Source organism: Miniopterus schreibersii (assembly GCF_964146895.1).
Source record: "Miniopterus schreibersii genome assembly, chromosome: 3".
Classification (NCBI taxonomy): Eukaryota; Metazoa; Chordata; class Mammalia; order Chiroptera; family Miniopteridae; genus Miniopterus; species Miniopterus schreibersii.
In genome coordinates, this window is record NC_138103.1 from 102,573,447 (window position 1) to 102,859,196 (window position 285,750).

At 50.5% G+C, this 285,750-nt stretch overlaps 4 protein-coding genes and 1 long non-coding RNA gene across 6 annotated transcripts; 3 read left to right on the top strand and 2 right to left on the bottom strand.

The window, feature by feature from the left end:
• Window positions 1-11,462: 11,462 nt before the first annotated feature.
• Window positions 11,463-134,604, top strand: ITGA1 (integrin subunit alpha 1). Its single transcript, XM_081131109.1, has 29 exons — window positions 11,463-11,532; window positions 56,804-56,924; window positions 66,656-66,768; window positions 69,602-69,690; window positions 69,811-69,922; window positions 70,740-70,867; window positions 87,897-88,045; window positions 91,990-92,140; window positions 96,515-96,680; window positions 99,327-99,400; window positions 100,097-100,241; window positions 104,141-104,286; window positions 107,250-107,393; window positions 108,576-108,833; window positions 112,127-112,257; window positions 113,089-113,255; window positions 114,869-115,005; window positions 116,761-116,871; window positions 118,619-118,828; window positions 120,780-120,860; window positions 122,592-122,668; window positions 123,228-123,317; window positions 124,711-124,813; window positions 125,846-125,959; window positions 128,461-128,565; window positions 128,725-128,829; window positions 130,026-130,118; window positions 132,138-132,254; window positions 134,240-134,604. Exons 1-29 carry the CDS (start codon window positions 11,472-11,474, stop codon window positions 134,282-134,284), a joined length of 3,543 nt encoding a protein of 1,180 aa, XP_080987235.1. The 5' UTR covers window positions 11,463-11,471; the 3' UTR covers window positions 134,285-134,604.
• LOC308554188 lies at window positions 12,650-20,629 on the bottom strand. Its single transcript, XR_013998363.1, has 3 exons — window positions 20,540-20,629; window positions 15,976-16,083; window positions 12,650-13,003 (listed from the first exon to the last, which is right to left on the bottom strand). It is a non-coding gene; the product is annotated as an uncharacterized lncRNA (long non-coding RNA).
• On the top strand, window positions 20,696-22,709 carry PELO (pelota mRNA surveillance and ribosome rescue factor). Its single transcript, XM_081131111.1, has 2 exons — window positions 20,696-21,823; window positions 22,103-22,709. Exons 1-2 carry the CDS (start codon window positions 21,098-21,100, stop codon window positions 22,532-22,534), a joined length of 1,158 nt encoding a protein of 385 aa, XP_080987237.1. The 5' UTR covers window positions 20,696-21,097; the 3' UTR covers window positions 22,535-22,709.
• Window positions 134,605-159,383: 24,779 nt separating the features above from the next.
• On the top strand, window positions 159,384-233,843 carry ITGA2 (integrin subunit alpha 2). The gene is made up of 31 exons (XM_081131110.1): window positions 159,384-159,440; window positions 159,584-159,730; window positions 176,209-176,329; window positions 187,207-187,316; window positions 189,856-189,947; window positions 192,896-193,010; window positions 193,165-193,292; window positions 194,618-194,766; window positions 196,009-196,159; window positions 196,554-196,719; window positions 198,532-198,608; window positions 203,061-203,199; window positions 204,132-204,277; window positions 205,902-206,045; window positions 207,657-207,860; window positions 208,580-208,716; window positions 210,953-211,092; window positions 212,750-212,901; window positions 215,413-215,523; window positions 216,061-216,143; window positions 216,674-216,815; window positions 217,852-217,944; window positions 218,525-218,601; window positions 218,680-218,763; window positions 222,215-222,317; window positions 223,695-223,805; window positions 224,723-224,827; window positions 226,127-226,240; window positions 229,995-230,084; window positions 233,121-233,237; window positions 233,683-233,843. The coding sequence occupies exons 2-31, from the start codon at window positions 159,673-159,675 to the stop codon at window positions 233,761-233,763; spliced, it is 3,540 nt and encodes a 1,179-aa protein (XP_080987236.1). The 5' UTR covers window positions 159,384-159,440; window positions 159,584-159,672; the 3' UTR covers window positions 233,764-233,843.
• Window positions 233,844-239,021: 5,178 nt separating this feature from the next.
• Window positions 239,022-249,603, bottom strand: MOCS2 (molybdenum cofactor synthesis 2). Of its 2 annotated transcripts, none has more exons than XM_081131112.1 (7): window positions 249,200-249,603; window positions 248,019-248,140; window positions 246,722-246,875; window positions 243,612-243,739; window positions 242,704-242,854; window positions 241,667-241,790; window positions 239,022-239,806 (listed from the first exon to the last, which is right to left on the bottom strand). In XM_081131112.1, the coding sequence occupies exons 3-7, from the start codon at window positions 246,826-246,828 to the stop codon at window positions 239,735-239,737; spliced, it is 582 nt and encodes a 193-aa protein (XP_080987238.1). In that variant the 5' UTR covers window positions 246,829-246,875; window positions 248,019-248,140; window positions 249,200-249,603; the 3' UTR covers window positions 239,022-239,734. The 2 variants fall into 2 exon arrangements, with proteins under 2 accessions (XP_080987238.1, XP_080987239.1); XM_081131113.1 differs by having other exon boundaries at window positions 239,034-239,806; window positions 243,612-243,736; window positions 249,200-249,307.
• Window positions 249,604-285,750: the final 36,147 nt, after the last annotated feature.

Genomic DNA, 285,750 nt, shown 5'->3' on the forward strand with positions numbered 1-285,750 from the left:
AGAGTTAGTAACACCTGACCAAAATACAGTTATTTAAAAGCTCTGCACCTATTTAGGTAGAAAGCGTGTCCTGGTGCCTCAACCACCTGTGTTATCCCTAAAATGCAAGACAATATGTTTTGCACACTTGCCAACATCAACTTATGACAGCGTGAAATGAACAAAAACAACCTGGGTGAGCATTTAAGAACCGTTAGAATTTTAAAAATCACCGCGTTCATTGTTGAAACTTGTATTTATTTCCCTTAGAGCCCGTATCATTACAAGATTGGTTTCCTAACTGAATGTATTCCAAGGTTGGCTTTATCTTATAAAAGCTTTCGAGATTAATAATCGGTTCTCACATTGCCAACGAGAGCCGACAAACATCATCACTGCCACTATTGTCATTTCTTCAGGTTTTCAAACGCCAGTTTCATTCCCAAAGCTGCTGACCTGATGTGCACCATGAGCAGGAAACAGATGTGTCCTAAAGATAGTTTTCTAATATTTTGTGTATATTTACTACAAACAGACAAAAATTAAAATAAGAGCTTAACATAAAATAAATTCTCTGAAAAATGTTCCCAGATTGTGGGTGTACAGAATTTAACAACAACAACAAAAACAAACCTTCCAGGGTTAGGTTTCAGTCTTTGCAACCCATTTATTGTGTGGCTCTGAGTTTCTGGAAACTAAAGTGAATTAGAAATGCCCACCCAGCCTTTCTGATGGGAAAAATGTGAAATTCAAATGTAATGATAATAAAAAATTCTCCATAATTATAAAATATCATACAAATACAGTCTTCTTCTGTGAATATTTACAAAGTGAAATGAATGTTTAACTCCTCCTAAATTTGGAAAAAGACTGAATCTTTGCCAGTAATGGCAAAAGACAAGGTCACTCTGAAGCCATAATATAAGGGCAATTGAAGACCCAAAAGGGTAAAACACTGCAAAGACCCACCTGTATAACCAGGTAGGTGAACACTCCTAACCCCACCTTGTGTCTCTGCCTAGACCAGTGCCATAGTGTGAATGATGCCTGGGATCCGTGTGTACGTGTGTGCGCGTGTGTGTGTGTGTGTCAGCGTGTGAAGCATGCTCACAGTCCCACCTGCGTTTTAAACGTTAGGAGCCAACCAGACTCAGTTTCCTAACTTGATTAGGCTTTGACTGAAGAATAGTTAAGCCTTCTATTTTTTTTTTTAACAATTGTAATAAAATCTTAAGACTCCCCTGGAATAGTGTCCTTTCAAGTCTCGATGTCATTTTGCCGACTTTGAATTCCATTCAATTGCTTTATAAAGAAGAGTTAGCATAATTCTTAAAATAAGCAACCGGAGTTCATTACAGACCTTGGGAAGTGGCTTACTTGCTGGGATTTATTTCCAGTGTGTCTTCCTGTTTTCAACTTCAGGACATCTACCTTTATTTGCATGTTTATCATCACAGTGAAGGGCAGGGCTGAAGCAAACGGGGGGACCTTTCTTTGCGCACCCACCTGCCCACGTCTCACGCTGCTGTCTGGAGCCTTTCCCACCGAATGTGCCTCTATGTTTTGTTTTCTCAGGTACCTCATGCAAGCGCCTTAAAACTTTGTGATCAACAGAGATATTCTGAGTGAGTTTTATACTATCACTGGTTCTAACCAGTAGATGTTACAGAATCAGTGCCTCAACCAACTGCTATCACCAAACAAACCATATTCGTTTCAAAGAAATCTGGTGGCTGGTTTCTGTTTTATAATTATTGTCAGGGTAGCATTGCAGGTTGCTCTCCAGAATCTTTACACACATCGACTTGAGAACTGAAACAGGACATAGGGTTTTTCACTTGTTCCCTTGTTATTTCTTTTACATAATTTTTAAGTTATTTTCTTTGTAGTTACCCTGGGGGTTACCGTTAACATCTTAAAACAATCTAGTTGGAATTAATTTCAAGAGTATATAAAAATTTGCTCTAATATAGCCCAATTCCTAACCCCTTCCTTTGTACTACTATTGTTATTGCAAATAATGCTTTAATAATGATAAGCTCACCAACATAGTTTTGTAATTATTGCTCTGTGTAGTTACTTTTAAATATGATAAAAGAAAAGAAACAAAATACACATGAATTCTTCAGGTTACATATGTAGTTACTCTCACTGGTGTTCTTTATTTCTTTTTTTTTCTAATCTTCACCCAAGAATATGTTTTTCATCAATTTTTAAAGAGAGAGAAAGAAACATCGATCGGTTCTTCCCATAGGTGCCCCAACTGGGGATCAACCCCACAGCCTATGTATGTGCCCTGACCAGGAATCGAACCCACAACCTTTTGGTGCACGGGATGGATGACATTCCAACCAACTGAGCCATCCAGCCGGGGCTGTTCTTTATTTCTTCAAGTAAATTTGAGTTACTGCCTAGTGTCCTCATTTAAGAATCAAGGACAGCTTTGTTATTTTTTTTGTTGGTTTGTTTTAATATGTCTTTATTGATTTCAAAGAGAGGAAGGGAGAGGGAGAGAAAGACAGAAACATCTTTGATGAGAGAGTCATTGAACGGCTGCCTCTTGCAGGCCCCCTACTGGAGATTGAGCCTGAAACCCAGGCATGGGCCCTGTCCGGGATTCAAACCTTGATCTACTGGATCCTAGGTCCACACTCAACCACTGAGCCACATCAGCCGGGCTGCTTTGGTATTTCCTGTAGGGCTGGTCTGCCAGCAATGACTTAGTATTTCTGTATGTGGGAATGTGGGAATTTGTCTTTCTCTTTTCAAGGTTAGTTTTGCTGGGTATAGTTAATAGCCTTTTTCTGTCAGAAATGTAACTGCTATCCTACTCCATCCTGGTCTTCATGATTTCCAAAAAGAACCCAACAGTCCATCTCATGAAGAATCCCTTGCACACGATGAGAATTTTATCTTATACTTTTATTATTCTCTCCCTTTCTTCAGTGTTTTCAAACACTCAACAGTTTGACTAGATGAGTCCAGGTGTGTCTCTCTTTGGATTTTTTATTTTTTATTTTAGTCATTAAACTTCTTGGATATGAATGTTAATATTATTCACCAAATTTGTACATTTTCATACATTATTTCTTCAAATATGCTTCCTGGCCCATTTTTCCCCCTCTTTTCCTTCTGGGACTTCCATCACTCACAGGTTGGCCCATTTGATGGTGTCCCACGGGTCTCTGAGGCTCTGTGTATTTTTGTTGTTGTTGTTTGTTATTGTTCTATCCTCAGACTGGACAACATCTTCAGGTTCACTGGCTCTTTCTTCTGCTAGTTCACATCTTCTGTTGAGGCCCTTCTAGCAAATTTTTATTTCGGCTGTTGTATTTTCAACATTATAATTCCTATTTTTACTGATATATATTGTTTATTGATATTCTATACTTGGTTTTGCATCATTCTCACACTTTTATTTAATTCTTTGGGTATAATTTCTTTAGTCCTTTGAATATGTTTATTACTGATTTGAAGTGCCCTCCAGCAAGTCCACCACTTAGGATTTCTAAGGGACAGTTTTCATGACTGCTGTGTCCCTGTGTTTAGGCTATACTTTCCTGTTTCTCTACGTGTCCTTTTCTTATTGAAACTGGACATTTAAAATATTGCAATATAGCACTTCTACAATCAGATTCCTCACTCCCTGGGGTTTGTAGTTATAGCTGTCTGGGTTTTTGTTGTTGTTGCTGCTCCTGCTATGTGTGTTTATTGAGTGACTTCCCTGGACTAATTCTGTAAAGTCTTCATTCTTTGTTTTTTTATGGCTGCTGAAGTCTCTCAATGATTAGCTTAATGGTCACTTAATGATTAAACAGATATTTTTTTTAAATGCCTTGGAACATTAAGTCTCCCAGCCTTTGCTAAGGGCTCTCTCCGCATGGGAGGGCACCTCTTCAATGCTCCAGCAGGCAGCTTAAACTCTGCCTTAGCCTTGACTTCTTGACTCCTTCAAGGTCAGCCAGAGGTGAGAGATGGGGGTCTTCTCAGAGAATGCACACAGCCCTGCACATGCACATGTTTTTCTAGATTCTCAGGAATATGTGGAACCTTTTCAAGTCCCTTATGGACATCTGATTGTCCAGTTTTTTCCTTTTGTGAGTTTTTGGTAAGCTTGTTGTTAGCTTCACTGGTATTGCTACCTCTGGCTATTAAACAATGGCCATTGATTTAATTTTTTCTTTACAAATGCTCTTGAAACAGGGCTACTTTCACAGTGCTAGCTCTGACTCAGCCCAAATGAAGACAAATCTTGAGAATGGAGCTTTTTAGGGAGATGCCAATCAGGACAAATAGTGATGAGGCCCTTGGTTTGAGGATTTAGGGAGGTCAAAGACTTCTGCCCTCTACAGAGGCTGCTGGACGGCCCACTTGCAGTTACTCTAGTGATGAGGCTGTTTGCTTGCAAGGTAGCACAGAGTTAAGAGGAAGGGGATTGAAATAGAGCAAATTAAAATGCCAGTTTGTTGTGATCCAGCTGGTTTTCTTGATTTTTACAATTTTTGCAAGTCTTTGTTTAATCCCAGAGTTGTGAAAGAGTTGATTTTGGCAAACTTTTGCCAATGTCCTCATGGCTTTTATGGAGCAGCAGATTTCTGCAGGTACTTACTCTGTAGTCCCAGAAATCCTTCCCCCCTCCCCTGTTTATTTTAATATTCCATGAATATGTCTATTACTATCATCTATACAAAATGAGTCTTTCATTAACACATTTTCACAAAATAAAAATACCATATTTACTCAGAAGAGTTAACTTTGATCACCACAAAGTAGAAAATTCTAATTCACTTGCCCTAGCTTTTGGTAATATAAAATATAAAACAATCTGAGCACTAAGTATTGTTGAGATGATAGGAAAAATCTAAATATTGCTACTCTAGATAGATTGAATTTATGTCAAAAATTTTTACTCTACTTGTATGTGTGTGTTTAGGCAGGGTGGTCATTGTAAAAATGAGTTATAAGATTTTGTAAGATAGAAACATAAATATCCAGTTATGATATAGTCAGGTGCCAGATATATGTAGTTTGCAATTTCCCAGGCCTGTTTTCTAAGCACTTTTTAATTGAATTTATTGGAGTAACACATTGGTTAATAAAATTACATGGGTTTTAGGGGTACAGTTCTACAACACATCATCTGTATATTGTATTGTGTGGTCACCACTCCAAGCCAAGTCTCTTCAGTCACCACCTATCTCCCTTTTACCTCCTATACCCCCTCCCACCCTCCTTGCCCTCTGGAAATCGTCACACTGTTGTCTGTGGCTAAGACTTTTGTTTGTTTGTTTTTGCTTAATCCTTTTATCTTCTACGCACTTTAGTGTCTAGTTTTGCTAAGCACTGATCATGATTCCTAGACTAATTTAATATAATTTATTTTTTATAAATGTATAAGGGATGAATTTTTTATGTCCTAACTCAAATAAAAATTTTAATCTGGTTCCAGTCAGCCCCCTGTAAGCACAGGTGTGCTGGGCGGGAGTGGCTATTTTCCTTTCCACATTAGCACTGTCCTCCAGGTACCCAGAGCCCACCTTCGGGTGTTATAAGTGGCCTAGATGGTTGACAGTTATGGGTGGAGTGACCCCGGCCACACCCAGGACAGGACAGCAGCTGGGATAGCTGGTGGGGGACTTTTAAGTCACTGAGTCCTGATAGGTGCTCCGCTCTGCTTACTGGTCGACCTGTGAAAAAAGGGCAGGCACTGAACTGGCTCTGGTCCAGCTGCGAGGCGCCGGCAAGTGCTGGTTTGCTTTAAGAATGAACTGGGCCATGTCTGGATGCTCTCCGCCTCTAAACTGCAGTCACTCTAGGTCCAGATCCACCCCATCGTAGGATCCCCCAATTTCTCTCCACTCTTATCACTTTTATGATTCTTTTCCATCCATGGAGTTCAACAACTTTCTGTAGCTCTTTGGAAAGGAAAACGCATTCCTTTGGTTATATATCCTTCCATTTTCCTTTTGTTCTCAGCAGTATTTAAATTGGGAGGGTGCGGGGAATAAAAATAAAGTCAACCCCAAGAAAAAGACAAAGGAAAGAGGAGCCCCTGGCTCTAGCCTCCGGGCCGCCTACACATTCCATTCCAGGAGCGGGAGCAGCTAGTCAGGGCCTCGTTTCATGAAAAGTCCAAGATCTCCTCTGTTCGTGGTCTTCGCCCCACACGACAGACTTGGATGACTGTGAATTCATGGCTTCCTTCATACCAGGAATCAACTTGGGGACCGAAATGCTTAGAATGTCCAATATTGACAGTATATCTTTACTAATTTTTTAATATATATTTTTTTTATTTTAGAGAGAGAGGGAGGGAGAGAGAGAAACATCATCGGCCACCTCCTGCACACCCCCTCCTGGAGACGGAGCCCCCAACCCGGGTATGTGCCCTGACTGGTGATCTCCTGGTTCATGGGATGACATTCAACCACTGAGCCACACAGGCCAGGGCTTTATTAATTTTTAAATATCTATTGTATGGTGTCCAATGGGAGTATCTAAAACTTCTTTAGGCATCACACTAAGTGTCTTTATTTTCATCTTTTTTTAATTTTAAAAGAATCACCAAGTATTATTTTTCTAGACTATTTATGCTGTTTTGTCCGAGACAAATGTCCAATCTCCCACCTTTATTCTGGTAGTGGATGTATTGTACCTACTGATAATAAATAGTAATAAACTTCCTTACAGAAGCCATTGCACAGACATTTGGGGGGCAGAAGTTTCACGGTGTCTTCACGGGTGTCATACATTTCGTTTCCTCTGCTACAAAAACCAGCTGAAATCCAGCCACTGCAGGAAATGGGGAAGAGCAAATATTAAAAGCAGAGTAGAAAACGTTTTGAACATGTCCATCAGAACTGTGAAAATAGCCTGTGCTTGTGAGGAGTCCACATTCCCCGGCACCCTTCTAAGAGCCTCTCAAGTCTGGTCCGGGCCCCACGTGCCTGACGTGCCTTGGATTCCATCCCACTGGGCCTGTCTCAGCGCCTCTGCCAGCGCGCCTGTCCCCGTGTTCTCTGCCTGTGAACTCGGTGCCACCCTCCTGCGGAGCGAAGGTCCAGCCGCCGTCTCTATGAACCCCGCCGTTCCCTTCCTGTTAACTCAGTCCTTCGGCCCAGGGGTCATCAGGTGCCATTTGAAAGGCCTCCCAGGTAGCCTGTCATTTCCTGGAGGAGAGGGCCAAGCCCGGTAACATCCCTGAGTCCCCGGGAGGTGCGCGGCTTCCCCTGTACAGAAGAAACGCCGGAGCCAAATGAATGAACTACGTGGGGCCCATGCTGCGGGAATGAAAGTGAGCAACGGGCTGTCTTGGGATTGCTTATGGTCTGGTGGAGCGATGAAAAAAGCCACATAATTGTAAGACAAGCTATTTAGTGTCATTGTTTTAGCACCAAATTATAGACACGCTTTCTCTTTATGTATTTGCTTCTTATTAAATACTAAAGAGTATTTCCCCACATACATATTTAGTCACTCAGTCCTCTTCCAAGAAATACCAGTCTTTTCAGTTTGAGTACTAACTAATAATTTATTTGTTGCAATCCTACTTGATTTAGAGCCTGCCTGCTTGATAAATTGGTTAAAGAAAAATAACTAAACCTGTTCAAATAATCCCAGAATTTCCTAACGGCTAAAGTAGGATGAATTCACATTTCAAATCAGGGGATCTAGCGACCCAGCTAACGGGCTGCTGCTCCTCAGCAGCTCCTGTGAGTCAGATGCCACGGAGGGAAGGCTCCTGCCAGGGCACCACCCTGGACTCGCTCCCCACCGGAGCCGAGTGTGTCACCCACGCCAAAGCCTGCCAGTAAGTTTAGGGAAGTTTCCTGCAGTACTAATGACTGAACTTCACCAGGATGCTAAAAGTTAAATTTTTTTCATTAGTACCCGTTGCCCAAATGTCTTTGGACCAGGTTTCTGGCACTGACGCATTCAGGAAATAGGGCGGGAGGAACACCTATTTTATATTTTAAGTGAAAAAACACTCACAAGAACATTACGCAATAACCAAAAAAAAAAAAGTTGGTTGGTGGTGAAGCTCAATCACATCTTGTGACTCTGTTTTGGTTATGGGAGAAGCAATCTCAGGTTCTAGCCCTGCAAGTAATATGGTACTTTCACCAGACTGCTTAATGTGACAGGTTTAAAATGATGTCACATGTCAATGTTAGACATGAGGACACAACCGCTTGTTTTCTGCTCCTAATTACAAGTGGAAGAAATTTATGGACAGAAGATTTCAGTAGGAAATCAACTACCCTACTCATTTTTGCCCTGGAGCCCCGCACACAGCAGGAGTTTACATATTATGTAACTAGACTAAGCTACCCCCATGGGTTTGCCCTGTGAGTTACTGTCACAGTCCTTGGAATGCATTCCCCTGAATACGTACATAGTAACATTTAGAAATCTGAATCTTTACGAAATCTTTCTAAAAACAGAAGCCGCTCCAGACAGTACCACTTACATTTAATACCTTAGAGTCGGGAGGGGGGATGAAACACACTTTTTAAAAAATATGTTTTTATTGATTTTTGGAGAGAGAGGGAGAGGGGAAGATAGATATGAGAGCCGAACACTGATCAGCTGCCTCCTGCACGGCCCCTACCGGGGATCGAGCCTGCAACCCGGCATGTGCCCTGACTGGGAGTGGAACCAGTGACCCTTCGGTGTACAGGACAACACTCCTACCAACCGAGCCATACTGGCCAGGGCAACGAGCACTTATTTTAAATGTTTTTTTAATTGATTTTTTTAGAGACAGAGGAAAGGAGAGGGAGAGAAAAACATCCATGTGAGAGAGAAACATCAATTGGCTGCCTCCTGCACGCCCCCTACTGGGGCTCTAGCCAGCAACCTGGGTATAACCGGGAATTGGACCTGTGGCCTTTTGGTGCATGAGACAATGCTCAGCCAACTCAGCCACACTGGCCAGTGCATGGGACAATGCTCAGCCAACTCAGCCACACTGGCCAGTGCATGGGACAATGCTCAGCCAACTCAGCCACACTGGCCAGGGCTGCACGTATTTTAAAGGTAATTCTCCAGCAACAGCTGTTTTCTCCATCTCCACATGGTCTCGATTTGATATGAAGATCAATAAAAATTGCCGTAAGATTCATAACACATATGAAAATTAACATTCACTTTAGCCACAGTAGTGGTGGTCATCACCATTAGTTTGTAAGTCCTAGAGGAGATCAAATGCTTATTAACCCCCCAAAAGACAGGGAAAGTTCCCAGCAATTAAAACCTTGGTCATATTATAAGTATGTTTTAACCCTACTTTATTTCAATAAGATATAACTTTACAATTTCTCTTTCATTTCTTTCCTTCAATATATTGCCATTTCCTAGAAGTCCATATATGTATACACATATGTATGTGTAAATATATACATATACATATACACACAGATATATGCACACTATTATCTGGTCTTGAAAACTGAGCAATTTAGAGAAATTTCTCTGCAATAAAAAACAATATTTTAGGATTAAATATTTATTGCAGTTTTAAATATCTGAGCATTAATCCATTAGTCAGTATTTATTAATTATTGTGCAAACCCTGAGGGCCATGCTGAGAAGCACCAAACATAAGTGAGACTACAGACAGGCAGGTGGGATGCGCCCTCGAAAGGGATCCCAGCAGAGCTGCCCCAGGAAGGCGCAGCAGGAGGCCGGCTGGGGACACCTGGTTACAGAAGGTGGGAGAGAGCCCCGAAAGCCAGACTGGGGCCGGAGAGCACTGAATGCCGGCGAAGAATCCACAGGTAACGACACTGAACTACGAGCCACTTTCCTAGAGGTCCATTTGGGCAGTTTTGAAACTAACGCTGAGAAATGAAAAACGAATGAAAGCTGGAACCAAGGAAAAGAGAATTTTCAACATACAGGGCGCCCCCCCCCCCAAATGTACACGCCCTTTAACAGCTGACAGCTCAGCTTTGAAAACGAGATGCATTTTAATAAACTGCCTTTATAGTCGGTCCAGGCGTGTGCGCCTTTGGGGGAACCTGCGTGTACCAGGCAGCGAGTCACCTCCGGCAGGTGAGCGAGGAGAGCGATTCCTTGGCTGGCGGCCTTGGCACCTCTCGGCGTGGCCCCCCCGCTGCCGATCCACATCAAGCTTCTCCCACACGTGTCCTCTGTGGGTCACGCCCGTGGGCTTCTCCCCTCCCTTCCCGGGGGCGCCGGGACCGCGCGCGGCACCTGCGCTTCGCGCTGGGCAGCCAGGGCTCCTTTGGGTGGCGCTCGCGCCCTGCTGGCCCCGTCCCGCCGGAGAGACTCGAGTGGGCCTGACGGGCGGGGCCCCGCGCCCTCAGCGCGCTCCTTCCAGCCTCGGAAACGCTCGAAGCGAAAGGGCTCGGGGCCTCGGGGCCTCGGAGGGGCCCGCGCTCGGCGGCGCCGGCGCGCGGACCTGGCTCCAGACTCGGGAAGTTGCACAACTCAGCAGACGAGGCCCCGGGGCCCCAGGGGTGGCCCCAGACCGGCCGTGGCGGAGCCAACTCGGCCCCGCGGCGCAGGGGGGAGGGGAGCAGTGCCCTGACTTGGGGCGCTGCTGACGACAGCCCGCTGCGAGCAGGGGAGACGAGGCGGCGCCCCGCGTCCGCAGGAGCGCCCGTGGCCGGGGCACAGACACCCCAACTCCGCCGGGACAGGCGGCCCAGCGCACCCCGCCTCCCGGGGGCGCTCCTGCCGCCCCGCACGAGCTCCGCCTCCCTGCCCCGCGGCCCGCGCCCCGCTCCCTCGGGCTCAGCGCGCCCGGGGTCCCGGGGGGGGGGTCTCTGCGGACACCCCCGTCCTCCCGGGGCGCTGCGAAGGCCGCGCTCGCGCCTAATCGGAAGCAGAGCCCTGGGGGCGTGTCCAGGGGGTGCGCCCCCTCCCCGGCCCGCCCCGCGCGGTGCGCCACGGCCGCCGCCAAGTCCCGGCGCGCGCAGGACACGGGCCGAGTGGGAACCCGCCGCCCCGCGCAGCCTCGGCCGCCCGCGCCGTGGGACCCGCCACGCGCCGCCCCTGGGGCCCGGGAGCCCCGCGCTTTCCAGGTGCCCTCCCTGCCCGAGCCGGGGCGCGCGCGGGGTGCGAAGGCGGAGCCTCGGGGCTGCGACGTCCTCCCCAAGGTCCAGCCCGAGCCCATCCTCCCAGCACCTTCGGGAGCCCGCACGGCCGGGGATCGCCTCTCCGTGGAAGGCAGATGTCCCTTTAAGGTTTGCTCCCAGCGGGCGGACTTTAGCCTAAACACCGGCCGCGAACTTGGCTTTATTTGTCCATGTCTCCGACCGAGCCTGGGAGGCTGCCAGGCGCTCCAGGGAGCAAACGCGCGAGGGGGCGGGCGGCGTGGCGCTGCCCGGGGATGTGACCGGCGCGCCGCGGACCTAGAGGCGCCCGCGGACGACTCGGGAGACCCCTCGGCGGCGGCTGCGCGCCCGGCCCGCGGGGCAGCGCCTGAGACCCGCGCGGATCCAGCCGTCCCCGGCGCTGCGGACATGGCCCCCCGGCGTCCCGCCCGCCCGGGGCTCGCCGTCGCCTGCTGCTGGCTCCTCACCGGTGAGCGACCCCAAGGTCCCGGAGCATCCCCGGCGCGGGGCGCGGGGCGCGGGGCGCGGGGCTGGGGAGCGAGGGGCGCGGGGCGCAGGGCCGGGGAGGGAGGGGCGCGGGACGCGGGGCCGGGGAGGGAGGGGCGCGGGGCCGGGGAGCGAGGGGCGCGGGGCCGGGGAGCGAGGGGCGCGGGGCCGGGGAGCGAGGGGCGCGGGGCCGGGGAGCAAGGGGCGCGGGGCCGTGGCCCAAGCAGCCGGGCGCAGCCGAATCCACTGCGCGGCGCCCGGGGCGTCCGGCAGGTCCCGGGACGCGGAGGAGTCTCGCTTGCTTTGGGCAGGAATTAGTTTTGCGGTCGTTTCACAACCCTGCGCCCCGGCGGCGCCGAAGCTCCCGAGGTGGACGGACTGTCCGGGTTGGGGCTGTTCGGACGGCGCGCCGCGTTGCAGGGCTCGGCCGCGGGCTCCCCTCCTTCCTCCTGGAGGGAGGTGCCCGGAGGGCGCCGGGCCCAGGGCGACGTCCGGCCCTCGGGTCGCTGCAGGGTGGGCAGCCCCGGCCCCGCCGCCCAGCTTTCGGACCTTCCCGCTGCGCCCGGGACGCGGCGCCTCGGCCGGGACGTGCGGGTGTCGGCGCCCGGGGGCGGGGGCCCTGAAACTGAGGAAGGAACCGTGGGCATCTGCTCCTGGGTGACGGCAGGGCTGGCTCTCCGGGAAGGCAGGACAGAGCACGGTTACCTGCCTAGAAGGAGGTGTTTCTGAGGAGGGGCTTTAAAAGCGCAGCGGAGGCGCAGAGTTCATGCGTTTTAAGAAAGGCTGGAGCCTGGTGCTCTGGACACCCCGAGGCTTCCCGGGTGGCTGGCGGCGGAGGGAAAACTGCCCTGGGGCGGCAGGGAGGCAAGTGGGGCGGCTCTGTGCTCTTCAAAAAGCGACCGGATCCGTGGTGTGATGAACGGGTGGCTTCCGCGTGTATCATCAGAATCGGGTGGTTCGGCGCCCTCGGGGCCGCGTGCCTGTTGGTGCGGGTTCGTTCAGCATTCTGCTCCCTAAAGCAGGGGCGATCCGGCCGGGACGCCTGGCCCCGACGGCCAGCCTCGTCCGCTTCTATGAAGGTCACTTAGACATGGATTATTAGCAAGCAGAGCTTTATTTTTTTTCAGAGTGAGATGGAATAAAGGGAGTTCATTACGAGCTAGTGTCTCTTCATCCAGACATTTCCCACTTCTCAGGAAATGTCCAAGAGCCTGAACAGCGGTGCCTTCCCAACCGCTCAGAGCGGGCGAATGGTTTAATTTATCAGCTGCTGTCCTGCCCTTTCTGCATCTGGCCTACAGTGCTTTCTCAGGCTCGCATTTTTTGGAGGTCACTTGCCTGTTTCTGTCGTACAAAACCTGAGCAGCTTACAAACTATTCAGACGGTGTCTTCTTCATTCCACCGGACGAGCCGTCGGTGGCGCAGAAACGATCCAATGATATCTGCACGGCCTCTGGAAAGACAAGGGCCGGACCGAAAACACATTGGTTTCACTACTGGTTACAACAGTGAAGTTACAATTTCACACAGATTAGTTACGTATAGTTTTGTTATTTATCCAGGTAGTTATTTATATACCGATATATATATAGAAGCATTTTTAGGTTCCACTACCCTCTCTCTCCACGCCGACAGCTGTCACAAGTTGCGCACCGTGGGTTTGCGGCAGCTGCTGGGATAAAATGTTTTGCTGGACCCAGGAAGGGACGTACAGGAACATGGTGCATAGATATTTTGAAATTATAATATTCATTCCTTTTGTGTGTGTGTGTGTGTATCTGTATTTTACTCAACCCTATTGAAAGTTCGAACTTAAAGGGTAGCTGAGCAGCATCGGCAGTTTCCTCATCTGTGCTATATTTATGCCTGTTTCACAATGAGAGGATCTGAAATTTGGCTATTCGTTCTTCTCTTTGCCGGTTTCCAGTCAGTCACCACGTTGTCAGCTTCTTGGAAACTCCTCACCCCTACATCGCGTCCACACCCGGGCTGGGGTCTCGTCGGGAGCCCCCCCACGCTCCTGCAGAGAGCTCTTCCCTCCAGCCGAGCCCGGCCTCCCGTCTGTCCTGCTCACAGCAGCGCTCATGACTCCGTAGTCTTTAGTCAGAAAGCTCTGGTGGCTCTTTGTCATCCTCAGATAAAATCCAGAATTCCCGCCTGACCACTCAGGGCTTGTCCTGACCGCCCTTTCTCTCCCACGACCCTCCTGTCAGTTTGCTGTTGCTGATGTAACAAACTGCCTTGGGTTTGCTGGTTTAAAACAAGACAGATTTCCTACCTTCCAGCTCTGCGGGGCAGGAGCCTCTCTGGGCTGAAATCAGGGTGTCGGCACAGCTGTGTCTCCTCGGGAGGTTCTAGGGCAGAATCTGCTTCCAGCTTCCAGAGGCCGCCTGCATGCCAAGGCTTGTGGCCCCATCTGCCACCTTCTAAGTCAGCAGAGTGGCATCTACAAATCTTTCCTCTGACTCTGACTCTGATGCCCACTTCTTACAGGAGCCTTCTCATCACCTGAGGCCCACCTGAGTAATCCAGGATAGTCTCCCTGTCTCAGGATCCTTAATTTAGTCACATATGCCAAGTCCCTTTGCCATATAAGCTAACATATTCACAGGGTCCAGGGGTCGGGGCACGGCCATCTCTGGGGACCATTGCTCTGCATATTAAAACCCCTAAGCAGCCGGGCCGGAGAGGCCCAGCTGGCGGAGCATGATCCTGTGCACCAGAGGTTGCTGGTCGGACTTCTGGTGGGGGCACACACCTGGGCTGCAGATCCCGTCCCCACTGGGGCGCCTACAGGAGGCAACTGGTCTATGTTTCTCTCTCTCTCTTCTTTCCTCTCTCTAAAAATCAATTTTTTAAAAGTTTTTAAAGAAAAAAACCCTGACATAAACGTCCCATGACAGCAGTCACACTTCTACTTCACCCATATTCCTCTTGCTGGTGTTGCTACGGTGGATACGGCCTCGACGTTGTACCCATCTAGAAGGGATCTCCACCCTGCCTTCCCACCTCCACTGGCATCTCAACAAACCTTCTCCGGCCTTCAAAACCAGGTTCGCATCACGACTACAAACCGCCACCTTCCCAGTGAGCTCGCCTTAGGTTTAGGACTGTCTTGTCTTGGTGCTTTCCAACATTTAAAAATGATTCCTTAGGAAAGATATCCTCCCTTATGTCCAGATAAAGCCTTCGTTGTTATTGTCTCTATGCCAAAGTCCCAGCAAAAAAACTAGTGGCACTTATAAAGGATCTAACTGGAGAAAGTTTAATAAAGGGACTGTTTGCAGAGGAGCTGAGGAGACGGGAGCCCAGACAGCAGTGGAAGAAAAGCCATTACTGTCCCTGGCCCGAGGAGGGTGCCCTGCCGGCTTGACCTAGAGCTCTAGCTATGGGAGGGGGGCCTTGGGCAGGAGCTGTGGCCCCTGGAGGAGGAATGAAGCGAGTGGCCGAAACTGAAGCCCAACAGGGAGGGAGCAGGGGAAAGAAATACCCCTTTCCCCCCATTCTCTAGTGTTGAATCCAGTCCTCCCACTGGCCATGTCCAAATGGCAGACTTCAACCTCCCAGGAGACAACGGTCAAACATACAACAGAGTAAAACTAACACAACTTAATGATGAAAGGCACATTTCTGTTGGCAACATATTACGCACGAGCCCCTGGGCCAAGAACTTTGCATGTATTACTTCATTTCAACCTTAGAAAAAGGGAAAACTTTGGAACTATTATCCATATCATATTTTAGAGATGAAGGAACCAAACAAGGCGAAATTAATTTATCCAAAGTCGCACAACTGGTAAATGGCAAATCCTGTGCTCAGCTCGGATCTCTGACCTCAGCCCTCATGCTCTGAAATAATATGTCATCTAGGCTGTCTAAATGGAAGTCCATTTCCTGCTCGCTCAGCCCTCCCAATGTTAAATCCAAGAACTGTCTAAGACTCTGATAAGGCTCTAGTTAGTGATGCAAGTGAGTCTGTTATTTTCATGACTTTAGGGATATAGTGGAATTAATGACGTCTTACCCTACATTAAGTATAACTCAAATGGGAGCCCTGCTTCTGGTTATTAAGAATATAAATATAGAATGGCCCCTACTAAAGTGACAGTCTCTCCTTCCTAGAAACATTTTAGCCAGCCTAGAAGTAAGGGTCTTCTCCTGTGACCTTCTCATGACCTTCCTCATGGCCAAGATCTATTCCAAACGAAGCCCAGTGAGGCCACGGCTGAACATGGGAGGAAGTCGGCCACTTACCTGGAACAAAAATGTGACCTCCAATGGCGTACAACGGATGGTCAGGAATCACTCAAGATGGTGAAACCCTTTGGTCATTATAACATCTGTAAACACAGCAATAAACTCACAGGGCTCTTGTTAGTTTGCTGTTTAGTAAATAGGCAGGGAAAGTACCGATGACATACTTACGCTTAACTAGGTCGCCTGGCTCTCTTCCCTGATGCTACCTTGGACCACAGCTGGAAACTGTTGGTCTGACTTCCGTAGCTGGATGACCCTCTGCCTGCGTTTCTCCACCTGAAACCCAACAGACTTCCCATTAGGTTTTGAACTTGATGAATTTTCATACGGCCCTTAAAACATCTCATAGGATAAAGCAGCTCAAGTTCAAAATACAGGGCGAGGCAAACGTAGGTTTACAGTTGTGAAGAAGAGAAACAGAGTTGATTTTTGTGTTATATTATTTTCCGTAGGAACAACTGGAAACCCACTTTTGCCTCACCTTGTATATTCAGAAAATTAGGGATTAAACAGCTTTTCTTTTCTTTTTTTCTTTTTTTTACCTATACTGTTCATCTGTATGAAACACAAAATAGGGTGTTTGAATTCATGTTAAAAACTTGAGAAGAGAGATGCTTGGGGTTGTGCCACTGTGCTCGAGGAGAACGCTCTCCCATTCCGAGTGGTCTGGGACTGAAGACCTGTGATTGCTCTCAAAGCAGGTACAGCGTCCAGACGTGGGAATGAGCCGAACATGTCCCTGTCTGCGAGCCTATTGAGCTCCTCTCAGCTCCTGTGTTATGCCAGCTTCTCTGAGGTCCCTGGGCCTCTGCCTAAGTTGCTCACATTGCTACTGACCCTCAAGTCCCCCCACAAATGTCATTTCCGAGAAACCCATTGGACTAAACTGGACCCTCCTCCCCATGAGACCCAAGGACCTTTGCTTCTATAACATACCACATGGTATTATAATTAAAGACCTAGATGTCTTCCCAGCTTGAGGTACATTCTGTGAAGCCAGGCTTTGTCTGTTAATTCTCCTTAGCATCTAAGAGTAAATTATTGAATGATTCATGAAAGAATAGACTATAGACAACTCGTAAAATACCTAAGGGATCAGATTGTCTCCATTAATTATATCCCCACCTGGAATATATATATATCTTCCCATATTTATACCTAATTGAATGGAAGCTACCATCAATTGAATGATGCACCATAATTTAATCACTACTAAGAAAGGAAAGCGCTGCCAATCCAATTATAACTGCAAGACCATTAGATGCCTCCCATTCCAGAGATGTTGCAACGCAGGAAAACATGCATCTGATCGTTACCATCAATAGCATACAGTCCACCTACATGGCCACTTTCTATCACATTTCTTTGTATCTTTAGAAACGGCATCATAAGATTCGAAACACACTCCTTCTGGGTGCAAGTGGCATTGAGTCTGGATACAAAGACTCAAGCACTGTCCCTCTTAGCTCTTGTCCAGAGCCACGCTTGTATCTGCTTCGGGGGCTAACTGCTCCTCTGGCTCCAGCAGCCTCACCAGATCCCAAGAACAGAGTTTCCTCTAAGTCCCTTTAAAAGGAGCCTCAGGGGAAAGGAGACAATAAGCAAGAGACGGTGCCAGCTGCGCAGGATGATGACTGGCTTTGGCGAGCCCTGGCTCTGGCGAGCCCTGGCTCTCTGTCGTGGTGGTGGGTCACGCAGGGCTGCGTGTGTCCGAAGGGACCTAATGCTCATCTAAAGTCTTCTGTACTTTGAAAGGAAGAGTCAACATCAACTATGTCTTAAAAGGAGATTAACACGTATATGCTGGTTGGTGTTAACAATTCGCTTTAGCGCTAAAACATGAACATTGTTTTATCTAAAGAGTAGATCTCTGTCTGCAGAACAAGTCAGAAATCTGAATTGAAAAATCGCTGTAATTCTGATATGGAAAGGAATGGAGACACTTGCTTTGTTTGTGTGAATTAGCTGAGATCTGCTACAGTAAATGCAAATACTTTAATTTCAATAGGGCAGCTAAATCACATTAGAAGGTCAAATGATAAAGATGACTGAACTCTGCATATTTTACTGTAAATCCTATTATCTAAATACAAATTACAATGTACTCTCAAAATTATTTTATTAGGTATAATTTTAGTTTGCCAAATTTGAAAACACCTGGGACTTGACCAGTCCTTAAATTTATATATTTTGTCATCTTTTTGGTAAAATGGCCCTGTAATATACAGGGATGCATCCAAACGGAGACACACCCACACCCACACCCCACACACACACTTTTGTGGATAAGATTTTGTTTATTTGGTAGGAGGTTTTGTATTGTTTGGTGACAATTGCAAGTAGGTATTTTTAATCACAGGAAATTTAGTGAGTACAATTCCTTAAAGAGAAAAAACACGGAAACTTTCCCTTTAGCTGAATAATCCTCCCATCGTCCCCGTAGCTTGACTTGTGGAGGTCACAGGGGCATCTTTTTACAGTGTGAGGTTAGCACATTCTCTCTAAATCAACAGCTGCCTTTCCTGCTAGATATTCATAACTAGAGCTCTGGCTGCTTATTCCATAAAGACCATTTCCCAAACCATGTATGATACCAGCCGCCCTTATTCAGGCCTCAGTGTGTTGACCTCTGAGCAGCATCTGACACGAGGATCGCTGCCTTCCCAGGACTCCCCACTTTCATAGTCTCCCCTCCACCAGACCACCTGTTCCCTCATTTTCCTTTGACAGTTTCTCCTTAGCTACTCAGCTTTGAATTCCAGCGATGTGTTGGTGACCTCTGTGCGTAGCCCCCATGAACTCTGGGCCCCTGGGCCATGCCCAGCATCCGGTGCCACGGCCACAGCTCTACTTCAATGTCCTGCGGTCACCGCTCACGTCGCATTGCAGACCGATTCTATCTACCACACCCTCCCCGCGCCCCACCCCGCGCATCCCCACGCCACACCCATCTCTGTGAACTCTAATCCCGTCCTTCCAGTCTCTGCTACAAAATATTGGTCTTAACATTTTAGAAACATTTTCTCTCGTATTCCACAATACGTCCGATCTGTTAGCAAGTCTGGATTAGCTCTGCCATCATAAAAGTGCTAGGCGACATCCTCTCTCCTTCAAATTCTACCACCCAGGCCCAAACCACCATCTCCCGTCTAGGTCACCCACACGCTTTCGACGTGGAAATATAGGCGTATTTTCCTAAAGTGGAATATTGGGTTTTTCTCAAGGGTTATAATGGCGACCTAGGCTGGGCAAAAGGAAAACTGCTGAAAAGGAAAATATAAAGACTTTTAAAACGCGATAAAAGAGGGAGGAAGGCCGCGGTGCCTCAAATCCTCTGGGATGGTTTTGTTCAGATCCAGACCTGAAAGGAGACAGTTAAGGGAAGTGGCCTTGGCAGCAGGGCAGGCCTGTGGTTTGGAGGTGATTTCAAGTGCCCACGTGTGCCCTGCAGGCCTGGGAAGAGGAGAGGGTGTGCCCTCAGGCAGCTCCGAATTTTAATGCTGGTCATGTGATTTTCAACTACATTTCTTAGCTTCTCTGCAACCCCTCTTCTTAAATCTATAAAATGAGAAAGACAAATATTGACCTTGCAGATAAGGGTTGGAAAGAACATAGGACTATTCAGTGAGCGGGAGCTCTTCAGCGAAAACCCAGCATTTATTAAGCTCCTACTGTGTGCTGCCCCTGGGATTCTGTGGGCTTTAACCCTCGGCTGACTTTGGAGGGAGGCGCACTGTATTCAGAAAGGTGACCAAGGGGAGCCTCAAAGGACCTCTTCTCCCTGCCTCCCTCTGCCAGGCAGGAGTTCTTCTCGGTTAATGGGCACCTGTTAGAAAGATGCGGTGGCCTTTGGAGAGGCACGGGGGCTTCACACACTGGCGAGGTCAGGTCCCTGCGCAGTGAGAGCGGCTGGACCCCTGGCCGTGGCCGGGGAGGCGGGTGCGTGGGACTCGCTGAGGGCGCCCTGCGGGCCGGGAAGGCGGGGGGCACGGAGCAAACGGGCCCTCATTTGCACTAGACCTTCAGAGGGGACCACTCTGTCCCCCGACAGCCTCTGAGGACGACCCCTGAGGCCTGAGCCCAGGATTTGTGCGGAAGGCAGGTTCCTCCCCATCCCGGCCTCCCCGGGTCAGGGTGACGAGCCTTCCGTCCACGCCACGCACCGTCAGCCCGGAAAGGCGACGGCAGGGGTGTGTGCGGGGACTCCTGCGCCCTCCACCCCGTCGGGACTCTCCAGAAAACTCTGCGGGGCTTCTTCAGTCCGCCGGTCTTTTAAGGAGCAACCCCCGCCTCTCAAACCGCCCCACCACCAACGCGGGTCACTGGACTCCGGGATTTTCTTTAAAATCAATTCTGCAGCGGTCAGACCGCGGGATCCTAGGGGATCCGTCCCCACCCCCCCACCCCCGCCCCAAACCTCGGCTCTCAGCGGGGCCCCGACAGTCCCGCCCGAGCTGCGGCCGCCAAGCCCCCAACCTCAGCCTCCCGCCCGCGCCCAGCTGCGGGGCTGCGGCCGCCCAGCCTGGGCTCCGGGACCCCGGCGCGTGGGGCGAGCGCCTGCCCCGTGCACCCAGGGACCGGGTGCACCGGGGTCCCCTCCGTGCAGCGCCCCCGGCGCGCAGCCTCCCAGGGCGCGCGAGGCGCGAGCAAAGCCTCTCGCGCAACTTTGGGGTCAAGTCAGCACTTTTGAGAATTTCTTTTCGTTTAGGTTTAGGGCTGAGATTAAACTGACCCGAAGGGAGGAGGCGCAGAGCGGCAGCCGCGCGCAGCTTGGAGAAACCTGCGCATTTCCACGGACAGGGAAACTTTAGCGAGCGCCGCTGTAGCGCTAACAGACCCGAGGACTCGCGGCCGGGACGCGCGGCTCGCTTAGGAGGCTCACGGTCCCCAGCGCCTCCCCGTGTACTGCGCCTGCGCACGCGCCAGCTGAGGCCCCGCCTCCTCGCTCGACGTCAGACGTGCGCCGGGGGGCGGGGCGGGGGACGCGGCTGCGCATGCGCCCTCATTGCGTCAGCCGCCGGGTCGGTGCTGCGGCGGGAGCCGGGGAGCGGACCGCGTCCCGCCAGGTGTTCCTGGCGCCCTTGGGTCGCGGCGCGCCCGAGGCTGGGAAAGGTAGGACTGCAGCGAGGGTGCCCCTGGCTCCTGGGGCGGCGCTGGCCCTGCCTTCCCTCCACCCGGCGCCTGTAGGAGCCTCGCGGACAGGCCCCGCCCCTTCCCGGCGGGACTCCGGGTCCCCTCCCCGCCCCCGCCCCGTGGGGACCCCGCGGGGCCCGGAGCCCCCGCCGGGACCATGAAGCTCCTGAGGAAGGACATCGAGAAGGACAACGCGGGCCAGGTGACCCTGGTGCCCGAGGAGCCCGAGGACATGTGGCACACCTACAATCTGGTGCAGGTGGGCGACAGCCTGCGCGCCTCCACCATCCGCAAGGTGCAGACCGAGTCCTCCACGGGCAGCGTGGGCAGCAGCCGCGTGCGCACCACGCTCACCCTGTGCGTGGAGGCCATCGACTTCGACTCGCAGGCCTGCCAGCTGCGGGTGAAGGGCACCAACATCCAGGAGAACGAGTACGTGAAGATGGGCGCCTACCACACCATCGAGCTGGAGCCCAACCGCCAGTTCACGCTGGCCAAGAAGCAGTGGGACAGCGTGGTGCTGGAGCGCATCGAGCAGGCCTGCGACCCCGCCTGGAGCGCCGACGTGGCGGCCGTGGTCATGCAGGAGGGCCTGGCGCACGTCTGCCTGGTCACGCCCAGCATGACCCTCACGCGCGCCAAGGTGGAGGTGAACATCCCGCGGAAGCGCAGGGGCAACTGCGCGCAGCACGACCGCGCCCTGGAGCGCTTCTACGAGCAGGTGGTGCAGGCCATCCAGCGCCACATCCACTTCGACGTGGTCAAGTGCATCCTGGTGGCCAGCCCGGGCTTCGTGCGGGAGCAGTTCTGCGACTACATGTTCCAGCAGGCCGTGAAGACGGACAACAAGGTGCTCCTGGAAAACCGGCCCAAGTTCCTGCAGGTAAAACGCCTCCCCCACGGCCCCACCACGGTGAGGGCTAAGGATGGGCAGAGGGGGTTGCAGAGACGGTTCCCGAAGGGGAGAGAGGCCTCATGGGACTGGGAGTGTTACTGAGAGCGTGAGATTGTTACATAGTAGCAGGTTCATACAGTAACTGTGGCTCCAGCCCTTCAGCACAGGAAGCCTCTAGTGCTTTCGGCTGTAGGTCCTTGGGGGCTGATTAACAGTAACGGGAGCTTTAAGAGGTTCCTCCACCTAACCTTTGTGTTGTGGTTCCAGGTGCACGCCTCGTCCGGACACAAGTACTCCCTGAAGGAGGCCCTTTGCGACCCAACGGTGGCCAGCCGCCTTTCGGACACGAAAGCCGCCGGGGAGGTGAAAGCCTTGGACGACTTCTATAAAATGTTACAACACGAACCCGACCGAGCCTTCTATGGGCTCAAGCAGGTGGAGAAGGCCAACGAGGCCATGGCCATCGACACGCTGCTCATCAGCGACGAGCTCTTCCGGCATCAGGACGTGGCCACCCGGAGCCGGTACGTGCGGCTGGTGGACAGCGTGAAGGAGAATGCGGGCACCGTCAGGATATTCTCCAGCCTGCACGTCTCCGGGGAACAGCTCAGCCAGCTCACCGGAGTGGCTGCCATTCTCCGCTTCCCGGTGCCCGAACTCTCCGACCAAGAGGATGACTCCAGTTCTGAAGAAGATTAGCCACGGGAGCTTACAACTGAGACAGCCGTGTGCCTCCTTGATTGCTACCTTTCCTCAGCATCCGTGTGGCGGAGAGAGCAGCACGTTGTGATTCTTACAGGGACCGGTCACACTAGGTAGTCTGTGGCTGGCAGGACGTGTTTAAAACTAAACAATAAATTAAAGGGAAATAATGCCCATGTGCTACCATTTTTATTAATTAGGATAATTTTATCTAGAAATTATGAGTTGTTTGCAGTACTTAGAAACATTCTGTGTATTTAATAAGAATCCCTAGATCTATTTTGGGGGCTAGATCATAAAATCCCATAGTTCATGCTTTCAAGTAGTTTTCCTTAGGAAAAGCATTTACTGTTTCACCATCCTCGGTTTACATTGTTTGATTTCTGCATAGTGTTCTTGCACTGTGTTTATGATTCCTTTCTCCCCGCTTGCCTTACACTCCTTTAAAAAAAAAAAAATTGCTATTTTAAATGATAGCCAAATAGCAGACTTTTTTTGGAGACAAGCTTAAAATGTTTTTTTCCTTAAGAGACTTGTTAAACCAATCATGTAAAAATGAAACTCTTGGGTTTCCTTGAATTAATCATATTTGCATCAGAGGACCTCTTAACTAGTTCTTTTTAGATCATAGATCTTTGATCTGCTTGGGATTGTCAAGGTCATCTATCTGTGGTGCCCTTATTTTTACAATGAGACTACCGTGTGTGATTTGCTGTTAGAGGGCTAATTAGTGGCAAAGCTGGAAGGAGTCCCCAGGCTGGACCCTTTCTTTGCACTGCCACACTGTGTATTTATTTTTTGGCCTGTCATAGTTACTCTTAATGCTGTTTCTGTGTGTTTTCATGTTGTTACTGGACTTTCTCTACAGCCTATTTTATGAAGTTTTTTTGAGCATTAAGGAGGGACCCTTGGAATGGAAATGCAGCTCGATTGCAGCTTGACCTTTTATAATCCACATCTTAGCAATAATTAGGAAAAGCCTTATGAAGAAAGAGTGATAGTTCGTTTGTAACTCCAGGATCAGGGGCAGTGGTGCCTACTTCAAGTACAGATGGATACTAAGTAAACTTTTGATTATCAGAGGCTGGGTCTTTCTGCTGGTGTGAGTAACAGGTTTTGGGGATTATTTTTTATAAACTTCCCAACTAATCAGAACATTTTATTTGTAATTAGGAATAGATATCTCCAAATGCTTTAAAATCACATATTTACATGTCTACATCCTAATATAAAAATAAGTCAGATTATCATTTCATTGTAATTCCATTAATATTTAACTTTAAAATGTATTAAAAGTATGTTATTAAATAACTTGGTAGGAGTGTATAAACAAAGCCACCAAGGTTATTAACTTTAGAACTCAATTGACAATGAACCCTATTCTCAGAAAGAATCTGGAGATTTGGGGCATCTGTTGCTCTATATGTGCAGTACTGGTCCTTCTTAGCTCTGTAATCTCCAGTCACAGAACCCAAGGGGAAGAAAGCCTAGGATAATCTGACCAATTCACTTTAGGCCATAGGTTCTCAAATTTAGTTGCTTGGGAGTTTTGAAAACTCAATAACCAGACTGGACCTTGGACTCTATAGCCTTTCACCCCTAGAAATGCTGTTTTGGTTTTTTAAAAGCTCTCCAGGTGATTCCAGTAGGCGTCGAGGCCGAGAACCACTGATTCAGGCCTTGCTATTCAGGTGTGATCCTCCTGAGAGACTTCCAGAAATTGGAATCCAGGTCTACCCCACCCGACCTGCTGAGCTGCAATCTATTTTAGGACATCTCCACTTGATTGCTATGCATAACGGTCTATAAAACTTTAAAAGAAAGCATGTTTTTATGTCTATAAAGTATTTAAACTAGCTTTAAGAATTCCTATTTTTAAAAAGATACATTTTATACCATTACCAAGAATTTAAACCTTCCTAGATGCATAGGTAGAAATGTCAAAATAGTGATAGGAGCGTATAAAATAAAAATTAATTCTAGTAATTATTTGTTACTCTTCTCTAAAGAGCAAAATGAACCCAAATTGTTTGGAAATTGTGCTCATCAGTCTAATTCCAGCTGCTGTTCCTGAGTAAGGAAAGATCATGTGGTGACAAATGGAAACACCAGCAGTAACACACCTCAGAATAATGCAGTGTTGTACTGTAACTTTCCACTTACCGTCAGGTCCTTGTAGAGAAAGATTTGATACCCCCACTGGGCACAGTAAATGAGAAGCTTGCAAATTTGTTTCCTCTTACCCTAGATGTGATACATATCAAATTACGTTTTGCTGTTCCTGGTCAGCCATTTATATGTTAAACATTTTACTAATGTGATGTCTGGAGTCTTGATTCTGGATTTCACTTTCATTGCTTCTTTATATACAAACTGGACCTTGTTCCTCCCAGATGCCACGAGAGTAGCTTTGTAAAGTTGATTTTTCTTTATCTGTACTTACTTTCTGTCACTAACCAGAGTTTTCTTTTCTAAACCTTATGGCCAGTTCTGTCAACCTCAAATGATCTTTAACAGAAGTGAGTCATGATTTCTGAAGTTTATATATTCCAGAGCTGAAATTCTCTTCGTTGCTAACAATAAAAGGACACAGATGAAATGGTGTATATGATAATTCTCTAAAGTAGAAGCTGTTACTTGGGAAAGGAGTGTTGTGCTTTTAAATCAGGTTGTTTTCCAAGCAAGTAAGGCTGGGTTTATGTGTTCAGGGTCAGAATCTGTTGAATTGCATATTGCAGAGGGATGTCTGAGGTGATTCTGAGGTTTGCAGGAGAGAGGAAACCTGTTGCCTATGGTTGGGGTTTATAGATGGGTTGTCCATATTTATATTACATCAGTCGTTAAGGTAATGCATTTAATTTCATCCATTTTTTTAGCGCTTATGAACCAAGCACTGAGCTGGGTTTCAAAAAGACAAACATGAACAATCACCGTTATGAAAGAAACTACAGAAGTGTGTAAGAGGGCGCAGTGTTGTAAGGAGTCACTTTTGAGAGGAACTGTGGCTCGAGTCAGTAAATTTACTGAAAATAGTAAAAAGAAACCTGGAGAGTTCATGGCCCAGCGGAGGAGGGCAGGGCAGGTGTGCTAATCACTTGAGACCCTCCTCCCGCAATAAAAGGTGTGGGTTTGACCCTAGTGAGAAACCTCGGAAATGGTGAAGCTGGAGAACGGCATGAGACAATGCATTTCATAAGTATCAATGTCTGGCAGCGTCGGTGGGCTGGAGGGGGCAGTAAGACTGGCTCAGAGAATGCCCACTGGAGAAATCCAGGGGAGTGACAATAGTCCTCTCAGCAGGAGTGAATAGGAGGTATTGGGGGCTAAGATCAAAGGGACCTGGGCTGCAGGTGGTTGGTAGAGGTATGGAAAGAGTGGAGTCCAGGGAGGAATCTCAGGTTTATTTATGTATTTTTTTAATGCTGGGGGAGATGGTGGCCCAGTTCAGAGACAGGACGTATAGGAAGAGAGGCTGGCTTGCAAGGAAAGCTGCATCCAGTGCTGGGTCTTTGGTTTGAAGGGCTCTCCCCCCAGACTTCTGTACACTCACTGCCTGCTCCCTCCAGGTTTGTGCTCAAATGTCTTCTCAGTGCCATCTTCCCAAACCAGCCTTTTAAAAACGTATAACTTCTCCAAGATTCCTGCTGTCCGTTTTTAATCTGAAATGCTTAGTTGTTTGGCTAATCATCTCTCTGTAACATAAGCTCCATGGGGATGGAGATGATGGTCTGTTAGCTCCATTGCTGTATCTCCAACACTAAGAGCTAATTCCTGGCACAGAATCACGGAGGAGAAAGGAAGGGTCTACCAGGAATTAGTCCCTCTAGAGGAAGAGAGCCAGGCACAGCACATGGGGAAAGCGCAGTGTGTAATCTGTAAATACAGCTCGACCCCATTAGCTGTTATAATCATGCAGCTCAGGTGTTTATATAGCTCAGCAACTGGTATGGCTGGATACTAATTTCCCTCCTGCAGACCTCTCCGATGTACTAGACATATACATGTAGAATAGTAAAGTATTGATTTCATAGAAGTTGAGTTTTTTTTAAAAGTTCTTAAGATAAAAAATGTCTAAGTTTTGGATCGAAAGCCAAATTTCTCTTGTATATGGCTTTTAAAGTGGGTCTTAATATATGTATACATTTACCAATTTAGTGTATGAAAAGTTCCAGTTTAAATATATATATATATATATATATATATATTAGGGATGATGGTTGAATGTCTTAGGACACACTCAGCATCCCCGTAGCCCAGGAATGGTTAGCAAAAGCTCCATCTCATCCAGGCCCAAGAGTTCCTGGCACTGGAGCCTCAGGCCTCATGCTCCCTGTCCCTTGAGGGCCCCCCCCTCTCCCTCCCCACTTCCTCTTTCACTCCCCGAAGGAACACGCGTCTCAGAATCGAGGCATAAATCCTGCAAAGCTTTATTTATAGTCATCTGCAAAATTGATTTTGATCAGCCCATAGCTTTGTTGATGCACATTTTTCAGTAAATGAGTTCCCGGGTAGTGAAGGGCAACTAAAAAAGAACGGTGATTTCAGATCAAATTTTAAAACCCTAGATAAAATGCTTTTCTTCCTCTTGATGTGAACCTGCTTCAGCTCTGTGCTGTGGCTCAGTTTATGTATTTTGATACAGTAAACAGTATTTTGGAAGGAGATACAGTGTTTTGGAAAAGGGCTACTCTGGATTTTCTTATGCACTGTGCAGGTTGCTGATGGATGTCAGTTTAGAACTTCAATGTGCAACTGTTACCGAGCAGCCTAAAGGCTTCTCAAGGAGCTGAGATACAAGTATATACTATTTTGTGTATCAAGGATGCCTTACTTAGAAAAGATTCAGAAGTCAACAGTGCAGCCAGCTAGGAGGCTGGACGATCAGATAGATCTATCGAATGGTCTTGGAATTTAGCAGGGAAAACAGTCTGAGGAGTTACCCGGTGTAGGCATCAAGTAGCTGGTAAACTCAACTAGGACTAAAAAGACATTGTCCGAGTTCAGTAAGAAGATTGTTAGATTAGAGAGACCATGAGGAAAACATTGGCAAAGGGTATTCGTTAAGGGAAAGCAGAGGTGATAAAATCTCGTTCAGTGTGTTCTTGACGTAGCAGGAATTCTTCCTTTTTAGGGAGAGCTTGGCAGAGCACCCCCTTGTCTCCATCCACATTCTAGAATGTTCTTTATAGATTTCCAAGTGTAACTACCTGTAAGATAGCCCATTTATTTTGCAGTATTTATTTTCTCTATAGTATTAAGAAACATGTTAGTATATTTTGTTGTGAAAACACTGAGAAAGAAGCTGGGATATTGTGAATTTATATATTTAAATTGAGAATTTAATGTGTTTCCTCAAGTAAAATCCACTTTTGTGGGTAATCCATTAGTTGCATACAAATTTGAGGCTCTCATTTTTGTTTTTGACAGTGACTGTTTTAATTCTGTGATAACTGGCATTGATACGAGAAGGTCTCACCTTTGCAGCTGCAGTTACCGACACTTAGGACAGATTGTGAGGACTTGGGTTGTCAGCCGCCTTTAGGTCCCGTTTCCTTCCTCCCTTACTCTGCCCACGTGGAAGTCCCGTTCTTGGGGGTGCTAGTGGGATGGGTGTGCCCATCTCTGTAAGGCAGAGACTGGGGGGCTTAGACCCTATTCCCACAGAAGTGCCACCGTTGGTTCTACAGGACCAGCCCTGAGGCTGAGTGGCATCTGCCAGGCAGCAGACACCAGAGAGAAAGCCTGTGGCCCTGTGGCCTGGCCCTGCACGGGGTGGGCGCCACGGTCCCAGCTCCAGGCACGGATGGTGTCTTACAGAACAGTAGCCCTGTGCTCATTAAGGTCGGGCCTGGGGTGAGCGCTTTAAAAATGAATAATTTCATTGTTTGAAGAGCCCTGTCCTTCCTGTTTTCAAATAGGAAAACTGAAATTGAAAGGGCTTCAGTAATTCCCCCGAGACCCACAGGCCCGATCGAGCCGCTCCCTAAAAGACGGGAGGGTGCCAGCCACCCCTCGGTCTTCAGGCGAGTAGGTCAGCGTGCCAGAAACAAAATGACTTGATGGCGCTAAATTGTACATAACGGGCCAATGATGGAACCGCTCTGTGTGGGTTTGTTTGCCTGCCTCTGTTATCTTTCGCCTCCCGTGAAAGGCCAGAGCGCATCCGGCGGCGGGGGACTGTCCCTGGAGCCGCTGAGGTCAGAATGGGCGCAGAGACTCGTGCAAACCTGCGTCCCGGGCGCAGCCCTCGGGCCCGCGCCCGGCGCCTGTGTCATCGCTTCAGCCTCGCCTTTCGCAGGCTCGTCTCCTGTTAATTCTCGCGTTATTTCCACAAACACGCGTTTGCTGAGCACCTCAAGTGGCAGGGCCTGTGCTTCCCTTGGGTTTGCCGTGACAAATGAAGAAAACGTCCCCTGCCTTTACTCGGCCAAGTAGATACCACAGAGAGATGGTCACAAGTGGCCGCACTGACAGGGAGGTGACAGCAGTGAGAAGTGACAGCTCTGGATCCCTGACCGCCAGGGGCGAAGTCAGGGCTTGGAGCACCTCCCCAGGGCCGGAGGCCCGGACGGTGTCACAGTGACAGGTGTTCACACCGAGGAAAGGCTGAGTTACGTTCGCTGTGTTCTGGGGAAAAGTCAGGGAAATACGATGTCTTTCAAAATAATTTTCCTCCAAAATTATTCAAAGATAGTGCTGCTTTGCCCTGGCCGGCGTGGCCCAGTGATTAGAGTGTCAGGACCGAAGGGTGTCGGGTTCGATTCCCGGTCAAGCGCACATACCTGGGTTGCAGGTTAGAGCCCCGGCCCCGCGGGGCCACGTGCGGGAGGCACCCAGCTGATGTGTCTGTCTCACAGCGGTCCTGCTGTCTCTGGCCCCCCCCTTCTACTCTCTCTAGAAATCGAAGGAAAGAATATCCTCAGGTGAGAGTTAACGACAAAAAAGGTGGTGCTGCTTCAGGAAACCTTCACCCAGCATGGCGTTCAGGCGGCCAGGGGCTCACTGGGCCGCAGCTCCGCTGGGGGGCTCGGCTCCCTGCCGCCACGGGCGTTCTTGCTAAGGAAGGAGCCCTTGCAGCCTGTTCGGGGGGGAGGTCCCCTGAGTTCAAGCCTAAGTTCCAGAAGCTTCATGTCTGGAATTTCTCGGCGAGGCCCAGTGTAAACACCGACGGGGACTTTCTGTCTGACACCGCTGTGAAAAATTGCCCTTTGGATATAAAACATTTTAATCTTGTGCTGCAGCTCATTGATCTTGTGACCGTAATATTGTTGACAGTGGTAGGAATCGCTTTTTTTGGTTTTGGATGAGGCGGAGGAGAGGAAGTTTGGAAACACTGCAGCGCGGCTCGGGGTCGCTAAGAATCATGAAGGGCGTCGCTGTCGGGGACCCTGCGGACCGCCTGGCCGCCGCTCCACCGGGGGAGGTGAACTGAGGCCCGGCGAGCGGGGACCTCACTCGGAGTCCCACAAATGGGGGTTTTCCACGCGTCCGCATCCTGCTGGACCCCCCCATTACCATTCCTTACCCGTTTTCCTGTCACCGAGGCTCGTTGGGAGGGGTTGGGATAGGGAAGTGGGACCGAGATGGGAACTTAAAGTGCCCCAAGCCCTCCGTGTTTACCCGCTAATTCTTCCTCTTGGGGTAAGACGGGTCCTCGGCAGCACCGCGGAGACCCACGCCCAGCGCTGCGGGCGGCGTCCATGCCTTAGGGCGGGTTTGCCCTCGGCTGGAGAAGGCCTCTGCCTCTGCCTTCATTCTCCCCACAGCCGTTCACTTAGCTGCCTGCGCTGTGCCGGGCGCTGTGCCAGCCCCAGCGATCACAGACCCTTCCTCCCAGGGCCACCCAGTCCAGGGTGGCAGCAGACGACCAGCATGGGACCCGGCCGAGGCTGTGCCGGCAGAGGGAGCGGGACTGTGGGGCGCACAGGGGCTCCTGACCCCGCCTGGCTTCGCGGCGGGGGGTGCTGTCCGAGCCGAGGGTGACGGTCGATCCCAGCCCCACACACCTTTTCCTGCTTTCAGAGAGGTCAGGCAGAGGGACCTGAGAGCATTCCTCTTTCAATGCTCCTCAAAATACTTGGTAACATTTTTTTTTCTGCGTCACAGTCCCTGTAACCCCTGAGCTCTCTAGATGCTCAGTATTTACAGTAAAGAGTCAACAACCCTGAGAAGAGACATCAGGGAGAAAGGAGGTTACATCTCTTACCCTCCAAAGTAAGTGAAAAAAAAGCGCAAGTGGAACCAGAAACGTGGACCAGGGACCATGACCGAAATGACTTAGGAAGACTCTGGAACCTTCCTATTTCTCACGTTTTGGTTATCTTCAGTGTCTCTCTCACAACAAACTCCTAAACCAGAGAAGAGAGCTTGGTTGCCTCCCTGAGGACAGCAAGGAAGGGCCCAGTGAGGGCCAGGGTTATGGACACGGTGTCCCACTCCACAGCCATCACCCGGGGGGGGGCAGCCACCTTGGGGGCAGGAAGCAGGTCCCGGGCCCGCTGCCAGGGGAAGGAAGTGACAGGCAGCTGGCCGGGCCGGGCAGCCCGAGGCTGGGCCGACTGGGAAGCCACCCTTAGACGGGGAAAACCCTTAGACAGGGACCCGTCCTCTCGAGGGGTGCGTTTCAGTTAGGGGCCGGCGTGCCCCGGGCTGGTGGGAGGAAGGGCCTTTTCCACCGAAGGGGCAAGAGAACAATACCTTTCCTCAGGAGAATGCGCCCGGGGAGCAGCACTCTCACCCTGTCGTGGGGTACCCTCAGCCGAGTGAAAGGGAGTGGAAAGGCACGTGGAATGTGGGCAGGTGGGGCGCACTGAGACTAAGTTAGTTGTCAGTCAAAGAGTTTATGTTGCTTTTCAAATGAATCTGTTAACTATATGCCTAGATCTTCATGTTAGCATTTTCCCTGTCTTTCTGGGAATTATTTTCCCCCTTATCTCTGGCTCCTACGCTCTCCCTCTGTTGCAGCAAAATATAGTGGGAAATGGAGCGAGTAGACAGGAAACGGAGAAAGACCAAACCTTTTTACAGTGGTTTGCGGTGGGTCTAACGCGCTTCGGTTTGCATTTGGTGCAGGGATTCACGTGCGTCCTAGATGCACCGGAAACGCTCATTGTCAGCATCGGGAGCGAGAGGCAGCCGAGCGTGATGTTTGAGCCCATGGAACAGATGTTGCACACCCAGAGTTACAATGTAACTCTCGCAGGCCACTCAGCACAGTTACTGAAGATGGTATATCTATAAGCATTTGCACAGCCGGATAGGAACCACGGCAGGCTGAGGCCAGGCCCCTCTGCGGGTTCTGTGGCGGCGGCCGTGGCAGGCCCACGTGAGGACCTGCCCGAGCCGGGAGAGCAGGGTGCGCCAGGCCGCGGCGAGGGCGGGGAGCCAGGGCAGCCCCCAGCCCGCGTTTCCTCCTCAGAAGGACAAGGAAAGATGTGGCCTTGACTCACGGTCCCTCTGGCAGCTCTCTGACTCCACGTGGCGCAGCAGCAACAATCGCCTGTTATTTAAAGTTGTATCTTTCCTGCAAAATAAATCATCAGTGACTCTCAGGTTTTAAAAGGAATCTGCCCTGTGCCGCGTTCCACGAGCTGCCAGGTTTTTGGTTTGGCTGAGCTGCCTGCTAAAGAGCAGACTGCTCGGAAGGGGCGAATTCCACAGCCGCGGGTCATTTATCTGGAATGCTTGGCCAAACGCTGCCGTGTTTTAAAGTTGCTGGGGACCTTTAAGCTGGGGCCGCAGGGGAGAGACAGTCGTTGAAAGCACTCTGGCGGGAGGTGCACAGAAACCCCGAGGTCTGCGTGTGTTTGTGACAAGTTCGCCACATTCCAGCCGCATGCCAGGCTGCCGGCCCGGCCACTTCCTCCCTGGTATGCGCCTGCCCTATCGACCTCGCTTGCCGTCCCAAAGAACCAGGCGAGGAGACAACACCCGTCTTTATTTTTTCTGGAATGTTCTTTCAGTTCACTCAGTGGTTCTCAACCCAGGCAACACATTAAAATCAACTAGGGAGTTTTAAAATCACAGGGATGACTGGGCCCACCTCCAAGTAAGCCAGCATCCTGGGGGAGGGGCCCAGGCATCTGTGCCTTTGGAAAGGTGGACTTAGCTGCAGCCAGGTGAGACCCTGGGCGTCATCACCGAGAGGGCAGTGGCTCTAATATGTTCCGTGGCCACAATACCGGTCAGCTGTCTGGGGAAGAAAAAGCAATAGGCATAGGAAAAAAGTGTGAAACTGTAGATTAATTGATTTCCACTACTTTTAAAAGGCAACTTTAAAAGTTCATGAGGGGAATGTACTTTTTTAAATTGAGTTTGTTGGTGTGACATTGGTTCACAAAACCATATGGGTTTCAAGTGTACAACTCAGCAAAACATCATGTGCACACTGCATTGTGCACCCATCGCCCCAAGTGAAGTCTCTTTCGGTCCCCATTTCCCCTCCTCTGCCCACCTCCCGCTAGCCCTCACCCCCTTTCCCTCGGACTGTCACCACACTGTGGTCTGTGTCTGTGCATTATGTACATATGTTTTTTGTTTAATTCCTTCACCTTCTTTTATCCAGCCCAGCTCCCCTCCCCTCTGACAGCTGCCAGTCTGTTCCACGCATCCAGGCCTCTGGTTCTGTTTTGTTTGTCAGTTTATTTCATTCATTAGATTCCACATATAAGTGAGATCATGGGGTACTTGTCTTTCTCTGACTGGCATAATAATCTCCAAGTCCATCCACGCTGCCACAAAAGGTAAGATTTCCTTTTTGGCCGAGTAGTATTCCTTGGTGTGAATGTCCCACAGCTTTTTATCTACTCATCTGATGGGCACTTGGGCTGTTTCCAGATCTCAGCTGTTGTAAATTGTGCTGCTGTGAACATCGGGGGGCATATACTCTTTCTGATTAATGTTTCAGGATTCTTAGGATATATCCCCAGAAGCAAGATCACTGGGTCAAAAGGCAGCTCCATTTTTAATCTTTTGAGGACCCTCCACACTGTTTCCCACAGTGGCTGCCCCCGTCTGCACTCCCCCCAGCAGGGCACTAGGTGTCCTTTCCCCACACCCCTGTCAACATTTGTTGCTCATTGACTTGTTGATGGAGCCATTCTGACAGGTGTGAGGTGACCCCTCATTGTGGTTTTCATCTGCATCTCTGATGATTAGCCACGTTGAGCATTTTTTCATGTGTCTCTTGGCATCTGCATGTCCTCTTTGGAGAAGTGTCTACTCAGGTCCTTTGCCTGTTTTTTAATTGGATTGTTTGCCTTCCTCTTGTTAAGTTGTATGAGTTCCTTATATCGTTTGGGTATTAACCCTTTATCAGATGTGTCGTTGGCAGATATGTTCTCTCACACAGTGGGCTCCGTTTTCCTTTTGTTGATGGTTTCTTTGCTGTGCAGAAGCTTTTTACTTTGATGCAGTCCCATGTGTTTATTTTCTCCTTTGTTCCTCTTGCCCTAGGAGATGTATCGGCAAACATATTGCTCTGAGAGATGTCTGAGATTTTGCTGCCTGTGTTTTCTTCTAGGATTTTTGCGGTTTCATGACTTACATTTTGTGGTTTCATGTCTTTAATCCATTTTGAGTTTATTCTTGTGTATGCTGTAAGTTGGTGGTCTAGTTTCATTTTTTTGCATGTATCTGTCCAATTTTCCCAGCACCAGTGACCCCATTGTATGTTCTTTCCTCCTTTGTCCAACATTAATTGATCATAAAGGCGTGGGTTGATTTCTGGGCTCTCTATTCTGTTCCATTGACTAATATGCCTGTCCTCATGCCAGTACCAGGCTGTTTTGATTCAAGTGGGTTTGGAGTATAGTTTAATATCTGGTAGTGTGATCCCCCAACTTTGTTTTTCTTTCTCAAGATTGCTGAGGCTGCTCAGGGTCTTTTGTGGTTCCATGTATATTTTTGGAATATTTGCTCTAGTTCTGGGAGATATGTCACTGGTATTTTAATAGGAATTGTGTTGAGTCTGTAGATTGCTTTGGGAGGAGTGTCCTTCTTTAGCTTTCATTTCTCAGTGTGGGATTCATCTATACCTCATGTATCTTCGACTCGCTGTAATAAATTTACAATTAAGCCTGATCTTGACCAATTGGCGAATGTTTATTGATGCCTTTTGCATGCAGATACATTGCTGGATAAGGCAGGGTGGGGGTAAAAAAAAAGCAGAGAAACTGGTTCCCACTCCTCGGAGGATGGGACTTATAAGTTTTGGATGCAAGAATTACGTAAAACCGAACAAGGCGACAAAATCATTATTTTCACGGTCACCATTCAAACCCCAGCTTGGCCCCCGGCTGGGAGAAGCAAGGGGTGGTTGTGAGCCCGGGACCCCTGTCGGCCCGACTGCAGGGCTGGACGTCCCATCGCTGGTTCACTCACCGGTGGGACTGTTCCTATCTTACATTTCTCGTCGGAGCGGAGATGCCAGTTAGGAAAACCTTAAACTGCATCTTTTTTAGGCTTCATATCTGCTGGGGGGGGGAAATTACCTAATCATATAAATTTGATAAATAACTGCCATTTTATTTTTCCTTTCACTTGACCTTTTTCTGACTACTACTCCCCTTAACTCTTAACCTCCGCTTGCTCATGGCTCCTGAGATGTCTCCCTCGCCACTGAGAGCTTAAGGGCCGTCCTAGTGTCAGATTTAAAGCGGTGGCTCATTTAAATACTCAGCTCTCTCAACGGTCAGCCTGGGAAGTTCCTGGCGAGAGGTCGGGGCTGGTGCTGGAGCCCGATGGAAGGGCAGGGCCCGGGCCTTCCTGAGGCCGCCTCAGGCCTCCTGTGTCTCTCAGCTCCCATCTCCGCAGCCGACGCTTGCTTCTGGAAGGAAGGAGAAGCCGGGAGAGGAAGGTGATCCTGCAACTGCTCATCCCCAGCGCACGACTGTCCTTGGCCTGAACGTTGTTTCTCAAGGCAGCTGTCAGGCGTCAAGCGCGAGGGGAGAAGCTGGCAGGTACACGCAGATTTCCTGTTGGGCAGGCCACGCGGGGAGGCCGCGGACATTTAGAAGATCAGGGCCCACTGGGGTTTTTCCTCTCCCGCCGTTAGATCTAAATGTGGACGTACGTCGCAGTTCCAGCTGTACGACGCACGGCACATGCTCCTCTCGGCCTTCCCGAGGTTGCCGGTTTTAGGGGTGGGGGTGGGCAGGGTGGATGGAACATACGTATTCTAAAGAAATAATTTACCGTTTATCAAATGCAAGTTTAAGTGGCACCGAGCAACCCCGCAGCCTCGTGGGCACCTTCGCGCCGCCGGCCGTGACTGGCTGCGGGGAGATCTTCGCTTGCCTGGGGGTTGGGAGCGTCACCAGCGAGTGGATTCCTGCGCAGGGCTGGTCTTGCCCCAAGTTTTGGAGCCTTTGTTGGAAAAATGGAGAAGGGCCAGTCTCTTCTCCTGTGTTTGGAAAACACTTATCCAAGCCTTTCAGCAACAGCCTTGAATGTAAATGACCGTCTGTCTACCTAGCAATCCTCTTTCCCAGATGACTTTTATATCCTGAAGTCCTGAGGCCGTCACCCTTCTCAGTTCAGTCACCTGACTGTTACCCTAAGAAGGTGCCTAACTCTACCTGCAGGACCTCTTTGGAGCAGCAGCAACGGTTACGATGCAATTTTTAAACCTACTCCTTTATTTTTAGTTTCTAAATTAACAGTTGATGTAGAATATTATATTATTTTCAGGGTTACAACCTCGTGATTGGCCGTTTATATAACTTACAAAGGGATCACCCCAGTAAGTCCAGTGCACATCTGTCACCACTCATAGTCATGAGGATGTGATTGACTGTTCCCTGTGCTGTTTCACATCCCCAGAGTATTCTGTACTTCTGAATTCCCTCGCCTTTTTAATCCACCCCCCAACGCCCCTCCCCTCTGGCAATCTTCAAATTGTTCTCTGTATTTGTGGGTCTGTTTCTCTTCTGCTTGTTCATGTATTGTGTTTGTGTATTTCTTAGATTCCACATGTAAGTGAAATCACCTGGCTTTTGTCTTTCTCTGACTTATTTCACTTAGCATAACGCGCTCTAGGCCCATCCATGCTCTCGCAGATGCCAAGGTTTTATTGGTTTTTTTTTAAATAATATTCTACTGTGTGTATGTGAAACTTCTTCTCTACCCATTCGTCTACTGATGGACACGTGGCTGCTTATAAATAATGCTGCACCGAACATACGGATGTACATGTCTCCTCGGATCGGGGTTTTGAGTTTCTGTGCCTGTTGCAGCCTTGCAGAGAAACCAAACGCGTCCTCAGCACCCGCCGATGCACTTCACAGGTAGACAAAGTATGGGGAACGTGCTCTGCGCCCCAGTTAGACGGTAGGTCAGATGCTGGCAGAGCTGTGGCTTGAAGAAAATGTCCCCTAACTTAAGAGCGCTGTGTTTGTTTTATAGTCTCCTACTCTGCGGTCTGTGGCTTAATTCCTTTCAGCCCTGACCGTGTTCTACAGGTTAAAATATATATATATACACACACACATATCATTTACCAAAATTCATTTACGTAGGTACGTGACTCGTCCAGATTTCAGTATCTATCCTTATTGTGTTTTCTTCTGTCTCCCCTGAAAGAGAAAACACCTGGGAGGTTTGCTGTCTCTCCGTGGGCGGATAAGTAGCCAAGAAAACATATTGTCCTCTTACCCAGTGGCAGTGGCAGGACGCCCAGTGTGTGGAATGCCCATTGCACAAGCCTGCGGTACCCACCAAGGAGAAGGTGTTTGTGAATTTTTTATTTTATTGTTTTAAGTAGGAAGAATAAAGACTGCATGCAAATCTACAGTTATCTCAGAAAAAGAAGTTTAATTTTTAAAAAGCTTTGGTCATTTGATTAGACCGAGTAGTTAAGCTGCTTTGTGTTTTTTCACGTGGCAAAACACACATGAAAACTTTACCATTTAACCACCTAACGCTGCTATTCGGCGGCATTCAGCACATTCGCAGTGTTGTGCCACCACTGGGATTATCTAGTTGGACACCTCCTTTTTCACTCCCCCCGATTGAAACCCCACACCGCGAAGCAGTCACTTCCATTCCTCTCACCCCACAGACCCTGGAGACCACAGGCCTGCTTTCTGTTTCTCTGAGTACGCCGGTCCTTTCGGTCACGCCCCTGGAATCGCGCGTCGGTCACGGTCACCTTTGTGACCGGCTTCTTTTCCTTGGCTTCCGAGGTCCGTTCATGTCGTAGCCTGTGTCAGGATTACCCACCGGCATTTTTTAGAGCTGAGTAATATTCCCCTATATGGATATATTCCCCTATATGGATATGTCATGTTCTGTTCATCCGTTCATCAGCTGATGGACATCTGGGCTCTGGTGACAGTGCTGAGATGAACTCCCACGCACAAACGGCCTTGACTGGGTCCCGGGATCGAGCCCGCAGCCCAGGTACCGGCCCTTGACTGGGAATCAAACCTGGGGGCCTGTGGTCTAACCACTGAGCGCGCCGGCCGGGGCTGTGTTTCACTTTTGAGGAACCGCCACCTGGTCTCCACAGTGGCTGCACCTTTCACATCCCCACCAGCAACGTGTGAGGGTTGCAGTGACCACAGACCCTTGCCAAAATTTATATTCTATTTTGTACTTTTCTGTTGTATCCATCCTAGTGGGTATGAGGTGGTATCTCACTGTGGCTCTGACTCGCTGTGTCCTGGTAATTAGTGATGTTGAGCATCTTTGTACGTGTTTTTTTTGGCCACTTGTGTAACTTATCCGGAGAAATGTCTATTCAAGTCCTTTGCCCGGTTTTATTTGGGTTGAGTTTCTTCTTATTTTAAAAGGAAATGTGCCCACGGGGGCTTCAGGTTGATGGAAACGTCCTCTTTTCAGACCTGAGTGGCCGTTGCCTTGGCGCCTTCACCATGTACCCTTGTGTACCTTTGTCAAAAATCAGGATGTGTGCCCTTTTCTGAATTTATTCATTTCCTGGGGCTGCCATATTAAATTACCACCCACATAGTGGCTTAAAACAACAGAAACTTTGGCCAGTGTCCCAAATCCAAGAGGTTACACACACTGGCAGGAATGTCGAGAAAAGGGAACCCTTGTGCGCTGTTGGTGGGATCGTAAATTGGCCCAGCCGCTGCGGAAAACAGTCAGAGGTTCCTCGAGAAACTAAACGCAGGATTAACAATCATCCGGCCACTCCACTTCCGGCAGTATATCCAAAGAAAATGAAAACATTGCGTCGAAAAGATGTCTACAGCTCCATCTTCATTGCAGCGTCACGTGTATTTACAACAGCCCCAGAGTCCGTCAACGGGGGATACGGGCCACAGAAAAAGAGGCGATCTTGCCATTCGTGACAACGCGGATGGGCCTGGAGGGTATTGCGCTAAGTGAAACAAGTCAGAGAAAGACAAATCCTGTACGACCTCGCTTATATGTCCAATCTTTAAAAACAAACAAAACGCCCTAACTCACAGAAGAAGAGATCCCAGTTGTGGTTACCAGAGGTGAGGGTGTGGGGAGGGGAAATCGGAGGAACGTGGTCAGAAGGTACAAACTTCCATTTATACGATAGATAAGTACTAAGGATGTAATGTTGAGCATGGTGACGATAGTTATCACTGCTGTGTGATATAGATCATGTGGTTGAGAGTAGATCCTAGGAGTTCTCATTGCAAGGAGAAATTTTTTTGTGTGTGTATACAGGGTGTCGCCCAAAAATGTATACACATTTTAACAGCTGGTAGCTCAATTTTGAAAATGAAAAGTATTTTAATAAACACTGCCTTTATAATTATTCAAAGTGTGTGTCTACACACTTTGGGACACCATATATATATATATATATATATATATATATATATATATATATACACACACACACACACACACACATACATATATATATGTGTATATATATATATATATATATATATGAGATGATAGATGTTAACTAACTTACTGTATTAATCATTTCAGGATTTCTGTGTCAAGTCATTATGCTCTATACCTTACACATACACAGTGTTCAATGTCAGTGATATCTCTATGAAGCTGGAAAAAATAAAAACCCTGAAATTTATTCTTTCCCAGTTCCGAAAGCCAGAAGCCCCAGTTCGAGATGTTGACGGAGCTGGGCTTCCCCTGAAGGCCCCAGGGGAGAACTTTGCTCACCGTTGCCGGGTGTGGTAGTTCCCGGATTTCCTTGGCAGCCCGCGGCACCTACGGAGCCACCTCTCCAGTCTCGGCCTGTGTCCGCGGCACCCTCCCCTTGTGTTTCTGGTTCTAGCCGTCTTATCTCTTTCCTTTATCTTACAATTGTTGGCCACCTTAACTGCAGGACAATCTCGTCTTGAGACCCTTAACTTAATTGCACCTGCAAAGATCTCTTTCCAAATGAGGTCACATTCGCAGATACCGGGGTTGAGATTTGGACATCTTTTTGAGGAGACACAGTTCATCCCACTACACTGAATACAGTGCATGTCATGTTTTATTTTTTATTATTTATTATTTGTTTATTTTAATCATCACGCGAGGATGTTTTTCCCATTGCTTTTTAGAGAGAGCGGACAGGGGGAGGGAGGGAGAGAGAGACATCGATGTGAGAGAGACACATCGATTGGTTGCCTGCCGCTCTCACACCGACCGGGCCCAGGGATGGACCCTGCAACCAGGTCCGTGCCCTTGGCCAGAACTGAACCCAGGACCCTTCAGTCCGTGGGCCGATGCTCTAACCACTGAGCAAACTGGCTAGGGCCATGCTTTGTATTTTAAATAAAAGTTTTCGAGTGTGGTAACCTGAGTTTCCGAGTCTAAAGATCTGTGTGTTAAGGGGAAATTTCTTCCTATACAGGAGAAATTCTCAATCACTGTTTGAAAAAAGACCTCACTAATTATGACACTGAAAATAACTTTTCAAGTAAGATTTTCAAAGGACACGGATGTGTTTTTCTCTTTGTTTGAGAGGACGTTAATGGGAACAGTACCATATTTGCATATAGAGAGAATACCTTTTAGGAGACTAAAGAGTTTAGTGGGGTTTTTTGTTTTTGTTTTTGTTTTGTTTTGCCAAAAAGGGGACTCTATTAAAATGTCCAGAAAGCAGTTTTTTTGTGTGTTCACAGAGTTACCCATGGTGAACTCTTGTTTTTTTTTACTTTTACCCTTAAGTCATCTATAAGGTTGAGATTTCGATCTTTTGACTTGTGATCCTAACTTTGGCCTGGTGTACCCCTGGCTCGGGATTTGGGTCATAAAGAGAATATTATGCCCCACGTAGCCCAGCAGCTCCGTGTTTTAGTGCAACATGTAGCTCATGATTAATTTTGCCGGGATGTCATTTCGTGCATTAGTTAAATAAACATGTAAGTGAAGGAATCCTTTCTTCTCAGATGACATTTGATTCAATATGTTAAAAGTTATTTGGGTTCCTAAATATGGAAACTCCAGCAGGGTGTAGCAGTTCTGTGAAAAGCTGCCTCAGTACCAGAACGTACAAACTTAGGAGCACGGACAATGGCCTCATTCAGGAGACCGAGGGCTTAGAAGCCGGTTCTCTAGACCCGGCGCTATTCTGGAATCTTCTTTTATTTTTCCTTCCTCTTGGGTCGGACTGAAGCAATAGATGAAAGGCTTCGATTCACCGCGTTCTCAAATCGTCCCCACTCTAAGACAAGTCTTTAGAGGTAGATTTGGGAAGCTTTCAGACGCAGGATTGAACGGAGGTTTAAAATAAGTCCTAATTATTCCCCAGAGAGTATATCTTTAAAAAAGTTTATTTTTCCTTATTTGAAGGGTATTTTTAAAAATAATCTAATGGTCATTTTTAAGTCGATCAGAGTTTATCCAGAAAATCATGACTTGTTGGTAAAGGTTAAAAATGAAGGAAATCCAGTTTTTGAAATTTCTCACAAAGCTCTTTTTGTACCTTTAAAATAAAGTGTCCGCGCAAGTTATATTCCTGATCTTTCATCATCAAAAGGACGGAACAGAGTCGCACTGAGACATGAAGGAAACACGCATTGGGGTCGGGTTATGAAATCACGCGGGGCACAGCCCAGCCCAGGTGCCCCAGGCGGGGGCACCGTGGTGGACGCAGGGGCACCGTAGCGGACGGCGGGCTGGGGCGGGTTCAGCCCTGCTGTCCTCATAAGACCAGCCCGACACAAAGCTGCAGTTGTCCCGAGGGGACAGCATCGCCGTCCTGCCCTTGGCTCTCAGTCACACGACTGCTTCGGACGTTGCCTGGTGGGAGGTGTCAGCCGAGGGCCTGGCCCGGCGATGACGGTCAGTGTGCAGTCTGTGTCCTGCTCTGTTTTTCCGTCTGGTGGTCCTTCTAACAGCCATCGAATTCGGAAGGCTTTTTCCCACTTGGAATGCACAGCCCTCGCAGGAAGATTTTTTAAAAATATTTACTCACCTGCCTAACCAACTAAAAGAGGGGTCCTGCTTTTGCCTAGTGCAAGTTAAGTCCCAAGATGCCTATTCCCAGGTTTCTTTTAGCTAACGCAGCTTTTCAGCAATTAAACAGGAAAGAAAAACAAACAAACTGAGGTTGTTTGGGTTTATAAAATTGGCATCCAAATTATAATAGTCAAAATTACCGTAATCGGTTACGGCCCTGGGGAATTTTTCTTTCTTTTTAAATCTCCGAGTAGTTATTTGTTGTGCCTGCTTCTCACAGGGACTAACGCCCTTGGAGGTCAGGGCTAATGCTTATTTCCCCTTTCAATCCCCGTGGCTCTTCCACGTTTGCTGGCACGTGGTGGGTTCTTTAGTCTGTGCTGGAAGAATAGAACATATTCATAATGTTGCCACATATTGTCGCCACATTGTTGCCACAGACAGACACTCATCTACAACCTGGTCATCTATCTACACAGCAGGCCCGCCCGTTTTTTCTTTCTTACTCTGTGTCTTTCTCAACTTTTTAATAGCTTTGGGGGGACAAAAGTAAGAAGGGAGCATTGAGCCACGTCATTGTAGCCACTGGTTTTTTGTAGCTTTCCTGCCTCAGTGGCTGGGTCGCTTAAAATCATGGCAGCGCCTTCTGAGCCCTCAGTTAGAGTCAGACAGGTGCCAAAAGGAGGGAGCGGCCGGCCCCAGGTGAAATGGGAGGGGCAACTGAACCAGGGGCGGGTGCCCCAGACCTTCCAGCTCTGAGTTCCTGCGACTTATCATGAAGCCCGTCAAATGCTGGGAAGTAATAATTAATTAAATGCAGCTTCTTTTGAACTCAATAGTTTGACCTAGATAATTCAAGTGGATTTCTCTTACAGAAATTACAATATATGACCAAAAATTATAGGCACTAAATTAGAATGAAGCAGATTTAAATTCTGAAACATAGTCTAAATAATAAGACCTTTTCTATTCTAACAGAAATGTCTGTCTCTTATCATAATCTATAGCTATATTGTCTTCTCCTGACCCCACTGCCCTAAAGAGACTAGTTTTATTGGGTTGTTTGGTTTGGGTAAGCTGTCAAAGGCTTGAGAGTTGGAGTGCTGCCGTGTGTGATTCCAACAGACAGAAGAGACCGTGGTCTTTGAGAAAAGCAGTGAAAGGGCATCTCAGTCGGATGAGCTGCTGCGCCGACCTCGGGGGCCTGACGGCTGCCTCGTAACACAGTGCCCCCCGTCGAAGGCCACCTGCCCGTCCCGGCGTTTTCATCAGAGCCTCTAAGTTCCTATGACTCTTCCTATAACTTCGCTGGTCTTGGAAGAAAACGCGTAACATTACGTGACGTATGATGGGCTCCCGAAAGCACTGTGGCCGCGTATTTTCTGGGAAAATGTTTCCTAGTGAACACGCTCATCCCAGACGCTTTATCTTTCCTGAGACTTTCCCGTCTGACTTTACCACCTTGATGCTGGCCAGAGATGAGTCTTCCGCAAGCTCATTCAGTAGCAACTCACAGTTCTTGGGGAGGCCATTGCGGAAGGAGGTTTGTTCTGTGTGTGATCAGAGTTACAGGTTAGAGCCAGCGTGTTTCGTTGCAAGGATATGCTTACAAGTAATATTCCTTTAAGTAAATCGAAGCTGTTCTTCTGATAAATGCTTATATAAATTAAAATATAAGTTAAATCTGTGACTTGGCCATTGAAAAGGGAGGTGTGTTAGTGTAGTTGAACTGCACCGTTAAAGCAAAATAAATAAATAAGCAGACAATGTCTGGGTAAAGGAGCATGGAATTGCACATTCCATGAGGAGGTAATTAGACCGCCTAAGAAACCTTTTGTGAAATGAGTATTATTCGTATCATATTTTCATTCATTCAACAAGGTCTCCTGAACACGGGCTACATCTCGATGACTCTGTGGAGGGTAGGCTTCCCCGAACCTGACAACTGTGACTCAGTGACTGCAGCCCCCTAACAGGACGCAGAGGAGCGTGCGACTGACAGGAGCCGGTGGAGGGGTTCCGCGGGTGACACAGGGGAGCGTGTGGAGGGGTTCCGCGGGTGACACAGGGGAGCGTGTGGAGGGGTTCCGCGGGTGACACAGGGGAGCGTGTGGAGGGGTTCCGCGGGTGACACTGGGGAGCGTGTGGAGGGGTTCCGCGGGTGACACAGGGGAGCGTGTGGAGGGGTTCCGCGGGTGACACAGGGGAGCGGGTGGAGGGGTTCCGCGGGTGACACAGGGGAGCGTGTGGAGGGGTTCCGCGGGTGACACTGGGGAGCGTGTGGAGGGGTTCCGCGGGTGACACAGGGGAGCGTGTGGAGGGGTTCCGCGGGTGACACCGGGGAGCGGGTGGAGGGGTTCCGCGGGTGACACCGGGGAGCCGGTGGAGGGGTTCCGCGGGTGACACAGGGGAGCGTGTGGAGGGGTTCCGCGGGTGACACAGGGGAGCGGGTGGAGGGGTTCCGCTGGTGACACAGGGGAGCAGGTGGAGGGGTTCCGCGGGTGACACAGGGGAGCGGGTGGAGGGGTTCCGCTGGTGACACAGGGGAGCGGGTGGAGGGGTTCCGCGCGTGACACCGGGGAGCGGGTGGAGGGGTTCCGCGGGTGACACAGGGGAGCGTGTGGAGGGGTTCCGCGGGTGACACAGGGGAGCGGGTGGAGGGGTTCCGCGGGTGACACAGGGGAGCGTGTGGAGGGGTTCCGCGGGTGACACACGGGAGCGTGTGGAGGGGTTCCGCGGGTGACACAGGGGAGCGGGTGGAGGGGTTCCGCTGGTGACACAGGGGAGCGGGTGGAGGGGTTCCGCGGGTGACACAGGGGAGCGTGTGGAGGGGTTCCGCGGGTGACACGGGAGCGTGTGGAGGGGTTCCGCGGGTGACACAGGGGAGCGTGTGGAGGGGTTCCGCGGGTGACACAGGGGAGCGTGTGGAGGGGTTCCGCGGGTGACACAGGGGAGCGTGTGGAGGGGTTCCGCGGGTGACACGGGAGCGTGTGGAGGGGTTCCGCGGGTGACACGGGAGCGTGTGGAGGGGTTCCGCGGGTGACACGGGAGCGTGTGGAGGGGTTCCGCGGGTGACACAGGGGAGCGTGTGGAGGGGTTCCGCGGGTGACACAGGGGAGCGTGTGGAGGGGTTCCGCGGGTGACACAGGGGAGCGTGTGGAGGGGTTCCGCGGGTGACATTCAGGAGCAGGTGGAGGAGGTTCCACAGGTGACATGCGGAGAGCGTGGAGGGGGTTCTGCAGGTGACATGCAGGAGCGTGTCGGGGGAGTCTGGTGGGCATGGCAGCTCTGCTGTCCCTACGGTCCCCGCTGCTTCTGTCTTTCTGCCCCCCCTTTATCCCATCACTTCCATTCGGGTCACCTCGTAACCTAGCCCGGCAGCTGGAGCTCATATTGGTCCACTCTGTCGCCGTGATGGGCTACCACTGACTGGGTGGCTTAAACAACAAAATCTAATTTCCTCACAGTCTGGAGGCTGGAATCCCAAGATCAAGGTGCCGCGGGGTTGGTTCCAGGCGGTGCCCCCTCGATGGCTCGTAGACAGCTGGCTTCCCCCCCGTCCTCGCCTGGCCCGTCCTCGGCGTGTGCGCCTGCAGAGTCTCTGGGGTGTCCTCCTCTTGGGTCAGGACACTGTCCTGTTGGATTAGGGCCTCACTCCTGGGACCCTGTTTCACCCAATCGCCTGAATCCACGCGGTCGCGTCGGGTGCCAGGGCTGCGGCCTTGGGCCCGGGAGAGAGCTCTGCCTGCGGCGTAGGGTTCACAGCTGAGGGCCGGGGCGGGAGGCGGACAAGGAGCTGGAAGGGCGGGAGCAAACCTTCCGGGCGTCAGCTCTGCCTGAGGTCTCCCCGGGCGTCTCCGGTAAACCTCCCCTTGCTTTTCACTCAGCGCTGTAGCCACAGAACCACACGTAGCCACACGCTGCCTTCCAGCCGCGGGACCTGCTGCCCTGGGCAGAGTAGAGATTTTATTGCCAAAGACAAGGAAGGGATGGGCAGGAGATCCGGCAGCCGGCCTCGTCCTACCCGGAGCTGCGTGAGGCCTCGGAGCTGAGCTGATGAGGCCCTGGCGCTGGGCAGTTTCCCGTCCAGCGCGGGGATGGAGCGTGTAGCCAGTCCCTGGGCTGTGAGGCCACATGGCCTGTGGGGTAGCCGGGCGCCGGTCCTGCGGGAACGGAGACGGGATGGCGATGGGTAGGGGCGGCTGGGCCGCGTGGCCACGGGGTGGACTTTGAAGGACGTTCGGAAGCTCTTCAGGCGAAGGAGTGATCCCGGCGGGGACGGAGCCGCACCGGGGACCCGCAGGCACGGAGGGGGGGCCACGGGACTGGGAAGGTGAGTGAGGCCCGGCTGGGATGGGGTGAAATGGGATTTGGGGAGCGGGACTGTTCCCCGGGCTCTGGAGAGCCCCCAGGAATAAGACGGTGTTATAACCAGATGCGTGTTTTTTAAAATACACTTTTGGCAACAGAAAGGAAAGTAAATGGATGAATTCATAGACAGGTTGTGTGAAGCTTTCCGAGGGATTAGACCCCGCTGATGTCGCAGGCGAGGTCTTTGTTGTTATTTTGGACTCCGTTGCGCTAATTCCTGCCCCTTCAAAGACCCAGATAATAATTAAGAAGCAGGGAGCTGGGAGAATGCGTGGACGGTGAGGAATGGTGGGGGCCGCGCTTCCCCGAGTCGCGGCGCTTGAGGGGCGCTGTCCAGGCCACACGGCCACTCGCCTGCCATCATCCCGCCGTATCCTGCTAACGTCGCCGACGACTGCAGGGCTCCGCGGCGTTGTCCCGTCGTCTTTATACGTTTATACTCTCGGAAGCAGGTGTTGAGCCCACCTCCAGCGCGCTGACACTTCTAAATTGAGCGTTGACCTGTTGTTGTTGTTTACATCTCCCCTGAGTGCCTCGTATTTTAAAATAAAGATGGCCAGTGGCAAGCCAGCTAGTTAGCTGACTTACTTCCATATTTCTTAGTTATAATTCCGAGGAAGTAATTATGAGTTCCTTTCTTAGGGTAACTCTGGTTCCATGCCTTGGGGGTCTGCACTTCTCCACAGAGACAACGGACCAACCGTATGACTAGCACGGCCCTAGGGCCTGAAATAAGAAATCAGAATGTGGACAAGTGCGGAGGAAATTACAGAAAGGGGCTGGTGGGAATTCTAGCAGTCAGTTCATTTTCAGACCAGTGTATCTGTTTAAGCAAATTGTGAACTTTGGCCAATCATGGTGTTGATCTTATTTCCAAAATCCGTGACGTTTTGCCCTTCCCGGTTCATCCGAGTGCAGGTAGGAGACTGCAGGCCCGCAGCAAACTGCCCTTGGCCAGGCCCCACCAGGCTGTGGGCCTGGCCTGCCCCTGACGTCATCATATCTTAGTCAGGCGTCCTTATATCCCCTGCTGCCCCCTCCCCTGATCTCAGTGTCAGTGCAAGTCGAGGGGTTGTAGTAAATAGGAAATGGGTAAAGATAAGTAAGGCCCTTCGTGCAAGCTCTTTTATTTTGTGCCTCCTGGCAGCTCTAAGAAACAAGCGTGGCATTGCGTTTGCTCTGATCTGTTTGTTAAAAGTTATAAAATTTATAGGGCAAGCATTTAATGAAATTAAAAAGAATTATAGAAGCTATAGGGTGTCAATACATTTTCAAACACATAATAATCACATAGAGAACCTTTATAAGCTTTTTTATCATGAAATACTTCAAGCTAATAAGAAAATTAAAGGAATGACAGGACAAGCACCAATGTGCCCGATACTCAGCTTTCTGAAGCCTAAGCGTTTCCCCATGATTGTTCCCTTTTCATAAGAAATAAAACACCATCAGGATTTTTGAGAACACCAAATAGTGAGCAGATCCCTCCCTCTCCTGAGGTCAGAACCTCTTGGGGAATGACCGAGAACCAGCGTGGAGCGCAGCTGCCCCGTGGAAGCCCCACCATTGACCGCTGGGCGAGGCTGCCTCCCCCCGGCCCAGCTCAGAGCCAACACCTGGGACACAGAGCGAAGCTTTTGCTTTTCTGTAAAAGGCTCACTTCCAGGAGACCGTGAATAAGAGAGAAGACTGGGCTCCTGGGCAGCTTCTCCTTCCAAACTCAGGGATCAGATCGGTTCAGTGCGAAAGGAGGGCGGGCAGAGAAAAGACAAGGGGCGTTTACAGCTTGCGATGCTCCCTCCACCTGCAAGGACGCAGCAGGAACGAGAAGGAAGCATTTTCCTCTGAAAACATACAGAGTTCAAGCCACAGTTTTTATCTCCTTCCAGAACCTATTATCCGCCTTCCCTTCCCCCCAGCCCCGAGGTAACCTCTCCCCGAAGGTTAAGACCCTTGTTGCTAGAGTTGGGATGCTAAGTACAAGAAGGCTTCCATTGAAGAAAAATACTGGCTGCCAGGTTGAGGGGATATTAACGCTAACATCTGTATTTACTTCCATTTCAAGATACCCTAGTAGACTAATGGAAAGAATGCGCAAGATGCTGCTGCTAGATAGAAATAAGATTTGGAGCCAAGGACGTTCCTGCTCAGCTTATGTTCTAAGTCCTGAGAGATCATGATGGTCTTAGCAACAATTATAGCTGAGAAAACAAAGTTTAGAGCTATCTCAAAACAGAAGAGAAAGCATCAAGAATTATCTGTTTCCCCTGTAAAGAAAACAAGCATCCTCCTGACCCTTGCCTCCTGAGACATTTCAACATTCCAGGCTACTGAGAATTTCCTTCATCTCTTATAAACAAACCCCACAGTCCTTTAAAATGCTTTCTGATTTATTTCCCTTTTTTTCCCCCTCGTAAATAACAACTCGTATTCACTTAGCTTACACTATTTCCTCTCGATAAACTAGACAAGTTTTAAATGGAACAGGGGTACCAAAAAGCTCTTGAATGAAGAGCACGTTTGGTCCTGAATGACATAATGGAGAAGTTCTATAATAAGTAGCTAGGAAGGGAGAAAAGTCGTTTTTAAGTGGCAGTGTATTATTAGGGGGCAATTCTAAGCCATCCAAAAGAATTAGCCTATTAAACGGTACGGGAGAATCAATAATGACATTTCTTAGTGTCTGGAACTTAAAATGGCCAATTAAAGTCTCGGTTAACTTAGGATGAGCAATTTTCTTAAAGGTTTTGTTTTTGGTTGGGGTTTGCACAGTATTGCATTCTGTTAGCTTCACGACGCCCTTGAGGTATTAGTGTTAATGATTGACCGCTTGCATGACATTAAACCAGAAAGTATTTAGGGAACCGTATTGCATCCAAAAGGAATGTTATAAATCTGTATGCTTTGCCTCCTGCTCCTGAGCAATCTGGCGAACAAAAAACAGAGAGAGAGAGGTGTAGGCAAGGTAAATCGCAGATCCCTTGGGGTCCATGGAAAATGAAATGGAGGTGGACTTTATTTTATGTGTTGACTCTGTTTCTAAAACCTTGCATAAAAATCATAACATTAAAAACATCTAGGCACATCCCTCGTTGGAAAAATACTGTAGCTGACTCAAAATGCCAGGGACTATTTTCAACCTAAATCATCATAACCTGATTGAGCGGATATTTTTTTTTCACTTTTTGGAATTTCACTAAGTGAGGAATGTCTAACATACTTTATAAGTGATATAGTGCAGTACAAATGACCGCATTTTTTAAAAGCTTTAAACTTTTACTCCTCAAATTGTAATAAATAAGTGCTTTCAAATAATGTATATTTGAAACTTTTATGATTTTTTCTATCTCCAGTTTATTTTTATATGTGTGTTTTCACTTAAACAATTTTAACTCCGCACTCCAAATTTTACAATGAGAGTGGCTACTGGCTCCTTTAGTAGCATGTGTGCATTAGGAAGCTAGATAATCCCTTTTCTCTCCATTTTTGAGATATCAGTGGCTCAGCCTGAGTCAAACCTTAGCCAGCTGCCATAGTCACTCTGTCCTTTGATGTCCTGCAATAAAGGACCTGAATAAAAAGTTGCACCTTTATTAACAGGGTCTTGTCAATGAATTTTATAAATTTACATGCAATTTCTTCTCAGTAACATACGTGAGCCAGGAACGCATTGCCCGACCTGAGGTTGTTTCCGCCGGTGAACACAACAGGCAGTTTCGTGGGCCGGGAAAGCAGAGAGGTAGCGTAACCAGAGATACAGTGACGTTCAGCTTCCTAATTTTCACTGCACTTGTTCAACCTAGAACCCAACCCACAAGCGGAAAGGAGGTAGGAAGGTGCACTGCGCCCAGGAAGGCCTGGAAGCGTCTGACGTGGTAACAACGTCTCCTGCACCTGGACACGCGCGTGGCCTTCAAATGCTGACACTTAGACGCCCCAAAAAATAGTTTTATAAATGGTGCAAGAGAATCCTGCCTGGGCCTGGAAATGGCCAGGGAAAGCAGTGGGTGAATCGGGATCATTTCTTTACCTCGCCAGCTGCCTTGGTGGCTTCCCGGCCCTCCTGGTAGCTGTGTGCCTGCTAACAAAGTAACCGTCAACCCGTCAGTGTCCTCCTGTCCCTCTCAGAAGAGAGTACATGTAAATAAATAAAGCTCACTGAAAAATTTCCATTAACAGAGGTGCAGCCTTCCTTTCGAGCCTTCCACGGCCCAGGACTGCATCTCGTGTGCCCGGGCAGACTGGGTGGGACGGCGCCTGCCCGAGCGGGCGCGTCCCTCGCCTTCCCGGGCGCCTCGCTCCCGGCCGCATAGTCGCAGGTCCTCAGGAGCTCAGCTCTCTGGCTGCCAGGCGGCTGGGAGCAGCGGCCTGCGCTCGGGTTGCTTGCACAAACACACCCGGCATGCTTCCTGCGGTGGGACCCGGGACCCCCGACGTTCTCAGCTTTTTCATCCTGTAAAACACGGAGCCAGGATGACGCTGATAGGCCGGAGGCGCTGGGCCCCCAGACGAAGAATTTCAGAGGAAGGGCCAGCCCGAGGGGAGGGGCAGAGCCTGCAGTTATTCACGGTGGGAGTATATGGGAAAGAGCCGACGTCTGCAGATGCTACAAAGGAAAATAAACACTGGGGAACAAACTTGTGCGAAAACTTTAAAGGGGGATTTTTCACAAAGGATGTTTGGGAAACACTCCCTTAGAGTCGAATATTCTGGGCAGCTCTAGCAAGCAGGGGACAAGTTCTTACAGCCAGAGCGACCTTTATACTAGAAGTCTTCGTTTCTCTGTTTATCCCGTCCTGTTCCATCCAGCAAACTTGTATTAAACACCTACTGTGTGCCAAGAATGAGGTCTCCTTGCCTCCTTCCCACCAGCCGTCTACACACACACACTCACTTTCAACTTCAAATGCCACTTGTAAGAACTGGAGGCCCGCAGGCCATTAGCACTGGGAGTCAGAACAATCGGCTGACTCCACCAAGCCGCAGTGGAAACGCAGCTCCTCGGATGGGACTTGGAAAACGCTCGCACACCGAGGGCTTGTTTGGATTGGCTTTGCTGGGCCTGCTGGTGGAGGTAGATATCTTGCTGACATATTACATCATTTCTGATGAAAGAACTCTGAATGGTGAGGGTGATGGAGCCAGACTTTTTCTTACATAACTGCACCGGGAAATTCCAATTGTTTGAAGGAGACACTGAGTTGGATGTGGTACGTTTCCCAGAAAATACAAATTCCTGAATTGGAGATTCTGATGTCATTTCCAAACAGGCGTGTGGACGCCACGCTCTTTGCTCAAGGCTCTCTCTCGGATTGTCTTCTTTCTGTTCTATATTTATTTCCTGGGTCTTCGCCACTGCAGTTCTTTGGCTGCTCCGCCTCGAGGTTGCAATTCTGCAAAAATAATCATCTCAGAATTCAAATAAACAAGAATGGCTGTGGCACTGTAGTGTTTTTGGATAGATTCGGTTACACTTTTTTAAAATGTGTTTTTATTCATTTTTGGAGAGAGAGGAAGGGCAAGGGAGAGAGAAATAGAAACATCAATGAGAGAAACATCATCAATCGGCTGCCTCCTGCTCGCCCCCTACTGGGGATCGAGCCCACAACCTGGGCCTGTGCCCCAATCGGGAATCGAACCCTGACCTCTTGGTTCCTGGGTCAATGCTCAACCACTGAGCCACACCAGCCAAGCTCGGTTACACTTTTGATCAGATTCTATCTTTGAAGGCAACCATGTGCACCAAAATTGAGATCTGACTCACTCAGCCTGTTAAGAATCAGTAAACTAACGAAGATTTCAGACTCACAGCACTGATATTACAAAGCTGTTTCATTGTTTATTACAGAATGAAGGAAAAGGCTTCCAACTTTCACCAGTTTTATCATTAAAATGGTTTCCTTCCAACCCCCTGGAGTGCCTCAAAGTTAAATATATTTCATCTAAATTTTAAAAGAAAACAAATAGTAAACTTGGAGTTATTCAAAATACCTAATGTATCACAAGGTAACTGTAGTGCATGCGTGACGTTAGGAGTTTATGTCCATTCGAGCAGCAGTGGATGGACTCTTCCCCCAGGCGCCCAGGAGGTACCAGTGCCAGGTTTGGGGAGACGAGGCCCCTGCAGCTCCACACCATGGAGGTTGCCCTGCCCAGGTGTGCTCCCTGAGTCTCAGGTGCTGAAGACAGTGGCTGTTAGTGTGGCCTAGATGTGCCAGGAGGGTCACTGCAGGCTGGCTCATCCTGTCCTTGGACTAGAGTTTATAACTCTCAATTGAGACTCTCCCTGCAGTGAGAGAAGCCTGGACTCACTATGACCTGAGGCCTGAGATGGTATCAGAAGTATGCACCCCTCTCCAGGCCCTGAGGTGAGCCTCCAGGGCACCCGGCTGCAGGCTCAGGCACCACCTGCTCCCTCCTGGGCCAGCTCCTCCACCCCGAGGCCTGGCGCCCTCACCTCAGGCCTTTGCCACATGTCATTGCTGCAGGCTGCAGACACAGGAAGCTTGCTGTGGAAATGAATCAGGGAACCCACGTCCTGCCCCACCAGTATCACATGCCTGTGTCACTTTTTAAGATATGAGTGGTCCTCAGAATGGGGGGAAATGCTCTTCCACAATAAAATTCAGCCACATGTGGTGAAGACCTGGATTTTGCCCATGAAACCTGTTTACTCATTTATGGAGCTTTCTCTAGAGGGGCAATGCGTAATTTGTACTTCTCACTGCAACCAGTTCCCGGAGGCATTGTAAACTCACAGTGGAAGGATAAACTGAGGCTTGTGGGGGTGAAGTCACTTGCTGAATTCTTCCCAGCAAGGCTGTGAGAGCTCCTAAAACGGGAGTGCTGCCTTTTTACAACTTTTCAGCACTAGGGTCAGCATATATTCAACTCAGGGTGAAGACTTGATTAACATTTGTGGACTAGTGGGATAAGTATGAATAACTGAATAAATAGGTTTAAGCCCAGATCCATATATCTCTAAAGACCACCATCTTTCTACACTACCAAGGAATTGGCTCTAAAAACCATTAATAAACAACAATAACACAACTATTATTATTTCTAATCTTACTATGGTATCATTTCACTCTATTAAAAATAATAAATATAACGTTAATTTCATGATTTATCCCGTTATTTCTGGGTGGGATAAGCGTGTGGAAGTTGTTGAAGGAAAGCAGTCACATTTAATATGCATCCCTCGTCATCATTTATTGGACACCCTCTCGCCTTGGGCTTGGGATTTAAAATATTCAAGATTCCACTGGCCACTCAGTACTGCAGTCTGGCTATTACTAGGTCAGAATGTCTGGGCCGCCCTGGGAAAGACGGACTATCGTCACTGAGAAACAAACCATCAAACAGGCGGCAGTGACCTTTCTTGGGACTCAGAGGATGTGGAGGAGGGAGGCCTTCCTGGCACCAGCGGGTCAGCACCCCCGGGAGATGCCCAGACTTGGCCCCTCATTCAGCTCTTCCTGCTGGTCCCAGCCTCATACTGCAAAGCCACACGATGACCAGAGCTCTCCTGGGCTCGCTGAGGGGCCTGTTGACCTGGGTTATTTTATTTGTATTAATCTGCCTGACTCAATAGCACTGTAGTCACAGGAAGTCTATGATGTGGCAACAGATGACCAATGCTGACGTCCTGTCTGTGCCTCTACCACAGCCTGGTGCTGGACAAACCACTGAACCCATCTCAGGTCCAGTTTGCTAGCACAGAGAGTAATGACCGCTATCCTGCCCAACCTCCAGTTTATTGACTAGCTCAGAGCCGTTACTGATATGAACTGTTTGCAAGCAGGAAACCCCCCAACTCTGAGCTATTTCTCTCTCTGTCTCTCCCTCTCTCACTTAGATGACTTGCACATCCAGTTCCATCCTGGGGTAAAGAAACGGCACCGAGTGACCTCTTTCCCAAGAGATACCCTCCAATACCACCCGCCTCGCCTTACTCCTCTGTTTCTCGCCCTCAGATCGATAGCAGACGTCTGTGCCCATGTTTGAAGGGGAGCAAGCTTTTTCGTTTCTTTCTGCCTGAGGACACGTTTGAGCTGGTCCCTCGTGCGGCTCTATCTAGAGCTCTGGAGCCAGCACCTCTCCCTTCAGTCCATGTCCCCTGAGTCCAGCATCCTCCAGCCAGGGCGCCTGCAGCCGAGGCTCCCGCCCCCCAAGTCTGCTCCCCAGGAGACGGGGTTACGCGGCCCAGCAGCAGCCTCTCTCCTCAATCCTTCCTCGCGTCGCCTTCCACTAGCCCTTCCCCGGGTGGGGCCGCGTTATAAGAGCTGAATCAATAGGAATGACCTGGGAGCCCTGGGAAGTGGGGGCGGATTTCCCTGCCATCCTGAGCCTCCTGCTCCCCTGCTTGGGGGTGATAGTCACGGTATTAAATTCTTGGAAAATTATATGAGGACTATGTGAAAAGTAGCACATAATAATTCCGCAGTCTTGTCATTATTAAGGAAAATGATCTCTTTTTTGGTGGTACACGTGAAACCAGAATTTGGTTCTGACATATGACTATTGTCTGTGTTTAACTTCTTGTCATTTTCGCCTTCCGTGGCCCCCGAAGCCACCTCGGTTCCGTTTGTTTGTTTTTTGTTTGACTCGATCGAGGATAAGTGTGATTTTCCTTTGCTTCTGGTACATCAAGTTCCAAGACAACTAGTAAATCAAAACGAACATTGAACCCGAGGCCCTGAGAGGTCGCTCTTACTGTTTATGCGTCCTTTACGTCCCGAGAGCACAGTGTAAACCATGTTTTATGTCACCTCCTGTGCTCCAGGCCCCTCGCCGCCTCCCAAACGTGGGCACGGTGCCCGAGAATTCCAAGGACAGGAAGTGACAAAGGGGCGGTCACACCGGACATTCCACAGGGCGCGGGGACTAGACAGAGGGCCCCACCAGGAAACCGAAAGCTCGTGGTCCTCCGTGAGGGGCCTTGGGGAGAACGTGTTCCAGCCAGAATGAGCCTGGAAAATCCCTCCAGAGGCGCCCCGTGGCCCTTGATTAAGGACAGTCCCTTCCCTTGGTGTCTAAAGGGTGCTGAGGACTTTTAGTGCAGGGAAATCCTGTTCCCCACATCAGCATGGGGAGGAGGGGACTGTACTGAGACGTGCGCCTTGCAGCCCTAACAGGACTCAGACCTCTGGGGATGCTGGTGGGTGTAGATACTGACTCAGGAGCTCTGGGGGGGCCTAGACTTTGGAGCCCTCAAGAGCTCCGGGGTGACAGAGATGCTGTTTCCTCAGTTTCCAATCATCATTTTTGACAAAACCTTTGATGGTGGTGTCCTGGTGCTTATCTATAGGACAGTGGTCCCCTGCGCTGGTGACTCTGGTCTTATGGGAACCGGGCACTGTCTGGAGACCTTTCTGATCTTCATGGCTCAGGGGGTTCTCCTGGCATCGGTGGCCGGGGGGCCAGGGATGCTGCTAATACCCCGCAATGCACAGAACAGCCGTCGAACCAAATGCTTTCGTGACCCGAAATGTCATCAGCAGCAAAGTTTAGAAATCCTGCTGGGGAAGTACTATGTTGTGTGTTTCTCATAGCAAAAGCAATTTGTTGAAAGTGTTCAAAAATAGAAATAAAGCTGTGAGGGAATGGTGGGGGCATAGACTGTTCAGCTTGGAGTGGAGAGTGAACGGTGTTTAAAACTGTCTTCAAGCCTACGGAAGGCTCTTGTGCAGAAGATGGCAACCAGCTGCCGGCCATCCCCGTGGAAGGATTCGCAGGAAATGTACATAAACGGGCCTTTCCACCCGCCCGCCCTCTGTCTGCCTCTTCCACGCCAGCCGGGCGAATCTCTCCGAGATCTGCTACCATATTTGTCTTGCGCTCTGTCTTATTACAGGCAGAGACCGTCCCAAATCCTCGGGACGCATTTTCTTCTCTCTGCCAAATCGCACCCCTCCCGCCCCGTAACCGTCTCCCTCGCAAGTTTCCGTCTCCATACAATCTTGCTGAAGTAAAAGGCCGTCCCTGCAGGTTGGCCTCAGCTACAACTGGCACCCCCCCACCCCCCCACCCCACCCCCCCGTCGCCACGCCGCCTTTCGTTCTACCAGCATGTCCTCGCCCATCTGTGCACAGGGAGCTGGGCTGTTCTGAGCGGGAAGAAGGCAGGCCAGCGAGCAAACCCCCACTTTTAAGAATTTTCCAGCCCTAGATACAGAGAACAAATCGATGGTCGCCAGATGGGAGGGCGGGTGGGGAGCTGGGTGAAAAACACTGGCTGGATTCAAAGCACAGATTGTCAGTTATAAAAATAGTCACGGGGGTGTGAAGTCCAGCACAGGGAATGTAGTCAATAATATTTTAATAACTGGGTATGGTGCCAGGTGGCTACTAGATTACGTTATATATATGCATATACGTCTAATCCCTATGTTGTACTCCTGAAGCTAATTAATAGTGTATGTCAACTGTAACGGAAAAATAAAAATAAATTTAAAGAGAATTTTCTAATCTGGGAAACATCTCACGCAGCTAACCTCACTGCGTCACTGGCCTCTTTCCCCTGCAGTTCTCCTCGGCTGCTGCGTGTCCTTCAACGTGGACGTGAAGAACTCGGTGACGTTCAGCGGCCCGGTGGCCGACCTGTTCGGCTACACGGTCCAGCAGTATGAAAACGCCGAAGGGAAATGGTAAGCCGGGCGCTCGCGCCGTTGGCCCTGAGGCCGCTTGCGAGGTCGACAGCCTTGTAAACAGTATCTGGCTACGGTCTGGTTTACGACGCGAGCTCGCTGAACAGAATGAATCGCTCAGAGCGGGAAACGCAGCCCAGTCACTCGGGAATGGGAGCCGAGGGAAAGAGAGAACGCCCGCGGCCGCGCTGAAGGAAGGGCCGGTGCTGTCGGGGGAGGCCTGGCTCGGCGTCCAGGGAGGTCCTGGCCCCAAGCAGCCTGGGCTCCGCCACCCGGCCGTGGCCCGGCCTTGCTGCTCGCACAGGGGCCGGAACGGCGGGCAGGCCTGGGAGGCGGCCCAGGCGCCGTGGGCGGGGGTCACGCCGCTCGCAGCGTGATGTCGGGCTCATGCTTTCAGCGCTCGGCTGAGCTGCGGAGTTTGGTCTAGGACTTACAATGAACCTTCCTGAATTTCTTTACATACCTTTAAACACTATAATATTGGTGAAGTTCCCTTTAGGTACGATTTTTATGACTTTTTAAAATTATAGGACTTTCGGGTGTACAACACTATAATGCTACCTCTGTATATGCTGCAAAGTGACCGCCTGGCTCTGGCTGGTGCCCCGCGGTGGCTGGGCATGGTGCCCTGCACCAGCAGGTTGCCAGTCAATTCCTGGTCGGGGCCCAGGCCAGGTTTCAGGCTCGGTCCCAGTGGAGGGGCCTGTGGGAGGCAGCAGATCGATGTTTTGTTCTCACATCAGTGGTTCTCTCTCTCCCTCTCCCTTCCTCTCACTCTCTAAAAAAAATGACCGCCTCCAAAAGTCTAGTTACTCCCATTGCCATGCAGTTGGCCACCTTCACCCCTGTTGCCCACCCGAGCCCCCTTCCCCTCTAGTAACCACAGACCTGTTCTCCTGTCATGTTCTTATCACAATAATGATCGTGATGATGACAATAATAATAACTACAGAGCAGGAGGAAACCTTTGGAGGCGATGGACATGTTTATGGCATAGACTGTGATGGTTTTATCTCCAAGCTCATTCAGTGGCATACATTAAATACGTACAGCTTTGTATATTCATTCCTATTTCAATAAAATGGCTTTTAAAAAGTTATTCCCCAGGGAAATGTAACCACTTAGGGTAAGAGCTGGAAATAGAACTCAGGTCTCTCCATGCCCAGTCTAGTGCTCTTTCTTTATCAGAACTATATTGAAAAGTAAATGTTGATAATCACTATATTTGCAGTATCACACTTTCCTCATTACTCTCTGTGTGAGACTTTGTCAGTCTTTGAATGTATATGGATGTCAGATACTTTAATCCATTTCGACATTCCACGTGTACAGTGATTTTATGGGGAAAAGGTGTGAAAAATCAGGGCAACGAAAACAACGTGGCCAACTAAATTTAAAAATAAGCAAACGATAAACATCTAAATGTCCAGACCTTTCAGGGTGGCCTGGTAGCATCATATTGTTCCAAAGAGATACAGGCACTGCTAATGCAAAATAAATCCCAGAAACATGCTTGATGTTTGGTAAGTGTTGATGAAGTCTGGTAGGATGTACTTTAAGAAATGGGCTATAGAATAACTGACAGATTTGGGAGAACACGAATTCTGCTTTTTTCCTCCAGAGGTGGGTGCCTTTGTAAATCATATTTACTGCTCATGTTTTGGAAGCTCATCAGCCTCAGATTTTTTAAAAAATCACCCTGCCCAGCCAGTGTGGCTCAGTGGTTAAACAGCAGCCCATGAACCAAGAGGTCACCGGTTTGATTCCGGGTCAGAGCACACGCCCGGGTTGAGGGCTCGATCCCCAGTAGGGGGCGAGCAGGAGGCAGCCGAGCGACGTCTCTCTGATGTTTTCTCTCTCCCTCTCCCTTCCTCTCTCTCTAAACATCAATTTTAAAAAATATGTATTTTAAAAAAATTCATCCTGACCCATCTTGCCTCTTGGCCTAATTAGCCCAAAGGAGTACTCATTGGCCCATTGCAAGCGTAGCCTGTGCACGTGGAAAGCATTGCTCTGATCATTTTGAAAGAGCTCAAAGTTAACCGAGAAGGCAGCCCGATGCCCGTGACCCTGCGGAGGGCTGCCGTGAGGTGGCTCCCTCTGCGTCTCTGGCTCGGAACCCCGTGCTCTCGCCGCGGGATGCGTTGCATCTCTGACGGAGACCAGCTGTTGTTGGTTATGGAGATCACGCGCCAAAGCAACTGAGGAATCACAGTGTGGTTCAGAAAAAAGTCACAAAGAGCATAACTGGTTTCATCATTTTGCTTCAAAGAGGAGAAACTTAAATGTGCTGAGCGCCACCCAGGCCTCCAGATCCAGTGGTAATCACCAGTATGGCAAGGCCTGGGCCAGCTGGGAAACTAGGGGCGCTGGAGCGGGCTCTCCCCTCTGCTGCTCTCTGCTGCCCACCTCCCCGGGAGGTGGACCCACCCTCTGCATTGCCTTTCCCATGACAGTTCTGGGGGTGTCAGTGGCCTCAGTGGGTTCTCACGGTAGATTTTCATGATGCGGACACCTTCAGAGCCAATCTTCAGCCCAGTGTCCATGTCAAACTCTGCTGGCTTCATGCCTTTTCCCTAGAGGACTCTGCTCTATGCCAGGCGAGGGTTACTGGTGGACGCGGGTGATTATGTCCTGTTTCCCATGTATATACAGTCAGACCTTGGTTTTCGAATGTCTCCCATCTCAAACAACTTCGGTACTCGACCAAGTTGTTCACGGGAAAGATGTTTCTGTTGTTGAACAAACTTCGGTTCTCAACCTGACAACCCGTTCAAGCTGATACATCAGCAAGAGAAAAAGCATCTTTCAGGCTACAGACAAAGGAGAGAATGTACCAGAATGAGTCCATTTACTGCTAAACCTTGAGTTGTTAACATCTCAGGAAATTGTGCTACGAATATTTTTTGGGTTTTTTTGTTTTTGTTGCTAGTGAAATGGATGATTAGCACAATTTTAAAACATAAAGAGGCCATCAAGGGTGCTTATGTTGCTAATGGTATGAAAGAAACAATAATCACAGGCGATTGAAGAGGTAGAAAAACTGTTGTTGACCTGGATAAGTAAAAAGCAGTTAGCTGTGACTGCAAATGAAGATGCCTCACGCTGACCTCCGGAGAGACACCCCTGGAACGAGTGCTGAAAATGATTTTTTAAGGTTAGTAGGGAGTGGTTTGAAAACTTAAACAGTATTTGTTTAAAGATTAAACAGTACATTAGACATGAACTGTATGTACGAAAGGTTAAAACAGGGACTCATTTGGGGGTCTGGAGTGAATTAATTCAATTTACATTATTTTTAATGGGAAAAAATGATTTGGTTTTCAAACAAATCACTTCTCCAACAGTCTTCCAGAACAAATTAAGTTTGGGAACTGAGGTTTCACTGTATGTTTTAAATAAAGCCCATTCAAGCTTGGGGTAAAAAGTCTTCTTATTTATTTATTTTTATTTATTTATTTTTTTAACCATCACCCAAGAATATGTTTTCATTGATTTTTAAAGAGAGAGGAAGGGAGGGAGAAAGAGAAACACATCAATGGGTTGCTTCCGATGGAACCTGCAACCTGGGTATGTGCCCTGACCCGGAATTGAACCCTCCACCTTTCAGGGCGCAGGATGAAGCTCCAGCCAACTGAGCCACTTCAGCCAGGGCTAAAAGAACTTTTTAAAGGTTCTGTCAAATTTTCTCCTACATATTTTAGCATAATATTTAGTTTACATTGCTTATGATATCTTTTGAAGTTGAAATTTTCTTTTTGCCAAACTTGTCATTTCTTTGGCTCCCCTCATTCCCACGCTTCTACCTGCCACGACCAAGAGCACAGCAGCTAGTGGGGCCGTCGCAGGGCTTCACCCCCGAAGAGAACCGAGCACTTAATTCACTTTGTAAAACCTGGCAGGCGGGAGGTGCTTGGCGCTCCAACAGTGGCTTGGCTTGGACATCAACGAAGGGTTAGGTGAAAAGAGTGTTCATGGAATAATATAAACACAAGACAACAATCTCCAGGAAGCTATTTTTTACAGAGAAAAAAACATAAACACGAAGGAGTAGTCAGAGGCCAGCTACTCTGCAAATAAACATAATAGTGCTCATCACGACGATGATAATTAGCCAACATTTCTCAGTTTACCCAGTTTTATTATACTTGGAGCTGTTTATGGAGATGCTTTGCTCAATCTCTGGGTTCATCGAGTGTTTCTCTGGAGATCAGTAATGAGATCCAGAACGTTCTTTAATCTCAATCTGCTGACAAATCATTACAATAATTTCAAAATGAAGAGCAAAAATCTAATAGAAATAACATGTAATGAGTTAAAGCAATCTGTATTAAATTTTAAAATAACAATATCCGTAGTTCATGAAGCAATATGCCTCAGGCCTTCAAACTGGCCCCGAGTCTTTGGGTGGATATCACTCTGACCATCTTCATTTTCTAAACAGGAAGCTGTGAATGAATTGCCCTGAAGGTCCTCGTAGCTGGTCGCATGAGTCTAAAAATTCCCAGATCTGCCTTATTTAGATTCTTTCTCTCTCTCTCTGTTTTTTTGTTTTTTGGGGTTTTTTTGAGGAATGCTGATATTTATTTTTTATTATTTTATTTTATCTTCCCATCACCGTTTATCCCCTCTGTGTCCTCTTCCACCCTTGCCCTCGCCACCCGTAGATTCTTAGACTGTTTGACACAGTCATTAATCATTCATTTAATAAATGTTTACTGAATGCCTGTCTTGTCCCTGGCACTGGTATTGGCACCCAGGATACATGAGTGAGTAAAGCATGAAAATTCCTGCTTTCATGGAGCTTATATTCTCTTGGGGAAAGTGGGGAACAAAAAATAAGCAGCAAACTTAAGGAGCAGGTAGGTGCTATCACAGGTCAGAATGTGGTAAGTGCTGTGAGGAAAAAAGAGCAGGATCCTGGGGACTGGGGGACGCTGGAGATGCCTGAGGTCCCAGGAACACTGTGTGATAGTGTTTTAGGGCCTTGCTACTCCCCTGACAGCTCACAGGGCAACCTGGGGATGAAGCAATAAGATAAATGTGCTTCCAGGGCTGCGGGTGGGGTCAGAACAGCCCCAGGGAAACACACAAAATCCCCTCACATGCTCTGCCCGTTACCCCTCTCTCTCCAGCCGGTCCCCACTCCCAGGCCCCGTCTCAGTCCTGGCCTGCGACCCTCCGCCGCGTCCTGAGCTCTCGCACCTCGGTCATTACCCAGGACACACAGCAGGCCGCGGGCTGTTTCCAATGACCCCCACACTCCAGGGGTTTCTGCTGCCCTGGAATCAAACAGAAACTCCAGACCCGCTCCCTTCCGTCCACACGCACCGTGGCCCGTCTCGACCTGCCCGCTTTCGGGGGGAGGCTCACCCCGCGCCCCAGCCGCGCCTCCCCGTCAGCCTCCACTCGCCCCTTCCACGCTCTGCCCCCGCCTCCCGCCTGACCTGTCAATCCGCCGTCACCACGCCGCTCAGGACGCACTTTGGCTGCTGATACGAAATGTTCCCCCAGTGGATGGCCCATGTTTTCCAACTAACCGGCTCTTCTCTGCACGCTTATAATTTGTTCTACTCGGACAAGGGAATCTTAGAATTTGAAGGACCTTTGGAGGCCTGTCTTCCACCTGCTGTAGGAACAGCTTCCCGACACCCCTGACCTCACCTTGGCCTGAGGGGCGGCCTGACCAGGGCCCGGGGAGGGGGAGATGAGGGAGGGAGGGAGGGAGGCAGGGAGGGAGGGAGGGAGGGAAGGAGGGAGGGAGGGGGGAAAGCACCAGATTAAAACTGTTTCCTCCCCGGACACTTAGTGGTTCAGAACCACGATAATTTATCATTCCTCGAGATTTTGAGGATCTCGCAGGCATGCCCTGCTGCCTAGGGGACCACGTGGGTTCATGTTCAAGCAGCCGGTGCCTCGAGTGGGGCTGGAGGGTGTGAGTGCTCTGGCCCCACGCCTGGCGGGGCCTGCGCCAGCTCCCGCTCCCCTGGCCCTCAGCGTGGCCTCTCCTCCACTCGGCTGCCCGGCTTCCTCTCAGCGCCAGGTCTCAGATTTCCAAACCTGGGGACTTGGTCTCTGCAACGCCTTTAGGTCCCAGCATTATTCCTGCTAATTCTATAAATCAGGCAAACCCCAGTTTCAACAGGAGGAGCAACAGACTGCGCCTCAGGGAGGGGTGGGGGACAGCTGACATCAGCAGGGTGCCTCACTCCACACCACCTCCCGCACTTACAAACCTCCGGACAGCGGGCGCCCAGAGCCCCGGGGAGCCCGCGGTCTCCCCTCACTCCCGGCAGCCTGCCTTTCTGCACCCCCCCCCCCCCCCCCCCCCCGCCTGCTCAGGGCCTCCCGGCCTCTCTCCCGGCCCTGGGCCCTCGCACCCTCCTTTGCCCGTTTCCAGGCTGCTCTGCGCTCATTTCCACTCAGCCCAGCCCCCTGGCCGTGTGCCCGATGCAGAGGCTCAGGCTTCACTGCAGGGCCCGTTGCCCCCTTTTTCAGCCGCATTACTAGCGGTGACGTGTGCCCTCCAGCGTGGCTCCCGGGCTCGACATCCTTCCCTTTGGCGGCCCCGTGACACCGCTGGGCCCTGATTCTGCCCCTTCCTCTCGGCCCCTCTGACCCGTCTCCTTCCTTCGTCCATTAAATAGTGTTATTTCCCCAGGTGTCGGCCTTCAGCTCTCCCCCTGCTCTGCTCTCCTGAGGGGTGACGTTTATTCTTGGGGCTTCCATCACCTTCACGTATGTTCCACGTGGTCCGTTAGCTGTTCCCCAGCAAGACCGAGCGCGGCCACCTTCAGAAGTGAGCGCCGTCTGCTCTCCGTGGGCCCCTCTCCCTTCCCCCTCGCTCCTTTCCCGCCTCCACACCCGCCCCTTCTCGGAATTGCCTCCCCGGGGCTCCCTGAACCAAAGTCCCTGCCTGAGGGCTGCCTTGGGAGGAAACCAAACTCCAACACCTTACAGCCCAAATATTTCTAGAACTGGTCACCCCTTCCCCTCCTCTTCCTTAATTCAGGCCCCGTTCTCCTCCGGATAATGTGGGGAACTCCTACCTTCGCTCTCTGAGTCTAAATCCCCCCCGCTCCCCAATTTGTTCGCGGCACTGTAAGCAAGTAAGTTCTATAAATCGCCGTTGGTCATGTCGCATCACCCCCTTTGAAAGCTCCGACGGTTACCAACCTCCCCCCGCATGAAATAAACCCCGAGTTCTGAAAGTAGACGACAGGACTACTCAGGATCAGAGCTGTTTCCCCTCCAGACACGACGTCTGTCCCACTGCAGGGAGCCCCTGGGCCCCTCAAAGGAGCAGTGTTCTTTCTCGCCCCTGAGACGCGCTGAAGCTCAGACCTCTCAGAACTGTCCTAGTGCGTTTACAGTTCTGCTTCCCCTCTGCGTTTAAACAACCTGAAAACTGTGTTTCATCCACTTTATATCCCCAGGGCCTGGCAAGATGCCGAGCCTGTTGAATGGTCTCAATAAACATCAGTCCATCTATCTGGCCTCAACTTAAAGACTTTTCCTTAACAGCAGGCTCACTACCCTCCTCTAAAATGTTTTAACTGTAAAAGTAATGTAATCAGTCACATTATAAAAGGCTTTGAAAATGTCTAAGAGGAAAAAAACTTAACCATAACCTTCTTAGTATGATGTGTTATGTTTTCAGTGTGCTCCCTTTAAATCTTCCATAGATGTAGTGGTTCCATTGTCTGAAAAGGTATCATAAAAATAAAAATAACCAACATTTAGATGGCACGCCCTGTGAGCCAAATACTTTTCTAGGCATTTTATACCCATGAACCTTTCATTTCCATGGTGATCCTGTGAGGTAGCTACTGTTATTATTTCCATTTTTCAGATGAAGGAAACAAGGCGCCAAGAGTAACTGACTTGTCCTAAACCACACAGCTGAGTAAATGGTAAAGCGTGGTCTGAACTCGTGAAGTCTGGCATCAAAGCTCCGGCCGTATTTCCTGGAGAGGATTACATTATGTGGCACATGGGACGCACTTAGAACTGTGTGTGGACAGTGGCATAAAGTCATTAAATGCCAGCTGTGGTCATCATTGCCATTATAATGACCGCACTGAATATAATTTGTTACATTTCACTTTAAGTTATAGGTTATCATTAAATGAGGTGGGTTTGACCTTACATTAGGCCAGAAATAATTTTTTTAATCCTAGCATGATATCTTATTACCTATTATTTTTTATGACTATACAATATCCTCTAGAATAGCCCTGCAATAATTAATTAGTTGTTGCTGTTGATTATATTTCTTTTAATCTTCCATTACTAAACATCGAACTTCGAGCGTTATCTTTATGCATTAATCTTTCCCCCTTAATTTAGGTCCTATTTTTAGGAGAAATCCCCAGAAGTAAGAATTATGTATTAAAAAAGCTTGAACATTTTTATGGTTATTTATTCTTATCACAAATGGCTTTGCAAAGGCCTTATATCATAGCTATGTTTTAGGGAGCCTGTTCAACAATTCAGTATTTACAATTGTTATAAAATGTATTTCCATTAATACGGGCTTCACCCAAAGGACCTTCACAAAATAAATCCCATCCCTTTCCAATATGACAGACTTTCACATATTTAAATTTTTTAAAATGTTTGCCTTACCCACTCTGTATAATCGCTCAACTCCCCTTCTGACATTTTTTGTCCATGCGAAACATCCCATCACTCCCTCGAGCATCTCTGGTCTGACAAAGTTACCAGACGTCACCCTGAGTCACAGTGTCCTCAGTGCATTCCACTGTGCCTCGGCCCCCGAACCTGGAGATTCCCAGCAGGGCCGACAAGCTTTGCACAGAGGGGCTAGCACTTTCCTCCACCCGGGCGTCTGTTTGCAGCCGCGCAGCCTGGCATCCCGTGCGCATTCCTGGCACTAACAGCCACTGTTGGCATTGGGTACTTGCTGCCGACCGAATCCCCTACGATGTTTGCACAAGAACTCCTATTAAGTCGGGCTCCCCACATCCTGGACGGATGTCGATAATAGCGTGCAGTTAAGTGAAGTTATTTAATAGGTTTTCACATAAACGTTAACTAGTTTGTTTAAGTTTCTTTTCCCAGCATGCTGAGATGCTTCCGGATGCCCAAGTGGGCATATCGGTTTCCTTGAGGGGGCCTCTGTGCTCTCTGCCTCTTCCTTCGAGACGTTAGCAAAGATACAGGCTAAGGCATCCCCAGCACAGCCTGGTGGCACAGGATTGGGGCCCTTGGTTACCAGCAGCCAGTGTCTGTGCCTAGAGCTGCTTCACCAGCAGTGGGCCGGCGGCTGGGAAGCCACCCACGTGCCGTAACCATCGGCCACATTCATCCGTCCTATTTCTTCCTTTCTTCTTTCTTTTTTATATGTTTTTATTGATTTCAGAGAGAGGAAGGGAGAGGGAGAGAGAGAGAGAAACATCAATGATGAGAGAGGCAGTGATGGGCTGCCTCCTGCACGCCCCCCGCTGGGGATCGAGCCCGAAACCTGGGCACGTGCCCTGACTGGGAATCAAACCAGTGACCTCCTGGTTCATAGGCTGATGCTCAACCGCTGAGTCACACTGTGTGGGACACTTTGCTTATTTTAGATGATATCAAATTAATAATAGAGGATGACTATCTGATTATGTCTATGGGAACTGTTCTCAATTGTCTTAAAAGTCATAAAATAGCTAAAATAAGATGGTTTTTATTGTTCTAAAGTGTTAATTGAGTTGCTTACCCTCCAGGGTGCTCATTGGGTCTCCTTTGGTTGGCCAGCCCAAGAACAGAACCGGGGACGTCTACAAGTGTCCCGTTGGGAGGGGAGAATCTTTACCTTGCGTAAAGCTGCATCTACCAGGTACGTAAAGTCAAAACATTAAAGTCTGGTCCTAATCTTGCCCGGTGTTCTAACTGAAAATAAATTTCAACCAACTCAAGAAAATAGTAAAAGTATCCTATAAACACTCTTCAGTTCTTATCCTTCAGACTTACATAAAATGACATTTTGCTCCCCTCTGCCCTTCATTTGCTGTAGAAATTCATTGTAGGATAGCCATAGATTTAGAAGGTCTTACTAGGTTTGTAACTTTTAACTGCCCCATTGTTCAGCGCCCTTTGTAAACCAGTGGTAACATGAAACAACTGTTCGAAGTAAACCTGCCCATCACATTTCCTCCACAAACTTTAACTCAGTGTTTGTTTTTTAAAAGAAAATAGGACGAGAGGAATTGTAATAGATAAGTTTTAAAAGAGAAGAAGCATAAGGTACGTTTATATTGAATATAGATATTTGATAAAACGTCACTGTAGTTAGAACATGACTAGAAAATTCCTACTAGAACTATCCAGGAATTAGAAACATCGGTGTTCTTTACAATGTTAAATACCATGGAAATGATTCATAACTTTCAGAGTTATTTTAGATATTGTGCTTTTAGCTCTCTTTTTTAAATTTCCTATTTTTTATTTATTATGAACATTTTTTCCTTTACAGTCATGAGGGTAGTTATAATAACTGCTTTGTTTTTTTTAATTCCTTTTTTAAATACGTTTTTATTGATTTTAGAGAGGAAGGGAGAAAGAGAGAAACATCAATGAGAGAGAGAGAGAAGCATCGATGTGAGAGAGAGACATCAATCGGCTGCCTCCTGCACGCCCCCTACTGGAGATGGGGCCCACACCCCGGGGGGCTTGTGCCCTGACCAGTAATAGAACCCGAGACCTTTTGGTGCGCAGGACAGTGATAGCCATTTCCCATCATTCTAACTTCTGGAACATCTCAACATCACTTTCCATTTGTTATCTTTCTCTTGAGGTTGGGTCACATTTTTCTGTTTTTTATGTTTAGTAATTTGGGATTATCTCCTGGATTATACTTTTGAGTGATAAGTGTGGAGATCTAGCTATTACATGCCTTTGAATAGACTTAACTTTTGTTTTAACAGGCAGTTTATTGGCTGAACTCGGTTTCCACACAGCAGGGGGCAGCTGGGCTGTGGGAAGCTTACCCTGCACACCCACAGTCCAGGCCATTTGGGCATTTGGACAGAATATATGTGCATATGTTGGAACGCCCTTTTGTGGCTCTGCTTCCCACGATACCTCCCCTCGCCCCACAGTTGCTGCCCTGGCCCCAGTTTCTGTCCTCTGTTTTTTCAAGACCGAAACCCCTCTGAGGTTTCGCCACTGACGAGGGCCTTCCTTAGGGGATCACAGACACATGCAAAAGCAGAACACTCGCCACTGCTCTTCTCACAAGTGCAGGCCGCCCTCCGTTTCTGCCTGCTCTGGGTTGCTTCCCACTGCCTGCAGCTGATTGTTTCATACATCATTTTTGCTTTCCCCAGAGGTTGTAGATTTTATTTGTGGAACAGTTCTGATGGGAGCTACTCCTCCATGACTAGAAACTGGGACAGAGTTTCAATAGTGGCTGGAGATTTCAGCTACATCGAGAACAGTAGGGACAGACTGACAAATGTCAGAGGGGAGGGGTGAGGGGACTGGAGGAAAGAAAGTGAAGAGATTAGCTAAAGAACATATGTGCACAGCCCATGGACACACACAGCAGTGTGGTGAAGGCCGGGCGGGGGCTGGGTGGAGGTGGGAAAGGGGGTGGGGGAAATGGGGGGGCATCTGCAATAATGTCAACAATTGAAAAAATGCTCATAATAAAACATTTTAAAAAGAACAGTAGGGACGTATCTGCTGTAGTCCCTGATGTCCCAGGGAGACTCACCCTGGGCCAACCCCAGTATGGAAGCTCTAACCCGGGTTACTCAAGACCAGTTCCAGGGGCTTTCACTGTGAATCCCACTAAGCTCCGGGACAAAGCCCGGCGTTCAGACGCAGCCGGCGCTGTGGCCACTCAGGAAGCTCTGCTCCCACTCCTCTCAGGCTATATATAGATGGTGGGGAGGCAGGAAAGACTTCCAGGCACGCACAGCGGGACGAGTCCTTCAAGCAGGTCCACACTCGGGGAGTCAGGGCCTAGAAGCTTTGCTTTTCCTGCCCAATCTTTTGTTTTGTTTTGTTTTAATGTGAATAAGTAGAATTTCTTGCCAATGTTGGCGGTCAGCATGCTCCAGGACCCAACATTCCTAGCTGGAATGTCAAAGATAGTTCATCATGTCTTTTTATTTTATGTCCGAACTTCCTGACCACTGCTCTAACCTTGCTCGTTTTCTTTGTAACCCCCATGATGTCCCCCCCATGATGTTAAAAAGTAACGGTCAGAAAAACTGCATCTGAGTTTCCTTTCCTGGTCTTCTCTCCACTGTCCCTCTTCTTGCCAGAAGTCATGCTTCATCGTTGGTCCCTTATCACATGTGGATATAATGTGTAAGAAAAGCGTTTGAGTTTACATCATGTCTATAATATTATGAGACTAGAACTTTTATTTGTTTTAATTAGCAAAAATGTGTGAAAGGCAATCCCGCGTGCTGTGCCCTGGCAGCTCTGCATTCTCTCACAGTTCTGCAGAAGTATTTGGGACGATGCCCCAGATAACGTTTCTGGGCCATACGCCATGTTTTCGGCCGCGGCTTGTTCATCGTGTCCCGTGGTCACACGCTGAGGACTGTTTGGTTGAGTGAGAAGGTTGAGGCACGAAATGAGCAGAGCAAACAGAATGTGGTGATGAGAGGACTGTTCCACTTTGTTTTCCACCTCCATAAACTGTGCTCTGTTTTCAGTTAATACATCGATCCCCAGCGTCACAGAAGTGAAGGAGAACATGACATTCGGAGCCACGCTGGTCACCAACCCCAAGGGGGGGTTCCTGGTAAGAAAGCCCAGGGTGGCGATGGTTCGTGAACCAGGGACGCCACCATCGTAAGGCTTTGTCAGGTCCGTTCTACGGTTTTTAATCTTACGGTTTTTAATTGTTTTTGATTTCTCAAAGGCGTGCGGGCCCCTCTATGCCTACAGATGTGGGCACCAGCACTACACGACCGGGATCTGCTCCGACGTCAGCCCCACGTTCCAGGTGGTGAAGTCCATTGCCCCGGTGCAAGGTACAGGCCCCGCTCACCCTCCTTCCTGTGTGACCGCGCGGGGGTGGAGGAGACGTGTATCCACAGGAGCCTGCCAGAAGCCTGGCCCGTTTTCTCAGCTACTAGCATGACCAATTTAGGCAAATGCTTGCTTTGCCAGTATATCACCGAACCTCAGGGCTATTTTTGGAACTGATATTAATGTAAACGGCCTCTACAGAACCATGTGTAAACATCACAGCTGAAGCTGCCACAGTGGTTTTAGTTAAAGGGCTAGGCTCTGGGAGGCTGGTAACCTCACTTGAAACACACACAGAATGAGAACTGTTCTGTCAGATTCATATGGAGAAAATTCCCGAAGATAACTCAATGTTAATAAAGTCAGGTGGAGGGGAGGTTTACTTGGTACGACCTCCAAAACTGTGGGTATGGAATGCAATGAATATCACTTTTACTTTAAAAAAACACACACACAACACACAAAACATTTTATTGATTTCAGAGAGAGGAAGGGAGAGGGAGAGAGAGATAGAAACATCCATGATGAGTCATTGACCGGCTGCCTCCTGCGCGCCCCCTGCTGGGATCGAGCCTGCCACCCGGGCCTGTGCCCTGATTGAACGGGCGACCTCCTGGTTCATAGGTCGACGCTCGGCTAGGGAGCCCCTCCAGCCAGACTCACATTTCCTCTAAAACTGTTTTTTCTGATCGTAAAAGCCATGTGTCCACTTTGTAAACCATCCATTGATGCTTCAACGCGAGCTTCTGTCGGCCGGGAGACACTTCCTGAGGCCTGGAAAGAGGCTCCACGCTTGCTCAGTGGGCTCCTTTCTTGCAGAATGCAGCACACAGCTGGACATTGTCATCGTGCTGGATGGTTCCAACAGCATCTACCCCTGGGACAGCGTCACCGACTTCCTGAACAACCTCCTGGAGAGGATGGACATTGGCCCCAAGCAGACTCAGGTACGCAGCTCTGTGCTAAAAGTGAAAATGTACGAATTTTTAACAAAACAAAATATTCTGAAAATAAATCAATTAGTAAAGCTAAAATATATAGAAGACATAAATTTTGCCAAAAAGATGGTAGTTGGAGATTGCAAATTAGCCTTGACCCAGTGAAATGCCACACGGCTGAGGTCCCAGGCCACGCAGGCCTACAGAGAGCTGGGCAAAGCAGAAGCATGCGGATGTGCTACAGAACAGAGAACGTGAGCCCAGTGTGAGATCACTCCAGGAAAATGGACTTTTTCACATCAAAAAGTGTAAATTTTCCTAAACGCAAGTTTCTTCTCTGCCATTGACCTTCCCCAGTGAACAGCCAGGGGCTGGGAGAAGCTGGTGTCTCCTCCCGCTACGGGAGTCAGGTGGCCTGCGGCCTTTAAAGGCCACTCAGAGCTGTGACTCGCACGGCCTCCTGGTCCACGCAGACCCTGTGTTTTCCCTCCAGGGGACTCGCTCCCTTCCTGTGCTCTCCCTCCCCCTGTCCTTTCTCTCCTTAGTCAATAAGATTCCACAGAGCCATGAAATTAAGGCAGAAGACATCTTAAAGGTCATTTAACCAAGAGTCTGAGTTTGCGGAGGGGCCGTGAGAGGCCAGTGACCAGTTCAAGGTTCATGCTTGCTGACCACAGACCAGCGCACAGGCCCCGACTGCAGCCAGGCCTCCCTCCTCTCTGAGATCTCTGCTTCTGGGGAAGGTCCGGAGCTGTTCCCATTTGCCGGCCTGAAACAGGAGGTCTCTGGTCCCTTCCACCTTGTCAAGAGGTCTTCATGGGCCAGCCACTGGGCTGAGACCAGCCCAGAGCCCCTGGTGCCCCATTTCCTGCAGGACACCCCCAAAATCAGCTGCTGGATCTCAGCTCTTCCCTCTCTTACCCCCCCCCCCCCGCTTTCCTCCCTCCTACTTCATCCACACATGTACCTGCCTGGCCAATTGTTTCCTCCCAAAGCTAAAAACAGTCTTGGAACATTTTTAAATGTCTAGTATTTTATAGTCATCTGAACATTTGATTTTACCTTTAAATTCATTGATCTGTTTTACTATAAAAACTAATCCCTGTGCAGCTCTTTGTAGAAACCTGTGCAGCTCTGACAGTCTTGAAGCTGCTGCACAAATTCAGGGAGAGAACTGGCAAGACTTAGACTTGGGGTCACGGCTTCTGCAGGGCTTGGGGTGGCAGTTCAGCTGCGCAAGGGAATAAATAACCACCAGTTGCTTACCTGCTCAGCCATCCCGCCATGATTTTCCTATATCCAACTGTTAGAACTGCAATTAATTTTACATCTCCACAGCCCGGCTAATAGGGGAGCTATACTTCCTCCCCCCAGAGGAGGTCCAGCTGCCAGGGTGGGCTCCGGGGGCCCTGCCTTTCTGAGAGGAAGCAGTGACTTTATCCAGAGGGATCGGCAGCCTGGGGTCCAGTACTCCGAGTGAGGGGAGGGGCCTGGACTGACTTGCACGCAGAGGGCCAGGTCACACTCTGAGTCCCTGACCCCTTTCTACAGAGAGGGAGACCTTGGGGAGCAACTGTACACAGGTATTTGTAGGATCTACAGAGTTCACCCGAGGGAACCTGCTCCCTGACCAGCAAGGAACTGCTTAGATGTGGGATCTTTTTTTTTCTTTCTATTTATTTATTTATTTATTTTATTATTATTATTTTTAATCTTTATTGTTGAGAGTATTACAGATGTCCCATTTCCCCCCATTAACCCCCTCCACCTTGCTCCCACCCCCGCCCCAGGCCTTCACCCTGTTATTGACTGTGTCCATGGGTTATGCATATATGCATATAACTTCTTTGGTTAATCTCCTCCCACCCTCCACCCCCCTTCCCTCTTCCCTCTGAAATACGATCATCTGCTGCCTGCATCAGTGTCTCTGGATCTATTTAGTTTGTCAGATTCTTTTGTTCATTAGCTTCTTCTTAAAGAAGACCCTTCACCTTTTCCTGTAGTGCTGGTCTGGTGGAGATGAACTCCTTTAGCTTCTCCTTGTCTGAGAAGCTCTTTATCTGACCTTCAATTCTAAGTGATAGCTTTGCTGGGTAGAGCAATCTTGGTTGTAGTTCCATGTTTTTCATCACTTTGAATATTTCTTGCCACCCCTTCTGGCCTGGAAGGTTTCTGTTGAGAAATCAGCTGACAGTCCTATGGGAGCTCCCTTGTAGGTAACTAACTGCTTTTCTCTTCCTGCTTTTAAGATCCTCTCTTTGTCTTTAACCTTTGGCATTTTAATTATGATGTGTCTTGCTGTGGGCCTCTTTGGGTTCCTCTTCTTTGGGACTCTCTGTGCTTCCTGGACTTGTAAGTCTATTTCTTTCCCCAGGTAGGGGAAGTTTTCTGTAATTATTTTTTCAAATAGGTTTTCAATTTCTTGGTCTCTTTCTTCCCCTTCTGACACCCCAATAATATGAATGTTGAGCGTCTAGAGTTGTCCCAGAAGCTCCTTATACTATCTTCATATTTCTGGATTCTCTTTTCTTTTTTCTCTTCTGGTTGGGTGTTTTTTGTTTCTTCATGTTCCAGATTGCTGATTTGATTCTCAGCGTCCTCTACTCTACTGTTGATTCCATGTAAATTATTCTTCATTTCAGTTCCTGTAGCCTTCATTTCAAATTGGTACTTTATTATGTTATCAATTTTCTCAGTTATTTCCCTAACCATCTGCTTAAACATCTTTATAAACAAAATTCTGAACTCTGTATCTATTAGCTTGCCTGGATCTATTTCATTTAGTTCCTCTTCTAGAGATTTCTTCTCTTCTTTCCTTTGTGACATGTTTCTTTGCCTCCACATTTTGGCTGCTTCCAGGTGTTTGTTTCTATGTATTAGGTAGAGCTGCTATGTCTCCTGGAATATGTAGAGTGGCTTTGTGTAGTAGGTGTCCTGTAGGGTCCAGTGGCTCAGCCTCCCCAGTCCCCTGAGCTGGGCCTTCTAGGTGCTCCCCTGTGTGGGCTGTGTGCACTGTCCTGTTGTAGCTGAGCCTTGGTTGCTGTTGGCGTCCCTGGGAGGAATTGACCCCCAGGCCAATCGGCTGTGAGGACCAGCTGCAACTATAGCCAGAGAGCTGCTGTGCTGGAGACACCCCTATGGAGCAGGATTTGATTCAGTGGAGCTTTGGTGTTCACCAAGTGCGCCCCTTGAGTGTCACTCGTGGATGTGGTAGGGTTGTAACCCAGCGTGATCGAGTCTGACCACCAGGTGCACTGTCTCTGGGGCCTCCCGGGAGGTGCAGAGTCAGCCTGTGCCAGTGCCTTGCCCAGGGCCACCCAGCATGAGCTACACAGCAAACCGTAGCTGGCTGCTCCTTGTGCTGGGCTTGGAGGTGCCCAGGAGAGGCCCAGCTATGAGCCAGTGCAGCTGCCGCTAGTGCCAGGCCTGGGGCTGCTTATCAAGCCATATGGGGCAGCTGCTGCTTGTTTGAGAGATTTTAGGAAAGTCCTAAGCATGAGGCTCGAGAGGCCACTTGCACAGAAAAGCCCCTGGAAATGGCCCGGATGAGCTGCAGGTGGGAGGGGCGGGGCCTCCGGGAATCACGGGGCGGGGCCAAAGGTGGGTCAGGTGCTGGCGACTCAAACATGGCGCCTGCCTGCCGGCTGTGCGGGGAGGACTCGCCACAGGAGCCATGGCCTCCGCCAGCCCTTCTGCCTGGGAGGAAGCCGCCCTCCGCCTCCCGCCCGGATCTCAGGCAGGTTAGTTCCTCCCCGAGTGTCCCGGGTCCTTTCAGGCTGCTCCCGGCGCTGGGCTCAGAGGGAGCGTCCGAGTGAGTCCGCGCCGGGCCCTTTAGAGGAGCTGCTGGGGCTCCCGCGGCCTCCGCGACCCTCAGGGACAGTCCCCGCTGGGTTCACAGCCCGAAGGTGTGGGGACGTCTGTTCCCAGCCTGGAGCCCTGGGCTGGGGGCCTGCTGTGGGGCTGGGACCCCTCGCTCCTCCGGGAAACCCCCGCCGCCGAGATGTCCTTCCGGGCTTACCCGCGGCACCGGGTGTGGGCCCACGGCCCCGTCTCTGCAATTCAGCCCCAATCTGTCCACGTCCCCGCCCCTCCTGCCGGTCTCGGTGCTTCCTCAGCTCCCTGGCTGTGGGGCTTCTGTGCAGCCGGATCTCAGGAGGCTCTGATGACGGTGGTTCTGTGATTTAGTTGTGATTCTGATGTGGCTGCGGGAGGCGACGGGGACCAGTTACCTGCACCGCGGCCTTGTTCTGGCTCCCTCTCAGATGCGGGACCTTTATGTCGCACTTCGCTTGCGTCCTTCCGTGCGGAGCTTAGTCCCTCCCAAGTTTCATTTACTCGGCTTTTCCTGCGGGGTCTCGGTGCGGCAGCTCTGAGCTGGGGCGCGGGTTGATCCTGGGGAATGAGTCGCGGCCGCTGCCTCCGTGGGCTTGTGTGTAATGCAGCGTTTCTCCAACCGTGGCTCACGGGACTTCTCAGCCCCCCGGGTGCCGGGACTGTCCCCCGACTCTCAGAGCTGCGATCCCTGAGGCTGGGGCCGTGGAGCCTGCATTCTAAGTAAGCCACCCGCGTAATTCTCAAACAGGCTAAAGCTGGAGAAACACTGGACTAGAGCATTATTATTACACCGGGGGGCGGAGTGTGCGGGCCGTTTTCAATTAAAGCGCCCAGTTCTGCCCTAAGATTGGCAGTAGCTTCTGGAATTTCTCCCCCCGCCTTCCTTCCCCCCCCACCCCCATTTTCCGTTTCCGCAGGGACGCACAGAGAATTGTGGGAGACCCAGAGGGCCTGCAGAGAGAGACCCGGGCAGCGCTGGGTCGAGGGCCTTGGACTCCTCGCTCCCATCAGGGTAGAAAGGCCTTAAGCGTGGCGTGGATGGGCTTGTGGAGAGGATTTCTCTGCGCAAGGAGCCTAGGGAGGGAGGCTTTGTGGGTGTGCAGTGAGCCTGACGCGTGTCTCCTGGAGTTGGGACGCACAGTGACCAGCGCCTGACTCCTGCCTAAAGTACCCGAAGGCGAGCCTGCAGCTGCCCAGCCGCTGGGGACAGGTCAGCCGGAGGCAGCTGTGCTGGGGCCGGGCTGCCTCCCGAGGTTGTCAGCATGAAGAATGCTCATTCCCAGGGTCCGCTGGGTCCTGCCCACAGCGCTCCTGCAGGGGTGGAAAGCAGGAGACAGCCCTGATCGCAGGGGTTGGGGGTGAGGGAGGGGGGGGAGGTCCCCAGAGACCCCACAGACAGGTGTAAACATCTGGGCCCGCGTCCTCCTCAGGAGGGTGCCGGCCAAGTAGGATTTCCGAGAGCCTTGCTTCACCTTCCCGCCCGTCCTGCACAGGTCAGGAGCTAATCCGCGATCGGCAGGCAGAGGAGCAGGGAACAGCCACGGCACCCTTTCGTGCCAGCAGCTTTCCCACCTCCTGACAGGGAAGACTCGGTTAAAAATCAGCACTAACAGCCCAGGTGGTTAGTTTTGTTTTAGTTTAGGTTGCAGCCTATGAAACGGTTGCTATTTGATCATTTGTTGACCTACAAATACAGCAGCTTCACGTGGTACAACCGACATTAAAATATAGGGCTTTTCAATTGACAGATGTTTTAAAACTAAGGATAATTAAGTCATAAGACATGTATCTCTACATCCAGGGATCATAGAACTTTACCCTAAATAAGCTTTGTTTGTTTGTTTGTTTTTAAATATACCTTTATTGATTTCAGAGAGAGGAAAGGAGAGGGAGAGAGAGAGACAGAAATATCAATGATGAGAGAGTCACTGATCGAGCCCACAACCCAGGCATGTGCCCTGACCGGGAATCGAACCCCGATCGCCTGGATCCTAGGTGGATGCTCAACTGCTGAGCCACGCCCGGCCGGGCCTAAATAAGTTTTAAAGGGACACTGGGCCACAAAACATTGTGTTCTTATTACAGTTGGCCCCCCTTATCCACGGGGGTGCGCTCCAAGACCCCCAGTGGATGCCTGAACCACAGAGAGCCCCAACCCTATACATACATAGATACCTGTGATAAAGTTTCATTTATAAATTAGGCATAATAAATGAACAACAATATAAAATAGAACGGTTATAACAGTGAATTGTAATGACGATATGTGACTGTGGTCTCTCTCTCACTGTATGGACTCGCCTTTCACTTAAAGGAGTGCTTTCCGGCGTCTCTCTGGCAGATCTGAATCCCCAGCATCCCTACTCTTGTGCTTCGGGGCTGTTATTTTTAAGTAAAATAAGGGAGACTTGAACTCAAGCACGGAGTTACCAAAACCATCGGCCTGACTACTGAGACAGATATTAAGTGACTCACAGGCGGGGAGCGTGTGGGGGGGCTGTGTGCTCCCCACACAGGGATGACCCTTGTCCTGGGTGGGATGGAGCGGGGGGGGGGGGGGTACAGGGGTATTTCATCACACCACTCAGAACGGCATGCAACTTGAAAGTTAAGAATTGTTTATGTCTGGAGTTTCTCTTTTAATATTTTCAAACCACAGTTGACCAAGGACGCGGGCTGCTGTATTCTTGTTTGTTACATTGGCTACATTTACATTTGTTACATTTACACACTTGGTGCAACAGAAGATGGGCTGTGATGCCTCTTCTCTGCTGTGAAGGACTGTCCCGGAGTGATTGCAGACACCGAAAGGCAGCCTCAGCGACGGGGCCCATTCCCGGAAGTGACTGTCACCTCCGAGAAGACAAGGGGGGCGGCAGGGAGGGAGGGGAGCAAATAGGAAAGCTCCCATTAAAGTTTCCATCTGACAATTCGTGTACATGGCCACATGCAATGCCGGGGACAGGAGCCTTCGTTCTACACACGGAAGTCCCCCCTTATCTGCAGCTTTACTTTCTGTGGTTTCAGTGACCATGGTCCCAAAACATTAAATGGAAAATTCCAGAAATAAACAATCCATAAATTTTAAAGTGGGAGCCGTTATGGGTTAGTGTGATAAAATCTGCCCCCGTCCTGCTCCGTCCCACCCGGACATGAATCATACCTTTGTCCAGCGTCTCCACTCTAAGGGATTTAGAGAGAGAGAGAGAGAGAGAGAGAGACCCCATTCACGTAAATCTTATTACAGTAGATGGTTTTAAGTGTTCTATTTTATTACTAGTTTTGTTGTTAATCTCTTAATGCACCTAATTTATGAATTAAACTTTATCGTAGGTGTGAATGTATCTATAGGGTTCGATACTCTCCACAACACCCACTGGTTCCGCATCCACTGGGGGGTCTTGGGACGTATCCCTCATGGAAAAGGGGAGACAACTGTGGTTACTCAAAGTTTCTTCCATGTGTCTGTGTGGTCCCATTAAGACTTTTGCAAACACAGTCAAGGAATTTTTGTAAAACAATTTTTTTACCGAAGACAGAGTAAAGGCTATAAAACTGCCTTTTAAAAACCTCCTATAAAAGAGGAACCTGAAGCACTCCAAGCTTGTCATAAAAGATACGAGGGCGTAAACATTACAGAGGCCTTATTGATCCCCGATACCCAACCATAACAGTGCCTTCAATAATAAATGAAAATGATGTAAATATGCCGAATCCAAGTGCATCACCCTAAACAAAACCAGTAAACCGTGAGCCTTGACATAAAAGTGAAATATACTAATGGAACAATGTCTAGATTGGTCCCATCAAGAGCGCAGCATAACATTAAACCAGGCAAAACGCAGGAGAGAAATTAATTAAGCTTTAGGAATATTATTTATCTTTCTTTTTACTGTACACTTTACGGTCGTTTCCCAGAAGCCTTAAGTCTGAGCCTGGTTCACTGTTTGAGCTCTGGACAGAAGCCTGGCCGGGCCATGGGGCCGTATCCCAGTCCATCAGGCTGTCGTTCCCGAAAGTGGGCGCCGGTGAGGGGCATCTACACCCCCCCCCCGCTGACCCCCTGGTCTCCATCCCTCCCACCCCCATGCATCACTCACCTGAGCTGCCCTTCCAAGGAGGAGCTCAGATCCTGGCATTTCCCTTGATAAAGACCTACTGTTGTTTTCTGCTGAATAATGTCCCATCTCTCCAGGGGACTAGAGGGCATTTGTCCCCTGGTGCCTGTCATCCCTGGTGCCCACCCGTCTTCTTCCGCAGCCCCTCGCCCTGGCCTTCCCCGAGCGCATCGCCCTGTGCTCACCTGACTCCCTGCCCCCGGTGCCCACTCCAGCCCAGGCCCCAGGTGCTGCGGGAACGTCTTAGACTCAGTTCAGGTGTCACTTTCTGCCATTTGCTATGATTATTCCATCCCCCCGTCCTTCCCAAGGAAACCCCCTCCCCTCCTGTTCCCTGGGTATCTGCACACCCTCCAGGCGTGGCCCCATCGCCCCTGTGCCACTGTCCCGTGCACGTGCCGTCTCCCCAGGCGGCTGTGTGAATCCGCGATGGCGGTGCCCAGCCTCGACCCTTTCATCACGGGATGCAGCCCAGAGTTGCACCTGCCGCCTAGCACAGAGGCGGCCAGCCACTTACGCTGGGAAAATGTCATTTCTGGATGTTTCACTTACGTTAAAAATCGTTATTGGAATGGCCGCCATCTCTCACGCCGCTTCATGAGGTTGCCGAGCTCAAAGGTCCTTGCTTGTGGGCACCACCCCCAGACTCCCCTTGACATTCCGTTTCAGGCTTTTCTTGGCAGGGGTTCACTCCTCGGCCCCGTTCACCTGTGTCCTGGCTTCTCCCACAGTCTCCTTCCCTCCCCACAAACATGACCGTCTCCCCGCTGGCATTTGCGAGCGGGGATGTGTTTCATCGCAGCGTCTTCCTGCCGCTGGCAGGACTGTGTCTGTCACCCGTCGAGTTTACGTACGTTCCCGAGCACACGCTTCACCTGCCCGGGAGCCAGCCCGTTTGTGTCTTTGTTCACAGTGACAGAGGTGAGGCCTGGGTCAGCTGGCAGCCTCAGCAGGGCCTGCGCGGCCACTCGCCCGGCTGGCAGCCTGTCTGGTCCCACACGCACGCCCTGACTTCATTCCCTTAGACGCGCGTTGCGAGGCTGCTGTGCCAGGATTTGGGTAAAAGGAAATATAAATATAAATTGGCGAGACCCAAAGCCTGAGCTCTTGTCGGGTTAAGCGGTTGTGCATCTTAGAAAACCCAGAGATCATCATGGTCTTAGGCCGTCTTTCCTCCCCCAAGGAAGCCACCGATTTGGTAAAGGGAATTGTTGAATGGAAGCCAGAAACGTAGACCGTGCCGGGCATCCGGACACAGGCACGGGATTGATGGTTCGGATTTAACAGGACAGGTGACTGTAATTCTAAAGGAGTGGACAGCTCCATCCCTTTCCCTTTCACTCAGTACGTTTTAGAGCCCGTTTAAGCGCAGTCTGGCCATTCTGCGTGGCTGTGAGTTTCATGAGAGGAAAACAGGGACGCCTTCCCCCCGCGGCTTCTCCCAGGGTCCCCTTCCGAGGCCTCGCCGTCAGCACCCTCCTCTTTCCGCCCGGTCCCCAAAGTGAAGCAGGTAGGTAATTAATTCATGTAAACTCAGCAGATACTTATGAAGCGTTTTACTAAGTATTGTGGTAGGATCTGGGCGGTATAAAACAACAACAAACAAAAACACTCAAACTGTTCTGATCCCCAAAATCTTCCAACTTAGAAATGAGGTAAAATCTTATCTTTGGATCCCTGCACTGCATGGCAGCAAATTAAAAAAAAAAACACAATTAGTTAATCATTACGAGTAGGTGAGTGTTCCTATTGTAAAGCAGTCTTTTCCAAACTGTGTTGCTTGAGGTGTTGGCTGTGTCTTCCACACGCAAAATATCCCCTTAAATGAGAATAAAGTGTGTCTCCCAATGCCTGATCCGTGATGCATGCTCTCACTTTGAAGGCTGAGAACAGTTTCAGGAGAATCTGCCTGTGGCCCAGAGTAGAGCAGCTGGGGCGGGAATAAGGGAAGCCTTGCTCTTTTGCACTATTGCAAATGTTTGGCTTTTTTTTTTTGCTTAATGTAGATAACAGGGGGGAAAAGACAGACCGAACACAGACGGAGACAGGGCAGGGCTCCTGCTGTAAAGACACAGGTTTCGCTCCGTGTTCCCCGTTGCTTTCCGGGACGATTGGGCCGCAGAACCCTTTTTAAATCATACCCAGTAACATTCGGAAGGATGCTTGTTCTCCCTGGGGAGGGGAGGGGACAGTAGCTCGGGTTTAGCTGAGGGACAGTTGAAAATCTTATGTTTAGGTGGACGGGCCCGTGAGTGCGACAGGCCTCTTGTTCGCACAGCAGGACCCTTAGCCAGCCGGGCGCCTGGTTCGCCCTGCCGCCCGGGTCGGTCTGGCCCTCTTTGGCCTCAGATGGTGATTATATACCTGACCTTCGTTCTACTAAATCAGGAAGCTCAAACCCACCTCCCAGGAGGCAGATGCCCCCGGTTCGTTTGTCTCTGAGCAGCGCCTGTTCCTGCTCCTACGTGGGACTCCCGCCCCCTGTGAGTCTGCTGTCACTGACCCGTTCCCCTTTACTGGTGTCATAGCTCCTCTCTTCGTGCTCTCTCGTTTTCAAACATTTTTTAAAATATTGTTTTAGCCCAGTCGGGCGTAGCTCAGCGGTTGAGCGTCTACCTAGGATCCAGGAGGTCATGGTTCGATCCCCAGTCAGGGCACAGGCCCGGGTTTCCGGCTCAACCCTCAGTCGGGGGCGTGCAGGAGGCAGCCGGTCAATGACTCTCATCATTGATGTTTCTCTCTCTCTCTCCCTCTCCCTTCCTCTCTCTGAAATCAATAAAGATATATTTTAAAAATACATCTTTTTAATTTATTGTTTAGAGAGAGAGAGAAACATCAATGATGAGAGTCATTGATCGGCTGCCTCCTGCACGCCCCCGACTGGGGATCGAGCCCGAAACCTGGGCCTGTGCCCTGACCGGGGATCTAACCCTGACCTCCTGGTTTATGGGTCAGTGCTCAACCGCTGAGCCACACCCCATTCCCCCATTTAAGAAAGTCCGCATCTCGCCCGTCGCTTCTCTTCGCTGAACCCTGGCTTACCCATTTCCATGCAGCCTCGAGCCTTCCCACCTCCCTGACTCACCCCAGCTCCCTCCTTAACCCGCCCTCTGCTGTCCAGTTGCTTCACGTCAACTGTGATGATCGCTGGTTGTTTTCTTTTCCACAGTTTCTTTAACAATTTAAATTCTTTTTCGCCCCGACACATTTTTCAGGCTCAAGGCTGCTTTGCTTTCTTCAAATCTGCCTAAACCCCGCCGTCTGTTCTTTATCTGGGTATCGGGAGGCTGGCTCCTCCCCCTCACAGACCTCTCAATGTGCAATGATGACCGTGTTCGTGGTCCCCCCCCGGACGGTGACCGTGTTCGTGGTCCCCCCCCCCAGACGGTGACCGTGTTTGTGGTCCCCCCCCCGGACGGTGACCGTGTTCGTGGTCCCCCCCCGGGATGGTGACCGTGTTCGTGGTCCCCCCCCCGGACGGTGACCGTGTTCGTGGTCCCCCCCCCCGGGATGGTGACCGTGTTCGTGGTCCCCCCCCCCCGGGACGGTGACCGTGTTCGTGGTCCCCCCCGGACGGTGACCGTGTTCATGCCCCCCCCCGCCTCCTCGCAGGGCGTGTCCACCTCTGGCTCGCTTTGTACCTTGTTTATTTCTCACACGGGCCGATTCTGTTGCATGTGCACATACACACATTGCGCTGGTCCAACGCTATGTCATGCGCCTTGAAGGACAGGCTGAGCTGGGCTGAAACTATAGGGTGCCCCACAACAGTGTAGACACGCCCTTTGACTAATTATAAAGGCAGTGTTTATTAAAATACTTCTCATTTTCAAAATTGAGCTACCAGCTGTTGAACTGTGTATACATTTTGGGGGGACGCCCCGTATTTGTATTGAGCTGGGTCTCAGCAAAGCATCGCGTATGTTTGTCTTGTCAGATTACCATTTTCCTGTGATGAAAATTCTTAAACGGGCCCTTTTCTTTGGAGGACACGGGGGCCTCACTCCGTCTGGTTCCCAAGGTCCGGTATCTGCCGGGGACCAACCCTAAATGTCACTTCCCTGAGGTTTGCGTTCCCGCTGCCCACTCTCAGCTTCTGCTTGTCAACCTCCCCCCGTCTCTGTCCCCTGCTGGCTTATGGGAAATGTCACAGTCATGTGGTAAGAATGCGGGGAGGTCAGCTGAGAGCGAAGCACAGCGGTGGGAACAGATAAGAGACTAGCAACAGCGATGACATAGCCTGTGCTCTTTGCCCCTGTAGAGCCTGGTGCAACTGAGGGATGAAGCATGGGCACAAAGCAGCTGGGAGGGGCGCAGTGCCCCGGGCACAGACCCGTCCGTCCGCTTCGGGCTTCAGACGGGAAGATCAGCGGGCCGTCCTGGCAGCTGAGAGGGCAGTGTTCTGTGAAACTGGCATCCTACAGAGAGATGGAACCCGCGTCGATGGGGACGGGAGGGGGGTCTGGTGGGGAGAGAGCGCACAGTGGGGAGTCCTGAGGACGCAGAAGGGTGGAGAAGGGGGGCCAGACTGGTACGTGACTGAGGGTCGGGGAGGAAAGCTGCATTTTAACCAACAGGCCTAGTGTTTCAAGCGGCAGCTTGAGGTCTGATCTATTTTCTATTTTAATTAGAATGAAAATTCTCTTTGAAAGGATATTTCAGAGTCATTGGTGTCAGTCAAGGAGGGGTATTAGAGATTTTCAACAAGGAAGTTAAGTGGTGAAAACAGAATTTCAAGACCGTTAATCTACCGTTGACTGATACGTAGACGGGACAGAGGACTCTGCAGGCGCGTCTGTCTCCTTGAAGCTTTGTGCAGAGCAGCCCTCGCAGTCCAAGGGCATTAGTCTCCGAACTGTGGCAGGTGGAGGCGCTAGAAGCAGCGCCTAAAGCAAGGGTGAGGGAATGGGCCTTATGCGTGCTCTTACGTCGTGATATTTACAAAGAAGAAACTTGTAGACGTGAGATAAATGTTAAGTAGACAGATACATGGATAGATAGACAGACAGATGGGATGTAAAGCAATGGCCTCTGACTTCCAAGGTGTTGTTAAATTTTTTGCTCTTCCTGGGGTAAAAATAATTTGTCCAGATAACCAGTAGTTCACAGCAGGCCCTGTGAGATATAGAAAGAGTGCTGTCCACGTAAAGCATTACGGTGCAGAGCAGCCTTGTTTAGCCGGCGTGGCCCCCACCTCTCCTCACAAGCAAGCCTCTTTTTTCTCATGGCTAGAATTTGATTGAACTCAGTGCATGCGGGCAACGTGCACCTGCTAGTAAGAAGTAGCAGGACTGTTGAGAGGTTCAGGGTCAAGGTTCACGGTTGTCACTTTTTTTTTAATATGATTTTTTATTGATTTTATAGAGAGAGGAAGGGGGAGGGAGAGAAACATCAATGAGAAAGAGTGATCGATCGGCTGCCTCCTGCACACCCCCTACTGGGGATCAAACCCGAAACCCAGGCATGTGCTCTGACCGGGAATCGAACTGGCGATCTCTTGGTGCCAGGCAGATGCCCAACCGCTGAGCCACACGGGCTGGGCCTGCTCCTAACTTGAAGCGAGACAGTCGATAGGCGGTGGGATTCTTGTCTGGCAACAGTCAGTGTCACAGACGCAAACCCAGGGAAGGAGATATTTAGACTTTTAGACAGAGTTGGAAGTTCGCCAGGTAAGTCAATGGAAGGGAAAAAAGGTTGAAGGAGTTAAATGCTTGCAAGTAAATGATTATGGTGACGGACCGTGGAAACTAGGATAGGTCCGGAAAAGAAAAGGTAGAATCTATGAATTAATTGGGAGTCTCGATGCGGTCAAGGAATGAATCGGACACACCAGGCAAATGAGCTGAAGTTAATGGCAGAGGGAAGATCGCTGGAAGCTGAGATTGAGGTGCAGCCGTTTTCCCAGATGACAAAGTCAATGATATGACCTTGGGAGTGGGGAACCCAGGTGAGCTTGAGGAAAAGATCACTGAAGCTGAGGACTTTGTTTTTAATCAAAGAAAAACAAAGGGAAATAGGAACAACGCTGGCTCTGCAAGGCGTCCCGAATGGCTGAGCCATTAACTTCCAGGCGGCGTTTACTTACCTGGGGGCCCAAACAAGGCAGAGTGATTATCTAAGTAACAAGCTCATTTCACATTCATTTATACTGGACGGTGACCTGCACAAAGACAATGCCAAACCTACATGGTTCCCTCGACAGTAATTCGGAGTCTCCCTGGATTGCTGATGAAAAGCTGTCGGGGTCCCTGGGGAAAGAATTTTAATTCTCCCCAGAGAGTCCTAGTGGCATTGAACCATAAGGCAAGGACCAGCCTGAACGGGGGTCTCGGGTGCTCCCATCACGTCGCTTCTGTGTGTTATCAGCAGGTTGTATCCGACCTTGTTTACAAAGGGTCGTCTGCCCATCTTTAGTCCACCCCGCTCTCCCCTCTCACAGTGGGCAATGGGTTTTTTAAACGCAGTTTCCTTATTTATAAAGTATGGATGTAATTTCTGTAACTCTCATATAAATAAATTAGGAAAGAACGTTTTAAAGGTTGTTTTAAATGGGAGGCTCTGGGGTTTGTTTCTGCAGAATAGGCTTTGGTTTCCAGGAAGACCCAGCTTTGCAAATGTATCTGTAAGTCAGACCCCTGGTCGAGCCTGGAGGTTTCCGACCACGGTGGTATCAGCAGGGGCCTCCGGGAGGTCGGACGCAGCGTCAGACTTGGAAGTAAGACCTGCTCTAAAGCCGGCACCCAAGGCGACTTTCCCAGGGGGCACACTGGGCGGCCGCCTTGCAAAGACGGCAGCCGGGTCTCAGCTCACAGGCCCTGCCCAGGAAACACAGCGCCCAGAGTTGCCGCCTGAAAGAGACGCCCGCTTGGGGAAAGGGATTCGCGGAATCCCTGATTTGGGGGTAGGGAGGTTAGAGAAAAAGTGTCGTCGGGCACAATTCATGATGTAGGTCAGTTTTGGGGTCCACACAACCTTCAGAGGGGGGTGGGAAAGAGTAAGGGCCATCTCGGGGTGGGGAGAGAAACGTGGGCCAAGGGCACCTGCATCTGGGAGCTTGTCACCTTACAGTTTTCCTTTAAGGCGGCTCTGCCTGTATCACCCACCCTGTGGGAGAGGGAAGGAAAGGAGGGAGGCATTAGGAGAGGGAAACAGAGAACAGGGGAAGGGGCGGGAGGGGGCTGAGCCCCGCGGAGCCTGCAGCGGTGCGTCCCCTCGGCCCACGATCCCCGCTTGCTCCTCTGGCCGCCTCTAGCTCCGCTCTGCCCTCAGTCTGCTCCAGGCTCACCCACTGTCTTCCCGCTCCTGGGACCACACCTCCCTCTTCCCCATCTCAGCTTCTTACGTCCACAGTTCCCTCCACGGGCCCCACCCTCCCTCCCGGCCACCACCCAGGACAGGCCTCTGCCCTCCTAGCTCCTAGTAAGGTCTCAACTGAAATATCACTTCCCAAAGCCCTTCCCTGAGCCCCCACTTTAAACCACTGCCATAGGTTGTACTTGCCGACACAGCTTTTCCATTGGCATTGAACACGTATTTGAGGGATGGCGTGTGTGCTCTCCGCCCTGTAGCCTAGAAGCCCCGGGAGAACAAAGGCAGGGACCGGGGTGTGACTCCCGTGGCGCCCCCATGGCCCACCCGAGCCTGCAGTGAAAACCGCTGCAGGGACCAACCAGTCGTTTGAATTTAATAACCACACTTCGTGTTTGTTCTCTAGGCTCCGACTGCCCACAAACGGCAATATTATTGCTGTCAAAGTAGAAGGATTTAGGTTCTGGTAGGTTTTTTTAAATTAAATGTATTGGTGGGGTGACATTGGTTAATGGGATCAAAAAGGTTTCAAGTGTAGATTTCTATGCACTGTGTGCCCACCACCCACAGTCCAATCACCTTCCGTCACCGTATATTAGCCGCCTTCACCCCCTTCCCTCGGGCAGCCACCACACGCTTGTGTCCATGAGTTTCAGTTTTATATCCCACATGTGAGTGACACCACGTGGTTCTTAGCTTTTTCTGTCCGACTTATTTCACTTGCATAACCTTCTCAAGGTCCATCCACACCGTCGCACGCAAATGGCAGTGATTCCTCCTTTCTCCTGGCTGAGTAGTATTCCTCCGTGTCCACGCCCCACATCTTCTCTACCCCGTCCTCTATCCCAGGACACCCTGGTTGTCTCCGTGTCCTGGCCGCCATGAATAATGCTGCAGTGAGCACAGGGGTGCACATATCCTTGCGAATGCATGTTCTAGAGATTTTCTGGTGGATGCACCGAGAGGGGTCGCTAGGTCATGGTGTTCTCATAGGTTTTTTTGTTTTGTTTTATTTTTATTTATTTATTTTTAATTTTTTTTTGGTTTAAATTATTACAGATGTCCCTTTTTCTCCCCAATGACCCGTTCCACCCAGTCCCACCCCCTCCCCAGTCCCTCTCCCCACCATTGTCCGTGTCCTTGGGTTGTGCATATGTGCATATAAATTCTTTGGTTACTCTCTCCCCCTCCACCCACCTGCCCCCCTCCATCCCTCTGACATTCGTCAGTCTCATCCATGCTTCCATGTCATTGAATCTATTCTGTTCATCAGTTTATTAAGTTCTTTAGATTCCACGTATGAGCGAGATCATGTGATGTTTGTCTTTCTCTGCCTGGCTTATCTCACTTAGCATAATACTCTCCAGGTCCATCCATACTGTCCCAAAGGGTATGAGATCCTTCTTCTTTACAGCTGCATAGTATTCCATGGTGTGAATGTCCCACAGCTTTGTTATCCACTCAGCTACTGAGGGGCACTTGGTGCAGCCACTGTGGGAAACAGTATGGAAGTTCCTCAAAACATTAGAAATGGAGCTGCCGTTTGACCCGGTGATCCCACTCCTAGGAATGTATCCTAAGAACCTGAAACACTGATCAGAAAGAATATATGCCCCCGATGTTCGTAGCAGTGCAGTTTACAACAGCTAAGATCTCATAGGTTTTTAAACGGATCTGAAAACCTCCAAGGGATCACATCTGAGCTGCAGGTTTAAACTGAAGCAAGTGGACACTGGGCCTGGTGCTGGATGGTAACTAACCGCGGTTTGGTGTTTCAGGTTGGGATTGTACAGTACGGGGAAAACGTGACCCACGAGTTCAACCTCAACACCTACTCATCCACGGAAGACGTTCTCGTGGCCGCGAATAAAATAGTCCAGAGGGGCGGCCGCCAGACGATGACAGCGCTTGGGATAGACACAGCAAGGTACCCAGTTAAAAAGCGGCCAGAGCCGGCGTCTGTACAAGAATAACTGTCCAGGGCCCCGCCGCCGGGAGTGAACGCTTTCCCTGGCGATGTCCAACGCCACCTTGGCTGACGCGGGACTTGGCCGGTCAGCTCATCGTTACGGATTCAGGCTTTGCTCTAATACAGTCTCAACAGTCTTCTTCTCTTTCCTTTCATTCCAAGGGCTTAATTGATGGAAAATTGATCAAAAATCCCAGTAGTCTACTGAACCGTGTCCTTGGGCACTAAGACATAACACGAGTGACCCTCTCCCCTTTACCCTTTGTTCCCAGCCTCTAGGGTTCTCAGTCTAAAAAGAATGTTTTGTGCTCTTCTATTCGATGTATATGTGTATTCTGGTATGTCTGTGATTTTCCGGCGCCCGCTTGGGGCCTATGGAAGCTCTCAAATAGGAGTTTCTAAGAGGCAGAGTCAGCATTGCCTCGTTTGGGATCATTCTCCATGCGAGACTGAAAGAAGTGGAACGGACGTCATGTTCTCCACTCTCTCTCCTCCTTTCTTACTTTCTCCAAATTCCCTGCGGTTTCCATCCCTGCCTCCCCCCCCCCTCCCGCCCGGAGAGCTCGTAACCTGCTCTGGGGCGAACCGCCTTCTGAAGAGCCCACAGAGCCGCCCTTCCTCGCAATGCAGAGCCTTGTCTTTTCTGTATTTTCCCACCTCCTTCCGCTCTCACCTCTCGCTGTTTCTCACCCGAGGCACCCTCTGAGTGCATAAGCTTCTGAACAGTCAGTAAACAGGAGCAAAACCACTGGGAAGCTGACAAGTCGTTAGACGAATGTTAGTTACCTTCTGCCTTCAACTTCTGGGCTCTCCCTGACTCTGCAGAGCTAAGCGCCCCTGCTGTCCCTTTGCCCGGCTGCTAAGATTAGTGTTTAAAGGGGATTAAAAGAGTTACTATGGATACTCCAAAGAATATTGGATATTCAAAAATTTTTAATTTCATGTGCAGCTTTAGACTCACTGATGCTAGAAAAGCATGTGGTTCTAGTTACATGGGGCCCAAGAGAAACTAACCACACACAGCCAGGGAGCCGGTGCGGTTACCTCCCCGACCCGCAGGGCGCAGGCGCAGGGCGTGTGGCTCTGTGTACTGACTGCCCCTCGAAGTGCTGGCCGAGTGTGACCGCACCTGCAAGCCCATCACAGCGCCTTTGAAAGCTCCGGGCCTCTGGGGAGCTGTGCATTTCCCAGAGGCAGCCGCCGGGAGTGAATATGCATCTTTGAAATCTAACTGAAGCACTGTTCTGGCCGGGCTGGCTGCTGCATAAATACCATGTCCCTATATGGGGCTTGCCCGGGTGGCTCGCGGAGGGGAGGGTCCAGCTGCGGGACACAGGGAGCACTGAGTTTTGTATATAAATAGAACTCCACGTGATACGACTAAGTAGTCTTCTTGTCCGTTAGCTTTTCATGTGTAACCATATTTTTAATTGCTATGTATTGCTTTCAGGCAGGGCCAGTTTCAAACACTATTTTTATTTTTTTTAGAATCCTTTACTTCCATGTTCAGTGTCTCCCAGTTCAAAATATGTCTGTTGTCCCCTTCTGCTTGCCCCAAATTTCCTTTCTTTTCGATAAGTTCACACCTTTACTTGTAAGAACTGGATCCTCCTATCCCAATGAGAGGGATTCTCCGGGATGTTTTCATGTTTAAACACACACAGGGAGGTGAACGTTTAATTTAAAGAAAGGATACTGGACGGTGATGTTGGGGGTTAAGGGCAATTCACTGGAGATACTTGAATCAGGAGGGTGTGCCCGGGAGTCGGCCCGAGGCTACTCCACGCTACAGAGGACGAGCGCTGGTCTTAAGCCGCCAGATGTTCGTCCAGGGAGGTCTGCTGGTCATCTCCCTCAGCCGGGGTTAGCTCAGCTACGGCCTGGATCTTCTAGAGAATTAGGAAGTTGGGTGATCCCCGAAGGAATTAGAACTGTAAAGAGGACTGAGTTCCATGATATTTCTATCTGAATACTATTCTATTTAAATACTAGCCTTTCGAATCTCTTTTCACCTTTGCCTGGGCATGTAAAGGAGTCAGAAAGTCTATTTGTATAGTGTGGATGGCGGAGATACACAGGTCCCCAATGGTCAGTCTTTTTTTCATATTATTTTCTTTTGATAATTTTAGGAAAAAATGAAAATGTAAAAATAATGCAGCAAAATGCTATGTATAAATCGAACAAATTTAAGATGGATGTTAATATCTTGGCTTTAAGCCCTTTTTTTTAAAGTCTTTTTTAAAAAAATTGGTTTCAGAGAGAGGAAGGGAGAGGGAGAGAGAGAAACATCAATGATGAGGGAAAATCATCAGGTGGCTGCCTCCCACAGGCCCCCTGCTGGGGATGAGCCCACAACCCCGGCCTGTGCCCTGACCGGGCATCGAACCCTGAGCTCCTGGATCCTAGGTCGATGCTCAGCCACTGAGCCACACTGGCCAGGCAGCTTTAAGCCATTGTAAAGGAAAAATTATCACAAAAACAACCCCGTCTTTATTCCTACGTCCGAGAGCCCCTTTGCGCACATCACCAGGATCCTCTCTCCCTGCTCAGCAAGTACGGCTCCTGTGCATTCTCTGCGCATCTGCCCAGCGCTAGTGTACTTTGTGCAAACCGTTCCGAAGGCTGGCTTTAGGGGGATGTTTATTTGGCATAACCCGGACTCCAGCTGCCCTTCCGCGTGACCAAGTAGAATATGTAAATGGACCATTCAGTGTGATGATCGCTGCCTTTTATACCAAAATATGAGAAATATGGCATAAATCCTTTTATTATTTCAGACCTAAGTAGAATGTACTCGTCTCTTCCAAGACCCGGGAGAGGAAAGTGAGTTGAATAAAAGAAGGTAATAGAGCCTGGCCAGTGTGGCTCAGTGGTTGGGTGTCCACCCCAAGAGGTCACGGGTTTGATCCCCAGTTGGGGCTCATGCCCAGGTTGTGGGTTCGATCCCCAGTCAGGGGCCTGCAGGAGGCAGCCGATCAATGACTCTCATCATTGATGTTTCTGTCTCTCTCTCCTTCTCCCTTCCTCTCTCTGAAATCAATAAACACATTTTTTTTAAAGAAAAGAAAATGACAGAGAGGGGGAATGTGTGTGTAGAAGACACAGAACAAAAGACATTGTCCATTTCCCCATCTTTTATCTCACTCCACAAATGCCTGTTGAATCACATCAAAATCCGTTTCTTTGCCCGTCGGTTAAAGCATTTTCCTTTCTCTCGAGCTACCTTTTCCACCCCACCCCAGCAGCCTGTGTCCTAAGACCCAATTCAGGCCAAATCTTTCACAGCTGCCCCCTCCTTCCCTGGCCCTGCCACTGGGACCACCGCCATCTGCAATTTTTATTCCTACATCCGATTCCACCCCCCACACCCAAGAGCGCCCCCAGGCACAGCCGCCCAGACACCCCTTCCTTCCACCTCCCCCCCAGCCCAGCGCACCTGCCAGCTGTCTAAGCAGGTGGGGCGGGGGCCTAGAGCAAGAGCTTCGGCCAAAAGCCAGGAAGGGGCCTGTGGAGCGAGGGAAGGGGCCTGTGGAGCGAGGGAAGGGGCCTGTGGAGCGAGGGAAGGGGAGTTTATGGAGCAAGGAGAGTGTTTCACACCTGACCTTCTCTAAGTCTGGGGTCTGCTCCCGTCACACCCGCCCTCCGAAGTGTCCACGGGTGAAACAGTGCCGCCTTTTATACCTGGGATGCACGGGGATCAGCAGACGGTGCTCCCCAAGGCCTGGAATAAATCTCAACCTGGTGCAAACACTGGCCACCGTGCCTCCCTCTCGAACAGGGGGCGTCAGCGTGGACCTCGGAGGGAGCACGGGGCTCCCCGGGTGCGTTTCCCCTTTGGTTGTGGCTCTGCCTCACCTTGGGCGGCGTTTCATTCGCTTCTCCTTTGCCTGCGATCCTTTCAGGAAAGAGGCGTTCACAGAGGCCCGGGGCGCCCGGAGGGGCGTCAAGAAGGTGATGGTGATAGTGACCGACGGGGAGTCCCACGACAACCACCGGCTGCAGCAGGTCATCCAGGACTGCGAGGGCGATGGCATCCAGCGGTTTTCCATAGCTGTACGTACCGGCTGGGGGCTCAGGCTCGGGTGGCGGGAGCGCTGTCACCTGGGGTATCCGCTGAAGGTCACGGAAACAAGGGTGAGACAGAAAACTCCACCTGGAGGCGAACCTGTGCAGGCGGGACGGCCGGTCCCTTGTGTCCTCGGTGCCGGCACAGTGCCAGGCCAGAGACTCTGCAGCCGCCGCCGAGGCAGAGGAAGGGGGCCGAGGAGAGGGGGAAGGAGGGAAAACGGAAGGAAGGGGCCTGGCGGCAGGCTGGGCAACGGGTAGGCCCTGCCTGCTCACCGATGATCCTTCCGGTAGCCTGGGAGGGCGGAAAGTCAGGGCCTGACTCTCGTTATCACCTGAAAGTCAGTCCACCGTGATCCGCCCACACCCACAGCCTTTGAGGTGCAGGAAAGAGGCATCACCTAACCCTTGTCTCCCCTGGACGGTGTGCCCGGGGCGTAGGGGAACTGCCCCGCCACGGTCAGGCTTTCTTAGGGGTCCGCAGCTGTGGGTGCTCCTCTGCGCACCCGCCTCTCGGGTGGCTGGGGAATGGGGAGCACTCGGGACATGCGTGTCGTTGCCTGAAGCCTCTGCGCAGAGCCAGGTCCACTCCATTTACCTCCCCGCCCGTGCAGCCAACGTGGAGCCGCAGCAGCTGCGAAGTATGTCTCCCTGCCAGTGCGTTTAAGCTGCACACAAAGAGCAAAGGGCCGGCGAAGGAGCCGTTCCCATCGGCCCCAAGGAGAACCCGAGCCTCTGTAGGCGATGCGAGGAATGCAGCGCGGAGAGCTCCCCGCGCCCTCGTGGGCACCTGCGCCAGCCAGAGCCCTCCACTGTCGGCAAACAGCGCGTCTCTCAGAACGCCGGGGAGAGGCTGTCTCAGTGCTTTCTACCTCTGATGAGTGACTTTTTTCCTAAATCAACTTCTGATCGTTCTGGGGCATCAGTTGACTTTGTCTTCATGGTTCCACCCCATGGAGAGGGACATTCGGGAAAAGAGACTTTCAGACGTGGAGAATCATTTACACCCCTGCTTGCCTAGCGCTCTGTGACTTACAGGGCTCCTTTGTTTGTTTCTGTCTGTCCCGACCTCCCTTGTTCCCCGGGGCTCCCCGAGGAGGGTAGCTTTCCTTCCCCCATCCTCTGAACGAGGAAACCGAGGGGCAGCGGGGCCCATGGCTGTGAGCCAAGTCTAAGGACTCCCCCCACCCGCACCCCCTGACTCATCACATGACCCGCTGCCCCGGCTTCCCTTCCCCAGGCCCCAGTGTCCCTTTGCGGCCGCCCAGCCGTCTGGGTGGAGCTCAGGGTCCTCGCCTGTCTCCACGCACGCCCTCAGCCCCCCAGAGGGCACCCCAGCCTCTCCGCCTCCCCAGGCGTTGTGCCAGAGAGAGGCCAGCGTGGAGACAGGAAGCCTGCGCCAGCCTCACATCGGTCGCGACCTGAGCAACGGAGGGCTCGCGGCGTTTTCAGATGCGCTGAGCGGAAGGGTGGGGTGGGGACAGGCAGAGGGCGCCGTGTTGGAGGCAGAAAGACGCTGGTTCAGATTCAGCCCGCGGCGGTGGTTAGGCATCGCCACTCAGCCCCCGCTTCCAGGCCTGCAGGTCGGGGGACCATTGGTTCTCTCTCCGCCCGTCTCAGGTGAAGAATCAGTGAGGTGAGGCCTGCGAGGGCACCTAGGGCGGCGGCAGGCGGGCAGCGGGCGCTGCGCTTTCTTAAGGACCTTTGTCTCAAGGCCTTTGCAGCCACGAGGTAGTAAAATCGCCGTGTTTGCGAGCTAGAAGGATCTTAGAGATAAGACCAGAAACCTGCAGAGACTCCCCCGCAGGCGGTAAAATCCACTCCCAGGTTGAGAAACCTCAGCAAGCGATCCGCCTTCCTTCTGACCCTTCCCTGGGCTGCAAACAGGGACAACCGTCGGCTGAGACATTTCCCTTTGCATCTGGAGTACGGGATAGAAGCATGAATGCGTCACTGTTTCTCTCTTTGCCTTTGCCGTTACTTCTATCAGTTACCTTCTGCCAGGTATTGATCAGTTCGTTCTAACCTCGGGCGCTGTAACCACCCATCCTCTTGCGTGGCTGAGACTGATTCCACGCGGCCCGGGCTTCCCGCTGTGGGGTACCGTCCGCAGTTAGAGCCCGTGGCTGGTCTCCTGCATGCCAGCCAGGGCGTGCCCACTGCCCCAGACACCTGGGTACCATCGTTCGGCTTCCCGCAGAGGACAGGCTAGCATCCCAGGTGTCAGGGGCAGCCCGTGGCTGAATTAACCATCAGCAGCATTATTAGCACGTTAGGAAGCCGTCACTGGAAAGAAAGTACCTATCAGTGATGACTTCTTAATTAAGCGACCCTTCTATCGCTTTTACATTGTATCTGGCTACATGCCCGGTGTTTCTTGCCCCAAATCACTATGTTTCCCTTCGTTGGGTCCCTAGTTTGTAATTCATACTTTGTCTCCCATCTGGTCACAAAGAGGCCTTATACTTGCATTAATCTCCCTGGAGAACCATGAAATCATGAGTTCCTTTCCCACGTGAATCAGGGAATTACCTTTTATCAAACTCCCCTTCAAAATAGTATAAATAAAAACATATAAGAAAATAGAAAATCTCACTGTAGCAATAACAGCTCGTCGTTTTCCCAGTTCATACTTCCTTCCCCAGTGAATCCCGTACTGTTTCGGTTTGCGGCAAACTAGGAAATAAGACAGCGACGTAGGTGTCCTTCCTCTCTGTGCATCCCCACGGGTTTCTCCAGGTTCACCCGGGCTGCTCGTGGTCAGGTCCACCTGGGGACTGGCCCGATATCCGCTGGAACGCTCCCCTCGCTCCATCTTTTCTGACCCACCATTTGATCCTGAACACCATAGAGATGTGTGTTTTTTTGGCGGAGGAGACAGCACCCAAAAAGGACTGGCTACGAAAATAGAAGCCCTGTGATAAAACCGCAAACATTAATCCCTCAGGTTGGGCGCGGGTCCTGAGCGGGTCCTGAGCGGAGAGCCCCCCATCCCTGGGCTCTGCTCTGCCGCCTGAGGCCATTAGACATCTCTAGCAAGAGCCTGCTTTAGGTTCAGACTCTAGTCTTAACTGATGGATGGGACTCTAACGGCTGTGAAACTATCACCTACAGCATTCAGATGAAAGTTAGAGAAGTTAGAAATATCTTAGAATTCCACTCGTTTGCACTCAAAATGCAGTCACCGTGCTCCGTGTGCGTGAATCGGACGCTGCGCATCTGAGACACCTGCCTGGGGGACCTGCAGTTCTGGCAGCTTTACTCATAATCACTCGAAGCTGAAAACAACCCACATGTCCTCAGCAAATAAATCGTGGTGAAGCCATGCCGGGGAAAGGATTCAGCAATAAAAAGAGCTGAACTTCTGACACAGGAGGCAGCGTGGATGGCGGGCTGTCGAAAGCACTATGCAAAATAAAAGAAGCCAGACACACAAGACTACATACTGTTGATTCCTTAAATGTGACGTCCTGGAAAAGGCAGAGCTGTAAGGACAGAAAAGAGATCCGTGTTTGTGAGGGGTCGGGGGGAGGGGGGTTGGCTACAAAGGAGCAAGAGGGAACTTTGGGGGCGACGGAAATACTCCGTGTCTCGATGCGGCGGCGACACATGGTGTAGGCTTGTCAAAACCCAGAACTGTATGTCTAAAAAGGGTGAACTTTACTCTATATAAATTAAATCTGACTTTAAAAAGGAATCTTACTTTACGATAAACCTTACTTTAAAAAGTAAACTAAGTGTCCAAGAAGACCTTCTAGGACATCTAAATAATTATAGTTAACGATAACAGATCATTCCTCTGTAAAAAAGAATGTCCCTGTCTTGAGCATTTGGTTTCAAACAGGAAGTCTCACTTGTTTAGTTTCCAGGCTGCCAAGTTAGCTTGCTTCTAGGCCAGTATCTGTTTAAAATATATACGGATCGGACGGCCCCTGGGTAAGATTTTCAGGAAGAACTGCCTGGGCAGGATCAAGCATCTCATTAGTTAACTGCTTTGCCAGCAAACGGTGCTGCCACTGGCTAGAATAATACCAGAGACGTTCAGAAACTGCCACATGACTTTTGAGCTGTCAGAATTTCATGTGCACCTGTTAATAACCAGGTACACAGGAGTGCAAGAGAAGAGAGTTTCGCGAGCGTACAGGTTGCCCTTTAAAGTTTCTTACACCGATCATAGTATGAAACAGTTAACGTTAAGGTATCTACGAATCCTGATAACTACTCTCCCGAGAAGGTCCAAGTACATAAAACTGCATTATGCTCAGATACTGAACAATCTCTAGTTTGCCAGCAAGACGCTTGAGATCCTTTTTTGATTCAGAGAATTTAAACTGTATTCTTGCCATTTCCGCTGTGTCTTAGATCCTTGGCAGCTATAACCGAGGAAACTTAAGCACGGAAAAATTTGTGGAGGAGATAAAATCCATCGCCAGCCAGCCCACTGAAAAACACTTCTTCAACGTGTCCGATGAGCTGGCTCTGGTCACGATTGTCAAGGCCCTGGGGGAGAGAATATTCACCCTGGAAGGTAGGCGAGGGGGCTGTGCTCCTGATTCCGCGCGTGCTCTCGGCAACCCAAGCTCGCTGTGGTGGGGTTTCGGTATCCATTCCTGCCACGTGGCTAGTGGATTTCACCATGTGCAGTAGCCAGTGTGGAACAGTGTCCCTTTCTATACCCTGCCGTTGAGTAGACGGCAGTGTCACACAGGCCCTGTCTGCTGGGCGCTGTCTCTCTGGGAGGACAGGCGGTGCTGACCTGAGCGCCGAGAGGACAGCGGTCAGTGGGGACGCACGGGAACAGAACTGTGGCTGTGTGTTCATATCTTTTCTGTGACACATGTTTAGAGAACGGAGACGCTAGCCCAAGTTTTGTTTTTTTCATTTGTTTCATGTTGGGCTTCTGGAGGACTGTTCTTGTGCAGTAACTTCTTTTTTAAAAAAAACAAAACAAAAAACTTCTTTTTTTTAATGCTTCTATTGAGTTTTAGAGAGGAATAGAGAGAGTGAAACGTTGAGGAGAGTCATTGATCAGCTGCCTCCTGCACGCCCCTGACTGGGGATGGAGCCCACAACCCAGACATGTGCCTGACCTGGAATTGATCGGTGACCTCTTGGTTCCTGGGTCAGTGCTCAACCACTGAGCCACACTAACTGGGCTGTGGACAAGCCATTTTTAAGCGGCTTTGGTCTCGCAGCAGCCATCCACTGTCATTTATTCACAGGACGGATCACGAGCTTAGCTCTCCTTAAGAAAATGAGTGAGGTTTCCAAGTCCTTGTGCACTTTTAATTTTTTAATTTTTAACTAACATCGGCCAAGATATGATAGGAGCAATCTGTAAAGACCATGTAAAAGAAAAATTACTGGGTTACATGAGATAGTTAAACACAGTACAGTCCCATTTCTCGTCTCATCTCGTGATGCCAGTAAACGTAACCGAAGACTCGCAGGAATGAAGCCTGGACCGGCTGTTGGGTAGAGAAGGGATCATTTTTCCTTAAGTGACATTTGCAGATGGTTTCTGACCTGGGCACACCGTGAGTTAAAGGCTGCACACTGCAGTGCCCAGACACTCCAAGAGTCTCTACATTTAGGAACGAAATTATTTTACGAGGAACTCCTCGGGTTAAAAGTGTCTCCCACACCTGTGTGGCTACCAAAAGAGGGTTTTGACTAGCCTATGTCTGGCTCTCTTTCCTAATGAGACCAGAAAGGGCTTCATTCCCTTGTTGACTTGGGAAATCTCCGTTTCCCTTCAACACTTACCTTTAGGTAGGAAACAGCAACTGTGAAATTCCTACTTGCCGAGCACAGCGCCACCTGGTGACGGGAGGGTGCCGGCAGCCTGCCCGATAAAATCTGCAACCGGCCTGAGGTCTCCCTTTCCCACCAGACTGGGAGAAAAGCAGAATTCCCTAACCCGAGGCTGCGTGGTGGTGAGAGGGGCTATCTCACACCCTGACGGCCCGGGAGGAGCTGGCGGCCGGAGGCTCAGGGATGGACAAGGGGCTCTTCCCGTAATGCCCCTCCAGCGGGCAGACGGCAGAGCTTCCTGCCCTCTGTTCTCAGCCGCCGGCAGCCCCGGAGGGCGCTGGAGACACGCAGGTCTCTCTGCTGCACTTACAGTTGATGTGGCAGCGATAAACCAGACAGCGCCCTCACGTACTGTGGACTTAAAGGTTTCGGTTAAAGTTAAAGTGCATCTCGGTCAGCTAGATCAGAGGGTAATGCGTGAGATGAAAATGATCATCTGAATTCTTGATTGATTTCCCATTGACTCTGGTCCTGTAAAAAGGCGGCTGCTGATGAACTCGTTAACAAATCTGTGCCAGGAAATAACTAGTAAGGGAGTCTGACTCCAGAAATTTCATTGTTCTCATTCCTCCATGAAGAGGCAAACTGACATTCTTAAAATATGCTCTATTTTTAACTTATCTGCAAGGCCAAGGAAATCAGGAACTCCCCACGGAAAGCCAATAAATCAGCATTTCCTCAGTCCCCTCGGAGGCCGGGGCTGTTTGGGGAGCAGCACATTTCCATGCAGTGCTCAGGATTATCTCTGCACTTTAGTAAAGACCTTCAGAATGGGCACAGGATCGTAAATGTGTGTGTGTGTGTGTGATCGAGTGGCACATGGCCTGGAGCCCTGTCAGAAGGCCCCCTCCTGACCTGCGAGTGATACCCACAGCCGGAAATTAGAGCAAATACGAACCCAGAATCCCCACCCCCTTCATCAAGCAATGGGATTCTGAGAGGGTCTCTAGCCAGACATACAGGTTAAAATGTGAATGACATTTTCACAGCCCTGGAAGTATCAGGTTAGTTCAGCCTGATGTCTCAGCAGAATTCCCGGGGCGACAGGATGAGACAGGGGTTTCCCACTACGGGACTTTCGGCTTTACCCGGTGGGTATAAAGCACGGTGGGACCTGTTGGCAGCTAGTGTGTATGGGCACAGTGTGAATGGAGATTCCCACCAACTGCAGCAAGGCGAGACAGCCCTCCTGCAAATGTGCCCTCTCCCCAGCCCTGCCCAGGAACTTCAGACGGCGAGATGGGGCTCGAAAATGCCTCAAAGGTGTTGAAGTTCTGCTTGGTAAAGACCACAGGCTGCAGGGGTCTCCGTCTTCCGCAGATGGGCAGGGTGCTAACGGGCCTTTCTCTTCCTGTCCCAGCCACAGCCGACCAGTCCTCGGCCTCCTTTGAGATGGAGATGTCACAGACCGGCTTCAGTGCTCACTACTCCCAGGTATGTCGACCACCTGTAAACGAAATGGCTTTTTTTATTTTTCTTTCAAGAAAATAAAAGCTACTTCAAGAATGTGTTTCAAGAATATAAATTTTTTTTGAGGTTTCCTCCCCAAACCAGTCCCCAGCCATCCACATTACAAGTGCGACTTGCGGTTGGTGGCCTGGATGGCCATTCAGACCGTGAGGACGTTTCTAATCCAAACAGGAGGACGGCGTTCACAGCTTCTTATAGGAAAACGCGTGCTCTCCCGCAGCTCACTACATGGTCCTTAATAACTGAATCCGTGCGAGGTCCCCCTTACGTAGTTATACATCCGGCCATGTGAAATACTTAATTTAAAATATTTGCTAAGGAGAAGGAATGTGTCTTTTTGTCAGTGTTGAGATAGTCAGGGTTTTACGAGAATTCCACGCTCGTGACGTAGGGTTCTTGGCACCCATGGCACAGCATCAGGAAATGTATCCTTTGTAGCTGATGGGAGAAAAGGCAGCATGGTCCCCGCACAGCGTGTTGACATTTCAGCGTGCGACTGTGCCGCAGGGAACCTCGGGCAAGCCTGCTGCCCTGAAGATGGAGATGGCGGTGACGGCGGCTGGCCCACGCGGCCGTCGGAGGACCGCGTGGGTTAACGGGTGTACGGCACGTGGAAGAGGGCCCCTCGCGTTGCTAATGTTTTCTCTTTTCCGATGCCAGGACTGGGTCATGCTCGGGGCAGTCGGAGCCTACGACTGGAATGGAACTGTCGTCATGCAGAAGGGGAGTCAGATCCTAATCCCCCAAAACACAACCTTCAACGTGGAGTCCACCACAAAGAACGAGCCCCTCGCTTCCTATTTAGGTAAAGTGGGGATGTAATTAGTAGAAAGTTGCTGGGCTTTGATTCTGTGTTGTTTTAGCTTTAGTATCATTTGCTTAGGTTTATATTGGCTCATTTACAACTATGCAGGGTGGCTTCCAGGGGTCGCTATTTTGCAGGACCTGTGAGAGTCCCCGGTCTCCGAGCAGCCCAACGCGAGGCCGTTCTTTCTCAGAAGGCTGCCCAGCGCAGGCGTGATTGAGCCTCGCGTGTGCACTTTTCGAGGTCTCCTGTGTCTGGTGCTCTCATTAATGTCAAGGAGAGCTTGGGACCCAGCGGACAGGAAACAAGGCTAGGAAAAGAAACCTCGACCCAGCCGATATCCCGAAGACCAGACTCCCGTTTTATTTTATTGTGAGAAAACCACTCAACATAACTACTCTTTTAGCCAATTTTTAGGTGTATATGATTGTTGACTATCCATAGTCTTGTTAGTTTCTTTTTATGATCCCTGATTCTGGAAAAGAAACTTTGGATCTGTTTTGTCATATAGCATCTTCTTTAATAGCTCTACTCAACAAGACAAATATCGAGCTCAAACCCAGTGATGTAACACCATCTCATTCTCCAAAGACCTGCCTGGATGGGTCTGGTATCACCTCATGCTAGATCTGTACCAGGCAGGGGGCTGTCTAGGGGACACCCGGGGACTCTTCTATCACTGACTGATCTCAGTCAACCGCTGGAAGGGCCTAGCAGGAGAAGGAGCCCCCAGGTATGGTTTCCCAGCTCTTTCCTCACTCAGCAAGTATTTTGGAAATACCCTTTTGCCCGAGAACTGGTGCTTGGCTCAGGATGCAGGGTACAGGAAACAGACACCTCGCAGGGCTCGTGGTTGAGCATGTTAGCGCTCCTCTCCGAGATCTTTCTGTCCTGAAGGCATCTTTTTCTCTCTCCTAGCTTCCTCCTGCTTTAAGAGGGGGATAGCAGGTATTTACTGATAGGTCCCTACATCTCCTGTTCCAGGGCACATGTTAAAGCTGTAGAGGAAACGAAACTTTGAAAGAATAAAGGCCCGAGGTTTCTAGAGAAATAAAAATATATGATAAGCAGCAGATATAACATGAGTGCTAAGACCCCGTAAGACGTGTTGAAATGAAAGAATGAAAGTCTGGTCTATTTCTTATTAAAGTCCTATTAGATTCCGCTCCGGCGAGAGAGCAGTTAGGATATTCACGCATTGTTCTAAGGCTCACACTTTATGAAAGAAAGTGCCAAACTGAGATACGTCGATCTAAGATTATCTAAAGGATCTGGAAACGGTCTCCTTCTACCTGTCCCTCTCCCCAAAGAACTTGAAGAAAATGATTGTTAGAAAGCAAAGTGTATGTCTTTTAACTATGTGGAGGGTTGTGATGTAAAATGAAGGCGTTGGGCTTAAAATTCGTATTGAGTTTTAGCATTAAAGGAGATCTTAGCATATGGTGAGCATCTGATTTTCCAAATTAAGAAACTGAAGAATTGAAAAATTATGTCACAACTGCCTATGGCCATCTGAAGCTGGAAGGGAGGCCCCGGTTCCTCCTCCGGGGCCGATGTGGCTGTGCCACGCGCCTGACCGGGCTGGTCAAGGAAGCGCTGATAAGTAATGAGTGCCTGCAACGTGCCCAGCCCCGAGTTAGGAATAGGGGGTGCCAGATAAATAAGGTGTATCTACCCCGTCAGTGAGGAAGCTACATTTTTGGAAGAGAGATGACAGAGGATGAGCCAAACCATCGTGGTTAGTATAGTACATACTGTGGCATAGAGGACCCACGAAGACCACGGGAGGCTAGAGCGGAGAGCTTCTAAAGGTCCTTCACAGCCTAAGATTGTACGGGGCTGTTTTATGGGAAATACTTTACAATCAAGAACCAGGTTAACCTGAGGCTCCTTCCTGTCCCAGCCAGAAGAATCCTGGAACATTTATCCTCATGTATGATGGTGGCATGTAAATTAGTGTGGAATTTTTTAGGAAGGTCATTCGACAGTGTGCATACAGAGCCATAAAAATGTTCACACTGCATTGACCCTGAAAATTTTTTAAAATATGTTTTTATTGATTTCAGAGACAAGAAGGGAGAGGCAGAGAGAGAGAGAGAGAAACATCAATGATGAGAATCATTGATCAGCTGCCTCCTGCACGCCCCCTACTGGGGATCGAGCCTCCAACCCGGGCCTGTGCCCTGACTGGGAATCGAACCATCAACCTCCTGGTTCATGGGTCGGTGCTCAACCGCTGGGCCATGCTGGCCAGGCAAACCTGAAATTTTACTTCTGGGACTCTAACCTAAGGCGAAAAATACAGTTCTTTAAGAATACCAACTGAGCAATGATTTTCCTTTATAGTTATTCATGAAAATGGGTGAAATAGTATATCCTAAATGTCAAAAAATACAGGAATAGTCAAGTAAATGATAAATCCACTTAATGGAACCCAGCAGAGTAAGGACTATAAAGCTGCTGCTCCTGTGGTACCCAGACCTGGAGTGGTGATGTCACCGGGCGCACAGTCAGGCTCCTCTGAGGTCACGGGGACTCGAGTTTGTCTTCTGACTCTGCCCTGAGCTGTGACTTTAGGAAAATTACTTTTTCCTCAAAACCAATTTGCTTATTTCTGATATGGAAATAATTACTGTATGTGTGTGTGTGTAGTAGTAATATATATGTATATATACATATATGTAATTTGGATTAGGAATATTAATTAATTAGGAATATTAATTAGGATTATACCTGACAGGCAGTCAACACTCAAAAGGTGTTGTCTGGTTTTTATTATTATGTAGTGTTATATAATAAACATTCCTCTTACTATTGCGGTAGGCAGCGTAATTGACCCCAAAGATGGCCATGTCCTAATCCCCAGACCCGGACCTCATATGGCAGAAGGAACTTTGCAGATGTGATCAAGTTAAGGATTTTGAGATGAAGACACTCTCCTGGGTTATCTGGCAAGGCCCAGTCTAATCTCAGGAGCTCTTCAGCTCAGAGAGTCTCTTCTGGGCATCGTCACAGGGAGATAGGACTATAGCAAAAAGGTCAGAGAGAGGCAATGCTGTGGGCTTTAAAGATAAATGACCACATGGGTGGTCTCTGGAAGCCGCAAAGAGAAAAGAAATGGATTCTCCCTGGAGCATCCAGAAAGGGACACAGCCCTGCCCAAACCATGGCATTGGCCCAGGGAGACCCTAGGTCAGACTTCTACCTCTGTAAGGTAATAAATCTGGGATGTGTTAAGCCACCAAGTCTGTGGTAATTTGTCACAGCGGCAATAGAAAGCCGATACACGTATATTGTATATAATACTGACAGTAGCTGACCTTAATACTACTACTAAGTGGTACTGAGGGCAGACAAACTTACAGCACTTGCATGAAGTCCATGTGTGTGACACTGTCGCTTGGGAAGCTCACACATTTTAATTAAGAATGTTACAGTATTTTGGTATACTGCGCTATCGTTACCTGATTAAATTCTTTAAAAATAAATATTCCTTAAAAAATCCTCAATTCCCAAAAAGCTTGGGTTCATGGTTGCTTAGAGCAAACTTAGAGAGCTCACAACTTAAAGATATCCCAGACAGCAACAGAAAACTAAGAGAGCCTTCATTCCTGACCAGTGTTCATAATACATGACTCCTCTCTGCCCTAAAAGGGAGCCTGGGGCATGTTGTCTGCGATCTGCTAAGACGACATTTATTCTGTTTCAGAAATCTTCTGTGAGCTTAGTCACAGCTTAGCACTCAAGACGTTATGCCTACATCGAGTTTAATGTATATAAAACGTCTTTCAAAATAGAAAAAAGCATCCAGACGGGGCAGTATTCTAAAATGGATCTTAGCGTATTGGGTGCCGACTGTGAGGGGCGAGAGCGTGTATCTGGCCTCTCTCCTTTGGCAGGTTACACCGTGAACTCTGCCACCACCCCCGGAGGACAGGTGCTGTACCTCGCGGGCCAGCCTCGGTACAACCACACCGGCCAGGTCATCGTCTACAAGATGCAAGGCGGGGCCGTGAGCATCCTCCAGACCCTCCGGGGAGAGCAGGTGAGCTTGGAAGTCATGGTTGTAAATCACTCCGTCCAGACTCTGTGTAGAGTTAACTGCTTGTTGTCCTAACCTTAAAAAATAACAGTAGCCCATATTCAACCTCACCTGAGATCAGGGTGTGCGTTAGGCCCTTGGAGGCATGGGAAGTATCTGTGTCTTTGGCCTCAGGAATATTTCAGTCAGATGGGGTGGAGCTAAGATGTACGAAGATGAAAATACGGGTGCACAAATATTCATACAAGGAAAGAGCAAAACCATTAGGAAGCGAGGCTGACACTGGCACAAGCAGTAATTCAGAAGGTGGAGAGATTGTTTCTAGCTCAGACTGGTGCAGAAAGTCTTCGTGAGAGACAAAACCTGGGCGCGTGCAGAGGGGAAGTGAGAATGCAGACGGGTGGGAAGAGCAGGGGACAGGCCAGGTAAGGAGAACTCGGTCCCTGAGGTGTGAGGCGTCCGGTGACAGACTGAAGGGTTAGGGGTTGTCTCTTGGTTGTAACTGGAAATTGTTCGTAACATGTAAAATCGGAAAATTCTCATTAAACAACATTGAATAGTAAAGGAGTTTAAGAAGTTATACATGCAATATGCAAACATACGTATAGGTAAAAATATTTTTAAAAATATTTTTAAAACAAACACTTTTGCTATTGCTGATTATAACTGAATCGTAATACTTTGGGTCATTTTGATTCCTTTTTTATAGTTTTCTGTATTTTCCAAGTGTTCTATAATGAGAAATTGTTAACTTTACTCTGTAATCCTCATGGGCCAAGGGGGGGTTCTCCCTAGACTGCCCCCCCCATCAGCACCATGCATGCACACACACACACGCACACACACGCACGCACACACACACGCACGCACATGCACACACGCATGCACACACACACATACACGCACGCACGCACACACACATACACGCACACACACACACATACACGCACGCACACACACACACATACACACGCACGCGCACAGCCCTGGGAAGGGAAGGCAGCCTTCCTCCACCAGGGGTCCCCAGCAGCCCCGCAGGAGCTCAGCTCGGGTGCCGGGAGGCAGAGGTCAGGCAGGTGAAGAGCCAGCGTCCGTCAGAGCACCCTGGACGCATGGGCATTGCCGGCAGGTTCCCGCTGAGGGCGTGCAGCTGTGGGAGTCACTGGCCTCCGGGAAGCCCAAAGTATGTCGCCTGTGTCAGATACAAATCCAGTGTTCGAGTCAGAGGTTAATTTTACCAGTCAGTGGCAATCCTACAGGTTTCCAGGGGGCAGAGAGCAAACCAAGGGCAGACTTTCATAGACCAGGTGGGAGGGTTTCATTAGCCCTTTGTCACATGTGCAGTTGGGAAGACACGTCGACAGTAAAAACAGGATATTGCTGGAGCTCAAGGGTGAGGCCGGAGGAGCCTGCAGTGGCATAACCACAGTGAAGTGGCGCAGGGGCCTGGTGGCCTCAGCGAGGAGGGGTTAACGGGGGGGAACGAAGGCATCGTAGGTCCCTTATCACCGTTAATGGTCTACAAGCAGGAAGCGTGCACCTTTGGGAAAGAAATGCTTGTGGAAGCCTGAGGGGAGCATCACAGACGATTTAGATTGTGAATGACTTCATTTCAAGCCTGGAATCTGGGAGAAATACGGCACCAGGATTAGACTGTCAGCAACTCAAGCAGTTCAGATATTTTCACCCACTTGGAAGTTGGTCTTAGGCATGTTTTCTGTAACAGTGAACACAATTCCAATGGCTGCAGGTGCCAGGTGGGCAAAGTCCATGAATCAGCTGCCGAATAGGAATAGGAATCAGCGGGGACCACGGGCCATCTGAAGGCTTAGCTCCCACTCTGCTCCGGGCGGCTGCAGCCATACGGGAACGAAGGCCCCAAGTTGCCAGACTTTACAACATTTTAGTCGTGTTTTTCATGAATTTAACCTTTAAAAAACCCTTTAAACCCTTCATAAGCCTGAGAAAAGGGTATTCAGAAGTCAGTGTCTAGCAATTGTCTAAACGTCTAGCCGTGCCTGGAAGTGTAGACTCGGGGCCTTGAGAGGGAGGAGAGAGCGGAGCTTCAGTTTGTGGCACGGGAAGAGCTGGGAAGGACTGATGGTGTAGGGTGAGAGAAAGGGGCGGAACACAGGTCTGAGCCTAGTGGAGCCAGCACGTCGGGCTGGGGGAAGGGAAGGGAGCCAGCAAAGGTGGGAGGGAGGGGAAGGGCAGTCCGGTACATGGCAGAACCCAAAGGGCAAAAATAAAGTCATGGACACGGAGACAGCAAGTGTGAATAAGGACTTACCAAGAGCGTCAACTATGGGGAAGGCTGGCGCATTTAGATAACGAGGTCTGAGTCCCTGCATTTCCCTAAGATACATCCCTACCTTTAAAGAGATGACACATGGCTGCAAGGGGGTGGTCCCTGCAATCCCATCATAGTTTTCTGTCCCCCATAGCTGCTGGGACAAGACCAAGCCCTTTGGTTACGTAGACAGTCTCTAGGCCTGTGGGGTGAAATATGCACTGCCCCGTATTCCCACACGTTCCGCTCCTCCTGTATTTCAGTGCATATTTTCACATCGCTGCATCTCAGCATACCTGAGGCCTTTCCGAATGCCTTCCATTGTTGAGCTCATTTCGTTTCCTTTGAAAAAAAATAAAAATTATTGCAGTATTACTGACCGTTCCTGATTTGTGGAGAAGGAATAGCTTGGGGGAAACCTAAAAGAAGTCATTTCTCTTAAGCTACGGACTCTAACAGCCGCTCCTCCTCCTAGAGAGACCTGACGGGCCGTTGGTCTCAGGCGAGAGCCGGGAAGAGCTGTCAGGTGGCACCCGCTTCCACAGCTCCCCTCCTCTGCCGGCCGAGTCCCAGACGCCCCTGGGTTGGCGTCGGTAGAAGAAAGGCAGCTTTTAGCTTCCCGGGGAATTCGGAGGTTCACCACACGGCTGTTTGGTTTGGTTCTGTCTTGTCCTAGATCGGGTCCTACTTCGGCAGTGTCCTGACAACAGTGGACATCGATAAAGACTCTAGCACGGACCTGCTTCTGGTGGGAGCCCCCCTGTTCATGGGAGCCGAGAAGGAAGAGCAGGGGAAGGTGTACGTGTACGCCCTGAACCAGGTAACGGGCGCGGGGCTTCGGGGAACCAGGACAGTCTCCTCCGTTCTTCTAATTTCAAAGAGAGGACGTGGCCCTAGGTTTCCACTCACTTTGGAAAAAGGGGCAGAGAGGGTTTCAGGGCCCACTCCCACCTCGGTCTCTAAACGAACGTTTCGGGTTCTAACGCAGACGTTCAAACCGCTAGGGCTTTTCTGCTTTGAAAATGTGAACTATTCTTTTTAAACAGGATAAATATAAGTCTCGCTACACTGCCCAGTGAACTCGCAGGCAGCCAGTCCTGAGCTCTGCCCGGGGTGTGGGGAGCCTCGGCACCCGATGGGGTGGGCTGGGTGAGCCGGGGGTTGGACAGCCGGGGGGCGGGGAACTTCAGGCAAGGACACCGGACATTTCCAGCAAACTCCTGAGGTCTGGGAATACTTCGCTGGGCTGGAGTGAGATTCTGTTTCCCACCCCTGACTTGAGACCTTATTTGTTAGGTGAGATTTCTTCATTAAAATAGGTGTGTTTTGTTTTGTGTGTTTTTTTTTGGTTTTGTTTTGTTTTGTTTTTGCTGCTAACAGCAAAGTCGGTATTCATCTATTTGGTTTTTAAATTTTAAGAGTCTCTCCGCATTAATTATTTAACTCTCGAATGATATGCTTTTCTTTCCATCCTTTTTGGGGGGGTCTTCCTCCTGCCAGCTTTTTGGGTCCCGTACTGTTTTGCCCCCTTTCCCAGGAAAGTGTGTTCCTCGCTGTCCATCGTTGCCAGTACTTTCTGGCCTTCCTGAGTTTTTGGCTTTTTCACTCCGGATAGGTTTGGGAAACGTTTGCTTTCGAACAGAGTAGACCTTCTCTTTAAGGGGAACCTGCAGAGGCTTTTCTGCGAAGCACAGTGCTGGGCGAAGAGAGCACAGCCGCGTGAACTGAGGGTTTCAGATTCCAGTTCTGCTTTAGAAAGAGGCTGTGGCCGCGCCTCGGCCGGTGGCATCAAAAAGGGAGCCCGTTAAAGTCCCGTCCTCTCGCCCACACTCCTGCGCCCGTCCTGTAAAACCCCTGGCCTCGCTCGCAGACAGGCCCGGCCTCCGAGGCATTTCACCCACCGCCCCACCGGTGTGGAAGCGTCGCGCGTGGGCCGGCCTGCGCCCGATTCCGCGCCGCGCGGTCTCACGGAGCCCGGACGCGTCCGCTTGTGTCCCGCCAGACGCGGTTCGAGTACCAGACGAGCCTGGAGCCCGCCCCGCAGACGTGCTGCTCGTCGCGGAAGCACCGCGCGTGCCCCAGGAGGCACCGGCGCGAGCCCTGCGGGGCGCGCTTCGGGACGGCCATCGCCGCCGTGCGGGACCTCAACCTGGACGGGTTCAACGACGTGGTGGTCGGGGCGCCGCTGGAGGACGACCACGCGGGCGCCGTGTACATCTACCACGGGCGGGGCCGGGCGCTCAGGAGGCAGTACGTGCAGGTGAGTCTGCAGGCACAGGGATGCTCCAGCCCGGGCCCGCCCAGGGGTGCTCCAGCCCGGGCCCGCCCAGGGGTGCTCCAGCTCAGCCCCGCCCCAGGGATGCTCCAGCCCGGGCCCGCCCAGGGGTGCTGCAGCCCGGGCCCGCCCAGGGGTGCTCCAGCTCAGCCCCGCCCCAGGGGTGCTGCAGCCCGGGCCCGCCCAGGGGTGCTGCAGCCCGGGCCCGCCCAGGGGTGCTCCAGCTCAGCCCCGCCCAGGGGTGCTGCAGCCCGGGCCCGCCCCAGGGATGCTGCAGCTCAGACCCCGCCCCAGGGATGCTCCAGCCCGGGCCCGCCCCAGGGATGCTCCAGCCCGGGCCCCGCCCCAGGGATGCTGCAGCTCAGACCCCGCCCCAGGGATGCTGCAGCCCGGCCCCGCCCCAGGGATGCTCCAGCCCGGCCCCGCTCCAGGGATGCTGCAGCTCAGGCCCCGCCCCAGGGATGCTCCAGCCCGGCCCCGCCCCAGGGATGCTCCAGCCCGGGCCCCGCCCCAGGGATGCTGCAGCTCAGGCCCCGCCCCAGGGATGCTCCAGCCCGGCCCCGCTCCAGGGGTGCTCCAGCCCGGGCCCGCCCCAGGGATGCTGCAGCTCAGACCCCGCCCCAGGGATGCTCCAGCCCGGCCCCGCCCCAGGGATGCTCCAGCCCGGGCCCCGCTCCAGGGGTGCTCCAGCCCGGGCCCGCCCCAGGGATGCTGCAGCTCAGACCCCGCCCCAGGGATGCTCCAGCCCGGGCCCCGCTCCAGGGGTGCTCCAGCCCGGGCCCACCCCAGGGATGCTCCAGCCCGGGCCCCGCTCCAGGGGTGCTCCAGCCCGGGCCCCGCCCCAGGGGTGCTCCAGCCCGGCCCCGCCCCAGGGATGCTGCAGCTCAGACCCCACCCCAGGGATGTTGCAGCTCAGGCCCCGCCCCAGGGATGCTCCAGCCCGGCTCCGCCCCAGGGATGCTGCAGCTCAGACCCCGCCCCAGGGATGCTGCAGCTCAGACCCCGCCCCAGGGATGCTGCAGCTCAGGCCCCGCCCCAGGGATGCTCCAGCCCGGCCCCGCCCCAGGGATGCTCCTGCTCCAGCCCCTCCCAGGAGGGTTTTGTGGGTCATGACAGGCCCCACTTGTTCTGCCGCCTGAGTTCTTTAACTTCTTCCTTCTGACTCTATTGGGAGACTAGATTTCTATTTCCCATCTAAGTTATCTTTATAGAAGAATGACTTTGCATTTCATCCTTTCATGTAGTTTTTTTCTGTTATTTGCCAGTCTCCATAATCCTCTCTTTTAAAGTGGTACAAAACACACACACACACACACACACACACACCCCGGAAGGGCACTTTGAACACTGCTATTTGACACCTGCAGTGTGCCTGATTCCCAGAGCCACCACTTTTTGAAGGAGAGAACAATAATGATATGATTTTTGCCAATAAAGGAGATGAGATTATTGATTTTATATTCAGTACCCATTTTGTTATAATAAAGCTGCATTACATTTTTATTTATGAATTAAAAATGGTATATTTTATCAAATGAGTTTGGGTTTCCAAAGGTTTATCATTTTCTCACAAGAGATCCCTCTTGGAAAAAAATAACCTGAATAATTAAACTTAACCTACAGGGGATTTCTGTTGTTCTCGCTTTAAATTTATGGTCAGTTAATGGCTCTAATCCACAAATGTAATTTTTTCCTGTTTGAGAAAAATATAAATTTACAATAAGTGTTTAATGCAGTATAAAAACAGCAGCATTTAAAGGAATTCTTCTAACATAATTGTCTGGTTTTAAGTAACGGTAGTCAGGTAGGCATCGGATAATTACTTATAGGTAAAATGGAATTTACTGCGTTCTAGGTTATATAACAAGAAAAGAAAATCGGAACATTAGTTATTTCTTTTTGTGTTTGGTTTACTCTCTTACGCGCTGTCGTGGGGAGAATTCTCAGGATTTATTCACACATTGGGACCTTGTGCTTAACATTTGGTGAGGTCATAACCACAGTAGCGAAACAACAGAATACACCAGATCCGTGTGATAACGCTGTGTTTCTGTTAAACATCACAATACTATTTACTTTACGGGACCTGACGGACTCGGGGTCTACAGGAAGACCCCTTCTTGTGTCCTACCTACCACTTCATTCCTTCAGTATGAATCCTGCGAATTTAATGGAGCGGCCTTTGCAGTAACAATGGGAGGATTTTTAAATCATTGATAAGTGGAAAAGAGTTGTCATAAGCAATTTAGTGTGTTAAATGGTGGTAAATATAGACGCAGTTTTAAACAACAACAAAAGGATATTAGAGTTGAGCTTCTTTAATTATTGGCAAAAGCTTTCCCAAGGGCAGGTGAGGTGCTCTCTCGCTTCCATGGCAACCAGAGGTGCCACTCTGTGTAGGGCAACCCAGAATCACGCTGGGTCCACTCCTCCAGAGCCAAGGAGGCAGGTCTCGCCTGATTTGTTTGTGGGAAAAAATGAGGAAATGCTTCCCAATGAGCCACAAACACTTAGGCATGAAAAATGTTCCCTTCCATTTGGTTTGCCTTATTTGGCTCCTTTATTTATGATTTTAAGTAGGAAATAGGAGAGTGAGAAGACCCGGGGTTTAGGGAAGGTCTGTCTGTCCTGTCTCCTTGCTGTTGGGCTCTGTTAAGATGTCACCAGCTTGACCCAAAGCTGAGTCAGGAAGCACAGGTGTCAGGCGTTACGTGTGGGGATGCGCAGAATCGGCCTCTGAGGACTCCCTGTTCGCCCGCGCCCTCCAGCGTTGTGGGCACACGTGAGAGGAAGGGAGTCTGTCGTGAAGGAGATCAAATATTGAGAAATGTATTTGGTGGACAGTGTTGTTGAGACCCAGCCCCAAGTTCAGCGAGTGAACTGTCCCCGACTGCTCCTGGTCCCCCACTGCTCCTGTGATGTGTTGTCCAGGTCCCTGCACCTTTAGAAGCTCTGTGTCATGGGATTGGGCAGGAGCTAGAATGCAGAGCCAGTTGCAGTGTTTTCCTGGAGGCTTAGACAAGATGACCTGATATGGTTTTTTCCCTCTCTCTGGTGTCAGTAACCCCGAAATGACTTTGTCTGTGCTATAAAAAGGACTTCCTTTGGGAACCCCTGAGTAGTTTCTCTTGTCCCCGTGTGAGGGGCCTCTTGGGCAGCTTTCCAGAAGTCCTTCCAGTTTGATTTTTTTGTTAACCAGTCCAAGTTCGCAGATTTATTCGAAGCTGTTTTTGAAGAGCCTCTTCTGACATACAAACTCTCGGCTGGGATTTTCACAGCGTATCCCGTCAGGTGGAGATGGCGAGACCCTGAAATTTTTCGGCCAGTCCATTCACGGAGAAATGGACTTAAATGGTGACGGTCTGACTGATGTGACCATCGGGGGCCTCGGGGGCGCCGCCCTCTTCTGGTACGTATTTTAATAACACCCAGTGAACCTACTTCACAAATAGTTCCAGCTCAGGAGGAAGGAAGCTTCTATCACGCCAAATATTTATTTCCCCTTGTGATTCATTATTCAGGTAAAAATTACGCAGTTTGGTGAGATGGAGAAGTCAGTAAATCATATTAAAGGAACAAGTAGAATCAACCCTTAATTTGCTCAGTTCTTTAACATGCTTGCCTCCCCAAATTAATTTCAATTAATTGTAAAATCTAGTTAATGGTCAAATACATATAGTAAGGCCATTTTACTTATCTACTAGTAAAATAATTTATTAATTGATAGCATTCATAACTCTAGCTTTAAGTAGTTAAAACAATTTCAAAAAGGGTTCTATTTTTAAAAAGTGGTTAAAAATATGAAGAATAACATTAATGAGAGCCTTGTATGAAAATTTCAAAAATGCTACAGACTCATTAAGAAATGACGGCTGCGTTCCTTTCGGAGGTTCCTCTCAGAGGCTGCTCCTGCATTTGCCGTTTTCCAAGGGCCAAATAATCAGCATATGAACGCGGCATATTTTGGGTGGCACATCCTGAACCCCTGCAGTCATATTTCAGGGAGGCATATCCTGCTTCCCTTTAGAAACAAGCCTACGATGGTTCCAGGTCAGCCCGAGTGTCCTCGGAACATCAGATACAATCTCGTGTGTATTAAATTCTCTAGAGAAGTGGCGCTATAGGCCGTGCTCCCCACAAAGAATGCCCCCCTCGATGCGCTCACTCTGAGCTCCCCGAGTGGTGACATTCGTCCCACGTGGAAACGTGGGTGGGATCACCGCTGTCTGTGTGTTTCCAGGTCCCGAGACGTGGCTGTAGTTAAAGTGATCATGAATTTTGAACCAAATAACGTGAATATCCAAAAGAAAAACTGCCGCATGGAGGGAAAGGAAACAGTATGCATAAATGCCATGGTGTGTTTTGATGTGAAGTTAAGGTCCAAAGAAGACACGGTTTACGAAGCTGGTAAGTGCGATGCATACGTGTAAGCACTTTAGGGCAGGGGAGAAGTACAGTTGCCCCCACGTGAGGAATCCGTGGGCGCTGTGTTGCCCCTGGGATAGGGACCTGCCCCTGTGAACACGCGGAACCTGGGAAAAACCTACTGCCGAGGGCATGGGCGATGGAACCAGTAAGTCTGGGGCAGAAACTGTGTGTGGCTGTGATGCTCTCAGCATTCCAGGCTTCCCCTGTAGCTCTACAGTTACTATAAACAATCAGGTGCTTAGAAAATAATCAGAATAGAGAGAGACAAGGAGAGGGAGGGGGAGAGGGGAATGAAGGGAGAGCGTTTAGGCCTCGGGCTCCTTCCTATGGGTTTTCAGGAAGAGGCCCCCCTTCCTGTCCTGTCCTCTGCTGGGCAGGCCTGGAACTGCAGGGGACCCGAAAGCTGTGCCACCCGCCTTCCCAAGGTCCCTTTGCTCCCCTCAGGTGGCCCTGGCTCCTGAGAGTCAGACGTTCAGGCTCATCACCGCAGCCGGGTGTCCCCTCCTCCCCACGCACTACACTTTCGGAGGCTTAAAAAAAAAAAAAGATGTTGAAATACGTTGGAGTCAAAACTGTGAAGGCCGTTGGCTGCGGAAGAGTAATTTACTCTGAACCAAATACGAGTGGAATGAGGAAAAACCTTAATCTTTGAAATCTGTTTTTCTCAGTTGCTCTAGGTGCATGTTTATGCCCTGCCATGGTCCTCTGGCTAAAAGGCGAATGAGGCAGAGGAATGGAAAATAGTAATTTACATCCTCACATGTAACAGCATTTCAGCCGTATTTAATTTTATGTAGTAACTAAGTGATCAGTTAAGGAGGATTGTCACCTTCATGGAAATCCTAAAGTTTAAGTTGCTCTCCTTAGGGTGGTTTGCTTATTTCATTAAACTTATTTAGTAAGCTTATTTTTTTTATATGCTTTGAACATAGTCTGAAATGACATTTTTTTTTATAAAATAGTTTAAAATGTCATTAATGTATATATTTGTCTCTATTGAAATATAACATAATCAATAGTCTAAGCCAGGAGTGGGGAACCTTTTTTCTGCTAAGGGCCACTTGGATATTTATAACATCATTTGCAGGCCATACAAAATTATCGCCTTAAAAATTAGCTATGAAAAAGGCTCCTAGATTTATTGAATTTCTAGTCCTGCTTGCAGTTGCCTTGACAGGGCCAGACCCAATGATTTCTCAGGCCATATACAGCCCGATGGCCAGACGTTCCCCACCCCTGTTCTAAGCAGCAAACACAGACATGGCCAGGAAGGCAGGTGATACGTAGGAGAGAGAGAGAGAGTGTGTGTGTGTGTGTGTGTGTGAGAGGGAGAGAGCACATACATATATATTACAAATAAGTGCAATTAAACATTAAAAGTATAGTGAACCACACAGCAGCTCTGGAGTTCCTCCGGGTTGTCTCCGTGGCCGTGAGGACCACTGTGTAGGAGTGCAGACTTTCTGAATAAGAGGACCTTTTGGTTGACTGATTGCTCAAGAGATTTCCTATGATGCTAATTTAATAAGCTGGGTCATAGGAAAATCGCCCCCAGAAACCTTCCCGCCCATGGTGGTTTCCGATTTTTGCAGACTTGCTGTACCGCATCACGCTGGACTCCCTGAGACAGATTTCGCGAAGCTTCTTCTCGGGGACGCAGGAGAGGAGGGTTCAGAGGAACATCACGGTTCGAGGCAGGAACTGCACGAAGCACGTCTTCTACATGTTGGCAAGTAAATCATATGCTAGCGCTTCCTTTTCCAAATCCAGAGCGAAGCACGGACGCCTTGTTTCCGGTCGACCAAGTCCTCCCTCGAAGGGCCCATCGCGGCAGAAACTTTATTCTGTTTGTTCCCTTCTATCAGAAAGTCACAGGCGTGACCTGCTAGTTTCCAAGTATAGTTTATAAAACTATCTCTCGCCTGCCCTGTGTCATGAGACGGCCGCGTCGTACGCAACAGTAATAGGCACAGTGAACGCGTCAGTAAGGGCCCCGTCTCTCCATTCATTCTTTCTTCGACTTGAAAACCCTTCACTTCCACGGGCTTGTCTGTCCGATTGGGTGGTAAATGACATGCCCTGAGGGGGACTGTTGGGCCATGTGCTTTCTGAGGTCTCTTCTTGTCCCAAATTATGTATTTCATTCTTTGACTTGAAATCGAAGGGGAAATGCCTGGTCTTTTCTATCTCCTGTAGGCTTTGAGCTACCTAAGTTTCTTTCTATTTTAGGGGATGGGGGAGCCTTGAGGAGCAAATTATAAATCTCTAGAAATTGCTGGTCAGCTTGTTTGAACCATTTTAAATCTGTTTTATTGGGTTGCCATTGATGCAGGGAGCATTCCCAACTAAGGGTAAGAGTTTCTGAAAGATTTCCTTTTTTTTAAAAAAAAAAAAAAAAGAGCAGAATGGATGTGATGGGAAAACACGGGTTATAGTAACCGAGGTTGAAACTTAGAGACTTTTCCTCGGTGATTTTCATGTCAATATACCCCATGTCATGCCGTATATCAAAGTAGACTTACTCTCAACACTAAGATGAATCTATGATTAGAAAACACACATGCTGGAGTTGTCCTTCCTATATGAGTTCGTCAGGATGGAACACTTAGGAGTTGCGACTTAGGTAACATGGGACAGGGCATGAAGCCGGATGCGACATTGCCTCCAACCTACTGAAGGTCACAGTCGTGTACATTTCTCCAAAAATTAGTATGTAGTAAAAGAGATGAACTCGTTCCCTAATTTCCAAAATTCTTTGGATCCTAATGGACACTTTGACATTTGTTCTGGACTCAGCCAGGATGGAATTTTATCGGAGTGATTTGGGCAAAGTTGTTTAGTGTCTAAGAGGATCCGTTTTCCATCTGTAAGATAAAGGCCCCAGGAGTTGCTCATCTAGGAGGACCACGGGGCTAACTCTCAGTAATGTCCCAAAGCTCACAATCGTGGACAGGCCATAAATGGTGTTGTGACTGATGATAGTCCAGACAGTATGGGTCGTATTAGCACTATTGACGTATCACCCACATTATACAAGTCTCACAATTCAAGAGAGACCGTGTACTAATGAAATGCAACTCAAGTTAAAAGAAGTTTGCTCTTCTGGATTTGGGGGACTTCCCTAGAAGTATTACATAGTGGTTTCTAGCTCGAGGTCCCTCGAGAAATGGCATGTTATGGAAGTAGCTCCGAGTGGTTCATCCCGACCTGGGGAGGACAGCATGTTCCGTCCCAACATCATGCCCTCTGAGCGGCGGGGAGGTCAGCTGGTCACTGCCGAAGCCTCCGCCTCCCCGCTGTGGCCTGGTCCAGGCAGAGGGCCATCCGTCTCCAGCAAAGCGAGGTCCGGTGAGGTCATATGTCAGACCGGGTGCACAGAATGTCCCGGTGAGGCTGACCCACGGGGGCAGAGGAGGGAAGTCCCAGCAGGGCCAGGACCCCAGGAACTACGGTACCAACAGTCTGTTTACGTTTCTTCCTCCAGGACAAGCATGACTTCCGGGACTCCGTGAGGATAACCTTGGACTTTAATCTCTCTGATCCAGAAAATGGGCCCATTCTTGATGATTCTCTACCAAATTCAGTGCATGAATCTGTAAGTCTTTCTTTTCTTTTCTTTTTTTTTGGAATACCTACTTGTGAATATATTCAGAAAAAAACTTGAAATACATAAACAGACACACACATACACTGAGTATAATTGATTTAGTGTTATACAGATGTGTGCACGGCAAGGTACAATGTATTCCATCATTCCAGCAGGTACACACACAGACAAATCAATTATATTAAAATATAATAAAAGATCTAGACTCCTGTAGACTTTTCCCAACTTACTTTTAAACTTTCGACTATTGGAGTTTAAGGGAACTTGTAAATGACACCTGTTTTTACCTCTCCTGAATTCAGAACGAATTGAAAGAAAGGCATGGGGTGGCCAATTGGAGCTCCCTCTTAGTACTAATGAACACTAGAATACTTGACTGTTTTTTGAAACTATTCTAGATATAAAGGGTGTTCTCCTACTGAACCAGACTTGGGCCGCGGGTGACCAAATGGGTCCCCAGCAGTGCTCAGCAATGCCAGGCCTTGTTCATGGGGACCCACCTTGTAGAACGTGCAGAATGGAGGCGCAGGGCAGAATGTGTGCTTCCCTGGGCACAGCACTGCCCCCAGAGCAGGAGAGATGGGCAGGGAGGGCTCTGTGTTCGCCCAGGTCCTGCCCCAGATTCAGAGCCCACTGCCCCACCCCAGAAAGAGTGAGTGAGCCGCAGAATGGGGGGTCCCCAGTGTGGCCCCAGCAGGGAGACGCTGGGGACAGGGAATCCGTTCTCCCCAGGCCTCTAGCTTCCACTCCCTCCTTCCTTCCAAACCTGTTGGTTGAGTGTCTCATGCACACCAGGCTCAGCGCTGCACGCTAGCCTCGGAAGCAAGGACCAGGTCGTCATCAGAGCGTGTGCCGTGAAGGGAACATCAGGGCTCCAAAGGGCCTTCTGCCTGGCTTGGGGTGTCAGAGGGCACCCCCGAAGTCCAGACCTGTGGGATAGGACGCAAGCCGTCCCGTCTAGCCGAGTGTTCCGGGCAGAGGGGGGTGTGAAGGTCTGAGGCACAGGGATGCCCACGCCAGCCTGGGCAGGGCAGCTGAAGAGGAAGGGCGAGGGCCCAGGTGGGCTGAGGCGCAGGCCTGGGCGGAGCCAGGTCGTTCTCACCGGGTGCCCCGCGCGGAGTGTCACCTGTGGACCAGCAGCGGGAGGCCAGCGAGGGCTGTACTTGGCGCAGGGGCAGCCCTGGGCGTGTGTGACCCTAACATCGCTTCAGCTGCCCTGGGGGGGAGCGAGGGGAGCGAGGGTGGATCGGGAGGAGGGGGACCGTCGGGGTGGTTAACTGGATGGCGGGGGGCACTGTATGAGGAGAGTCACGGGGAGCTCCCGGGTGTGCGGCTGGACCACTCCCCCCTCCCGACTGAACCCCATTACGGTCCTAAGGGTTCGATTCTTTTTAACGGGAAAGCTATCATTGGAGGCGAGCGGGAAAGTGTCCTCTCATAGATTTAGACCCCAGTGCCCCCGACGTGGGTTTCAAAGCTATTCTAGTCCAGCCAGCTAAAGCCAGTGAAAAGCATCGGGGACAACTGTCCACTCTTGGAAGGGCTGGAAGAGTCCGCATCTAAAAGCAGAAGCGCACTCCTGTCCCCTACAAGTTATAGGGACAAATACAGCACAGCATCTTGTGATTTCTGTGATGAAATCTACCCTCTTGGCGAGTTGCTTATCTGCCAGTAGGTCGTTTTGCTCAATCATGCTTAACTGAATTCTGGAAAATGCTTTCCCGGGACCACCCAGATCCCCTTTGCCAAAGACTGTGGACACAAGGACAGGTGCATCTCGGACCTGGCCCTGGAGGCGTCCACCACGGAGAAGAACCTGCTGATTGTCCGGTCCCACAATGACAAGCTCAACGTGAGCCTCACGGTCAGAAACAAGGGGGACAGTGCCTACAACACCAGGACCATGGTGCACTACTCTCCAAATCTCATTTTCTCCGGAATTGAGGTAAATTCCAGCTTTTCATTGACTCATCCTTGGAATACTGGCTCGTTGAACCTACTTTCCTTACCACTGAACTAATTTCTTTTTTTACCCTCCCCCGAGGACATGTTCACTGATTTTAGGGAGAGAGGAAGGGAGAGAAGAACATTGACGTGAGAGAGAAACATCGATTGGTTGCCTCCCACAGGCGCCCCAACTGGGGATCGAACCCGAAACCTTTTGGGGTACAGGGCGATGCTCCAGCCAGCTGAGCCACCCAGTCGGGGCTGACCTAATTATTTTTATTATATTGATTTTATAAGAAGAGAAAGCATTTTGTAGAAAATGTGTGCTCGCTAATGATGGAAACACCAACATTTTCTTTAGAGCTTAGTTTTGATATAATTCTCTAGAGACGTGTGCCTGTTCTTGGGTTCAGTATGAGACAGGGGTCTCTCAGGTACCAACACTGTGCTTCACCGGATTCTTAAAGCCCCGAAGTTGAGACTCAGTCGAGAAAAAATAAACGTAACAGTTCAACTCAAAACAGTTTAACAGACGTGCAGAGAGGGAGCAGTGCCGGTGTTGAACAAGAAAACATTTACATGCAGAAAAACCAAGACGCCACTTCCCCGCTTTCTATGTAAAATCCTTACACTGACAAGAGTTTTGGGAAATGACGATGTCCCGTTGTCTTGCTAGACGTTTAAAATTATTTTAGCAATGACATAGCTGCATAGGACGTACAAGATGCTGTGTCCGGAATAATTAGCACCTGCTCCCAAATGTGAACTGTGCTTTTAATCCCAGCCTCTGAACGAACGCCCCTGAGTGAACATTCTGTGTGTATTTACATAAATGAATCGTAAATGAATTAATTCATATTATTCATCTTAAAAGCCGGTGCCGTTATTATATATAATATTGAATTCTGTTGTCCAGGTCCTATACATTTATATTTTCACTGATGTTTTTCTTCATCTGTTAGTAACAGAACTAAGACAGGCTTGGAAAACGTCGTGGTTAGGACCACGCATTTCCTGACAGGAGCGCGTTATAAACCCAGGCGTGCAGAGTGGTGGAGGGAGGAATCACTGTGTAGTCACGGCCTCCTCGGGAGCCGAGGGCAGTGCGCAGAGCCAGCGACGCGCCCCCGCTTCTGTCCACAGAAGAGGCCGAGGCGCCTCTCCTTGGGCCACGACATGCCGGGCCCCCCTGACTCTGTTCTCGTCAGTTCTGCTCTAAGTAGGTTGCGGTCGAGCAGAGACCCTCACCCAGAGTCACCCTTCTCCTCCGCCTTCTGACGGTTCTGTAGTTGCAGTTTACAGTCAGTGGCCTGTTTATTAATCGGGCAGCACTGTGGTCGCTCCTTGCTGGTGTGTAAAATGAGGAAGGCTCAGTGGAGGGGCGTTGTGTAGTTAACGGGAGAGACTATATATAACCAGCCCCCCGACAGAGAATCAGGAGCCCTGACGTGATAAAGCTACGAGTGGAGTCGGATTCAGATTCACACCGGGCGCCCCAGGGGAGCCCATGCTCCCCCCCGCTGGGCGAGGCCCTCGAATCGCTGCCAGCTCACTTCGGGCTTCCGAGCCCCGTCTCATCCGCATGGCCACTCACCCAGCCCCCCGCCCCTGGGGTGGGTGCTGGGGCGTCTCCCATTCCCAGGGGAAGGGAGATCTGGACAGAACAGGGCGATGTGTCCGTCCTTCAGGCCGCTTAATATAAGAGCTGTTTGCAGATTCCCGTGGGCCGTGGGCCAGATGATCCCAAAACGCTGTGACTTTCCCGACTGAATTAAAAGACAAATCTTAACAAGACCGAGCGCAAGGCACAACCAGGGAAATTCTAGAAGACCCAGCTCGAGGACTTCTTGGGTCACTACGTGCCAGGCCCCCCTGGCCCTGTTCTCATCAGTTCTGCTCTAAGTCGGTTGGCGGCCGGGCCCCTGTAACCGTCTCCCTTCTCTCCCCAGGCGATCCAGAAAGACAGCTGTGAATCCAACGACCACATCACGTGCAAGGTTGGCTACCCGTTCCTGAGGAGAGGCGAAATGGTAGGCAGGTCGCACAGGACACGCGGGCGCGGGGTGCGAGGAATGAGGGGCTCGCGGCCAAATAAATCATCCCCCGGGGCCTTCGGGTGCCCCGTGCAGGCTGTGTCTCCGCGCTGAGCCCCGAGGCTCAGGCCAACCATTGCTCGAGTCAAACTCGAGCACCGGGACAAAATGACACATCGGGGGGTGACTCACCTGAGAGCCGGGCAGGAAAATTCCCGCATTGGAGGCCCGCGCAGCAGGCCTCTGGCCCGGGGGGAAGAGCCTGCCAGACGGGCCGCTGTGGAACCTCGAGTGGGAACCCGGCGGCACTTCTCCCCCTTTACTAGGAGCCTCAGTGGGTGTAGCTCACACACCCTGCAATTCGCCCCTTTAACAAGGACAGTTCAACGGGCTTGTTGTCCACCAAATTGTGAATTGTGCCACCCCCACAACCCATCTTAGAACATTTTCACATCCCAGAAAACCCTGGACACGGTTCCGGCTGGGTACTGCCCTCTTCAGGGCCCCTCCCCGAGCCGCGGGCAACCACTAAGCCACTCTCCCTGTCCCGGGTTCGCCCGCCCTGACCTTCTGGGTAAATTAAGTCGCACCACGTGCGGTCCTTTGGGACTGGCCCCCCTCGCTCGGCGCCGCGGACCAGCAGCTCATTCCTTTGCATTTCCAAGCGCATTGGTCGTGCGAACCTGTCCCCTCTTGTTCCTCCACTCACCCGCTGACGGGCACGGAGGCTGGTTCCACCTTTGCCCACTGTGAACAGTACGCGAGGGGTGGGTGCGTGCAGGTTCTGGGGTGGACGTGTGTTTTCAGTGCTGGTGGGTGTGAGCCGAGGGCCGGAATCGCCGGGTTACGTGGCAACCGTGCGTGACATTTTGGGGAACTCTGCTGTCGACTCCTCTTCAAAAAAATCTAGCTCTTGGTCTGCGTTGGGGTGTTTGTGAGGAATCGTGCATCACGTGCACGCTCAGGCCTAACTTCCTTCTACAAGATCACCATCATAAACAACATAATTACGAAATGGTCATAATTAAAGTCTCCCTAACGTAAATCTTCAAATATCAGCAGTATAGAAGTAAGTCACCTGTCCCAGAGTGTCAGGATAACAAAAACATTTTCCAGTTTTTCTGAGGTATTATTTCAACTAAGCAAACTTTTGTCAGCCGAACTCACGACTTTTTAAGTCTCCTTTATTCTAAACAGCTGAGTCTTCTATTTTGTTTTACTTTGTTGTTCCTTTCCCTTAAAGGTCCAAAACTTTTTGCACTATTAATGGAACCAAGTACCTTTCCCTCTATTTTACAGTAAATATGTATAGATGGTTGCTGATCTTTGAAGATTTATATTAAGGAGACTTTAATTATGATCATTTCGTAATTATGTTGTTATGATGGTGATCTTGTAGACTATGGTAATATAATAAAACAGATAGGCTGTACCTTCATGGTAATCGTTTATGGTTAGTATAAATTATTTGTATTAATATAATTTGAATAAAGTGATTAAATTCAATGTTAATATGCAAGCATATCAAGTTTCACGTTGAAAAGTAGGTGAACATCATATCTTTCTGTTTTTGAGATGTGCTGAGTTTTTACTTTGTAAGATAGTATTTCTTAAATAACTTCATGATTTGAGTTTAGACAATATCATTTATGTAACTGAATATTCTAATCAGAGTAAGTGTTTTCTTTATCTGGCCCTAAACTAAAGATGTATATTTTTATTTCGTAGGTAACTTTCAAAATATTATTTCAATTTAACACATCGTATCTCATGGAAAACGTGACCATTCATTTAAACACAACAAGGTTGGTTCTACGTGCGCCTGTGTGTGTGTAATTAGCGAAATAAAGACATTTTTATTTGACAGAAGCAATTTAACCCTCTAACTGGATTAAACCATTTGCTCTGCAGAACATGTTGTAACCACACATCACTTATATCTGCCCAACTGCATTTAAATTCATTTGACAGTTACAGGCTCTGCTAATCTAAAGACTTTTACCGGCTGCCCGTCAAGGTCGACTGAATCATTAGGCAGATTTAGTTTTATGATATCTTTTAGTAGGTCAGCAAATTTTATCTAGATCAGTCAAAGCTTCTGAAAGGTAGCACAGGACACATAGACTAAAGCAGCAAGAGGTTATAAGGAAATGGAAACGGTGGCTTAACTGTCTTCTCAGCATAAGAGCATTTAACCAGGCCCATCTCTGACCTTCCTCCTCGCCCCATTAAAAAAAAACAAGAATTGAACTCTTTTGTGCTTTTATTTCATTACCAACTTAAGCTTCCCTCCCCAATGCTCGGAAGCACCTCTCAGTAGCCTGGCGTTAGCTGATTTGCCTCACTCTGCTCTGCATTTTCCAGCGACAGTGAGGAACCTCTGGAAACCCTTTCCGACAATGAGGTCGGCATTTCCATCCCGGTGAAATACGAAGCCGGAGTCCAGTTCTCCAGGTAGGAGCACACTGCCTTTATGTGTTCCTGCTGACCGGGGGGTCGGGAGTATGGTCGCCGGTCCCTGGCCGAGGGCATCAGAGCTCCTCAGTGACTTATTAGAGAGGCAAATTCTCAGGCCCCACCGCAGACTACGGACTCAGAAACTCTGAGGGTGGGGCCCAGAACCCCCCAGGTAGTTCTCACGCACCCTGAAGCCTGAGAGCCAGCATATTAAATCATCTAAAACATGCGGGGCCGGTGATCAGAGTTGCACCAGAGTCCAGTCTCAGATCCAAGTGCAAGCGAAGACCCAGAGCCCTTCCCAAAAGGCAGTGTTCCCAGAGGTCGCCGGCATGTTCTTGGCTGTCGTCTGTATACTTTTTGCATTCCTTGTACATATTTGTTTAGCTGTGCAATGCAAAAAGTGTGAGAATCAGTGTAGCCCTGGCCATGTGGCTCCACCGGTTGGCATCGTCCTGGTTCGATTCCCGGTCGGGGCACATGCCCGGGCTGGGGCTTGATCCCCACCAGGGAGCGTGCAGGAGGCAGCCGCCCGATCGGTGTCACACTCTCACAGAGGCCGCCCTCTCTTCTCCCTGTCTCTCCCTCTAGAAACCAATGAGCTATTCTTTTTTTAAAAAAATAATAATGTCAAGTTTAGTTTAAATTTCTTATCGCTTTAGTCATTTATTTTCTATGGCATTTTCCTTTTAGTGGTAACAGACCACAAAAAATGAGAGGATTCTAGGGTATACGTGTAGATTTTGCTCATATTTCTTAGCCTTTAAACTTTATTAGCTATTTCCTATTTTGCTATATCAACTTCTCTTGGGGCACTGACCCTATTCCCAAGAATTTTTCATTTATTTAAAATCAAATTTTGGCAAATACTTACAAATATTTCTTAGTTGTCTGTGTTCTATTTTATTTTACTGAGTTCATCCAGAGACCATGAAGAAGTTGTGTGGAAAAGATTGAATGTTTAAGTTTAGCAGTAAATGTAGAACTTTAAACAGTGAAAAGGTAATAATTTTTTTAAATCTATTTAAAATTCAGCATTACTAAAAATGCTAAGTTTTAATCTGGCTGTTCACTAAATGTAGGTGATATTAGTGAATTCACGGAAACCTTTCACTTGCTAACGATGTGGTTTTCATTTGAAAAGCTCTATGGCATTTAGCATTTTAAAGCCATTGAAATATCAGTGACTGTTGAACTAAATTATGTGTAACCTTCCTCAGCCTCCTCAAAGATTTAATTTTAGGCTTCAGGGTAAAAGGATTTGCCTCTGACTTGAAACCTCTGTAACTGTTTTTGGGGGGTTACCTGGTCTGAAGAGAGAGAAAGTGTGAGTCCAAAGGGAAGCTAAACCTCGTGGTGTTTCATTTGTCTTTCCTTCGGCCCTTCCAAGCTCTGCCAGCGAGTACCACGTTTCCATCACGGCCAACGAGACGGTCCCCGAAGTCATTAACTCCACCGAAGACATTGGAAGTGAAATTAATATCTTCTACTTGGTAAGAAATTACCTTAAATTAGTACTGCGAGGAGTTATTTGTAAATTTATAAATTTAACAGGAGTATTAGCGAACATGTGGAAACAGGTTGATTCAGCAGATTCTGTATATCAGCATATTTATACTTATAATGTCACTATTTTAAAATAACCTTACTCAGCCCAGCCGGGCGTGGCTCAGCGGTTGAGCGTCGACCTAGGATCCAGGCGATCGGGGTTCGATTCCCGGCCAGGGCACATGCCCGGGTTGCGGGCTCGATCAATGACTCTCTCATCATTGATGTTTCTATCTCTCTCTCTCTCCCTCTCCTTTCCTCTCAAATCAATAAAGATATATTTTTAAAAAATAATAATAATAACCTTACTCAGATTGATCATTATATTTGGAGCAGTTTTAGAGACTGAACTCTCTAATTCCTGATAATAAAACACAATTAATTAGAATGATTTCCTAGAAAAAAAATAAACTCTGAAACCAAATAAATGCTACCTATAATATTTACATTATTTTTTTAGTATGACCGAGTAAAGCAATTTAAAAAATATAATTCCAACTTTCAGAAAGTGGCTATTTAAAATCGCCCTGGTGATATTTTCCTTTACCCAACAAATAAACGTGTGTCTTGGGGTGCTTGCTGTATCTCCTGTAACTTACGTTCTCACTACCACCTCTTCAGTAGTGTTTTTCATTACAACAGCTTTCTTTTGGAATCGTTCATAGCATGGTAAACTGACAAAGAAAAAATAATAATAATTCTGTTTTTTCTTAAGTCCTGGTCCTATTTGGGGAGTGGAGGGATGAAGGAACAGTCCGTGGGTGTGCCTGGTGCACTGATTGCTGACCATCCCTGTCTTTACTTGTCCTAATTATGATGCCAGTTCTCTGTACAGTGTCATAAACCATCTGCACGCATTTTGGGGATTCAAAATATCGCCCAACCGCATCATCAGCGAAGCGCTGACGTCCCGCGTGAGACAGAGGGACCCTGCTGAAGGTGGAAGGAGGGATTACATTTCTTTTTCTCCCCTGTAGATTAGTAAGAGTGGACACTTTCCGATGCCAGAACTTAAGCTGTCCATTTCCTTCCCCAACCTGACATCCGACGGTTTCCCTGTGCTGTACCCAAGCGGGTGGTCGTCTTCCGACGTAAGTGCCAGTGCCACGAATTGTGCCACTGTTGTTATCTTTTCAGTGTGTGTTTGTTTGTTGATTTTTAATTTATCTTTATTGGTGAAAGTATTACAGGCGTCTCCTTTTCCCCCCATTGACCCCTCCACCCCACTCCCGCCCCTGCCCAGGCCTTCACCACCCTGCTCTCTGTGTCCCTGGGTTATGCATATATACATAGAAGTTCTTTGGTTAATCTTCCCACCCCCTCCCGCCTTCCCTCTGAGATTCCTCCGTCTGTTCCCTGCTTCTGTGTCTCTGGATCTATTTTGTTCATCAGTTTATTTTGTTCATTAGATTCCATATATAAGTGAGATCCTGTGACTGGCTTATTTCACTCAGCACAACACGCTCCAGGTCCCACCACGTCAGTTTGTATTGAAAACATTCTGTTTTGTGAGCCACTGTGATAAAGAGCTTTACCAAAGCCACATGAGAGACATTTAGAAATATTTTAAATAATAATAACCTCCACTCCTCACTTAGTAGGTGTATCAGTTCCCTGCAGCTGCCTGGTAAGAAATCGCCCCAAACCGGGTGGCTACAGGCAGCAGACACATACTCGCTCACAGTTCTGGGGGCCTGAAGTCTAAAACCAAGCTGCCCGCGAGGCTGGTTCCCTCTGGGGGCTTGGCGGGAGGGTCCCTCCGTGACGCCCTCCTAGGCTCTGGCTGCTGCCAACCCGGCACCCCTGACCTGGGCAGCCTAACCCCAGCCCCTGCACCTTCCCGTTTGTCTCCTTACGAGCACCCTCACCAGGGGATGTAGGGCCCACCCTAGATCCAAAATGGTCTCACCTGGAGACCCTGAACTCCATCAGCAATGAACCTGTTTCCAAATAGGTCACGTTCACGGGCTCCAGGTGTTGGGACTCGGGCATGTCTTTTCGGGGTCACTATTCAATCTACTAGAGTAGATTTTAGACGACTGATGTTTGACTCAAGCCTGCAACGCCTGTTACACCTTTAATTCGTTGGAGGTGCTCAGACGGCTCTAGAGAGAGACGTGTTAACTGCTCCTCAGCGTACGGGGCTGCCCACAAAACAGCACAACACTCACAGCAACAGCGATATCACACCTTAGTCCCCTAAGCACCCTTAGGTGCTCAGTCCCTACAGCCCCGAGTGGTCTGCATGGTAGCTCATGGGTACGGTTCAGTCTCTAAAACAGAAAGTCACAAGTCTTCTTTTCAGAGTTGTTGTGGTTTTTTTTAATTAAAAATATTCTCAGAAATCAAGAAATAGCAACAGTGGTAGTTGGCTTATGATACCTAATGGTTTTTCTAAAGGCAAAGAAAAGATAAACCTCTGGGGCTTCCCTCTAATCCAAAACACCAGGCTTGTGAGAATCTACAAAGAACAGAGTCACGCTTTTCCTCCTACTTAGGATCCTTCTCTGTCCTGATTTCTCTGTCTCGAGGGTGTGGAGAGTCCTGGGCGAGCAAAGGGTTCATTAGACGGAACCTAGGCCACAACCTAAGAACCGCTGCTCCATAAACAGGGCGTTTTAGCACCCGCAGGGCCACTTCCTTCCGTCTCCTGCGTGGACCACGGGTCTCGCCCTGGTGTAGACAGACTCCAGGAACGTTACTGGATGAACGGGCACATCCAGATGGAAATCTCTTTTTTTGTTTCATGAACTATCATCTGAGCCATCGTACTGAATAACAAATGCTCACTTTCATTGTCAATAAAGTTTCAGTTTTTTTCTCTCTCTCTCTATTGTGGCAATTTACAAAGTAAATACCCTTAAAATAAGTGTCTCCCTATGTCAGCGACTTACAACCTTTATCATCTCATGGCACTTAAAGTAATTACTAAAATTCTGCAGCACACCAAAAATGTATTTTTTGCCCATCAGGGGAATTTTCATTCACTCACACCATTGGCTATTGTGTTTTTTTTTTCCTGTTCATCAGTTTATTAAGTTCTTTAGATTCCACGTATAAGTGAGACCATGTGATGTTTGTGTTTCGCTGCCTGGCTTATTTCACTCAGCATAATATTCTCCAGGTCCATCCACACTGTCCCAAAGGGTACGAGATTCTTCTTCTTCACAGCTGCGTAGTATCCATGGTGTGAATGTCCCACGTTGTCGTTTTTTATTGACAATCTGAGGGGAAGGAGGTCGGTGCCCCCCACGAAAGGGTCAGGTGCCGCGTGTTTTAAACACGCTCGCGGCGCGCCATGCACCTGCCCCGCGCAGGGGTGGGAAACCGCCGACTTGTGCAGCGGTAAGATCTGCCAGCTCCCTGTCCACAGCAGCCTCACCACCGCCTGTCACAGCTCCAGAGCATCACCTGGGGGTGGGCACGTGGCAGGAGCGAAACCGCTTCTCCCGCGCCGCACACTTGGGCAGCGGGATCTTTCTGTAAGTCCGTGGCTGTCATTCGCCGAGTCTCCCTTCGTGTTCTTGCACCAGATCGCTCTTCCCTCCGACGTGGGGCTTTCTCTGGCTAAAGAAACACTTTCATTTCTTAGAACGCAAACTGCGGACCCAGCAGCCTCCAGGATCCTCTTGGCATCAACTCTGGGAAGAAAACGATTGTACTCAAGTCTGAAGATCTGAAACGAGGCACAATTCAGGTAAATTCAGAAATCCGAGGCCTGCGCTGACCTTGCCCCGCGCTGTCCCAGGGAGTAAGTCCGATGCGGACCTAAGGCAACCGCCCCGGGCTGGCTCCCCGGGCTGTCGCCTATCAAACGCGGGCGAATGCCTGACACACGCCCGTGGCCTTCCAACAGGACTGCGGCACCTGTCGGCCTGCCACCATCACCTGCAGCCTGCTCCCTGCCGACGCGAGCCGGGTCAACCTGTCGCTCGTCCTGTGGAAACCGACGTTCGTAAAAGTGAGTGGCCGCGCCGTTCCGTGAGACTGGTGTCAGCAACGCCCGTGGGTTACTGAGAGCGTGCGAGCGGGGCTGCCGCGGACAGACGCGACTGGGAGTCTAAACAAAGGTGGTCCAGGCCCAGCGCTGCTCAGCCAGCCCTTCGGTCTCATTTCCCTTCCCTGTTCCTGTCCTCAGAGTCCCTCCCAGGCATACGCGTTCTTCCCGCCGGCCTCTGTGTCGCACAAGATAAGTGCCTGTATGATACCAAAGTGTGCGCTTTTCTTAATACTTTCGAGCTCAGTTTATGGACCAAGAACCCTAGAGAGAGAATCCTTGGCACCATTAACAAAGAGCAGAGCTAACCCAGATTACGAGCTCATTGTATTAGGTCAGACTCTCTATAGCTGTGTCCATATAAATAGATAACACATTTATATGTCCTATGTATACGTATAGGGGGGCATTTTTAACACCTAATAAAGTCAAATCCAGCTGATAACAGACTAGTTTAGAACTTAACCCATTGTATTTTTTTGTAGTATTTCTTTCTCTCTTAGAAGGACTTAATTATATGAAATTTCCATTTTTAGATTTGGTCCTATTCCGTTGCTATTTTTGTGAGTCACAGATTGTCGAATATTGGCAATTTCATGTTTAATCCTAAACAAACTCCTATGTTCACCTCATTATCGGAGGAGTGTAGCTACTTTGTACCGAGCTACACAAAAGGTGGGCAGGGCTTGGGGTTTGTTTTTGCTAAGGATAAACCTGAATGGAAATTATTTAGAAAAATTTCCCATTCGCTAACAAGGCTCCAAGGGAGAATCTGCGTGCAGGGAGGCAGGGCGGGGACGCAGTCATCTCTTGATACCACCAGTTCCTTTTGGATGTTACCGAACCAGTGGTTTTACTCTCTCCGAAAAGGGGGAGGCAGTGCCTAAGGGGGTCAGATATACGGTGATGGGAGAAGATTTGACTTTGGGTGATGGGCACCCAACGGGATACACAGATGATGTTTCTAGAAATGGACACCTGAAACCTATGTAATCTTATTAACTAATGTCATCCCCATAAATGTCACTTAAAAATTTGTTATTTGGAAATAAAATCAAGCTTACAGAACGTTGCCCACAAAAAACTCTACTACGCGAACATGACCAGCTCTCGTTGCCATTAGCATAATGTGTTGAAGCTGAGTCCTGTCTGCTTTTCAGACGCGTTTTTCCAGCTTAAACCTGACGGTGATCGCGGAACTCCGGAGCGAGAACGCGTCCCTGGTGCTGAGTCCCAGCAACCAAAGACGACAGGTGAGCGCGGCTCGGACGCAGGCCGGAGACATTGTCCGTCTCTCTCTGAATCTGGTGGCACGATGCTCGATGATAGCCCAGAGCCCCTAAGCAGTGCTGGTCCTGCTCCCCGAAAGCGAGGGACACTCTTGCTTCAGATTATATGCGATCGGCCTCAGGGTGACTTCAGTCTCACTCTTTCTTCTCTGTAAGAAACGGGAAACCGTGACATTTGCCATTAACGAGCCACATCTGGCCTCACAGCCTCTCAGGGTCCCAGTAAGTGGCTGTGTTTACTTTCACCTTGACGACAAATAACGAATTCGTAATTCCCACCTTAGGAGCCAAGATGGTAAAATGCAGCTGACACCTGAAGAGCAGATTTGAAAAGCAGTTTCCTTACAGAAAGTGTCTTTATACTCCACAGAGATACATGTAAATTTTCAAAAGTTTCCTTCATGGAGTCACTGGGAAATTTGAAACAAAAATGAAGTCTTAGCCCTTAATACAAACTCACGCTAAGTCCTTGGTATAAACAAAGCGGTTTGGGACTTGTTATAACATGAAGTGGAAGCATTTGTCATAGATACGGGTACGTCAGCATAATTCCCCTCATTTCATGGACAAGTTTAGAATGTTCCATGTGGATCTTATGTCAAAAAATTCCATTTGGAATCTACCTAACATTCACATGTTGTTTTAAAACTTCTTATTTCATATTATTACTTAGTTTAAATAATTAAAATGTCAATGACCTCATAAATATTCACTCTCAAAGAATATATGTATATAATATGTAGAACATATGTGTATAATACAGAGAATATATGCATATAATACATAGGATATATGTATATAATATTTACCTATTTTATAAACAGCACTTAGCCTGACAAACGCAAACTTGTTCCACACAGAGGGCAGCCAAACTTTCGCCAGTAAGAACTAAAAAATATATGAGTATACATTATATTGGAAAAGAGTACATTTGATTTCTAAATGTGTCTTGTTAAAATTTCTATAATTAGCTTTAGTTTCCCCAAATGTTCGCTTAACATTCCCCATAGACCTATTAATTCTACATTTTATCCTAAAGGGAGATATACCTGAATTGTTAAAATAACTCAAAATGATCGTTTGTAGTTGTGTGACCTTAGAGAAGCCACGGGTCCATCCAGACCTCGGTTCTGTAAGTCAGGGAATTCTCTGAGTGGTGGTCCACGACTGTCCCGACAGGCCTGCACTCCTGCCGCTCTGTGTCCTGAGGCCCGGCGGTGACCTGCCCAGAGCGTCCGGTCAGCAGTCTGTGCAGATATCTCCCTGTTGGTTTCCTTTTGGACCCTTCACCTTCCCTCTCGGTGAAGGACTTGAGATGATCCCTCTCAAAGGCAAATTCAGATGCTCGAGCTATTATAGGTCATCGACATCTACCCTCAGTTATTTTTTCTCAGGCACCTGGGGTATGGGACACAGAGTGGACAAGCGCCCTTGAGGTTGAGGACCACACCGAGAGCCTGAGTAGCTGGGATACTAGCAGCTGCCCACCTCCAAGTTTTGCTTCAGTTTAAGACCTAAGTCAGAGAGCCTAAGTCAGCTGGAAGGGACAGTGCGATATGATAAAAAGCACGTCGGGCTGAATGTATTTGCAAAAATTTATTTATACGTACACTTGAGATGTGTGCATTTTCATGTATGAAAATCATGCCCCAGTTTGTAAAAACTAAATAGAGAAAGCGCATTAGAATTACAGTTATCGTAAGAAGACCTGCTCGGGTTTTTATGTCACAAACCTGCGGGGAGATTCCGGCTAAACCTATGCGATCGTTAGGACACGTTCCGGTTCCCCCCGAGCTGAATTTGACACGGCCGCGGATCTGGAATAAATGAGGGGCATCTCTAAACGTGAACCCGGCGCCTTCCCCCCCACCGTGCGCGGCCCGAGGTTCAGTGGGCCGCCTGCTCGGCGATCGCGGCCCGCACGGATGCAGCCCGGGGCCCCTACACGTCCGCGGTGCTAACAGCCTGTTGACTCATCTCCAGCTCGCGATCCAGGTCTCCAAAGACGGGCTGCCGGGCAGGGTGCCGCTGTGGGTGATCCTGCTGAGCGCGTTCGCGGGCCTGCTGCTGCTGCTGCTGCTCATCCTGGCCCTGTGGAAGGTGAGCGCGGGTCCCTCTCCCCCTCCCGCGTCGGCAGCGGGGGCCAACGAACCGCATGCAGCGGAAACGCTGAAATAGAGACCGAGAGATGAAAGGAAAACTGGGTATCTCAAACCCTGGGCACGGCTTGATCCCGTTTTTGTTAAAGAAAAAAACAAACAGATCTAGAAATCGTGGGGGATCCCTCTGGAGGTTGGGGTGAGAGGGAACATTTACATTATGTCAGGAACGCTGGACAATTTAAAGCGAGGGCACATTTCTTCTGTAGGCAGCGGGGAGAGTCAACTCTCCCCTATAGAGAAAGGAAAGGATGGGTTCCTGTGTCAGTCTGAAAATATAGAAGCAACAGGATCATGGTTAAGCTGAGCCTTATTCTAATCACCTAACTCTATGTGTCTTGAAAGTCAGATAAGTGTGTAATGTATAAACAAATACACCACGTTCTGTGCAATGGTTTTGTGCCCGGGTGGGAGATGAGAATTTTATTAATTAGTTGATGGGAGGGAAACCTGACAGATACACCGGCTCCTATTTCAAATCCTCTTGTACAACTGGGTAACATCTGCCTTCTGTCGGGTAAATCCCTGTACTTACCCAGATCTGTGGCTCACACAGAGGTATGCAGGTTTTATGGGACTCTTAACGGTATCATTTTTAAATAAGCAGAGCTGAGATGATAGCTTTTAAGATAAATTTAATAGAGAATAAAATCCCATAGAAAGTTGAATTTAATTCGTTTTCAATTAAACACCAAATTGGCATTTACCCTATAGTTTAGCAATTATTTAGTTAAATAGCTAAACTATATTAAAAATACGGATTGTCGCCCAGCCGGGCATGGCTCAGTGGTTGAGCGTCGACCTAGGACCCAGGCGATCGGGGTTCGATTCCTGGTCAGGGCACGTGCCCAGGTTGCGGGCTCAATCCCTGGTTGGGGGCATGCAGGAGGCAGCCGATCAATGACTCTCATCATTGATGTTTCTGTCTCTCTATCCCTCTCCCTTCCTCTCTCTGAAATCAATAAAGATACATTTTTTTAAAAAAAACCATAACAAATAATAAATAAATAAAAATACAGGTTGCGGATACATACTCACTTCCCACCCCCAGTATTATTTTGTGCTGGTTCAGGTGTAGAGCTTAGTGGTTAGACAGTCATATGCCCTATGAAGTGTATTCACACCCGAGCAACAGAATTCTCTTTTAATCAACCAGCTATTTCCCTCCCATCAGATTGCCCACGGTTCCGATAGTTTCTGACTCTAACGATGGGCACCTTCCTGGGGTTTTTCGGGGGGGGGGGGGTGACTCCCGGAGGAGAACAGGAACAGAGCCACGAGAAAGATGTAGGTCAGCACAGAGTCCACAGCTTTAGTCCAGCAAAGTCTCGGAGACGGAACTGTCCCGTCTCAAGCCCCCCGCTCGTCTGTAATTCCTGGCCGTGCCACAGGGTGGTGGCCGAGGCCCGGCTTAGTGGCGTCCGGGTAGACTTGACACGCAGACCGCGGGCCCTCCGTTTCCATGCCTCTAACAGACAAAGCGTGTCCTCCTGATCTCCTTCAGGGTGGTCTGTGCCGGGCACTGCCCTTGCCTGTAGTTTTAGGAGGAAATTCCTCTGCCACATCCCTGGAAAAAAGATGTTGGCAAAGGAGAGACAGTGCCAGCTAACTGCGGTTTGTATGTGTCCCAAAATATTCTCCCAGAACCCTTTCAGCTAGTTGACTGTATGCACTAGTTTTTATTAGGTGATGATCTATTTAGCCAGTGGAAAGGTTAAAATGAAATAGCAATTTGATAAATGCCATTTCTTGACATTCAATATTTCTTAATAGGTCAACGGGAAAAACACACCTCTCAGTTATGTTCATTATTTGTATGCCCAGAATCGTTAGCATATTATTAAATTAATCTCTATTCAAGGAGATTAGTGTTTATTACTTAAATTCAAGTAATTAATTGTGTTATGTTTGGTATTTTCTCAACAGATTGGATTCTTCAAAAGACCACTAAAAAAGAAAATGGAGAAATGAAATATTTTGCAGGAGAAAAAATAATTATTCAATGATCTATCCTCAGGTTTGCCTCAAATATGTGACAAGAAATTTATAACTATAATTAAAGACAGTCACATAAATTTATATAATCCATCAGGGTTAATCTCTTGGAAAATGAGAGATCAAGCAAGATCCAAAAACAATGCCATATATATTTTATAAAATGATGAAAAAATATTTTTAAATAATTACTCATTTTTGCTGAGTAAGCAGAATTACAGTGTTTTGAAGGTGAAGAGCAACCTGTACAAATGTTTGTCTATTAAATCACCGTTCAAGTATGTAAGGAACGCATGGAAAGCTTTTTATGATCATTGAGACATTTACGTTCAGAACAATCAAGCTTTTTCTATTGATTCTGATCAATACACATTCAGCATGAACATCAACATTTGTAAATGCTAAGAAAGAAATTACCTGAAAAAGCTCACTTTCCCCAATTCAAATGAGAAAAATTTCCCGGTTGGAGTATATATATAGATATATATATATATCTATATATATGGACCCAAATAGGATTAAATCACAGAATAACACAATAAGTAGCTTTGCCTTGGACGCAGTACTTGGTTTTCTTTCCAAAGCGTTTGGAAAATAGTGCAATCGAGCTGAAATCCTATCTGTGATGGAAAATCAAGAAGGACTTATCGAAAGCAAGTGCACTGAATGGACTACTTTAAGCTTTTACAAAACATGCTTAATTTTGATAGCGAGCTTGAAAGCTCACGATGCTTTTATACTGAAAAAGACACAGAGAGCAGCTTCCTGCGCCGACAGCGACTGGATATGAAAAGCCAGGCCGCCTGTGGGACTCGCTGAGGTGGGTTCTGAAGGGGACGTCGCAGCGCAAACAAACGCCCCCGAAAGGCCGGCTGTCCTCGCTGGGCAGTGGGGTGCCCGAGGTCCCGGGACGGAGCCGAGACAGCAGGAGTCCCCCCGGCTCCTCGGTACATGTTCGTGCCAAGCCTCAAGCTGTGAGCGTATGTTTATTCTTAATTTGTGAAGGTATTTAACTTGCAAGCACCCGTTCTTCCGGCTCCGCGTCCTGCGGTGGCGCCTCGGCACTGGGACAGACCCCTGCAGTGTCCGGAGGGCGCTCGTGTCTGCAGCCCCCGCCGGGGAAGCCGCCGCCAGCCCCGTTCCCGCAGTGAGCGCCGGAGTCGCGCTCGGCTGGGGCTCCGGCTCCCAGGCTGCGGCCTCGCAGGGAGGTGATGATGATCGCGTGGTGGCCGCCCCGGCACGGCTGCTGTGAAAGTTGCCGATGCTCCCTGAGCGGCTCCTCTCCATCCCACTGCGTCGCAAGACCGGCTCCTGTGCCCACCCGGAAAGCCCTGGGCTCTGCTTTTCCCAAAAAGCAGCCAATCCATAGAGACCCGGAATGCCCTGGGTTTCATTTTTTAAAACTGATTTCCAAGGAATTAGCTGAGGGCTCGGTCGGCCCGCCCACTGGCTCTCCGCACGGACTCCAAGGTCCTGATGGCCGAAGCCAGGCGCCCGGGAGCGGCCGTCCTCGGCAGCCAGAAGGAAGGAGAGAGCTTTCCCGGGAGCCGGTCCCCTCGGCCGCCCGTGGCCGGGCAGAGCTGGCCGCTCTGGAATCGCCTTCATTCCCACTGTCTGCCTCCAGGCTCAGAAACCATTCTTTCCGCCCAACACAACTTTCTTTGCCCAACGAGACTCGGGCCTCGTATTTGGAGTCACCACGTCGCCCAGTCCCAGTGCACAGCCTGCTCGGCAGCTCTGCTCCGGCCTCTGTATCCTCGAAATAAATCGACAGGTGACGTGAAGTTTACACTCAGCGCCCGTGACTCCAGGACAGTGGTCCCCGACCAGGAGTGCGCACACTTACACCAACCTCGCTGTAAACACGAAGGGGGATGGAAAGCGTGGTGTCGTGAATGTCTTAGAAAAGAGAGGAAGGACTGTTGGGCCAGATCACATAGCTACTTATAAGCCTGGCACAATTTTTAACCCATGTCAGTTCTGGTTTTTAAGTAGAATAATTAATTACTCTGATACCCCATTTCCCTAATATGATAATTTGTTGAGGTTTATGTGTGTGTCTGTGTGTTCACGTTTGTGTATATAAATATACATGCACACACACAAATGTAATACAGAATACCTCAGTAACACCAAACGACAGAGTTTACAAAAAATAAGCACAGAAAAGCTACACCAAAGAGAAAAGTCGGGTTCATCCACCCGGCACAGAGTTTTCATTCTCATTAACATTTACCTTGAGAGTCCAGGTCTGCGACTAAAAATAAGGCAGCAGATCTCCCAAATTATCTCTGTACAAACATTCTAAAACAGGCAATGACTAAGAAATATACTAAACGTTATCACTTTACTGTAAGGTGTTTAGTAAGAAAGGGAGGTGAAACTTAAGCCTATTTATTAACTTATCGGCTAAATTAAATTGGAAAATACTTTCTTTTTTGAACTTTGGTGTTTTTTTAAATTATTGTTTACCCTGTGAACTGAAGTATGTATGAAGTCCCTTTCCTGACCAAGCCTACAGTGTTATAGTGGTAAACTATTTAACAGTTCTCTCTCCAAAGGGGAAAAACCCTGATTTGCACAACTGTCCAATTTCCATGTTCTGAACAGTCTCCCCATGGCCATTTTCAAGCTCCCAGCATAACCCTAACCGGCTTGCAAAATTCCTGGAAATTTCTCCGGCAGCTCCTGTGAACCAGTGTGAGCTAGCCTCAGTGCATTATTCAGATTATATGATGATAAATAGATGATAGATTTAACACGTTGTACATATATACGTATGCAAACACACATAATATAATTATATTTCAAACGATGCTTAACCTACTGATCCCGAGCCCAGCTGCCATAACCCTACGTAGTTCCCTGTTCTTCTATTTTAATTTCTAAAATTATAACTTTCCCTTGATACTAACAAACAAAATGCTATGAACTTTTGGGAGCAGTTGGAGCCAGAATGTGTGGAGGCTGACGGCAAGTCGGAGGTGCACAACCGCGGGAAACTCCCACCTCCTCCCGCAACGCAGGCCCGGGCGCAGCACTGCGGACGGCGGGTCTTTGTCAAGATTCTTAACTTCTCCGACGACCTGAACTTCGATGATCCAGTCGATCCAGCGTGTTCAGTGATTTTCTCTGAGCACTAGATTCATGGACAATTTAATCTTTGAATGTTTTCTGTTTTAAGTATCCTAGAGATGAGGCTGTGGAAGGAGATATATTTTACAAAATTTGATGCCGACTCGGCTGTAATAATTTTACCTATAAATGCATATAGCTATGCGTCCGCTCTTCCCTTTATAAAACCAACACGTGTCTAGGCCCCACTGGAAAACAAATATTTGCACCCACAGCAGGGCGGCTTCATAGTCTTGAGTAAAGCTGGTGGTGGTGGAGGCTGTGAGAAGCCCTGGCCCCCTCCCTCGGCATCCCCCCCCCCCCAGGGCCGCAGCCCAGTGCCAACGGCCGGCCGCCCACCGCGTCCCCTGCGCTGTGCTTCCCACGGGATCGTCTTCGTGAGACGTGATGAGCTGCGTGGGAATGAACCACCTCGCTTCCCACGACACAGAGAACGAGGGAAGGCCAAGCCCAGAGCGCGGCTGGTGTGCCGGGCGGTCACGTTACTGTTCAAATAAAGAGGCTGGTGGCAAATCCACTTTTAAAAATTAATACCTGATGCACCCTTCGTTTATTCTGAATACTGCTCGGGGAGATTTGCCCCCAGGGGAGATTGGGGGGGGGGGGGCGGAACGTGTCTGAAACTCGTGCTCTGTTTGCTGGGAAGACGCGCTTCAGGGAACTGCTCATGGATACAGGGTTTCTGTCCTCGGTCCCCGTGACTCTCTAAGGCGTGACGTGCTGTGATGCAGTGGGGACAGAGGCAGGGCTCACAGAGGTGGGTGTCTGAGAGACAGGCCACGGCGGGGCTCTGTCAGTGTAATGGGGGTGCAGCCCTGCCCTGGGGCTCCATCAGCACCGACAGTCCCACCCTCACCGGGGAAATAATACCCCAAACAATGGAAGCAGGGCTTGGACGTCTCACAGCGAAGCTGTTTTTAACTAAAACATTAGGACTGTAAACACCAGGCTGGTTTAATGCAAACACGGCTTCCAGGTGGGCCCCTGGGCAGTCCTCCCGACCCGGCCGCCCTCCCTAAGCCCTTCCACACCCGCGGGAGCCCTGCCCTGCCTACCGGGCTCCAGGGCTCCAGGTGCCCGTCCCGGGGACGACCGGAAAGGGAGCCGACGTCCAACGTTGGGACCTGATGACCCGTCAGCGTCTCCCATCCTCGCATTAAAAGTCGCCCTTGACTGTAGAAACTCCAAGTAGGAGCCTTAACTCCAGGGCTTAACTGAGGGGAGTGGACCCTCTGCCCCCGCAGGGGCCCGAGCTTGACTCCGGAGCTCCCTCCCTGCCCGGATCAGGCCGCACATCGGACACGCGCACAAGCACATCTTGCGGGATGTTTACCGTCCAAAAATATGCAGGGTTGCCTGTCCCTTCGGACGCCAGACACCCTGCGATGAGATCAGCTTTATTTTTTTCCTTTTTAAAAATACATCCCAACCTTTCACCGGTCGCTAATCAGTTCAGGACTTTCCACGAGGCTCCCTTGCGTCTGCCTCCAGCACAGGCTGGAGAATTTATTTCAGTGCCCTGAGCTTGGGCAGCAGGGCCTGTGCCGCGGTGGCCGGTGGCCTCTTCTCTCCTCTGCGGGGAGGGGGGGGGTTTGATCCGGGTCCCTCCTCAAGGCTCCCCTAAGCCTGTGCCCCCGCAGGACCTTGAGTGGTGGCCCGCTCTTTGCTGAGACTTGGAAATCCCTTAATTATCTGACACTCCGTGGAAATCACGGCAATAAATGAGGGACCAGGGACACTCAAAACTACAATTATGCTTGAATTTACCCTATTTTAAGTCACACCTTTAGGAAAAAAAGATTCGGCGGAAATTTTAAGAGCCCCTCTGCAATAGACGGAGTCTCGTCACTTAATGTTTCACTTGGGTTTGATCAATGCGTATAGATTGGGGACTACATCTTAAAAGGCAAGCTTCCAAATGACACAGGACAAGAGACAGATGTCCCCTCGAACAATCCCTGTTGACACTGACTGTCCTCGCCCGGCTTTAGGAGGTGGAGAGAGATCGGATGGGGAAGGGTGAGCTACTTTTTCTCCCCTCCACGGAGCCGCCAAGCAGAAGCGAGCCCCACAGGGACGCAACTGTGGCCCTCTGAGGTCTTGCCCCAGGGGCCCGGGACCCGGTGGCCGGTTGCTATCCTGCCCCAGGCGTCTGCCTCTGGCCAGAAAGAATGAAGGGGGGGAGGAAGCTCTGGGTCTGTTACGGGGACACCCTTCCTACTGAAATGCTGTGAACGCCCTTAGGCCCCCGTGCCCCCCACAGCCTAACACGGCCGCTTTCGCAGGTGAATGATGAAGTGAGCAAGAGCCAAGGCCTGTTCCCACCTGCCCGTCAGCCAGGGCTCATTCCTGGAGCCGGACCCACTTTGCGCTCCGTGAAAACGGGAATCTGAAGCAGCCGCAGCTCTGACCGCCTCCACCCAGGGCCACCTCCCGCGGGACGTCCCGGCGCCTGGTGTTTTATTTCCGAGACGCCCCCATCTATTCGGGGTGCGACCCCCGTTCCGCGAGGCTCAGCAGCAAACTGGCCTTCAGGGAGCTCGCCGCCCTGTGTGTTGCTACTGTGAGGTTGTAAACTGTTCGCGGGCAGTGGAAAGACTTGTATTCACTTTATTAAAAAGAAAAGCACTGTATGTAACGACTCCCGCCCTGAAAGCCGCGTCGTGTTCACGGCAATAAACTTCCCGCGTGGCCAGCAGCCCAGTGCACGCTCCTTCCTCGCGCTCCCCCGAGGGGCTCGCCGTTTCCGCGGGACTTTCTGCTGGACGAGCTCAGCAGAGGAACGTGTTTAGGTGGAGAGCACAGAAGGGCGACCTTTGTTGACCCCAGTAATTCGTTAGGTACCTAATTTAAACCATTTTTAAAGGAAATCAGTTATCAGGTAACAGAGATTTAAACGGATAAAATTAGAAAGAGCTGAGCGAGCGAGAGCATTGTGAAGGCCCCGTGGGCTGCATCCTGTGCCTGGTCCCAGGTCAGGCCCGAGGTTTTTTTTACAGTTCGCTCTTATCTTGAGCATCAGCCGAGTATTTTACGTCAAGGTAAACAGCATCCTGTCCTATATGCCAAATAAAAAGTGTCTCAAAGAGGACCGTGGTGGCTGTGATGTTAGGTCATGAATTTTACCCGAGACTAATATTTCTTTCAAGGCTGCAGCTTTTTTTTTTTAGTTCCTTAGTAGGTTGTCACTTTACTGCTCCCGAAGGAAAAAAAAAAGTGAATTAAGTCTGTCTGTGGTGTTTCCTGTGCACAGTACAGCGGTGTGATTAGTCTCTTGCAAACTTGAGACCCAAACCACAGGATGCATCTTACTACAGACCTTCTCCTAATGAGATGGTTTAATATGAAATTCTCTGCCGTAGAATAAAAGGTAGGACCCCACAGTGTGCAACAAAAAATACTAAGAAATAAAAAGAAGTTATTTTCTTTGTTCAATCTATAGTTTAAAGAAATAAAGTTATTTCACATATAAGAGCTACCAGAAAATACAGCAACAGTTGATAGTAGTAAGAACACGTGTGCCTCCTGTCAAACATTTTGTCTTTGAACCACGCAGCCTGGCCCACGAGCCAGGAGGTATTGTCACAGAAGCGGCCGACCGGGTTATGAAGAGGGAATTTGCAAAATCCTGACGCTGGTGCGGAGCAGGACACGTCCGTCCGTCCGGGTGCCCTGCCCTGTCTTGCTCCCTGGGAGGCAGGTCGCCGGGCGAGAAGGCAGGGGGTGCCGGGAGGGCCCTGCGAGAGGCGCTGTAAATGCCGGGTCAGCCGCGAGGTGTCATTTGTTAGGCCTACAGCACAGACGCAACATTGACCTTCCCATCCGTCCTGGAGCCTTTGTTTACTCTAATTACAAAATCAACGTGATGACCACAGGCGGCCTTCGGGAAGGAGCTGAGGTGTGTGCGATGCGGGGCTGAGCGGATTCTGACCTCGCGGGGGGAGAGGGGACCCTGGAAGTCCTCCAAGGACACAGAAATCCTAGGTTTATACTTGGGTTCACTTGGATGCCCTGCACATTTTCAAGGGCTCGTTAGTACCTGAAGTTAAGCCTTGGGGGGGGGTTAGAGCAGAAGCGTGGAGCCGCCCCCCTGAGACGCGAGCCTCGTATCAGCGGGTAGGGCCCGACCCGCACACGCTCCAGGAGCGACGGCCCAGCTCCTCCCGGGGGCGGGAGCACTGAAGGCAGGGCCAGGCCGCCGGCCGCCTCACCATGACGGCAGCTTGGGCTCTGCCGGGCTCTAGCCGGTGCTCGACGGGCAGGCACCGGCCTGGATGGATAAAAGCGGCGCTGAGACACCTTTGGGTTCGGCCTTCAGTCTTCAGCGTCCACTTGGCTCCGCTGTTTAGCTTTTGTCGTATCTCTCAGCAGAATACGTGTGACATAAATTCCCTCAGACGCCACCGTCCCACGCGGCCTTCCAAAGGCGAGGCCGGGGACGCCCCCTGAAGCGCCACCCAGAGCCGCCATCGGGCAGTACTGAGCGGCGCTGGAGGTCCCCCAGCCCGGGACTGTCACCGCCCTTGACGAATCGCCCCCCTCACCTGCGGGGCCTCCCGTTTCCCTTCCCCTTCACTCTCGGGCTTCACTCTCGGGCCTTTCCAGCCCCTTTGCAACAAGCATTCTCTGCTGTCCCCTTGCACACGCTGGTCAAACCTTTGTTTCACTCCCGCCGCTTTTGCACACGCCGCCATCCTAAGGCGGGTAATTCTGCCGAGACTCCGATTGGTGTGGTCGGCAGCACCTTGATTTTCCACCTTTTTTTAAAAATTCTCACCCGAGGATATTTTCTCCATTGCTTCCAAACAGAGTGGAAGCGAGAGAGCGAGAGAGAGAGACAGAGACATGGATGTGAGAGAGAGAGACATCGATTGGCTGCCTCCTGCACTCGCCCGATTGGGGCCGGGGGTCGAGCCTGCAGCCGAGGCAGGTGCCCTTGGCGGGAACTGAACCCGGGACCCTTCAGTCCTCCAGCCGACGCTCCAACCACTGAGCAGAACCAGCCAGGGCTCAACCCTCTGAGATGGGCCACGTCTTCATGACTGAAGATTGTACGTGTAAATGAAGTCATTTGTGTTTTACAGGAGCTTACAGCTGGGACATCGACTAACATATGTGCTCTAAGCTGGAAGAAGACAGACGGCCAGTGTTCCCTTCAAATAATAATCAGCATCACGAAAGGTCTCCCAGAGCTCCTCACTCCCAGCAGCCTTCACACTCGCCTTGCCGCCGTCACGGTGTCCCACAACCATTCCTAGTTTCGAGGGAAATAGAATTTTTAACTTTCAGCTTCTACAGTAGAAGGAAGAGACGGGTTGGGTGGGAGGGGGCATTATTCAATCAGTGTCCACTCAGATAGCATTTCAAATACAATCAGCATGACCACTACCTCTTTTAAAGGTTATTTTTGTATGAAAGGAACTTCAGGCCAGAGAGGATCCCTCCGAGCATTTCCAATTCCAGAATTCTATGGAGGTACCAAGGAAAAATTAAAAATATTTTCCAGGATGATTCAACACATGTTCCTCGTAATGTAATATAATATGACTCTATGTAGAGCCGTCCTAACACTCATCTAACATTTAAAATTCTAAAACCATACATCACTTTAAATTATTTAAGACATTACTCATTGATTGAAATACAAATTTAACAGACATTTATTAAGTATCCGCTGTGTGCCAGCAATTTAACACCTGAAAGTGAGGACCATCACCATCCCTCAAAGAGACATCAAAAGACGCCCTCTGTCCGGGCAAGTTGCCCTCTGACAGGTCTTTGGAAAATGTTTTCTGCAGACTCTGAACTAAATATGTTGACTCGAGCTCCAGTCTCCCTTTCTCGAGGGTTCCCACTCATGACATACTAGATGCCACCCTTCTCTGAACCCTACAGAGGTGCCTGTTGCCCCGTCCCCATGGCTCCAAGCGGCCCTGTGATGTCACACAGGCATGTGTGCATGCCCGCCTCCTCCCGGCCGGCTGAGGGTGTGACTGGGCTCCGGTGAACAGTCACACAGGTCCCTGGATATTCTGTGACCCGCAGGCCGTCTACCTGCTCCTGCCCTTCAAAGGAGCCCCCCTCATTCTTTCTGGAAGCTCCCACAGGGCTGTCTCGTGCTCACGGCTACAATTGCCTGGCTGCCAAGTGGTGTCTGCCACGGTCTCCCCTTAGTTTCTGCTCCGGGCACCTCGGGCTGAGCGTCCCGGACAGGAAGGTCTCTCTTCTCTTCTGAAACCCGGGTGGAAATACCTTCCTCTGTCCCCCAGTTAGTCTCAGTTATTCCGGTGCTTTTAATGCAGAAACAAACAAACACACAAACAAAAACAAGGTTTCTCTTAAACCATCTGCAGGAGCCAGACCCTTCTCTGTAATTAAATTGTCCTTTTATCAGAGGCCGGGTCGTTGCTTATCTGTCTCCTCTGCGAATTCATAAGTTCCCCAGTCCTGCCTGCAAGGTGACCCCGGTAAATGCCACCACCCTCCAGGTCCTCGGAGCCTGAGTCCACGAGGGGCCCTGGCTCCCTGAGTCCCCCTCGCCCGCAGCCTCCTGAGGGCAGGTCCACTGTCCCCTCCGCTTCCTGGGCCGCAGTCGCCACACAGGTGCTGATGAGTGTGACCTGCAGCAGAGGTGACCGGGCCTGGTCAGAAGGAAGAGCCACCTCCCCTCGCTGCGCAGAATCCAGAAGCTGGTGAAGGCACAAATGAGAATGACGCAAGATCTCCCCCGAAATGCTGGCTGAGCTGCGTTCGAGGGCACTGTCGGGGGGGGGGGGCACCCTGAGCGGATGGAAATAGTACTGAAGAGCCTGCCCAGACGTCCAGGGCGCCTGGCTCTCGGGGCACCTCTCTCTCCAGGGCGCTGTGGCCTTGTGGTTAAGTATAATTTCCACTGACTATAAAGTCAAAAGTCCCCTCTCTTTACTCAACTTCTGGTCAGGCAGCCAAAGCTCTTTCACTGAAAGTGTCTTTTAAAGCTGTGATTAAATATGAATAATTAGTCTCGCTCCTTTCCTTTCCGGGCATCCTGGCATTAATATCGGCATATGTTCTCCTGTAATTGCATCCTGAGGCCCAATTCCACCGCAGCCACTTTCCGGTGACATCTCTGTGGCCCAGACCTTACCCCACCTGTCTCCCTTTCTCCAGACTTATGCTTTTTTTAAAATATAGTTTTGAAAATTTTAAGTCTCGCTTATTGAGGCATAGTTCACACACAGCGAAGCTTATTCCTTTCAAACCCACGGTTACATGGGTCCTGAGGAGCGTGTCTAGTCATAGAAGCGCCTCAATCCAGATGTAAAGTATTTCCATCCCCCTAAAAGTTCCCTCCCCTCACCCCAGCCCTCGCCCCCTGCGCTGGTCTCTGTCCCTTCAGCTTTGCTTTTTCCAGAATCTCACGCCAGTGGATTCCTAAGCTGGGTGGTCTTCTGTACCTGCCTTCTCTCCTTTACATACATGTTTGCGGTGCACCCTCGTGGGGCGCGGATCAGTCGTTCATTCCTCTTCACGGCTGAGTGCGATTCCACCGCAGGGGTGGGGTTTTGGCCATGAACAGGTGTTATTTTGGTTTCCTGCCTTTGAAAGCTGTGCTTGTGGCGAGCTAGAAGGAATCGCGTTTATATTACAGTTGTTTTATTGGGTTTTTTTTGTATTTCCTATCAGATACTGTAAGAGAGGGAATGACATGCTTTGTATTTTTTTTAGAGGAGGTAACTTTTTAATCAGCAAAATGTCAAAGGTTGATTTAGTGTGGGAACCGCACTTGGCAGCTTGGAAACTAGTCTGTCCTGCTGGGGAGGGACACTCACTGGTAAGGGTACTGGGACCCAAAGGTCTGCATAGTGTTCATTGCAATCCAGTGTCAAATAATATGCAAAGGCTGGTAATTTTTTCTCTGACCTATGTTCTTCCAGCTTAAGGAAAAATAAAAGCCTGTTTCTAAACAGATGTTTAACCTCATGAAGGACTTTTGTCGTACTAATCCACGCCTGGAAGTGTATTTGTTTCATCGACTATTTTAATAATTTATGAGCTACGGCCCACCCCATCGCAGAAAGCATTTAATGACCACAGTAACCCTGTCTCCTGAGAGTTTAGAAGAATATTTTAAATTTTGTATCTTCGAGAGTTCACACTAAACGCTGACGAGTCTTTGGCCCATGGAGGAGCCCCCGCGTGGGCGCTTGGTCAGCTGTGGGAATTTCCCAACAGGGTCAGCGGGCTCCGTCCCTGTTGAAGAAGGTAAATCCCGGCCACTTCCCGTCTTCCTAACTCCACTGAAAGGGCAATTTACTTCCTCAGTAAAGTTTTTATGAACTTTCCTTTTTTCTGTAATTAATGAGTATTGTAGAGTGTATTCGTGCTTGCTGGGGGGTGGAGAACCTTCTTGAGACCCAAATAAGTGCTTGACTTATTGCAAGGTAAGAACTGCATGGAGAGAAAGCCTCGTGCCCGGGCTGCTCGGCGCACGGAAATCCACCGCAACTGCAAAAACGCGGCGCCTTCTGTTGGCTAGATGTTATCGCTGTGCGTCTTCAATCACTGACTTTATCAGAGTGTGATAATGCTCCCGACAGCTTCCAACCAAGAAACACAGGCATCTGCAACCCCGTTGATTATTGACGCTTCCGAGAGGCCGGTTAGCAGCTGCTTTCCCGTCTTACGGATGCGGCTTCCCAAGGCCTCCGCGCCTTCAGGGGCTAGAAAAGAGCAGAAGTGCATGGTGCTTTATCGGCCTGGATTAGTGTTTTTGTTTATTTATTTTTATTTTTTAAATATATCTCTGTTGATTTCAGAGAGAAGAAAGGAGAGAGAGAGAGAGAGAGAGAGAGAGAGAGAGAGAAACATCAATGATGAGAGTCACTGATCGGCTGCCTCCTGCACGCCCCCGACCGGGGATCGAGCCCGCAACCCGGGCCTGTGCCCCAATCGGGAATCGAACCGCGATCTCCTGGATCCCAGGTCAACGCTCAACCGCTGAGCCACGCCCGGCCGGGCTTGATTAATGTTTTTAAAGAAGGAGGAACTTTTGAAATTCAAGGTAAAAAAACAACCTCACGACCTCTGTGGAAGCTCAGCTTCGTGAAGCTCAAAAGAAAAAAAAAAGGCTGCGGGGGACAGAGGCAGTTTCCGGCCTCCTGGCCGTAGGATATTCCCACAGCAGAGAGAATGGGCGGCCGGCGTCTGCAAACACGCACACCTTCCGATCACTGGGAAACAGTTTTTCTAAGCTTTTCCATGTCATTGTTAATTCATGTCACCATGGCAGGTCGACGCTGATGAGGAAGATCTCTGTACGTTCCCTCGAGGCTGCTCTTTACTGCAGTGGACCTGGAAACCCTTAGAGTCTCCCCCTGCATCTGCAGGCCTGGTATCGGCCAGGCTGAAACGTACGCAGGTCCTACATTCTGCACAAACGCCTAATGAACCTGTGTGACTCTTTTCCCTATAAACCGGTTTAGAAGAGTGTGATCTGGCCCATCATCTGGTGGAGAGAGAATGGACTCTGGGGTTTGGGAGACGTGGGTCCACGTGGCGGACGACAGTCAGGCAGTCCTCTCGCCGCCCCTTTGCGGCTCCCCACCCTGAACAGTCTCATGGGTATAAGCAGATTTTCAATTTCTGTAATATTTTAGAATGAGAAGAAAGTTGTTTTCCCCTTAGATTCCAAATAACTTATGTAAACGATTTTAAATGTAATTCCCACTGTAATTAACATGCACAAGTAGGATAAAATGTTAAGCGAAAATAGGCACATAAATTTTGCCACAGTTTATAGAACATTCGCCTGCATTTTTAACCATGTAGAAATAGCAATAGTTACCTCTGAAGATCAACATGAAGAAAGTTAGATCGGCAACTGGCCGATCTAATCTCGGATCAGCACCGGTGCGGCACCTATCTCCAAGGTCATCTCTGCAACCCAAAGTGACGCGTACAGGAAGTCCTGCAGCTTCGCAAACACTGAGAGCCAATCAGAAAAGCACCTACGGAAACCCTAACTTGGGGGGGGGGAGTTGGAGTAGGGGGTGGAAGTAGACTATACCCCAAAATAAATGGCAACTTACAGGCAGTAATAGATCACATACCACGCAGACGTGTGTAACCCGGGGACTCTCGGGCTGGCGAGTGGCGACACCAAGGCGTGCGGGGTTGCACGTAGTGTGACACTGAGATTTCTCTAAGCGTAGATCCCAAGGCCAACGTCTTTCCTCCTGATCTTCTGTGGGTTACTAGGATGTTGTCTCACAGATTCGGATGAGCCGCAATCCTGTCCTGTCATCCTTCCCGGTGCTCCTCTGCTGCCATGAAGGCCCCAGCTGTCCTCCCAGACACCGCGCACTGTGCCCAGGTCACAGTTGTCTCCTGCTCTTGGTATTGATCCCTTGACCAAACTCCGTCGTGTAAGGGAGGAAAAACCTGTTCTCGCCACCCTCCCAGGCTCTCTGGAGGGGACCCTGGGAATTAGTCTGACCAGAGACAGGGTAACAAGATAAAACAAGCAGAAGTTCATTCCTGTGCGTGAAGAATACACGTGGGGTGAGTAAGGCTCAACTGTTGGTTCCAAACTGGCCACACACGGGGAGGGCAGGTTTGACCAGCAAGAGAACTTATTCAGGGCTCGCCCTGGGCGACCACAGGACAAGCAGGTCTCCAAATCTGCAATCAGGATCTTAAACGTTTACGCAGAGGCCTCAGGGAGGTCAGCCACGAACCGTCCAGATGGTTTCAACGACACCCAACTCTCGAGGCGGAGGCCTTTCAGACAGCTTGGGCTGCGGGGACAGGGGGCAGAACATGTGTTCCCAGGACTGGGGCGGGGTGAGGAGTCTCCAAAGGCCCCGGTCCACCTGCAGGCCAACTGGCTGTCACAGCCTCTTGATGACCTCCTGCAACAGAAGGGGGCTTAAAACTTGGGGCTTAACAACACCAAGACTTAAAAAAGAGCAATAATTCTGTAGAGAAATGGCAAGACAAAGGAAAAGTGGTTTAGGCTTTTAGGGGTGGCCTACTACGGAAAGCAAATACGTGGGGAAGGTAACAGAAGGTAAGGGCTAGTTAATGAGGCTTGTTGTGTAGATTTCTCAGGTGATTAAGAATTGTCCCGCCCATCGGGTAGAGAGAGGAAGGGCAGGCAGGATTGCTCGTGTCTGTTTATCCCAATTGCCTTTAGCGCTAAACAATCTTAACGTCAACGTGGCACATTTGGGGGGTGGCACATCCCACAGTGGGTCCCCTCCTCTGGTTCATGTTCTAGTAACATCTGCTGAGATGGGGCGTCTACCTGCCACTACACTTGGGTCACAATTTCACCAACAGGGAGCACTGCCTTTTGCTCCACACCTGGGATGACACTACCATTTTACCATTTCGCTCTGTAATTATTTTAATATGTTTCCCCCCTGGGATTTAGAGCTGATGCCTGGTTTTGCTCAAAGTCATCCCACGCCCCTTGAAAACCCCTTGTTCCTTGGATTAACATTTTACACCTTGACTATCCGCTAGGCGATTCCTTCCCCGGGTGGGTCACAGTTCAGCTGGGCGTGCGGATCAGTCTTGACCCTCAACTTAGCTTCCTACCTCTGCAACCCAGCACCAAAATATGTATGCGTGTGCAAACACACACACTCCTACTCAACTGTAGGAGTGTGCTTTCAAAAATCTTTTCATATTATTTAAAAAGTTTTTCAAAGTATAAATATAAAATGTCAAGACATCAAATTATACAACTTAAATACATGCAGTTTGTCTTATGTCAATTACACCCCCAAGGCAGCTCTTAAAGACAAAACAAATATCATCACTATTCAAGTCTTGTACTTAAAAATGCCTGTAACTATATGGCAGGGCTTAAGTCGGGCCGGAGCTGAGGCTTAGTCACGCATGTCATGTGGAATTAGGCAGCTGGAGAAGGAGAAGGCGGAGAATGGAAAGGAACAGAAGCCAAACTGCAAGGAAATATGCGGGGAAATTCTGAGCCAGGCTTTGAAACGGAGCCAAGGGTCGGGAGGAAATCGTGTTTCTGGATGCAATGTGCTGAGTTATTTGAATGCTTTGTGGCCTCCAGCTTCCCTGGAGGCAGGAATCCACCCTGGGGGCAGGGGGTGGGAAGGAGGGGTGGCTACAGGTAAATCTCACGGATCAGAGCACAAGCTGGGCAGAAGCAGGCCTCTGGGGAATCCCTCTGCGAGACTCACTCTGAGGGGACCGGCAGCTTCCCCATGTGAGCAAGACTCACACGGGGACCAGCAGCACGAAGTCTGAAGCCACCACGAGTTGTGGAGACAGGAGGGACCTCTGGCCACCTAGGGGTGGGGAACCTGATCTCTGAGCCACCACCCAGGGAGGAAGAAATCGCTCAGGGGTGGAGAGCCTCACGGGTACAGGTGGGACCCGGAGAGGAGGGCTGGGCACTGGCAGGAACAGGTCCCATCTGTACTAGAGACTGCGAGGCTGGCAAGTTTCTGTTAACAATGTGTGACGGTCACGACCTCACAGGCCACACTCTGAGAAGAAAATGAACCGAAGTACCACAGACCAGCATGTGGAAATGTACGGTTTTACAGGTTTTAAAAGCATTAGGTCCTGCCCAGCCGGCGTGGCTGAGCAGTTGAGCATCGACCTAGGAGCCAGGAGATCGCAGTTCGATTCCAGGTCAGGGCACATGCCCGGGTCGTGGGCTTCGCCCCCAGCAGGGGGCGTGCAGGAGGCAGCCGATCAATGACTCTCATCATTGATGTTTCTCTCTCTCTCCCTCTCCCTTCCTCTCTCTGAAATCAATAAAGACATTTAAAAAAAAAAAAAGAAAAGAAAAAGAGAATAAGTCTCATTAAAAAAAAAAAGTTAGGCCCCCTCAAATTTAAGCCGTGAAACATCTTGGTTCACCTTCAGGCCCGGAGGTTTCTGAGGTATAAGCTTTGCCTTCCACGTAGCTGCGCTTTTATAAAGGTTTGTTCCAAATCTAAAGAACATGTTTCTAGATGATCTTTCCTTCCACCGAGTGGCACCCATTAAACAGAATTTTGCACTCTCTGCTCTAACGCCCGCCTTGTGATTTCAGCTAGAGCAAGACCCTAGGACAATATTTGGTACCGGCTTGAAGCCGGCTGAGTACAGCACTTAACCTGCCGGTCCTCGCCGCAGAGCCGAGACCACTTCCCTGCACGTGGAAGGGGCTAAATAGACGTGTGCCAAGTGAGTGAGCAACAAAAGTGAAGTCACTGCGAGATTCTCAACTTAACCCGAGTGAAGGACCAGGTTGGAAATGGTAAGAATTTGCGAGAAAGTGGGGTGGGAAGTCTGGAAGGGCACCATGCAGGAAACTCAGGGACAAGCACCCGAAGGCCAGGAGCGGACTGACGCCGAGAGCCGGGAAGAGCAGCACCGCCTCTGCACACAGCGGGCGTCCACGCAGAGGAGATGCGGATCCGGACCGACAGAGATTCCTGGCGGAGCGAAAGCTCGGGATCTTTGGAGGCTCCGCCGTCTTCCCTGAGCTCCTTCCTTTGATGTGTAGACAAAGCCCACTGCCTGCCAGTCAAACAAACCCTAATGGCGAAATTGGCTCTGCCTGACTTTTTGATGTTAAACATTTGAAATGCATTTCCATCTAATGAGACGGGCTCCAATTTAACCGGCGCAAAGGAAATGACTTCAGATAAAACGGGAGCTCGTGTCTCTCCCAGGGAGCGCTGAAGGTCAGATCGCACAGTGGTCGAGAAAGGAGGGGAGGCGGGGGCTTGGCCTCGGAAAGGAATGGAAGCTACTGGAAGAATCAAAGGTGGTCTCTTCTCGGCAGGGAACTTTAAGAAAAAAACGTTCATCGCGAGTGGTCCTATGGATGTGTCAAACTAAAGAAGACGCTGTCCTGAGTTAAAATTCGGTCTCAGAAAATCAGGGCCGGATGTGCAGGTGGCGAGGGCGGGACCAGGTGTCAGACCTGGGTTCAGCAACCTCGGTGCTTGAGTCGGGGCTGAGAAAGAATCTGTATTCCAGACTCAAGCTATAGGAGGAAGTTTACTTAGAAAGTCACAGGGGTAGAAGGAATGGGCTCACGTTACAGCGGAAGAAGGGCCCTTGGAGCTTAGGAGAGAGAAGGAAAAGGTAGGCCCCTGGGGGAAGACCCGAAAGCCTTGGGAAAGGCATGGGCGTGCTCCCAGAAGAGCCCCTGGGTCCTCTGTCCTAAGGGCATTTTAGGGGAGGTCCCCGGGAGGATCTCAAGAGATTATTCCGCAGCTTTCCACGTGTGTTTTTCAGGGCCCTGGTCTCTCCTGACTGATTGGTAGATGCCAGGGTGGAGGGTCATTAGTCAGTGCAGCTGGTCCTGAGGTCCCTGGGGGGCCTCACTTGTCGGGTTTTGCTGCTTTCCTGGGCCTGGAGCTGAAACACAGCTGAGGCCGAGGCGTATGTGATGCGGGTCAGAACCTCATTGGCCTGGGGGCTTAATGCTTAAGAGCTATTCTCTGGCCCCCTTGTTCATTCCCCTTCTAAGGGGATCTAACCCGCATGACTAGAGATGTGCCAGGGGAGGGTCTGAACCGCATGACCAACAATAGGAAAGGTCAGGGGAGGGTCTGAACCGCATGAACAGCAGGGGGAGGAAGGGTCCTCCTGGAGGCGAGGTCCCAGTTTTGCCAGTGTTGCCAGTTGCTAGGCACCCGGGGCTTTCCGCCTTGGCGACCTTCTGTACCTGGCCCGTCCCTGCTCTGCTCATGTCTGTCTAACTGCCTCCCACACAGCAGGACATGGACACCAAAGGCACGTGCCAGTTGAAGATCTGGGGCAGTGGGAACGGTGAGGATTAGCGTGGAAGTGGGTGGCAGAGAGGAGGCGGGAGCAGGTGCACGCGGGAGGCCAGCAAAGCTCAGGCCCGCTCCCCGGGCCGCACAAGGGAGCTGTGTCCTGGCCCTTCTGGCTCCTCTGCAGGTCCCCGGGCCCAGGCTGTAACTCATGTCTCCGGATTCTCCGAAATTTCCTTGCCGCCGCCTTTCAATGAACTATTCTTTGCCTTCAGTTAGTTTAAGTAAGACTGATTCTTTCTCCCCTTGAAAAGTAACTGATCTCCAGCAGAACCTTCCAGGGAGGAAAGTAGCAGCGAGCCATGCAGCTGGCTGGATCCCTCCTATGACACATTTCTTAGAAAAATAAAATCTAAAGTCCATATGAAACAATGTTTCCCCTTCACTGAGCTTTTCCATGTCCTCAGAGGTAAACTTCTCAGCCTCTTCTTTCCTCTGGTTCATCTCGCTGAATTAAGACGTTAGCCGTCGGCTGAGCAAACGTGTCCATTCTTTCCTGCGAGCGACACTTGCCGAGCACCTGCTCTGTCAGGCCCTGAGTTAGGGACTGCGAGTGAAAAGAGTGAATGAGGCGTGTTCGCTGTCCTCAAGGATTTCCCGTTGGAGAAACATATATGTATTCAAGGTAAGCTAGTGCAAGGAATAAAACCTACCTTAACTAGATTAAAAAAAAAAAAAAGGGAAAATATTTAGAGGCTACGGGGGCATCTCATGGAAGTAAAGGTGGGAAAGGCAGCCGGATCTCACCAATGGCTGGAAACAAGACATAAAAATAGAAATGAAAGCTCTCTCTCTCTCCCCCTCCCTACCCCACACATGCCTCAGGTTCTTGGTCTCTGTTTTGTATAAGAATAGCCACAAATTGGCATTTTCTAGGCTCATGAAAGAAACTGGCCGTCAAGTCAACACGAATTCCTGGTCCCTGTGGTCAGCGAAGACTTTCTATTATCTCTATACCCTGAACACAAATCCCTGGGAGGAAACCAGATGGATCCAGCTTGGATCAGGTGTCAACCGCGTGACTGGGAGGACAGGGCCATGAGTCAGTGACTTCTGCAGGGGGACCAGGCAAACCCAGCATGAGCTACGGGCAGAGGGGGCAGGCTGTTCGCGTGTCTGCCACATGCATACATCGTGGGGACGATGGGAGCCAACAGAGACAGCCGTCCCTGGGAGGGCCAGCATGCACGTATGAATGAAAAGTGGGGGTACACAGGTGAGTCCTGGGAGCTGGGGAACGGATTTTACTCATTTATTTGTTTTGTTTGTTTTTCAGTTGAGAGTCTCTCTTTTATTTTTGGACATTACGCAACTGAACCTGTGCCTGGAGACCTGTGGGTGAGTCAAGCACAATGGGTTCTGAGAGTCACCCAGCCTCATCGCTGATTTACTGAGTAACGTTGGAGGAGTCACTGGTTACTTCATTTCAAATTTTCCAGGACTTACATGGAATTTCACATTCTTTACCCTTTTCAGGTCTGGGGAGAAGACTATGGAACTATTACAAAGTCCATCTCAGCTTAGTAACCATTTGGGGGAACTCGTTTGCAGGTGTAGGACTGAACTCTTGTGTCATAAACATATACGACTTCAGAGATCGAGCATTTGAGTGAGGAGTGGAGTATACCCATGTCATTAAATTCAAGGCACACCCTACATAATACATATAAAAGGAAGATTTTTTTATTAAACTAGGAGAGTCAGGAGCCAAGAAAGAAGAAAAAGCAGTTCTGAATAAAGGGGATCGGAAAGGCCGGAAACAGATAAAATTCGATCGGAGCCTTGAAGTAGACTTTTAAAAAAATGGAGAAAAGGGAGAAAGCCATTCTAGGCATAAAAATAGCTGTGGAATTGGCAAAGGATGTAGTCAGTGAAGAGGAGATCTTGGCCTGAGTGTAGTATACAAGGGGGATGAGAGGGGAGAGACCAGGGAGCCAGCCTAGGGTTCAGTCAGGCATTTAAATGCTCAGGTACTCAATTTATTCTATAGACTTGGGGAGATTTTCAGCAGACCAATCCTGCATTTTAGAACGAGAACCATGACAGGCATTTCTCAAAAACAAACAAAGTGGGCTTTTCATTTAAAACAAGATAGCGGATTGTATGTGTTGCCAATGATAAAATTCAAGCTTTCTGATGAAAATTAGAATTTGGGAAAATGCGGATCTACCAGCAGGAGCTTGACAGTTCCCTTATATGGAAACATTTTCTGGTGAGATAGGTAGCAATATGATTTTTTTTGATATTGTGTCATGAAATGTGTCAACAATTGGAAGATCTGTTTATCAGTAAACCAGTATTTTCCAAATGACCAACACATGAGGGGACTATATCTTGTATGGGTAAAAGAGTTGTTAAAAGTTCTCAATAGGCCAGTGAACTTCAATAAACTAGATGCTGGAAGTCATAACTACTGGCCAGCCCAGGCAAGCATGCTCCTTGCGGTCTCCCGTCTTCGGAACATAACTTCTGCCCACTGTTCCCACGCGCGGAGCCTCTTCAAGGCCTCAGCCTTGGGAGAGTAATGTGTTACTGAGACCATTGGATAGTATCTATGACTGAACTCCATTCAGGACTCTAAAAAAATTCTTAAGACTGGCAGGTGGGTGCAGAGTTCCACAATTATGTCCTGTTTTTCCAACCACATATCTGTGTGATACCAGATTAATTCACATAATTTCACTGAAACTACATATCACAACAGATTGAATGCAGAAGCGGATATGAAAATCCAAGTGTTTATTTTTAAGCAGACATTAGAAAGATTGGCAGGCCCTGGCTGGGTATCTCGGTTGTTTAGGGTATTGTCTAGGTATGTCAAGGTTTCAAGTTTAATCTCCAGTCATACAAGGAGCCACCAATGAATGCATCCATAAGTGGAATAACAAATCTCTCTCTCTCTCAAATCAATTAATAAAATTTTTTAAAACGATTGGCAAAAATGTAAAGCAATGCAATTCTTATGAATTATTTTATCTTAGGAAATAAAATTATTTTACATAAAGTATGTTTTTACGTTAACATGTAATATCCTTATTGTTATTTTAGGGAATTAACACATAAATATTGGAAAATTTACCCATTTTGATTTCTTATTTGGTAGAAATAATCCACATAAACAAAAGTTCTTTGGGACCCTCAATATTTTTTCCAGCCATATTGAGGTGTAACTGGCAACTAAAAAGCTTATATATTTAAAATGTATAAAGTTATGGTTTGATATATGTATACATATGAGGTGATTACTACAAACAAACTAATGAACACATCCACTGCCTCATAGTTACTGTGCATCTGTATGTGGTGAGAACACTTAAGAATTACTGTCAGCATAGTTTAAGTATAGAGTCGGTATTATCAACCACAGTCACCAGAACTTACTCATCTCAAAACTGAAAGCTTAGACTCTAAGACCAACATCTCCCCATTTTCCCCAGCCCCAGCCCCAGCCCTGGTAGCGCCATTCTATTATCTGTACTATGAGTAGACTTTTTTAGATCCCACACGTAAGTGAGATCATACAGTTTTTTGTCTTTATCTGGCTTATTTCACTTAGTGTCACGTCCTCCGGGTTCATTCACATCATCACAAATGTTAGGAGTTTCTTCTTTTTACAGCTGAGTAACATTCCATCACACACACACACACACACACACACACACACACACACACACACACACACATTCTTCCAAAGATCCTCAGTATTTCAAGCGCATAAAGAGCTCCTGAGACCAAAGCGCTTGAGAAGCCCTCCTTGCTCTTATTCCTGCTCGGATTGTCGGGTCCAGCACATTTAGGCCGAGGCAGGATGGTCGCTAGGAATTTCAAAGCAGGTGTTCTCACACTGGCCGTCTCAGGAACCCTTCAAACCCTTAAATGTGGAGCAAGAGTCAGCTCTTTGTTTCTTGAAATTTGACACTTGAGCCTGCCCTGGAAAAATATAACTCCTGATTTCTTTTGTGCCGCATGCCACCACAATGCGGATTTGTCCAATTCTGAGCACAAAAGCAAGAAAGGGTACATTTTCCTCCCTGCACCCCAACACAAAGCAGAAATTCCTGTCTCAGAAGAAGGAACTAGCCTGCCTCCCAAACAAGGTCCGTTCCAAATGCTTACTCACATTTCAGTGAGTCAAAGGAAACAGACAAATATTCATCTCCCGAAGCCTGGCCGGCTTCCTGCGGGGAGCCCGCGAGCAGAGTCTAGGGTGGGTGTCGGGGTGAGGGAGCGGCCACCCAGCCACTCACACACAGGTAATACCTGGAGTCTTAGTAATCAGGTGAGTGCCACAGACAGGCCAGATGCAAGGCCCTGGAGTGCTGGTCGGATTAGTAAGTCAAGTTAGTCAGTGACAGATAAGAAAACAGGAAAGAGCTGGGGGCTGTACATTTTGGGGTCAAAGGTTTGAGTATATGGCCATGATTATAAGCAGTAATATTTGATGGATGCCAGTTCAATACTTCAAAATTTTGAGACTCCAGCCCTGGCTATGGTCAAAGGGAACATTTGATTTTCACCAATTAGTTATGTTTTTTTCGACCTTGAATGACCTTGCTTTCCAGCAACAGTATCCTAAGCATCCTGTCCTGTTCATAGGACCGGCTCCATGAAGAGTTGGAATGGTGACACTGCTAATGGTCAGACTAGTGGCTCTGTGAGTTTAATTTATTAAAACACTGGATTGCTTCACGAGACTAGTCACTGGGAGAACTCAAGTTCCAGCAACATGCTGGGAATTTGTGGGTGAACTTTTGGAGGAAAACTCAAGTTTGAAGAAAAGTGAATGCTATCCTGTGTCCTAGGTTGGTCAGTGACAATGTCACCTACGGTCACAGAGTGTTCTCTCCAGAACAGACTGACTGGATGGGAGGAAATAGCCACAGCGCAACAGCCGAGGGGGAAGGGTCCCCAGTTCATACATGGCTCTCTTCTCGGCTTCAGCTTAGTGATGAAGTCAGCTCCTTGCCATCTCCGAGGAGAGGGGTGGGTGAGGGCACACACTCACACACAGACACACACACACAGACACACACATAGACACACACACAGACACACATAGACACACACAGGCACACACACAGATATACACAGACACACACACAGACACACACAGAGACACAGACACACACACATACACAGTGAGTGCATGAGGATACACAGAGACACAGACACACAGAGACACAGTGAGTGCGTGACACACACAGCGAGTGCTTGAGGATACACACACACACACACTCACACTCACACACACTCTCACACTCACACTCTCACACACACTCTCTCACACTCACACACACTCACACACACTCTCACACTCTCTCACACTCACACACACTCTCTCACACTCTCTCACACTCTCACACACACTCTCTCACACTCACACACACTCTCTCACACTCACACTCTCACACACACTCTCTCACACACACTCACACTCACACACACTCTCACACTCTCTCACACTCACACACACTCTCTCACACTCTCTCACACTCACACACACACTCTCTCACACTCACACTCACACACACACTCTCTCACACTCACACTCTCACACACACTCTCTCACACTCACACACACACTCTCTCACACTCACACTCACACACACTCTCTCACACTCACTCTCACACACACTCTCTCACACTCACACACACACTCTCTCACACTCACACTCACACACACTCTCTCACACTCACTCTCACACACACTCTCTCACACTCACACTCTCACACACACTCTCTCACACTCACACACACTCTCTCACACTCTCTCACACTCTCACACACACTCTCTCACACTCACACACACACTCTCTCACACTCACACTCACACACACTCTCTCACACTCACACACACTCTCTCACACTCACACTCACACACACACTCTCTCACACTCACACTCTCACACACACTCTCTCACACTCACACACACACTCTCTCACACTCACACTCTCACACACACTCTCTCACACTCACACACACTCACACACACTCTCACACTCTCTCACACTCACACACACACTCTCACACTCTCTCACACACACACACTCTCACACTCTCTCACACTCACACACACACTCTCTCACACTCTCTCACACTCTCACACACACTCTCTCACACTCACACACACTCACACACACTCACACTCACACACACTCTCACACTCACACACACACACACTCTCTCACACTCACACACACACTCTCTCACACTCACACTCTCACACACACTCTCTCACACTCACACACACTCACACACACTCTCACACTCTCTCACACTCACACACACACTCTCACACTCTCTCACACTCACACACACACTCTCTCACACTCTCTCACACTCTCACACACACTCTCTCACACTCACACACACTCACACACACTCACACTCACACACACTCTCACACTCACACACACACACACTCTCTCACACTCACACACACACTCTCACACTCTCTCACACTCACACACACACTCTCTCACACTCTCTCACACTCTCACACACACTCTCTCACACTCACACACACTCACACACACTCACACTCACACACACTCTCACACTCACACACACACACACTCTCTCACACTCACACACACACACACACACTCTCACACTCACACACACTCACACACACTCTCACACTCACACACACACACTCACACTCACACACACACTCTCTCACACACTCTCACACTCTCACACTCACACACTCTCTCACACTCACACACTCTCTCACACTCACACACTCTCTCACACTCACACACACACTCACACACACACTCTCTCACACTCACACACACTCACACACACTCAGCGCCCGCCTGGGTCGCCAGCACAGCCCCGCCCGGGCGCAGGCTTCCTCCCCGCCGGGCGCGTTTCTAACCCGGTCCCTGCGCCTAATTTAGCCGGTTTCTCCGCCCGCTCGGGGAAGGCGGGGCCCCCCGCCGGGCGCAGCCCCAGCGAGCGGGACTCGGGGCTCCGGCCCGGGCCCCCACCCCGCCAGGAGCGGCCGAGGGCTGCAGAGGGGCCGGGGCTCCCGCGGGCGGCGCCGGGCTGCGAGGGGCGGGGCGGCGGCCGGCGGGTGCGCCCGTCGGAGGTGCGGGCCGTCGGGTCCCCGCGGGAAAGGTGGGCGCCGCGCCGCCAGCACCCCCACGGCTTCCGGGCCCCGGGGCTGCGACCTGGAGGCCGAGCGGAGGTGCGGTTTCCGGGGGCGGGGGCCCAGGTGCGGCGGCGGGCGCGCGGGGCGGGGCGGGCGCGTCCGAGGCCGAGGGGCGGGCGCGCGGGGCGGGCCTTGGCGCCCCGGGAGCGGCCCCGAGACTTTTCCCGGCTGTCGCGCAGGCGGGAGACCAGCCCTCGGGACGCCTCTGCGAGTGCCGGGGTCCTCGGTCCCCACAGCCTGCGAGCAGCTGCAGCCGGGCAGGCGCGGGATGCGGCGGGGACGCGCGGGGACCGCGCGCGGGCGGCCGGCGCTGCTGCTCCTCCCAGGTAGGCGAGGCCGCCCGGGCCGGGACTGCGGCCGGGGAGGGACGGTCCCGACCTGCAGGGACCAGGCTCCCTCCCGGTGCCCCACGAAGCCGGGGCTCGCCGTCTGTTGAGCACCCTTCAAAGTCCAGCGCGCCTGCACGCACAGTGGCCGCCCTTGGGTGCCCGGGAGGGCGAGTCCGGCAGCCCGGCTCGGGCAGGTGCCGGGTGCCGCGCCCGCCCGGCCAGGGCTCCGTGGGTGCGGGAGCCGCCCTCGCCCACGCTGGTGGCCCTGCGGGCCCCGGGGCCCCGGCGCCGACGTCTCCACGCGCGGCTGTGCCGAGGCCCGTTTCCTCCAGCGGCGCGCGTTCCTTTCTCGCCGTGGGGGGCGCAGCAGAACCGAGGCCCCTCGAGCGCTTGGCCGAGGGGATTCTTCCTTCCCTCCTGCCTTCCTCTCATTGTTCCGCGAATGTAAACTCGGGCCAGGAAAAGTTCTTTCCACTTTCTTGATCTTGGCGCCGCGATGAGAGAACTGACGGGGCGGCCGCTCCAGCTGCGGGGCAGCGAGGGGGGGGACCCGCCTGACTCCTCTGGCCCCAAGTGGGGAAGGGGGGCCCGCCTGACTCCTCTGGCCCCAAGTGGGGAAGGGGGCCCCGCCTGACTCCTCTGGCCCCAAGTGGGGAAGGGGGCCCCGCCTGACTCCTCTGGTCCCAACTGGGGAAGGGGGCCCGCCTGACTCCTCTGGTCCCAACTGGGGAAGGGGGCCCGCCTGACTCCTCTGGCCCCAAGTGGGGAAGGGGGGCCCGCCTGACTCCTCTGGCCCCAAGTGGGGAAGGGGGCCCCGCCTGACTCCTCTGGCCCCAAGTGGGGAAGGGGGCCCCGCCTGACTCCTCTGGTCCCAACTGGGGAAGGGGGCCCGCCTGACTCCTCTGGCCCCAAGTGGGGAAGGGGGGCCCGCCTGACTCCTCTGGCCCCAAGTGGGGAAGGGGGGCCCGCCTGACTCCTCTGGCCCCAAGTGGGGAAGGGGGGCCCGCCTGACTCCTCTGGCCCCAAGTGGGGAAGGGGGCCCCGCCTGACTCCTCTGGCCCCAACTGGGGAAGGGGGCCCCGCCTGACTCCTCTGGTCCCAAGTGGGGAAGGGGGCCCCGCCTGACTCCTCTGGTCCCAAGTGGGGAAGGGGGCCCCGCCTGACTCCTCTGGTCCCAAGTGGGGAAGGGGGCCCCGCCTGACTCCTCTGGTCCCAAGTGGGGAAGGGGGCCCCGCCTGACTCCTCTGGCCCCAAGTGGGGAAGGGGGGCCCGCCTGACTCCTCTGGTCCCAAGTGGGGAAGGGGGCCCCGCCTGACTCCTCTGGTCCCAAGCGGGGCAGTGAGGCGGGGGTGCTGGCCACCGCGCCCCCGCATCTCCCTCAGATCTGCAGAGCCCACGACACTCACTGAACTTCCCTTTCCTGGGGGCGGGGGAGGGTCATGTTTGCATTTTGTGGTGTGTTCAGCCATCAGGACAAAAATAGGGTCTCTGCTTCTCAGGTGTGTCACAAAGAGGATGAGTATTTCAGCTGCCTCCCCTGAGGCCTCAGCCGCCCACTGTTCTTTATGCGCAGGAACCTAACCCGCAGACCAGGATTCTCTCCAGGTGGGAGAGACAGAGAAACAGTCCCACCATGCCCACCATCCCCCCCACCATGCCCACCATGCCCACCATGCCCACCATCCCCCCCACCATGCCCACCATGCCCACCATGCCCACCATCCCCCCCACCATGCCCACCATCCCCACCATGCCCACCATCCCCACCACGCCCACCATCCCCACCACGCCCATCATCCCCACCATGCCCATCATTTCCCACCCCCCCACCATGCCCACCATCCCCACCACCACCCCCCACCATGCCCACCATCCCCCCCACCATGCCCACCATCCCCCCCACCATGCCCACCATCCCCCCCACCATCCCCCCCACCATGCCCACCATCCCCACCATCCCCACCATCCCTCCACCATGCCCACCATGCCCACCATCCCCCCCACCATGCCCACCATGCCCACCATCCCCACCACACCCATCATCCCCACCACCCCCACCATCCCCACCATGCCCATCATTTCCCACCCCCCACCATCCCCCCCACTATGCCCATCATCCCCACCACCCCCACCATGCCCATCATTTCCCACCCCCCACCATCCGCCCCACCATGCCCATCATCCCCACCATCCCCACCATGCCCACCACCACCATCATCCCCACCATCCCCACCACCACCATCATCCCCACCATCCCCACCACCACCATCATCCCCACCATCCCCACCACCACCACCATGCCCATCATTTCCCACTATCTCCCCCATCCCTACCATCCCCACCATTTCCCACCATCCCCACCATCCCCACCATTTCCCACCCCCACCACCATCCCCACCATCCCCACCACCAGCAGGAACAGATCATTGGATTTCCTGTCCAAGCTGTGTCTGGTGCTCACAGATACCCCCTCCTGCCCCCCTACCCCCCCAGTGTTCCGAGGGGCCTCCCACCCTCATCTAGGGGTTTCAGATAAAGCCTGATTCACATGGGAAATCAGGCCCTGGAACACCACAACCTTCCCCAGAGCTAATAGACATTTAATTCCAAGCTTTTCATCTCTCCTAATTACCCACTATTAACAGAAGCTATGGAAACATAACATTTTTTTACCTCGAGGTGTCGGGGCTTGTCCGTTAAGGAGCAGTGAGCGTTACTGAGTGGAATGCGTTGCTGCGAGGCACGCAGCCGGGCACCGACTTTAAGCTGGAGTTAGTTCAGGAGGCTGGGGACAGCTCAGTGCAGGCAGACAGGCAGAGGCGGCTTACAGGGAGGATCACAAGGAGCTTTGCCATGTGTGATTATCAGTCGCGGTTCCTAGGGAGGCAGCATCCTCTTGGGGTACCATGAGTACCCAAGATGAAGGTGAATCATTGACACCTCTAGGTCAGGGACAGCTGAAATGTCCTATGGCATTACCCCAGCTATGTAACACCGTCCAGGATTCATCATTACTATACACACATAGTTGTTTATAAGTTATACACATGTATGATTGTGTAATATAAATACATCCCAAAACTAAAATGTTAAAGGTATATGTGTGTATGTGTTTATACATCTTGCATTCCCCCCAGCGTGCATGCCAACCCCTGTAGACACAGACACCCTCCGATCTCGTTGGAGCACTTAGATTCAAATTCTCTTTCCAAACCTTCTTGTGGGCATTTAAGAAAAAGCAGTGCTCACGGTTTAGTCCCATGTTTACCGCCTTTCATTGGCCATTCCTTTGTTTAAGTGATTGTAATTGAGATGGTGGTCAGCAGGTTTGAGGATGGAGAAACAGGGCCAGCCCTGGCCAGTGTGGCTCAGTGGTTAGAGTGTTGGCCTTTGCAGCGAAGGGTCTCAGGGTCCAGTGCAGGTACCTGGGTTTCGGTTCACTCCCCACCCCTGGTTGGAGCGGGTGTGGGAGGCAACCAGTTGATGTCTCACATTGATGTGTGTCTTTCTCTCCCTCCCTCTCTCTCTCTCTCCCATCTCCTTCCCTCCCTCCCTTCCACTCTCTCTGGAAAAGCTATGAAAAAATACCCTCAGGTGAAGATTAACAGAAAAGAACAGAGAAGGAAAGAAAGACCGTAAGAGGCCTAGATAGTCCATAATAACTGATAGGTCCGGAGAGGCCAGGGAAATGTCATTTTTAAATGCAGGACGTGACACTGGTGCATCACTAGGCCAAGCAGGGGTGGCCTCCCCCCCAGTTCCAGGTTTCTTCTCACTATCTGGCAGCCACAGCCTTCCCCTCTTTAATATATTTTCAAATCCGCTCCCTCATTTCCCCCGGCTGTGAGTATGGCCATTTCTCTCGTAATCAGCCGGCCCTTTCCCTGTGTGACTTGGCGGCTCCTTCCTCCTGAAGCTCCCTCCGCCCGGCCGCGTCCTGCCTGCTTTTCTCTCCCTCCCGGCTGCTCCTTCCCAGCCTCCCGGGGCTCCTGGGCTCGCCGGGCCCTGGCTGGGCCCTGGCTGGTGTTCGCGCAGCCCCGTTCCCGCGCAGTTGCGCTCGAGGGGGCATCCGGGCCAGGCCTCCCCCTGACTTCCTAGCAGTGGCCCCACCTACATGCTGCATGACCACGTCCAACTGCACGCGTCCTCGACCGAAGCCAGCCCCTGTCCTCGGGAACCGGCCCTTCTGTTGTCTGCTGCCGTTTGGTGGCAGCTTCCCACGCAGGCCCTAAACCAGGACCCTCTCCCTGTTCTCAGCCTCTCCACGGACCCCCAGCCCCCAAGTTCTGCCCTTTCTCCCCAACTCATGCAGCCTGTGCTGCCGTCCAGCCCTGGGTTTCTTTGTGTCTGAACTACTGTCGTTTTTACACTGTTTTCCTGTTTTTGTCTTTTATTTCTGCAGTCCGGTCTCCTCATGGTCACCTCATGGTCTTTCTAAACGTGGACCTGTATCTGATCCCCACCCCCACCCCGCCCCGGCTTCAGACGCTTGGCGGCTCCCCGTCTCGCGTAGGGTAAAGTCCAGATTTCTTGGCAGGTGGGAAAAGCCTGGTGTGTGCCCAGCCTTTCCTCTGCCACACCCGTCCTGCTCACACACACAGGCACTCACACCACACGGATGCACACACAGTGCACGCCCCGGAAGCCATATGCCTACATCTACCTCCTGTGTTCCGAATGCCCCTGACCGTCGGGCATGTAGTGTCAGCACATTTTCCAGATTGTTCTTTTTGCGTTGGGTGCCTTGTGCTTTTTCCACTCTTCTCTCATTCCTTTGTGACTCACCATTGTCCTGTGTTAGAAGAGGGAGCCCCAAGCAAAATTATAAAGTAGGAGCCCTGGCTGGTGTGGCTTAGTTGGCTGAGCGCCATCCTGTGCACCGAAAGGTTGGTGGTTCGATTCCTGGTCAGGGCACACGGGGGGCTGTGGGCTTGATTCCCCGGCCGGGTCATGCAGGAGGCAGCCGATGAATGTCCGTCTTTTGCTTACATGTTTCTCTCTCTCCCTCACCCTTCTTCTTTCTCTAAAATCAATAAAAAATAAAGTAGGGAAGTTGTTCTTTTATAACAAAAATGGAAGTTTGAGGCAATCTCTCATTCCTGGGACCCACCCCAAACCCCAGGCCACCCTCTGATAAAGTAACTCCCCTCCCCCGTGGCTCCCCAGCTGCCACTCCCAGCCTCCTCTAAGCTTTGCTGCCTTGCACTGGTTCCCGAGCCTCTGTGTGATTTACATGAATGGACTGGAGCTCAGGATTTAGTATTTGAAAACAATTACTCACATGTGTCTGATGTTCAGCCAGGTTGGAAGTAGCTGCTGAAATATTAGCACCGCGCCTCCTCTCTCCCAACAAATTAAAATTCCAGTGTTGCCTGCATCACCTTGTAGTGAGGTGGCCACCGAGACAGGTAGGTTTCAACACCGCTCGGCAGTGAATGCCGCAGGTTGAGTGAATTCCCCGCAGAGCTGGTGATGACGGCTCCTGTCTCCCTGGGCTGACGGCCTTGGGCATATTAGAGGGCGAAGTCTGCCACTGTAAAGAAATGAGCTCTCTGATGGAATTTTAGACATTCCGCAAAATAAAGACACACAGTCATTCAGTGTGTCACAAACAAAGACCTTCAGGAAAAAAATAGGGAAAATATTGGGGAGCAAAAGCATCATCCTGACATCATGTAAATATGCCCACTAAAGTCACAAGCTGTCGCCTGGACCGTCGGCCCTGCTCGAGGTGTTGCTGAAAGATTCAGCGTCAAAGAGCAGGAAGCAAAGACCTGGGTTTGTGCTGGTTTGTCTATTTCATTTGTTATGGTGACTAATGATTTACCTGAAAAATGCTCAGAAGAAGGGCTCAGAGAGAAGGATCTTGACACCACCAATCCCGAGGTGACGCGAGTTGTGGGAGCCTTTGAAAGTGCCTCCTGCATGTGGCCCACGGGTGCGCAGGTGACCTGCCTGCAGCGAATCCCACGGGACCCGGCTTTGGTCAGATGTCTGTGCGGTAACTGCTCTGTCTCGGGCAACGTGCTAGGCCCAGTGTGGAACCGTAGAAACGTGAAACATGGTCAGAGAGGTTCCAGTCCCCTGGAAAACAAGTCCACATGTGGGGCAGGGACATTGTCGCAGCCCTGAAGGTTCCTGCCCAGTCTCGGAACCGCCAGCCTCCTCTCTGACAGAAGTCCAGTCCCTGGGTGAAGCCCCTCCTCTGTTCAGCCGGGAGGTCGGGACAGTGACGGTGACTGGCTTGAGCCGGTCCTGGTGGCCCTGTGCCTCCCGCCGGGGCCTGATTTGGACGTGGGCATGTAATGCAGTTTTGGCCCATGAGATGTGGAGGGAGATCTGCTCAGGGACTTGGGGGAAGAAGCTTCGTTCCTGAGAGCGGCGCTGGTTAAGGACCATGTTGTCAGGTCCAGATGTGAGCTCGGGACAGCTAGTCCTCTTGCCACCAGGATGCCAGGACGAGGGGACGAGGGGCATACGCTGCCCTCCTGCAGAGACAGAAAGAAATGGTCCTTGATAGTGTCTGAGTTTCAGAATTTGTGAAATTTACAGCCATCGTCTCTCTTGGGGTCTTGAAGAACTTGCATCTAATTTAAAACGTAGTTATGATGTTTTTGTACTTTGTTTTATTGCCTGTGTTTATAACATCGGGGTGCGACGGAAGTTCCTATAACATAATAGATGTCACAGGGCCGCACATGATTAATTGCGGAATGAGTGGTCCAAAACTAAATGTGGATTCAGAGGATGGGGACAATCACTGTGACGCGTTGAAGAAGGAAGCATCCGGAGAAGGCTTCCTGGGGGAGGAGGGGACCGCAGAGCCCTGGGGGATGCAGGGGGAGGGGACAGCAGAGCCCTGGGGGATACAGGGGGAGGGGACCGCAGAGCCCTGGGGGATACAGGGGGAGGGGACCGCAGAGCTAAGAGGCCATGCGCCTCCCACTCTCCCGTGTGGCTGCTAAGTTGATGAGGAAGCCGCTGTAAACATTTTTGTTTCAGTACATGCTTACCACCCTGAAGTGGCTGTGCTTAATAAGCTCAGTGCTGTTTTTAGGCTGTGTATCTGTAAATTATTCCAGTCCGTAGGCTGTTTATCTATAACATATTCCAGTTCTATAGGCTGTGCATCTATAACATATTCCAGTTCTGTAGGGTGTGTGTCTCTAACATATTCCAGTTCTGTAGGCTATGGATTTATAACATATTCCAGTTCTGTAGGCTGTTTATCTATAACATATTCCAGTTCTGTAGGCTGTTTATCTATAACATATTCCAGTTCTGTAGGCTGTGCATCTATAACATATTCCAGTTCTGTAGGGTGTGTGTCTCTAACATATTCCAGTCCGTAGGCTGTTTATCTATAACATATTCCAGTTCTATAGGCTGTGCATCTATAACATATTCCAGTTCTGTAGGGTGTGTGTCTCTAACATATTCCAGTTCTGTAGGCTATGGATTTATAACATATTCCAGTTCTGTAGGCTGTTTATCTATAACATATTCCAGTTCTGTAGGCTGTTTATCTATAACATATTCCAGTTCTGTAGGCTGTTTATCTATAACATATTCCAGTTCTGTAGGGTGTGTGTCTCTAACATATTCCAGTTCTGTAGGCTGTTTATCTATAACATATTCCAGTTCTGTAGGCTGTTTATCTATAACATATTCCAGTTCTGTAGGCTGTGCATCTATAACATATTCCAGTTCTGTAGGGTGTGTGTCTCTAACATATTCCAGTTCTGTAGGCTGTGCATCTATAACATATTCCAGTTCTGTAGGGTGTGTGTCTCTAACATATTCCAGTTCTGTAGGCTGTGCATCTATAACATATTCCAGTTCTGTAGGGTGTGTGTCTCTAACATATTCCAGTTCTGTAGGCTGTGCATCTATAACACATTCCAGTTCTGTAGGGTGTGTGTCTATAGCATATTCCAGTGTTGGCAGTACAGTTAATATCTCTGCTTTAATCACATTTTCCTAAAGCACACAGCTCTCCTGGAGCTGTAGATTTATGTTTTTCCAGTTCAGCTTTTAGTTTCTTATTTCTACCCAGATAATCAAGATCCTCAAAATCATCTCTTTAGAAATCATAGCCCCTGTAGCAAGGAGAATTACTGTGGGCTTTCAGAGATTCTCTTAGTAAAATAGCAAAGCCTTTTATTTTATGTCACTCTGTGGTGTTCTGAAGTGTTTTTAAAACATTTTCATTAATCATATAAATCAGAAAACAAATTAATGTCTACTCCTAGTTTGGTTGAAGTTGTAATCAGCTTATACTGAAGCGTTTTATCCAGTCTGTGCTTGCTGGCTCCTGTAGGAGTAAATGGCATTTCCTAACCAGTACGAACTCGACCCTGCATAGTTTGCTACTTTCAGGTCCATAGAAATTGGGGCTGTTAACACTTTTCAAATATATTTTGCTTCCTTTGAGAGAGATGCTCGTTCCATTGCCCGACCATTCACAGAAACTGCGGTGACAATTCCTGTGTCATTGGTGACTAAAGACAGTTTTCACGCAGAAGTCGAGCATCACTCCCGATCCCTGGGCGGCTTTCTGTGTAAAAACGAGGCTAATGTTGAAACAGAGCCCCAGAGAGAAAGGGGGACGGACGCCGTGTGGTCCGTGCGGGACATTATTTCATTGTGTTTGGAAAGCACCAGCCAAGCTGCTGCGCCCGCGGACGCCTTAGCCACGGGCGGCTGTCATTCCCCGGTCGTTTGAAGGTGGCCTTTGCCCGAATCCGCGTGGTGGCTCTCATCGCCGTGGGTACCACGGACGCGGGCTCCGTCTGGGCAGCTCGGCGGGGCGACCCTGTTCCACGCTGTGCCAGCCCCCAGCGCCTTCGTCCGCGTGGCTCCTTGGACGCTTGTTGGAATACGGGCACTGAGCCCCCTGGACCGTGTGACCGTTCAAACCGTGCTCCCAGTGCCGGCGCACGGAGTAAATATTCCAGAGCGATGGGCATGGCTGGCGTGCGCTTATTAACCCTTCCCAGGGGGAAGGAAAGGAGAGCTCAGCCCTGGAAACCGGGACCCTGTGTGTGACCTCTATGGATTTCCTATTTATACGTGTAAATGTAATTTTTCATAGGTGGACTCACCGTTCACGTGCAGGTAAGCGCTTTGCTGGGTTTCCTTGGTGTCTGCTGTGCAGGTCTCCCCACGTGGCCTTCTCGTGGGTAACTTTAAGGCGTCCCCACCGCCCCACCCGGCCCGGCCCGGCCCGGCGGCCAGCTATTGTGTCCGTGCTGGACGTGAGGTTGCTTCCTGTGGGCCTGTCCCCTGCTGTAAGGAAGGCGGCTGTGAGTTCGCTGCACAGGAAGCTGTTTCCTCTCTTCCCTTTTGGGTGGTTTCGGGTCAAGGCCAGGCGTACTCTCAGCTCCTGCTGCGTGTATCCCACAGCGTGCTCGTGGGGAACGCGGGGGCTTCAGTTCGCCATCGTTGGAGTTGAAGGCACTGTTTGTAGTTTGATGGATGTGAAGTGCTGCTTCATATTTAATTTCATTGTCATTCTTTCTGTTCATCGCGGTACATTTTTTGTCACCATTTAAAAATGCTGCCTTTTGAAACCATGTGCGGATTGGGAGGTTTTGGAATTTAGGCCCAGAAGAAACCTCAAGCGATCATCCAGCAAGTGCCTCGTTTTTATAAAAACCAGCGTTTGAGCTGACGAAAGCCCAGGATGCCAACCTGGCAGGGTGCCCTTCGGGATTTCTTCTAAACACCTCTCTGGCAAACTTCCCCTTGCCCCCTGTCCCCACAGGCTGGTCACAGTCCGTTTCGCTTGAGGAGCAGCTGACCTCTAGTTAAATGTCCTTATTTCCCTGGTTAGAACCCTTTGGGGGAGAGAAGATATTCTCTTTGCCAGAGGCTTGGCTCCAAGTAACGGGGTTTGGAGATTGTTCCGGTTAGCTGTGGCCATGTAACCAGTCACCCTAAAATCAGTGGCTTCAGACGACAGCCATCGCTCATTCTCACTCACGGTTTGGGAAGCAGGACTATAAGAGCAGCTCACCTGGGCAGGTCTGACTCGAGGTCCCTTGTGTGGGATGTCAAAGGGTCAAAGGGCTCCCTCTTCACGTGGCCCCATCCTGGGGTGCCTCCTGCGTGGCCTTTCTAACCTGGACTCAGAAATCCCACATCTGCATCTATTCATTGTCAAAGCCCTTAACAGGTCCCGCTGGGTCCCGGGGAGGAGGCTCCCTCTGCCTCGAGCCCGGCAGACTGTCAAGAATTCCCAGACAGGTTTAAAACCACCGCAGTCGCCGAGCCGACCTGATGGTGCTCCCGAGACTGTTCACTGCTGGGATCCGAGTGGCTCAGCATTGGCGCTGTGGACATTTGGGGCCAGATCATTGTTTCTGGGGACAGGGGCCGGGGGAGGCAGCAGGGGGGGCCTGTCCTGGGTATTGCAGGATGTCGAGGGATGTTGGGGGCATCATTGGACTCCACTCACTAGACGCCAGGAGCCACCCCCCCACATGCAGCGTGACAACCACATTGGATGTCCCTGCGTCACGGGAAGAGCGCCAGGTCTGAGGAGGGAGTTAAGTGCCACTGTTCCGGGAGACTGGATAAGTCACAGGCACACTGTTCCCCCCGGGAGGATCCATTGGGCGTATAAATGAAAACGTCTTTTGCACATTGTGAAAGCGTAGACGATATTATTTTTTTAAAAATCCATAAACTGGGTACTCGTTACTTTTATCATCATTCGTTTTTGAGGGACCCTATGGGGTGCCTGTCCTGTGGCAGGCGAGTCAGACGGGCAGGGGGCTGGTGGGAGCCAGGGCGGCCCCTCCAGGGCCCCTCTTTCCAGTCCCGTTGTCACCTGCGCAGGAGAACGGTGGCACCTAGATCCCTCCTGAATGTAACTTTTAACACTCAAAACAAAGACTTTTAAAGAAAATTGTATTTTTCTTTGTTTCTTACTGAAAGCAGGGGAATGTCCCACCACGGGATCCCAGCATCGGTTGTGAGGGTCACTCTGTGCTTTTGGGTCTGTCCCGCCCTCTTTTAAAGCAGGGTCGCCGTAAGCCAGACATTACGGAGCTTGGCCTGTACACGCTGGGTGGTCATTGCCACCAAGCCTCCGCTTTCTGAGTTCAGTTGCTTTATTTTTGCGGGGTGAGGGGCGGCCTTTCTACGCACCTTCTGCCTCGCCGTCCTCTCCGCGGGGCAACGGTGCTCGCGCCTGAGACAGGTGCGTCCGGGGCGCGGCTGTGACCGGGGACCGCCTTCCGCGGCCACGCGTATTCTGGGAAACAGCGGCTTGAGAGTCTGAAGGCTATTTTCTGAGTTTCCAAGTCAGGGTCTGAGCAGCCCCACTTCCTGCTGCTGTGGCTTCCTGGGGGGCCCGCGGGCCGATAATGTTTTCTTGGCTTTTGCGGTGTGATTGTGAGCGTGGCTCAGCAAAAGGCGGGGAGGCGGCGGCCTCTCCTCCGCCGCGTGGGCCTCGGGGCTTCGTGGAAACTGCCTCAGGGCGTTTGGCGTCAGAGGAGAGGGAGCTGTGCCTTTCAGACTGTCTCAAGTAGTAAGCCGCCCGCAGAAACGCGGAGTGGTACCAATAGTAAAACGCAAAACAAAAGGAGTTTTTCCTACGTGCTCCTGGTTCGCGAGGCGCTGGGTGGAGAGTGTCCTGCGCGTTGTCTGGTCACGAGGAGGGAGGCACGTGTACCGTGTCCACTGCAAGGTGAGGACGCCGTGGCTCCTATAGGGTGAGGGGCACGGTGCCCAAGTCACAGGGCTGTTCTTGGCGCTGGGATACACTGTTGCTCTTGCCCACTATGTGAATTTTTTCAGTGTAAAAACATTCGTGCACTTGGAGCCCTGGCCTGCTCCTGCCACCCCGTTACCCCAAAGCGCAGTCAGTCTTTCTGTTAGCGCCCTATACTCGATAAAAAGCCAATGTCCTCTAAAATCCTAAATAGGAGATAAAATGTATGTCTATTTGTATCCATGTATGTATGTACACATAGTATATGTGTTTATTCATCTATCTTTTAATGGGGACATCTGTGACATTTGATTTTGGGTTTTGAATCTGCAACTCCATTGGTTTGAAATCACTGAGGAAAGAGGGTCACACCAAGGCCTGGGTGACAGGAGATGGGGCCACCGGGAGCCCGGCCACCACAGGGATGAGGGAGGGCAGCTCTGGTAGGCCCGTATTTGTGATGCCGAGATGAGAAGGCGGTGAGCGTGAGTGAGCGTCATGACGCGCTCCGAGGAGAGTGTTCCCGCAGAGGGAACACGTGCAAAAAGCTGGGGTCGGCGAGTTGCAGGGGGAGCCGGGAGCCCAGCCGAGTGAGTTAAAGGGCTAAGGGGCCGGGGGTGACCACGCAGCTATCGAGGCGGAACTTGCACACGAGGCAGCCGAGTCCCACGTGGAGGTGGATGCTGTAGTAAGTCACGCAGATAGGATCGAGGGAGTTAGAGGAAGGCGCAGAGGTCGGGGAAGACCCCAACCGAAAGCCCGGAGGGAGGTGGCCTGTGGACAGAGGTGTAACAGAAATACTGACCGCAGCTAGGCCTGTTGTTTAATGTGCTGTCTCAGGGTATAGGAGGCCCATCTTGTTGCTCAGCAAGTCATCCAACAGGCACTGCCTGGCTAGATGCACAAAAATGCTGCTGAGTTTCTGCTTTCACGGGGAAGGAAGCGACCCATAGACGGTGAATGGAGGAGCTGGCGCTCCTAGTGGTCCCCCATCCTCTCAGCCATTGGGACATGGCGAGTCGGCCAGATGGCAACTCACCCTCCAACGTCCTTCTATAAAAAGGGGACCTGTTGAGTTGTTGGAAAGCGATCTGAGAAGCGATCGCAGCGGACTTTGCAAATGTTCACTGTCCACACGATCAAAAACGTGAAAGGGCTCAAACCACCCAACCCCGTGCATGGTCCTCCAAGACTTGATCCTCTCACGTCATCACAGAAAAACCGACTCCACACAAAATATGCACCTTAAATGATATAACTGGCATTAGTGTGTCTCTCCTCTGTGTTTGCATCTGTGCATCTGGGTGTTGATGGAATCATCTTTGAAACTCAGAATAGTCCATTGAAACCTTCTGGCGTAATCAGGGTCCTCCCTGTCCAGTCTGCTGGAGCTGCCTCAGCAAAATACCACACACCGGGCAGGGGCTTCGACAACAGGAATTTATTTTCTCTCCATTCTGGGAATGAGAGTAAGAGCAAGGGGCCACGGGGTTGGGTTCGGAGCCCTCTCCCCCGGCCTGCGGACCGCCGCCTCCTCGCTGTGCCCTGTGGGCGCACACCGCGCCCCTCTCCGCACAGGGACGCCGGTGCTGTCCCACGAGGGTCCCCCCTTCTGACCTCCTTTAAGCTTCATTTCCTCCCTGCAGCTCCTGTCTTCAAATAGTCACGCGAGGAGGTAGGCTCGCAGCTTCTGAACTGGGGAGGGCCGCGGTTCACTCACGGCACCCCTGAGGCTTAGCAACATGCCAGCGGCTCTGTTTCTGGCCGCGGATGTGCTGCAGCCTCCGATAGGAACGCAGAGTCACCGTCCGATGAGTGACAGATGCCGTGGAAAAAGGCAGCAACCGTGAAGCGGCAAGCTGTGACCTAGGTGTCAGCCGGAGTCCCTGCTGCTTAACATGGAAAGGAGGCGTGTTCGAATCCCTGTTCCACCCCGTGGGAAAATTTCCCAGGGTTTCTCTAGACTCTCGAGAAGCGTCATCTTCACGGTCACTTAGTCCCCACCGTCCTGGCTGCAAGTTGTTTGCTCTCCACGCTCTCGGGCCCGGTGTACAAGCTCACGCCTTGGTCTGTCACCGCTCCGTGGACGCTGAGAGATGCCCTGAGCGTCCTGAGTCAGAGACCAAGGACGGTATTACTCAGAGTACAGCGGCCCACGTGAGCATGAGCGAGCCTGCGTCAGCCCCGTGCTCCCCGCGCAACCTCACGGGCGCTGCGTGAGGGGCCCGGTGACGCAGGCCCACCCAGCAGGTGCACCGCAGGAGGGGAGCCGGGGCCTGGGGAACCTGCTATTTACAGCCAGGAGCCGGCCAGCCTGCTCTTAGTCCCGGAGGGAGAAGCTGCGACACCCTCAGGCTGCTGGCTGCGGACACTCCCCTGAGAAATGGCCCTGCGAACGGCTGCCAGGATCTTACAATATTTTGTACCCATTGTGTTGAGTTGAATGGTGCACCCCCCAAAAGATATTTCTGTGTCTTAGTCCCCAAATCTGTGAACATCACCTTACTGGGTGGACGGTCTGTGAAGGCCGCCTTGTGGAGCCTGTCGGTAGAAACCCGAATGTCGCAGCCCCTTCCGCTGAGTGCTGTGAGTAAATGGGGACGGTCACTGGAAACGGGAGGAAAGGTGATCTGGCTACACAGTGGCAGGAGATGTGGCCTAACTGTCCTACAGATGCTCGGACAGTGGGGCTTCTAAGCGATGAGCTTAGAGATTTAGCTGAGGGATTTCCAAGCAAAACGTTGAAGGAGCAGCCGAATTTTCCTTGCTCAATGGAGTAGAATGCGGGAGGAAAGAGATAAAAGAACAGTAGTCAATGATTTGAGAAATTCTCGGCCTATCTAACTTACAAAAAATAAAAAAGCTAATAAAAAAGCTAAAAAAGAGCCATTGTTGGGAAAGCGTGCTCTGAAGAGGCCAAGTGTGGTTGGAAGACACGGTGCCGAGCAGATTGGCGTGTGATTCGTGGGTCCTCTGGGCCTCTCCCGCAGGCAGCGGGATGGAGTTGCCCAGGGAGAGCTGCGGAGGGCTCGCTCTGATGGCTGGGTCCCAGGGCGTCCACGGGAGACCTACCCGGCTCTCAGGAATGTGTCCCAGCAGCAGTGCTGCCGGCTTGGACGGGAGGGGACGGGAGCAGAGGCCCACAGAGCTGCCGCGGGCCGAGGGGACGGAGCCGTGGGCCACAGGCCACATTTGCATATTTTCTCTGTAACCTCTGTTGTTCAGATGCACCGCCGCTCAGTTTTACTTTTGAGGTAATAAAATGCAAAAGAAGATGAAGTGGCAGTTTAAGCAGAGAACTGGGATGGACGTTCAGGAGACACGTTTCTAACCACCAGTGTGCTGTCACCCCACTGTGTGGGCTCAAACATGCCGTTGAAGTGTGTTACCAATTATTTAACAACTCGCAGAAACTTGGGGAGGTGACGTCAAACTGCTCCCCCACTTTTAAGATATCTAACGCTGGAGAGCCCGTGCACATAGTGAGCTCATTTCCCCTGTTAATTAGACCCTGGCAGGTCGCGTAAGGACAGGGAATCGTGGTGGAGCTCATTCTATCACGTAGCAGCTAAATTTTATTTTACACACACACACACAGGCCTGAATCTCTGCGACAGAGTGGTGGGCACAGGATGTCACTGCTGTCAGGACAGGGAGCACATTCCCTGGACCTGCTGGAAACGGGCCTCAGAAGCTGCAGGGGTGCCAGCAGGAGCAGGGACATGGGAGAGCGAGCTGGGTGTCACAGCGGCAACAGGAAGGTTCAAGTGTCACCAAGACACAGGGGACGCTCTCAGGGGACAGCAAAGGAGAAGTGCGCCCAAGAGTCCAGGGGAAACGCTCTCCCCTAAGTCAGGTACTGGAGAGATGGGGTGTGATCTGTCCTGGGGCAAAAATTTCCCCCCGTTGGTGGGTCTGGGAGCCTAGGAAACAAGTTATCTGCTCCTAAAATACGGCGGTGTGACAGGCATGTCGTAGACATTTCTGTTTCAAAAGGGAGAAATTAGGAGGAATTTAGGGGCCTCCGGTACCAAGAAAGCTGAGCATGGCAGGTGGAAGTCTCCTGGACGCGGCCCGACTCTCTCCCCTCGTTCCCTTTCCATTAGAAACAAGGATTTTTCAAAACTGCCCTTCAAGGCTTCATCCTTCTTGGTCTCCGTTGTTTTTGAAAATAATGATCGTTTCTTTGGAAGCCTCCAAAAGCAAAACCTCCTTTGACAGTTGCCGCAGGAGTTAAAGAGAAAGGACACTTTTCCCTACATTTTCACCCTCAGAACGATCCTTTCTGAAGGGAAAGGATGCGCTTGGTGCTCCGGGAGCTGGGGTGTCCCCCCTCCTCTGCTGCCGTCAGCCGCGCCGGTTCAGGACACATTTCATGGGGCCCGCGTCAAGGTCTCCGGGGAGGTTCAGCAGGAAGAGAAGACCCTGCCCGCGGTGGCTTGGAGTCGCTTTCCGAAGTTACCTAGAAATCCCTGGAGGTGGTATGTGGTTAAGGGTTCAAGCTCTTGAGTCAGACAGCCCTGGGCTCAAACCCTTACCCCTGTCGCTTTCCACCTGTGAGACTCACTTATTTCCAGAAACCTCAGAGATCTCTGGAAACAATTACGATGTCAGCAACCCTCTCCCAGGGTCGCTGTGAGGATGAGTGATAATGAATGATGCATCTGAAGTCCTACAAGTTGTTTTGAAGGTGGCCCTTATCTTCGATTTATATTCACAAACTGTAGACATGGACAGTGTTTTATTTTTCTAACAGGAATTCTAAGCTGTTGCATGGCCTACAACGTCGGACTCCCAGAGGCGAGGATCTTCTCGGGCCCTTCGGGGGCCCAGTTTGGCTACGCGGTGCAGCAGTTCATCAACCCAAAGGGCAACTGGTAAGGACACTCTCTTCTTCATGATTTCAGTAAAAACATGAGATAGGTTTAATATTGGACTGCAATTGCTTGTTCATGTTGGTTTATGACTATATTATTGATGAGGAAGCCTCCAGTATTTTTCAATGAGGGATTTTTCTTTGAGAGTTGATGACTCTCGGATCGATGATTGATGGGATGGCCTGATGCTACTTTCTAAAAACCTAGATTGAACATTTTCTCTACATACTCATAGCAAATTCATAATACCAGCTTTGACCATTTGATAGAAGATAGATCTATTTCCATTTCTTTTTTCTGTAAATTGGTATCCATTGTGCTTTGTAAATGTTCAAGTAGCTGTAAATGTTCAATAGCCCCTGGCCTATTTCTAGCTGGTAGAATTATTCCTAAATTGTCTCCTTCAGCAAGGTTTGTCTGCTGGTTTCATTCCAAGCCAGCCTTCCCTACCTCATGTGAGAAGGGTCCTCACAGCATCAGTGCAAAAGTTACAAAGGTACCTTTCTCTAGTGCATTTAGCATCTTTTATTTTTTCCCAAAATGCCCCGAGTTTTTTTTTAATGCCATGTAATAATTACATTTATAAACCATGGATACATTTATAGACAACCACCTTCGTGGATATGGAAATAGATACCCCCATTGCTGGTTCCAGTTTCCCATGGTAATTATGGGAATAAGCTCAGATGATTCTGAAAGTTGTCTGTAGGCAGAAGAGCTGTGGGTCCACTTCTCAGAGCTGCTGCCCCCGGTGGGCAGGAGTCCTGCCTTTGGAACCTCACACCCTGCGGCGCAGGAGACTCCAGACTCACCCTGGAGCTTCCGGTCCGGGGTCCTCTAGAGCTCTGTGCAATGATTAAACGGGCTGTTATGGGCTTGTCAAATAAGAGCTATAATTTATAACCTTTTTTTCCCCTGTGCGAACTTAAGTTTGATGCTCTGAAGAATGAAGTCAAAGAAACATTTAGAATCCAAATGATTCACATTTGGGAGCTTGTCTGTCTGCGATGGGGGAACGAAATGAAATTATCACTAGAGAAGGCGGTGTGTCTCCAAAGGCGTCTTAGAGGAGGTGAATCATGAGATAGGTCTTAGGGGGTGGAGATGAGTAGGCTGCAGAAGAGTGGTCACCAATGCAAGGAGACCTGGGAAGCAATGTGTGTGGCAGAAAGCTTGTCAGCCATTTGGAAGGATAAGGGCAGTCTGGCCGGAAACCCAAAGAGTAGCAATTACTGTCATTATCTGGGATAAGAGAGAGAGAGAGAGAGAGAGAGAGAATCCCTAACAGGTATCTAATTATGCTTTGAGAACCTTGCTGGGACAGCTTGGCCTTAAACTTGAGGTTATTCTTTTTAAGTGACAGTTTTTCTGGGACAGGGCACCTCTGGGTGAAAGGGTCACCATCAGTCATGGATGCATTAGAGACTATGAGCCTACCAAGGACAGTAAGGAAACTCAGTCACTGGCCACGTTGCAGCTGGGGGTTGGGTTAGACCAACAGGAATAGGAAGTTGGCAGGAAGCCACCAGGCAGAAGCCTGGGAACAATGAGAGGTGCCATGTCCCCTTCCTCCCCACAAGGCTCCCTCTGGGCAGGCGAAGGACTGTTAAAAGGCCAGTGTGTCAGCCGTTTGTGGTGAGACTCTGGTGCTGACAAAGTTATGTCAACACCGGGGACACCACCCATTTCTAAGTCCTGCCTTGGCCTTCTCATGACATTCCGGAAAGATGTATAAACACAAGACAGTGGCTGTTAGGAAACAAGGTACCACTGTTATTGGGGGGCTGGTGCCCTGAAGAGCTTTCTGGTAGGGCCCAGTGTTGGCCTTACTGCCCCCGAGCCTGTATGTAACCGCCAGCTGGTGTGAGCGCCCCCACCACACAAGAGGAGGGAAAGGTGAGCACCCCACTGACCTGTGGGCCACACCCTGTGGGGGTGTCAGCAGGAAGGAAGGAACAAAAGCTGGCCTGCTGGTCCAGCTCGGTCCTTTTTCTGGTCTCGCCGTGTAAAGCCGTGGAAGGGGCCGGGTCACAGGCCTCATCTCCTAACCCACTGCAGGCGGGCACATGCGAGACGCAGCGTGCCCACTGCAGACCCTGCCTTCCAGGAGCGGGGAGTGGTGTCGGTCAGTGAGATCTACGTGCAGAGCAGGCAGCCACGAATAATGCCCGAGACGCATGAGTGCCGCCCTTCTCCGTATGCGTTACGTTAGTGTCACTCACTGTGTTAACTCCCTATGAAGAGCTCACTCTCTTCCCAAGGCCGGGGACCCTAGAGGGGCATGGTCCCCCTCTGACCTCTCTCTGTGCCTGGCCCCTGCCCAGGTGACATGCCAGGTGAAGGTGGGGCTGTGGCAGGACCCAGGTGAGCGGGGGTTTCCACTCCAGGGCTGAGTGGCCTCGATTAGGACCAGCAGCCTTCATAGCTCTCAGGCTCAGGCTCAGGGACCTCCGTGAAACCCCGAGTCCAGAACTGCCTGTTTGTGTGCATAGTGGGTGCTGTGCCCTCCCCCACTCCTGGTTTATGGCAGTTCCATGGGCACTGTGGAAAAAGCAGGTGTGGGAGGGGCTGTTTAAACATCCACTTTCCTTCTGATACCAATCAAGTTAGTTTTAGGCACAGAGAGTGACACTGCTGTGAAGTCCTTTAATAACTGACAGTCCTTTTCGTTTAGACCTAATATCCATAGTACACACACACACACACACCTCTTTATTTCTGTTCCTCCCCAGCTGCTTGTTGGAAGCTGCTGCTTTAGCATTTTCCTCTGCTCTCTCTGACTTTCTTTATAGTCTCTTGCTGAGCCTCAACTGCGTCTCTCAGCCTCTCAGTCCTTCCGACGACTCTCTTTCCGTTCTGGTCGGAGTTTTCTTAAATCACACTCATCTATCTTTCAAGTACAACTTCAGCTGTTCCCCACGCCCATTTCCAAAAACTTATTACACTGAGGAATTTACTCTGGAAATAGTGGTGACGTAGCTTTGAGAATCTGGAGCCTCTTGGATGGTCACAGATGAGCTGGCTGGTTTTCAAGGCAGGTGAATACCCAGGCAGAGCCCCAGAGCGGCCTCCGTCCGTAGTGAACTCGTGGTCTGCTCTCCCTCCGCAAAGGCTGAGGGTCGTCTTACGCACAGAATGTTCAGTCGCAGGTGATGCAAGACGCAGCGCTTATCACCCACGACTGCACAGAGGATGGGAGGTGTTCAAGATCATTTCCTGGAGGCTGGTGGCAGACACACTGGGTCTGTTTGTTTTACCGGGAGGCCTATCCCAAGAACAATCTGAGCTCATTTTATGACTCAAATTCGTTAGAACATTGCAGTCACTGTGTGACCAGGCCTGTGTGGGAGTGGGGGGGGTATTTCCAGTTGCAGAAATGTGTTCTCTTGTTCCAGCGACGGCTGGTTATGCTTAATCCTGAAGAGGCCTGGAGTGAACACGTGTCATGGCCAACAAAAAATGTATCTCCATATGAGCTCACATCACAGTTTCAACTTTTTAATTAAGAAGACATTCAGTTAAGCTCTGTGTGTGCTATAAATACACCAGATTGTCTGTACAGGATTTTAGATGAATAATAGAGAAGAAGCATTCAGTTCTATGACGGACATCAGAGACTGTCATAGAGGATGTTGGTCTAACAGTACCTGGTATTTATCGGGTCTTCTTCCTTTGCCAAACACATAACACTCAAAATGTTTCCAAGAGCTTTGTAAAAATCATTGCCCCTTTACAAATAAGGGGACTGGGACTAAAGCTAAATAGTTTGCCTAAGAGGACCGAGCTAATAAATAATCAGCCTGGGATATATGATGCAAAACGGAGATAAGAGATTCCAAATGCACACATTTTTATAAATATCCAAGGAAGAGAGTGACTGAATGTAGCTGGCATTTATAAATAATATTAAAATGTAATTTTCATATAAACTTTATAAAGTGATTTCAATTTCAAATAATGTCTGTAGTAGAGAGGGCATCTTAAATATCCCTGTTCTGGCTCGCTTCTCCCTTCCTCCCTGCTGGGCTGGTACTGTGTGTACCCTGCACACACACACACACACTCACGCACACACACGCACACACGCACGCACGCACACACACACGCACACAGTCTTCGAGACTCACCTGCGGGAGGGAGCTGCTGCTCCCGAGTGCCTGGAGGAGGACCGTCCACGGCCTTCAAGGCCCTCGGGCCTCACCAGCCAGTCCTAGCTGCCCCTGCGCGGACCCCCGGACGTCCGTCTCCGGAATAAAGTTCACACACAGGAGCGAGTGGGGCTGACACCCGCCCGCCTTCCTGGTGGCCACGCGTCTGAATGTTTCTGCCCATCTGATTTCATCGGGAGAGGGATCTAGAGGATGCTCCGTGGCACGGGTGGGACCTACCTGTCATTTGTTTGTGCCCACCTGGTAGGCAGACCTCTCCCCTGGAAGGGTCCCGAGGGAGCTTAACCTGAGGACACACCCAGGCTGCGCTCCCTGCTGGGGACGGGGCAGTCGCCACGCTGGGCTCACGGAGACAGACGTCTGAGGGCAGCGCAGTTAATGCCGTAAAAGGGTTTATGAACCAAAAGCAGTTTAGAAATGTTGTTTCTCTTCCAATTTTTATTCTTGATAGAACAACCGTCTGCCAAAGTACCTCCTTGAAAGCTACTACTCATGGGCTTTGATTTATAAAAATGCAGTGGCCTCAAGATCATCTCGTGTCTCCCCACCGGGGCCCAAGAATTCGGAAGTTAGACCCTCTGAAGGGTCTAAAATGGAGCAGTTCAGCTTTCGATTGTAACTTCAGGAAAACTGCCTGTCGGATGAGTCAGCATAACAGAACCAGATTTTATTGATTTCCTTGCCTCCAGGCAAGGGGGAAAAAAAGCTGCTTCCCAGGGTGTTTCTGAGACAGCAATTAGCTAAGATGCTGCAGCAATAAGGAGGTGGGTGGGCTCCGCCCCATCAGGGCTCGGCCGCCCCCCTCCTGAGGGAGCCAAGAAGCCCCAGGCGGTGTAATGAGCCTTAGACACTAAAATTGCCCGTCCGCGCACACCAGGGTTTCAGTATGGAATTGATAACAGCAGGATCTCCCTGCCGAGAACTAACTGACCGCGCTTCACCCGCCTTCCTCCTTCCCGAGGCGCCAGGTCTCCGGGGTGAATTCTTCCCGCCCTCAGCTCCCTTCGGGTTGCAGGCAGAAGCGGGCGCCCTGTGAAGCTCACCGACCCCGTGTGTTGTCAAGGGCTTGGAACTGAACTATATAGGAGCGACATTTACGTTTCCCTACTACGTAGGCTTTGAAGTTTCTCACACAGATGTGGGTTTCTGTACAATACGCTTGTTATCCAAGTAAAATATCCCCTTGGGTGCCTCATAGACACACCTGAGCTCCTCCTACCTCAAAATCTTGCTCACCTGATAGTATCTCCCTTGTCTGATGTTGGCCACTCATCCCTTTCAGTTTCTTAGCCAGAAACCCTGTGATCATCCTTGACTCATTTCCTTTATTTTTAACTCAAAAATTAACCTTCAAGAAATCCTGCTGGCCCCACCTTCAAAGAGAACCCAAAATAAGGGCATTCTCCCCACCCCCGCTCTCCCATCCCTGCAGGCCCCTCGCTCGCCCTTGGCCTAAATTACTGCCCTTGCCCCCGACTGCCTCGCCTTTGCTCCTGTGCGGTCGTTCTCAAGAGAGCAGCCTTCAAAATCCTTCTAAAATTCGTCAGATCCCATCACGGCTCTGCTCAGAGCCCCCCGGTAGCCTTCTCATTCCACCCAGAGGAAAACGGAGTGTCCATGATGTCATCCAAGCGTCTGTGGTCTGGTCCCATCCCCGACCTGACCTCGTCTCCTCCCACTTCCCTTTCCCACGCTCGGGTCCAGCCACAGGGCCTTAGTACTCACTGTTCCCGCAGCCTGGACTACCTTTCCACCAGAGCCTCGGGGTTGCTCCTTTAGCTCCTCCGAGTCTTTGCTTAAATGTCACCTTCGGGGTGAGGCCTTCCCTAACCATTCTAATAAGAGCCCCAGCACCCCACACTCCTGACTCTGTCCCGTTGCTTTTCCCACAGAGCACCGGTTGCCATCCCCGTATGTTTTGCTAAGGTATTAAATGCCTTGTCTCTCTTTTCCTCCGAGAATGTAAGCTCCGCAACGCCAGAAAGTTTTGAGTGGCTGACTCACTAATGTGTCCCCAGTACCTGAATGGGGTCTGGCCCACAGGAGATCAGGCCCCACGTGCAGCCCCCCGGGTTGTGCGTGCGCCTGCCAGGGGGCACCGTTCATGGGGGAATGGCGCCCCCTGGCGTTGTGCAGATGTCGGCCCTCGGGATCCCAGTGAGCATTTGTTGAATCTAAGAAAACATGTTTTGTCCTGTTAAGTCCCTCTGTCGGTAATCCCTGGAAAACTCGCTGGTATTGAAGGAAAAAGGAGAGTTTAGAGGCTCCCGGACAAAAGGAAGGTATTTATAACAGCCGGGCTGTGGCTGTGAAACGACCCAGGCCCCCGTAAGTGCTGTTTACCAACGTGACAAAGCCTCTCGAGGTCCCGTGGAGGTGGGCGCATTGGCTCCGTTTCGGGACTCTCCATAATCACTGTTTTGCCCAAGATAATTGAACGGTAAGCGCTATTTTGGGCAGGCTTGGAGGAATTCCCAGTTCACTGCAGGCGAAGCGGAGCTGACATGTCGGGACTGTGTCGCTGGGGACCCAGCCACAGCTGTCCACGGGGCTCGTGGGTCCACCTGCGATGGGGTGACGTCCACGGCTGGTGGAGGCTCTGCCACACCTCGCAGGGTCTCCCCACTCGCTTACCCTGTCCCCACCTCCGTCACAGTCTCTCCTAACGAGCCTCCTCCCCTACAGTTGTCTCATAAAAGTTTACGGCTAAAACACCAGCCTCCCTCATCTTTTGCCTGACGAATTTAGCAATGTCGCAATTCCTCAGCGCAATAGCGTGATGCCATGGCCTTTCCTTGTAAGGACAGGCTGTGAGGACGCAGGAAGCAGGGTCTCACCCCGGCCCACGGGTGACGGTGACGAGGAGGGTCTACTGGAAACACTGCCGACGAAGGAGGTGGTGACGGTCTTGGAAACTCTCTGTGGTCACTGGCCTGACCTGCGGGCTACTTGCCAGTGCGGCTCATGATATTTGAAGGACCTGTCACCTATGACGAGTCACCAGATGGCCTGGTTGACAGTTTTCTAGCATTTTGTGGTTTTGTGTTCAGGGTTTAAATGGCATAATGCTGGCAGATCCTTGTGGGTTCTGGGAGGATTTCCAGCACTTTCAAATCTTTCTGGTTTAGTGGCACTTGCCTCTGGCCTGACGGGTGGGGGTCATGCTCTCACAGGGGCAGGGGAGATGTCGGACCCCCTGTGGCTGCAGGTGTCAATCCTGACTCCTTCCGTGGGCTAGGAGGAGGTGTCCGGGAAGTGGTTGGTCCACAGGAAACAGAAAGTAGCCCTTTGAGCTTTGTCATCTAGAAAACAAGTGGCTGGTCACGAGTCTTTACCTCTGAAAGCCCTGGGGGATAAATGGTCACATTTTAGACAAGAAACACTTAACTTTTGCTCCCCAGTGCATTTCTCTGGGCCGTGGTGGGATGGACAGGAATGACCACATTTGGTACATTCCGAGCATCCCCCGTTCTTACCTGCCTGGCCCACAGTGTGACTTGTTCCTACAGGATGGCCTTGGCGGGGATCCCCCGCCCCCACCCCTGTCTGCAGCTCCTCCTACACCACACGGTCACAGCCCCATGACAGTAGGTGCAGCCTGACTCTGTTTCCAGTTCTCCTCCTGGGTGGTTCTGGAGCCTGCCCGCTGTGCAGATAGCCCTCCCGGTCCGGGCCCAGGCCAGGCCCTGCTGCCGCTGAGAGGAGGGAAGCAAGACTGAGGGTGAGGCGTCCGGGCTCCAGAACCAGTTACCCTGGGCTCCCACAAGGGCCGTGGCTGCGAGGAAGTTGCTGTCTCCCTGCCTCAGTGGTTCCATCTGGAAAATGGACACAAACTCATCTCAGGTTCGTTTTGTACGTGAAATCAGATGGTGTTTGGGAGCCTCCCACGCAGTACCAGCCGTCGGGAGATTTGCTGGAGTGAGCATTCGTCCCCGGCACGCCGAGGGCAGGGCCGTCTTCCCGTTACCCTTTTTTGCTAGAAGGTGGCCTTTCCTGCCCTCCTGACCCCACAGTCAGCTTTTGTTTAAAAACATCCCAGTTTGCTGCACGGTGGGTGTGGCCCAGACGGGGGACGGCAGCCGGAGCAGCCGTAAGAGGACGCCCTCCTCTCAGCTTGGCCGAGGCCTTTTTACCTCTCATTTTTTTAACTTTAACTTGGACAATAAGAACAGAATTTAAAACTGTCATGAATTTTGTTTTTTAAAAAGGCAAAAAAAAAATTCTTCTTAAGTTTTTCTCAACCAAGAGAGTTCTTTTCAATAATAGTGTAGAATCGTCCATTCTTTGTTTGTTCATTTAACTTTTCATTCATGCGTTCAGCAAGCAGCTTCTTGGGGCTACAGCACAGTTCCTTGTCCTCGGGCATTTCCTCTCTCGTGGGGGATTGGTCAGGAGGCAGGCAGGCAGGTAATGTGATAAACACGGGCCAGGGAAAGTCGGAGGGAGGCTGGAAGTACTCAGCAAAGCCACCTTGCCGTATGTGGAAGAGCCGGGGGACTTCCTGGAGGAGGCGGTGCCTGAAGGGAGGCTTCACTAATGAGTAGAACTTTGCCAGGCAGGTTACAGACGGTGTGAAGGTTGGAAGCCAGAGAGGCTCTGATTTGGTGGAGGAGCTGAGCTTAGAATGACAGACATGCGGAGTTTGGGAAGGTGCATGGGAAGAAACGGGCTTGGAGAGGTGAGCCAGGGCCCTATGTCTCTGTGTCTTTCTCGTACTTTAAGACGTGTCCTCCCCACAGAAATCAGAGGTGATGCTGTGCAGGCCGCTGGGGGATGAAGACCGAGGCCTTGGGCAGAGGAGCTGAAAGATGGTTTTCACAGTCGAGTCTTCAGAAGTTTCCCGATTCCCTCTGAGTGTCATGAATTTGAAGAGCATGAGATAAGCTCAGATATGCATGTCCAGCCCTGGTGCTAATTCTCTCCCACCAAGGAAGTGAATATTGACATTAATATCCAACATTTAGATTTCCTTTTCAAAAGCCTTAACCCATATGCCTGGTCTTACTGTAATCCTGTCTACAATTAACATTTTAATAGGTAAATTGTGCTTAATGATATGCTCATAGGGAGAAAACTCTTTCAACTCTAGCCTTAATCACAGTATTAAGTGATTAAAGTATTCAAGAATGCGCTATAAAATATTGTTCCGAGAAGGATTGTATCAGGTGACTGAGGGGAGAAACTCATCGCCGAGCCATTGACCGTCTCTCCAAGTGATCTGTGTCTCCCCGTTTCCGCCGTTCCTTGCTCCCCGTGCTAGGAATGCTGACGCCACCCCCACCCTTCGACCATTTTGATATCTGTTCCAGAGGGAAACCTCGTCATATCTCTGCATTCATCTGTTACTGTTTTAGTGGTCACGTATTTTAAACAGTTTTACTAGGTTTAGGAAACAGAAGCGTGCCTTGGACTTTTTTAATCTGCTGTAGCACTTCGCCTGGGGCACACGCGGTTTAATTGATAGTGATAAAGCATTTAGACAAACGGCTTAGGAAAGGACTTAAGTTTCATTGGTGGATAATCTAATCCTCCCCGACTTGACAAAGCAAACGTGCCGAGTATACTCCAAATACTCCTCCTTAGTAACTGGGTGCTGCTGAGGAACCGCGCCGCCTTCTAAACATTAGGCTCCTGTCCCTGCCGCTGCCGTGAGAAATGTTGGGCGAGGGCCCTGCGGGGAAACCTGGTCTCTGCTGGAGAAGCCCTAGAGGAAGCGGAACCAACCGACGGGGAGCCCGAGGCCCAGCCCTGACCTCCGCAGCCTCTATTCCGGCTGTAGAAATGGCTGCTCTGTATTTCTTGCTAAAGATCCCCTTATAGAAACACCAAACGTAAAGCCACTTAGAGAACGCATCTGCTCCCTAAATCACAGGAAAGTTCTGCCTGGCCGGTGTGGCTCAGGGGCTGAGCGTTGACCCATGAACCTGGAGGTCACGGTTCAGTTCCCGTCAGCGCAGAAGCCTGCGTGTGGGCTCGATCCCCAGTAGGGGGCGTGCGGGAGGCAGCCGATCAGCGACTCATCATTGATGTCTCTCCCTCTCCCTTCCTCGCTCTGAAATAAAAATAAATAGATAATTAAATAACATGAAAGGTCTTAGGGCATAGAAGGCGCTCAACAAACGTGAGTTTTTGCTTTTGGTTTTAATTCTGCTCCCTTCTTTAGCGTTAGGCTGACCACTGTGACAGCCTCAGCCACCCGTGGCCTCTAGCGTCGGAAATGTTACCTGTCCGTATTGATACGCGTCAAGAATGAGGTACCCACTGAGTTTCAGAGACTCGCTGTGGGAAAAGTAGAATTCAGATAGCTCACGAAGGGCCTTATACTGATCGCATGCTAGTTCTGATATACGGAGCTAAATACAGTATGTTAATTTCACAGGTGGCTTTTTATTTTATTAATGTAGCTACTAGAAGATTCAAATGACCATGTGGCTGACTGGTGGCTTGCCTTATGTTTCCATCGGTCAGCTCCGCTTAGAGGGACCTCCCCGGGTGCCGGCATGGGGCAGCCGTATTGCGGGCACCCGTCAAGCGTCTCGATCGGCCAAGAGGACAGGAGAAGATCAAGTTGTAGCTGAGCAGATAGGAGCTAGTCACTCCTGGAAAATGGAAATTAAATGTGTTTTTCCGCTGTCTTGCAGTCAGTTTTCTCTTTAAGACATGTTAGCTAACATTTCGTATCTCATGAAAACCAATTCTGGTGCCTAGGTTGCTGGTGGGCTCCCCGTGGAGTGGCTTTCCTGACAACCGCATGGGAGACGTGTACAAGTGTCCCGTTGATCTGCCCTCTGCCGCCTGCGAGAAACTCAACCTGCAAAGTGAGTTGTAATTAGCACTGTGAGTTTTTACAAATAGCAACCCGATTTCTTATATACATGATTGAAAAGTAGCCAAGCCAATCACAGTTCAGTCCTAAAGAAATACAGCTATTTTGCGCCTTTATTTCTTTTTCTCAGTTATATTTGCCCCGATTGAATCCAGATTTCCAACTTCATTTGGAGACTTGATTTAATGAAACGCGTGGGAAACGTGCTCCCTCCTGGACCACCTACCCCCAGGGGGGAGCCAGCTTCCACCTGGACCACCTACCCCCAGGGGGGAGCCAGCTTCCACCTGGACCACCTACCCCCAGGGGGGAGCCAGTTTCTACCTGGACCACCTACCCCCAGGGGGGAGCCAGTTTCTTCCTGGACCACCCCCCCCCAGGGGGGAGCCAGCTTCCACCAGCGTTCAGGATCATTTTGCTGATTATTTACAGAATCTGAGGCTGCCCAAACCTCTCTCTCCTCAAAAAAAACCCTGAAAGTATAGAGATGTCAGTCCTAAGACTGATTTCAGAGATGCTGTGTCCAAATGACTTCATTCTAGTAAACATCTCCGGGATTTGGAATTACCTGTAATTGTTTGGAATTGCTGTTTCAATTACCCACATCTCGGACGCTTTCTATTAATGCAACGAGGTACTAAAAGTTACTGGAAACCGAAATGAGTCATGTTGCTGCACAGCACTTCCTGATGCAAGTAAGATGTTGCTAAATTTATTCATCAGCATCGTTCCAAAGAGCCAGGCCTGAGGCGTCACAGGATCCGGAGGAACTCGGGCGTGGGTGGGTTAGTAGGAGAATACAGTGCTGTGGAAATCGAGGGACAGGAGAGATTCCGGAACCGTGACCGAGACTTAGAGACAGGGCAGGAGTGTTTCTGACACACCTCTGTCTCCCTGACTTCCAGCATCATTTCTGCACACAGTAGGGGCTCAGGAAACCCATTTTCAGTGACGCGGGACGAGTGTCAGTCGTGTGAAATGCTGGAGGCGGAGGGTAGAACCATCAAGTACAGGTGATGGCCTTACTGAAGGAGGGCGGTGGCCACGCGGATTAGTGCTCCCCAGACACCTGCCACACTCGCCATAGATACAGAACACGTATAAATGTGAAATCTCTAAAGATGATGAACACACACTAGGGCTCAAAAGTTTTTTTATACCCTCCCTAATGTTTCGTATTACCGCTAACTTCTGAACACTCATCCCTAACGTATACATTTTTAAAATTATGTACATGTACTGACATGTACATAATTACTTTCCTAAATAAAAATAATGCATTTAAAAGAATAAAACCGTACACACAGAAGCTCGGTTACCTTTCTTTCCGCACCGTATCACCGTGTTTCATGACTTTCTTGTCTGGAGCGTGCGCCCAGCAGGGCTGAAGGGAGCGTGTGGGTCACAGAGAACTGGGGAGCAGGTGTGCAGTGAACGGGATGGGGCACGGAGGCGGCCTCCAGTCCAGAGCAGAGTAGTGAGGAGAATTGGGGGCCCGCCGGGGGGCAGCAGGGCTAGAGGGTTTCCAATCGAAAGCGGTGGCCGCGTTTGTAGGGAGAGTGGAAGGAGGCGGTCAGGAGGGAGTGGCTGATAGTCAGGAGCAGAGTTAACTGGGTGGAATTAACGCCACTGGCCCCTGGGAGATGAGTCTTAGAAAGAAGGCTCCCTCCTCTGAGAGACGAAGGAAGGAGAGTTCCCGGGACGACCCGAGGTAAACCCGGGAGAAGCTGAGCTTGCACTTCGAGTGTGACTGTCCTCCCTGCAGGAGACGCGTTGTCCACAGAGAGGGACGGGCCCCGGGTGGAGGGCGGAGGCCGGAGAAGGACAGAGCTTTGCGTCGGCCGCCCTGGGGCGAGGGGTAGAGGAAAGCAGCCCCGCTGGCCTGGCAGGAACGGGGAGCTTGGCCAGTGATGCCAGTGATGTCAGTGATGTCAGTGATGCCAGTGATGTCAGCGATGCCAGTGATGTCAGCAATGCCAGTGATGTCAGCGAGGACTGAGCGATCGGTAGCTCAGGGATGGGGGGGCGAAGCTGGCTCAGCGGCAGGGAGGAGTTGGAGAGATTCGTTATTCTACGTGGCTGGCCTCGGGGCTCCTTATAGCTTTGAGCCAGACTCTGCCATACCGGATTCTTCTGTGACGCTCCAAGGATATTATTTCTCATTCAGAGAGAAGCATTAGTCACCATGACCTTGGAGAGAACAGGGATGGCAAACTGGAGACCAGTGGTGTCCTCAGATGGGTTTTGTTTGGCCAGCACTTAAAAAATTTTAAATTTAAATGCCTGTAAGTTATGCTCTCTCCAGACCCACCCCCCAACAGCTTAACACCTGCAGCCTCACATGGGGACTTGAGCTGCGGGTCACTGGAGGCCTCTCATTTCCCTGCACTTGACCATGTACCTGAGCTTAGTTCAAATAGATGACAATGAATTCAATGCTACAGATCAATGTGAGGGCGACGGGTTATTTTTTAACAGCTTTAAGTAAATGGAGAAAATGGAGTCACATGTCTTACTTTTTCCCTTGAAAGCTTCCGTAAGCATTCCCAACGTGACCGAGATGAAAACCAACATGAGCCTCGGCTTGACGCTCACCAGGAACCTGGGCACCGGAGGATTTCTCGTGAGTGTTCACTTTCCAAATCCCCATTCTTCTCAAGGACCCACGGGGCCAGCTCTCCTCACCACCCCTCCTATCGGCTCCGATCTTGAGGTTTAACTGCTAGAGCTTGCTTTTTGATGAGTCACCCTCTGTGGCTGTCCACGTGAAGTAGCACCCCGTGGATGCGCAGGCTTCTTAAGATACTTGGAAAAACCGTTGCCCAGAATGTTCTGAGAAGGGGGAGCGAAAGGAACACCCTGGGAAGGGTGCCCGGTCTTTGTTGATAACAGCAGGACCCCAGGTCTCATGCCTCCTCCCTGCAGGCACCTTCAAGATAGGTGCTGCTGATCCCCCAAACGGGTTTCACAGCTAAAACCTACTTCTGTTTTCAATCATTTCCTCTAACCTTTGGCTAATCTGACATTAGTTAAGGCGTGGCTCGGTCTCTCCTCTTATTTCACGTCAGTGTTTCCTCTCGTTTACTTTCTAGAATGCTGTGGCAAGACATCACACGTCAGTGAGCTAGGGTGCCTTACTGAACAAGTGCTCTGGGCCAGTCGATTGGTTAATAACTCACATATCCGAACACGCGTTCGAGTGAACTAGAGAGTTGATATATACAAGTAGAAGAAAGTGGAAACTTTCTGAAAGAGGGAAGAACTGAGCTTAGAACTAACCCAAGAAATAATACAGGAAATTGTTGAAAAGATTTGACTATATAAAAAATTAAAAGCATTGCACACACGCAAAAGGAGTTGAAAAGCAAATAAAAAAACGATTTTGCATTTCCACCAGCTCTCCCAGGTGTACTTAGTTGTATCTTTGTGTTAAAATGGTCTTGGAAAGCTTAACTTAACACGCTAACCTAAAAGCCTATGAGTGTTGCTGGATTCTTCTAAATATGGAATCAATTTTGAGCAATGTCATTCCACTTTCACCAATAGATATTCGCATCCAGGCAGACTTTGCACCACTAAGTGGATCGAGTATTGCTTATTATATGTGTTGCATCAATGTGTGGATGAAGGTTGCGACCCATCTCACCCTGACACCCCAGAGTCCTTGTGCCAGGATTGCCTTCACCCTTTCTCTGCTGGTTTGTTTTTAAAGTTAAATAAATTCAGAAGGGGAAATATATTGAGACACAGGGATTACAGAATGTGCTTCAGGAAAGTTTTTAACCTGTAACTTCAGATAGAGTAAAATAAAGTTGCAAGAGAATTTGAGAGATTAATTTAACCATGTAGGAAGCGGAGAGGGAGGGAGAGAGGGAAGCAGAGAGAGAGGTGTCGGGGGCGGGGGAGAGAGGAAAAAAGAAATAAAAAAGCCAGTTTTCTTTACATACCTAAGAGATCAAAATTTTAAGATACTCTTAAGAATTGTGTGGAAAAGGCTGACAATCATCACATTTTTCGGAACCGTCCTCAACTCTGGGCTTGAAGCAGGAATGCGGTCCTGGCACTGGCAGCTGGCGTGGCCTGATCTCAGCTTCTCAGTGCTGTTTTCCATCGCTTTCAAAAAGTGGTTTTCAAATACTTCATGAGTTATTATTTTTCAAGATGATTATTAAAAAAACAACTCAGGGATGGGACTACAGGCATCAATCATTGGTATCTGCTATTTGGTAAACTACCAAGGGCATCAGTTATGGTTTCCCCTAACTAATGGGCTAAAGGAATCCTTTTTATAGGCAAAACCAGCCCCGCTCACGGAGCGTGAGAACGACCACAGCTGCCGCCTGCTCCCTCGAGCGCCCGGCAGTTAAACTGGATCAAATCCATCCCTTTTCCTTCTTCCGACGGCTTTCTGCAAGACGCACTTTTTGGTTCAGTTTTAATAATTGGTCCACAGCTTAATGGTAACCTTTGTAGCTGTTTTTTAAGATCTTGGCTACACTTCTCTTGCCCATTTTTTCCCTTCCGTCTAATGATTTTCATATTGTTTAAGCGAACGTTGTCCTTGCGAGTGAATCGGGAGTTCTTGGCATTCAAGGCCTGCTGAGCGGGGAGGTTGGGGACGGGGCTGATGGAGGGACTCGGGCCTGAGCACACGGGATGTGGGCAGGAGGCCTCGGGCCAGCCTTGGTGGCCGCAGGTCTCGGGGAGTGGACGTGGGGGGCTCTGAAGTCCTCAAAGAAATGCCCGCTAGCAAAGTGTAAGAACAGGCAGCTCAGGAGCTCGTCTGTGCTTGTTTAGCAGAGTGGGTTTTTGAAACGGAGTTTTCACACAAAATGCATCTTCTCGGACCCTCCTGGAGAGTTCGGGTGGTCTGGCCAGTGCTGGGTGGAGCTGGGTCGCTGCCCCGTGCGTGTAGGGGAGCGGCCTCCTCGCCCGCCCCGCGTCTGTCCCGGCCGAGCACTCCTCTAGGTTTCCGGCCTGGCCCCGGGGGACACGCGGGCTTATGGTTTCTGCCAAATAGTCCCCATGAGGGGACGGGAGGCACCCGGTGTTCCAGAATGGCACCGACGAGCCGCTGCCACCCCAGGCCACCCGCTGTCTGCGCAGCGCTGTTCCACGTGCCTGCAGGCCCACGTAGCCGCCACGTTAGAAACCGGAGGCAGGAGGATCTCCATTCGGCGCGTGAAGCGCCTGAGACCCAGGCAGCGGAGAGACGAGAGGGGGGCTTTGCCCTCATTGCCTCCGGGCGTTCCCTGGGACAGAAGCACCCTTCTTCTCCAGCGTGCTGGGCGACCTGAGGGCTCCCCGCTGTGCTGACACCTGCCCCGGCCGGTCCCCGGGCCCCCCTCCCCGAGGCCTGCCGTGGGCACAGCGCGTCCCGCCCCCGCCTCCCTCGTGTTTGCCCGTCGCAGTGTCCTCAAAGGCATCGCTGACCTGTTCGCTCCAAGGTTGACAGTTCCTAGTATCCTGCAGAACAGAAGTGACTTTTGAGTTTCACGGGTGGCGAGGGAGAGGCCTGACGGTGTCCACGTTTCGTCATTGTTCTCACTGGGTTTTGGTGTTTTCTTGAAGACGTGCGGCCCCCTGTGGGCACAGCAGTGTGGGAGCCAGTATTACACCACCGGCGTTTGTTCCGACGTCAGCCCCGATTTCCAGCTCCTGGCCAGCTTTTCGCCCGCCGTGCAGAGTAAGTGAAGACTGGGGGGTCGGAGCGGCGCCTTCCTTAAAGCGAGGGGGGCTTTCGTCAGCACGGCCGACCCCTCAGCGCATTCTCGCGCCCTGTCCTGCTGCCGCGGGAGGTCGGGCTTACCGTGGCCGTGTTTCTCCTCTCCCCCGTGCAGCCTGCACTTCCTTCATAGACGTGGTGGTTGTGTGCGATGAGTCAAACAGCATCTATCCCTGGGAGGCAGTGAAGAACTTTCTGGAAAAATTTGTGCAAGGCCTGGATATAGGCCCCTCGAAGACACAGGTATGGACACCAGTAAACATGTTAACCCACAGCTCTCCTGCTCAGTGTCGTCTTACGACCTACATGGGACCTTTGCGTGAGTCCTGATATACGGCCTGTCCCTAAATCTCCCGCTTCTCGCCCAGAAGCTCAGGGCTGTCATGGGAGCCTTCCTCTCATGCTGGACTTCGGAAGCTTCCCAGCTACTTTGGGTCCTTCCCTAGCTCTCAGGTCTTACAGTCTCTCCTAAAACGACGGGTCCGGTAATAGCATATTTTCACCGTCCAGCGAAAGCAGCGGATGGACCTCAGACAGCCAGGCCCTGCCCCCCGCCTTCCTGACGCGCTGACCAGCATTTCCCAGACCCTTGACCCCCAGCGTCTCATCGCCCCCTCCGGCTCCTGGGCATCGAGGGCGGTTTCAGCCCCAAGAACAACGGCAGCTCGACCCCCTTGATCTAAGGATCAGGGTCGTGGCCGAGCATCCTGTTCAGAGGCTTTTCTGCCTCTCGGCTCTCAGATCAGACTCTCTCGGCGGCATTTTCTCTGACGCCCAGCAGCTCCTGCCTCAACTGCGCAGGCGGTGTCTCTGCTCCGACGGGGGTGCTGAGAGGAGACCCAGCACGTAGACACACCCGAAGTGACCGCACTGATTATTAGCAATAATCAGCCGTCTTGAACTCCTAAGCTCGGATTCTTATGTAATTATCCTGAATTGATGAGCTGTTACCTGCCATCCATGGCTGCTCGTAGTTAATTTACATGTTCACATCCATCATTAATTAGAAAATGTGTATCATTTTTATCTGTTATGGACCTTACTAAAATATTTATCCACGTTAAGGTATTATAGGGCTGTGCTTAAAAATTTACAGCTATTACTCTTGAGAACCAAGTCGCACATGGTAGCACATTGACTTGCTTATCTAAGGTAAGGACTGTTCTGAGCACTCAGAGCCCCCAAAAAGGAGCCATTTATTTCATTGGGAGAGAAACAACCATTCTTACAGAGTTGAAAAGATTCCCTAAGCTCTCGGCACTTTTGATTTTTATTTTATTGGGTCATATAGAAATGATTTATAACTTAATGACAACCTTCTTGAAAAATATATGTTTTTATTGATTTTAGAGAGAGAGGAAGGGAGAGGAGATAGAAACACCAATGAGAGAGTCATCGATCCACTGCCTCCTGCCCGCCCCCTAGTAAGGATCGAGCCCACAACCCGGGCATGTGCCCTGACCGAGAATCGAACCAACGACCTCTTGGTTCATAGGTCAACGCTCAACTGCTGAGCCACACCGGCCGGGCTGATGCCAACCTTTTAAAGGACGTCTGCTCTCTTGCAGGTGGGGCTCATTCAGTATGCCAACAACCCAAGAGTTGTGTTTAACCTGAACACTTTTAAAACCAAAGCTGAGATGATTGCAGCAACCTCCAAGACATTCCAGAACGGCGGGGACCTCACGAATACGTTCAAAGCCATTCAGTATGCAAGGTGAGCTTCGACGCCGTCGCCAGTATTTGGATAAAGTAGACATGCTTATAAGTAAGAAAGAGAAAAGACAGAGAAAAATGCTCAGCTGGGACCCTCGCTTTATCAGAAATAACAGAAGTATAAATATTCTATAATTTAAACACTTTGAGGAGACAGTAGGACGTGATGTTTAAAAATCTTTGATTTCTAGGGCCTTTGTGAGCTATTACGTGATTTTTTTAAAGATTTTATATGGCATAATGAAATGAAGTGAAAAGCCCTTAGGTTAAAGCAGCGGGAAACGGAGCAACCTGAAGTTATTTGTTAATACTCAAGGCCCCAGACACCTGAGCTCAGGGCACTTTAGCAAATCGGGAAGGGCCGAGGAAGCGTAACCCTGATGACCTGGAGTCCGAATCCGGTGGGGCTTAGGGTGCTCCTTGCAACCCGGGGCTGTGATTTTACAGCCACAGGGCACCCTGCTCATCCTTAGCTCAGTTCCTCTGCGTTCTCAGCACCGCCGACCTAAACCTTCACTCCGTTTTAATCAGATACCTTTACAAAAACACTAATGCTCTCCTGTTGTTAAAAAGTAACGAGAGCAATAAGCTCACCTCCCCGAACCCCACTCCCTGCCTTTTGCCTCTTGTGTATCCGTCCTTCCATCGCCTTAATCTCCCAGTGTCTGCCGTCCCTCCCGCCGCTCCCTAGCAACCCTGCCGCTGCCACCAGGCAGGCAGGCGGGACCCCCTTCAGCACCGGGCGGCACAGCGTCCCGCTCAGGCCCGGTCCTTAGCTCCCCTGAGCGTCTGATAGGATGAGCTCCCCCGTTACCGTAACCCCTGCCAACCTTCTGTCGACAGTGTTGCCCCTTCTGCTATTGTCCCCTCACTCGACAGAGCCCGACAGAGCCCTCTTTCCTTGTGGCCCTTTTCTCTCGGCACGGTGTCCGCGCTCCTGGCATCGGCACCGGCCCAGGCGGGTCTCCCCACGCTCCGGTGTCAGCGCTGCACTGCCCGGACCTCACCCCGGAGCCAGCTGAGGCCCAACCTCTTTCTTTGGAGCGTGGGGGTCGCTTTTCAAAATCAGAGCATCGAAACCCCCGGCTGCATTCCTTTCCCTGCCCCTGCTCGGGACCCCGGCCTCTCGATTCACGCCCGCCGCCTCCAGGCGCGACCGAGGCTTGACGGTGGCTTTGCTCCTCCGAGGCCCACATCTCAACTTCAGCCATCGGCAGTGAGTCTTTCCCTTCATCTGCCGCAGGGATTTCGCGTACAAAGCATCCGCTGGCGGCCGGCCAGGCGCCACCAAGGTCATGGTGGTGGTGACCGACGGCGAATCCCACGACGGCTCCATGTTGAAAGCGGTGATCGCTCAGTGTAACGACGACAACATCCTGAGGTTCGGCATCGCGGTGAGTGGGCCTCCTTTCCCCGTCCCACGGCGGTGGGTGGGCCTCCTGTCCCCGTCCCATGGCGGTGGGTGGGCCTCCTTTCCCCGTCCCACGGCGGTGGGTGGGCCTTCTCTCCCTGTCCCACGGCGGTGGGTGGGCCTCCTCTCCCCCGTCCCACGGCGGTGGGTGAACGTCCCTCTGCAGCATCGTCCCCCAGGCCCCTTTCTCGGTGGCCTCGGAGCCGCGTGTGAGGGGCAGTGTTTGCGGGGATCTGCCGCTTGCTGTCCAGGCCCGTGGGCGCGGGTGCAGGTTCCCTTCGGGGGCCCGTTATGCCCAGGAACCGCCTAGAGGGTGCTAATAGCGAGGCTGAAGCTCAGCGGTAATGACTTTTTCTTCTCCCACCTCTGTTTTCAAGGTTCTTGGCTATTTAAACAGAAATGCCCTGGATACTAAAAATTTAATAAAGGAAATTAAGGCAATCGCCAGTGTTCCCAGCGAAAGGTACTTTTTCAACGTGTCCGACGAAGCAGCTCTGCTAGAAAAGGCGGGGACGATCGGAGAACACATCTTCAGCATTGAAGGTAAGGACTCCTGGCAGCAGTTTCCTTTCAAAAACCGCTTCAAGAACTTCTGATTCTGTGACCGCGTACTTGCTCTATGAACGTTAACCTGTGTACCTTGTATGAAAAGAACTCCTATGAATTGGTAAGAGAAAAGGCAAGGGGCATGAATAAGTATTTTATAAAAGATAAAATACAAATGGCCAGTACACATAGGAAAACAGTCCCAATTTCAGTACTTATTTAAAAGTATGAATTAAATCACTGTTACTTTGTGTTTAAAAGATAACAAAGATTAGTGATGTTTAATTCTGGAGAGATTGTGGAGAAGCAGAAAGCTCATAGACTATTGATAAGATTATAATTGTATAACATTTTCAGGGCAATTTAGTAACATCTATTGTAATTATAAAAAAGTTTTACCTAACTGTAAATAGTTTTCATAATTGTAAAAGCTTTACTTTTTTACAGTGACATAATTTCTAAAATTCTTACGTTTGTTTACAAAAACATGAATACTTTCAAAATTAGAAAAATATAGTGAAGATCTCGAGGAAACATTTACCGGATCTGTAGTAACTTACTTATCTGGCCTTGGGAGGCCCAGTCAGTGCAGAAACGTTCCACGTTCAAGACCTCACTTGTGTGGGGGCCTGGAACCCACTTCCCACTTGGCGAAACGTCCCCCGTGACCCAAAGCCTGGTTCCTGGTGCTCAACCCAAACAACTTAGCCGTAAAAAGCATAGTTTATTGAGCCCCTACTATGTGTCAGGTACTTCTCCTGAATCTAGGTCCGAGGGGACTGTGTAAAGTAAATATTCATCCCTCAGTCATATCTTAATCTCCTGATCACCCACTGGAAAATTCTACCCCCAAAAATCCTATTGCTTCTTCAGCACGCCACGGTGCTCCTAAGGTGTTTCAATCATCCTCAAAATGTAATATGTCCTGAGGAAATAAAAAATTGTTTGGCCACCTGTCGTCATAATTTTGCTTTGTGGTGGCGTGAATATGAACAGCCGTGGTGCGGCCTGAAAGCTAACTGCCAATGATTTTTCATATTATCTGCTAGAATGGGGATTTTGGGGAACGTTGCGTTACTTTATCAAAAACTCTCTCTCCTCATCCTGTATAAAAGATTACATCTTCTAAACAAGTGACTGTGTCACGGGGTCCAGTCCGTCTTCTCTGTATTAAAGTGACACTCCAGGAATTTAGGTTCGTTTTTGAGAAGATTTGTGAAAGAACCACTTTAACCACAATGTATGGGATGGGTATACCAACGGCGTCTCACAGTGCTCGTGGAGGCAGAGGCGCCACACGCGCTGAACTAGGACAGACGTCCCAGTTGGCTAAATTTCTACTCAGTCTGAGTCCTGGTCCCTGAAGCCTGACCCTGTACCTCTCCTCAGGCCAGCAGCCGAGCTCCCACGGGTCTGAGACGTGCCTCACACATCGGCACCTGTATCGAAAAGCTGAAAGTTCAGATCGTTTCTTAACTATTAATAAGATTTTTTTATAACAAGCTATCATGCCAGTGTTCATGTTACCCCATCCCCTATATTGAGTGTTCTTTGATATCAGAAACTTCATATCCATAAATATAATCATGCGTAATCCGTATCAATGACTGCTTCAAACTCTACCTTGGAAATACTGCGGATTTCCCTGTCTGTTGGAATACGTACTCAGTGATTTCTCCAATGTGCCAGCCTACATTTTTGAGTGAACATCAGAACGTGTGTGTGTGTGGGGGGGGTGCAGGCGTGTGATGGAAAACTTGATTTAAAGTTGATGTTAATGACATAATTCTTGAAACTGCCATTTCCCAGGCACCGTTCAAGGAGGAGATAAGATCCAGATGCAAATGTCACAAGTGGGATTCAGCGCAGATTACTCTCCTGAAAACGTGCGTATATCAGATGGCTTCCAGCCGTGCACTCATTGGGCTTAAACACTGTGGGCGAGGCCGCCTTGTACATAAAATGCAAAAACAGCCATGTAGTGGCCAACCGTTCTCACCCCTAGTCATAGTCGCTGAGTTTCCTCCTGCCGCTGACTTGCCACCAGAACAGGAAGGTTGGCCCAGCCGGTGTGGCTCAGGGGTTGAGGGTCAACCCAAGAGATTACCAGTTCAATTCCGGGTCGGGGCCCGTAACCAGGTTTCAGGCCTGATCCCTCCCTGGGGGCGTGCAGGAGGCAGCTAATGGATATTTCTCTCTCATCGATGTTTCTATCTCTCATCTCTCTCTACAATCAATAAAAACATATTTTTAAAAGATAATAATAAACATGAAGGTTAATGGTGCCTTCCCTTCCCTATTTCACAGGGATTTTATGTGGAAAAGAAATGGTAATGTACAAGAAAGCCTTTGAGCACTCCAGGCACAGGCAGTGTGTTAATTCAGGCTGTTTTCACTGCAGGAGTTTCCTTTGAACCAAGGAACTAATGGACCAGTTTGTTTAAACAGACTCCCGTCACCACTGTCGCTGTTGAATTCCCAGTTGTTGTGGTGTCTCCTTTCCAAGAGCAGGGACAGAAAACAGTTGAAAGAGTGAGGAGCTGGGGAAAATGTGAGGTGGGGAGTCTTCTTTGCTCAGAGAAATCCATTCTGCTCAGCAGCACCCACTTCTCAAGCCTCCGATTCCACCTCCGCAAGGACAGAGGGACAGAGGTGCTCAGGGAACAGCAGGAGCTCGGAGGGTCGAGTCAGCGGACACACCTTGTATTCCCTCTGGAGTCTATAGAGGCGCTCCCCTTTTCTGGATCATCAGTCGTCAGAGAGGCTCATAAAGTTCTAGGTCTTCCCTGAAAAACAAATGTGGACGAACCCCCCCAGAGAACGCGGAGCACACGTTCCTGGGGGCTCGCTCACTCCCCGAGCTCCAGCTCTACCCGACTGAGTCCCGGGTTTATGACAGTTTTTCACATAATTCCGCCGTCTCTTGTTCTCAAACACATCATTTCCCGATTTGCTATTTTATTTTATATATTTAATTTTTTAAAATTTATCTTAATTGTTGAGAGTATTACAGGTGTCCCTTTTTCCCCCCAATTGACCCCCTCCACCTCGCTCCCACACCCTCCCCAGGCCTTCACCCCATTATTGACTGTGTCCATGGGTTATGCATATATGCATATAACTTCTTTGGTTAATCTCTTCCCACCCTCCACCCTCCTTCCCACTTTCCTCTGAAATATGATCGTCTGTTGCCTGCGTCAATTTCTTTGGATCTGTTTAGTTTGTCATATTCTTTTGTTCATTAGCTTCTTCTTGAAGAAGACCCTTCAACATTTCCTGTAGTGCTGGTCTGGTGGTGATGAACTCCTTTAGCTTTTCCTTGTCTGAGAAGCTCTTTATCTGACCTTCAATTCTAAATGATAGCTTTGCTGAGTAGAGTCATCTTGGTTGTAGTTCCATGTTTTTCATCACTTTGAATATTTCTTGCTACTCCCTTCTGGCCTGCAAGGTTTCTGTTGAGAAATCAGCTGGCAGTCGTATGGGTGCTCCCTTGTAGGTAACTAACTGCTTTTCTCTTGCTGCTTTTAAGATTCTCTCTTTGTCTTTAACCTTTGGTATTTTAATTACGATGTGTCTTGCTGTGGGCCTCTTTGGGTTCCTCTTGTTTGGGACCCTCTGTGCTTCCTGGACTTGTAAGTCTATTTCTTTCCCCAGGTAGGGGATGTTTTCTGTCATTATTTTTTCAAATAGGTTTTCAATTTCTTGGTCTCTTTCTTCCCCTTCTGGCACCCCAATTATACGAATGTTGGGCCTCTTGATGTTGTCCCAGAGGCTCCTTATACTTTCTTCATATTTGTGGATTCTTTTTTCTTTTTACTCTTCTGGTTGGGTGTTTTTTGTTTCCTCATGTTCCAGATTGCTGATTTGATTCTCAGTGTCCTCTACTCTACTGTTGATTCCCTGTAAATTATTCTTTATTTCAGTTCCTGTAGCCTTCATTTCAAATTGGTACTTTATTATGTTATCGATTTTCGCAGTTATTTTCCTAATAGTCTGCTTAAACATCCTTATAAACAAAATTCTGAACTCTGTATCTGTTAGCTTGCTTGGATCTATTTCATTTAGTTCCTCTTCTAGAGATTTCTTCTGTTCCTTCCTTTGTGACATGTTTCTTTGCCTCCGCATTTTGGCTGCTTCCAGGTGTTTGTTTCTATGTATTAGGTAGAGCTGCTGTGTCTCCTGGAATTTGTAGAGTGGCTTTGTGTAGTAGGTGTCCTGTAGGGTCCAGTGGCTCAGCCTCCCCAGTCACCTGAGCTGGGCCTTCCAGGTGGTCCCCTGTGTGGGCTGTGTGCACTGTCCTGTTGTAGTTGAGCCTTGGTTGCTGTTGGTGTCACTGGGAGGAATTGACCCCCAGGCCAATCAGCTGCAACTACAGCCAGAGAGCTGCTTTGCTGGAGACACCCCTATAGAGCAGGATTTACTTCAGTGGGGCTTTGGTGTTCGCCAAGTGCGCCCCTTGAGTGTCCCTCGTGGATGTGGTAGGGTTGTAATCCAGCGTGGTCGAGTCTGACCACCAGGTGCACTGTCTCTGGGGCCTCCGGGGAGGTGCAAAGTCAGCCTGTGCCAGTGCCTTGCCCAGGGCCACCCAGCATGAGCTACACAGCAAACTGTAGTTGGCTGCTACTTGTGCTGGGATTGGCATTGTCCAGGAGGCCAACCTATAAGCCAATGCAGCTGCCGCTAGTGCCAGGCCTGGGGTCACTTATCAAGCCGAATGGGGCAGCTGCTGCTTGTTTGAGAGATTTTAGGAAAGTCCTAAGCATGGGGCTCGAGAGGCCACTTGCACAGAAAAGCCCCTGGAAACGGCCCGGATGAGCTGCAGGTGGGGAGGGGCGGGGCCTCCGGGAGTCACGGGGCGGGGCCAGAGGTGAGTCAGGTGCTGGCGACTCAAACATGGCGCCTGCCTGCCGGCTGTGCGGGGAGGACTCGCCACAGGAGCCACGGCCTCCGCCAGCCCTTCTGCCCGGGAGGAAGCCGCCCCTCCGCCTCTCGCCCCGACTCCAGGCAGGTTAGTTCCCCCCGAGTGTCCCGGGTCCTTTCCGGCTGCTCCCGGCGCTGGTCTCAGAGGGAGCGTCCGAGTGAGTCCGCGCCGGGCCCTTTAGAGGAGCTGCTGGGGCTCCCGCGGCCTCCGCGACCCTCAGGGACAGTCCCCTCTGGTTTCACAGCCCGGAGTGGTGGGGACGTCTCTTCCCGGCCTGGAGCCCTGGGCTGGGGCCTGCTGTGGGGCTGGGACCCCTCGCTCCTCCGGGAAACCTCCCCGCCGAGTTTCCCTCCCGGGTGTACCCGCGGCACCGGGTGTGGGCCCGCGGCCGCGTCTCCGATTCAGCCCCGCCCCGCCCGCGTCCCCCCTCCTACCATCTCGGTGCTTCCTCAGCTCCCTGGCTGTGGGGCTTCTGTGCAGCCGGATCTCAGGAGGCTCTGAGTGATGGTGGTTCTGTGTTTTAGTTGTGATTTTGATGTGGCTGCGGGAGGCGGCGGGGACATCTGTTACCTACGCCGCCATCTTGTTTCTCTCCCGATTTGCTATTTTTAAATGCAGGTATTTTTCAATCCCAAATTGTATCTTTGTTGCTTCCTAAATACCTAAGATCAAACATTTAAGAATAATAAATTCCACCCTGCCCAGCCCCGCGTTCTTCGAGGATTCGTAGGTTTCAATATCCAGCCTGGCTGGGGTCCCCTCGGAGCCGCTCGTCCCTCTGTCCTCCCCACACCGGGGCTGACCCAGGGCAGCTTCCTCGCATGAGACCCACTCTCACAGCTGTGGCACCTTTGTTAGTTGTGCTGTTTGCAGAAGGATGGAACAGGATAGAGATGATGGAGGAACATTTGAGAAGCAGTCAAGACGGACATTGAAAACAGAAGCGTCAGGATAGGGCCTCCCACGACACGGGGGTTAGCGGCCCCCAGCAGCCCCCACCTCCCTTCCACCGTCAGCAGCATCCTCTGGCTGCCTCGTACCCAACCTCGAGCTTCTCTTAGGAATCCCTGAGACGGGAGGCTCCCTCCTGACTGCCTTCCACAGGCTCACAACCTTGCAGCATCTGCAAATGGGCACCTCTGAATGGAAATTCGAATACAGCTCTCTGCTCCTCCTGATTACAGCTCATGATAAAGATGCATCTATATAATGTGATACTAGATGGAGCCCGAGGTAGCATAGCCCATGGGGAGGCTTGTTTTCCAGCACAAATATGTCCAAACAATTCTGAGATATACCAACAGAGATGTGTACACCTCTTCCCCCTTGAACCTAGACAGTTTGTTTCAACATTGCGCCTGCCTTGAATTCTCATGTGTTGAAGGTGATTTAACCTTCATTTCTCCCCGTATTTTAGGATGTTCTCATGCTGGGAGCAGTGGGAGCTTATGACTGGAGTGGGACTGTTGTTCATCAGACGTCTCACAGACACCTGATCTTCTCTAAACAAGCCTTTGACCAAATCCTACAAGATAGGAATCACAGTTCGTATTTAGGTAAGTGTGGCCGGGAGGGCTCAGCCAGTGTAAGTCCCCTTCCCTTAAACCAGCCGTGTTGAATCTCAGGACCCGTTCAGCCCTCGAACTCTCATCTACATATTATATTTATTACACAGGATTTATGTTCCCTCTTTGCCCATCAGGCCTTTGCCCATAGCTACGTAATGGAATCTCTGGATTTTACTCACGGTCTCCTCTGGCTGTTCAGTGGTGGTTGTTCCTGTGACATGATTGTGTTTCTCCAAAATGGAAATAGTTCCTAAAAGCCAGCACGGCAAGTGATAGTCTGATACGAATTTAGCTCTTAGTCTATTCCCGTGATAAGCAGCCACCGGTTTTGAACACTTCCTATGGGACAGTTCCTGCTCTATCAGCATGAACATTTAAATCCTTCCAGCAACCCTTTGAGGGACTCGTTAAAGAAAGAGTTGTCGCCCAGCCAGAGTGGCTCAGTGGTTGAGCATCGACCCGTGAACCAAGAGGTCACGGTTTGATTCCCGGTCAGGGCCCGTGCCTGCGTTGTGGGCTCGATCCCCAGCAGGAGTTTGCACGAGGCAGCTGGTCGATGTTTCTCTCTTATCAATGTTTCTACCTCTGTATCCCTCCTCCTTCCCCTTTCTCTAAAATCAATAAAAACACTTTAAAAAAAGACATAGTTGTTGAGGGCCAGGTTTATGAGGGGCTGATGGGGACAACCCAGAATCTGGGGTCAGCTTTATGGGTAGATGCCCCACCTAGGCCGGGCAAAGGTGCTGGTCGGAGGGCAGGAGCAGGTCATCTTAGAAACAGGGAGACACGGCCTCGGTGACCTGCTCGGGACACGGAGCTGTGCACCACACTTAACGAGAAGGGGCCTCTGCTCTCCTGCACAACTCGGCAGGCCTGCCTGGCTGAGCATCCCATGGACCTGCTGTCTCCTTCCCTCCCAGGTTACTCCGTGGCTGCCATCTCCACTGGAAAAGGGGTCCACTTTGTCGCAGGCGCTCCTCGGGCGAACTACACTGGCCAGATAGTGCTGTACAGCGTCAATGAGAACGGCAATGTCACAATCATCCAGGCTCACAGAGGCGACCAGGTAAAGCCCATCGTTTAGCAGGTGAAATCAATTTTAGGGACAGCTGGGGCGGGTGGGGAGTGGAGAGTTGGTGGAAATTGTAACTACCATTTATTGAGTGTCTACCCTGCAGCTGGCTCTGTCATCTGCGTTACCTGGAATATTCCTTAAATCTGCACAACAATACGGAGACCTGCTGTGTCCTTTTGACAGGTTCCTGAGAGACTGACTGCCTCTCCGGGTCACATAGCTTTCAGGGGTTGAGCTGTCATTCGGACCCAACCTGGGGTGGCCTCAAAGCCGGTGCTGTTTGGCTATGCCCCACTCTGTATTTTTGACTCCCAGATTGATAACACGTGGGCCTTATTTAGCCGTGATGACGGGCACCCCACCACTGCCTGTAGGCAAGCCCCCACTGGGAGCCGAGGATTCAGAAGAGAAATAACAAGAAGGGAGGGTGTCCTGTCGCTTTGACCTTGCTGAGAGTTAGGAGGGCTCTTCTCTGCCACTGTCTTCTGACGTGGGACAGTTTCAGAGATTGTCTGGGTCGCGGCCCCCCAGCAGAGGTCAGCTGATAGACTCCCGTGAGCAGTCTGACCCGCGAGCCAGGCCCCAGTTTGAAATGTGTTTCACGGATCTCTGACAACCAACGGAAGGTTTTCCTCACGTGGGAGAAACCGACTCTCCACAGGTTTCTCTGCTTTGGGACTGAGCCTGGTCCCTTTGTTCCTCTGGGTTTCCCAGGAGTAAGAAGACCCAACCGAGTCTTTGACTTCCTGCACCGCGAACCAACTCTGGTCACCTACTTCCCCTTCTCTTTAATATTTTTAAAAGGATGCTTTTATTTTGAGGGGGGAAAAAACAAAAAACAATGAAAGTGTTACGGAATTATTTCTCATTTATTTCCAAATCCTTCCGAGGTTTTCGCGGAGGCGTAGACGGAACGTTGAATGGGATGAATATTCAAATCCCCAGCCTCTCTCACCTCACTACCTGCCCCTCACCCTCCCTCCCATCCCTCTATCCACCGATTCCCCCCGGCCCCAGACCAGGCCTGGACACCTCCAGCGCTCACGCTTTCCCGCTCCTCTCCACTTGGAAACCTGGACGGCGACTTTTAAGATGCAGTTCATACAATACTTCATCTTGCTAAGCCTCCCTGGCACCCTGCGCTCCGACTCAGTATTTGGCGCTCTCCTCTATTGTAACATATTTTCCATGGAAGCACAATATCTGTTCCACTTCTCCTCCCCCCTTTCTCTGTAGCACACCCCACATACCTTCTAACTGGTCTTTGACTCCCCCCCCCCCCCCAGCATCAGGAACACCTGGCCTGTTTATAAAATACAGTTTCCTGGGTCACATCCTAGGCATGGGCTCAGCATCCCTGGAAATGGGTCTCAGGAATCTGTATTTTTAAAGATATTTTCTTGGTGGCTGGGGGCACTCTATGGTTTAAGAGCCAAGTATTAGATGGTGACACAGCCTGAGAGAAGGAACTGTGTTACCCATCTTTATGTTCCTAGCACTTTACAGGTGGTAAACGCTCACTTTTTGTTTGTCGGGTGAGTAAATAAAAGCTGAGTGGGATACTAGGAGTATTGGAACCCGGGAGTCCTAAGGCTGCTGTGCTTCGTTGCTCCAGATCGGCTCCTATTTCGGTAGCGTGCTCTGCGCCGTCGATGTGGACAAAGACACCGTCACAGACGTGCTCCTGGTGGGGGCGCCGACGTACATGAATGACCTAAAGAAGGAGGAGGGGAGGGTCTACCTGTTCACCATCACAAAGGTAAAGAAATATTACGCCGACTTAGTTTAATATGTATTAGTGTTGCTTAATTAAACTTAACCTGCATTTCTGCATTTGATTAGAGAAAATCTGTTATTATTAAGTAATGATTTTCATGTATAGTATGGCTTGTGTTTCCTCATTTGGGGGACGTCACCATTCAGTTATACTTTTTAAAATCACATTAACCTAGAGCGTAAGCTAGAGATTTATGTACTGTGCACTGACGTTTTCCATGAAGCTTTCTCTTACACAAATAAAGTCGTAAATGCACGTCACTTTTTAAATACACACACGTGCACACACACGGCATCTGTGTCCTTCCCCAGTGTCTCATCCAGTTCTTCTGTGCTATAAAGAGAGAGCAATGAGAGAGCAACATGACCGTCTTAACTTTTTACAGGGAGACGGGCAACTTGCTCCGGGCCCTTTGGAAACCTCCACAGCGCCCTGGGTGCTTTCTGCGCTCGTTGGCAGGAAATGCCATTGCTCAGTGTAACATTTAGGTATATGTCCAACTCCTGAACTTTCCAGTCCTTGCGCATAAAGCAGCGTATTCCAACATGGAAAAACAGTTCCTCCCACTCGTAGGCTGAGCTCTCTAAATCCATACACATAAATATAGTGGCGCAGAAATTAGGTGACCACAGAGGGGGAAGGTGGGAGAGAGAAGCTCACATTAGCATAGTAGATACTGTGTTTAGCTGTTGTGGTCATTGGCCCTCCCTTATGTATTCAAATTCATGTAAAAATTAGGCCTTGAGCAGAAGCACTTAATTCTGAAGCAGATGAAGAATGCATAATTGAGCATTCAAATAAGGGATGCGCTTAGCGACTTGGTTGAAAATTGACCAGATCCCAGTTTCTTAAAAGTTTCTTGCTGGTCAACCATCCTGAAGTGTCATTCGTTGCTGGAGGTGAGGAGATCTCCTAATGCTTCCTCAAGCTTAGTAACAAGTTCATTTCTGGAAGATTGTTGTAGAGAAGAAAGAATTAGCACCTGGTGTCCCGGTCAAGGAGCATTGCTTTCTTGTGAAGTCCCGAAATATCCCCATTCTTGATTTCAAAATCTAAAAAAGCAGTTGTGTCTTTTACACGGAAATGTCTTCTCTCGGGGCGGAATTATTTAGTGTTTCTTATAATGGGATACGAACAATCTCATTTTCACTTCCTAGACCATTAAAATTATGCCACGGTTCAGTAACTTTTATAGAAAGGTCTAAAGTAAGATATTGTATTTTATTTGGTCTTTATCTTAATTTTATTCAAAATATTAGTAGATTTTCACCAGGAACATTTTAAGTCAGAAGGTTTAGAAACAGGTGAAGATCTCAGTACTGAGGGAAAGAGGAGAGAAAGGAATGGATCCTTTTACGTAGGCTGTGTCGCTGACGCGAAGAGAACTGCCTTGTTTTATGAGCAAATTCCCATGACCTTAGTTACAAAAATTCTTACTTATAATTCTCATCATAAGTGCAGAATTTTGAATTCTAGCTTTCCAACCCTGTCTATTTTAACCAGTTTGCAAATCAGCTTGGCCACCATTGGCTGTGAATTTTAATTATAGAAGCTGTAAGGTTTGCGTCAATCACCCTTTTCCCCCTTTTCAAGGGCATTCTGAATTGGCACCAATTTCTCGAAGGCCCCGAGGGTGTTGAAAACGCTCGGTTTGGCTCAGCGATTGCCGCTCTCGCGGACATCAACATGGATGGCTTCAATGACGTGATAGTTGGGTCTCCTTTGGAACATCAGAACTCCGGAGCCGTGTACATCTACAATGGTCACCAGGGCACCATTCGCACAAAGTATTCCCAGGTAACCCCTGCGCTTCAAGGTGATGAATTTACACGTGGGCATCCTCGTGCCGGAGCCAGAAAGTGTCATGAGGATCATGCACTGTGCCCTTCTTATCTCATAACTATTCACTCAATCAGCAAATATTTAGTGAGCTGCTGCGGTGTGTCAGGGCTGCCCTAGACTTGGGGAATGTCGCAAAGCACAGGACAGACCAAATTCCGCTCTTCGTGGATCTTAATTCTCGTGGAGGAGACAGAGGGAAATAATATAAATGCTATAGTGTTCCGGATGGTAGTAAATGATAAGGAATTTTTTAATGAAACGAGGGAATGAATGTTCAGGGTGGGAGGTGTCAGGTGTTTGAGAGGGTGACCACGGAGGCCTCGCTGAGGTGGCAACTTGGAGCAGAGACCTGGGGAGAGTGAGGGAAGATTGGAATCGGGCCCTGAACCTGCGTCAGCTCCTTCCCCGGCCACCGATCCTTCACTGCTTCGTGCTGGTTTGTGGTTTTATGGTAAAAGATTCGTGGTGTTTCTCTGATGAAAATATGGCTGCAAGAATGAGAAAGATCAGATGAGATCAGATGAGATGAGATTGAAACGCCAATGGCAGCTTAGGGAAAATACGGCAGCCTGGGGAGAGGCCGAGTAGAGAGTGTGACAGTGCCCCGTGGAAGCTGCCTTTTTTCTGTCCCGACCGTCACGCCCTATAATTTCGTGTCCAACGTGCCCTTTCAGAAAATCCTGGGATCCGATGGAGCCTTCCGGAGCCGCCTCCAGTACTTCGGGAGATCCTTGGACGGCTATGGAGACCTAAACGGGGACTCCATCACCGACGTGTCCGTTGGCGCCTTCGGACAAGTGGTTCAGCTCTGGTGAGTGAGCGAGCAAGCGCGGCCGTCGCAGGCAGCGGATCCGACGGGGCCCGTGGGCTGTCCAGGCCGCTGTGCCGGCCTGCGGGGGTGCCAGGCGCCTTGGCGAAGATCTGGGGCACTGCTCTGCCATGCTCTGCATCAAGGGAGGACTGTGTTTTCCCTGTTGGGAGAAAGGAAAACGCTTGCTTCCCATTAGATTCCCTTTTGCTCTCCCATTTGTTTCTCCCTCCCCTCTGTGGGGAGCGGCAGACGTTCCTAGAAATGGGATCCAGGGTATTTTGGAAGATGATCTTCCCAACAGCCTTCGCTCAGCCCGCGGGAAGGCGGCTTCATGAGAAGGCGCTAAAAATACCGAGCGCTCCGACCACACAGGGAAGCGCGGCTAAGGGCTGCCTCCTAAATGATCCGTCGTGAGAAAGAAGCCATTGTGCAGGCTCGGGGACCTCCCACTGAACTCAGGGGGGGCTAGAGCAGGGGGACAATGAGGGATCCAAGGGCCATGTGGTTCAAGGACAAAAATAAGTGTATAGGGCTGGGGAGGAAATGGAACCAGAAAGAAAGCGGGAATCTGATCGGGAGGCCCCAGGAAAATACAGTTCAGCCATTCATACACTTGTTTCTGCTGAAAATTGTGCTTTAAATGTCCAACTACATCAAGAACAGGAAAAGCACCCAGGAGGTTGTGTTGGTCCTGGGTTTAATGACACTACGGACAGCGTGTCACTTGAGCTTTTGAAGGACAGAGTGCACTGTTTTAATGAAATCTTCACGTGAAAAAGTAAAACCCAAGGATCGTACTTAAGACGTTAAGAATAAGAAAACATATTTACTGAATAAAATCAGTTAAAATCCGTTAAGAGTAGCATACCGCTGGAAAAACACTAAGTGTGATAACATAATTATATGGCTGATTTTTAAACAGTAAGCAATTAATCCTTCCCTGACCATGGCCATAGCCACCCTGGCAGGTGTCGTCCTCGGCGGCCTCTGTTCCTGCTCCACTATGACTCTCTAATATAATCAGTGGTGGCCAGACTTTCCTTGGAAGGGGAATTTGATTTTTTAAACCAGCCAAACACATGAAATCAGTTACTGTCGTTCAGCCGAGCTAGGTTGGTGCCCCTTTGTGGTCACACTCCCTTAAGGCACCGAGACTGGCTTTTCTGAGTGACTTCCTGAGAATAATTTTCAAAAAAACAAGTTTGCAAAATAATTTAAATCAGTGCTAGCTCTACCAGGACAAAGGCTCAGCTTCTCAAAGAGGCTGACCTGAAGGAACCCTTCTCTCGGACCTTGTAGACCTTGTAAGTTCGTGGCCACCTGCATTCGTTCTGAGCTGTTTATCCGCGAGCCTGAGGGATACGTGGTTAATTATCGAAATAATTTTTCAATGGACTCGGTCCTGAAATGGAAAGAACATGCTTTCTGTCTTCTCGTAGTACTTTTAAGAACAGGAGATTACTGATTTCCACTTGCTTCTTTGTGACTAGTCAAGGGGTGCACAGGGGGTCGTTAGGATAAAGTTAAAATCCACTGGCCAAAGTGAGGAGACCGTGGGCTCTAATCTCTCACTAACTGTGACTCTGTCCCCTGGTCAGTTACCAAACACCTTTGCGTGTTAGGCTTTCTCACTGATGAATGGAGATGACATTAGTCCCACCCACTGCACAGCATGTTGTAGAAGCGACCAGGCATGTGAATGGGAAACCCTTCAGGCGTCTGACAGGCCGGGGCAGTCGGAGTCTGCAGCCCCCCTGAGGTGGCCTCCTCGCCACTGTCCTGCATCAGGCTAACTGCCAGCACCCTGGTCCCATGCCACACCTCAAGGAATCGCTGCCAGTCACCGAGGTGACAGGAAACAGCCACAAGCACACACCCCAGCCCTGCCTCCTTTGCCACCTGCTGTCTCCCCATCTTAGTGAGAAAAACAAGCCACTGCGTCCAGCTGGAAAAACAGCGGGGACCGTGACCGTGTGGCTCCCTTGCAGAGAGGTTGCCGACTCGCCTGCGCCCATGCACACATTCATGAAGCGAAGATATTAAAGGCGGGACGCCCCAGGCGCGAACACACACATCATCCCTCCTGCCACCTTAGAGCGTCCAACCCACAATGCCCCTGCCGGGCTCAGACGGGTGGGGAGAGTGGCCGGGTCCCGCTGGTGCTGGCCCCGGGTGAAGGTCACGACAGGTGCACTCGGCCATACGTCCACGTGTCCGTTCCCACTGTGTCTTTCAGGTCCCAGAGTATCGCTGATGTGTCTGTAGACGCTTCATTCACACCAGAAAAAATCACTTTGTCCGACAAGAACGCCGAGGTGCGCCTCCGACTCTGCTTCCGGGCCAAGTTCAGACCCGCCACGCCCAGGAGCCGCGTGGGTGAGTGGCCGCCGGGTAGCGTGGGCGGAGCTGGTTTGCGCTCCGGCTTCAGGCTGAATGTGACCCACACGTCGTCTGCGGGCGGAGAAATCGGGGCGTCACGGGCACACATTTCTGTGGCCACACAGCGAGGGGCTGGGGATGGTTGATTAGGCAGGAAGCTTGGTGTAGGTCTTCCTCTGTCACCTCTAGGAGGCGGCCCAGGGCTGTGATGTCCATGGCACAGTCCCGGGCCCTCCCCACTCTGTCCCCCAAGTGTCTCTTGCCCACGGGTCCCTGCTTTAGCCTCGGCTCGTGTGGCTCCCACCCGGCCACAGCCCGCATCAAACGGGAGCTGTTTTCCGGCTGTGCCATGACCTGGGTAGGGTTGTCCAGTACTGGGGCCAGACGTGACCCTGTGCTTGAGGAATTAGTCAGCATGAAATCATGAGAAAGTACAAAAGGATGTCATTTGTGCCCAGGGTTGTCAGTTTGCTACATAATCCAGAGGAATGAGTACAAGTCTGAGACGTGTTCCATCAGAAGGAGGCAGTGAGTTAAGCCTCGGGCACATGTCAGCAGGAGTTGTCACGGCCTCTCTCCTGGACCCGCCGAGTCACCTCTCAGGCCGGGCTGAGGTCCGCGTCCTCTCTCAGGTCTCCCCTCCTCTCACCGGCCGCGCGCAGCGGTGGGTTTCACGCTCGGTTCAATGACCGTCTTTCCTCGGCTGCTGTTTCCTGGGCCCGAGTCCTCCTTCCATCAGTTTTTGGCCCTAAACTTTAGAAGCTGGTAGTTCCCACAGGTATTTCATTCAAGTGCAAACGAACTAACATAATCAGACAGACTAGGTTCTAACCCTGACTCCCCTGTTTATAGCTGTATGACTTTAGGCAACTTGTTAAACCTCCGTTTCCTCATCTGTAGAACAGAGATGATGATACTAAGCCAGGGCAAAGGAAATGAAAAACCAATGTGACAAAAAGTGACTCCAGTGGCCAATATCTTAAACTATTGGAACCGTCAACTGACGTCTGCTGACCGCATGTCCAAAGCCGAGAGAGCTGGCGCTGTTCATGGCATCAACTGTCTTATCTGGGGTTACTCCAAATTATTTTATTACTCTCAATATTTTAAAGGTTGAATAGACTTCCAAAAATATTCATTATGCGTGTTACCTTTAAAATATCTATTAGAAATGTTGTATAATTTTTCTTGCTCCAGTGACTTAAGGAGGTTAACAAAGATGGATAAAATATAAGAGAATCTAGTGAACTAAAAATAAGTGGTAAAAATAACACAAAGGAAGAGCAGTGTTCAGTGTGGACACTCAACAACTGTTTCCTTTCTACCTCATCGTGTTACGAATGATGCTTGGAAGGCAAAGTCTAAGGGGGGGATTTGGCCAGCTCCATTCAGTGGATTTCCTGGGGACACGTCCACTTTCCTTCTCCTGCTTCCAGCCACGTTTCCCTGAATCACGTTTCTCTGTATCCATGTCACATACCAGAGGCCAGAATTACAAATGTCACGGGCTGTCCACGGCTCACAGTCCATCAACGTAAACATCATTTTTATAGTTTCTCTAAGTCCGAGACTTCACCCAGTAAAACACAATAAGATGGGGATGCTTTTTCCTTAAAAAAAAAAAGTAATAACGTTTGTATGACCTTTATCACAGCCATCACATACAACATCACCATTGACGCGGACCTGTATTCGTCCCGCGTGACCTCCAGGGGGTTGTTTCAGGAGAACGGTGAGAGGTGCCTGCAGAAGGATGCGATTGTCGGCCAAGGACAGACCTGCTCTGAGTTCTTCATCCACATACAGGTGAGGCCCCGGCGTCCCCCTCATCTCTTTCCTCTGTAGAGTCTAAGAAATGGGGAACATCTAAAATAGAGACTCAGAGGTCAGAAAGTGCCTGTCTTTCTAATGATTGCTTTTCTTGTCTGTGAACAGGGAGCCAGTTTCCTTTGCTAGTGCATGTGGTCACATTCCATTAGTAAGTTGATAGTGTTGAATCTTACCTGGGACTGCAGCTAATAGGGCTAAAGATACGACTCTTAAAGACGCCGAGGACAGAGTGCTTTATTAGGTGGTTACAGGGAGAACTGTTAGGTCCCAGTAAATTGTATTTTGACATTTTCCTACCATTTTTAAGGAACTGAAAAGAACCATGGCAATTGGGTTTTCTTCTTTTAAAGATATCTTTATTGATTTCGGAGAGAGGAAGGGAGAGGGAGAGAGAGAAAAACATCGATGATAGAGTCATTGATCAGCTGCCTCCTGCATGCCCCCGACTGGGGATGGAGCCCACAACCTGGGCATGTGCCCTGACCCGGAATTGAACCTCAATCGCCTGGATCCTGGGTCGATGCTCAACCACTGAGCCGTACTGGCCGGGCAGCAATTGTGTTTTCTACTATTGGATTAAACTCACGTAGGTGAAGGATGGTAGCCTGTCAGGTGAAAATGATGTGCTCTAACCTTAGGCCATAATTACTCTCGTTTAAATGGATTTTGAAAATCTCCCAAATAGGAAAAGTGCTGCTCAGGAGAAAACTCCCAACAGGAAATTTATTTTACGAATTATATGAGTATTTCCCGCAAGACCACATAATGGTGTTTGAAAGTGTAATTTATTCAGGAAACCATTTTTGAAAGAGCTGTTTAAGAACTTTTCTAGAATGTGGTTCTCAGAGTTTAAGACGCGTAATAATTGCCAAGAAAACTTTTACAAAACATGTATTCTGGGCCCTCACTCCCAGAAATGTGGGGGTTGAAGGTCTGGGAAATATGCAGGTTAAAGGGGCACCCAGATATTCCTGGGGTAGCTGGACAGGGCAGAGACCACGCCTCCAGAAATGCTAAGTATAGAAGCTGAGAAAACATAAAGTTGGTGCTTCGATGCATTAAAATCAGTTGTTTATTATTGAAGTTAAAGGTTCCTTATTTGCCAAGGCCTGGACTTTTTTCGTTGTTAAGGGACCAATTTTACCAGTCATTTAGGTGGCGAACCTTTTTTCTGCCAAGGGCCATTTGGATATTTATAACATCATTCGCAGGCCATACAAAATTGTCAGCTTAAAAATTAGCTATGAAGAAAGCTCCTGGATTTATTGAATTTTGAGTCCTGCCTGTGGTTGCCTTGGCAGGGCCAGACCCAATGATTTCTCAGGTCTTATGTGGCCCGTGGGCGGGCGGTTCCCCAGCCCGGATTTAAAGGAATGAAAGCTGATTTCCATTCTCTCCTCTCCCTGAGCTGAATGGTGGAGATTAAGCTTGTGGCGTTTTCAGGTGTGTGCTGTCTGGGTCGGCCAGGAGGTGCTGGCTCAGGTAACTCGCCGTATTTGACACCAGCCGCAGAGTCCGACCTGTGTGCCAGCCTGAGGCTGCTGAGCAAGCGTTTCCTTGGGGTCCGGAAGCCAGCCTGGTAGCCAGGCCCCCACACGGGCTCAAGACAGGAGCGGTTCCTGCCTGTGGATGGGCTGAGCGATACCCAAAACTCACCGCTCAGGAAAAGGAAGACTCGGTTTCCAGTGTTTATCATTTGTATGTTGTTCTTTCCGGACAGGAGCTGGGGCGATGTTTGCGAGGGGACCCTGGGTGACACTCGCAGCCCTGTGTTGGCATTTTTACACTTTTTCATTAGATGGGGAGTCTCGGGAACCAAGCGGCCCGTGACTCACTGCCAGTCCTCCACCCTCTCCCCTGAACACAGAGGGGGACGGGGTGCTGGGTGGTGTCCGCTCCGTGACCGTGGTGTGAGCCGCCCGTCGCCTCATCTGTGCGAGGAGAGGGCAGCTCCTCGCTGTGGGCTGGGCCGGAAGCCTGGGGCTTGGCTTCGGATGCGGATGAGGCCACCACCTCTGTCCGCTTTGCAGAGCAGAGTGAGGCCTGACTAGAGAAGGGAGCCCTCCCGTCCATCGCCTGACAGCCAGCCCCGAGCCCCATCCCTTTGAGGCCACAGGGCTCCCTTCCAGAGGTCTGCTCAGGACACCTGAGGACTCCTGGGTCTCAGCAATAGGAACTAAAGGGACAGGACGACCAAGAGCCAGGGACTGACACAGACTCTGAGCATTAAAACTGGGCACACTGTCTAAATATTTATGACCCCTTACATGTACATAATGAGATTCCCGATGAGCTTAACTAAGAATGGCTGCTTCAGACTTTTGCCAGTCTTTAAGTTCCTCAGTGGTGGAGAGGCGAGGGGCGGAGTGAGGGCCGAAGGGGCGCAGCAAGAGTCCCGAACATTGTACACGAGGCCGTGGTCGCTTTTGTTCTAAAGCTTCCACGTGCTAACAGACTGACTCCATGTCTGTGTGTGCGTGTGTCTAGGAGCCCTCGGACGTGGTCAGCCCCTTGGACCTGTGCCTGAACATCAGCCTGGCCAACCCCGGCACCAGCCCTGCCCTGGAAGCCTACTCGGAGCCAGCCCAGGTCTTCAGTGTAAGTGCCCCCTGGCATCCAGCCCGCTGAGCGAGGCTCAATCACTGCTTCTGAAGACACTCAGGACGCGGCCTTTGGTCCATTATAATTTTCTAAATGAAATGCAATTACTTATGTGTACAGGTCACTAGCGTGTAAGTTCCAGGGAGACCGAGATTTTGTCTCCGTTTACTGCTCTTGTCCAGCACCGGGCCCTCCACAGGTGGTCCGCAGGGGTTTGTTGAAGAAATAAGTAACAATAAACAAACACCCTGCGCTCGGCCCACTTGAACTATAGAGTGTTACCCACACCCGTGAAGTTCCCCGTTCGCTCCCACCCCCAACAGGTGCACATCCCTCTTGCTCCCCAGGCAGTCCACCCCGTGAAGTTTGCATTCATCCGTGCTTTCCCTGCCAATGTTCCTGAACGAGCATATGTTCCAAAAGCCTTGTTTAGTTTGGCACGGTCCCGAGCTTCCTGTAAGTGGGGTGCTGCTGTGTGTCGTCCACCATTCGCGTTCCTAAGTGCCCGTGCGTGGGGCTGTTTCCCTTCCGTAGATCCCTTTCCACAAAGACTGTGGCGACGATGGCGTCTGCATCTCTGACCTGGTGCTGCAGGTCCAGCAGCTTCCAGCTGCACAGTAAGTTGTACTTAAAAGCTCAGCGCCGCCCTGGCCGGGTCTTCAGTGGGTTGAGCGGCATCCCGCGCACCAAAAGGTGGCAGGTTCGATTCCGGTGAGGGCCCATACCCAGGCCACGTGTTCGATCCCCCCCATCGGGGCGCGTATGGGAGGCAACCGGTCGATAATGTTTCTCTCTCTCTCTGCCCTTCAATCTAAATAAAATAAATAAAGCTCAGTGTAAAATGTAGAAATAAAAGACATTCGATTGAGTTTTTCAAGCGAATGTTTATGGAGATTGTTTTCTACAAAAGAAATATCCGTAACTGATAAAGGACTTTAAATTCTAAATTTCAATTTCCACCGTCCATGCAGGTGTAAAACATTAAGAACATTGGTATTCGGATGGTTCCTGCCCCTGCAGTGTACTTAAAAGCAAAGTGTCCCAAATAAATGGGAAGAGGTGTTTTTGAAACGAGTGAAGTCTTTGAACACTAGCCCCTTTTAGCCCCGTAATGACTTTTTTCCAACTTTTCCCCTTTTTTTAACAGAGAACATCCCTTCATTGTCAGCAACCAAAACAAAAGGCTGACGTTTTTGGTAACACTGAAAAACAGAAGGGAAAGTGCCTACAACACCGGGCTGGTGGTGGATTTCTCGGAGAACTTGTTTTTCGCGTCCTGGTCCATGCCGGTAAGCGTGGCGCCCTGCGCCCTCGGCTTCCTGTCAGCCGCCGCCTCCCCCCAGCTCAGACCCCGTGTCCTCTGCGTGTGAGGGAAGCTCTGAACCCCGATCCGCACCCTCCGGCCTAACCCCATGGCTCCCAAGTAGTTAAACCACGTGAGAACATCGCCCGGCTCTGCGCCCAGGCCGGTCCCGCCCCCCAGCCCAGGCAGTTTTCCTTTTGCCCTGAGACCCGGCCGCCGTGGCCAGGTCCTCGGCAGCCCCTCAGCCACCTGTGTGATGAGGCTGCCACTCGGACGCCCCAGCTGTGGGCCCGCAGTCGGCCACGGGCCTCGCGGCTGCCAAGATGACGCATTCCAGCGAGGTCACTTAATCGTGTTGACTTGATCACTAAACCAGGAGCCACTTGACCACGAATGCCCCGGCCCCTCAGCCGTGGAGCAGGGAAAGGAGTGCAGGGAAAAGCTAAGATTTTCCACGTTAGCTGCCCACTCGATGAGGGAATCCTAAAGCGGTCCCATCCCGTTTAAAGTCAATGCAAACTTAATAGATTTAGTGTCCTACCCCTAATCTGACTTCCCTGTGCAAAATGACAACTTACTTTAAAAGAAAAAAAACACAGGTAAACTAAAACAGAGTCTTTACATTATTTAAAGAATATAAATAAACACCAACATATGATTTTTCTTCTCATGAAACTACACATTCAAAATATATTAAGGGAAAGGTACGGATTAAAGACAGCATTTCTGATTATTGGATTAAAGTTATTTTGTGCTTATTAAATATAAGACCTATGGTTTACTTCGGAGGAAAATTCAAGTATTTGACCTCTCCTTTGGCTTGTTTCCTGCTTAGCAACAAAAATAGTACATTAGCCACCTGGACAATTCAGGATTTTTCAAGTCGTCAGGGACAAGAGGTTACTTCAGTATGAACCGGCCTTCCCGCTGAAATGCCCACGTGGCTTACATGCCGTTCAGCGTGGGTGTGCGCGCCACACTGGGCACGTGCGACTTGCTCACATTTCCTTGGTCTCGTTCAGGTGGACGGGACAGAGGTAACCTGCCAGGTCGCCTCATCTCAGAAAGCCGTTGCCTGCGACGTGGGCTACCCTGCCTTAAAGACGGAACAACAGGTACAAGCTGCATGTCACCCTCAAACCCACGCAGCCCCTCCGCAGCGCAGCGTTAACTCACCCACAGACCGTCCTCCCCACCAGGCGTCACCCTTCAGAGGCAGCACAGAATCTGGCTGCTGCTCAGAGGAAGCGTTTAAGATCGGAAAGTTCTCTTTAAGTTACGAAAAAAGTGGGATTTCCCCCGTGCAGTTCATTCCAGAAAGCACACACACTATGCAAAGTTAGGTTTTTCTGAGCTCGTTGACCGTGTGGGTCAAAGTGCTGTGAACAGAGCCCCAGGGAATGGCCTGTTAGCCCCCGATGAGCAAGTTCACATGGCGCAAAGCTTCCGGTCCAGCCAGGCGTGCGTGCCTGTGCCGGAGGACGCGTGCCCGGTACGGTTAAGCCCTTCCCACGGTAAGGGTGAGGCTGCTCGGCGAGCTGGGCAGATAGGGACACCGTCTGCCAGCGTGGAAGCTTGCGGCTCGTACGGCTCAGGGTCTAACCGGAGTGAGTTTGCTCTTGGGGGAAACTTATTTTTTTCATGCCGTCCCGATTCTGAGCGTCACACGTTGATGAGTTTTAATTCTGTATGTAGGTGACGTTTTCTATCAACTTCGACTTCAACCTTCAGAACCTCCAGAACCAGGCATCTGTCAGTTTCCGAGCCTTAAGGTAAAAACGTAAGAGTCACGAAGGGGTGGCGTTCCCAGTGTTTCTCTTCAAGTAATTTCCTGACGCTTGTCTCAACAGCGAAAGCAATGAAGCAAACCCGGCGGATAATTCGGCCAACTTCACGGTCCCACTGCGATACGACGCCGAAATTCACATCGCAAGGTAGGAGGAGCGGCGGGCGGCCTGTGACCCGGGCATCACTCTGGTTCCCGACACGCGTGGCCGGTGACTCAGCAAGCCCGCTGTGTGCTTATTCTTAGCTGCAAAATGTGAATTCGGGTGCCTCCCCTTGCCAACTGCAACACGAGTCCAGGACACACTGGTCCCCAGGGGAACCTTGGGTGTCTCCAGGTCATTGACCAAGAGTAACAGCAGGAAGGCAGGGGAGTAACCCTTCCGGCAGGGGCCGAGGGGACAGTCCCCACAGGCCCCAGACCAGCTGCGAGCCCCCCGGAAGCAGAGCTGGGGCCCTGAGAGTCACCACTGCCGCCTTCTCCAGGCCCCTCTCCCACAGTCCACTGGGGTCCCCAGCGACGTCCCTGTTCCTGGACATTTCAGCACAAGCACAGTGCTTTGCACATGGCGGGTCCACCACAAGTATTGAATCTAGTTGCAAAAAATGAGTTTCTGGGTAGAAAATCCCTGACATCACAGGAAGAGTTCCTTTCAGCCAAGAGGAAGTGAGGCATCCTCCAGGCAGGTCACCCACCGGGAGTGCGGACCCCCTTTCCTCGCCTGCCCAGAGCAAGCGAACCTGAGAGCACAGCAAGCGAAGCTGAGAGCACAGCTGGGTGATACAGGTTCCCTGGAATTGTTCAGAGGCGGGTGTCTTGAGATGTGAGTAACAGGTAAAGGCCACAGGTGCTGACAGGTTGACACCACCTTCACTCCCACCTGGAAGCGAGTGGTTTCACGGACACAGACACACTGGGGCCCAGCTATGTGGGGACACAGGCGACGGATGACACCCACCTCCATGCCAGGAACCAAGGTTCTCCACCTGGCCAGGCTCCCTCCCAGACACGCCAGTGACCCGTGGACAACCCGCAGCAGTGTCCCCAAGAAGCCAGGCTGCCAGTGTCCGGGGCCAGCCGAGTTCTCTGGCTCCCGCTGCATCGCTCCAGCCCCTGGGAGCAGGGACTATGGAGATGACCCAACAGACCACTGAGTGAAAACAAAGAGGAAAGTATGTCTAACGCCCGAGACACATGAGCAAGCGGGAAAAGAATCTGCTGTATCCAGCGAGTGACAAACAGCAGAAGCAGAAACGAAGTCGGGTCCAAGTCCTCCGTCCCTGAGAAACTCATCAGTAACTGCAGAGCGGAGGCCCCTCGCTGCTGCTGCAGCAACTGGACACTAAGCAGCCGAGCTGATGCCGGACATCACCTGAGGGTCTCCCTCCTGCCCACATCGGCTCCTGCTCATCCTGGAGGCTTCTTAAAGCGGCCTTTTTATGACTCCCCCGGCCCACCACAGCCAGTTTTTTCAGATATTTTACCATGAGATAAACATAAGATTAAGTGGCACTTCAATAACATCTTACTGTGTATTTTTGTTGGACTCTACGACAGTCTGATGTTCTTTAAAAAATATGATACAGTTTAAAAAATTAATATGAAGAATTATGAAGAAAAGCTAAAGCGGCTCTTAGTCCTACCACCAAGGCGATTCCTCTGGGTGTTTTTTTTTTTTTTTTTAAAGAAAGATGTTAAATGTTGATGAGCAGAAAATCCAAACGTTAGAGAAAGATACACAACGGAAAATGGAATCACCCCTCCCACCGCCTCAGCTCATCCCATAGACGACTAACTCCGCTGTTTTGCGAATACCTTCCAGACACAGGGTTTGTTTTTCTACCAGGATGTAAGCATCACACACACACACATTATTTACCCAAACGGAATGATAACATTTTTCTGCGTCTTGCTTTTTATGTGAACCTGGAGAAATTCATACCAGGACATACAGATCTAACGTGTCTACTCCTGGCTGGATTGTAATTTGTGTAAACTGTTTAATATTAATGAGATATTTGGGTGTTTTGCATTTTTATTTTGGTTTGTTTAATCATCAAAAGCAATGCTGGTGGGGAAATTTTTTTAAACAAATACCTTTGCAAACTTTTTCGAAAAAAAAAGTCCTTCCCAGTTATTGAGCGTAGCCCTCAGCCACCGCTGAGATACTCTATAAATGTGAGGCCACATTGTGCAAATGTGATGGGTGGACACAGATGACAGTGGAATTATTTCTAAAACAGAGCCCTCCGAGCATAGCTGTCTGCTATTATAAATATATCGACCAACACTTAGGTGACCCAAGGAACACTTAGGTTACAAATGGAAAAAGGTTGGCTCTGTTTAAAAGGCAAAAGCAGAACATATTAATCAGCTTGGAAACTGGCCGTCCTGAGGGCTCCACAAAGACCTCTGGAAGGCCGAGGAAAGAATCCCGCACACGCCAGGGTTTCTGTTTCAAAGCCTCGTTCCCATTTTCCATGCACGGCCCACAGATCGCTGCCCCCTCTCACATATATAACCTTGACAAATGCCACGTCTAGCTCAGACTCCCTGTGACATGGTTTCCTTTTTAGAATTTGGAAAAGTGTTTTTCTAAAGGAGGCATAAAAAGAAAAGCAGTATTTTCCGTAAAGAAATAAAAAAACCCTCTATCTCAGGAAATGTCCACTATAATTTTGGGGGGCATAGACTCAACACCCTATAATTAGGATGGATTACCTGGTGGGAATAAATATTGCTTCTCAGTGTCCTGCCCCTGCTCCCTGCCCCCACCCCCAGTGAAGCTACCCCGGTCGGTCCACCCTCAGAGCCCCAGAAGCGAGAGAGGACAGGGAGGGTAGCCAGTTACACTCCAGTGTGGCTGGGCCGGGGGGGTTCCCCTGACGTGGTCGTCACTGCACCTGAGAACCCCGGGAGGCAATGCCCCAGCCAAGAGGCCAGGTCGGTCCGGTGCCTCTGGTCTCATCTGATAAATCCTCTGGGTCAGCCATTGAAGGGTGATCACTACACTAGCGATGGAGACAGACGAAAGGCATTGAGACCCAATTCAGACCAGAAGCACTGAGTTGTCTTGGGACCAGGGAAGGAGGCAAGAAGGGAAGGTAAAGGAGGGCACCTGTCCTCTCTCACAGGTCACAGGCCTCCGGTGCTGAGTGGTGCCGGAGCCCACGCCCGAGGCCCATCACTGCATCTCAGCCACACCCAGTGGGCGATCCTCTGCTGATCAGTCCATCCGTCCCTCAGCAAGGACTGAGCGTCTACTAACACGCCCGTCACTATAGCAGCAGTCGCCATACGAGCCCACTGTCAGCTCTAAAGTGATCCATGGGTACCTAAGTTAGAAACTTGACGGCCGCAGGGAGAGGCCCTGCAGGAAGGTCGTGAAGGGACGTGCTCTGAAAGGGACCTGGTTTAGCCTTAGCCATGCCCACTGAACCCTAGGCTCATAACAAGCGTTTGTTTTCATTTCGCGTTTTTGTATTTAACGTAAACTGCTTTGCTTGTAACCTAAGCTAGGAGATATTTAAGTAAGAGAAACATCAAGCGTCAAGAACAGCAGAACTAAACTCTCTGGCTTTGCAAACATCTCCCAACAGGTCTACCAACATCAATTTCTACGAAGTCTCCGCAGATGAAAATGTCCCTTCTGTTGTGCACAACTTTGAAGACATCGGTCCACAGTTCGTCTTCTCCATCAAGGTTGGTGAGCGAGTCAGAAAGATGGGAAATCAGGAGGGAGAGGAAAGGAGAAAATTAGGCAGGAAGAAGTTGAAATATACCGGTGGTTCTCAAACTCGATCAGGCATTAGCTCGCCTGGGCTCCTGGTTTAGGCTGTGTCTAAAAACGTGCATTGCTCACAAGTTCCCGGGGACACTGATGCTGCTGGTCCGGCTGCTGCACTCGGAGAATCGCTAAGATAGACCACAGATGAGTGAACAGCTGGGCGCTGTGCACAGCCATGTGTCCCGGGTGAGGGATAACTGATATATTCTGAAAGTGTTCAACATCGATCAACAGAATGTTACTATAATGGTATTAGTGTGGGCAAAAGTCTCTGGGATATAAGTAATTTGCCAATTTATTCTTAGAGACCCCTTCTCTTTGAGGAGCTTATCATTTGTGTACAACTATGCATTTGATAGTCACGCTAGGTAGTATCTAGAGATATTTTTACATCAGTTTCTATTGTCTATTAGTATAAGCAATTATTAATCTAAAAATTGTCATCAATTATGTAAAGAGAAGTTAATTTGTAAGAGGAACTATTTTATAACGTAACATTACAGAAACTTTGGAAAGTAAAAAGGAAATTCATTCACCACCCTAAGTATACAGTTTCCTTTTGTAGATTTCTCACTAGTCTGTTATGTGGTTGCAAGTCTGAAATTTGGTGATTCTTTAAAAAAAAAAAAAAAAAAATCAAAGAGCCTTGATTTATGATCCAGATACTGGAATTTATGAAATATGCATAGTGCTCGGCAACTGCCTCTTGAATGAGACATTGTGAATTAGCGGTAACATCCGTAGAGTTCATAAGTACCGGCCCCTGCATCCAGGGCTCTGCCTACGGGGACCCATCTACGCCCAGAGCAGTCATGAGGTTGGTAGGATCACTATTCCTGTGAGTGTTACTTACAGTGTGTAACAGCCAGGAGGACACGCGCACTGCCAGCGTGAGCAGACTCCCCACCAGTGAGGACGGGCGCTAGACCTGCACCCCAACTGGGTCGCTGATTTTCTCTATTTATGAGAAAAAGGAAGCGCAGAGAGGCCCAGCACCGTGCCCAGGGTGGGACTTCATGCCCGGGCAGCCCAACTCCACAGATGGTGGGTGTTTCTAACCATCTCCTACGTCACAGATTTTTGGCCAGTTAAAATTGTAGATGTTGAGATTTTTCAAAGAGGGGAAACAACAGAGCTGAAAGTGTCACTATGACGACTGACTCACTTTCTCGTGGACTCAGTCGGGCCACTTATTCATTCCCTTCATTCGCACAGAGGTTATTGCAACACGTGTGTGATGTGGCGATGAAAAATCAAAACCAAACCAGATTGCTTCCTTCCGTACTGCACAGGTGACCACGGGAAATATCCCAGTGAGCATGGCATCCATCACCATCCACATTCCCCAGTACACCAAAGAGAAGAACCCACTGATGTACCTGACGGGGGTGCACATGGATCAGGTAAGGGCAGCCACATCGCCTAGAGCAGCCTGCGCTTTCCACGTGGAAACCAGCCCGGTAGGCAGGGCGGTCACGTCTGACAGGCGGAGACGGAAACCGAGAAGGTAGCCCCTGTGGATCCTGGGTGCCGATGAGCTAAACGTCCATTTCATACTAGAAGCAGGGTGGTGGTGTAAGAAAGCGAATGCCTGAGTCTAGGTGGCAGAAATTATTCCTAAGGCCTTGGCCAGGTGGAGGTCCCACTCTCAGAGCCCTGTCCACCGAGAAGCTAGCTGGCTGGGGAGGGAGAAGTTGAACCACACAGGAGACAAGCTGTCTACAGGCCGCTGGTAGCTGGTCTTCGAGCCATCGGCCTGACTTCCCTCCTGTCGTCCTTGGCCTTGGCTGCTCCTTTTAATCCCTGGGGTCACTTTCTGAATGAGAGCGATACCCAGGCCCACCCCAAACTATTGAATCGGAATCTCTCTGGCTAATCCCTCCTGTGCTTGTCTTTAACACCCCCCAGGTGGTCCTAACATACCTGGGTGAGCAGCACTGACTTCCAAAGGCCCACATTGGCCCAGCATCCTCCAGCACTCGCTGGTCCTCATGTCACCCCTATGGGGTGCGTAGGTGACGACAGGAAATCATAACCCCAAAATGCTCACAGAAGAGAACCCCGAGTTAAATCACTCGCAGTCTGTCTTTACTGCGAATCTGTCTCATTACCGATGGGCCCTGAGAACCAGCAGCCCCACAGAGTCACGGCAGGCGCCTCTGAACACTCGGGTTCACGCTAGTGAGGCCGAGAAGCGTGGCGAGGTCCGCAGTGAGCTAAGAGTCCCCGCGGCCTCACACGTGACAGTAGGTTCCCAACAGGTTGAAGGACACCCCAAACTGCTTTGCTTCCGAAGGCTGATTCCATGTCCTCTCTGCAGGCCGGCGACATCAGCTGCAACGCCAGCGTAAATCCACTGAAAATAGGGCAGACCCCTGCCTCTGTGTCTTTCAAGAGTGAAAATTTCCGGCAAGTCAAAGACCTGGTGAGGACGGGTTATCGTGGCAGCGGTTTCCTGCTCCCCCCGGGGACTGACTGATCCACCTGGAATTCGGGGTGCAGCCCCAGCCCCGCCCCATGTCATAGCTTCTCGTTTCCCGTTGGCGGCCGGTGCCAGTCTGGGTTGAGGCCTGCACTCTCAAGTCCGGATGAAATTGTTTTGTTTTGTGATGGATGGAGAGACAGGAACATAGCAGGACGAGCAGTTTCCTTTTATAAGTAATTGTAGTGTAATTGCCATGTCGGTGTGGCTGCACCCTAACATGTAAAAATCCCCCGCGGAAACTCATCTCGGGCTTTGCCAAAATATTACACCTCTCAGCGTTTTTCTTATTTTTGTGGAAATGTTTTGATTTTGTAAAAATGCCAGTTGCTAAGTGGCAACAGCATAAAACAGATAGGACAACGGAAAAAAGCTACAGAGAAACGAAAGTTCCCTGGAAATTTAACAGCTGACCGCTCAGTTAATGCCCAGCCTGCCCCGTGCGCCTCCGCGTTAATCCACGTGCAGGTGTACGTGTACACCGCTGCGTAAACGTTACGGGCCAGTACGTCATAGGCTTTTTTAAATAGACTTTATTTTTTAGAGCAGTTTCAGATTCCCAGCAGAACTGAGTGGAAAGTACAGAAATGCCCGTATACCTGTTGTCCCACATAGGCACCGCCTCCCCCCGTCACGGTCGCCCCCCAGGGCGGTGCGTTTGGGACATTGTCGTCACCCAAGTCCATAGCCTGCCTTAGGCCCGCTCTGGGTGCTGCAGATTCCGCTGGTTTGGGCAAAGGCGTAAAGACCTGTGTCCAGCATCATTATAGCCTCACACACGGTAGTTTCACTGCCCTGACTCCTCTGTGCTCCACCTGTTGGTCCCTCCCTCCCCCGACCCTTGGCAGCTACTGATTCTTTTACCCTCAACCTTTGTTACCTTAATCTAAGGAATGTCTCTCTGTCAGTTACGTTTAATGACTCGGTTGTGCTGCCTTTTGAGTGGGCATGTTCAATAATTTGCTTAGCTAGTACATTGTTGATAAACGCGAATCCGTTTTTATTGTTTTCCACTGTTGGAAACAGTGAGTAAACAGTCCTGGAGTACTTTCCTCCCCGCCTTCACGGCTGGCTCCTGAGGCCTGCCCCCCGTGGGAGCTGGCTGGGCGGGGGCGCACCCACCCGATGGGGGGCCACGAGGAGCTGGAACTAGCGATAGGCGTGAGGCTACCCCCTTCCCATGCTCGTTCCTTTGAAAGCCCGCACTGACCCTGTCTCCTTTCCCGCGTTCCCACCGTTCAGAACTGCAGGACGGCCTCCTGTGGGACGGTCACCTGCTGGCTGAGGGACCCGCAGGTGCGAGGCGAGTACCTCGTGAACGTGACCACCCGGATTTGGAACGGCACCTTCGCAGCGGTGAGTAGCGGCTCTGTTTACTGGGTTTATCGCTCGTGAGGAGTCGTAAGACTTCACCTCCCAGAAGTTCTTACCCTCTGGCAAAGGTAGTGTTCCGGCTGATGTCCCCGTGCCCAGGCAGTCGAGGCAGTTTCACCCTGGCGAGCACTGTGCCTCCCCAGCCTGGCCATGCCTCCCAGTCGCCTGCGTGCTCGGACAGCACCTGCCTCTAAGACTCCGTGCCGGCCTCCTGCACAGAGTCCTGGGCATGGTGCCAGGATGCCCGCTGCTGCCCTGGGGTGCCCGGGGTGCAAGGTCCCTGCTCCGTCTCCCTCTGCATGCTCTCGACACCCTTGGCTTCTTTACACCCCCCCCCTCATGCCCAGAGCCAAATGCACAGGGCCTGTCCCCCTTGGTGAGCCCCCAGCTGACCGCCTGATCGCGCCCACGGGGCAGATGAGTAACACAGGACTCCTCTCTGTGCTGCAGCGGGTACCACGTCCCTCTCCGGTTTCACCCTTCTCTGAAAGCCGCTGTGCGTGCCACTCTTAGTCATTTCAATCTCATGAAAAGATTGAAGGATGCGCCAAAACCATGTCAGTGTGTTTTTCCACTTGGCGGGTGGAAGCGAGTGATGTCTGCGTTCGGCAGAGACCTCGGGAGCTGGAATTTCAGTCTGGAGAGAAAACGGGAGGGGGTCAGGTCTCCTTCAATCCGGCTGCGTCAGGGGCTCCGACTGGGGCAGGGAAACAGAACTCGTCAGAAATCTCCAGGGCGCCCATATACACAATAAATCAGCCCTCAGTGCTTACCGCCGGCCTCTGCTCCCACTCCGTACCCATTCCCTGGTCTCCCCGACGACCCCCAGGCCCGACTCTGGAGCTTTATGTCAGACCAGAGAACTCAGCTCCCAGTGAGCGTGTCCCTGGAAACAAAATATAAGCAATAATTGTGGATAAAGACATCACAGACAGAGGACTGGCGAGGGGCGGGGGGAAGAGGGGCTGGGGGTTCAGCGAGAAGCCGGCTTCCTCCCGCTCCCTTTCTTCATCTTGCTTTCTCGTTAGTCGCGTCCGCTCCCCAGCCTTGCGGACCCCACGCTTGCCATGTTACACCGTCGCCCCAGCTGCTCGGCCGGTGCGCAGCGTCACCAGCTGGCCCCCGGCCCCCTGGGCTCGAGTTACGAATGTTTTCATCACGGCCCCGCCAGCTGGGAAGGAGAGCCGGCCGCTGCAAACCCGAGGCAGTCGGGCCGCCTGGAAAAGGCATCGGGCTTTCTGGAGTTTGGTTAAAGCGACATCATTTTAAATGTCAGGCTTTTTAAAGCACCTGCCCAAACGGTTTCAGGAAAAAACAGCTTCGTTTCTGGGAACGGAGCTCTGACAGGTGTCATACCGGGGCTTTCTCAACGTGGCAATGATGGTGAAACTGAGAAAACAGCCCCAAGGGTGGTCGTCACTCATCAGGTCCTCGGGTCTTCCTCCTTCGTGGAAGGTCGGAGGTTGACCTCCACCTGCTCCCACCTATTTCAGCAGCGGAGCGGATGTGCTCTGACCCCGCCAGGAAATCCAGCCTAAAACATGGGCCTCGGTTCCTGCATCAGATCCGGTCACGCACCCCCTCCGCCTCTCTCCAATGCCCTGCAAACCAGCTTCGTTACCAGCAGTGTCATCACCAGGTGGTTGCCTGGCCTCCAAGCTGACGGCATGGTTGGCCGCCGTCCGCTGAGCGCTAGTTACTTCCCTGCCACGGCGTGTTAGCCTGCAGCGAGGTCTGTCCCTGTGCGAGGGGCCTGCCTCGGAGGGCGGATCATCAGACTCTGTAGGAGATAATTGTATCTTTAGTCTACATTTTACAGGGACTGTGAAACCAGCGTTCCCTTAACTGATGGGAACGCTGTGAAAATATGTTGTATGTTTTTTATGATTCTTTTTAGAGAGGAAGGGAGAGGGAGAGAGAGAAAAACCTCAATGAGAGAAAATCATCCACCGACTACCTCCTGCACACCCCCGACTGGAGATCGAGCCTGCAACCCGGGCATGGGCCCTGACCGGGAACCAGCGACGTCTTGGTTCCTGGGTCGATGCTCCACCACTGATCCACACCAGCTGGGCAGATAGGGTTGTTGTTTTTTTAACATTTAAACCATTATCAATACTCTTAATGTTCCCCCAGTTAGATATGTTTCAGAGGCCAGAGTTAATTTCTGATGCGATCTTCCATGTTGAGAACACGGAGAAGGGAAGTTGGAGACTGAGCCCGAGGAGAGGAGGCACACTGCTCACTTTTGGGAAGTGCAGTCTCTCTCTCTGGCTCCCAGACATAGTTCAGCAAATGGCCTCATGGGGTACACTGAACCCTGGGGCCCAGAAACCCAAAAAACAAAGTCCTGGCAGCCAGGGCAAGTGGGGGCCGTTCTCAGAGTGAGCACTTTCTACTTTGAAGTAAGCATCAGGCCCACAGAGGAAAGAGTATGCACGTCAATAGTGTATCCACTGAAAAATGGAGTTATTTTTACAACTGGTCCAGGAATGCATGTAAAGCTGTTTCATATCAGTTTACTAGAAATGTGGGCATAAAATATATGTGCTTTCTATATGCCTGCCCCAGATCCAGTATTTTTTTAATATGTTTTTATTGATTTCAGAGAGAGGAAGAGAGAGAGAGAGAGAAACATCAATGATGAGAGTCACTGATCGGCTGCCTCCTGCACGTCCCCTGCTGGGGATGAGCCCACAGCCCGGGCATGTGCCCTGACCGGGAATCAAACCTCAATCTCCTGGGTCCTAGGTCGATGCTCAATCGCTGAGCCACTCCGGCCGGGCAGATCCAGTATTTTTTTATAGAAAAGCTTAGACTGGGAAACCTGCAGTGATTGGTCACGTGACAGAGCGTGACCAACTGTTCAGGGCGCCCGCTGTGGACGCGCATGGTGGAGCTCAGTGTGGTCTTGAGCAGTGATGTTTCACCCTTGTACCCAAAAGGAAAGATCACCTTCCCTTTCCAAACTGCTCTTCCATTCCTGCGTATCACTTACTCAGGTAAACAGATAAAAATATCGAGTCGAGTTTGCTCTTTTTATTTTTCTATTACAGCCCACGCTCAATATCACTGTGTATTGGTCTCAGGTGCGCAGCATAGTGGTCAGAGCACCATCTACTTTACAAAGTGTCCCCCCCAATGTTCCCAGGACCCGCCTGGCACCGCCCCTCGTCATCATAGTGTTACTGAGAATATTCCCTGTGCGTGCTTTACATCCCCGTGACGGTTCTGCAGCTGCCAGTCTGTACCTACTAATCCCTTCGCCTTTTTCACCCAGCCCCCCAGCCCCACTCCTGTCAGCCGTCAGTCTGTTCTCTGTGTCTGAGTCAGTTTCTGTTAAAAATATTAGGTTTGCAGTTTTCCCTCATGCCGCAAACTTGTTTTTAGAATCTGTGCTGTGGTCTTTCCCAGTCACAAACGTCACATCTAAACCTTGCTTTGCAATCCTGCTTAAGTTAGAATCACCGGGAGAGATGTCTGGACCTGGCCCCCAGAGATCGGGGCTCAATTGCTCTGGCAGGGCCGTCACCCGCGTGTGGAAGTTCCTGGGTGGGCACTTGCCATGTGTGGGCCTGTCACATGTCACCGGTTTCGGACACTGAGCTTCTGGAGTCTTCAGATGGGCATTTGCTCTTGTTCCTTTCCACATGGAAGTTCATAAATAGCCAGCCGGCCAAGTTTCATGCGTTGACTTCTGCTGGGATGAAACATTTTCTTTATTCTTATGTTCCAGTCGAACTTCCAGACGGTGCAGCTCACGGCGTCTGCGGAGATCGACACCTACAACCCGCAGATCTACGTGATCGAGGAGAACGCAGTCACGGTGAGCGCGCCGGCCCTCCGCCGGCTAGAGGCCCGCACCGGCGGAGTCGGACGGCGCTCCATTCTGACCACTTAGAGTAGGTGCAGAGTAGCCCCCCGGGACTCCAGAAATCTGGCATGGATTACGGTGAGCTTTCCGAGGGGTGTTGGCAAAGCTGGATCTGAAGCGATGACCCCGTGGGAGTCCCGACATGAGGGGCCCCCTCCGGCTCTTGCTGTCTCCGAGCCTCGCCCGGCACCCCCAGGCCTCCCTCTCCTCGTGGTGACACAGAACAGCGCAGACCTCGGCCCATAAAATCTAATCATGCTTATTTGAATCGTCTATTAGAGTAATTTTTAAAGATGAGCACTGAAGTTTGCTTAATAAGCAAGGCATTTATTAGAGGGCTTTTTTTTTGTAATATTCTTTATAGCTAGACAGTGACACTGAGTAAAATGTCCATTTGTTAGGGCTTCCAGCCTAGAAAGCTATAAATGCTCCCTTGATTAAAATTAAAAAAAAAAAAAGGGGGGGGGGTTGTGAAGAAATGTCCTTTTAGAGACGACAAAGGCTTACTGTTGTGAGAGCTGGCGGGGGACCCGGTCCCCTTGCGCTGACCTCTGGGTAGAATACGCCTCTTTCAGACACAGCGGGATCCCCATGCCCGGCGGCTACCCGCTGGGGCCCTGAGCATTTCCTCCCAGAGCTTTTGTTAGAAATTGGAAGGCGGTTCTAGACTCTTCCCCCAAGGCCAGCTTGGCCTCGGGCCACTGCCACACCTACCGCTTGGCTATAAAGCCAGTGGCCGTGAACTCTGGGCCCCTCCGAGAGCTCCCGGGCCAGCTGCCCCATCTCGCCCCAGGGAAAGGGGTTCCGAGTACAGAGGATGCTTTTCTGTCTCTGGACCCTCCACCAAGGGCCACGCCCTCTCTGGGGGGCTGGGGTGTGGAAAATCAGAAATAGAACGAAGGAAATGTGGCCTTCAATTTCCAAGGCTAGGACCTTAGGTGGGGGTGGGTTGTATTTTTTTAAGTTCACTTTAGAAACAATGCCAGGGCCTTGGCTGAAGTTTGTGTGTGTTTAGTGTTGGTTTTGTGTGTGTTTTTTAAAGCCGTGTTAAGTAAATGTATTCATTGAAATTCAAATTAACAATTTCAGTGAACCCTTTAGGGAACTTTTCTTTCCCTGGTTTTCTCAGAGCAATCCCAATAAACATCAGAGGTCGACGCTTACTTTCTCATGTCTGTGAGAATAGTCTTTGAATCCAAATAACAAGTTGACATGTGCCTATAGGTACATAAGTGACTCTGAAGTTTATTTGAATCCCAGGCTCATTTAATAATCGGACACAGTAATTTTATACCCGTGGGTCCCTATAGCTCCATGGGCCCTGGGTTAGAAAGTTCTGGAGTAGAGCCAGCCGAGAGATGACTGCCGTTAAGCATCTATATGGATTTATAGTTCCTGTAGTCCTAAATTTACGAAGCCTTATTTTAGTTCTTGAAGATACAACTGAAAAGAAATACAGGCACCGAAAGGCCAGATTCCAGTTGAGCCCAACGCATAGATTCTGTGATGAGGGCGGGACTCTGCCACTGGGAGTCACTGGAAATCGAGGAAATAAATGAGGCTTTGTCCCCTCCGCTCTGAGCACATGTTTTGTGGAGGAAACGGTTGTGACTCTTTCTACAATGAAAAAAAAAGACTCCACAGCTTTATTATAAAAATCGAAGGCTTGTCATTCTATCACAAAGTCAAAAAGATGGCCGGGCCGCGGACATAAAGAATCCGGGCAGCCCTGGCGAGGCGGCGCGGGTGGTGGGAGCATCGTCTCAAACGCCCAAAGGTTGCAGATTCGATGCCCGATCAGGGCACCTACGGAAGCAGCCAGGCGGTGTTTCTCTCACATCGATGTTTCCCTTTCCCTTCCCCACCTTCCTCTCTCTCTAAAAAAATAATCAGTAGAAAAAAGAATCACAGGGACCCTCAAGGACAATTTTGTCTCTGAAAAGGCCCACCAGAGCCCTGACATCTTTCTACTTTTGTTCTTCTTTCTACTTTTTAAAATATATACTTTTTATTGATTTTTAGAGACAGAGGAAAGGAGAGGGAGAGAGAGAGAGAAACATCAATGATGAGAGTCATTGATCGGCCGCCTCCTGCACGCCCCCGACTGGGGATCGAGCCCGCAACCCGGGCATGTGCCCTGACCTGGAATCGAACTGTGACCACTTGGTGCTTAGGTTGGTGCTCAACCACTGAGCCACACCGGCCAGACCCTTTCTGCTTTTTAACAGTGAATATCAAATAATCCTGAGCGGGAGTTAAGTGAAATCAGCATCTGAGGAGCCCACTTCCGAGTTGCTGTTTCTGTTGTTCAGTCTCAAGGGATTTGGGTGGCTGACCTGGCCTCTGACTCCCTCCCTGAGACGGTGCCAGGTGCTTCCAATGGGTGGTGGAACTGTGAGCAAGAAACTGAAACGGCTGTTTCATAAATAACACATCTGAGATGGTCAGAGATGACGTATCCGCTAAACGCTGATGCATTAGGAGAGGAAACTAGAAAACTGTCCTGTGCTGGACTTGGCGGGAGCATTTTCTCTAGAGATTGACTGCGCAGTGCTCAGCACGGACCTGAGCAAGCCCGTCGCTTTTCCAGACCGCCATGCATAAACTTGGGGAATTTGAGTCCTGGTTGGTGTGGCATAGTGGTTAGAGTATTGGCCCTCAGCCTGAAGGGTCATGGGTTCGACTCCTAGTCAAGGACACGTGCCTGGGTTGCAGGTTTGATCCCTGGCCCTGGGAGGGGTGCAGGTGGGAGGTAACCAATCGGTGTGTCCCTCTCACATTGATGTTTCTCTCTCTCTCCCTCCCTCCCACTCTCTCTATTAAAAAAAAAAAAAAAAGGAAAATACATGCTCCAGAGAGAACTTAAAAAAAAATAAAAACAGCATTTCTTAAAAAAAAAAAAAAAAAAAAAATTAGAGAATTTGACTAGACCATCTTCTTTCGGCGCTGACATCGGTTAACTCAGTCGGCGTGTGTTTCTGTTTGCAGATTCCCATCACGATCACGAAGCCCCACGAGAAAGCCGAAGTCCCGACCGGAGTCATCGTGGGAAGTGTCGTCGCCGGAATCCTTTTGCTATTGGCTCTGGTTGCAGTTTTATGGAAGGTAAGGAAAGTTTCACATCTAAAAACACGGGGCTCCGGGGGACCTCTGTCTTGAATCTCCTGACCAAGCAGCAGCCGTAAGCTTCACACGGGACCTGCTGCTTCACGAGAGGAAAGACAGTGCGAGTTCATCCGCCAAGTCTCACTCGTGTCCTTGAAAGTAATCGGGAGGGTTTTCTCTCCTTGGCCCTGTCCCTCTCCTTTGGCCGCCCCACCTCCCTTTCATCCAGACCCCTCCATGCTTTGTTCAACTGCAAATACATAGAACCTGCATAACTGAATTTGGCACAGTCCAGGCCAGCCCCCCGGGGTCCCTCCCTGAAGGGCAGTGCCTGTCAGTCGGAGCACCAGCCTCCGCAGCGCCCCGGGGATGCCCCGACGTGCTTTGGGGAAATGGCAGGAAGGGGTGTGAGGCCATCGATGGTAACATTTCACATATCCCACAGCTCGGCTTCTTCAAGAGAAAATATGAAAAAATGACCAAAAGCCCGGAGGAGGTAGACGAGACCACGGAACTCAACAGCTGAGAGCCGCGGCCGCCTCCGAGGGCCAGGCCACCTCCCAGCCAGCGTTCGCTGCCGGCGTGGATTTTTCTTAAATCCCAGTGTTTTGCAATGTACTAGGTGAACTAGTTTAATATTTTATTTTACGAAAGCTGCAGGTCAGTTTGGAAAAGTGAAATTGGGGGTGGGGTGGGGGTGGGTAAAAGTTATTTTATATGGAGAGTGCTTTATGCTGGCCGGTCCAGAGTTTACACTGCAACGTGTACCATGTCAGAAAGGGAAAATGTGATGAACATGACACGTCGTAAAGAAAAATGCAAACTTTCTTATGTTTTTTGGGGGGGGGACCCCAATTGTGTGAAATGATTGTTTTTAAACAGCAATGCAAAGTGGCATGTTTGCTGTAGATACAGAACTAGTTTGGATATTGATGCTGGGAAAAACAACACCCCAGGCCTTCAGCTCTCCTCGGAGGCTGGCAGGGAGCTTTCTGGGGGTCACGTTTACAGACCGGGTGAGACCGACAGCTGCCGCCCAGGCTGCCTTCTCTCGCTCATGCCCCTGTGACTTGCGAGGAGCCAGAGCCGCCTCCTGCCGGGGAATCTCCATCGAAGAGGTGGAAGATCAGAGGCCGGAGCGCGGACAGCGGGGTACAGTCCTGTCGGCAGGAGGGCCAGCCTGTGTCGGAGGAGGAAGCGGGAGGTCTCCTCTCCCCGTAGGGCTCAGGGCCCGCTGCCCCGTCTGCCCTGGCTGCCCGGCTGCCAGGCAGGGACCTGGTGACTTTTCAGAAGATGAGTAATGTCTTTGGCATCTCTCCACCTTCCACACTGAATGAGCCCCACCCCCTGGAGCCCCGTCTTCTGGAAGGCCCCCCGAAGCCTGCTTCCCCTCCGGTGCCCGCAGTCAGCCGCTTGCATTGACCCCGCGTCCAAACACGAGGGCAGCGGCTCCTCGACGGGGGAGAGGAGAAGCCGTCTGTTTAATGCACACGCGTGAGCTTCAGGGACCTGTTTCCATTTCTCACTAACAAGTAGGAACAACACGCCCGAGTTGGAGCTAATTGTTGGAGCTCCAGGCAGTGTAAACAAGGCAGAGTAAGCTCTGTCTCGGGAATTTGCGAGAAGGTATGGAGATGCTGGACGTCACCAAATCAGTGGGCGTCCCTCTGCGCTCGTGTGTCCCTGGAGGACTGATCCCCAGAATGACGCTCACTTGGCAGGTGCGCCCACAAGCTCCTTAGACTCCTCTCTGGTCCGATGGGGATGAGGCCCTGTGATCCCTATTTTAACGAGCCCCCGTCACTATGCCGGAAATGGACCCCTGGCGGGCCTCCCCCCATTTCTCCTTCTGCACCTACGTTTCTGGCTCTGAGCCCACACAGCCTCTCAGGGTGCAGGGGGAGAGGGCGTGGGCTCAGCAGAGTGAAGGTGCCACGTCGAGCCACAGGCCTGCAGCTGTGGACAAGCCGCTCAGCCCCTATCGACGTCAGTGTCCTCGTGGTAAAACGATGGGGAGATGGGGTTGGAGCTCGGCAGTGAAGCTCTTAGATCTAAATGTCTAGGGTCTGGACTTCTTATCGCACAAATAGACGATCCTCCAAGAATCTGACTTTGAGAAGCAGTCGGGGGTGACAGGTATTTATTTGCCCGTGTGTGGCTGGCCCTGGGCCCTGGCCTGGCCTGGCCTCTGCAAAGGCCCAGCACTGGGCATGCAGGCCAATGACTTATTTTGTATCAGACAAAATGAAAACTAAAACAGCCATAAAATGTCAGGGGTTAATAGCAAAATGCCACGGTATTCTCTAGGTAGACGTGCTAGAGCCCAATTCTTATAGCAGCCGTTTGGATTAAACCTGTTTCACTCCGATAAAATTGTTATTTTAAAAAAGCATCGAGGAGACACTGATCATAGGGTGATAAAGGATATTTAACACGCGTGTAACTGCTGTATATACGCCCACTAGTCCTTCGAGGTGCTGCGTGAAGGATTATTTTACTCTGCCCCACCTCCCTCGCCAAGCACTAAACTGAGGTCACCAGACGCGGCTCGGATGAGACTTCGGAAACCTGCCCTCAGGGCGGGCTGCCCGCGAAGTGGTTGGAGTCTGTAAACGAAATGACGCAGCCGCTTGTCTCCGCACCATTTATCACACGGACAGGGCGTCCCCACGTTGGCACTACTGACATTGGGGCCCGGCAAGTCTTTCCAGCGGGGACTCCCTGCACGTTGTAGGATGTTCGGCTGCACCCCTGGTCCCCCCGCCGGGCGCATGCGCTCCCCTGGGGGTGGCCATCAAGAACCGTCTCCGGGCCTCCTAGGTGCTCCTGACAACACATGGTCGGAATCCACGACTCGCGTTATCCGATCGGCGCCCCGAGGCAGAGGCTGTCTCTCAATAGAGGCGTATTTCTCAGGCACTCTCAGCTTGCACACGAAAACAACTGCACACGCACCGTTTCAGGACTGCGCCCTTCCTGTCCAGCAACACACCCACTGTCATCAGTTTACAAGTCTGAATAGCTAGAGGTAAAGACAAAGAAGGGGCTAAAATTTGAAATAATAAAACCATAAACTACTTTGAACCTTAGAGAATAAAATGTACCTATTATGTAAATAGAAAGAGATGGTGTCATATGTAACTGATTTATTTTGGCAGGTGAAGTCAAAATATAAATGTATATATTGCACAACTATATTAGAATTGTATATTTTTAAATACAAATTGTCTCGGATACTCTCCTTTCGTACATAATGTATAAATCTTTAAGATGTAATAAGTACATTGTTTTTGATTAGCTAGTTTTCGTCTTTTCTCTCAACCAAAAATATGGAAATGAATGTATGTTTGTACATAAAGTTGTAGAATTCACCCAACTTCTGAGAAACAGAAATCAAACTTGGGGAGTCAATACTAGCGACTTAAGAGAATCAGACAGAAAAGTGTGATTTAACTGTAAACCACTCTTTCCACGCCGCATTACTGAATAGCATTAAAATCATCTTGAAAATAATGCTGTTTCCTTGGGATTTTGAATTTTACGGCCTATGCATCGCACTCTGTGTATCTTACGCACACGTTCCTGACTCAGGAGGAGAGAGGCTGTGTCATCTCCCCCGTCACTGGCAGTGAGCACAGATGTCATCTCCCCCGTCACTGGCAGTGAGCACAGATGCTCGTAGGCACCTTAAACTGCCTCCACAGCTTAGGGTCCAGGTGCCAAGCTTTGTTCCTTGTGGTCCCCAGGTCTTGGGACTACAAAGTGCCGATCTCACATGCCACCCGAAACACTGAATTCCAATCCGCAGTTTAACAAGGTCCCCCGATAACTCGCATCACATTCACGTTTGAGACCCACTGCTCTAAAGCACAGCTCGTCGCTTCAAACCAAGCGTGTTCTGGGAATAACCTAGAGCCAGCTTCAGAAACGCTCAGCTGCGTGGTTGTGTCTTAATTTCGGCAGCAGGCAGGATTTAAACACAGGGCATCCCAGAAAAACGTACGCACACTTTAAAGGCTGGTAGCTCAATTTTGAAAACTGTATTTTAATTAACACTGCCTTTATAATTATTCAAAGTGTGTGTGTGTACATTTTGGGGACACCCTATATTTTTAATTTTAAGCATTTTAAAGACGCATCTCAGGCTCGCAGACCGGCCACCGTGGTACACGCGGCACACCCACGCCCAGGCCGGAGGTCGGTGCTGCCGTTTACACTGAAGCACAAACCTTCCGTATCAGGCGAGCTCATGCCTTCCCACGCCCGTTCCGGTAAACCGAGTCAGGAGGGCAGCTGACTGCACAGCCCCCGCCCAGGAGGTGCGTGTGGCGAGCAGGGCACGTTAACACGACTGGGGAGCGAGCGTCCGCTTCTGTTAGTCGTCAGGAGCAGGTGAGAAGAGCTGAAGACAACCTGCGTTCAAGCTGCCACTCTGTCCCAACTGGAAAATACGTTTAATTTATTCATTTTTTAAAAATTAATTCCTTTAGCTTACTCCCATCACCTCTTAAAACTACAAACAGCATTTTTTAAAACTCCCTTGTTCTACCTTAACCCTTTACTGTTCTAAACAGGTACCAAGTAAAGATTAAAAATCATCTTACTCAAAATCAGGGACTGGTTTTCACTGAAGGCCCGCTCCAACCTCACTTACTTTGTTTGAAAAAGGGCTACTAAGCAAACTGCACTTTTGGGTTCTGTGCAAAATAAATTTAACCAAATAAAATCTAGTTACTCAAGGTGCTCTGACTTTAGCCCAGGTTCTACTGCCCCCTGCTGGGGGGATGACCTAACTACATCACAAATCGTTGCCGCCGAAGTCTACTGCCACCTGTCGGTGGCCACACAAAGGAGTGACGACGTTACTGACTTCCCTACGCTGTACTGGACGTCCCCGTGACGTTTACTTTATAACTTAAATCTGCACCTCTTGCTCCCTTCACCTATTTCGCCCACCCCCTAACCTCTCTCCTCTCTGGAAACCTCCAGTTTGTTTCCTGTATCTATGAGCCCGTTTGTTCGTATTTTAGATCCCACCTGTAAGTGAAATCATACATGATGAACATATTAACAACAGGGGTCCACAATCCTAGGAGTACCGACAGTGGACCTGTACCTCCACGCCGATGTGCTTTCAGAGTGAATAAAACTGTCTTGTTCTCGTAGGGGGCAAGCGAAAACTGGTGGGAGGAAGGAAGCACGAATCCAGAGAGGGCGAGGCCGAGCGCAGGCCACCCTCTCCGACAGGATGGCAGGTGAGGGTGCCTCTGCCTTCCCAGGGTCCTTCCAGCCCAGTCTCTCTGGACAGGGGGATGAAAAAGCCCCATCCCAGGGGATTCCTGATGTCAGTGTGGCTCCTGTAGGTCCCAGGAAAAGACGGGACACAGACTCTCCCGCACGGTATGTGACCTTGGTGGACAAGGGCCACCAGGTGGTGCCTGGCACCAAACAGGCCTTCGAGATTGGTTGGAAGAGTGGATTACGTATGTAAAAAGTGTTTCACTAGATGTAACAAATAATGTTACCAAAAATGCAACCAATCTGTGTCTGAAAGTGTAGTCTTTGTTTCCAATATCCATAATGCAAGTTTTGTGGTGTCAATTGCCTGAAATTATGTATTTTATTACTTTAAGACCTATGTGGAGGTTATACACTTGGATCTATGAAGACAGAGTACAGGTGACCAAGCAAAGATTGGTACAAAGATCCTGCACAAAAGTCGTTCATTAATGACGAGGTTGCATAACCAGCTAAAAAGAATACTACGTGTACTACCTGAAAATGCATCAATAAATAACCACATAGTTTTCCTTTTTAATTGGCTGTGGGTCAACTTTTACATATCAACTAAATAACGCAAACGAACCTGGTTGCTAGTCAGTTTGCCTAGTTTTACAGCAATTTTATGCCGATTTGCACACAGATACAACACTAACAACTAATAAAATACAGTAAGTAATGGTGAGATAACAGATTCTGAAACACAAGAATTCTCCATAGTATGAAATACATGTTTTCGGTATCATCACTGAATTTCAAAGAAAAAAAAAAGCCGCAAAAAAAAACAGAAAAATTCTGCTTTTAAACATTTTTAATCATGTGTTTATTTGGCTTATGTTTTAAATATATAAATTCCAAAAATATATCAAGACTGTCTGATAACGACTTTTACAGCCTCCAGTTCTGCCAATGTTCCCACAACACTTCCGGGCGACACAGACGTCAGTGGATGTGGGGGGGGGGGCGGTGCTGAGACACAGTCCGAGAGAAGGGCGACCTCAGCGAGTCCAGTCACAGTTATGGGACAACCTGTCTACCCCTGACATCTTTCCTCCCATTTAAATTATCCTTCCTTTTTGCCCCCAAATTCTTTCCTCTATTTCTAGTTCCAGTGTAAAACCTCACCCTGAACTACAGTGACCTCAGGGAAAGGAAATTCAAAACGCGATCCCAGAGGAGCCGACCACGCTTAGACCCCAGTTCTCTAAAGCACGCCGTCAATCGCTGGCGGTGGCCCAAAAGCATTCTTTGTTTCTTTTCCAGGAGGACGGTGACTCTTCGTACATTTCCTAAAACCAGAACCGCAACAGGCATTCAGACAAAGCACTTCAATAACTGCAAACAGACCTGGACAACGCGGGCAGAGGGGCCTCACACTGCTGAAACCTGCCCCCTTTCACAATCCAGGGAGCATTTACGCGGGACGCCGAGAAAGAAGAACGAATGAACGCGTTCCCGACACTTAAGGACGCCCAGCCCCACGGGAGAAACGACGGACAGGGAGCCTTAACGAGAGAGGGGCAGCCCCGGCGCAGAGTCCACGGCCAATCCCGCCGGGGCCGGGGCAGGAGGCAGCCTGGGCAAGGGCGTACGGAAGGGGAGCCAGTCTTCAGCCTTAAACGCTTTTTTCTTTCCAAACACACATGCTACTTGCACATGTCTAAAGACGCTGTTCCAGAGGCAGAGGGGTGTCTCCATCAGGCGGGACCGGTCACAAGGATACTCGTGTTTCCGTGTCTGAACGCTGCTGACCAGTCACGAGGTAACTCGCGTCTGCACTTACATTAATTTAACTGATTTTAAATACCTTGCTGACCGGTCACGACAGAAAAGCAGCCGGTGGCACGGACGAGTTCTGGCTCGAAATAGCCAGTCAGCAAGGTTAAGCGACCGCCGCAGAGGCTCTTACGCGGGGCTGAGCTGCGCTCTGGCGAAGCTGCTCTGAAGCAGGGGCCTCCCTCCCTGCCCACCTGTGGCCTGTGCCAGAGATGATCTCGGAGCACAGGCCGGGACGAGAACCAGGCTAGCATCTCGACAGGCTGGGAGGCGGGGGAGCGAGGACACCCCACTTTCTCCTCTCGCGCTCTGGTCAGCTCTTTTGCTGTCGGAACAGGAACCCAAATTCAGCTGTTCTCTGAACACCTGCACCCCCGCCGCCCACTTACCTGGGGGCCTGCCCTCTCCCCTGCCCCCAGGCTCACAGCTCACCGTGGGGTGCTCCCCAGCCCCCCTTTTCAGGAGCCTTCCTCCCGCTGTATGGAGACAGTGGTGGCTGGTTCAGAGCAAGCAGCAGGTATCTGAGCTGCACTAAGACAGTGTCCGTTCACCTATCACGTCCTCTGACCCCAAAGGCTCCCCTTATAACCCCGGGCTCCGCTTCTATTCAGAGAACAGGGTCACTGCGTTCCACGGGGGGGGGCAGAGGTGGCTGGCGCGTCCCGGCACTGGTGACGCTCCTGGGGAGCCGTCGCCCTCCGGCCCTCGCCTCCGGCCTCTGCTCCACCGAGCGGCTCCCGCTCTCCGGCTACGCGACCGGCTTCCCCGCGGCGGGGAGTCTGGGCTCGGAGCACAGACAGTCCCACCACCGAGCCACCGCCCGGGGAGGCCGGGGAGGCGGCCTTTCCGCTCCCCAGAAAGCTCCATCCCACCAGAGCGCCGTTTGCTCCTCCGACGGCTGGACGTACAGATGGAAAGAGAGGTACCCCTTCCCAGCACACTTTTACACTCACTGCATTTTCTCCGAGGACACAGCGCCCCACTCTCCTCTAAAAGGAGGCGCTCTAGGGGGCTCTTGAAGAATTTCTGTTTTAGAAATTGCCTAAGTGGCCTCTCAATATTCCCGCTCTCTGAAGGAAAGACCCCCCCATTCCCGGGAATTCTAACCCGGGGGCACCGTCCAGACGGGGCTTCTAAGGGTTTCGCTTGTGGAGGCCGGCTCCATGCCGTGGATTCTGGGGGCGTGTATTTTCCAGGCTTAACAAACCTTGGAAAAAAGATATTACGTAACCACCCTGTTTCACAGATAAAGAAAACAAGGTCTATAAAGTCAGGGGAGACCCATGAACACAAACTCTGTATGTACCTTTGTCCTTAAAAAATTCCTGAGAAAAAGCACATCAAAGGCGAAGTTAGATATTTCCCTCACTTACCTTTTTCCATATGGGCACCCTGGCTTTTAAAGCATCAATGGCGTAGCTCACGGCCTCGAGGGACGCGGCCCTGTGGGCCGAGGACACCGCGATGACAACGCTTGCTTCGGACACGGGAACCAGGCTTTAACAGATGGAGGACAAAGTCACCACCTTCTATAAATCTATGTGTTAGAGAATCTACGGCAGGGGAAAAAACTCGCGAGAAGCACTCAGAACCACGCAGCCACTTCTGCTTCACCGACACATCCAGGTTTGTTAGAAACGGAAGGAAAAGAGTCTGTCCCGGCTGCGCTCAGCGGAGGGGACGCCGAGGCCGCGGGGATGCGTTAGCGTCCATCCACCCACGGACCCTGTCCGATGGGCACCGACCAGAAAAACTTCCACTCGCTCCACACGCGCCTGGTCCAAACCAGCCAGGCACAGTGGCAGCAGATGCCAGCGAAACAAAGTTACCAAGTGATGAATGTAACCGAGAACTTCAAATACCAAACAGCAGTAAATACTAAGTAACAGAATCGACATTAATAATTAATAAAATTAGTCATTAATAACAAAATGATGATCGGTGACCGGTAGAATATGATCGATACAGTCTCAATTGCCGGGTTCTTTTTCAAACCTCGAACTCCACTCTTCTTAGAGACACAACAAGGGACACTAACCTAATGTCCTCCAGAGGCATTTACATTAAAAAACATTTTCTTAACACACTGTCATATAAACAGCGTCTAGACTACAGAGCGGTTCTTAAAGGCCTCAGGACGTCAGCCCAACCAGCAGCAGCGACGGGCTCGGGGCCCCGGGGTCCTGAACCCTGGGACTCGGGCGCAGCCTCAGGCGCCGTCCAGACGTCACAGCATCAGACAACACGCACAGGTCACAGACGCAGGCCGTCCAAACTCACCACGGAACGGCGGCCTCCACGTCTGCCACAGTCACACACAAGCTGCCCCCCTCCCCGGGACAGGGTCCCCGTGACACCGCAGGCCCAGAGCCGGGCTGCGCCGAGCTTGGCGTGGACGGAGGCGGCCTACCCAAGCCTGTGGAAGACCGCGACGTGCTTCACCGGCCACCTCTGCCGCACGTCGCTACAAATTCTCCTGACTTCGTTTTCTGCCATCGGGATGTATGCTTCATACTCCAAGCTGATGACTTTTTTCCCTTCAAAGTTATTTCTTGTGGTCCCTAGGAAACAGAAGGCGATTGAAATAAGGTTCCTCCTAATCATAGAAAGGATGGTTATTTTTTTTAATTATTTTTTTACTGATTTTTCAGAGAGAGAGAGAAGGTTAGAGGGAGGGAGAGAGAAACACTGATGTGAGAACAAAACATCCATCGGCTGCCTCCAGCACGCCCCCCACTGGGGATCAAGCCCGAAACCCGGGCATGTGCCCTGACCGGGGATTGAACCGGCGGCCTTTCGGTGCACAGGGTGACGCCCAACCAACTGAGCCACACCAGCCAGGGGGAAAAAACGTTATTATTGAATAGACAAGTAGCATACCAATCTGTCTAAAAATTACTTTGAAATATTTTAAAAGTGAAAACGAGAGAAAAAAAGACAATTATCGCAAAGGTAAGAAAATAAAACACACTGACTAGGCAGGCGGATGGAGACACTCCCGTGACAAACCAGGACATGTTTCTTTTCTGACAGCGTCTGACACGTAGAAGGAGAACACTGTTCCTGGATTACCGTGAAGTCATCAGCATTTTCCCTCAGTATTTGGAAAATACAGAACTCTCTCTGCCAATGACGTTTACCCTGCTTCTATCCTGCCTTTAACGTGTTACTGTGGAGATTACTAGAAAACCACCGCTGAGGAAAGGCGGCCTTGGCTGACTGCTCAGCACCCTCAGTCCTGGGCGAACACCGAGCGTGGGAAACGCCCGCGGTGTCCACCGCCTCGCGCCCTCCACGGGCCGGGGATGCACGACTCACCTACAAAGAGGGACACGGCACCGCAGAGCGGGGAGGTCACCAGCTGCGAGACTTCTCCTACCGACAGCTTCTCCGCCGTGAATTTTATTATATCCTTGGGTTTCTCTTCCACTTCGTTCCCACCTCTCCTGGAAACAAGACAGTGATAAACCTCAGCAGGGCTCCAGAGGCAAAACACCCAACTCACGGGCTGCGTTTCAATCCACAGTTTTTCTACATCAGATGTGTTAGGAGGCATGATCTGATCTGAATAAAAATAAACGTTAATTTTTTTAAAAAAATAACATCATTTATAAATATCCCTGATGAAGCAAGCTTGATATAAAAAGGCATTTACCATTCACGTGATCCCTTAAAACAGAGGTGGGGGGGTGGCCCTGCCAAGGCCTCACCGAGGAGAAGCGGTTCCCACCATCACCTTAGGGCCGAGTTAATTAAGTGTTTGCCCAAATAGAGCAGGCTAATTTTTCAGTCGATGATAATTTTGTACGGCCCGCAAGTGATGTTATAAATATCCAGATGGCCCTTGGCAGAAGGGCCCTGACTTAACACATAGTCTATCTCGTACGCCTATTTCTTCCCGGCTCCGGAACTGCTGCTCTGTCTCCCGGTGTGGTTCCAATCGCGAGTCCTTCATCCATACGCACATCTACCCACTGAGCAACCCAGCCCGCCTAGAGCTGCCTCTTCCTTTATCCAAAAAGGCTCAGGGGTGGGGGGGGGGGGCGGGGGGGCAGAAACGGTGACTCCGCAGGGACCCGGGTGCATTTCTCCAGGGGCACAACCCCAGCCGCGGAAGCCAGGAAATAAGAGGATGGGCCGCGCGCTGTTCCCCAGAGGCTGTCCGGGCCCCTGGCCTCGCATTTCTCATCTCACTCGCTGAGCACTTAGCACGTGCTCGCTGAGGGCCGGCGACTAACCCACACCCTAGACACAGCCAGGGAACAGAAGCCTTGGCTCCACACTCGGTGCCTCTTCTGGAAGGACAGAAACAAAGCAATGGACAGAATTACAAGTAGGTAAGACATGGAAGCAAACAGGGCCCCGACGGAGCGTGGGGTCTGGGAAGGGGGTCATTAAGGCAGAGGACTGTGGGAGGCCTCTCTCAAGAGGTGGCTAAAGCTGAGACTGATACGCAGCCCTGTAAAGAGCAAGGGGACAGGCCCCCAGGCAGAGGCGGGGGGATGGCAAACGCAAGGCTCTGGGACAAGTCAGAGCTCGACCTGCCCCAGAAACTACGGGCTGCTCGGGGCCCAGGGAGCAAGGGGAGAATAGACGGGCCGAGGCTGGGCAGGGAAGGCGAACCCTGTGGGCCACGGGGAATTTGGATAAAATCTTAAATCCCGTGGTGCTTCATCCACATAAAAGATGAGGGAAAGACAACTCGGAGGAGTTAAGGGCTCACTCAAGGCGATTCCAACCAAGGAATCTTTCTAAGTCCAGTGTTCTTTCCCCCGCCTCCTCCAGCTCCCGGAAAGCAGCGAGCAACTACTCCTGTACCGCTGGATTCCGCGATGTTTCTGCCTTCTGGACACGCCGCCTGAGCTCCCTTCACCCCCTTTTTCTTGCAGTAAGATATAGGGAACCCAAACACGGTCTATGAACTTCAAACCATACCAAGTTCCCACACTTGATTCTACAAGGACACAGATTCTAAAACTACATGCTTCGCCCGGCCAGTGTGGCTCAGCAGTTGAGGGCCGACCTAGGATCCAGGAGACTGGGGTTCGATTCCGGGTCAGGGCACATGCCTGGGTTGCGGGCTCAGCAGCCGATCAATGACTCTCTCATCATTGATGTTTCTATCTCTCTCTCCCTTTCTCCTTTCCTCTCTCTGAAATCAATAAAGATATGTTTAAAAAAAATAAAAATTAAAAAAATAAAACTAAATGCTTTTCAAACCCTGTCAAACACACTCCAACGGTACACCGAGCGGGTGAGTCAGCTCTAGCCACACACACACACACACACACACACACACACACACACACACACGGAACTTCAACGGCAGCCCATCATTTTCCGAATAAATCCCGAACTCCAAAACGTAGCATTTTTCTAAAATCATGGAAGTGAAAAGATGGCCACAGTTTCCAAATAAAATAGAGATGCACGTCTAACAAGGAATTCTCCCGTTATTTCTAAAACGTGGGACTAGGGAAGACCCAGTCTCTGCGGCATGGAGGGGAATCTGCTTTGCAGTATTTGTTCTTTGCTTTTGGGGCACTGCCCTCCAGAAGGCGCAGGGAAGAGTGAAAAAAATACTCAAGCATCCCTGGCTCCTTCCTTTCCTTAATGAAACCAAGGTTTTAGTCTCGATTCTGGAGAAAACCCTACCTAACAGAAAGTTTTCATTCCTAATGTACTCAAGTTTTTCGTTGGGCATGACTGTTAATGTCTACGCTATTTATTCTTTGGGTGACGATAAATTAAGCCTCACTCTGGCTGCCTCTCCAGGCTACACTGAGAAATGTTCTTATACATCTCCCACTTGGATGTGGTCTATGTGTTTGGAAAGACGGGGAGATGACATGGTCCTAGAGCCACCTGCAGCTATGATAATACAGCTGGGTTTTCATGTACCCGGAAAAGCGTAAGCTTCCTTTTCGCAGTGATCTTTTCACTTTCCTGCTATGTAACTGTTCTACATTTCTCTGTGCCCAGGAGAGCTACCACCTGGCATCGATAAGCGCATCTGTAAAAAGTACACAGAGAGTCCAATAATCTGAGTGCTCACGTTGGCTCTGCCGCTTATTGGCTACGTGATCATAGGCTAGTTTTCTAACTTCTCTGAATATCAGTTTTCCCTCCTGCAAAACAGGGATACTGATGCTCCAGCGTCCAACACGGTGCCTGGCACACAAAATCTCAATGAACCGTGTTAAGTGAACAGGATGAACATATCCAAGTGACATTAAATTAAACTGCTTGCAACAGAATTGATGCCGAGATGGCAGGCAGGCATTCAGAAGTCTGTCTGCACCGCTACAGGGCTGCTGCTGTAACCAAGAGCTGCTGCAGACGACTTACAAAGTGTGCAGTCAAAGCAAACCGCATACAAGGTATCGCCTGTATGGCCCCTCTCCACAGGCAGGTTTAGAAAAACATACCTCACGCACTCAAGGGGCTCCACAGCACTACCCTCCGCTAATGGGGGGGATGATGGCAACTTCGTCCCCCGACTGAAGCAGGAGGAGCTGATCTCCAAGCTCGACATATTCCTGACGAACAGCCAGTATCACCTGGTTTCTGACATCAGCCAACCTGCAGGGAAACAAGTACAGTAAGAGGGGTCAGCGCTGTTAACCTCCAAGGGCCGCAGCTGCAGTGAAACACTGCGTGGATGTCACTTTGTAGCAGCGCCGGCAGTTACGAATTAAAGTAGCTTATACTCTGCGGAGAAAGGACACATCCCCTGAACCTGCTTATTCAACACCAAGAACACGGCAAACCATCGATAACTCTTTATTGGATGTTGCGTGTCTCGGAGAATTAAACAAACAAACCAAAAGTAATAATAATACTATTAGACTGAAGGCAACATTCAGACCAGGTCAAAAAAGAAAAAAAAGAAACATTTCCTAATCCCAGGAGCCTGCTAAGTGCACAAGTATACTCCCCATACCTCGGAAGTTCCCACAAGGCCAGGTGTCGCCCAGCAGGTAAAAGGTTCAAGGTAAAGCGGGACAGAGGCCCCACCGTGTGCCACTGGTTATCAGGACACGTGAAGAGCAACTTAAAAGATATAAAATAACAAATGTGGAGTTTTTCTTTGGAACATCCATTGTGGGGTTATCTTTACACGTTAAACATCCGGATGGACTCCAGTGGCAGTACTAATTTCCTGAACACCTTCAAATAAGCCACTTTTATAATTTGTTCCAAAAAGAACTTGAGGGAGGAACAACAGCAGTAAAATTGCCAATTTCAACACAGGAAAGATCAGCTCTTGTAAAACACAGATTCAGCAGCTGCGAGGGTTTCTTCTCATTTTTCTTTTAATCTTAGGCATTCTTAATTTCACTTCTCTAAGGAAGCAGCAGGACATAAAAGCTTAAAGCACGTATTTTTAACAGAATTTCTAAAAATTGCACTTAATGTTATAAAAATGCAGAATCTACATTTTCAATAATTTGCAAACTACAAAAGAAAATACAATCACGTCCCTCAGGGAGTCCCCGAGCTCAGTGTTTTTCAGTAAACTATCTTTAACCTTTCTTCAGGAATTGTGCATTTTTAAATACTAGAATTTACATTTTCAGTGCGGGTCCGGGAAAATAGAACTAATGACCCTTTCTGACATTAAGGAAATCAAAATTAATCTTTTTAACTTTTATCATGGATTCATTTACACGTTTTAACTATTAAAAAGTGTTAATCATATGCACTCTGCAAATTTGTAACTACCCTGGATGTCGCGTTTCTATCTCATTCCACAGCTGCGATGCTTTTATTTCTTGTGGCACAGAAATGGTCTCTGAACGAATCCCTGTGATTTCGGCACTTTTTGCAAAATACAACACTTCGACCTGCAAGGAGAGAAAATGCTTTTACTACAACCCAGTCCTTTGCTGACTGTCCACGCTGAGTTTTGTTTTCCAAATGTATCACTGTTTAACAAAGACAAATTTTACAGGTTAGAGAAAATTAAATCGCCCATAGAAATTTCAGTATGTCCACAAGTTCACATTTTTGGAAAATGCTTGTTTTAAGCACAACGGGCACTAGTTTCCTGACGCTCTTTATTTCTACACACGGCCTTGCTCGCCCACATCTAAAACCCAAACCCCAGCTCCTCAGAAACGGTGAGGTCAGGTGGGTCTCCAGCTGACAAAACTCAGCACCTTTTGCAAACCCTCGGTGAACAGGTGTCTGCGCGAAGAGATGAATGACATAAAATAAACGACCAAAGCAGCCAGAAGCCTGTCTGCCGGTGTCCCCTGACCTTTGGATCCAGTCTCCCCGCACTGAACCCGCCGCCCGGGGCTGGGTTATGCAACCGACCCGGCCTGGCTTTTACTCGAAGCGGGCGGGTTGGAAATACCGGCTAAGCGGGTCTTCCCGGCGCACACCTGGCCCGGGGCCGCCAGGTAGGTCCCGGGGCCGCCAGGTGCGCGGCCCACCTGCCGCGGACACGCTCCCCCACTCAGCGGCCCGCGGACGCGGAGGAAGCGCGTCACCCGGTCCCTAAGGCTCTTATCTTGGGGTGAGCGCTTGGTAAGGGATGTGGTTGTCTAACCAGGACGCTGTGCACCTGAAACCGATACAAAGTAACACTGAGCGTAAACCACAACCGCAAACAAGCAAAATGAGTTTAGAGGTGAGACCGAGAGAGTCAGAGAGACAGAGACAGAGACACAGAGACACACAGAGACAATGCGCATCTTTTAAATAACGAGCACCCCGGGGACCGGGCAAAGGGCGAGGCGCCTCCAGGACGCGACGGGTCCGGGCGCCGGGGAGGGACCGGGGCCGGGCAGAGCCCCCAGGCCGGGAGGGGCGGCAGCGGCCCCGGGGCCCGCGGGGAGGGGGCCGGCCTGGGGAGGGGCGCAGTGGGGTCGCGCGCCCGGGAGGGTCCCCAGCCTTACCTGGCAGCGCAGCACCATCCCGACCCTGCCCGCGGGTTCGGATCCCGGCCGCCGAGGCGGAGGCGCAGGTCCCCCGACCGCGCAGGCGCACCTGCGGGCCCCGGCAGCGCACGGGGCATGCGCACCACTGGCCCCGCCCCCTGCCTGAGGGCTCCAGCTGCGGGTCGCAGCTTGCGGGCCCCCGAAGCGGGCTCGCGGGAAGCTGTTTCCCCGGCCTGTGGGTGCGGTGCGGTGGGAGCTACAGGTGTCACAAAGCGGGGACAGGGCAGGCCGGGCCCGCGCGCCCCCGCGGGCGAGGGGCCGGGCGCGGGACAGCGGCCCCGGGCTCCGGGACAGCGCCACCTGCGCGAGGAGGCCGGGCCTTGGCACGGCCCGCAGGCTCCCCTTTCCTCCCACCGTCCTCCACCCCCGGCCGGGCCGCGCTTCTGCTCCTGGGAGACCTCGAGCGCGCGGCGCGTCAAATTTGCATTTTCCTGTTGGCCGGCTGCCCGGTCGTCTGTGCGCTCAGGACCCGTCCAACCCCTGCAGCTTGCACCCCCAAATCCGTGTGCCATTGCTGGTTAGTCATGTGGATGGAAAGGGGCGCCCCTCCCCTGGGAGCTCGCCGTCCGGGTCCCGGGCGTCACAGGGCATGAATGGTGCCCAGGTGTCGCACCAGGGATACTGTTACCTCCCACGGGCGGGGGGACAGGCTGCTCACCTGGGCTCTGTGCCCCGGGAGGTCTTCACCCGGGAGGGGGGGGGCTGGAGCTAACGCGGCCACCGGGAGGGGGGCGGGATGGGAGAGTCTCACTGGCCGAGCCAAGCCCGAGGGGCACGGAGCAGCCCAGAGAGGCCCCGAGGGGAAGTATTGGCGAGGCGGGCGCCCCCTGCAGGGGAGGCCCGAGGTGCCAGGTGGGGGTCCGCGCAGGGAGAAATGACAAGGGCTGGCGAACGCCAGCGTCTCCTGGGAGCGCCCTAAACTCTGAGGGTAAAGACGTCTGTTCCCCGGGAACGATGGCAACGGCCTTGGACTCGGGGACGCCCAAGGCCAGGCGCGGCCTGTGCGCCTCTACAAAGGCGCCGAGAACAGAAGCATGAGCCAAAATGTCACATGCGGCCACCCTGGTGCTGATAAAGAACGAAGCCTGGCAGGCTCGACCTGCCAAAAATAAAAATAAAAAAATTCTTGGGCAAAAATCCAGTCAACCAGGAGAATAAGCACTCTAAAAAAACGCTAATATAAAATTTAGTGGAAAATATAAATAAATAAAGAGAGATTTTAATCCATTTAAATATAAAACAAAAACATCAATTGTGGGATTATGGTTATGGGATAAAATGTAAATGATATCAGAAACTGCCCCAAGTTGGAACATGTAGTTACAAAACATGGATTCAAGCCTCAATATTTTTCATAATCTTGTTTCTTAATTTTAGAAGGATCTGTCAGGGACAACTAAAAAAACTATTCTTCTGAATAAGAATGTGGTGATTTCTAATTCCTTCAGTTTCATTTCGGTTAAATTCAAGTAAAATTAAATTCAAATTTAATTCAAGTAAAAAATGATAGTGTATAGTATTGTGGCATTTTTTAAAATTTTATCTGTGCAACTTTAATGCGCAGAGGAAAGGGAGGGACTGGCATTCACCAAGTGATAATGGTTACTCTACATGAGTAGTGGAATTGCAGGTGATTTACAAAATATATTTTCATTTATTTTAGAGAGAGAGGAAGGGAGAGGGAGAGAGAGAAACACTGATGAGAGAGGAGGGTCATTCGGGTGCCTCCTGCACGCCCCCTGCTGGGGGTCGAGCCCACAACCTGGGCTTGTGTCCTGACCAGGCATGGAACTGGCGACCTCTCAATACCTGGGACCACCTTTCTTGAAGCAAATTGAAGCCTGTACTCATATGTTATGTTAAAAAGTAAAGGAAATACGTAGCCCTGGCTGGTGTGGCTCAGTCGGTTGAGAGTCCTCCCCTGCACGGGGAGGTTGCAGGTTGGATTCCAGGTCAAGGCACATGCCCAGGTTGTGGGTTCAATCCCCAGTAGGGGGTGTGGCGGGGGAACCGCAGGAGGCAGCCAATCTGTGTTTCTCTTCCTCTCGCTTCCTCTCTCTCTCTGAAATTAATAAAAACACATTAAAAAGTAGAGGAAATACACTTTCAAATCTCAGTCCACAGCATAAACTATATATGCACCTTTTATTACTGTGCAGCCGAATTTGTGAAAATATCTCTGTCCGAGAATGTTGGAACTGCGTGGCGTGAGATCTGTGATCATTTGACTAATATCATTAACATATTTTTGGCGTTATTTTAATTTCTCATTAAACACTAGATGCAGGGGTTAATTTTTGGAAGACTGGTTGAACCGTCTTTCAAGAACAAATTACTCGTTTTAGGAGATCACCTGGGGTTTCAAGCACTTTTCCACACAGGTGTCTGGCAAAGACGTCCAGCACAGCGTGTCCTAACACACAGCCGGCCGGTGTGCAGAATACTGTTGATTCGGTTTTGCGATTGAACGAAATTATTTACAAAGTACCACGTTCTTCCTGTGTACGTTTATTCCCTGGTCGTCTTGAATAAAAACCGGAAAAGCAGCATAAACTGTACACGCTCCTTAGTTTACTCAGACAGTGGGGAGAGGCGCTCCCCCTGGTGGCTGGTCGTGCCAGTTGCAAGTCCTTCAGCCCGCGAGGACAGTGAATGCGAGAGCTTTCTGCGAGTAAGTCCTTCACCGACCACCTTCTAAAACCAGCATCCCCCCGCCCGGTGTCAGAGGCCAGGGGAGGGCTAGACCGCACATTTTTATTTCTGAAAAATCTAATATGTGCACAACAAATACGTTACGAAAAACAAAAAGAAAAATGCACACACACCCCCATTGAAAAACACAGCTCCCTTTAGGAGCGTGGTGAGGGTCCAGAGAGTTCCTCACGCTCGTTTTCCTGACACTCAGTGTCCTGACAGCCATGGAGAGAGCTGAGAACAAGACCCTGAAAAGTCACAAAAGGGCCGTTGGTGAAGCAGAAGTCTTTATAGAAATAGGAAGCTCACCCCTTCGAAATAAAAAATTGCCCTGAGGCAGGTGCAGGTGCGGTGCTGAGCCCGGAGCCCCGGCTGGAAACCGGGAGAAGTCCTCCTCTCCCAGGCGCCGCGCCCACCTGCCGCACACCTGTGGGCCATCAGGGCGCGGAAACGACCGATGCCCGAGCACACGGGAGACCACAAGCTGGTGCCTCTCCGTAAAAACGGCAGAAGTTCTGACGCCCAAATAGAACTGAGGTGAAGGACGGCCCGAAGGCCAAGCTCACCCTGGCATAGCGAGGGCGCCCTGGGCATTGTGGTGTAAACCCAGGGCTGAGACCTTGGAAACAACCGAGAGAGAGAAGAGCGCCGAGCGTGGCCGGTGGAGGGTGCGTGCGGACCTCACTGAGAAAAATCTCCCTCAACCTGTTCTCACCCCGCCCATGCCCCAGGGGCAGATCCTTCCTCCTCCTCTGTTCTCAGGGGTGGGCAGACCTCTCCTGTGAAGGCCACATAGGAAACGTTTAGACACCCGGGCCCTGGGATCTCTGTCACAGCTACTCAGCTCCGATAGCACGCCGCGAAAGCAGCCAGTGACAATACGTACATGCAGGAGTGTGGCGCTGCAGGACAATTCCTTATCGAAACAGAAGATGGGGCCCGGCCGGCGCGGCTCAGCGGTTGAGCGTCGACCTAGGATCCAGGGGGTCGTGGTTCGGTTCCCGGTCAGGGCTCATGCCCGGGTTGCGGGCTCGATCCACAGTCAGGGGCGTGCAGGAGGCAGCCGATCAGTGACTCTCTCATCATTGATGTTTCTGTCTCTCCCTCTCTCTTCCTTTCCCTCTCTCTGAAATCAATAAAGATATTAAAAAAAAATTTAAAAAAAAGAAGATGGGCCCATCTGTCCCATGGGCTATATTTGCTGACACTTGTAGTGTTACTCAGAAAGCAAGGAAAAAAGATGGGGATTTCCTCACAGAAGAGTCAACTCCATCATAATCAGCATAAATAGGTCTGGAGAAGTCTTTCCATGTTAAGTAGCAGTAAAATAAGAAACAAACAGAAAACAAAATATAAACAAACAAAGGAAATATATTCCAGCAAAAATTAAACAAAACTAATGTGAAAAAATGTAGTATGAAAATATTAGAGAAAAATATGTGATATTATGGAAAGCAAACCCCCTAACAAAGAGAATACCCACCCCCCCCCCCACCACCCCCCCCCCGGTGTCCTTCACAATGAAAGAATTTATAAGGACACACGTTCATGTAAGACTTCAAGGATACAATAAAACTGCAAAGTGGAAATACCATCTCTAAGGAAATATTGAGGACGAACCTATGAACAGAGCAGAGCCACAAGCACGCGAGAAAGAGAAAAGCCACCGCCAGCAGCCGAGGGCCGCTGGCCGAGCGCCGACCGTCCCGGGGAGGCTCTGCACCCGCTGCGCTGGCCAGTCGCTGTGCCGTGCAAGGGGGTGGCCACGGGGCCTGGCGGACCCTGCCAATGTCGTTAGTGCAATCAGGGAGCTGGACTGTACATTTAAATGTTTTCAATTAACTGAGACTTAAATAGCCACATATGCTAGTAGCTATTTACTGAACTGTGGGCCTCGAGGTAACTGGAGACAGTTACAACGACACAGAGGAAAAGTAAAAACAGTTAAACAATTAAGAGAACACAGTAAATATAGAGCAGGTATAAAGGCCACAGGACACAGAGATAACCTGTGTCCCTGGGACAGAAACCCAAACACATGGACAGCAACATGAATTTTAAATCATCGTAGAGGATGATTTTCTCAAATAAAGGAGTTTACACTACAGAGTCCAAGAGCACAGTGTATTCCAATAAAATCCTGAAACATCCTGGACAATAAAATATTTCCTGGTTCTTATTGAATTTTAAGGATAAAATTCCTTCAGGTATCCAGGAAGAATAAAAACATTACTTAAAAATTGAGCTACTGCCCAGCCGGTGTGTCTCAGCTGGCTGGGCGTCGCCCTGTGCACCAAAAGGTTGCTGGTTCGAGCCCCAGTCGGGGCACATGCCGGGGCGGTGGGCTTGATCCCCAGTAGGGGGCGCACAGGAGGAGCCCATCGATCTCTCTCTCTCTCTCTCTCTCCCCCCCTTGCTCCGTCTAAAACCAATAAAAACATATATATTTTTAAAATTGAGCTACTTTTTCATTTCTTCACAGTAACATTTAACATCAGAAGATCTGGGTCAGTGTCTACAAAATGCTGAGGGAAAGAAACTGGGCCTAAAATGAGTCACATTCTGACACATGTCATTCGGTCATAAAGGTGACCGGCAAATTTGAAAGAATCTGGAAAATGCAGGGCATATACACACATCACAAAACCTTTCTCACAATAAGATCCAGTCGAGCTGGAAATGGCATAAAAGCCAGTGTGAAAAAGGACCCGTGGAAAACGCTGAGTCCATTTAAATATATAACCAAGTTTAAATAATCACGAAAACTCTGCTTATAGAATATAAATACCTTTTAACTTAAGATGCAATTATCACAGTAAATTATCTCCGACCTGGTTCCCCAGGAGCACAACGTGAAATGAGGGGTCCTGCAAATGTGGCTCCGGAAGGATGTGGGGGGAATCGACAGGCAATCCCAGGGGGCCCCCCAGAGCATGGGTGAGAATCTGACCAGTCGCGGCAGCCTGAGCACTGAGTTTCCCTCTTCGGTCCCTGAAAATGATGGCACAGGAGGAAAAGGGCCTGGACCCGCAGGGTGGGGAACAGGGGAGACAGCAGCAGGGAATGTCGGAACCCAGAGGGGAGGTGGCTGATTTCAGGTCTGGGTTTTGGAGTTTTGGGGGAGGGGTCGGTTTACTTCCTCACTGGAGGATATGTTTCTTGATTTTATATATTTATTGATTTCAGAGAGAGGAAGGGAGAGAGACAGAAACATCAGTGATGAGAGTCATTGATCGGCTGCAGCCCGCAACCCGGGCCTGTGCCCTGACAGGGAATCGAACCCCGATCTCCGGGATCCTAGGCCGATGCTCAACCACTGAGCCACGCCCAGCTGGGCTGTTTCTTGAATTTAGAGAGAGACAGAGAGAGAAACCTCAATGGGTTGCCTCCCTCCTGGGGATTGAACCTGAAACCCAGGTATGTGCCCTGAGTGGGAATTGAACCCGCAGCCTTCTGGTGTTCCGGACTATGCTCCAACCAGCTGGGCCACCTGGCCGGGGCTCAGCTCTGGTTTTGATGGAGCAGCTGGACTCAGGCGTTCCTGCTCCAAGGAACATCTCAGCTGGGACACGCGTCCCGCAACCACCAGCAGGCACCGGATGGCGGACCGAGGTCGCCGACGGAGGAAAGCGCGTGTGCGGGCCCCGCCGTCAGCCCAGCTTCATCTCCGAGGGCATTTCCCAAATGCTGGAACAGAGAGAACGAGCTTGGGAAGAGCTAGCAGACCCACAGGACGCTCTGAGAAAACAATAACCCAGAGATGGAAGAAAATAGATCTTAGCGCAAGAAGTATTATAAGAGATAAAGTGACTGTACGCCCCCAAAAAGGGTCAATTCCAGAGAAAGGTATAACAGTCCCCACTGGCACAGACCAAATAACATGGCTTCCAAATGCAGAAAACAAATAGCAACAGAACTGACAGCAAAGGGGGTCCACCCACAGCCCCGGGTGGCATCTTAGCACATGTCTACCAGTCACTGGCGGGCACACAAGCAGACACAGTCAGGAGGCACGGGAAAGACTCGGGTACAACCACGAACCCGCGTGGACTGACCGACACGCAGGACAGTGTCCTACAACCGCATAAGCCACGTTCCACGATTTTTGTGCACGTCCCTGGAAAGCGACTCCTCGGCAGGCACGCGGTGCCGTGAGCGCCATGGCCTCTCCAGGGACCCCGGGGCTTCCCGCTCCCTTTTCTCACCCAGAGAACACCAGCGGAGCCCGGAGCCCGGGCGCCACCCGGGCAGGAATCGGCAGAGCCCGCAGCCGGCCCGTCCCACGTGGACTTTCTCAGCTAGCGGGGGAGTGTCACTCTTCCCCGACACAGCTGTTCGGGTCGGGCCCGCTGTCGCTTGTTACTGGAAGTGCCCTCGCTGACCCAGCCAGCTCGGTGACAACAGTGTAGAGGGACATTGACCAGGCCCGGCCCTGACTTGGCACCGAGGCTCAGCACAGAGAACAACACTTGTGAAATCGTGATGTTCTGTCCTCTGCGGGAGCAGCGGGCGATGGACAGACGCCTCCCTCGGGGCCTGGAGGCTGCCCACAGAGCCGAGGCTCCGCACGGGGCCGCCCCTCCTGCACTCCGAGGGGCAGGGCCTGGGGAGGGGACAGGGTGGGAATGGGCTCCTTGTCCTCGGGGAAACGGGGGCGTAGGTAAGAGGTGATTCACTCCCTTTCCCAGGGAGACCAGGAGGCTACTCCCGTCACCAGGCAGGTGAGAGGGGGGCTCCGAGAGGGGGGCTCCGGGACGGTCCTGGGGGCGCAGTCTCAGCGGGATGGGCGGGAGCCCCGGGTGTGCCTGCTGGGGGAGCCGCCTGGTTGGTCCCTGTGCCTCTGCTGGGAGAGAAGCACCTAAGGAGAGACCGCGGGGGGAGGGTGCAGCCTCACCTACCACCGCTCAGGGGCTGCGATGAAGGAGCTGAGTGTGTGTCGGGGATGCAGACAGCCGCCAGGTTAGGCACCCTGCTGCCCGCCGCGGGCGGTGGCCTCCTGCAGGGGGCTCGGGCAACAAGAAGCTGGGGGGGGGGCAAACAAATGCAAGGCGCAAGGGGTGGGGCGATGGCTGGCTCTCCCACCTGAGAAACTGGGAGTGGAGGGCCCTCCGGGGCCCTCAGGGAGGCTCATGCCCGGGCCACACGGGGAGGATCTCAAAGCAGGGCAGGGACTTACATCAAACTGGAGGTTGAGCTTTTAAAATAACTGGGTTTTAAGGGCCCGGAGTGACTGGGAATGTACAGGCTCTAGCCCAGGTCGCTTCGACAAGAGTGGAGGATGGTTGGAGGCAGTGACTGGAAAAAATACGACCTTTACGTATGCCCAGCCCGCTGACTGGAGACCCTCAGTACCCCCACGGGGTCCGGAGAACTCTGCCCCGCCCTCCCCAGCAGACGCCTGGGGACGGACCAGGGGACCCCGGCAACTGGCAACAGGTCAGAAGTGGGGACGGCGCGTCCAGCACCGGCACCTCCCCACGGTTGCAGTGAGCTGTGGGTCCTTCTGCAGCTCCTGCCGCAGGGGCTTTGCCGGAACAGACCGTGGTGGGGAGGGCGAGGCCCCGGGGAGGCCAAGGCGCGGGCCCAGTGGTTACCCAGATGGCAGTCCGCTGGGCAACCAGTCAAAACCGACGTAGGTGCTTCTTTTGAAGAGATAGGAGACCGACTGTTCTTTCCTAGGTGACAGTGATGTCCCATTTTTTTCCTATCTGTTGGGAGACGGTGTGGTTTTTATCTTAAGGTTTAATTTTAAAAGATTACTCTCATCCTTAGAAATTCCTCAAGGGCGTTGGGGACCCCTAGAGTAACCTTGGAAAGGCCAGTGGGATGGGAGAGCAGAGGGCGAGGGGAAAGCGTAGGTTTGCCCTCAGGTTTCCGGCAGGACCGGCCAGCGGGGGGCGGGGGCGCAGCGGGGGGGGGGGGGGGGGGTGGCAGCAGAGCCCCCCCCCCACCGGGCACCTGCAGCGGCCGCCCAGCCCAGCTCCCTGTCGCCCGAGAGTGCGCACACCCAGGTGAGCCAAGACCTCGGTGTTTCAGGAGAGATGGAAATTTCAGGTTTTTATATAAATCTCATCATTTCAGTGTTGGCGATTGTTCAGAATCTTCCAATAGCGCTGTGCGGGCCAAGGGCAACATCTGCGAGCTGATGGGGCTGGTGCGCTGCCAGCGGCCTCTGGCACAGGCACTGGGAGAGGGAGGGGACCGAGGAGGGGGATGAAGGCTCAGGCCGGTCAGTCACCGTTGCTCCTAAAATGAGTTCTTGGGCCAGAGGCAGCTCAGGCTGGAAAGGAAACTTTGCAGGAGGCCTGAGGGTTAGAAGAATCAGGACAGGTTCTGCCAACAGTAAAGGGTGAGGCACTGGCCCCAGGATGACGTCACCTGCCACAGGGCAGGAGGGCTGCAGGGGGGACGCTCAGGGCCCGCCGAAGCCAGACCTGCTCCCGTAAACACACAACTGAATGTGCTCCAGGTAAGACCAAGAAGATTTTTTTTTAATGGACCAAGGGTTGGAGGGAACTTCTTAAACCTAGAGCGTCGGAGACGCCTTGGGAGAGAAGGAAGATGCAAACGCAGGCCTCCTGCAAACACATTTGAAGCCCAGAGGAAGAACCTTTGAGAGCCAAAGGCCGGTGCCTTCCTCCCCTGGAAGAGATCGCAGAAGCCGACTTGGGGTAGGTGGGTTGGGGACGTGCTGGTCCACGTACAGCGATGAGGTCAGAGTTGGTGACCAGCAGCCCTGAGAAAACGCTACACCCAGAAGACGGCCATGAGGCGAACATCTTGGTGAAACGTGTAACCCAAGTAGGGCTGGATATATGAATTTCTAAGACAAGAGCTCCTCGAGCATTTGAATGACTGTCCGAGCCTCCTAACAGGTCTCCTTGCTCATGACCTTGACCCCTGCCCTCTGCCGTGAACACAGCAGCCCACATGACCCTTTGGAGAGTTAAATGGGGTCACGGTACTCCTCTGCTGAAAATTATTCCATGGTTTCCCGTCTTGTTTGCAGTAAACGCCAGAGGCCTTAACACGGACCCAAGGCCCTGACCTGCCCTCGCTGTCTTCTCGAACGCCATTCCCTCCAAACCCACTCGGTGCCCGCTCTGCCCCAGCCGCGCTAGGCCCGGCCGCGCCCGCATATGCTCAGGGCCTTTGCTCCGCGCATTTCCTCCGCTGAGGGCGCTTCCCCCAGGTATCTGCAGTGTCCCTCAGCCCCGCTCCGTGACGCCATCGGAGCCTCCACGCGTCCCTGACCACCCAGCACAAAGAGTAGCCTCCCCCCGGCTTCCTCTCCCCCCAGCTCTGCCTATTTCCCTCCTGTCACTTGTCACTTTTGTTTATTTGTTTATAATCAGCTCTTCCCACTAGAATGCAAACTCCACTGTAATTCTCTCCATGCCCGTATCTATCCCCAAAGTCTAGAACAGTGCCCGGCGCACAGTAGGGGCTTGATAAATGTCTGTTGAATGAAGAACTGAACGAGCGAATGAGTGAACACAGGAAGGGAACTTCCAATCCCATGAGAAAACGGACAGCCACCGACCAGGGAATGACTTAGAACGATCTGAAAGAAACTTCCAAAAATTTAAAAGCTGTGATTCCCCTCGCCTGTCCCTCCACTGTGTGAGTAATGCCGGTGACATGAAGTTCAAAGAATGGGTGTTTGCTTTCTGGGAAGAAGGCAGGCCGACTCCTTGAGAGCTGTTGAAAGATCAGAAAGGAGTGGACAGAGCTCCAGCTCTCATGAAGAAATCTGCTCCGAGCTGGGCCAGCGAGGGGCCACGTGTGGGTTTAGAACCAAGCGGAGGACGTTCTGTCTGAAAACTGTCACCGAGACCCTGCCAGACTCTCATCAGGACCTACGACTTCTCTGGACATTTAAATTTTTTTTTTTTAAAAAAGTCCATGATTTAGATACAGTCTCAGAACGCTGGCTGTCATCAAGGCCTCGTAGTGACAGAGGTCCCCGGGGAGTGTCCCTGGCTTTCCGTACGTGCTAAGCATCCTTTGTCTGTTAATGAGTATTTACAAATGTGAGCAGATGAGAGACATGTGATTGAAATGTTTTCTCCCAAAGGCTTTTATTTTCTCTCTCTCTCGGGCCACGGGCACGTCTGTCTGTCCATGTTTGTTAATTCCCCTCCCCGGAGGTGCTCAGCCTCAGCCACCCTTTGCTGCTAGGAGTGGATGGGACGGCTCAAGGCGCAGGGTCAGTAACTTAATTCATTACCTAATATCAGGCATCTAACATCACATTAATCAAACGGCCTCAACTGGAAGAGACCGAGGGACAGAAACGATTCCCAGGCTGCAGTAATAAATTTCTATATTTGCGATGGGCAAGGCTTTCGCATTTTTAAGACTTGTCCTGGCTTAACGTTCTGAATTTTAACTCTCTTCAGTTTCAAAAGTTTTTCAAGTTCCAGTGCAGAAAACAGAGCTTTGCCTTTAGAATAACTTATTTTAATTCAAGTTTAATAGACTCAAGATGGGGAAGTGACTCAAAAACAATGAAATGTGTTTTTCTGAGCAAGCGTTTTAGGTCCTAATACAAAGGAAACATTCAAATAAAGCCACGAAGAATACAATTTTTAATTAGGATATTTATGGGACCGGTTTTTCTTGTAGAATTATACAGAATTATGTGCCCCACTCTCATTAAATGGAACAAGGCGCTCGACTGTCCAAACGTGACTGGAGACCAAAGAGTTTCTTCATTTCTTGGAACCGACCGAGACCTCGTGTAGGTTGCCCTGTGATTGATGGGACTTTTCTTGGTCTCTTCACAGAGAGAATTCTCTCTTTTCGGCTCTATCTGTGGACCCCCCGAATTTCACCATGTCGTTACCCCACCCTCCTTCATATTGTAGACACTTGGGATCGATTTCCTCTACTCATTTTGGGGGGGAAAATGAATGAACACCTGAGTGCGACCCCTCGCCAAGGACAAGTAATGACACATGAGTCCAATTTAAGTCAAGGACCCCACCTCGGAGGGGGAGATGGCATGTACATACACAGTTATTTTCCGGGGCGTGGTGTGACCTGGTTGTACGGAGCCCAGTTCCAGAGACGGACCCACCAGCTCCGTGCATGTTGGCTCAGAGTCGGGAGAAGGCAGGCCAAGCCCGCCCTCGAAGACAACCTCATCCCCTGCGGCGTCTCTCAACTGTCCCTGGAAAACCAGACGCGTCCTTGCCATCGGTGACGTCCCAGAGCGTAGGAGACGCGAACCTGTGGCCCTGCACGCATCCGAGCCTCTCCCAGGGTTGGTTAGTGTCACCTGTCTTATTGCTCGTGGGGGGAGGCGAGAGGTCTGGAGCAAGCAGCTACCTGCGGGGCTAGAGAGGGAGAGATTTTTCCGTATCTCAGTAGGAAGGTCGGTGCCTCTGGGTGGTGTAGGCAACGTGTTAGTTACCCATTGCTGGCAGCGCCGTCCAAGTTTATCCCAGAGTCCCTGGAAACCCAAGGTGTATTTCCCGGTCCTCTGGGTAGTCCGAGCGGTTAAAATACATCCCTATCTGGCTGCAGCATTTCATTCCCATCTTTGGAGCACATCGCATTGCTGATCCCGTATCGCCAGGGTCAGAAGAATGAAGCCCAGGAAAGAAAACAAATCACATTTAAAGTATTCACTTCAGAGGAAGAGGGAAACGGTGAGTGTTTTATTGGCACTTGTAGTAAGTTTTCTCTTCTTTTTTTTTTTTTAATTTTAAGTTGCTTGGATGTCAGATATCAACCCTGCCCATTCTCTTGCTGGAAATTTGTTCTGTGTCACCAAGAATATCCCCCATAATCTTTTAGAATAATTTACAGACTCCCAGGCTCTTACAGTATGATTTGTAGCCAGGGAGCCTCCCAGCCAATGGCAGCCACTCTCGCAGGCTTTGTAAGTTCGCTGTGAAAGAGTTTAATTTCTTCCAAATTAGCTCAGGTTTGGATTAGTGTATGATTTCACTGCACTGGGGTTGGTGCCGGGTATTTTTTTGTCCTTAGCGGGCAGTTTTAGGAGCCTAAACTTTTTTAATAGTCAGAGTAGCGTGAATATCAGTGGGAGGAGTGATGTTTCTGAAAGCTTTTACCGAGTTAGGAACATGATAAGCCAGGCCCACCCTGAGTGGTTGGGGAAGGAAGAGCATTTATGATTCTACAAAAAACATCTCCGTGTAATTTATCCTGGATTCGGCCTCTGGTTAAGAAAAGCAGAGACGGTAGAGCTGAATTATAAACTCACCTATACCCTGTGAAAATACAAACAAGTTGGCTCTCCTGGTGGGAAAACATGAAGCTGGTCCATTGTTAGAGCGGGGCCGGCATCTACCCTGGTATATTTCTGACCCCCTTGGCCTTCGGTGACCGTCCCGGTTCAGGAAAGGCCCACCCACCCCTCAGCCTCCCCACAGCCTCACTGAGCCGGCTCCTGATGGGACGGGAGCGGCGCTGGGAGTTTCCCAGGCTGCACCCTCCTCTCGTTAGCTGTGGTTTTCCCTTTATTTAAAGGAAAGGAAATTAAAATAGAAAATAAATCCGAGATAATGTCCTGTTCAATGTAACTCCCCAGGATCCATGAGACATTCAGAGGTGACGTGTCAGCCCCCCGGCTTCAGAGCTCAGGAGCTCGCAGGGCCACTCGCCGGCCCAGGTGCCCCGGATCCACTGGAAGTGAGAAGCATTATTGGTCTTTAATTCATCTCTAAGCCGGCCTTTTACGACACATTAATGCCATCCTTGTGTTTTTATATGTATTAAAATTTACAAATACGAAGTCTCAGCTGGAGGAGCGGGTCTGAGTAATTGAGGAAGGCAAGGTTTATTTAGCTGGAATGGGAAGAGAAACAGTCAAAGCTGAAACTGTTTAATTCTTTCTTGCCGAGCAACTGCAGAATTACAGATGTCTCTTGATGCAATAAATTAATTTCATCATGCTTGTTTATTTGTACGCATGTTGCCAAGGTAAGTGCCTAATCCAAAAACTAATGATTTGAGGCTCCGCTGGGTTTTCTTCTGGACTCCATCCCGTTACTTTTCACGTGAACACAGCACAATATGCATATCCAGGCACAGTTAGACGCCCAGCTTCAAGCTAAGGCAGAGTTTAGCTACTTAACTCAAGTCATCTTTCAATGTAATTAAGTCTCCTGGGCTCCAGTTAGGTGGAACCAGAAACCAGAAGAGTCAGGTTATTCAGTGGAAACAACTGGTTATAATCCACAGACAAAAGTAATGAAAGTATCCAAGGGAAGAAACGTCGTGTTAAAAAGAATCAGATGTGGTGTTATTGACTCTTTTGAAAAGTATAACAAACTGTTTCATAATTTGCCAATTCGTATCCACCTACAAAAGTTAATAAAAGTAGCAATGTTTAGTTTGGGGGGAACCTGATTAGGACAAGAGTGGAAAGTCAGACGCCCTTGGCCTGTAGGCCCATTTTCATCCTCTGTGTGCTTGCCCACAGGAGGGGTGCTGACCCAGAGGAGGGGACCCGCCGTTCTGCAAACCCCATCGGGCGCTGCTGCAACGAGTGGTCTCAAAGAAGAACACGTCTGCCGTAGGACCGACAGAAACAAGTCGCAACGGCTCACGCGCCCCCCGCCAGGTCCTCCAAGGAAACCAGCTACAGTCACTTGACGTGGTGACGTTCTCTCGCCTTTTATTACACCAGCCCTCAGCTTCCTCGGCCTGCTCCCCTCCTGTCTGTGCAGGACAGACAGGGACAGTGAGCGGGGCTGGCCCGCAAACCCCACTCCTAGCAACAGAGTGTTTTCAGATATGTTGTCCTTCGGTCACCGGTCATCCAGGCTGGGGACCTCTAGGTGGACGAACGTCGGCTGGAGCAGATGACCCAGGGAAGCGTCAATTCTAGTCCGTTAACATCTGCCCACAGCCTCTCCTCCCTCCATCCCTTCACTCCCTGGACTCCAGAGCCCCTGGTCTCGGACGCCCCGTCCTCCCTCTTCTGCCTGCACCATCGCCTCGGCATGGTTCCCCTTCCTTCCCCCACCGCGACTCAGGGCCACACTACAATCCCACCCTCCAGCAGCCGGGACATTCTGGCCCTGTTTCCCCACAACGCCCACTGTGAAGCCTTCGCCCTGGAATCATCCTCAGGCCAGGCCCCCGTGCGCCCTGGAACCCGCCCCCGGACGCCCAGCCCTGCCAGAGAAGAAGCGCATCGGTCTAAAGCCCCTTTTCCACGGGAGGCCCAGCCGCCGGGGGATCCGTCTCCATTCCCCACGGGAGTCCGGGCGGGGCCTCTCAGCCTCCACCGCACAGTGCCTGGGGCGCCTCCTGCTAGACGGGGCACGTCCGCCAGCCTCCCATTGATCACCTTTCCAAAATTAGACCAGGGTGGCATCTTTCTGGAGCGCATCCCGCAGCCTGGTCCAAGAGCGCGGGCGTCGGGGAAATTGACACGGGTTGAAAGCGTGCGCACAGGTTTAGGCCGAGGCCTGTCTCCAGAGCAGAGCTCCACAAACTCTCTTTCCAGAAAATACCACGTTTCTCACAACTGGAGTTGGCAGCCTCGTGAAACTCTGTCTTAAATTTGCCTCGATGAGCTTGCGAAGGAGTCAAATTCTATCTGATCTGGGCCCTACCCCTTTTGACTCCGTTTAACCCTCAGTACTTCCATCGAGGCCTAACCTCCAAATACAGTTACATGGGGGGTCAAGTTTCCACACAGGGATTGGGAGACGCAGTTCTGTGTAGCCCGTGGCTGAAGAACCCTCCACCGCCCACCCGTGCTCTGTGACATCCCCGCCTCGCAGGCCCGTTGTCATTGGGGACGACAGAGAGAAGGGACGTCCGCCCAGGATGGAGAAAATTTCAGTGTTGCTGGAAACTGCGGGAAGAGACAGTCAAAGACTAGACAGCCAGCTGGTTTCCACACCATAGGAAATTCAGAGACCTGAGATATGTAAAACAACATCAGGGATTTTTAAAAAGGCCAAGTCACTAGAAACATTCAAAAGGGAGTTCACTCTGGGTGGGGTTGATGAGGAACCGGTGGCGCAGGCTGGAGAAGAGGTGGGACCGATGGCAACGGAGGGGCCCGCCCTGAACCACGGGCCCAGGATCCACGACACCTGAACGGTGTCTCTGTGTTAATATTCTCAAGATAGAACTAGCTGTGTCTTTTTAGTTTACAAAGGTGATTTTTACTAAGAGAAGCCATTTAAGCCATACACAAAATGTTTAAAGAGAAAATTAAAATCATCCAAAACCTTACAACCCTGAGGTCAACGAAGACCTGAGCGTCCACCCGCCAGCGCCCTGCACAGCTCTGCATTCTTCGGAAAATGGGAGGTGTCTTCTCTTCTTTCAGTTAGCACATCTGAGAGTTTATGGAACGGTTTTCATCCAGTGATTGCGAAGTATGTGTGTAATTTTTGAGGCCCTGAGCTCCTCATTACTCCACGGGCAGTGGATGACTTAATTAAAGAGAGAGGCCTTTTCTTGGTCATAGACATGGACGCAATTTACTCTGGGAAGCCTGCCTTTCAGAGGACATGCATCTGATTAAATAAAGCGCAGGCTATTCTTGGGTTTTAGGGATTTTGTGAACAGCTCTGCGGCTCTCCCGTGCCCGGGGTTGGGAGGGGAGGCATGTCCCCCAGGGTTCGCCTCGCCTCTGTTTCTACTGAGCTCTGAGCTCCAAGAGGGGAACCAGGACAGAAGTCACAGCCACCTGAAGGTCTTGCCTTTAAACTGTGAATTCAGACCCGATAGAGATCCGGGGTCAGGGTCCTCTGGGGGGCAGCTCCTCCTCTGCCTCGCACCCCCCAGTTCGGTTTCAGAATCAAGTCTTTTCTGCTCATGTACCAAGAAAGCCCAACCCTGCCCTGTCGGCGTGGCTCAGTGGTTGAGTGTGGACCTAGGATCCAGGAGATCGTGGTTCGGTTCCTTCAGGGCACAGGCCCAGGTTTCGGGCTCGATCCCCAGCAGGGGGCGTGCAGGAGGCAGCCGATCAATGACTCTCCCATCATTGATGTTTCTCTCTCTCTCCCCCTCCTCTCCTCTCTCTGAAATCAATAAAAACATATTTAAAAAAAAAATAAAAGGAAAGAAGGTGAATCCCCTCATCTAGTGCTGCAAAAAAAAAAAAAAAAAGACTCAGATGTAACATGAATCTGCTCCGGCTCCCTCAAAGGAATGGTGTTTGTTCTGATATAAAAATTAAAGATGGAAAGAAAAGTGTTTGCAACCAGACGTGAGATGCCGCAACAGACATGAGAAGTCATTTTGACTCCCCCGGACAGATCACATATGAAGAAACTGGGACTTCACAAGGTCAGCTGTCTTGCGTTAGGTCAAACGGCTCCAGTGTCAGAGCCTGGAGCAGAGACCGATCTCTCGGCAACCCGGTGAGTGCTTCTCTCTTGTGATTCTGCTTCATACTCCAACATACGCACCTCAGACTAAGCACATACATAAACTGTATGTAGATTCATACACACACACACACACACGTGCCACTATATACACGTATCTATAACTGTATCTACGTATATCAACTACTTCTAGCATTTATGCACCTAATGGGGTGCCTGGGAATAGTTTAGTTTTCTCCTCAAAAGTGCCCACAGCTGCTTATTCTGAACATCTGGAGTAAGGGGACTCTAAGCGAAATTCACTATGCGTGACCCCCGGCGCACTCAATCCCTCTTTTCAGTGAATTAGCAGAATCAGTGTGAAGGAAAGAGCTCGGCAGACCGAGCAGGGCCAGCCTGTAATATCACAGGTAATAGATTGCAACGCGAAAATCCCCCCTGAAGTAGATTTATGCGTGTGGAAGCCCAGTCACACGGGCTGAACACGGGCCAGAGGCCGGGCCCGCGTCCAAGAGCGGTGATAGATGGCCTTCCCGGACAGGGCAGGTGTCCAGGGCGGCCTGCGATGCTGGAGGGGAACCAGGTGCATTTAATATCTTCATTCGTGGTCGGTGGCGGGTGGGGGGTCGGCTGCCCCCCGGCTAGTTTGATCCCTGTGGCGAGTTGGCAGCCGCTTCCGATCCTCACGACGGCCGGCGTGATGCCCCTTGGAGAAGAGGGGCTGGGAACGGGGCAGCCGGTCGCGAGGCGGGATTCAGCTTGGAAACTCGAGCGCCGACCCGACTGGGAATCACAGCACGGAAAGGGGAAGTGGTCCAAAATCTGCCTGAAGGCCGAAAAAAGGGACCAAGGAACAGCAATCACAGTACTTTTCTTTCCCACATAGGACCTGCCTCTTCCAAGAGTGGAGATTGAAACTTTATATATTTGCAAACATCGCACAAGCCAGAGCGTGTGGCTGAAGGGACTGCGGCGAGGCCGCAGAGGTCACGGCGGGTCGGGGGCCATGTGAGGCCGCGGAGCCGGCCGGTGGCGCTTGCCGGAGAGCCCGGCGGCCTCAGCGGGTCTGGGACAGCGCGGGCGACCGGAAGCCCCTCGCGGGGACAGGTTGGCGGCCCCCAGGAAGGCGAAGTAGGCGGCGGGTGACGGGCGTTTCCCTGGGCCGCCGGCAGTTAGGGGTCGGAGCTCTCACGGGCGTAACGCAGCCCCGCCGAGAGGAGGTAACGGCGAAATGCTCACACGGCTGTTCCCCTGGGCCCGCAGGCCGCAGCCAGCCCAGTAAATATTTCCGCCGTGATCCAAGCGCTGCATCTTCCAAGCAGTGCTGCTCGTGGGCAGAGGCGAGGGGCCTCGGGAAAGCCCGAGACGAGCAGGCCTGCCAGGAGAGAGGCGCTGTTGTGTTTTTAACCTCCTCTTTGGGAACTTAAAAAGTTATGTTGGGGCCATTATTTATTGTTCTGATTATTTCCCATAAGCATCCACTTTGAATCCGTCAGGTCCAGGTTCCAATCCGAGCTTCTCCGCTTCCTATCGGGGCATCGCCGGGCGTCTCTCAACCCCGCTGTCTGCCGCTGTGACGGGCGGACGGCAGGGCCGCCTGCCCAGGTTGGTGCAGGACTCGGTGCCCCGCCTGCTCAGAGGAACCCCCACGGGGAACCCCAGCCTCCATCAGAAGCGGTGAAGTGCCGGCGAGGAGAAACGCCTAGTTCGGTTCTCCGACTGGGGGCCGGCTGTGTAAGCACACCACGCCTCTGCCCCCCCCCCTTAATTCAGTGCAAAGAATACTAGTACCTACCTTTCTACACGGCGGTGGTGAGATTTAAATAAGAAAATACATGGCCTGGCCGGTGTTGCTCAGTGGTTGAGTGTCGACCCATGAACCAAGAAGTCACTGGTTCGATCCCCAGTCAGGGCTGCGCAGGAGGCAGCCGATCAATGACTCTCATCATTGATGTTTCTCTCTCTCTCTGCCTCTCCCTTCCTCTCTTTCTAAAATCAATAAAAACATATTGAGAAAAACACATAAAAATATATGGAAAGTGCCGGTGACCAGCACATAATAACTACTCAAAAAAATATCAGCTACTATAAATTCATGTTAAATTCAAAAGGCTCTGAACTCCAAATATATTAAATAAAATATAACCGATGCGAACATTTAGGCCGCGTTTTGCCTGTTTTCGCTGGTGGACGTGAACGCCATCGACGCGGCTCATACCTCAGGGCGCCCGGGACACGGTGACCTGCAGGGGTCAAGAGCGTGGTTCCTGGAGTCGGGCGCCCCCGGGTTCCAGTCCCAGCTCTAACGCTCATCAGCTGGGCCACTGTGGGCATGTGACTAAACCTCTTGAAACCTCCGTGTTCCTACCCATGAAAGGATTATCTGCTTTTTTGGGTTGCTGTGAAGCTTCAAGGGGCCGCATCCAGCGGGACGGTGCAAGGGCATTGCTGGAAGCTGATGGGGTCCCACTGCCCCCCGCGCCAGCCCCACGGATCCGAAAAGCTGGAGAGAGCAAGGAACCTCTCTCCTTTTCCTGCCGTCTTGAAGGGCAGCTCCTCCTGGCTCGTTCCTAATGCTGGGACTGGTTCCAGGGACAAGCTGCAGCTGAGGACACAGAGAGCAGGGCTGAGAACAGAAACCAGGGGCCATGGGAGACGTGGCTGTGGGCAAACCCAGGGCCTTGCAGATGGGAGCTGGCTGGGCCCGGTGTCACTGGGCAACGACCATGGGAAGGAAGAGACAGTCAAGGGACATGACACGGGGTTAAAGATGCAGAAAAGGCCTCAGAATCAAAAGGAGGGGCGAGGTGATCTCTAGAGTGGGTCCGCGGGGAGGCTGCGTGGCTCTGGAGAGGTCGCAGGAAGCCGCAGGCACCTTCACCCCGTTTCCGAGGGCGTACGTGGGGGTGAGCGGGCTTCCGAGCACCGCCGGGCCTTCGTTAACAAGCGGGGGTGCTGACCATTCATGAAGCACTGATCCGTCGCAAACGAAATCAACCCAAACCCATTATTTTTACCCTCCGAAATAATCAAGTTTTATTGTATATTGTCCAAATTAAAAAATCCGGATGAGGTCAGAGAATAGAAATCTTTTCACATTAAACATGTCTCCCCCACAGAACACTTTGTTTTCTCAGCCCACTGGGAGGAAGAACAGATATAAATTTTGTCAAAAGAAAACAAAATCTCTCCCTTAAAAGGGGTTAGAAACTAGAAGGAGCACAGAGGGTTCTGCAAACAGTGGACGTGTAGTTGACGTTATTAATGACGGATGACAGCATTAGAGATAATGGAATGAATTTAGGCAAATTGAAGTTAACTCTAACCCTGTAAATCAAGATAGAAAATAGAAGCAGCCGGTGAAGATATTTATGAGTCCACTCGCCTTCCAGTCTACAGGGTGGATGGGAGTTGGCTGGACCTGGTGTCGTTGGGCAATGACCATGGGAAGGGAGAGACAAACAAGAAGCGCGGCCCAGTCTTAAAGGTACAGAAAAGCCTCAGACCCAAACCGGCCGACAAGGGGATCGCCCAGATCAAAGGGCCGCCCAGGCCAAAGCCAGGGACTCCTGTTCACAAACTACCCCCAGACCGTTCTCAGCTCCAAGGCAACTTGAGAGCTGTTAATCTCAGAGTGGATTTGCTAACTGGCACCCTGAGGAGCGTGGGAGAATTAAGACTTGTGCATTTGGAGAATTTTGCCAAGAGTGAGATAAATAGGGGGTAGGACATAGCCTTCTGTGACTTGGGCAAGTCAAAAGCGGAGTCCAGATTCGCAGACCTGTCCCCAGGGATCCCCAGCCCCAGTGAATTATAAGTGGGACAGAGGAGCCTGTCCCTCGACTAGGTAACTAGACTCCCCACAGCGAGAACATTTCACCAGCGAGGACCCAGCCGAGCAGCCGCATTCCGTGTGTCTGATCTGTCACTCGGGTGCCACGTGCACTTCTCGGACATGCAACACAACTTTATTAGTAGAGGCCTTTATCTTTATTAAAGTCATCTGGCGTGACGATGGAAACTTTGTTCTGGCGGAAAGATGCTGTCCTTGGCACGGTTTTTGTTAAGAAGGCAATAGTTATGCTTTAATGGAACAGTCATTTCTAATCATAGCAACCACGGCCCTCACTGGCGACCGGCGGATGGAATGCCCCATCGCTCCTGCACGCAGTAGGTGGTTCATATTTTGAGCTGACTTTTGTCTTAGCCTGGAAGTCGGCACGTGCTGGCCAGGCCACAGCAGGGTCCCTCCCTGACGGTCGGAGGTTCTGTCTGGTCACGTATCTTTCTCTCCACCTGTGCAGGTGGCCAAGACGTCCACCCAGAGCACATAGTGAGAGTGCACTGGGTGTTTGCTGAATGAGATGGCGTTTTCACTTCTGACACTTGAATAATCGGAGAAACTCGACAAAGTCTACGAGAAGCACCGCCTCAGGAAACCTATAGCACTTACCATGATGTTTTTCCTGAAGCCGATTTAATCTCTGTCACATTTCATACTAGAACTCGGATGGCCACAGGATGCTTTATTAGACAGTGATTCCCTGTGAAGTCCAGGGTGTTCAGGTAACAGGGGTAAATCCGGCGAGGCAATTGCTGACTCGGAGAGTGTTTCCCCCGGGGTGATCCTCCCAAGCTCGGCCTTCTCAGCAGCTGAAGTTAAAAAGGAAGCTCTGGCTGCTACATACCGGGGTCCCACCCCAGACCCCGACGCCCGCTACTTGGGTCTGCGTGAAAGTAGACGTTCGTTTGGGACAGGAACAGCCTCCGCAGCACCATGCTCATCGGGCTGGAAGCTGCTCGAGCGTTTCCCGAACAACACGTTTCTAAACAAAGCACGGCCGTGATACCGGAGCACCTTTCTGCCAGGGGACGGCATGCTGGCCATCTCGGGCTCTCAGTCGATGGGAGTGTGGAAATGCCTGTTGGGCATCTTCTAAAAGCACCTGACATACGGTGACTTTAGGAGCTTTTAAGGTGAGCTGCAATCTCCCCCTTTTCCACTCTGTCCGAGGCTGGGACAGCGACACTGACAAGGTAACACAGAGGGGGGAGCGGCTCTGAGGAACATTCCAGTCCGTTTCTCCTCCAAGCAGGGGGACCCTTCGCCAACTCCCCGATGCTTCAGCATCAGGCTGAAAACAGAGACCCGCAGCCCGGGGCACCCGTGGTCTGCGCCAAGCCTCGGCCCCCGACACAGCCTCTGCCTAACGTGGGAAGCTTGTCCTTAGCATCCCGGTGATGCGCCCACGTGACAGCGATTGCTCAGCACTGTCATCGAGACATGCACAGCAACTGTCGCCACTCAGATTAGATTTTGAATGGGGTGGTTTTTTGCTGGGTTTAGAGAAGGAAACATTTCTAGCTTGAGTGCCCCCCCTCCCTCCCCCGGGGCAATTCTGTTCATTCTGGGCCAAGAAGCCCACCCATGGAAGGGCCTGCCCCGTGGTATTGCTTCGCCCCAGGACGAGCGGTCTCCCCTGCACCCCGGTGCCATTGGGGCGGGTGTCCAGTGGGTGGCAGTGTGTGCTCAGAACAGCCTCGCTGCGAGCTGAGCGCCTTCGCTCGGAAATGAAATTTATCTTTCGTTTTCTGAAATTCTACGGACAATCTTTTCATGGAGGCAACTCACTGGCCATATAATTGGCAGAAGGAAATCAGGAAAGAAGCTATCTTCCCGATGTTTATGTATTTTAATTAACGATTGCAGAGGTTATATATGTTGTTCACTGCTGGCTGGGTCGGTGCCTGGCAAGCAGGCATTCAAGGTGTTTGGGGTTTTTAAGTAGCTTTATGTCAACATAGACACCTAAAGGCATATTTGAAGTTCAGAATAATTAAATGTCCCGTCTATTGAGCCAGCTGCCCAGGTCCATCCTGTCACAGCTCATACTATACCTGGTAACTAAACTGTATCAAACCCAGTGGTCATTTTTCCACCTGGTCCAGTGTAGGGACGTGCAAGACCCTGTTTTCCACACAGCACAGGGGGCAGCTGTCCCGGCCACCACGTCCCTTTAATTCATGTACAGAGTCACGCAACCGATTTTCTATTTCTTGCACGTTTGTACCCTACGTTGCATTTTTTAAAAACCAGGGCTAGTGAGGTGAAAACAGCCCGTCATGATCCTCTCAGGGGTTCTGATTCTTGTTCATGTCTGTTTTGACTGTTTATTTTCATTAAAAATGCTTTTTGAAACTAGTTTATGGAGCTAGGGTGCATTTTGGAAAGTGTTTTTGGCGATGGACAAATACCATCTGTAATAAAGTAAACTTGGAATTATTTGCAAGGGGGAAAAAAAGATTATTAGTACAAACCAAAAACAGAAAAGATCCCAAAATTGGTCCTTGGAGAAAACCAAGAAGAAGATATAGGTTTTGTTGAAAACATTTATAGCAAGTGGATTTTTCAACTAAATAAGTGTCACTTAAGATTGATCAATCCACAGTAATAGTTCCAAGGTAATCTGTTTCACTAAATAATTGCTTAAATGATTCTTTTAAAAAAATAAAAATAAATGTTTTTATTGATTTCAGAGAGAGGAAGGGAGAGGGAGAAAGAGAGAGAAACATCAATGATGAGAGTCATTGATCGACTGCCTCCTGCTCCCCCCATACTGGGGATGGGCCCAAAACCCCGGGCATGTGCCCTGACCGGGAATTGAACCCTGACCTCCTGGTTCATAGGTCAATGCTCAACCACTGAGCCATGCCAGCTGGGCTAAATGATTCTTAATGATGTTAATAGACAAAAAGATTACAGTTCACTTAAAAAAGCTGAGTTGAAATAAGCATACATATTACTTTAACATACCTAAATTTTAAAGCGTATGTTCATGAGTCAAAGGCTATTTTTACATATTGCAGGGTTGAAATGTAAGATTCTGCTTGATAGTAATAGTCACAATCATATTTTCCAAAGTATTTTTCAAAAGCCTCTTCTGGTTTTGCCCAATTAATGTTAAATTAAAACACAAGTGCAAATTAAACCACAGAAATCTAGATAAGCAACCTAGTCCTACCCTGTTGCCATGTGTGCAGGTATAGTCAGCACAGAACACAATGTGAAGTTCAATTTTCATTTTCCTTGGAAACCAACTGGTGATACGTAGAACGCATCCAACAAGAAAAACAACCCATCCATTGGTGGTAGAACACGTAGTATGCATTATTTTTTTATATTTATTTTGAACAAACAGTAGACCCTTAAGCACTGTAAAGATGTTTAAGATAATTTTCTAGCCCTGCCGGGTGTGGCTCAGGGGTTGAGCATCAACCTAGGATCCTAGGAGATCAAGGTTCAATTCCAGGTCAGGGCACATGTCCAGGTTGTGAGCTCGATTCCCGGTAGGGGATGTGCGGGAGGCAGCCGATCAATGACTCTCTCATTATTGTTGTTGCTATCTTTTGCTCTTCTCCCTTCCTCTCTCTGAAATCAATAAAGATATAGTTAAAAACAAAAAAAAAAGATAATATTTTAGAAATTTGATTCTTGGCCAGCTGATCGGTGAAAAGTGACATCAGGACCTTACAGAAAGAGCCAGTGAATGAAGCTAAGCCTTCAACCCTGAGGGCCTGGCCTGAAAGGAGCAGCTTCCTGCAGCCCAAGGGGGCGAGATGCTGGTTTATGACCCCCCCCCCCACTCTGGGCAGTTACCCAGCCAAGGGAAACTGTGAGTCAAGCAGAAGTCATGCCCACTGCTATACTGAGTCCTCTATGCACCTCCCTCCTGGAAGGTAATGAAAATGGGGTGAGGCTGAGCCCACGTGGGAGGGGCCCAGTGTCTCACCTTCCCCCTCCCACCTTGGAGCACATCTCAGCCAAGGTCTGGCGGGGCTGGTGCCTGAGTAAACAGTGGACAGCCACCTCTGAGACCCCAGCCTGCGCCCAGGAGAAGTCTGTGTTCAGTTGGCTTAGAAAGACTCAGGTTAGGAGTCTCCGTGTACATCAGCCAGTGCGACCTTCAGACCTTTCTGAGGCATTTTCCTTCGTGGTGGACTTGGGTGATGCTTTTAAGCCACCATCCATGGAGCAGGCGTGTGGCCACCACTCAATGAGACATCCCCCACAGTCATCCTTCACTGAGGTGGCTTTGAAGTGAATGGGTTTTGGTGAGAAGTATTGACTTTGGGTTGGAAATTCAGCTGCGATTCGAACCTGCCCCTATGGTTACTCTCTTCTCTTGTATTCTCTCTGACCTTGTGCCAAGGCCAGTTTCAGATGCTGGTGGAGGGACCTTGGAGCAGAAATCTGAAGACGAGCCCGGCTTGCGTGGCTCAGTGGTTGAGCACCGACCTATGATCCACGAGATCACCACTGGATTCCCGGCCAGGGCAGATGCCGGGGGTTGCGGGCTCCATCCCCAGCCCAGCAGGAGGCATGCGGGAAGCAGCCGATCAATGACTCCCTCCCATCACTGATGTTTCTTTCTCTCTCCCTCTCCCTTCCTCTCTCTGAAATCAATAAAGATATATTTTAAAAAGAAATCTGAAGATGACAGGTGGTTTTGTGTCTGCGTATCACCAAGTGGCTCTCCCGAGAAAGGGCTGGCAGGGGAGTGCCTCTTCCCCCGGCCTTGGGCCCACAGAGCTCTAAACTGGGGGTCAAAACATTTTTCCTGGGAAGGGCTAGACAATAAATATCTTAAGCTTGCAGACCACAGCGTCTGTCGTAAGCCCTCGGCTCAGCCGTGGCTAAAGCAGGCCCAGACACTACGTAAACAACGCGGGGGGCTGTGACCAGCATTATAGACACTGAAGTTTGATTTTATATGATTTTCATGAGTCACAAAATATTATTCTTTTGAGTTTTCCCCAATGATTTAAAAATATTAAAAAATAGAAAGCTGGATTTAGCTCAGGGGCAGAGGTGTGCTCACCCTGCTCTGGATGCTCTGGTGTTTTCTTCTTGCCCTCTCTTAGGGTGGCCGTCTCCTTCCCACCTTCTGTCAGAGTGAAACAGCCCCCGTGTCCATCCTTGCCATCCTCAGAGGTTCACCCTCCTGGTTGCCTCGCAACGTCACTCTCCGACAGGCTCGGGAAAAGCTGTGAGTTTGTAGATGGGACAGTTTTCTGGTTGTTAGGATGGGACCTGTGTTCTCTTGCGTCTTCCTGCGTTCTACATGGAAGGAGAAACTCCACTTGTATTTTTGTAAAACTTACAGAATTAAGATGTTTTAATCAAAATCAGTCCAGGTCACTGACTCTTTCTGCTCTGGCTTTGTCTGCTCCCGCTGCTGTAACGAGACCGCGGGCTGGGGGCTTCGTCAACCGAAACCCATCTTCTCACACCCTGGAGGCTGGAAGCCCAAGATCAAGGTGTTGGCAGGGTTGGTTTCTCCTGAAGTCCCTCCCCTTGCCTTGCAGATGAACACTCTTTAATATATATGCTATTTATACAGTAAATGTGTTTGCGGAGTGTGCGGCTGGTGTCCCCGGTCGCACTCTGGAGCCGAGCTGTCACTGGACACCTGCTTGCCTTCGCTGCCCGGGGCCAGTGGTGATTTGCAGCCTCTCTTCCTCAGGAGCAAAAAGAAAGAATTTGGCTCAAACTGGGTCACCATCATGTTAATCATCATGAATCCACTGCTGCTCTGCAGTAATATGCTTTAGGTAAAAGTCAAGTCATACACTCATGCTTTGATAATCTTTTTAAAAAGCTAACTTTTAAAACTAGAAAAAGTTACCCAAGCAAAGGAAATCTGCCCGTCTGAGAAGGAGAAGACGGCACCTTATGCTTAGCTCTCACACAAAAAAACACCACACAGTGAACCAGACTCTTCATTTGAACGTAAGGGCAGAATTCTGCATCCATCATCAGTCAGCCACTCCTATAACTCTTCTCTGTAAAATATGCTGAAATCATTGGAGGCAATATCTCACACATTTTTTAAACTTTAGAAACTCCTCTCTTTTTTAAAAAAAAAAAAAAATCAACTCCATTTGTGGGTGTGAGGGTTGGTGGGAGAAAGAGTATGGAAAATATACCTTTATACATTTTAGAGAAAGACGCTTCACTTTAACCAGTAAATTTTAACCAATAACTTTTAACTTCTTTACCAAAGGTAAATAAATTTACCTTTACACACTTCGGAGAAAGACTTTTTACTTTAACCAGTAATTTTAGCTGACTTCTGCAGAAAGATAAACTAGTTCTCTCAGCCGGCTGAAAACCACGCTAGAGTGCAGGGCTGGCTTCTCCCACCAGCGCGAAGCGAGGGCTGATGGTGTGCAGAGCTCCGCAGAGAGGACCCAGGTCCCCAGGCCCCAGGCCCCTCTCACGCTGCTGAGAGCGCGCCTCGGGCCCGGGCCTGGGCCAGGGCGTCCCGGGCGAGCTCCCGCGCAGCCCTCCCCGGGTCGCGTGCGGGAGATGAGAACACGGCCGGGCCTCTGTCAGTGAGCAGCGGTGACCCGGGACACGCGGCTCATGCGGACATGGTTCAGTAGGAAGGTGACATCGTTTACAGCCACTTTCTTAACTCTAATCATGCTCTCAGGCTCATGTGGCCAAACGTGGGACTTAGGAGTTTAGCAAAATCAAGCTAGTCTCAGATGTAGTGAAATCTCCCATCAGAAAAGATTAAAGTCACTCAGGGGGCGATGTTAAATCCCCAAATTGTCTTCAAAACGATTCCCTCTGTGAACACGGCATTTCTGAGAGCCTGAACCAAGCCAGGATAAACCCAAACAGTTTTGCTGAAGCAGGCCACCTCCTCAGGCTCAGAGCAGGGGTTCTTTGCTCTATCAGGGGAGGCATACGATCTGCAAAATACCGCATGGAGTTTCTTGTTTAAAAATAAATTTTACTCTGTTTCAGAAACCATTTTTAGGACTTTCTTGCTTCATATTGGAATAATCAGAGATATGTTAGATGTCTCTACATCAGGTTTGAGGATTAAAAATGTCTCTACAATTGCTTTTTCTTCCCCTCTAACTTTAAGATATAACAGAAACAAAATGTAAAGTGAGTTATTCGAGGCCTGGACATAATATGCATCTCTGCTACTGAAAGAAGGTTCTCATTTTACCTCATTAATACACTCGAGGAATATGCCCCGAGCTCTAGGGCCTGGAGCGTGAGGAAAAGGAGGGTTGAGATTGATCTGTACAGTTAAAGCTGTCACACGAGGCTGCTCCAAGGCTCTGGGTCCAAGGCAATAGCCCCAACTTTCTAATTTAACTTTTATGTTGTAGATATAGAAATGTCACATCCCTGCTTCTTGTGTGACTTTGGGCATATACTGAGGACCTCTGATACGTCAATATCTTTTACATACAGTGGCAGGCTGAATATTGGCCCCTTAAAGAGATCAGATCCTAATCCCTGGGCCCTATAAATGTTACCTTATATGGAAAAGAAGCCCTTTGTAGACAGAATTAAGGATCTCAACATGGGGAGATTATCCCAGATTATCCAGGTGGGCCCTAAATGCAATCATAAGTGTCCTCTTAGGAGAATGGCAAAGGGAGATTAAACAGAAAAGATGGGATGAAAACACGGCCACGGAAGTAGAGACTGGAGCGATGCGCCAGCAAGCCAAGGAGTGCTGGAAGCCCGGGTGCTGGAAGAAACAAGGGATGATTTTCCTCCAGAGCCACCGGAGGGACAACAGCCCTGCCGACACCTGGATTTCAGCCCAATGATCCTGATCTCAGACTGCTGGCCCCCAGAACTGTACTAGAAACAATTTCTGGTGTTTTAAGCCACCAGATTTGTGGCGATTTTCTACAGCAGCCACAGGAAACAATACACACGAGCTATCTCACTTAATGACTTTCTGAGGTATCTGTTTTCCTGAGATGAGGAAACAGCATCAGGAGAAGTGTCCTAAGTCACCTGGCAGATAAGTAGTAGAAAAGTCACATTCGGTTGAAGTCCAAAGCCCGAGCTCTGCTCACACAGACCTATTCAAACGCCTTTTCCCGTCTCCCAGCTGTCTGAACTCTGCCCCCCACACCAGATGTCCTCTCAGAGGGTCACTTCACCTTCCTTCCCGACTCCCACCCCCGGCTGGAGGGTCCCATCTACAGGCTCTTTGCTCTGGTCTCGCGCTCGCATTTGTCTCTCAGGTGCTTTCTCCGTAGCAGACTACGAGCTCTCCCACGCCAGGGTCTGCGCCTTTCCTTGGCTCTCCAGGCCCACCTAGTGTCTGTACTCAGGCTGTGCTTAAAAAGACTTGTGGAATGAATGAATTGTGTGGGAGTGAATATTTAAGTCACATTAACCCTAAATGAACACGAGAGTAAATAAGTTTACAGGAGTGTGAGTGGGGGGTCTTCAGAGTTTCCTCTTGGAACAAGGCGAGAAGAAAACGGAGAGTCGTCCCTCTTCCATTTCTTTACGCTGCCTCGGTGTCCTCAGCAGTAAATGAATATAATAATGGTGTCCTTGGTAGAGTTAGTGTGACTATTACATGAGTTAACATGGGCAAAGGGCTTAAAACAATGACTGGCACAGAGTCAGGCCTATGCGAGTGTTCTTCGTTTCCTAATTTCCACCACTTCTTTTTTGTTGGTAAAGAGGGAAAGCTTTGCTTGAGAGTCAATGAATACATAGTCTAAGAGGTTTTCAAGTTACCACTAAGTTTTACAATTTTGTGAATTGGTAGAAGACAGAACGAACCTCAAGATGACACGTTTAACTCTGACTTGAAAACTTAGTTTTAGGTCATCAGCAACAAGATAAAACTGGGAAGGTCAGTGCCTCTACCGTCTCCCACTGAACCTGAACGTGGGAGAAAGTGTCTCGGGGACGCTAAGATGCACCATCACGGAAAATCTCGAGGGACGTTCCCAGGGAAGGAGCCTTATGGGCTGTGAGTCTTAGGGGCTGTGAGTCTCATCTTTCAGGGTGTTGTTTCTACACTGGCCAGGAACTCATCTACGGCTTTGTTTCTCGCTAATAAATCAACTGGAAGAATCTGAAACACGTGGAGGAGAAATCGCAACTCCCCTGTTTGCCTGCGTGAGACCCGACGCTGCTTCTCCTTGATGCACAACTTCTTCTATAGTAAGTAAAAGCCAAGGCTTGTCAGGAGACAGTCGGATGAAAGAATAAATACTTTAGTGGGTCGGGAGCTATTTTCTGTTTCATCTTCATTAGTTTCTGGTCTCACAGAGTAAACATAAGATTTTTTTACTTTTATTTTTGCAATGAACACGTGTTTCAGTACAAAGAGGCAGGGTCGTAAGTAACCAAAACCCCGCTGTAATTCATGGGCCTTCGTAACCTGGAAACAAACGACACCGGTGTAGCTGTGTAACATTGCTGCCGTCCCAGAACTGCTTTCCTTGGTTGCAGGTGAGATGTTGGCGCAGGGAACTCACCAGCCCGTTTCTTCCCTCAGTAGGTTCACCAAACCCTGGACCAGGGCCTATTGTATTTGAGGGAAACAGTTTTGGTGGCTGAGATATACCAGGACTGCAAACTCTAAGGCACATGGTCACATCAGAAGGGACTGAAATACCTGGTCTGTCTTATACCCCACAGGTTGTGTCCATAGGCACCGCCAATGGGAAGGGCCCTGGGACGTCCCACAGGAGCCACACCTGGGAGAGAGACGCGCCGTTGATAGACTGGAAGAGGAAGACCACCAGGGTCGGAACAGGGCGAAGACCAGCAGCCATCTGAAAGGACTGGTGGGCGATTCAGGAGGCGTTTAGAGGAAGAGTCCCCGAGAGACGCAAGCTGATGGGGGGCAGCCGGCCTGGAGGTCGGCTGGGGGAATGGGCTACGATGCTGAGGCTCCGCTGAGAAAACGGGTGGGGGGGGCCGTGAAGCAACCGAAGAAACGCAGTGGGCAGGCGACCAGGGCAGGGGAATCCCATGGGAAGGGGGCAGGGAATTTGCTTCTACAAATGTGGAATTTGAGGTGCCCGGAAGACAACTGTGTGACGACAGACGCCTGGCACGTGGGTGGAGATTCAGGACTGGGGCTGGGGGGAGTCGGTAGTCAGCACTGCGGTTCCAGACTTGGTTTCCTCGGTAATATTTAGAGCGATGTCCTTAACCGTTTGTACATCACACAGGACTTCCTCACCGTTGTCACCTTTTACCCGCACTAGCTCTGAAGAGCAAACTTAATTTCTGCTTTACATAAAAGAAAATAAAACTCAGAGGCTGGCGTCAAATAATTGGGCCCAAGGCCACATCGGGAGACACGCCACGGCCAGGACCAGACTTAGAGCTTCTGAAATGTTGGCCGATACTTCTGGACACTGAGCCCCGGGAAGCGGGAGCTCTCCACTGTGGATGCAAATGGAGGTCGGCCTGCTGCAGAAAGGCGACGCAGAGCCTGAGGTGGGCAAGCCTCCCTTGGGGACTCTATCAAATGGACAAGAAGATGAAGAGGAACTAACTGGGGAAGGAAAGAGAGAAAGGGGCTCAGAGAAGTAAGAGAGGCAGGAAGGAGGGGGGCACAGAAAAAAGATGAAGGAATTCAGAGGCCACAGGGCACAGGGCTGTCCACAGTTTCAAAGATTTTTTCTTCTCTAATTCCCTCCCACTTCCCATGCCAGCCCCACGCGGAGTGGGCACGGGGGAGTTCTCTCACAGTCGGATGGCCGGGAGTCCTGCACCCCCCAAGAAATGCCTCAGCCGTGGGCACAGAACAAATATTCCTATCCTCAGCTCCCTGTCCACAATCCCCAAATTTTAGCTTGGGAGTTACTTGAATGAATCTTCCGCTCTACCTCCCAGTGATAAAGCCATCAGTAAATTCCACAAGACTCCACGTGTAACCTCTAGTCATAGATCAACATGCAATGACATACTTTTTTTTTTTTTTAATATATCTCCACTGATGTCAGAGAGAGGGAGAGAGAGAGAAACATCAATGATGAGAGTCATTGATCGGCTGCCTCCTGCACGCCCCTGACTGGGGATGGAGCCCGCAACCCGGGCATGAGCCCTGACCGGGAATCGAACCCCGATCTCCTAGATCCTAGGTTGGTGCCCAAGCGCTGAGCCACTCCCGGCCAGGCACATGCAATAACATACTTTTTAACGTAGGTCCCATCAGAGAGGCCGGGTCTACACAAGAGCGGACAGATGTTTTCGCAAAGAGAAGAGTCTCCGTGTGTCTACGAGGGGCAGTATCTCATGATGAGACCGGGTTCCCACCCTTTCCCCATCTTTGTTTTCAGTTCTATTTAAAACATTTGTTTCTGATACACAGAGGTAAATCCTCCAGGCATAAACCTGGCTTTCAAAAACTAAGGCCTCCTCTCGGGGCAGGCAAACAATATACAGAAGGAACGCAACAGGGCTCGAGTGAGACCACTCAGGAAATTCAACATGACAAACCTTCATCGAGCGTTTGCCATGCACAGAGCTCTATCCTTGGCACTGGGGGGATATAAATATGTAAACATGCAGCCCTCAAGGGTCTTTTCTTTGACAGAGATGATGGTCCCCAACTGAACATCGGATCTGCTTCCCTGGGAGGCAGGCAGGCCCAGCCGCGGGGCCAGCTCTGCCCTGACCGGCGGTGGGAGGACTGCTCCGCTTGGACGATCGAGAGCTGTTTGGGACAGTGTGGTGCCACAGGGCAGGGCCGCTACCAGCTGGGACTCTGAGCAACTGGGTGGACTGGCTCTTCCCCTTGCTGCACACTGGACGTAGAGCAGGATAAAGGTTTGTGTACTTAAGCCGCTGGGATTTTGGAGTTGTTACTGAAGCATAAGCCTGAATTATTCTGATCAACACACTTGCGTTGTTTGAGTCACCTACTAGGAGCAGGTGGGCACACACCTGAAAGTCCCCAATCAGCCATGGCGCACCTCCCTTCTTTCAAGGCTGTTACGCGTCGGGGAATACCTAGCCGCTCATCGGTTTCAGCACACCCTTCACTTTCAAGAGCATCCTGGTTTGGATGATAAAGGACACAGTCCCTGTATAGAAAGAAACTAGTCTATGATAGATCGTAGAGGGGACACATAAATACTGGCACTGGGGAGGGAGGTGATAATCCTCCTAAAAGGCTTGACCATTTGAACTGGAACCAAGAGAAAATACAGTGTTCTTTCTGGTAGGTAAACGCCAAGGTGGGCAGGTTCGGAGGGAAAGGTGTTCTGCCAGCTCCCAGCTCGATCCCAGGTCCCGGCAGAAGCGAGCGGCCTATTTAGGAGACCAGTAGGCAGACTCCGGGGAGTGTGGCAGGGGCCGGGGAAAGGAGTGGAGAGCGGAGGAAGGCGGCTGGGCTTCCAGGGCCTAACCGAGGGATGTGCATGTAAGGAGCTCCTGTGCGAAAGCCACCACTATACTTGACTTCCCCGATTCGCTGGCTCTTCATCTCACCTCTGACTTTCCGGCCCAAATCTTGAATAACCCAGTTCATCAAATAAACTGAAATGCCTATTGTTGAGGTTGAGGGACTCTTAATAAACTTCAAGGAGAAATATTTGAAAAAAAGATGACCCAGCAAGAATGAGATGACTGTTCCACTGAGCCTACGGTGGTTGATGGACAGGGGAATATTGTTATTATTATTATTTTAAAGATTAAAGTTGGTGGAGATTTTTTTAAATTGATTTTTAGAGAGGAAGCAGGAGGGAGAGAGAGAGAAATCGATATGAGAGCAGAACATTAATCCGCTGCCTCCTGCACACCCCACGCTGGGGATTGAGCCCAAAACCTGGGCATGTGCGCTGCCCAGGAATTGAACCTGCGACCGCCCGATAGCTCATCGCCCCACCTTGGCTCACACTCTACACTGTGCGTCATAGGTGCTGCCCATCCGTCATCCTTCCCACTTCAGTGAGGACTCCTGGAAGGAAGGCAGGACCCGGCCCGGTGCTGCTGGTGGGTCGTACCCCACAGACGCCCACCTGCCGCCTGAGATCAGGCCTGCGCCGCCCCCAGCTCTGGACCCTGACGCTGGGCTGGGGCTGCCAGGGGAAGGGGCACCTTTTTCAAATTTGCACAGAGAATCTTTACGGGCAGCCCCAATAGGAAACACGTTTTCATTCTAACAATAACCATCTTAAGTTGTTATTGAACATATTTTCTAATGAAGAGAAAAAAAAAGTGGGTGTAATAGAGGGAACTGCTAGAGACTAAATGCTTGTGTGTCCCCCCAAATTCCCAAGGTGATCGTTGGCAGTGGGCCTTTGGGAGGTGATGAGGTCGGGAGGGTGGAGCAGTGGTGAATGGGATTAGGGCCCTTATAAACCAGACCCCAGGGAGCTCCTCCGTGAGGACGGAACGAGAAGACAGCATCTAGGAGCCAGGAAATAGAGTCCCAGCAGACACAGGCTCTGCCAGCATCCGGCCCGGGACCTCCCAGCCTCCAGAACAATGAAAAGTAGGCAGCTGCCATTCAAGCCACCCGGCGTCTATGGTATTTTTGTTACAGCAGCCTGAATGGACAGAGACAGACTACTATACAACTACTGGGCATTGCTTACGTGTCTCTAATGCACAGAAGACAGAGGAAATCAGGTTTTATGGAAAAAGCAATCTCGAACTGTCACGTGACAACATGAAATATGTTGCTGTGCATTTCACGTCTGCAACACATGAGCCGAGCTCTGGAGTTGTGGGTTATTAAGGGTAATTAAGGTTTGCCCCCTGATGTGACATGGCCCTGCGGCCCACTGTTAGGAAAGGCCTTTGGAGGCTCCCTTGCCAACAGAGTCCTCAGCAATAAGGAACCCTGTCAGGATTCCTGGAAATGAAGTATTTTCTCAGTGATTTGGCAGTAGAAATACGGTCATCAGTAAATCTTTCTTCCCAATTCCGTCCATAGCATTGATTAGGGAGGGTAGGAGGCTCACTGCCCCCAACTTATCTGGCATTTCCCTGCTTGCAAAAGAGTGACACAGATATGGTACTGCAACATCAGGTGGAGAAATACATTATTTTAACTTAGCAGATGCAATAAAATTCATATACACATATATATTTTAAATGTTTTTATTGATTTGAGAGAGAGGAAGGGAGAAACAAAAGCAAACATCGATCGGCTGCCTCCGGCACTCCCGTGCTGGGGATCGAGCCCGCAACCCGGGCACGTGCCACCACCAGGAATCGAACGGGGAACCTTTCGGTTCATCGGACGGCTCTCAACCGACTGAGCCACTCTGGCCAGGCCAAAAGTTATATATTTTTAAATGTTGCCTCTGTACATGATCAAACTTAATAGGTGAGCGATTCTATTTGTCATTCCGATTCTCCATTCTCAAACTGTTCCGTAACAACCTCTCCCTGCCCCTACCTGCTCTCATTACAATTCAGCCCACTTACAAAATCTAAGTCAAACACTTAAATAAAAACCATCCCCAAACGTCCAGTGGAATGCAAGCTGTCCCGGGCAGTTGGGGTCTGCATTTAATCAATATTACCTTTTCATTCACTTTGTCTCGATGCATTTATGACTATCACCACTATATGTACTATACCTAGATGAAAGGAACGAAGCTTATAGTAGACACAACTGTCTTTAAGGATATTCTGTCAACACTGAGAAGAGCTCCAAGCACAATGAGGAACGTACACTCCAAACTGATTTATTATTTTTAATTATTTTTTTGTGTGTTTTTTTTTAAATTGTTATTGAATTTATTTTTGAAACATTTTAACTAAGAACAGACTGCTGGTTCATAAAGGTTCATAAATAGTCTGGGTTGCAGACGACATGGAGATTCAGAGGAATCGGCTGATGCAAATTATAAATCGGAGGGAAACATAACCCTTTTTTTCTGTCGAGAATGATTTTGTTTGAAATGTCAGAGGCATTCAAACTGAAAACAAAGACATATAAAGTTCACACCTAAAGAAATAAAGTGAGAAACAGGATTTAGAGGAGAAGCTGCTGCAGAGAAGAGGCGAAAGCTGATTATCTGGCTTAAAATTTATACTCCAAGTGCACGCTGTGGTTTGGGCAGTGCAGACTTTTGGTTATAATTCTATTTTAGGGGCTATTTTAAGTGACTACATATATGTGGAGCCTACTAAGTCCAGAGTGTGTTTGAAATAAGATTTTAGAAAGCTTTATAAGGCTTCAAAGCGCAATATAAAGTTTGTTTTCACACATACATACTTAGTGTTTAATAAAATAAAGAAAAACCTTGCTTAAAAGACTTGACATTTGCGAAGACATTAATTAAGTGTAGTTATGAAGACGGAGATTGTGGACCAGTCTGAAACCAAGACAAATGTGTCAGTCTTTGCAACACAAAGATTACTATTGAAGGGGATTCTGCGTAAATCATTTCCAGTGAAGCCCAGAGAGGGGAAATGTACTTGGTCTGGCCTTCCCTGCAGATTTTTTTTATAAAGGATATTCTGGAGAGGACATAAATCAGAATTTGTGAATCGTTGCTGGAGTTTTTCAACGGCAACAAGAGTTTCAGGACATATTGTTGGACGGCTGCGGAGAACGGGAGGGAGGGAGGGAGGGAGGGAGGGAGGGAGGGAGGGAGGGAGGGAGGGAGGGAGGGGCACCGATGGGTCTCCTCGCCCGGCCTGTGAGCCTCGGCGAGTCC

Bases quoted from the DNA above. Each gene is read 5' to 3' on its own strand.
- ITGA1 (XM_081131109.1), top strand. From the start codon at position 11,472: ATGGCCCCCCGGCGTCCCGCCCGCCCGGGGCTCGCCGTCGCCTGCTGC. The intron at 69,691-69,810 runs GTAAGAAAGCCC...GATTTCTCAAAG, and splicing joins ACCCCAAGGGGGGGTTCCTG to GCGTGCGGGCCCCTCTATGC. The intron at 113,256-114,868 runs GTAAGTGCGATG...CGATTTTTGCAG, and splicing joins AGACACGGTTTACGAAGCTG to ACTTGCTGTACCGCATCACG.
- PELO (XM_081131111.1), top strand. From the start codon at position 21,098: ATGAAGCTCCTGAGGAAGGACATCGAGAAGGACAACGCGGGCCAGGTG. The intron at 21,824-22,102 runs GTAAAACGCCTC...TTGTGGTTCCAG, and splicing joins ACCGGCCCAAGTTCCTGCAG to GTGCACGCCTCGTCCGGACA.
- ITGA2 (XM_081131110.1), top strand. From the start codon at position 159,673: ATGCGGCGGGGACGCGCGGGGACCGCGCGCGGGCGGCCGGCGCTGCTG. The intron at 196,720-198,531 runs GTAAGGACTCCT...GCCATTTCCCAG, and splicing joins ACACATCTTCAGCATTGAAG to GCACCGTTCAAGGAGGAGAT. The intron at 208,717-210,952 runs GTGAGTGAGCGA...TGTGTCTTTCAG, and splicing joins GGACAAGTGGTTCAGCTCTG to GTCCCAGAGTATCGCTGATG.
- MOCS2 (XM_081131112.1), bottom strand. From the start codon at position 246,828: ATGTCGAGCTTGGAGATCAGCTCCTCCTGCTTCAGTCGGGGGACGAAG. The intron at 243,740-246,721 runs GTATGTTTTTCT...TCTTGTTTCCAG, and splicing joins GAGCCCCTTGAGTGCGTGAG to GAGAGGTGGGAACGAAGTGG. The intron at 241,791-242,703 runs GTAGGCCGCCTC...CATCTGTTAAAG, and splicing joins GCGGTCTTCCACAGGCTTGG to CCTGGTTCCCGTGTCCGAAG.